Source organism: Panthera onca, chromosome A1, assembly GCF_046562875.1.
Source record: "Panthera onca isolate mPanOnc1 chromosome A1, mPanOnc1 haplotype 2, whole genome shotgun sequence".
NCBI lineage: Eukaryota > Metazoa > Chordata > Mammalia > Carnivora > Felidae > Panthera > Panthera onca.
This window is the reverse complement of record NC_138339.1, coordinates 65,745,224-66,010,651: the sequence shown is the minus strand read 5'-3', so window position 1 is coordinate 66,010,651 and position 265,428 is coordinate 65,745,224. Positions and strand designations below refer to the sequence as shown.

Here is a 265,428-nt window from a genome sequence, read left to right as displayed (position 1 = left end):
GTATGTGTCTTTTGATGTACTTTTGTACTCATTTCAGATGTATATTCACCTAGGAGTGGAATCACTGGATTGTATGGCAAGCATATGTTCAGCTTCAGTAGAAACTACCAATTTCCCAAAGTAGTTCTACCAATTTATACTTTTATCAGCAGTTGTTCTGTATCCTAATCAACAGTTGATGTCTGTGTTTTTCATTTTAGCGTTGATGGTGGGTATGTAATAAAATTATCTGTGGTTGTGTATTACATACATAATAACTAATGCAGCTGACTACCCTTTCATGGGTTTATTTGCCATTTGTTTTCCTGTTTTGTGCAGTGCATGTTTAATTCTTTTGTCCATTTTTCATTAAAAATTTTTTTAATGTTTATTTAATTTAATGTTTATTCATTCTTGAGAGATCGAGAGACAGAGAGACAGAACATGAGGGGCAGAGAGAGAGAGAAGACACAGAATCCAAAGCAGGTTCCAGGCTCTGAGCTGCCATCACAGAGCCCAATGCGGGGCTTGAACCACCAACTGTGAGATCACGACCTAAGCCGAAGTCGGATGACCAACCGACTGAGCCACCCAGGCTCCCCCTTTTGTCCATTTGTCTATTGGATTATCTGCCTCCTTATTCCTCCCAAGAAAAGGACACTGGATACAAATCCTTTGTTGATATATGTATACGTATGAATACACTAAAATAGCCTTTCCCAGTCTCTGCTTGACTTTTCACTCTTCTATCATATATTTCGATGAACAGAAATTCTTAATTTTAACATAGTCCATTTTTCTTTTTTTTTTTTTTTTTTAATGACTAGTGCTTTGGGTCCTGTTTAAGGAATATTTGCATACTCTAATGTTTTGGAGAGATTCTCTTATGTTATCCGTGTATGTCCCCACTACGATAAGAGACTCTTGAATACAGAGAGCAAACTGAGGGTTGATGGGGATGGGGAGCTTGGGGGGGTGTAGGGAAAATGGGTGATGGGCTTTGAGGAGGGCACTTACTGGAATGAGCACTGGGTTTTGTATGTAAGTGGTGAATCACAGGAATCTCCTGAAGCTAAGACTACACTGTATATTAGCTAACTTGACAATTAAAAAAACAAAAACAGAGTTAAGAAATATATCAGGTATATAGGTTTTGAGGAGAAGATGATGAATTTGTGGGAGTTTTTCCATTTTTTAATTGTGGTGAAATACACATAACATAAAATTTACTATCTTAACCACTTTTTATAAGTTTATTTATTTTGAGAGAAGGAGAGAGTGTGTGTATGAGTGGTGGAGGGACAGAGAGAGAGGGAGAGAGAGAATCCCAAGCAGGCTCTGCACTGATAACAATGTGGGGCTTAATCTCATGATCCTCAAGATTATGACCTGAGCTGAGACCAAGAGTTGGATGCTCAACAGACTGAGCCACCCAGGTACCCCATTATCTTGACTATTAAAACAAAAAAATATATTTTTAATGTTTATTTATTTTTGAGAGACAGAGAAAGACAGAGCATGAGTGGGGAGGGGCAGAGAGAGATGCAGACACAGAATCTGAATCAGACTCCAGACTCTGAGCTGTCAGCACAGAGCCCAATGCAGGGCACAAACTGGGAGATCATTACCTGAGCTGAAGTCAGATGCTTAACCAACTGAGCCACCCAGGTACCCCATATCTTAACCATTTTAAGTGTCCAGTGGTATTAAATACATTCATATTGCTGTGCAATCATCATCTCCAGAGCTTTCTTCGTCTTGTCAAATTGAAACCCTCTACCCATTAAACAGTAACTCCCCACTCCTCCCTTCCTCCAGCCCCTGGCAACCACCATTATACTTTCTGTCTGTATGATTTTGATAACTTGGAGTACCTTTTATAAAAGGAATCATATAGTGATTGTATTTTTGTGACTGGCTTATTCCATTTAGCATGATGTCCTCAAGGATCATCCGTCTTGTAGCATATTGGAGAATTTCCTTCTTTTTCAAGGCTGAGTGATATTTCACTGTATGTTTATACCACATTATGCTTATCTATTCATCTATCAGTGGACACATGGGTTGCTTCCTTGTTTTAGCTGTTGTGAATAATGCTGCTATGAACATGGATTTACAAATATTTTTTGAGGTTCTGCTTTCATTGCTTATGAGTATATAACCAGAGGTGGAATTACTGGATCATGTGGTAATTCTATTTTTAACTCTTTGAGGAACCTCCAAAATGTTTTCCACAGTGGCTACACCATTTTACATTCCTACCAACAATGAACAAGTGTTCCATTTTCTCCACATCCTTGACCACACTTGTTATTTCTTTTTGATAATAGCCATTCTAACAGATATGAGGTGATTTCTCAGTGTGGTTTTGATTTGTATTTCCCTGATGATTAGTGATATTGAGCACCTCTTCATGAGTGTGTCAACTATTTGTATGTCTTTTTTGGAAAAATGTCTATTCAGATATTCTGCTCATTTTTAAATAAGATTATTTGCTTCTTTTCTACTGAATTATATGAGTTCTTTGTATATGTTGGATATTATGAGTCCCTGCTTTTTAAAAAATTTTTAAAAAATGTTTTTATTTTATTTTTGAGACAGAGAGAGAGAGAGAGAGAAAGAGAGAGCATGAGCAGGGGAGGGGCAGAGAGAGAGGAAGTCACAAAATCCAAAGCAGACTCCAGGCTCTGAGCTGTCAGCACAGAGCCCAACCCAGGGCTCAAACTCACAAACTGTGAGATCATGATCTGAACCAAAGTCAGACACTTAACTGACTGAGCCACCCAGGCACCCCAATGAGTCCCTGCTTTTAATTCTTTTGGGTATATACCAAGGAGCACAATTGCTGGATTATCTGGTAATTTTGTGTTTCTCTCTGAGGGACTACCAAGCTGTTTTCCACAGTGGCTACACCATTTTACATTCCCACTAGCAATGTAATACAGTTCTGATTTCTCTACATCCTGAACACTTTTTTTTTTTTCAACGTTTTTTTTTTTTTTTTTTTTATTTAGTTTCGGGACAGAGAGAGACAGAGCATGAACGGGGGAGGGGCAGAGAGAAAGGGAGACACAGAATCGGAAACAGGCTCCAGGCTCCGAGCCATCAGCCCAGAGCCTGACGCGGGGCTCGAACTCACAGACCGCGAGATCGTGACCTGGCTGAAGTCGGACGCTTAACCGACTGCGCCACCCAGGCGCCCCCTGAACACTTTTTATTTTCCATTTTTTAAAAAGTTATTTATTTATTTATTTATTTATTTATTTATTTATTGAGAGAGAGCGTGAGCAGGGAAGGGCAGAGAGAGAGGGAGAGAGAGAGAACCCCAAGCAGGCTCTGCACTGTCAGTGTAAAGTCCAATGGGGGGCTCGAACTCATGAATTGTGAGATCATGAGGAGCTGAAATCAGGAGTCAGATGTTTAACTGACTAAGCCACCCAGGTGCCCCTCCACTTTTTTAATAACAATCATCCTAATGTATGTGAAGTGGTATTTCATTGTGGTTTTGGTTTGACTAATATTGTTGAGCATCTTTTTATGCACATATTAAATGTTTATTTTGAGAGGGAGAAAGTGTGGGGGAGGAGCAGAGAGATTGGGAAAGAGAGAATCCCAAGCAGGCTCCATACTGCCAGCACAGGGCCTAGCACATGGCTTGATCCCATGAACCATGAGGTCATGACCTGAGCCAAAATCAAGAGTCAGATGTTCAATTGAGACACTCAGGGCACCCCTTATATGCATATTAGACATTTGCATATCATCTTTGGAGAAATGCCTATTTAAGACCTTTTGTTTGAATTGGGTTGTTTGTGTTTTGTTGTTGTTGAGATATAAAGTTTTTAAAAGTATATTTTCTGGACCTTAATCTCTTATTAGATATATGGTTTGCAAGAATTTTCTCCCGTTCTTTGGGTTGTCTTACTCAAATTGTCTTCTTTCTTTCTTTCTTTCTTTTTTTTTTTTAAATTATTTATTTATTTTTTTATGTTTATTTATCTATTTATTTATTTAATATATGAAATTTACTGTCAAATTGGTTTCCATACAACACCCAGTGCTCATCCCAAAAGGTGCCCTCCTCAATACCCATCACCCACCCTCCCCTCCCTCCCACCCCCCATCAACCCTCAGTTTGTTCTCAGTTTTTAACAGTCTCTTATGCTTTGGCTCTTTCCCACTCTAACCTCTTTTTTTTTTTTTCCTTCCCCTCCCCCATGGGTTTCTGTTACGTTTCTCAGGATCCACATAAGAGTGAAACCATATGGAATCTGTCTTTCTCTGTATGGCTTATTTCACTTAGCATCACACTCTCCAGTTCCATCCACGTTGCTACAAAAGGCCATATTTCATTTTTTCTCATTGCCACATAGTATTCCATTGTGTATATAAACCACAGTTTCTTTATCCATTCATCAGTTGATGGACATTTAGGCTCTTTCCATAATTTGGCTATTGTTGAGAGTGCTGCTATAAACATTGGGGTACAAGTGCCCCTATGCATCAGTACTCCTGTATCCCTTGGATAAATTCCTAGCAGTGCTATTGCTGGGTCATAGGGTAGGTCTATTTTTAATTTTCTGAGGAACCTCCACACTGCTTTCCAGAGTGGCTGCACCAATTTGCATTCCCACCAACAGTGCAAGAGGGTTCCCGTTTCTCCACATCCTCTCCAGCATCTATAGTCTCCTGATTTGTTCATTTTGGCCACTCTGACTGGCGTGAGGTGATATCTGAGTGTGGTTTTGATTTGTATTTCCCTGATAAGGAGCGACGTTGAACATCTTTTCATGTGCCTGTTGGCCATCCGGATGTCTTCTTTAGAGAAGTGTCTATTCATGTTTTCTGCCCATTTCTTCACTGGGTTATTTGTTTTTTGGGTGTGGAGTTTGGTGAGCTCTTTATAGATTTTGGATACTAGCCCTTTGTCCGATATGTCATTTGCAAATATCTTTTCCCATTCCGTTGGTTGCCTTTTAGTTTTGTTGGTTGTTTCCTTTGCTGTGCAGAAGCTTTTTATCTTCATAAGGTCCCAGTAATTCACTTTTGCTTTTAATTCCCTTGCCTTTGGGGATGTGTCGAGTAAGAGATTGCTACGGCTGAGGTCAGAGAGGTCTTTTCCTGCTTTCTCCTCTAAGGTTTTGATGGTTTCCTGTCTCACATTCAGGTCCTTTATCCATTTTGAGTTTATTTTTGTGAATGTCTTATTTCTTTCTGAGACAGTTTTGGTAGTTTGTGTCTCTCTAGGAATTTTTCCATGCCAAATAATTTATCAAAATTTTGGCCTACAATTGTTCATAGTTTTCTTTTATAATCCTTTTCATTTCTGCAAGGTCAATAGTATTGTTCCATCTTTCATTTCTGATTCTAGTAATTTACCTCTGTTTTTATCTTGATCAGTCTTATTAAATATTTGTCAATTGTGTAGATCTTTTCAAAGAACCAGCAGTTAATATCATTGATTTTCTCTGCTGTTTTTGTATTCTCTATTTATTATTTTCTGCTTTATTCACTATTATTCCTTCCTTCTGCTTGCATTAGGTTGTTTAGTGTGCTCTTCCCTTGCCAGTGTGTTAAGGTGGAACGTTATGTTATTGGTTTGTGATCTCTCTCCTTTATGTATATATGTGTGCATGTATGTATGTATGCATACAGGTATATATGTAATCTCTACACCTAACCTAGGGCTTGAACTCACAACCCCGAGATCAAGGGTTGCATTCCCTTCCAACTGAGCCAGCCATGTGCCCTCTTTCCTTTCTTAGTAATAGCATTATAGCTATAAATACCCTTCTAACTACTGTGTTAGCTATATTTTATAAATTTGGATATGTTGTGCCTTGATTTTGAGTCATCTCAAAGTATTTTATGATTTCCCTTTACTTTTAAGTTTATTTATTTATTTTGAGGGAGAAAGAGAGTGTGAGCAGGGAAGGGGCAAAGAGAGAGGGAGAGAGAGAATCTGCGCTGGCAGCATTGAGCCTGATGTGGGGCCTGATCCCACAAGCCTCAAGACAGTGACCCGAACTGAAAGCAAGAGTCAGATGTTTAACCAACTGAGCTACCCAGAGCCCCCCCTCCCCCGCTTTTTTTTAAATGAATATAATTTATTGTCAAATTGGCTTACATACAACACCCAGTGCTCATCCCAACTAGGGCCCTTTTTTGATTTCCCTTTTAATTTCTTCTATGACTTTTTGATTGTTTGGAAATACATTGTTTAAATTCTATGTATTTGTATGTCTCCCCAATATTTTTCTGCTGTTGATTTCTAATTTTTTCCATTATGGTAGAAAATATACCTTGAATTATTTTTATCTTTTTAAATTTTTTGAGATTTGTTTTATGGTCTATCATAAGATTTCTCCTAGAGAATGTCCCATGTTGTCTTGAGAAGAATGTATATTCTGTTGTTGGGTGGAGTGTTTTATAGTCGTCTGTTAGACCTAGTTGCCTTACAGTGTTTTTCAAGTTTTCTTTTCCTCATTGATCATCTGTTTAGTTGTTTTATCCATTATTGAAAGAAGGGTATTAGATTCTCCAAATTTTATTGTTGAGATGTCTATTTTTCCTTTCATTTCTGTCAGCTTTTGCCACATATATTTTATGTCTGTTATTTAGATGCATGATGTTTGTAACTGTTATATCTTCTGATGTATTGATCTTTTTTTACCATTATAAAATATCCTTCTTTGTCTCTAGTAGCCTTTTTGTTTTAGTCTATTTTGTATGATATCATTAGAGCCATTTCAGTTTTCTTATGGCTGCTGTGTGCATGATATCTTTTTACATCCTTTAGTTTCAGTTTAATTTTATATTTGAAATAGTGTGTAGAGTCAGCATATCATTGGATGTTTTTTATCCAGTCTGACAATCTCTGACTTTTGATTAGAGTATTTAGCCCATTCTCATATAATATTATTGATGCATCTAGATTTACACTTGTCATTTCCTTTTTTTTGGAGTTTATTTATTTTGAGAGAGAGAGAGAATGAGAGGGAACGCATCTGAGTGGGGGGCAGGGCAGAGAGAGGGGAGAGAGAATCCCAAGCAGGCTCTATGCTGAGATTGACATGGGGCTTGATCTCATGACCTCGAGATCACGATTTGAGCTTATATAAAGAGTTGGACACTTAACCAAATGAGCCACTGAGGCACCCCTACCAATTCTTTTTTCATGTAGTTTCACATTATCATCTGTAGTTATTTGATTTTACCCTTAACAACTTCCTTTAATATTTCCTGTGAGGTGGGTCTGCTAGTAACAGTTCTGTCAGATTTTTTTTTTTTTTTTTTTTTTTTTAGTCTGGGAAAACTTTTATTTGCGCTTCTTTTTTGAAAGTAGCTTTGCTTCATACAGGACTTTGGTTGACAGGTTTTTTTCTTTGTGCAGTTTGAATATATTATGCCAGTGCCTCTGGCCTCCATTGTTTCTGCTGAGAGGTCATCTGTTATCAGGGTTCCCTTGTATGTAAACTGTCTTTTCTCTTGGTGCTTTTATGATTTTCTCCTTGGTTTTGATTTTTTACATTTTTACTATGAAGTATCCATGGACCCCTTTACATTTATCCTCCCTAGAGTTTGTTGTGCTTCCTGGATATATAAGTTATTATTTTTCTATAAATATGGTGAGTTTTCAGCCATTAATTTCTTCAAATACTTGTTGCTCTCCCTTTTCTCTTTTCCCCTTCTGCTACTTTAATCAAATGTTTGTCAGTATGCTTTGTGTTGCCCTACATTTCTCTGAGGTTCTTGTTTATTTTTCTTTATTCTTTTTCTCTGTTTTTCAGTTTGCATAACTTTTATTAATCTATCTTCAAGTTTGCTTATTTATTTATTTATTTATTTATTTATTTATTTTTGAGAGAGAGAGAGAGAGAGAGAGAGAGAGAACAGGGGGAGGGGCAGAGAGAGAGGGAGAGAGAGGATCCCAGGCAGGCTCTGCACTGTCAGTGCAGAGCCCAACATGGGGAACTAACGAACCATGAGATCATGAGCTGAGTCAAAATCAAGAGTTGGGTGCTTAACCATCTGAGCCACCCAGTACCCCTTATTCTTTTTTTTTTTTTTTTAAGTTTATTTATTTATTTTGAGAGACAGAGTGAAAGGAGGGAAGGAGCAGAGAGAGAGGGAGAGAGAGAGAATCCCAAGTAGGCTTCGTGTGTTAGCTCATGAGCTGTGAGATCATATCCTTCATCTCATGAACTGTGAGATCATAACCTGAGCTGGATTCAAGGGTCAGAAGCTTAACTGACTGACTGAGCCACCCGTGCTTATTCTTTTTTTTTTTGCACAGTTATGTCCCCTTAGTGATTTTTAAATTTCAGTTATTGTTTTTCAACTTCATAATTTCTGGGGTTTGTTTTTAATGTTTTTATTTATTTTTGAGAGACAGAGACAGGACAGAGCACAAGTGGGGGAGGGGCAGACTGAGAGGGAGACACAGAATCTGAAGCAGTCTCCAGGCTCTGAGCTGTTAGCACATAGCCCAAAGCAGGGCTCTAACTCAGGAACCATGAGATCATGAACTGAGCCAAAGTTGGAAACTTAAACGATTGAGCCATCCTGGCGCCCCCAGTTGGTTCCTTTTTTTTTTTTTTAATGATTTCTATCTCTTTATGGATATTCTTCATTTGATAAGACACTGTCATCATAGTTTCCTTTACTCTTTATTATTTTCTTTGGTTCTGTGAATACGGATGGATGGCTACTTTAAAGTTGGTTTTGTTTTTTTTTTTGATGTATCTGAACTCTGGTTGCTCTCAGTTTCTGTTGTCCACTTTTACCAGTGTAATACTTTCCTATTTCTTTGCATGTCTTGTAAATTTTTTGTTGGAAACTGTTTTTTTTTTTTTTTTTTTTTAATAATTTATTATAGCAACTGTTATAGTCAATTTTATATGTCAACTTGACTGGGCCATAGGGTATCCAGAAAGTTGGTGAAACATTATTTTGGGTGTTTCTGTGAGGACGTTTTTAAATTTTTTATTTGAGATTAACATTTATAGCAATAGACTGAAAAAGCAGATTGCTCTCCCTAATGTGGTTTAACTTCATCCTATCAGTTGAAGTTCTGAGTAGAACAAAAAGGCTGACGCTCCTTGTGTAAGAGAGAATTCTTGCTACTCAACTGCCTTCAAACTGGGACATTAGCTTTTTTTCTTCCCTTCAGACTTGAACCAAAACATTGTCTCTTCCTGGATCTCAATTCTGCTGTCCTTTTTTTTTTTTAATAATTAATTTTTTAATTTACTATAATTTTATTAATATTTATTTTTGAGAGAGACAGAGACAGAGACAGAGACAGACAGAATGTGAGCAGGGGAGGGACAGAAAGAGAGGGAGACACAGAATCCGAAGCAGGCTCCAGGCTCCAAGCTGTCAGCACAGAGCCTGATGTGGGGCTGGAACTCACAAACCATGAGATCATGACCTGAGCTGAAGTTGGATGCTCAACCGACTGAGCCACTGATGTTCCTCAGGGAGACATAGCTTTTGATATGTCCACAGTAACCCTAGGATGATAGTGATTTTGATAGGACTCTATTCCTCTCTTTTCCTGATCCTACCCAGTTGTTGAATTGTTCTAATTGCCAGCTGATTGCTGTATTGTTTTAAACAATCCCCTGGGGTATAAATTGCTCTGTAGATTTATCCAATCAAATTCTGGCTCCTTTGAAATAATAATTCCTGAGGTCAGTGTTTGATATCTATTTTGACTCCTTCCAGCTGTGTTATTCCCTGGGTTTTTCCTGTAGACTAGCTGGCCTGTAATTTATCCTGCATCTCAATTTTCTTTCCAGTTAACTTTTACCACAACCACTGCTTTTCTTGTGAGCACCCTTAGCCTTGAACTTCTCCAAACTTTGTTGTAAATGAAGTCACTTACTTTAGGAAGAGATTAGGAGCTACCTGTTCTTTTCTTCTCCCTCCCTCCACCCTGCCTGCTTTTCCCTGGAAGCAAAATCTCTAAACCGGGGCTCTGGAGCTGTAGAAAATAGGACCAATGACACGCTTCTCTCTGAGTAATGCTCCTACTCTAGGGTCTAGGACCTCTTGGCTTGTCTATCCTGATGTGGAACTGTTATCAAAAAACCCAAGTTCAGCTGCCTGTAGTTCAAAAAGCCAATATTCAAGAGATGAGTTTTTGACTTGAGAGGAATATGAGCTTTATTCAGGTAGCTGGCCCCCTGGGAGAAGGCAGAGGCTTGTCCCAAAAGCAACTCCAAGGTTTCTGCTTGGCCCAAAGACTTAAAGGAACTTTAGGGCAGTTAATCAGTAAAGGGGGGAAGCACACAGGTCTGTAACACTTCTTGATTGCATGCAGACTCAATTGTGCCAGCTACAGAAATTATCAAGGTGCTCAGAAGTTGTGCAAGCAGATTTGGTTCAGAGTCTTTCTTGGGAACAATGCATGATCTACAGATATACAAAGAAAGGTTAATTACTTAATCACATGGGCTAAAGGTGGTTGCTAAAACTTTAAAGACTACTAAATTGGCCAGAGGGGCTGAGGTCATGGCTTTAGAACTACTGTATTTCATGAGCTCAGGCATGGTGATCAGGGCTCTAGTATTCTCAGCATGCCTTACCTAACTTAGAGCCTCCACTCCATGACCAGGGGCTAGGTGAGGGGATTCTCAGCTTCCCAACTGTGTTTTCCAGGGACTTAGCCTCAGCAACAGGTTGCTGGAGACAGAATGAGAAACTGATGTCCTGCTCCTCCTTGGAAGGAAGCCTTTGACCATGAGCTGAGGGAAGGGTGCCCTGTGTTCTTGGCTGTAGCAGTCTGTAGAGCAAACTCTACCTTACTGAGCTGGGAGGTGGAGGGGAGGGAGCAGAGCATTCTTGGTTCAGATATTGCAGTCTCACTTTTCTCACTGAATTTTTAATAGATTGTTTGTTTGATTTCTTCATTTACTCTTTGTCCTTAAGACTATTTTCAGAGGCTTGAAAAACATTTTTTTATAGTTTATTTATTTTGAGAGAGAGAGAGAACATGAATAGGGGAGGAGCAGAGAGAGAGAGAGAGAGGGAGAGAGAGAGAATCCCAAGCAGACTCCATGCTGCCAGCTCAGAGCCCAATACAGGGCTCAAACTCATGAACCATGAGCTCATGACATGAGCTGAAATCAAGAGTATGTGGCTTAACCAACTGAGCCACCCAGGCACCCCTTAAGTAGGCTTCACACCCAATGTGGGGCTTAATTAAACTTACCACCTTGAGAAGGCCCAGTGCTCTACTGAGTGAGCCACCCAGGAACCCCTCAATGAAGTTATTTTTAATTTTTTTTTTTTTCAACATTTTTAATTTATTTTTGGGACAGAGAGAGACAGAGCATGAACGGGGGAGGGGCAGAGAGAGAGGGAGACACAGAATCGGAAACAGGCTCCAGGCTCCGAGCCATCAGCCCAGAGCCCGACGCGGGGCTCGAACTCACGGACCGCGAGATCGTGACCTGGCTGAAGTCGGACGCTTAACCGACTGCGCCACCCAGGCGCCCCAATGAAGTTATTTTTAAAAAAGAGAGAGAACCTGTCACATTGTGTGTCAGGATTGAGGGGCAGTCACTGACTTCTGGCCATGGTCACCCCTCCCATTTCTCCTGTACACGGATTTCATTAAATAATAAAAGTCAGTATTTTTTAAAAAAGATTCTGACTCTGGGGCGCCTGGGTGGCTCAGTCGGTTGAGCGTCCGACTTCGGCTCAGGTCATGATCTCGCGGTCTGTGAGTTCGAGCCCGCGTCGGGCTCTGTGCTGACAGCTCAGAGCCTGGAGCCTGTTTCAGATTCTGTGTCTCCCTCTCTCTCTGACCCTTCCCCATTCATGCTCTGTCTCTCTCTGTCTCAAAAATAAATAAACGTTAAAAAAAAAATTTAAAAAAGATTCTGACTCTAGATTATCTACTAATTACAAATTCTTTGTTTCTTTCATGCCTACGTACACATTGTCTGTTAGCTGCCAGCACTGTGTATGGGTCTCTTGGGATTCCACCATCTTTAGCGTATCCTTACTTGATAGGGTTTTTGCCACATTTCCTACAAGGTCCTCTTGTTGTTATGTGGTAATGTAATAACTGTTATTGTATTGCTCTACCATGGCCTATTTTAAGTTAGCCTCTCTCCCATGGGTGAGCATTTGGATTGTTTCTAGTTTTTAGCAAATATAATATACAATTTGGCTATAATCATCTTTGTTCAAGTCTGTTCTTCTCTCTTTTGAATCATCTCCTTGAGATGTATTCCCCAATGTGGTATTACTTGGGTTGAGAGTATGATCATTTTTATGATTCTTGACAGCTATTGCCAAATTTCTCTCTGGAAAGATTACAATTGTTTATAGAGCATTCACAATGAAGAAATATACTTATTTTCTCACAGTCCTGTTACCATTGAGTTTTGTCTGTTTTATTTGTTCTTGCTAATTTAACAAATGTGCTGTGGGACTTTTATTTTATATTTAATTGTTAGTGATGCTCTACATTTGTTTTAGTGCTTATTTATTGTTAACATTTTCTTGTGGATTAACTCTATGTTTGACAGTCCCAACTTTGTATGGGACTTCGGGCAAATCAGTAGCCACTTTTTCTCACTGTGATTCAATTTCTCAAACTGTGAAGTGGAATTTGAGCTAAATCAGTGTTTACTTTGCTTAATAGAAGAATTCTTTTTTCCAAACATGATTCTATGTAGGTTCCTAATGTTTGAGAGAGATTACGAGTGGTAATTTATAAGTTTTTTTATAAGTTATTTATAAAATCAATTAATTTGAAAAATGAGGCAGTCTATATAAAGACAAAATTTTGCAGTTGGGTATTATAGGTGGCAATTGGAGTCTTTGTATCAGAGTTATCGTGTAACTTACTGTGTTCTTTTAAACTTTTTATTTTGGCATAATTTTAGACTTAAAGAAAAGCTGACAGACTAGTACAAAGAATTCCCATATAACCTTCATCTGGATTTCCCAAATGTTAAAATTTACTACTTTAGTTCTATCATTGTTTCTACTTTTGCTTTATAGATGATGTTTTTGAACCACTTGAGATCAAGTTGTAGACATGATGCCACTTTGCCACTTAACTCTAAATACTTCAGTGTAAATTTCTCAAAAGCAAGGACCTTTTCATATACAATCACTGTATAGTTATCAAAGTAAAAAAAATCACATTGACACAATAGTGTTATTTAATCTATAGACTTTATTCAAATGTCCCAATCCTTTCCTTTATAAAAGCCGAAGAGAATTCTAGATCATATGTTCCATTCAGTTGTCATGTCTCTCTAGTTTCCTTTAATCTGGATGAATTCCTGGCTTTTTTGTCTTTCATGCCACTGATATATTTAAAGAGTGAAAAATAGGTATTTTATAGAATGTCCCTCAGTTTGGGTTTGTTTCTGTTTCTCTATGGTTAAAGTATATGCATTTTGGCAGCAATACCACAGGCATCATATCAGCTTGTACATGACATTGATGTGCCTCATCACTAGTGATAACTCTGATCATTTGATTAAGGTGGTGCCCGCCAGTTTTCTCTATTGTAAAGTTACTGTTTTCCCCTTTGTAATTAATATTTATTTTGTGAAGAAATTTTTCAAGATTATATAAATATCTTGTTAGTTATCAACCTTGCATCCACTAGTTTTAATATTCATTGATGACACTGCCTTAATTTTACTCTGTTGGTTGCCAAATGGTGGTTTTATAATTTCATCATTCATTCTACATTTATTAATTGACCTTCTACCTAATGGAAGAACTGTCTCTTCTCCCTTATTTATTTATGTATTTATATCAGTATGGACTCAAATTATTATTTTATTCAATGAGTTACAGTCTGTGACTATCATTATTTATTTTTATTTTTATATTGTCCTGTAGTTGACCCTAGGAACCCCTTCAGGTTGACTCCTGTATGTTTGACATGTTCTCATCTTTCTTTAAGCACTTCTTTACTTTCTTGCACAAACAGATGATCTGGGCTCATCTTGTACTTTCCGTGGAGTCAGCCACTTCTCTGAGTCCTAGTTCTGTATAGTAGAGAATGGTTTAAAAATTTATTTTTTATTTTGTTTTTAATTTTTAAATTTATTTTTGAGAGAGGGAGAGACTGAGCATGAGTATGGGAGGGGCACAGAGAGAGAGGGAGACACAGAATCTAAAGCAGGCTCCTGGCTCTAAGCTGTCAGCACAGAGCCTGACATGGGGCTCAAACTCACAAACTGTGAGATCATGACCTGAGCCGAAGTTGGACACTTAACTGACTGAGCCACCTGACAAGAAATTCTACGCAGAAATGGCAAGAGAAGCTTTAGAAGGAGAGATTAGCACAGAAACATTAGATAACTTGGATGCAGCAATCACTAAAAGGTCTCTGGTGATTACTTTGTTTTAAAATATACAGTTTATTCACGGCAAAGGAATCAATCAGCAAAACTAAAAGGCAACAGACAGAATGGGAGAAGATATTTGCAAGTGACATATCAGATAAAGGGTTAGTGTCCAAAACCTATTAAGAACTTATCAAACTCAACACCCAAAAAACAAATAATCCAGTGAAGAAATGGGCAAAAGACATGAATAGATACTTCTCCAAGGAAGACATCCAGATGGCCAACCAACACATGAAATGATGCTCAATATCACTCATCATCAGGGAAATACAAATCAAAACCACAATGAGATACCACCTCACATCTATCAGAATGGCTAACATTAACAACTCAGGCAACAACAGATGTTGGCAAGGATGTGGAGAAAGAGGATCTCTTTTGCATTGTTGGTGGGAATGCAAGCTGGTGCAACCACCCTGGAAAACAGTATGGAGGTTCCTCAAAAAACTAAAAATAGAACTACCCTATGACCCAGCAATTGCACTACTAGGCATTTATCCACGGGATACAGGTGTGCTGTTTCGAAGGGACACATGCACCCCCATGTTTATAGCAGCACTATCAACAATAGCCAAAGTATGGAAAGAGCCCAAATGTCCCTTGATGGATGAATGGATAAAGAAAATGTGGTATATATATATATATATATATATATATATATATACACACACAATGGAGTATTACTCGACAGTCAAAAGAATGAAATCTTGCCAATTTGCAACAATGTGGATGGAACTGGAGGGTATTATGCTAAGTGAAATTAGTCAGTCAGAGAAAGACAAAAATCATATGACTTCACTCATATGAGGACTTTAAGAGACAAAACAGATGAACATAAGGGAAGGGAAGCAAAAATAATATAAAAACAGGGAGGGGGACAAACAGAAGAGACTCATAAATATGGAGAACAAACTGAGGGTTACTGGAAGGGTTGTGGGGGGGGGGATGGGCTAAATGGGTAAGGGGCACTAAGGAGTCTACTCCTGAAATCATTGTTGCACTATATGCTAACTAATTTGGATGTAAATTTTAAAAAATAAAAAATAAAATTAAAAAATATACAGTTTATTCATTAAAAAATTTTTTTAATGTTTTTATTTTATTTTTGAGAGAGAGAGACAGAGTGTGAGCAGGGGAGGGGCAGAGAGACAGGGAGACACAGAATCCGAAGCAGGCTCCAGGCTCTGAGCTGTCGGCACAGAGCCTGAGACTGGGCTTGAACCTCTTGGACTGTGAGATCATGACCTGAGCCGAAGTCAACCAACTGAGCTACCCAGGCACCCCTACAGTTCATTCATTTTTAATCACACAATAGTTATAAAAATAAAATCAGGACATAAAGGATATGGTAAAATTCTCTTTGATCCCAATTTTAGATGTTTAGCTCCCTTTTCAGAAGTATCCTATACTTTATGCTCATTATGTATCCAAGTATCCTCCCAGGCCTATGAAAATACTTCTACATGTATCTGTTACTTAAAAAAAAAAATGTGATATTTGTATAAGAGTTTGTATTCACATAAGTGGAATCATGCTGAGAGTGTCATTCATTCTCCTCCCATCTGTGCTGGGTACTGGGTAGTCTTCTAAGTCCTGGGGATGCAGCAATGCACAGAATAAAGTCCCTATTCTCCCAGAGCTTGCATCATCCTGCGATTTGCTCTTTAAAGTTAATATCATGTTTTGAGATGTCTCCATAATGACACATGCAGATTTGGTTCACTTCTTTTAATTGTTTTATGTTATTATATTATATGAATATACTATACTATGTGATATATCATTCCTTTACCGCTGGACATTCAGAACTATATCAATTAGGATGTTTTTACTGCAAGTAACAAAACATGACTCATACTGATATAAAATTAAGGATGCTTAGTATTTCACATTACAGAAAGTCCAGAAGTTGAATGCTTTCCAGGTATATATGATCAGAGCTCTCACCCTGTTATTTTCTAATTTTTCCTCTTCTAAGCTGTGTATTAGTTATCTGTTGTTATATAACAAATTACCACAAAACTTGGTGGCTCAAATAATTAATATAATTTTTGTGGGTAAGGAATTTGAGTATAGCTTAGCCAGGTGGTGCCTTTGACTTAAGGTCTCTTATGAGGTTGTAGTTAAGCTGTCACCTTGTGGGGCTGGGGTATTGGTAGTAGTGGAATTCTCTCCCACACATGGGTCTCTCCACATGACTGTCTCATGACATGGCATTTGGAGTCTCCCAAAGTGAGCAAATGCAAAGGGTGAGAATGCCCAGGAAGGAAACCTAGTCTTTTTATAACCTAGTCTTGGAAATGACATCCCATTACTTCTGCCTTATTATATATTTTTTAAAAGTGAGTTAGTAAGTATAGCCCACCCTTAAGAGAGTGAATTCCAGAAAGCAGGATGATTGAGGGCCATTTTGGAGGCTGCCTATCAATGGCTGGTCTGAAGTAAGATGCTCCAAATGGAACTTTCTGGCCCTGCACTGAAATCTTTTCTGATCTCCCCCTTCCCAGTTCCATTCAATCAACATGTATTGAGTGTTTGCTTTTGGCCAGGCTCTTTGCTACTTGCTGGGGTTATACAGATCATGTCTTCAGAAAGCTCACAAGTCTCATAAAAGAGATAAATATGTTCAGCAGATAACTCCAGTATACCATGGGTGATTAAATGTCCCAGCAGCTGAGGAAGCAAGCAGGGGAACTATACTGGGACTGGTCTCAGGTCTCCTTAACTGGTGTGTGCACTCTCATTCAAGATATTAGCAAGAAGCAGGGATTGGCCAGGGCTGCCCTTGGGCATCCCATAGCAGGGTGCTCAGGGCATTCCTTTTTCCTTGGGTGTCCCTGCTTCTGGCAGTAATTACCTTGGTTCCATCCCAGGTTGGCAATTCCCTGTCAGTTGTCTGGTCTTCTGGGTCTCCTAAGGTCATCTGGAAGTGGTAGATGAATTAGGGCAGCCAAAAGTTGTGTCTTTTTGGCCAATCTTCTATATCTATTAGCTCCTTCTGCCTTGTCCCTGTTATTATGGATCTTGAAGGCCTCTTCCACCAAGGTTGACAGTGGAGTCTGAGGGATGGCCTCTAACTTTTGTAATTTTTCTCCTAATGTCTAGAGTAGATTGGGTAATAAAATGCATGGAAAGCAATGCCCTTCCCTCTGCAGGTCTGTGTTAGTATAGTGTACAGTCTTCACAGAAGACAATGAGATCTAATTGGGTGACAAATTTGACTGGCTCAGTGACAGAGAAGCCCATACACCTCTTCTCCCCACAGACAGGACAGAGAGGGTAGAAGTACCAAGAAGTGTTTTGTTTTTTTTTTTTTTTAAGTTTATTTATTCATGTAGAGAGAGAGGTAGTGTGGGGCAGAGAAAGAGAGGGAGACAGAGAATTCCTAGCAGGCTCTTTATCATCAGCGCAGAGCCTGATGCAGGGCTTGACCCATGAACTGTGAGATCATGACCTGAGCAGAAACCAAGAGTCATAACACAATTTGATTTATGGGGCATCTGGGTGGCTCATTCGGTTAAGCGTCCAACTTTGGCTGTGGTCATGATCTCACAGTTTGTGAGTTCGAGCCCTGTGTGGGGCTCTGCACTGACAGCTCAGAGCCTGGAGCCTGCTTCAGATTCTGTGTCTCCCTCTTTCTGTCTCTCTGCCTCTCATGCTTGCTCGCTCTCTCTCTCTCTCAAAAATAAACAAAATTTAAAAAAAAATTTTTTTAAAACAATTTGATTTAATGTTTTATTTATTTTTGAGACAGAGAGAGACAAAGCATGAGCAGGGGAGGGTCAGAGAGAGAGGGAAACACAGAATCTGAAGCAGGCTCCAGGCTCTGAGCTGTCAGCACAGAGCCCGATGCGGGGCTCGAACCCACGAACTGCGAGATCATGACCTGAGCTGAAGTAGGACGCTTAACTGATTGAGCCACGCAGGCACCCCAAAAAACACTTTGATTTAAACACAAATGTAGGCCACATTAGGCCTGTGTGGTTACCAGTTTGCAATCTCTGGATTTAATATCAGACAGAAGAAAGAAGAAAGAAACCCCTCTACTGCATACCTATTGCCTGCCAGGGTGGGCACATGGGATTTTTGCCTCTCCTACTGCTTTTTTTTTTTTTTTTTTTTTGGTTAAGGGGCTTAACCAATTGAGCCACCAGACTACACCTGAGAACTATCAAGAAATTTTAAAGAGGGTAAAAAACAAGGAGTCTCCAGGATGAAAATGGGCAGTGGGCAGAGTAGAGGGAGCTGGAAGAAGCAAAAGGAGAAAGCGAGAAGAAAAGAAAGAAGCCAAGCAAGGGCCAGTGGAGGGAGGTACTCTGTCCATTGCCCATTGGGGTGATTAGACCAGGGGAATCAGCTGTTTCACTGCATCCCTTATGGGTGTCTATTCAGACAACTTGGAACCAGGGAATAAAAGGAGAAAGGAGAGAGGAAAAAAGAGAAAGTTTCCTGTGGCTATCAGACTTCCAGCTATTATATGGTGTGAGGCTAATTCCTCCACTCTCACTTGTCCCTGCTCAGGGACAGACTGTTTGACCAAGGTCTACTTGGTATAAAGTGAGCCTCTCCCACCTCTGCTGGTTAGGTAACAACCAAACAGATCATGTTCTCAGCCTGTAGGGTGAGAAAAGTTAAGCTGTAGCTGTCTTGTGGCCATGCCCATTAGTTGAGTATAAGGAAGGGGAAGAGTGTGGAAAAGGAGAGGGAGATTAAAGGAGGAGGGAAGGAAATTGGAAAGGAAGGGCAAAGGGTAAAGCATTGCCTGAATGAAGTAGTGGGAACCCTGGGATGCTGGAGGCTGACTTACCTAGCACTGTGACAGTGAAGCAAAGGTTCAGGCAGCTTCTAGTCAGCTATGAAGGGGTTTCGTCCAGCCACCCTCCCCGTGGGTCCCAGACGCTCTCCTACAGGGGACAGAAGACCTCCTGGGGTCCTGGTGGAGTTGCCAAAAAAGTATGATACCAACCTCTAAGGAGGCTTAGCTGGGAAAAGGGTGATGTTTAAGTATGTAGAGGTGGGGATTTCTGATACCTGTGCACTTAAAGGTCATGCTTCTTCATGCCTTGCATGCCTAATTAGCATGTAAAATCTCTACCCTTGGGTGGGATTTTTAGTATTATAATGAGGGGAAAAGTCAGTGAAAGGTCAGTGTTGGTGGCCATCTTGGCACAGACTGGTTTTATCCAGTCTTCACCAGTGTTCATAGTTGAGTTCTTCCTTTCCGTAAACATCTTGTTTCCACATTTCTGCAAGATATACTACTCAGGAGACATGGAGTTTCAGCTTTTCTTTTTATGTAGACAGATAAGGAATGCTGGATTTTGCATTTAGGATTGAAGGGAGCTGAGTTTAGTTCTTGCTGTCTCATTTCTCCAGAGATTTTACTCTCCTTATTCCTAAGGAGAAGGGGCTGAAGATCTCATCTTCTGAAACTTCTTCCTGCCGAGTGGGGGCTGTTGTCCTTAATCTGGACGTGTAAAAAACCTCTCCCTATTCTGACTATTTATAGGGACTCAGGTTTTCTATGGTCTTCTACCATTGGGATGGGCTGGATTCCCTGGGCCACCATCAACTTGACCTGAAACTGCTGGAGTCTAGAAGATACAAACTTTACTAACAGGTTAAACAGGTGCCAAAAATAAGTAGCAGCAAGATGGCCATTAATGGTCCTAGAAAAGGTAAGAACCAAGAGAGACCGAAGAAGGCAATTTTGATTGTTGACCATATATAGTTAGGGTCTGTCCCTTGGATGTACTGATGTAGTCAGGATGCCTGCTTATAGATGTTTCTTATATTTGCTTCAATATTCACATAGTTATTTACATAGGTTATGTTAATAATGGCAGACCCCTTCTTGTTTGGCCAGGAGATGATCTAAGGCTAAACTGTTATTCAGAAAAGCATTTGCTAGAGAAACCAAGGATTCTTGAAGGTCCTACGATTTTTCTCCTCTATTTGTAGACAACCCTTCCAAGGTCAAAGTGAGATTTCTTCAAGTCACTTCATGGTAAGTGAAGCCTCCCCAAGGGTATACCAGCTCTATAGTGGCTCCAGTTCCCACGAGGATTAGATCAATAGCATACCTTGGCATTTATGTTGTAGCAGGTATATAGTTATTCCACCTGGAGTTATGCTATCTATGGCACATTCTCCCTGGTGGTATATGTTAGAAATACATGGGTAGGCTACCACCAGTTGCAGCTTATATGTACCGTCTGAGGGAGTTTTGGAAGTTGGGGGTGGCTGAATTCCACATTTAAAAAAATGGGAACCTGGTAGTATACATGCTTTGTTGGGAATGCTAGAATTAAATTGCTTCTAGAGTTAATTTTTGGGGAGTTTATTTGAATTATTACAGTTGGGGGATGAGTTGACCTCTTGGAAGGGTATTATCTTTTAATTTTACTTTATTGAAAGGTCAGAGATCACTGGTTATTTGGTATAGTGACATTATAGACGATAGTTTGGCATCCCTGGGCCATGCACGATGTAGACTGGACTGGAACTTGACAAGTTAAGTTTACCATAGGAGTTATATAGATACATGCGTAAGTTCCATTTTCTTTTTAAAAAAAAATTTTTTTTTTAATGTTTATTTATTTTTGAGACAGAGAGAGACAGAGCATGAACAGGGGAGGGGCAGAGACAGAGGGAGACACAGAATCTGAAACAGGTTCCAGGCTCTGAGCTGTCAGCACAGAGCCCGACGCGGGGCTCGAACTCACGGACTGTGAGATCATGACCTGAGCCGAAGTCAGACACTCAACCGACCAAGCCACCCAGGCGCCCCAAGTTCCATTTTCTATTATGCAAACTTTGAGGGTTGAATAGCTTACCCTGGTGAAAGAAAAAGGAGAAGTTGAAAGATTGCCCATCAGGAAAAATGAGTGTGAACTGTGGACTGGTCTGTGGGTGCCTATAACAGATCAAGCAATTATAAAGATTATTTCCTGAAGCTTTGAGTCTAGAGGTATTAACAAGGGAATTTCCTTGCCGTTGACCCTTGATCAGATTAGCTGGGAAGATGACTAGAGTCAACAGGAGGAACATTTTTGAAAAAAATTTGAAATTGTATTGAAATCCAAGTTAGTTAACATATAGTGTAATAATGATTTCAGGGGTAGAATTTAGTGATTCATCAGTTATATGTAACACCCAGTTGTCATCCCAACAAGTGCTTTCTTAAAATGCCCATCACCTATTTAGCCCATCCCCCCAACCCAACACACCTCAGCAACCCTCAGTTTGTTCTCTGTATTTAAGAGTCTCTTATGGTTTGCCTCCCTCTCTGTTTTTATCTTGTTTTTCCTTCTCTTTCAGGAGGAACATTTTGGTAATGGAGCCTCTCCTTTTAGACTCAAAGGGACAGAGAAGGTGCTTCTCTGGTGGGGTGGGAGTCGGGTTGAGCACAGCTGTAGAGGGCAAGCAGAATTATGGCCACAAAGATTGTAAATAGGAATCCATGCCACCACATTATTTATGTGCTATAAATTCATTTTCTTGAATAGATATTTAAAGTCTTCTAAAGGCTCAAAGGAGTAGCATGATTCTAGGTCTTCTGGATAGGCCTGTGGATATTCAGGAGAAAGGAATTTCAATCTGGAAAGATGTACCCAATTAGGGACTCCTTGTAAGTTGACTGCAGTTAGAGTGGCCAGGATTGCTCTGTAGGGACCCTTCCATTTAGGCAACAGTTGGTTCTCTGGGCAGTTTCCTTTCCAAGTTCTAAGAAGGACCTGATCTCCTGGGTTAACTTGTAGAGGGGTTGCCCTCTCTGCCTCATTCTTGGTGGGGGCTGGCAGTATTTTGTTTGCAAAGTCTGTGATTGTTTTATGTACTTGACCTAAATTAATAATATATTGTAAGCTCTGGCTCAGGTCTCTAACAGCAGTTGTCTAATCTGAGATTCATGAGTCTCCTGAAATGAAACAGAGCAGGGACTAAACTCAGGTCCCTTCAATCCTCACGACAAAATCCAGCATTCCTTGGCTGTCTCCATAAAAAGAAAAGCTGAAATTCTATGCCTACTGAGTAGTATAACTTGCAGAAATGTGGAAACAAGATGTTTACAGAAAGGAGGGAGGCAACTATGAAGACTGGGAAGACTGGATAAAACCAGTCTGTGCTAAGATGGACACCAACACAGACTTTCATGGGCTTTTCACACTTATATTATAATACTAAAAATCCCACCGAAGGATGCAGATTTTACAAGCTAATTAGATATGCAAGGCTTGAAGGAGCATGGCCTTTAAGTTCCCACGTGTCAAGAATTCCACTCCCCTCCCCCATGCTTAACCATTACCCTTTACCCGACTAAGCCTCTTGAAAGCTCTCCCTGACCTCTCTTTGGGGAGCTACCTGAAGATTCTTTCCTTTGTGTTGTCTTCCTTGTGCTGTAGCATAAGCCCCAATAAAGCCTTGTCTGTAACTCCTATTTGACCTGTTGTCAATTTCTATTTAGTGAACCCAAGGGCCCTTTTCAGCATCAGGGTTAGAGAAGGCAAAGGAAGAAATTGTTGAGCTAGGTTTTGGAGGATCAGTTGGAGGTGTGACTTGGGAGGATAAGAAAAGGATATTTCAGAATTAGATGTTACAGAAAATGTTAAGAATAATGTAACTAGGGGCGCCTGGGTGGCTCAGTCCGTTAAGCGGCCGACTTCGGCTCAGGTCATGATCTCGCAGTCCGTGAGTTCGAGCCCCGCATCAGGCTCTGTGCTGACAGCTCAGAGCCTGGAGCCTGTTTCAGATTCTGTGTCTCCCTCTCTCTGACCCTCCCCCGTTCATGCTCTGTCTCTCTCTGTCTCAAAAATAAATAAATGTTAAAAAAAAAAAAAAGAATAATGTAACTAGTTCCATTACCCAACTGTTAACATTTTGTTATATTTATTTTTAGGTTTCTTCTTTTTAAAAAAAAGAAATCGTGACAAATCTATCTGAAGTCCTGTTTATCCCCCTCTCCAATCCATCCCGACTTCCACCTCCTCCTCCTGCCCTTATGTTATTAGTGTGCTTATCTGCATATCCATCTAGTTCATTTTCTATAACTTACACACATATGTTTCCCATAATCACTATATACTGTGATTCTGTGTACAGTAAAACCTTGCTTTGCAAGCATAAATTGTTACGGAAACATGCTTATAATCCAAAGCACTTACATATCAAAGTGAATTTTCCCATAAGAAATAATGGAAACTCAAATGGTTTGTTCCACAACTGGAAAATATTCACAGAAAAATGATTACACTACTACAATATGGTACAAAATAATAAAGAAAATACAAAAGACAAATAAATCAACCTGCACTTACTTTTTGAAAACCTTGGCTGGTGTGAGGGAGATAAGAGAGAGGAGAGTTATTGTATAGGATGACTTTCACTATCACTAACGGAATCACTTCTACCTATTGGCTCAATTGAATCTTTTTCTTTTCGTGCAACTTTAACAAGGAACCTATCCAATGACACTTGCTTTTGCCTCCTTTTTAGTATTTCGTAGAAATGTAAATTTGCACTGTCGTTAAACAGATTCATTGCTTGCACTGCTACAGCTTTATTCAGGTGGTGATTTTCTACAAAATTTTGCACTGTTTCCCATTCTTTACACATCTCCCTAATCTCATTTAAAGTGAGGGATTCTTCAGCCTCTTCCTCTTCCTCTGGGGGTAAGATGCAGACGTAGAGTTATAAAATCTTGCAATTTTGGCCATTAGCATACCTTGTTTCTACCTCTCAATGATTTACTTCTTAACTTCCACCACAATCATCTCCTTCTTCCTACCGCCTTTCTTTTCAACCTTTTTCTGCATGGGGGCCATTGTATATGCTTGTAAGGATGTTGACTACTCTTGTAATATACTGTATTTAATGTAACTGGCAATAAGGCAGCAGAGGAAGGAGTCTATATCTGCAGGCAGCCTGACCTAGAATGAAGCAAAGCATTCCTAAACTTACCCTTGCATGAAAAAGCAAAGGACTGTCTATAGGTGCTTTGAAGTGACAAAAAATACACTAGTGCCAGTTGTGGGCACTTTCCAACATTTTGAAAAATCACTAATTTCTGCCAAACACCAAGGCCTTAGACAGAACATCTGAGCATGGGAGATGATCACCCACAATATCAAAGAGAGAAAGAGAGAGAGAAAAGAACCATTGGCTCAGCTGTGATCACATGACATTTAGCATCATGTACAACTTGTATTGGAAGACATTGCTAAATTTATTAGAGATGTTTGTTTAGCAGAACACTTGCAGAGCAAGTTACTCCCAGTTTAAGGTTTCACTGTATTTTAAATCCATTTCACAGTGCACATATTTGTTGGTATGTTGCTATTTATAACTCTTATGAGCTATTAAATGTTGATAGTATAGGACTCACTTATTAGTTTTATTTGTTGTCAGTATTTTATTGTAGGAACATATCACGTTTTAATCCTCTGTTTTATTGCACATTTCTGTTTACATTTTTCACAAGGAAGCAGGCTCGAAGATGGATCTGTCTTCTTGTTCACACCTGTAGGAGTTTCTTTCTGATTTTTCTAGACATGAGGTTGCTGGGTCATAAAACATACATTTTAAATTTCACCAAAGTGGCTGTTCTAATTTTATACCTCCACGTTACCTAAGAGTTTCTGTTTCTCAGTTTCCCTCCCTTTCTCAAAACCATCAGATTGTAACATTTACTATCAGGTGATAGTTTTCAAGTGGTCATATGAACAGAAAATTTCAATATAATTCTACATGAAAAGAAAGGGCCAGAGGAGGTTTGGTGTGGCAGAAAAGACTTTGAAGGGGTTCACTGCAGTGTTTCGAGCGCCTGTTACCCTTTGGTTTCCCTCAACGTGTAAAAAAAAATGACACAACGAAAGAGAACACCGCAAAACGCCGGGAGGGCAAGACCTGTGTTCCAAGCTCAAATCCGACTCACTCTTGGCGAGCCCCAGCCCTCGTGCAGTGGTACGACCTGGCAGCCGCTTCCCCCCGCGGTGCGGATTGGTTCGTCCCCAGACGCCGGCGCCTGCGCTCCCACCAGCCCAAGAGCGCGACTCCTCCCCTCCTCCCCGCGGTGCCTCAGCTTTGCGCGCGCGCCGGCCCCGCGCTCCTGACGCGCTGCGGACGCTCGCGACCCGCAGCGTCCCGGGGGAGGGGCTCGGCTGAGGGCCGACGGCCGGTCGGTGAGTACCTGCCGCCTCCACACACCTCCAGCCCGCCGTCTTCTCTCCTCCTCCTTTCTCTTACGGGGGCCGCGGCCCGCTCTTCACCCGAGGGGCGCCGCTGACGCTGGGTAGGGCCCTCTCGGCGCAGGGACTGATCTCTCCAGACGCCGAGGTGGCCCCTCAGGCTGTTGGGTGGGCATCTCTGGACGCCGAGGTGGGAACACAGGATGCGGGCGGGCGCCTCCCGACGCGAGAGTGGGGCCCTTTGGTACACCAGGGTGGGCCGTAGGGACTTCGCTGGGCGCCTCCTGACGCGGTGGTGGCCTTCCTCCCTCAGGTGCCAGGCCTGACCCCCCCCCCCCGCCGCCGCCGCTCCCCCCTCCCCCCCTGCTCCCTCTCCCCCCCCCCCCCCGCGCCGGGGGGGTGCGGCCTTTATCTTCCTGGGCACTCCTTCGTTATTTCTCGTCCGACGATGGGCTCTTGACCCCGCCCGTCCCTCGAAAGCGTCTTCCTCACGCTGAACTCCCCGGGAGGCAGCTCAGTCCTCGCCGTGCCCCCCCCACGGGGCCCCACAGCCCGGACCTCTACCGGAGCTAGGGCCACCGGGCCCCTCCGCTGCCCCCCCCCCCCCCCCTCGGGCCAGGCTACTGTTCAGTTGCGGAGTGATTACTTATTTGCTCAGAAAAAAATCTGTTCCTTGGAAATCTTTATTGTTTGCCACTTTCCCCTCTAACGGAACTGATGTTTCTTTGTGTATGATGACAGTGTTTCAAGCTTGTTACACGTACACATTTATAGATCATCTTAACGACACTTTTATGAAATAGGTACTATTCTAAGTTTACAGATGAGGTAACCTGTCTGATAAGTGGTAGGGCTGTTTTGAATCCAGCCTAATGTTCTTGTATTTAGTCACTGTATCATACTGAGATATAAGTAATGTCCAGGAAAAAGTGAAAGTTTTATGTTTCTGTATTTTTTTCTGTCGGGAGCTAGTGCTTTGTAGATGAATCAAAGAATGTGTTTTTGGAATCAGGCATATCGAGCTGCAGTTCACAACATATCCATTTACCAACCTAGGAACTTGCCAATTGTTTGATTTTGAGTAAGTTTACAAACATTAAAATAGTGATAAAAATCGTTAAAATAATGATTACTGATAAATAGTGTAAAATAGTGAATCCTACCACATATAGTTATTGGGAAGATAACCTTTATAATGTATGTGAGGTACCAAGAATAGTGTCCCAGGACTCCATAAATAACTATAATTATTACTCAAAATGTGTTTGGAGTTTGTTGTTACACACTTATCCTGAGGCCGAGAATAAAGAATAAGTGTGTGTGTGTGTGTGTGTGTGTGTGTGTGTGTGTGTTTGTGTGTTTGTAAAGGTATTTACCTTTTTTTAAAAAATGTTTTATTTCTTTTTGAGAGAGTGAGACAGTGTATGTCTGTGGGGGAGGGGCAGAGAGCGAGGGAGACAGAAGGTCGAAATTGGGCTCTGCCCCACCTCACAAATTGTGAGATCATGACCTGAGCCAAAGTTGGAGGCTGGTCAGAGACAACCAGTGGCCCCCATTTACCTTTTTTTTAAAACAAGGAAACAATCTGTGAAATCAGGTGATAAAGAGGTTGGTACCACATTTCTTGAATAGTGACTTAATAACTTATAGTCAGTCATTCATAAAGAATTGTTAAGGTCCCTGTGTCCTTAAGCTTTCAAAGCAGGTTTGGTAGGTAGAATGTCAAGATTTAAAATTATATTTTCAGTGATTGTTCTTCAGATAGATAAAGATGATAGATGTGCTTAAAGAAAATGACAAATAGTATCCCAAATTGGAGATTTTCAAGGACACTACCAAAAAAAGCTACGTGAGAAATAATAATAATAAAAAAACCCACGTCTCATTATTGCAACACCTTTACTGCTTGTACATTCTTTTAGAGACATTTTGTTCCTGTCATAATTAAGAGGAGGCTTTTGGCCTCTAGGCTCTATTTTTCCTTCACAGTTAGTGGTAATTCATTCTATAGCCTCAGTTCAAATAATTGAAGATAAGCCATTATTTTAGTGAGTTCTTTATTTTGAAGGGTAGCAACTTAAATAAATAGTTAACTGAGCTATATGTTGGCCTGTGTGTTTATATTGGCCAAACAGTGGGGCACCTGGGTGGCTAAGTTGGTTGGGCATCCAACTTCGGCTCAGGTCATGATCTCGAGGTTCACAAGTTAGAACCCGGAGTCCAGCTCTGTGCTGACAGCTCAGAGCCTGGAGCCTGCTTCAGATTCTTTGTCTCCCTCTTTCTCTCTCTCTGCCCCTCCCCTGCTCACGCTCTGTCTCTCTCAGAAATAAACATTAAAAAAATTAAATTGGCCAACCAATGCCTTGTTTTTACTCTTAGAGTTACTGTGGAGCAAAGTGGCTACATCTCATGAAGCACTGAATTTTGGAGTCTGTATCTGTGGGGTGCCTCTACTTAATGCTTCTTACCTATCTCTTATCTGCTTAATTCTTTGAAAACACACTTTGAGACTACAGGTGGTTCTCTGCTACAGAAAAGGGTTTTTATTTACTCATCTTTAAGAAATACATATATTTGGTGGTATAGCTATTCTTCATAACAGATTTGAGCAATTTTGTTTAAATAACTCTAGGGTACAGAAAACATTTAATAAGATGAAAGCTATTCCATATAAGATGTTTTCCTGGGGCACCATGATTCCTTGAGAATTCTCTCAAACTAATTCCGACATCCAGGTTTTACCTATGCTATTCAACCTGTAATAATTTTATCCTTTTATGCCTTTTTGTAGTATTTAATAATTTAAATATATACATTAAGCTGTTCATTCAGCACATATTTATGTGTGCATACCATATATTAGGTAGCAGTTTTAGTTAGAAGAGGTGTAAAGATTAAGTTATAGGGTATTGGAGTCAGGTGACAGAATTGCAAGTGCCTGCTTTGTAACTTTGGACAAGTTACTTTTCTGTACTTATGCTTCCTAGTAATAATTATATATACTTCTTAGGTTTTTATGAAGATTAATTAAGAATATTTTTGGATCATCAGGGCACGTAGGTGGCTCAGTTGGTTAAGCATCTGACTCGATTTTGGCTTAGGTCATGATCTCAGGGTTGTGAGATTGAGCCCCACGTTGGGCTCCGTGCTGGGTGTGGAGCCGGCTTCAGATTCTCTCCCTCCCTCCCTCTCTCTCTCTGCCCCTCCCCCCTCTAAAAAATAAATAAATTAAAAAAGTTAAAAATATCTATCTTGGGACCCTTGAATTGCCATGTGAATTTTAGAATCAGCCTGTTGATTTACACACACACACACACACACACACACAATGAACCAGGATTTTATTAGGTATTGTATTGAATTGATATGTTAGTTTAAAGAGTATTGCCATCTTTGGGGCTCCTGGGTGGCTCAGTCAGTTAAGTGTCCGACTTGGGCTCAGGTCATGATGTCACGGTCTGTAAGTTCGAGCTCTGCATTGGGCTCTTGTGCTGTCAGTTCAGAGCTTGAGCTTGTTTCAGATTCTGTGTCTCCCTCTCTCTCTGCCCCTCCCCCACTCACTCTCTCTCAAAATATGAATAAACATTAAAAAAATAAAAAATAGGGGCGCCTGGGTGGCTCAGTTGGTTAAGCGTCCGACTTCAGCCCGGGTCACGATCTCGCGGTCCGTGAGTTCGAGCCCCGCGTCGGGCTCTGGGCTGATGGCTCAGAGCCTGGAGCCTGCTTCCGATTCTGTCTCCCTCTCTCTCTGCCCCTCCCCCGTTCATGCTCTGTCTCTCTCTGTCTCAACAATAAATAAACGTTAAAAAAAAAATTAAAAAAAAATATTAAAGAGTATTACCATATGAAATCTTTTGATCTTTGAGCGTGGGATGTTTTTCATTTTTTAGATCTCTCATTTTTTTAAAAAATGATTTATAGCTTTCAGAGTATAAGTTTTGCATGTCTTCTGTTAGGTAAAGTTAGTCCTTATGATGCTATTGTAAATGGAATTGTTTTCTTAACTTTATTTTCACATTGCTCATTTTGAATGTATAGAAATAGTTTTATTTATTGATTTTGTATTCTGTAGCCTTGCCAAACTTGTGTATTCTGATAGTTTTCTTTTTTAAAAAAATTTTTAACGTTTATTTTTGAGAGAAAGAGAGCATGAGCGGGAGAGGGAGACACAGAATCTGAAGCAGGCTCCAGGCTCTGACCTGTTAGCACAGAGCCTGATGCGGGGCTTGAATTCAGGAACAGTGAAACCATGACCTGAGCTGAAGTTGGATGCTTAACCAACTGAGCCACCCAGTCACCCCTCTAATAGGGTTTTGTTTTGTTTTGTTTTGTTTTGTTTTTAGTGGATTCCTTAGAATTTTCTATATACAATATCACTGCATCTGAAAATATAGTTTTATTTCTTTCTTTCCAATGTATATGCTTTTTATTTCTTTCTTTCTCTCTTTTGCCTAATTGCTTTGGCTAGGACCTCCAGTATAATGTTGAATAAAAGTGCTGAGAGTGGACATCCTTGTTTTGTACCTGTTCTAAGGGGAAAGCTTTTAGTCTTTCACCACTAAGTATGATATGTATTTTTAATTAAAATTTTTTAATGTTTATTTATATTTGAGAGAGGGAGAGAGAGAGAGAGACAGTGTGTGAGCAGGGGAGGGGCAGAGAGAGAGTTGGAGACACGGAATCTGAAGCAGGCTCCAGCTTCTGAGCTGTCAGCACAGAGCCCGCCTCGGGGCTTGAACCCATGAACTGTGAGATCATGACCTGAGCCGAAGTCAGACACTTGACCAACTGAGCCACCCAGGTGCCCCACTTTTGACACTCTAAATATAATTTGTCTTGATGTGGATTCCTTTGGGTTCATCTTTTTTAGAACTCTCTGGGCTTCCTGGATCTGGATGTCTGTTTTCTTTCCCAGATTAGGGAAATTTTTATCCATTATTTCTACAAATAATTTTCCTTCTTGTCTCTTTCCCTCTTCTGGGACCCTTGTAATGTGAATGTCGGTCTGCCTGGTTTTGTCCTTTCCATAAGTTCTTTAATGTGTCTTCACTCTATTCATCTTTTTTCTTGTGCTGCTCTAATTGAATGAGTTCCATTGGTCTGTCTTCAAGTGCAGTGATCTTTTCTTTTTCATATAGTCTGATGTTGAACCCCTCTATTGTATTTTTCAGTTATATTATTGCATTCTTCAGTAATGTGATTTCTGTTTGGTACTCTCTTTTATTTTCTTTTAATTAAAATTCTCATTATGTTTATTCATTCTCCTGAGTGTAGTGAGTAATTTTTGTGACTGTTATTTTGAACTCCTTTGTCAGGTAAATGACTTATCTCTCTTTTGTTAAGGCGTTTTTCTGAATTTTATCTAATTCTTTTTGTTTGGAACATCTTCCTCTGGTTTTGTTTTGTTTTTTGTTTTTTGTTTGTTTTTTTATTTTCTTTGACTCCATGTTGATTCTGTGCATTAGATAAAATAGCAAGTTTTGAAAGAATGGCCTTATGTAGGAGATGAACCTTATTTTTCAACTTTGCCATAGCTTTTAGTTGTCTTTCAAATCTTTGTGTTTATCCAAGCAGCCTAGTATATTTTTAGTGGTTCCTGGCACTTGAAGGTATGCCAAGAACTGCCAGTGTCCCAAAGGGGAGGAACTCAGTCATCACCTAGGTTGACGCTGTTTGGAAGCCAGTCTCTCAGGCTGCAGCATTTAAAGTATGCAAATATATAAAGTCCTGCAGGACTGTCAGTGTAAGTAAGTCCTGGTGGCCCCCAGAAGCAGGTGATCTGGAAGTATCCCCTGGGAAGCAGCTGTAAAAATTGGAGTATCAGACAAGGGCACAAACTCCTTTCTGGGAGATACTGGCAAGCTTGAATGAGGCAGAGGGAGATGCAAAGATGGTGCCTACTGGCCTCTGCCTTTCGATATTTCAGTAGTCACCCACGCGTATGTTAAATTAGATGCCTGCGCCTCAGGCTGATGTTTTAAGATAAACAAATAAGTCTCTCTCACAGAAAGTCTTGGTGCTTTTCAGTTGGCTGCCTTTGTGTTGAGCCCTGGGGTGGGTGAGTTGGTATGTGTCAGCTTTTTGAGAACTGCTTTTCAATTCATTTTGGTTTTGGGAGTCTTAATGGATGCAAGCTTGTTGGCTTTCAGAGCTAGATGTTTAGGGGGCTTATCTCTCAGTTGCAGGTCTGAAAAGTTGTGATGCCAGATATGAGATTCAAACTGATCTGATCTCCCCTCAGGGAGAAGCTCCTGGGTCGACTCCCCCCCCCCCCCCCCCCCCCCAAATTGTGGGTTGTTGTGGCTAGGGTGGGGATTATGATGAGATTTCTCTTAACTTTGCTTTGATGTGGTTTCCCTCTCATTTGTCTTATGTGAATGGGTTGCTCTGCCAGGTTTTAAGTTTGTTTCAAAATAATTTGTTCCATATATATTTGTAGACTTGGTGTGTCTATAGGAGGAGGTTAAATCAAGATTTTTACTATGTCATCTTGAACTGGACCCTCCTTTCAAAATATTTTTAAGTTTTCATTTGTAAGTCTTGCCTTATTTTGTGACATTTATTCCTAAGAATTTCATTATTTTTGATGTTATTAGAAATAGAATTTTTAAAATTCAATTTTTGGATTTTTATTGCTAGTGGATAACACTACAATTGATTTTTGTATGTTGACTGTATGCTGCAGTCTTTTCTGAACTTCTTTATTGGTTATAATAGTTTTTCAGTGGAGTTCTTAATTTTTTTGTTTTTTTTTAATACAAGACCATATCATCTGCAGATAGTGATAGTTTTACTTCTTCCTTTCCAATTTGGATGTCTTTTTTTTTTTTTTTTTAATGTTTATTTATTTATTTTTGAGAGAGAGAGGGCAAGCAGGGGAAGGGCAGAGAGCGAGGGAGACAGAATTCCAAGACAGAGCCCCCAAGACATGGGGCTCAAACTTATGAACCATGAGATCATGAACTGAGCTGAAACCAAAAGTTGGACACTTAAGTGACTGAGCCACCCAGGCGCCCCAGTTTGGATATCTTTTATTTCTTCTTGTGTAGATGACCTGCCTTGAACCTCCAGGATAATGTTCATTAGAAATGATGAAAGCAGACATCCTTGTTTTGTTCCTGTTTTAAGAAGAAAGCATTCAGTCTTTTATGTTTAAGTGTCATATTAACTATGGGTTGGTTTTTTGTTTTTTGTTTTTGTTTTTGTTTTTTGGAGATGTTCTTTATCAAGTGGAGGCATTGCTGTTGAAAAATAGTTCCTTTAAATTATAATACATAGTCAAGAGAACCAACTGTCTAAGTTAATGTTTAAATAACTGGGATAAATTATTATATTATTTTTATTGAAATGTCCCTACAGAGATGAGATATGTACATATATAGTTTTTTAATAGAAAAATTGGAATTTTAATGAGTAGTGGAAGTATTCAGAAGTTATTTTACTTCTTTTAGATGGGAACCTTTTTCTTTTATATGATTAAATTACAGATAGCGTCTGGAAAAATTAAAGTTTGAGTAAATTACTTACCCTGTGTTTCAGACAAGGATGCCACGGAGAAAGAAAAGGGTTAAAGAAGCCACTGAAGCACAGAACTTGGAGAAGAAAGATGCAGAAACTGCCAGTTCTGTCAATCTGAAGAGGAAACGTAGGTTTGAAGATGCATTCATTGTGATATCTGATAGTGATGGAGAGGTTAGTATTCTGAATAGTGGGGCTTTAGCTCTCAAACTAGGCCTTCTCCATGGCTTGTTTTGTGACTATACCTTAATGCCAGCTTGCTGGAATGTGCAGTTTTTTACTCACCTTCATTTTGATTTGTAAATGTAATTAAAAATTATGTAAAAGAAAGTAATACTGTTTGGCTGAGACTGGATCATAGTTACTCATTTTTGTAATATATTGACCCAAGATGGTATTTTTTAAACTATTAGAAGAGACTAAGGCAAATGTAAATGTTAATTTTTATGTGTTTGGAAAGTGGGAGAAAGAGAATGTAAATGCTGTAAAGTCTCTAAGTGTGATAGCAATGAATCACCTGTAGCAATTTAAATTACAGTTAATTAAAATTAAATTAAAAAAAATCCCTTTCTCTGTTATACTGGCACATTTCAAGTGATCAAAGCCACATGAGTCTAGTGTCTGCTGTATTAGATGACACAGTTATAGAACATTTACCTCATTGTGGTAAACTTTAAAAATTTGTTTGTTTGTTTGTTTGTCTATTTATTTATTTATTTATTTATTTAGAAGGAGAGGGAGAGAGCGCACACATATGCAGGGAAGGGCCAGAGAGAGGGAGAGAGAATCCCAAGCAGTCTATGCACTATAGCATAGAGCCCTACATGGGGCTTGAACTCATGAACTGTGAGATCATGACCTGAGCTGAAATCAAGAGTCAGACACTTAACTGACTGAGTCACCTGGTGCCCCTCATTGTGGAAAACTTTATTAGACAGTGTTGCTTTTGGACAGTGCTGCTTTAGATCTTAACATCTCTTCTTTGTTCCTTCTTTCCATTTGTTTATTAGAGATTTCCCTTGGTCTTTAGGTTACATAGAGGAAGGCGGTGAATTAAGTCATTGTTTTTTCTTCCAAGTTTACTTCTCTTTTTTCTTTATCTTCTAGCTCATTTGATGGTAGAACCCCTCATTTGCCTTGTTATTAAAACTCAGAATTGTATTTAACTCATTCCTCTTTCTCATATTTTATACCTAATCATTCACCACATTCTTTAGTTTTTACCTCTTAAATGACACTCAGATCTATTCTTTCTCTTTCATTTCCATTTCTTTCCTTGATCATCTGTTATTTCAGTTCTTGTTATTGAGATCATGTTGTTATTAGAGCTCTTGAGTCTGTTAAGACTCTGAACTTGATTGTCTACCTTCTGTTTTTCTCTACGTTTCACTTAGTTTACTCCAACTTTTTTTTTTTTTTTTAATGTTTATTTATTTTTGAGAGAGAGAGACAGAGGATGAGCAGGGGAGGGGCAGAGAGAAAGGGGGACACAGAAACCAAAGCAGGCTCCAGGCTCTGAGTTGTCAGCAGAGAGCCTGATGGAGCTCGAACCCACAAACTCTGAGATCATGACCCACGCTGAAGTCGGGTACTTAACCGACTGAGCCACCCAGGTGCCCCTACTCCAACTTTCTTTTAAGAATTCTGATTTTAGATTATTGTATTCGCTTACTTAAAAAATCTTTGATTCTCTAGTCCCTACAAGATCAGTTTAGAATTTTAATATAGTATACTTCATTACAACCGTCACAGTTTGTTCTCATTTGTATTCTTATCAGTAGTGCATTAGTTGCCTTGTTCCTTTTGAAGGGTGTGACCACATTTTTTATTTTTCCCAATTTCATAATGAAAAAGTTGTGTATTTTTTAATAGGAAAATTGAACATGTTTTCACATCTCTGTTGGGTATTTGTTTATTTTTTTGAATTTCCTTATAGTCTAGTTTTTAATTAGGATTTTGGCTAAATAGTTTTTAAAAAGGTATGAAAGAAAAAAAATAAAAAAATAAAAAGGTATGAAAGTATAAAGAAGAAAACAAGGGGTGCCTCGGTGGCTCAGTCGGTTAAGCATCTGACTCTTGATTTTGGCTCAGGTCGTGATCTCATGGTTCATGAGTTTGAGCCCTATGTCGGGTTCTGTGCTGACAGTGCAGAACCTGCTTAGGATTCTCTCTCTCTCCCTTTCTCTCTGCCCCTCCCCTGCTCGTGTTCTCTTTCTCTGTCAAAAGAAATAAATACAATTAAAAAAAAAAAGGAGAAAATAAAAGAATCCATCAATTCTACCAGTTGAATAACTTGTGTTAATATTAACAAAAATAACTATACATATACACACACGGATGTGTTAAAACATTTTATACATACATGTTAAAACAGATAAAAACAGTTCAAAACTATTTGAAAACAGAATAGTATGGAAAGCTATATAGTGAAGATGTACACCTCAGTGAGTGTACATTTAAATAAAGGTAATAATTTTTTCTCTATTCTTCCAGAAAAGTTTTTTTTATGAATATGCTATAAATAAAATGTTTTACAGGAAAGGAATCATGCTACATAGGCTGTTTTGCTTTTTAATTTAATATTTATTGCAGATCTTTTTATAACAACAAATACAGATCTAACTCATTAATTTTTTTTTAAGTTGTCAAATATGCCGCACAGGAGAGTCCATAAAATGCAAATCATAATCTTTTTATTTATTTTTTTTCTTAAATCCGCATCACCTATTTCACCCATTCTCCCCCCCACCTCCCCTCTGATAACCATCAGTTTGTTCTCTATAGTTAAGAGTCTGTTCTTGGTTTGTTTCTGTCTCTTTTTCCTTTGCTCATTTGTTTTGTTTCTTAAATTCCACATGAGTAAAATCATAAGGTATTTGTCTTTCTTGGACTTATTTCACTTAGCTCCATCCAAGTCATTGCAAATGGCAAGGTTTCATTCTTTTTTATGGCTAAATAATATTCCATTATCAGTGTGTATACATATATACACATACATATGCCACATCTTCTTTATCCATTTATCTGTTGATGAACACTTGGGCTGATTCCATATCTTGGCTATTGTAAATAATGCTGCTGTAAACATAGGGGTGCAGGTATCTCTTTGAATTAGTGTTTTTGTATTTTTTGGGTAGATATCCAGTAGTACAATTACTGGATTATAGGGTAGTTCTATTTTTAAATTTTTGAGGAAATTGCATACTGTTTTTTTGCAGCATCTGCACCAGTTTGTATTCCCACCAACAGTGCATAGAGGGTTCCTTTTTTTCCACATCCTTGTCAATGCTTATTTCTTGTGTTTTTGATTTTAGCTATTCTGATAGGTGTGAGGTGATACCTCATTGTAGTTTTGATTTGTATTTCCCTGATGATAAGTGATACTTAGTATATTTTCATGTGTCTGTTGGCCCTCTGGATGTCTTCTTGGAGAAGTGTCTGTTCATGTGTTCTGTCCATTTTTTTTTTTTTATTTGATTTTTTTTTGGGGGGGGTATTGAGTTGTATCAGTTCTTTATATTTTTATTTTTATTTAAAAAAAAATTTTTTTTTTAACGTTTATTTATTTTTGAGACAGAGAGAGATAGAGCATGAACGGGGGAGGGTCACAGTGAGAGGGAGACACAGAATCTGAAACAGGCTCCAGGCTCTGAGCTGTCAGCACAGAGCCTGACGTGGGGCTCGAACCCACGGACAGTGAGATCATGACCTGAGCCGAAGTCGGACGCTTAACCGACCAAGCCACCCAGGCGCCCCTATATTTTTAGATACTAATCCTTTATCTGATATGTCATTTGCAAATATCTTCTCCCATTCTGTAGGTTGCCTTTTAGTTTTGTTGTTTCCTCTGCTATGCAGAAACTTTTTATTTTGATGTAGTCTCCCAATAGTTTATTTTTGCTTTTATTTCCCTTGCCTCAGGAGGCATATCTAGAATACTGTTGCTATGGCCAGTGTGAGAGAAATTACTGCCTGTGGTCTCTTCCATGATTTTTATGGTATCAAGTTTCATCTTTAGGTCTTTAATCCATTTTGAATTTATTTTTGTGTATGCTGTAAGAAAGTGGTCCACTTTCATTCTTTTGCATGTAGCTGACAAGTTTTTCCAGCACCATTTGTTGAAGAGACTTTTTCCAATTGAATATTCTTTTCTGCTTTGTTGAAGATTAATTGATCATATATTTATGGGTTTATTTCTGGGTTTTCTGTTCTGTTCCATTGATCTATATGACTATTTTTGTGCCAGTACCATACTGTTTTGATTACTATAGCTATGTAATATAACTTGAAGTCTAGAATTGTGATACTTCGTTTTTTGTTTTTTTTTTTAATCCAAGTTAGTTAACATATGGTGTAATAATGATTTCAGGAGTAGAATTTAGTGATTCATCACTTACATACAGTACTCAGTGTTCATCCCAACAAGTGCCCTCCTTGATGCTCATCACACACGTAACCCATCTCTTCACCCACCTCCCCTCCAGCAACCCTCAGTTTGTTCTCTGTATTTAGAGTCTCTTATGGTTTTCCTTCCTCTCTATTTTATCTTATTTTCCTTTCCTTTCCCCTCTGTTCATCTGTTGTGTTTCTTAAATTCCGCATGTGAGTGAAATCATATGATATTTATCTTCTTTTGAGTGACTTATTTCACTTAGCATAATACACTCTTAATTCCATCCATGTGGTTGCAGATGGCAAGATTTCATTCTTTTTGATCACCGAGTAATATTCCATTGTGTGTGTGTGTGTGTGTGTGTGTGTGTGTGTACACCACATACTCTTTTTTTCTTAAATTTTTTTTTGCGGTTTATTCATTTTTGAGAGACAGAGCATGAGTGGGGGATGGGCAGAGTGAGAAGGAGACACAGAATCTGAAGCAGGCTCCAGGCTCTGAGCTGTCAGCACAGAGCCCAACATGTGGCTTGAACTCAAAAACTGTGAGACCATGACCTGAGCTGAAGCCCCATGCTTAACCTACTGAGCCACCCAGGTGCCCCATACCACATCCTCTTATCCATTCGTCAGTCGATGGACATTTGGGCTCTTTCCATAATTTGGCTATTGTTGATAGTGCTGCTATAAACATTGGTGTGCATGTGCCCTTTTGAGTCAACATTTTTATATCGTTTGGATAAATACTTAGTAGTGCATTCGCTGGGTTATAGGGTAATTCTATTTTTAACTTTTTGAGGAACCTCCAGTGTTTTCCAGCGTAGCTGTACCAGTTTGTATTCCCACCAGCAGTGCAAAAGCGTTCCTCTTTCTCCACATCCTCGCCAACATCTGTTGCCTGAGTTGTTGATTTCAGCCATTCTGACAAGTGTGAGGTGATATCTCATTGTGGTTTTGATTTGTATTTCCCTGATGATGAGTGATGTTGAGCATCTTTTGATGTGTCTTTGAGCCACCTGGATGTCTTCTTTGGAATAGTGTCTGTTTGTGTCTTTTGCCTACTTCTTCACTGGATTATTTCTTTTTTGGGTGTTGAGTTTGATAAGTTCTTTACAGATTTTGAATTTTTTTTTCAAGATTGCTTTGGCTATTCGGGGTCTTTTGTGGTTGCATACAAATTTTAGGATTGTTCTAGTTCTGTGAAAAATGCTCTTGGTATTTTGATGGGGATTGCATTAAACATGTAGATTGCTTTGGGTAGTAGAGACATTTTAACGATATTTGTTCTTCTAACTCATGAGCATGGAATGTCTTTCCATTTTTTGTGTTGTCTTTAATTTCTTTCATCAGTGTTTTATGGTTTTCAGAGTATAGCTCTTTCACCTCTTTGATTAAGTTTATTTCTAGATGTTTTATTGTTTTTGGTGCACTTGAGAATGAGTTGTTTTCTTAATTTCACTTTCTCCTGCTTCATTATTAGTGTATAGGAATGCAACAGATTTCTATACATTGATTTTGTATCTTGTGACTCTACTGAATTCATTTATCCATTCTAGTTGTTTTTTGATGGAGTCTTAAGTGTTTTCAATATGTAGTATTGTGTTTTCTGCAAATAGTGAAAATTTTAATTCTTCCTTACTGATTTAGGTACCTTTTATTTCTTTTTGTTCTCTGATTGCTGTGGCTAGCACTTTCAGTATTATGTTGAATAAAAGTTGTGAGAGTGGACATCTTTGTCTTGTTCCTGACTTTAGGGGAAAAGCTCTCAGTGTTTCCCCATTGAGAATAATGTTAGCTGTGGGATTTTCAGATAAGCCCTTTATTATGTTGAGATGTGTTCCCTCTAGACCTACTTTGTTGAGGGTTTTCATCATGAGTGGATGTTGTACTTCGTCAAATGCTTTTTCTGTATCTATAGAAATAATAATACGGTTTTTACATTTACATAAAATATAAAATCATACTTTAAAAAAATAATTCGGATGTCTGTATTCACTACCTTAGAAGCCCTCTTGACTTAGTGTGACCCTCACCAGTTGCATCCCTTTCCACCCATCTAGAGGTAAGCACTGTATTTGTTTTACATTTCCATGATTTTCTGTACAGTTCTACCACATATATGTGTATTTCATTTTTTCACCCCCCATTTATGTGTATTTCAAAACAGTACATATATACTAAAAAGCAGTCTTAATGGTTACATGCTTTAACCAACATTTTTCAGTAATCATTTCTCCAAAAATTTGAAGTTTTACCTTAAAAAAATTTTGAGAGAGAGAGAGAGAGCGAGTGCATGTTGGGGAGGGGTGGAGAGAGACAGAGACACAGAATCCGAAGCAGGCTCCAGGCTCTGAGCTGTCAGCACAGAGCCCCTTGTGGGGCTTGAACTAATGAGCCATGAGATCATGCATGACCCAAGCCGAAGTTGGACGCTTAAGTGATGAGCCCCTGAGCCCCTGTAGTTTTACCTTTATTGTAAACTAAAATCTTGTCAATAAATAGGCTTGTTTATGGATTTTCTATTTTGTTCCATTAGTCCATTACAGACTTTTGAAATAGTTGTTGTGTTGATAATCTTGGGTTTTACAGGTAGGCACTTATACCTGCTAATAATGGATCATTTTCTCTTTTCCTTTCTAGTATTTATACCTTTTTTTGTTGTTTGTTTCGTTACATTGATTATAGCTTCTAGAATAATGTTGATTGATTTCAGTGATAGAGTACATCTTTGTCTTGAATTTAATTGTAGAAGTATTCAGATATTTTGTTTCATATTTCTATTTTTTATTACAGAAATATTAATTGCTTATTTAATATTAGTGTTTTTAGGAATGGGTATTTAATCAAATGCTTCATTTTTTAACAAGGTGATGGTATAGTTTTTCTCCTTTAATCAGTTTTATATAGTACATTAATATTATTTTCTAATTTTGGCACATCTTGCAATCTGGAGTAAATCTTACTTGGTCACTATATATTACGTTAACATAATACTGTATTTGCTTTCTTAATATGTTAGGATTTTTGCATCTGTATTCCTAGTGGCATTGGTTTTTGTATAATTGTCCTTTTTTTGTACCTTCTGAATTAGATTTTAGTATCAGGTTTAAGCTATCACACTTTTTCACCTTCTGTTGTCCTGCCACAGTTTATATAGTAAAGGAATCATCTTTTTTTTTTAAAGTTTATTTTTAAGAGAGAGAGAATGTGAGGGTATGAGCAGGGGAGGGGCAGAGAGAGAGGGAGACAGATCTTTTACCTGTTTTTGAATTGGGTTGGTTGTTTTCTCACTGTTGAGTTTTGAAAGTTCTTTATATATTCTAGCTAAAAGTCCTTTATTAGGTACTTGCTTTTCAAATATTTTCTCTAAGTTCATGGCTTGTCTTTTCATTCTCTTATCAATATTTTGAATGCTAGAAGTTATTTTAATGACATCTGTTTGCCAATTTGTTTTTTATGGATTGTGCTTTTGGTGGCATATCTAAGAAATTGCTTAACCCAATAAACTTCAAGCTGTATTACAAAGCTGTAATCATCAAGACAGTATGGTACTGGCACAAAAACAGACACATAGATCAATGGAACAGAATAGAGAACCCACAAATGTTTGGCCAACTATCTTTGACAAAGCAGGAAAGAATATCTGATGGAATAAAGACAGTCCCTTCAGGAAATGGTGTTGGGAAAACTGGACAGCGACATGCAGAAGAATGAACCTAGACCACTTTCTTACATCATACATAAAAATAAACTCAAAATGGATGAAAGACTGCAATGTAAGACAGGAAGCCATTGAAAAAAATCCTAGAGTAGAAAACAGGTAACAACTTCTGTGACCTCAGCTGCAGCAACTTCTTACTTGATGGTCTCCAGAGGCAAGGGAAATGAAAAATGAACTATTGGGACCTTATCAAAATAAAGCTTCTGCACAGCAAAGGAAACAATCAACAAAACTAAAAAGCAAATGATGGTTGGGAGAAGATATTTGCCAATGACATATTAGATAAAGAGTTAGTATCCAAAATCTATAAAGAATTTATCAAGTGCAACACCCAAAAAACAAATAATCCAGTGAAGAAATGGGCAGAAGACATGAGTAGACACTTTTCCAAAGAAGACATCCAGATGGCCAACTGACACATGCAAAAATGCTTAACGTCACTCGACATCAGAGAAATACAAACCAAACCACAATGAGATACCACCTCACACCAGTAAGAATGGCTAACCTTAACAACTCAGGCAACAACAGATGTTGGCGAGGATGCAGAGAAAGCGGATCTCTTTTACACTGTTGGTGAGAATGCAAACTGGTGCAGCCACTCTGGAAGACAGTATGGAGGTTCCTCAAAAAGTTAAAAATAGAATTACCCTATGACCCAGCAATTGCACTACTAGGTATTTATCCAAGGGATACAGGTATGTATGCTGTTTCGAAGGGACACATGCATCCCCATGTTTATAGCACCACTACCAACAATAGCCAAAGTATGGAAAGAGCCCAAATGTCCATCAATGGATGAATGGATAAAGAAGATGTGGTATATAGAGACAATGGAATATTACTTGGCAATTAAAAAGAATGAAATCTTGCCATTTGGAACTATGTGGATGGAACTAGAGAGTATTATGCTAAGCGAAATTAGAGAAAGACAAAAATCATATGATTTCACTTATATGTGGAATTGAAGATACAAAACAGATGAACATAAGGGAAGAGAAACAAAAATAATATAAAAACAGGGAGGGGGACAAAACAGAAGAGACTCAAATATGGAGAACAAACAGGGTTACTGGAGGGGTTATGGGAAGGGGGATAGGCTAAATGGGTAAGGGACATTAAGGAATCTACTCTTGAAATCATTGTTGCACTATATGCTAACTAACTTGGATGTAAATTTAAAAAATTAAAAAAAAAAAACTTACAGTGCCAAGGGGGGAAAAATAAAAGAAATTGCTTAACCTAAGTTCACAAGGATTGTCTCTTGTGATTTATTTTAGAAATATTATGTTAGGTGCTACATTTAGATGTATGATCTATTTTGAGTTAATTTTTATATAGTGTAGTATAGCTCCATGTTCATTTTTTTGCACATCATACCCAATTTTTTTTTTTAACATATTTATTCTTGAGAGCGAGAGAGACAGCATGAGTGGGGGAGGGACAGAGAGAGAGGGACACGCAGAATCAGTGGTAGGCTCCAGGCTCTGAGCTGTCGGCCCAGAGCCTGACACGGGGCTCAAACTCACGGACTGCGAGATGAGACCTGAGCTCAACTGACTGAGCCACCCAGGCGCCCCAACATCATACCCAATTTTTTGAGCACTGTAGGTTGGAAAGGCTTTTCTTTCTTCACTGTACCATTGCACCTGTGTTAAAAATCAGTCATGGGGGCGCCTGGGTGGCTCAGTCGGTTAAGCCTCCGACTTCAGCTCAGGTCACGATCTCATGGTCCGTGAGTTCGAGCCCCGCATCGGGCTCTGGGCTGATGGCTCAGAGCCTGGAGCATGCTTCCGATTCTGTGTCTCCCTCTCTCTCTGCCCCTCCCCCGTTCATGCTCTGTCTCTCTCTGTCTCAAAAATAAATAAACGTTAAAAAAAAAAAATTAAAACAAAAAAATCAGTCATGTTTATTTATGTGAATTTAATTCTAGACTTTATTCCACTGATCTTTTTTGTCTGTCTTAACTCAGTTTATAATGCTGCTTTGATTATTATAGCATTTATTTATTTATTTATTTTAGAAAGCACACAAACAGGGGAGAGGGACAGAGGAGGAAAGAGAAAGAATCTTAAGCAGACTCCACACTCAACATGGAGCCTGATGTGGGGCTCGATCCCAAGACCCTGGGATCATGAGCTGAGCCCTTATCAAGAGTCAGATGCTCAGCCAAGTGACCCAGCCAGGTCCCCTCCCCCTTTTTAAGTTTGTTTGTTTTCTTTTGAGAGAGAGTATGAGTGGGGGAGGGGCAGAGGGGGAGAGAGAATCTTAAGCAGGCTCCATGCCCAGCACAGAGCCTGACATAGGGCTTGATCTCATGACTGTGAGATCATGACTTGAGCCCAAAGGTGAGACGTTTAACTGAGTGAGCTACCCGGTACCCCTGATTACTATAGGTTTTTGAAATAAAACAGTGTCAGTCTTCTTTGATCTTTGTTAGAGGTTTTTGGCTATTCTAGTTCCTTTGTATTTCTACATGAATTTTGAAATCAGTTTGCCAGTTCTACAGAAATTTTGTTAGTTATTTGATTGGAATGATGTTGAATTAATAGATCGATTTGAGGGAGAATTAATATCTTAATATGGAGACTTCTGGCCAATGAGTAAGGTATATTTTTCTATTTCTTTAAGGTTGTCTCTACATCTCATGGCAATATTTTGTAGTTTTCAGCATACAGATCTTTCACATCTTTTGTCAGATTTAACCCTAGGTATTTGATGTTTTTTGATGCTTTTGTAAATGGAATTCTTTTAACATTTCAGGGTTTTTTTTTTTGTTTTTTTTTTTGGTAGAATATGCATAGAAATGATTTTTGTATTTTTTCTTGTATTTTGCAACCTTGGAAACTTATTCTAGTATATTTTTATAGATTCCATCAAATTTTCTACATGGCCATGTTTATTTATTAATAAAGACTGTTTTCCTTTTTTCTTTGCAATCTGGATTCCTTATATTTCTTTTTGTTGTTTGATTTCCCAGACTGGAACCTCTTGTATAATGTTGAATAGAAAATGCCAAGAATAGACCTCTTGGTCTTGTTCTTGATCTTAGGAGGAATGCATGTAGTCTTCCATTATTATGATGTTAACTGTAGGTTTTCCATAGATACCTTTTATCGGGTTCTCTTTTTTTTTTTAAAAAAAAGTTTATTTTTTTAGTAATCTCTGTATCCAATGTGGGGCTCAAACTCACAACCTTGAGATTAAGAGTCACATGTTCTTCCAACTGAGATGATCACATGTCCCGAAGAAGTTCTCTTTTGTTTCTAGTTTACTAGTTGAGAGTTTTGATCAGGAATGAATATTAGATTTTGTGAAATGCTTTTTCTGTATGGATTGAGATGAATTTATAATAATCCTTTTTAAATTCATTTTAATATTGTGAATCACATTGATCTTTGAATGTTAAAGAAATTCAGCATTCTTGGGACAAACTCCAATTGCTCATGATGTATTATCCTTTCATAATGTTGGATTTGATTTGATAAAATTTTAATTGGGATTTTTGCACCTCTGTTTATGAGGGTTATTAGTTTGTAGTTTTCTCGTAATATCTGTGTTTGGTTTTGATGTTGGGTGATTTGGGCTTTATTGAATGAGTTGGAAAATATATCATCTTCAGTTTTCTGGGATAGTTTCAGTAGAATTGGTATTATTTCTAACTTAAGTGTTTGATAGAATTTACCAGTAAAGTCATCGGGGCTTGAAGTTTTGTTTGTGGGAAGTATTTTAACTACAATTTTGATTTCATTATTACATATAAGGCTATTCAGGTTAAGTCTTTATTTTTTTAAGTTAACTCTTGTTTTTTTAATTTAATTTTTTATTTTTTTAAATTTACATCCAAATTGGTTAGTATATAGAGCAACAGTGATTTCAGGAGTAGATTCCTTAGTGCCCCTTACCCATTTAGCCCATCCCCCCTCCCACAACCCCTCCAGTAACCCTCAGTTTGTTCTCCATATTTATGAGTCTCTTCTGTTTTGTCCCCCTCCCTGTTTTTATATTATTTTTGTTTCCCTTCCCTTATGTTCATCTGTTTTGTCTCTTAAAGTCCTCATATGAGTGAAGTCATACGATTTTTGTCCTTCTCTAATTCCACTTAGCATAATACCCTCCAGTTCCATCCACGTAGTTGCAGATGGCAAGATTTCATTCTTTTTGATTACCGAGTAATACTCCATTGTATATACCACATCTTCTTTATCCATTCATCCATTGATGGACATTTGGGGTCTTTCCATACTTTGGCTATTGTTGATAGTGCTGCTATAAACATGGGGGTGCATGTGTCCCTTCAAAACAGAACACCTGTATCCCTTGGATAAATGTCTAGTAGTGCAATTGCTGGGTCATAGGGTAGTTCTATTTTTGGTTTTTTGAGGAACCTCCATACCATTTTCCAGAGTGGCTGTACCAGCTTGCATTCCCATTAAGTTAACTCTTTCTTGAGTGAGCTTTGATTGTGTCTTTCAGGGAATTTGTCCATTCCAACTACATTGCTAATGTAAAGTTGTTTTTAATATTAACTTTACCCTTTTTAAAACCTGTAGATGTATAATGATAACAGCTCTCTGGTTTCTGATATAATTTCTTTAATCCTAATCAGTCCAGTTTTATTGCTTTCTGTTCATTGATTTTTCTGCATTGTTTGTCTGTTTTCTCTTTCATTGATTTCTTTTTTTTTTTAATTTTTTTTTTTTTTACGTTTATTTATTTTTGAGACAGAGAGAGACAGAGCATGAACAGGGGAGGGGCAGAGAGAGAGGGAGACACAGAATCGGAAGCAGGCTCCAGGCTCCGAGCCATCAGCCCAGAGCCTGATGCGGGGCTCGAACTCACGGACCGCGAGATCGTGACCTTGAGCTGAAGTCGGACGCTCAACCGACTGAGCCACCCAGGCGCCCTAGATTTCTTTTTTTTCTAATTTTTTTAAATGTTTGTTTATTGAGAGACAGAGAGACATAGCACGTGAACAGGGGAGGGGTAGAGAGAGGGGGAGACACAGAATCTGAAGCAGGCTCCAGGCTTTGAGCTGTTAGCACAGAGCCCAACGCGGGGCTCGAACTCACGAACCGTGAGATCATGTCCTGAGCTGAAGTCAGTTGCCTAACCAACTGAACCACCCAGGCGCCCCTCTTTCATTGATTTCTACTTTGGTATTTTTATTTTTTTGAAAAAAAATTTTTAAATGTTTATTTATTCTTGAGAGAGAGAAAAGGAGGGGCAGAGAGAAAGGGAGACACAGAATCTGAAGCAGGATCCAGGCTCTGAACTATCAGCATAGAGCCCGACGCAGGGCTGGTACCCATGAACTGTGAGATCATGACCTGAGCCAAAGTCAGATGCTTAACTGGCTGAGCTACCCAGGTAGCCCTGGTTTTTATTATTTCCTTTCTTCTGCTTACTTTAATTCCTTCTGTTTTGTTTTTTGTTTTTATTTTAGTGCACGAGTAGAGGAGAATAGCAGAGGGAGAGACAGAGAATCTTTTTTTTTTTCTTAAGTTTATTATTTATAGTTTGAAAGAGAGAGTGAATGATCGGGGCTGAGGCAGAGAGGGAGGGAGGGAGAGAGCATTCCGAAGTGGGCTCCCCACTGTCAGCATGGAGATGGACTCAGGGCTTGAACTCATGAATCGTGAGATCATGAACTGAGTCAAAATCAGGAGTCAGATGCTTAACTGATGGAGCTACCCAGGCACTCTTAGAGAATCTTAAGCAGGCTCCATGCTCAGTGTGGAGTCCATTGTGGGGCTTAATCACCCACAACCCTGGGATCATAACCTGAGCTGAAATCAAGAGTTGGTTGCTCAATTGACTGAGCCACCCAGGTGCCCCTAATTTTATTTTCTTAATGTGGAAGGAAGTTAAGGTCATTGATTGGAGACATTTATTTCTTTTGAGAATGAGAGAGCAAGTGGGGGAGGGGGAGAGCAAGAGGGAGAGAGAGAATCTTAAGCATGCTCCATGCCCAGCACACCAGCACGGAGCCAGACATGGGGCTAGATCTCACTGGGGCTAGATCTTAGTCCTGAGATCATGAGTCTATGTTGAAATCAAGAGTCAGATGCTTAACTGACTGAGCCACCCTGATGTCCCGACATTTATTCTTTTTGATATTGGTGTTTAATGCTATAATTTCCCATTAAAGCATGCTGCAGATTCTTATATGTTGTGTTTTCATTTTTATTCAATTCAAAAGACTTTATAATTTCCCTTTGTGTTTTTGGTTTTTTTTTTGTTTTTGTTTTAGATTTATGGGTTATTTAGAAGTGTGTTATTTATTTTCTAAATACTTGGGAGTGTTTCTAGAGATTTTTTGTTACTGATTTCTTTTTTTTTTAAGTTTTTATTTTGTTTTTTTATTTTGAGAGACATAGAGAACATGAGTGGGGGGAGGGGCAGAGAGAGAGGGAGAAAGAGAATCCCAAACAGGCTCCATGCCGTTAGCGTGGAGTCCCATGTGGGGTTCAGTCTCATGAACTGTGAGATCATGACCTGAGCTGAAATCAAGAGTTGGACACTTAACTGAGCCACCTAGGTGCCCCTTGTTACTGATTTCTAATTTAATTCCTTTGGCCGTATGTACTTTATATGAGTTGAATCTTTTACAAATTGATTGAACTTTGTTTTGTGGCCCAGAAAATCATTTATCTTGGTAAATATTTCATGTGTACTTGAGAAGAATGTGTTTTTTGTGTTTTTTTCCCTATAATTGTCAATATAATCAAGTTGGTTGATACTGTTGTCAAATCTATATCCTTATTTTCTGCAAATATTACAACTGTTTTGACAGAGATACTAAATAAAGGCTGTGTGTGTAATTGTGGATTTGTCTCTCTCTTCTCAGTATTGTCAGTTTTCGTTTCATATATTTTGAAGTTTTATTATTATGTATGTAAACTTAAGAATTTTATCTCTTCTTGATAATTGATCCCTTTATCATTATGAGATTATCTGTTTTATCGCTGGTGATATCCTTTGTTCTGACATCCACTTATTATGACATTTATATAGCTATCCAGTCTTCTCTTTTTTTTTTATTGATAGGAAAATTCTTTAATCAAAACAAGCCTATATGTTAATATTTATGGCTTAATTAGAATAAATCTGTCCAAATTAAAATTGTATTAAGGACCAAATACAGAATGACTCGTTTGTGTTATGTAATAGAATTCCCTCAAAACAATGGGTCCTATTTCCTTTTTAAGATCTATGAAAAGCAAAACATCCAATTTTTGAAATAATTTAATTTTTCATCTACAGATGAATATAATTAACCATGAGGTTAAAACATAATACATGTCACATGCGAATACTATTTTTTGGTGGAACTTACAAATCGTAGACCTAAAATTGTAACTATCTTGTCTTAATTTCCCCCCATTTACTTAGTTTTCAAACATGAGAAGTGTCTTTGAGCTATTGAAAATTACTCAATGAACTAATATTCAAAACAATATTTTTGATATGCTGTCCTTTAGCTATATACCCATAAATGTTGTATGTTAACATTGGGTTTAATATAGAGACTTTCAAAGTGCCAGTACTTTTTACTTTTTCTGCTGCTTTGAAGAAATGAATGTGTACATTCTTTGCAATCCTGTCACATAAATGATACAGAAATGAGAATAAAGTTTCCTTTTAATATAGCCATGTTTTCCAATAGTGAATTTTTTTCAAAAAAATTTTTTTTAGTTTTTTTAGTGTTTATTTTTGAGAGACAGAGACAGAGCACGAACAGGGGAGGGACAGAGAGAAGGGAGACACAGAATAGGAAGCTTGCTCCAGGCTCTGAGCTGTCAGCACAGAGCCCAATGCACAGGGCCCAAACCCATGAATTGTGAGATAATGACCTGAGCCGAAGTCGGACGCTCAACCAACTGAGCCACCCAGGCGTCCCTCAATTTTTTAAAATGTTTTTATTTATTTTTGAGAGAGAGAGAGACAGACAGACAGACAGACAGAGTGTCATTGAGGGAGGGACAGAGAGAGAGGGAGACACAGAATCTGAAGCAGGCTCCAGGCTCTGAGCTGTCAGCACAGAGCCTGATGTGGGTCTTGAACCTGCTAACTGCGAGATCATGACCTTTGCCAAAGACCAAAAGCTTAACCGACTGAGCCACTCAGGTGACCTTCAAATAGGTTACTTTTTTAATGCGGTATTTACTTAAATTTAGTATATAAGCATCAGAGATTGATTTTTTTCTCCCTAAATAAGAAAATACAACTTCTATGACTTCCTTAATGAGTTTGACTTAAAAAGAAAACTTAGGAAGTTGAGATATTACTTAAAAACAAACTTGTCTCGTTTTGTTTTAAATTTTATCTACTAGTGCTTATTAGGGATATTAGATGGTTCATTTCAAGAGTGTTAATAACCCTAAACCAGACTTATTCCTGTATATAATCCATTTTGTTTTGTTCAGGACAGTCCTGTGATTTTACTGAATTCCCAGGCACAAAACTAAATTGTCTTCAAGTTTTGTACTTTGTACAATTGTCACTTCAACTTTAGTTAAGTATCTGGTTCTGTTACAGAAAGGCATAAAGATATTGTTACAGAGAAGCAAAATAATACAACACCATGTAGACTGGGAGATTAAAATGGACTTTTGATAAAAGGAGAGAATCAGTACTTAGGTGGATGTAGCATTTATTTTTAACTTTATTTATTTTGAGAGCAAGCGAACAGGGGAGAGGCAGAGAGTGGGAGAGAGAGAATCCCAAGCAGGCTCCACACTATCAGCATGGAGCCAGACGTGGGGCTTGAACTCACGAACTATGTGATCATGACTTGAGCCGAAATCAGAGTTGGATGCTTAATCGACTGAGCCACTCAGGCGCCCCCTAGATGTAACATATTTTATCTATCATAAATTTCTTTGCCTTTTACAAAACTCATGAGTGAAAGGACAGTCTGTAAATCCAAGATTTTAAAAAACTGCACAAAACCCACGATATTTAGGGAAAAGGTTTATACAAAGTTTTTCAAGTGGAAGTTTTTTCTGTCAATTACGCAATAACATATACACTAATTGAATATATGTCACAACCATAATTCTAAATTTATCATTTTCTAAATGGAATTTCCTCATATTTGCTGTAGGATAAGATTTTACTATTACACAAGTACAGTGAACAATAATGTTTAGTTACTTTTAAGCAAAGTAAAGCAGTTTTCTTTCTCAAAGTGAGTTTTAAACATCAAAACATAGGCCTACAAAATTTTAAAACTTTTCAGCAGTCTCAGTATTTCAAATGAAAACCATTATAAACTTCTCAAGTGATCTTTATGTTATAAATCTGTCAACCTAGTTACCTAGTGTAGAATTCTTCAGAGATTTTTCTGTGTCTTTGCTGGATGGCTTTTTGTTAGTGTCGGCCTCATGTTTGTGTTTGCTTTCTTTGTTGTTACATTCATTATGATGTGGCCATTAAGCTTGCTTTTGACTTGTCTTCCATGCTGTTTTTCCCCATCCTATTATTTTAAATCTATTTGAATCTTTACATGTAAAGTATATTTCTTATAGTTAGCATGTATAGTTGAGTCTTGCTTTATTATCCAATCTGACCATCACTGCTTTTAATTTTGTTGTGTAGACCATTCACATTTTATGTGATTATTGGTAAGGTTAGATTTGGATCTATCATCTTGCTATTTGTTTTCAGTTTTTTCCATCTGTTCTTTGTGTCCTTTTTTGACTTTCTGGGTTTTCTTCTGTGTTAATCAAGTCTTTTTTATGATCTCATCTTCCTTTTTTGACTTACTGGTTATAACTCTTATTATTTTAATGGTTTATTTAGAGATTTTAGTACGTCTATTTTGCCTATCATAATGTAACCTCATGATGTTATACCACCTCATGTATAACATAAGCATTTTATGATAGTTTACTTTTATTACTTTGCCCTGAACTTTATGTTATTGTTGTCATGTGTTTTTCTTGTACATATATTATAAGCCCCATAGTACATTGTTATTATTTTGCTTAAACAATCAGTTTTTGAAGCTAAGGAGAAACAATCATATATTTATCAGTGGTTTCCATTTTTGGTGCTCTTCAGTCCTTTGTATAACTTTATATCTGGTGTCATGGTATCATGGTTTTCAGTGTGATTGGGCTGCCATAGCAAAATATTATAGATTAAGTGGTTTAAAGAACATAAATTTATTTCCTCACAGTTTTGGAGACTGGAAGTCTAAAATCAAGGTGCCAACAGGGTCATTGTCTGGTGAGGACCCTCTCCTTGTGTTGTAGATGGCTACCTTTTCACTGTGTACTTATATGGCTTTTCCTCCCTGATGCACTGGTTGAAAGAGAGTAAGTTCTCTGGTGACTCATTCTATAAGATACTGTCTAAATATCAATACATTGGGGATTAGGACTTCATTGTATGAATTTTGGATGGGTGTAGGGGGAGATGTGATGACACAGTCTAGTCCATTGCAGTGTTCCTGCTGCCTCTAGGGCTTTACTATTTCTTTTGAGTAGGTCAGATGGCTGAAGTTACTGCTTCCCTTTGTACTTTCTCAAGTACTGGCTGTTTCTTCTTTGTTTCACGACAGTACTACTGACCTGGAGGTGGGGTAAGTACCCTCTTACTTGTTTCCAGACTTACTAGAAAAACCTAGTTTGAAACACAAACCATTGTGGTAGGCCTGCTACCCCACCCCTGAAGTAGTCATCTCCTATCCTCCGGGTCACCTGTCCCTCACCAACCATCCCACTTCATGACCATTCATTGACAATTTTAACAGCTACTTATTAGACTGAATCATATGAAGTTGCAGTTTTTGTAGGTTCAACCTAAGGTATTACCTGTCCAGTATGCTGGCCTCTCAGTTCCCTGACCTTTTGGCCATCAACTCCCATGGATCATACCATCTCAGCCTTTCTCAAGTGGGGTTCGGAGAGAGAAGTAAGCCTAATGCCCAAGACATCCACTGTATGTAATGAATTAACCTCTGTCTTTTGCATCTAGAATGGTTTCAGTTATGTACCATCCTTGGGAGAAATAAGGAAACAGCCAGTTCATTTTCTGTGTTCTCTAGTTCCTCAACCCTGGTTGAACCTGTCAGTAATAATTGTGGCACTTCCAAGATCTTGTTTTCAGATCTCCCATTCTTTGGTGATCACCACCACCTATCTTTTCCAACTCACTCCCTCTAATACCCTAACTGCAATAATCCTTCAGCCACACTAGGATGTCTAATTCCAGACTATCACCTTTTCATTGTCCATTACCCTGTCATGTCCTCACTTCTCACTAATTTAGATTTAATTGTTATCATATTAACAATTCCCTTGAATATTCTCTCAACTCACTTCTAATTTCTGTTGTACTCCCTGGCAAAACCCAATTTTGGTTAAATCCAACCCTCCGTCTATTTATTTGTGTCCCTACGTAAGCAGCACAACAATGCTGACTGGGTTCACATTATATTTAAGACCATAAACCTCAAGTGGCCCCTCAGTACTGCCTAGCAATCCACATGTTTCCACCGTCTGTTTATTCCTCTACTGTCCCAGAGACTCTGTTGCTTCTCCTCTGCTGTCCTCAAACCTCCAATATCTATCCTGACTCGACTGTCACCATTCTTCTTTGTTTTGATACAACAACTTTGTCTCACAAATATGATTCACACATTATATAATTCACTAACTTAAAGTGTAATCCAGTGGTTTTTAATATATTCATAGTTGTGCAGCTATAACCACTATCAATTTTGTAGCATTTTCAGTAACTGAAAAAGAAACCTGTTCCCATTAGCAGTCACTCTCCATTTCCCTGTCAACATCCAGCCTTAGGCAACCACTCATCTACTTCTGTCTCTATGGGTTTGCCCATTCTGGGCATGCCATATAAATGGAATCATACCATATTTGGTCTTTTGTGATTGGCTTCTGTCACTTAACATATGTTTTAAAGTTCATCCATGTCATAGCATGTGTCAGTACTTCATTCCCTTTTTTTTTTTTTTTAATAGCAGCTACACCATTTTATACTTATATCAACAATATACTAGGATTCTAATTTCTCCACATCCTTGGCAACACTTGTTATTTTCTGTGTTTTTTTTAAAAATAATTATTATAGAGATGCCTGGCTGGTTCAGTTGGAAAAGTTGTGCAACTGTTGATCTCGGGGCTGTGAGTTCAAGCCCCATGTTGTGTGTAGAGATTACTTAAAAATAAAATCTTTACGGGAAATTATTATAACCACCTTACTGAGTGTATAGTGGTTATCACATTGTGGTTTTGATTTGCATTTTCCTAATGTCTAATGATCTAGATCATCTTTTTATATGCTTCTTGGCCATATCTAAGAAATATCTAAGTTCTTTGCCCATTTATTAGTTGCAAGTGTTTGTTGTTGAATGGTGTTAATTTTTATATTGTGCCTATTAAATCCTTATATATGTGATTTGCAGATATTTTCTTCCATTCTCTGAGTTGTCTTTTTCACTTTGTTGATGGTGTTCTTTGATGCAGAAAAGCTGTAAATTTTGATGAAGTCCAGTTTATTTCTTTTGCTTTGTTGTTTGTACTTTTGATGTTATAACTAAAATTTTTTTGGCAAATAGAGTCATGATAGTCTTAAATGTTTATAGTTTTTGCTCTTTGATCCATTTTGAGCTAATTTTTGTATATGGTACGAGGTAGACATATGTGTATGTGTGCATGCATGTCTTGTGTAGTTTAAAATACATATAAAATTTGCCATTTTAACCATTTTAGGTGTACAGTTCAGTGGCATTAAATATATTCACATTGTTGGTTAGTTGTAGGAGTTTTTATATACTGTGGATATTAACTCCTTTTCAGATACATGGTTTGTAAATATTTTCTCAGACTCTGCAGGTTGCTTTTTTACTCTGTTAATAGTACCTTGATGCCCAGTAGTTTTTAAGTTTTGCTATAATTAAGTTGGTCTGTTTTTTCTTTTGTTGCTTGTGCTTTTGGTGTCATATCCAGGTTATCATTACCAAATCAAGTGTTATGAAGCTCTCCCCACTATTCTTCTAAGAGTTTTAATATTGTAGCTTTTACATTTAGGTCTTTTATCCACTTTGTGTTAGCTTTTGTATATGATGTGAGATAGGGATCCAGCTTTGAATATGTAGATTGCTTTGGGTACTATTGACATTTTAACAGTATTTGTTCTTCCAATCCATGAACATGGAATGTTTTTCCATTTTTTGTGAGTCTTCTGCAATTCCTTTCATAAGCTTTCTGTAGTTTTCAGTGTATAGATTTTTCACCTCTTTGGTTAAATTTATTCCTATGTATTTTATGATTTTTGGTGCAATGGTAAATGGCATTGATTCCTTTATTTCTCTTTCTGCTGCTTCATTATTGGTGTATAGAAATGCAACTGATTTCTGTACACTGACTTTATGACTTGCAGCTGAATTCAAAATAACACCAGCATTCTTTACAGAGCTAGAACAAACAATTCTAAAATTTGTATGGAATCAGAAAAGACCCTGAGTAGCCAAAATAATATTGAAAAAGAAAACTAAAGCTGGAGGCATCACAGTCCTGGACTTAAAGCTGTATTATAAAGCTATAAACATCAAGACAGTATGGTACTGGCACAAAAACAGACATATAGATCAATGGAACAGAATAGAGAACCCGGAAATGGACCACAAACATATGACCAACTAATCTTTGACAAAGCAGGAAAGACTATCCAATGGAAAAAAGTCTCTTCAGCAAAAGGTGTTAGGAAAACTGGACAGCAACACGTAGAAGAATGAACCTGGACCACTTTCTTACACAATATACAAAAATAAACTCAAAATGGATGAAAGATCTAAACGTAAGACAGGAAGCCATCAAAACCCTTGAGGAGAAAGCAGGCAAAAACTTCTTTGACTTCGGCTGCAGTAACTTCTTACTCAGCACATCTCTGGAGGCAATGGAAACAAAAGAAAAAATGAACTACTGGGACCTCATCAAAATAAAAAGCTTCTGCACAGCGGAGGAAACAGTCAGCAAAACTAAAAGGCAGCCAACCAAATGGGAGAAGGTACTTGCGAATGACTTATCTGATAAAGGGTTAGTATCTAAAATCTATAAAGAACTTCTCAAACACAATGCCCAAAAAACAAATAATCCAGCAAAGAAATGGGCAAAAGACATGAATAGACACTTTCCCGAAGAAGACATCCAGATGGCTAACAGACATGTGAAAAAATGCTCAACATCACTCATCATCAGGGAAATACAAATCAAAACCGCAATGAGATACCACCTCACACCAATCAGAATGGCTAACATTAACAACTCAGGCAACAACAGATGTTGGCAGGGATGCGGAGAAAAAGGATCTCTTTTACGCTGTTGGTGAGAGTGCAAACTGGTGCAGCCACTCTGAAAAACAGTATGGAGGTTCCTCAAAAAGTTAAAAATAGAAATACCCTATGTACTACTAAATCGTAGTAGTAATTATAATTGTAGATAAATTGTACTACTAGGTATTTATCTAGAGGGCACAGGAGTGCTGTTTCGTAGGGGCACATGCACCCCAATGTTTATAGCAGCACTGTCTGCAATAGCTAAAGTGTAGAAAGTGCCCAAATGTCTATCGACAGATGAATGGATAAAGAAGATGTGACACATGTATATATAATGGAATATTACTTGGCGATCAAAAAGAATGAAATCTTGCCATTTGCAGCAATATGAACTAGAGTGTATTATGCTAAGCAAAAGAAGTCAGAGAAAGATAAATATATGATTTCACTCACATGTGGAATTTAAGAAACAAAACAGATGAACATAGGTTAAGGGAAGCAAAAATAAGATAAAAACAGGAGACAAACCATAAGAGACTCTTAAATACGGAGAACAAACTGAGGTTGTTGGCAGGGTGTTGGGTGAGGGGATGGGCTAAATGGGTGATAGGCATTAAGGAGGGCACTTGTTGGGATGAGCACTGGGTGTTATATGTAAGTGATGAATCACTAAATTCTATTCCTGAAACCATTATTACACTATATGTTAACTAACTTGGGTTTAAAAAAAAAAAAAGCAGGTAATCACACACACACACTCACCGAAAGAAAGAAAAAAGAAGATAGGGGTCCAGCTTTCTTCATTTGCATATGGGTATCCAGTTTTCCTAACACCATATGTTGGTGTTTTAACTTTTAACCTATGTTTTTATATTTTGATTGCGTTTCTGTTTTTTTTTTTAAGCTTTATTTATTTGTTTTTGAGAGAGAGAGAGGGAGAGAATCCTTCACACAGGGTTCAATCTCACCAACCCTGAGATCATGACCTGAGCCACAATCAAGAGTTGGATGCTTAACCAACTGAGTCACCCGTGTCCTTTGATTGGGTTTCTTGTACAGCACAGTTTCGTCTTTGTATTTTTATATAAACTGACATTGTTTTTAAAAGTGTTGTTTTAGAACCATTAATATTTAATAAAGTTATTGAGGTACTTTAAAATTTACCATCTTTCGGGGCACCTGGGTGGCTCAGTTGGATGAGCGTCCGACTTCGGCTCAGGTCATGATCTTGCGGTCTGTGAGTTCGAGCCCCGCGTCGGGCTCTGTGCTGACAGCTCAGAGCCTGGTGCCTGCTTCGGATTCTGTGTCTCCCTCTCTCTCTGCCCCTCCCCCACTCATGCTCTGTCTCTCTGTCAAAAATAAACGTTAAAAAATTTTTAAAAAATTTACTATCTTTCAGATTTTTTTGCATTGATTTTGAGTTTTCTCCCCATCCTTCTTTAATTTTTGCATATGTAGAATGTTTGCCCTGTTGGACACATCAAATCTGCAGAGAAAGGTATACTTAAATCACATTGCTCTCTATCCTGTACTTACCTATTCCATATCCCTTTCCCTGTTGATAATCAGTTTTATTACTTGTTAATTCTTGTTGATGTTGCTTTAAAGAAAATTAAGCCCACACATGTTTTCTTAATATTAATTTTTTATATGTGAAATGTAGTATACATATTTGCATTTTGATTTTTTCTCTGAACAATATATCCTGCAGGTTATTTTTTTCATTCTCTTACTTTCTTACATTTCTTTAATGAGCATCTTTAAATTATACTTGAATCTGTTTACCTTTGGAGATGCAGTAATTCAGTTTTCTTTTTTTGAGATGGTTTTGTCTGTCTTCAGTTTCTTTCCTGAGTTTTACCAACTTTGATTTCATTTGGTTTTTATTTTTGTCTGGTTACGGTTTGTGTTTTTAGATTCTGATTCTGTTTTTCTTTTTTTTCCTTTTCTTTTTTCTTTTCTTTTCTTTCTTGATACAGAGCACAAGCAGGAGAGAGGGGTAGAGGGAGAAGAGAATCTTAAGCAGGCTCCATGCTTAGTGCAGAGCCTAATGCAGGGCTTGATGCCATGACTGTGAAATCATGACCTGAGCCAAAATCAAGAGTTGGATGCTTAACTATGCCACCCAGGTGCCCCAGATTCTGTTTTTCTTAATTTCTGGATGCTTCTTTGTAATCTATTGGAACATTGTATTTTCTTTTCTATGGTGGTGTTTAGTAGGGGGGATAATAATGTTCATAAGCTGAAATAGGTTTTTTTGCATTTTCTTTTTGGTTTACATTTGCTTAGTTTGGAATTTCTTTTTTTACTTCTGTCATTTACTGGGCAGATGTCCTACTTTAAAAGTTCCCCTTTGTATCTTTAGTGAAGTGTAATTTCTTTTATGGAATATACTGTTGATATTAGTGAATTGTTAGGGTGGGGAAGATAGATTGACATGTCCTTTTTTTTTCCTTTTTTCTTCAGGAGTCTTCCTTTTTGTTTCTCCTTCCTTTGTTTTCTTTCTATGACTCAGAGGGCAGCAGTTCTTCCCGGTTTATCTCCCTCCCTTCCAGTAACACTGCATCCCTGTGGTTGCCACTTTTGGTTCTTCTCACCTTTAAGCACTTTATTGTAGCTAATTATGTGAAGTACCATATCTTGGACCTTTGCTTAGTGTTTGGCCTTAGTGTTAGACTGTCTAATCAGGGTAATGTTTTCTGTGCTTTAAGTTCTTCTTTTTCATGGAGTCTCTTAAGTGTCTCCTTCCTCTATTTTGTGCACCCACAGGGTTGCAGCAGCAATGGATGTTCTGTTGGAATTTATTTTTTATTTATTGCTCGCTGCTTATATGATGTTTGTGGTTTGTTCTGTCTCATAATAATGCTGAAGACACTGGTCATAGTTGGCGTTTTTTTCTTGCCTTTGTGGTCTTGTGGTTTTTCTGGAGGATTTGTGGAGAAATTCAGATTTAGATGATTTCCATTGTTTTAAAATTTTTTCATTTTCAGCCATTCTGGATCACTTTATTATAGTTCTGTCTTTGTATGTAATCTTGAATTGCGTTTTATTAGATTATCTTATATTCTCTATATCTATTTTATATTCTTTGCTGTTTTGGCTCTTTGTTTTGGCATATTTTTTGGCATTTAGGAAAGTTTTTTTTGTTTGTTTTAGACATTAAGTGTCTTAAAAATTTTTTTTCTTCAAGTTTATTCATTCATTTTTAGAGAGAAAGAGAGAGAGCACAAGCAGGGGAGAGGCAGAGAGAGAATCCCAAGCAGACTCCACGTTGCCAGCACTGAGCCTGATGCAAGACTCATTCTTCCGAACCGTGAAATCATAACCTGAGCTGAAATGCAGAATCGAATGCTCAACCGACTGAGCCACCTAGATGCCCTTTTCTTCTTTTTTTTCTTAAATGTTTATTTATTTATTTTGAGAGAGAGAGAATGTGTGCATGTGCGCATGTAAGCAGGGAAGGGGCAGAGAGAGAGAATCCCAAGCAGGCTCCACTTTGTCAGCACAGGGCCTGTCATGGGGCTCAGTCTCTTGACCTGTGAGATCATGACCTGAACCAAGTCAGAAGCTTAACTGACTAAGCCACTCAGGCACCTCTGAATTTATAAAAAAAAATTTTGGGGGGCTCGTGCTCACCCAGTGCGGGGTTTGTACTCACCTGAAGCAGGACTTGAGCGCACCCGAAGTGGGCTTGAGCTCACCTGAATTCAGCAGGGCTCAAGCTTACGTGATGTGGGACTCAAATTCATGAACTGTGAGATCATGATCTGAGCCGACGTCAGAAGCTTAATGACTGAGCCACCCAGGTGCCCAAGATGCTCTGATTATCTTACTTCACCATCAGTTGTGGGTACAAAACCAAATTTAGTATGTGAAGGATCATATTTCTGACTAAAACTAGAATGAAAGTTTTGCCCTTTGTCTCCTCACAATCACTTTATTTTACTGCTACCGCTGCATTCAGAAAGATTTGGGGTTTTTTGATGACAGAAGTCAGTGAAGCTTGTTTTTAAATCTAATTAAGATTAAAAATAATTAGTCAATAAGATTATTGATTGTATGGGAGATGCTCAGTTGGTTGAGTGTCTGACTCTTGATTTTGGCTCAGGTCATGATCCCAGGGTTGTGGGATCGAGCCCTGTGTCAGGCTCTGTGCTGAGCGTGGAGTCTGCTTAAGATTCTGTCTCCCTCTGCCCCTTCCCCCCCTCCCGCATTCATGTTCTCTCTCTCTTTCTAATAAAAAAGAATAATATATTTTGAACATAATGTGAGCTTTATTTCTTTCATTTAATCATATTAAAGTATAATTAAAACAGGCTTGATTAAAACTTAAAGTGATAATGTTATTAATGTTTACATTTTCTCACATATTTATAATATTTTGGATTTTACTGAATAAATTTAACATACCGCATATAACATGGTCCTTCTGCAAATGGAAATCCACTCATCATGTGCTTGGATATTTTGGCAGTGTCAGATTGCTGTAAGTTTCTAAGTGCATATTCTCATTTTCTATGCTTATTTTGTTAGAGCAGTAACAAGGAGTGTGCTCATCTGTAGATCATGTTTTCAGTAGCATTGATTCAGGTTTTACAGTGACAGAATATTCTACTCTCAGCATTATTGTGCACACATCTTTGTGCTTATGTGTGAGTGTATCTGTAGTATAAATTGCTAGAAGTATATTGGTGGACAAAGAGTTTGTACATTTATGATTTCAGAGGTTATTGCCAATTTACCTTCTAACCATATTCCACCCATCTTATCCCATCTAGCATAAGAGTACCTGTTTCCCCACATAAAGTGATTTATAACACATTTTCTGTTACTATTAATATAGGTTTTAAAAAGTATGTAATTATTTTGATTTAGATGTTCAAAGTGAGGTCGAGCATCTTTTCATATACTTACGAGCCCCTTGTGTATTTTTCCTTATGAGATATATTATGTGTTTTGCTAAAGGCAGAGGTTATTTTTTATTTATTTTTTATCTTTAAATTTACATCCAAGTTAGTTAGCATATAGTACAACAGTGATTTCAGGAGTAGATTCCTTAATGCTCCTTACTCACTTAGCCTATCCCCCCTCCCAAAACCCCTCCAGCAACCCTCTGTTTGTTCCCTATGTTTAAAAGTAAGGGAGGAGGGGCTCCTGGGTGGCTCAGTTGGTTAGGAGTCCGACTTCAGCTCAGGTCATGATCTCAGTTTGTGGGTTCAAGTTCTGCGTCGGGCTCTGTGCTGACAGCTCAGAGCCTGGAGCCTGCTTCAGATTCTGTGTCTCCCTCTCTCTCTGCCCCTCTTCCTCTCAAAAATAAACAAAAAAAAATTTTATTTTTTTTATTTATTTATTTATTTTTTACTGTTTTTTTTTTTTTAGGTTTTTTTTTTTAACGTTTATTATTTTTGAGACAGAGAGAGACAGAGCATGAACGGGGGAGGGGCAGAGAGGGAGGGAGACACAGAATCAGAAGCAGGCTCCAGGCTCTGAACTGTCAGCCCAGAGCCTGATGCGGGCCTCAAACTCATGGACCGTGAGATCGTGACCTGAGCCGAAGTCGGATGCTTAACCGACTGAGCCACCCAGGCGCCCCACAAAAAAAATTTTTAAAAAAGTAAGGGAGGAGGTTAATATTGGTCTTTTTATTGATTGTAAGAGCTCTTTATATATAAAGAAAATTAGTACTTTTCTTAATAATTATGTAACATAGTTTTCCCCAGCTCTATTGCTTTTTTTTTTTTTTTTAGTTTATCTGTTTATTTTGAGAGACAGAGTGTGTGAGTAGATGGGAGGGTCAGAGAGAGGAGGAGAGAGAAAGAGAATCCTAAGCAAGCTTTGCACTGCCAGCCTGGAGCCTGACTTGGGGCTTGAAGCCACAAACTGAAATTATGACATGAGTTCAAACCAAGAGTTTTACTTAACCAACTGAGCCACCCAGGTGCCCTGCTCTGTTGGTTTTTAGGTACTAATTTAAAATAAATGAGTACACACTGACTTTAATCATACTCATTTTTAAATCTGAATCAAACTTTCCCTGTACTTTAGTGCATGTTTAATGGTGTTATGCAGATATTTACATGAGTGTCCATTTGACACATGATAGTGTCAATATATTATGTCTTTCAGTTTTTATGATTTTTGTTTCAGATTTACATGTTTTCTTTTTTGTACCATAAGGGATCTATTTCTGATGTTTTCTGTGAACATTTACAATAGCCACTGATTCTGCAGAGGTTCATTGGCCTCTATTAGTTGTAGAAGATGTGGAAAGAGTACTACTTGTAATCGTAGCCATTCTGATGATATTTCTTATTTTGCAACAGGAACCAAAGGAAGAGAATGGATTGCAGAAAATGAAGACAAAACAGTCAAATAGAACAAAGTGTTTGGCTAAAAGAAAAATTGCACGTATGTTTTCATTTTTGTGTTGAGAATACTTTGAAAATTGCAGCATAGAATTGATACTAGTTTCTTCATTAGGAAGAGGTTTGTCATATTAAGGATGTATGTGCCTATTTATTCTGGATTCTTTTGAAATTTTTAGGATTCACTGTTACCTATAGCTTACACAGTTGACTTATGCGTAGAGGGTTCAAATTAAAAATGTGAACTTCAGAGTTAGGCATACTTGGATTTGAATCCTTGTTTCAGCCCTTAGTATATAGTCTTTAGGCAAATTAGTACTTTCAGACTACCTCTGTTTTCTTTCTTTCTTTTTTTTTTTCTAGCTGTTTTTTCTTACCAATAAAATACAGATATAACAGTGGCTCAAATAATGGTACCTATTATAATGGTACTATTTTTATCATGTTAAACAAAATTCAACCAAGTAAATTTGAAGATCTGATTGGCTTATTAAATGATTCATGAATCAGGCAACATTCCATCTGGCAAGTAGAGGGATGCTCTGAGGAGCTGTTTGAAATGGAAGCTTTTTATAGGAAGGAGGGTGGGGCAAGAAAATTAATAGCAAAAAAAAAAAAAAAAGGATTGTTTCAGGCAAGATCACTTTCTCTTACTGGGAAGGACAGGGGTCTTATTAGGTAGATTATGTCATTTTCCTTTGGGGGATGGAGAGAGTTTATGTGATAGATTATCTCATTGGTACTTAATCAGAATATTCCTGATTTACAGGTTAAGACTTACATTAATGGAGGAAGTTGAAACTACAGTTAGATTAGATATTCAGCCCCAGTTTGGTGACTTGGCCTGGCACAAGTGATGGCATTTTGGGCCCGTGGGCTTTCCTGTTAACATTCATTAAAATTGTAAGGGAGAAATTCTTCTGTGTCTTCTCTACTCTTAACACTTCACTGTGGTCATCACACGTGTTGGGGGTTTTCCCCCACACCAAACAATTCTCTAGTTCTCAGTCAGACCCTGTCTGGTATCCCAGCTTAACCAATTCTGACACTGCCTGCCTGGAGATAGTGTCAGATCCCACAGGTCTGCCTTCACTTTTGATGGCAACTGCAAGTCCATGTCGTTACCTGTGCATATGCCTGACTGGCTATAAAGTGGTTCATTTGACCCCCTCCTCGGGTTTGATTAATTTGCTAGAATGGCTCACAGTACTCAGCGAAACTGTTTACCTACCAGATGACTGGTTTATTATAAGGGATGTAGTGCAGGAACAGGTAGATGGCAGAGGTGTATAGGGCAAGATATGAGGGAAGGGCTGCAGAGCTTGCACGTCCTTTCCAGGTGTGTCACCTTTCCAGTATCTTCACTAACCTAGAAGCTCTCCAGACCCTGTAGTTTACAGATTTTTATGGAAGCTTCATTATGCAGGCATGAGTGATTAAATAATTGGCCTTTGCTGATTGGTTCAGCCTCCAGCCAGCCCCTCTCCCTTCCCTCAAGGCTAGGGGACAGGGATGAAAGTTTCAGTCCTCTAATCCCCTGGTTGGTTCCTGCATCCTGAGAGGCTTTCCCAAAGTAAATGCATTAACATAAACTCAGGTACGGTTGAAAGGGATTGTTATGAATAACAGAAGATGCCTTTATTGTTCTTTTCACTCAGGAAATTCCAAGGGTTTTAGGAGCGCTGTGCCAGGGAACAAAGGTCAAACATATATTTATTAGTGTAGGTCACAGTATCACAAAAATTTTTTCGTTGTAGATTTTGCTTTGTAAAGTTACTTCATTATTATTTTTGGCATTTTAATGTGATGTGAAGTGTTCATTTCAGTGAATTTTTCAAAAGATATGAAAACTAGTTGAAATTATTACAGAGGTTGATTGAAAATAAACAAGGCTTTATTTCACTGTTAATTTGAATTTCAGTGATTTAAGGTAGAATTCTTAGCCTTGTAAAATTGACCACACACAGTTCATTGTTGTGAAATCATTCCATTATGTCTAGAGGTAGCTTGTCACTAGGTTAGATCTGTTGAATGTACTCAAGTTATTTTCAGTATTGAAAATTGATAATAGTTATTTTTTGGGATGTGATAATCTTTATCAATTGATAGTTAAATTTATGTCATCATTGGTGGACTGTTGATAGTTGCCTGTTTGGTTATTCTGGATCTTTACAATCAAATTGGGTTTTATTTTTTTATTTGGTTGTGTTATGTTTTTTTATCTGGTCTGACAATCCTTTTTATCTTTTTAATGTATTTTGACAACTTTTGTCTTTTAGTTGTCTTTTTTTTTTTTTTTTAATGTTTATTTATTTTTGAGAGAGAGAGTGAGACAGAGCATGAGCAGGGGAGGGCCAGAGAGAGAGGGAAACAGAGAATCGGAAGCAGGCTCCAGGCTTGGAGCTGTCAGCACAGAGCTCAACGTGGGGCTCGAACCATGAACCATGAGATCATGACCTGAGCCAAAGTCGGATGCTTAACTGACTGAGCCACCCAGGTGCCCCCTGTTTTTTAATTGTCTTTCACATTTACATTTAATGTAATTATTGATGTTACTGAATTAAAGTCTGTCATTTGAGAGCCATTTGTTCCAGCTGTTCTTTGTCTTTTTTCTTTTTTTTTGTTTTTATGAAAAAAAATTTTTTGATGTCTATTTTTGAGAGAGAGTGTGACAGAGCATGAGCAGGGGAGGGGCAGACACACACACACACACACACACACACACACACACACACACACACAGAATCTGAAGCACGCTCTAGGCTCTGAGTTGTCAGCACAGAGCCCAGTGTAGGGTTTGAATTCAGGAACTGTGAGATTATAACCTGAGCTGAAGTCAGATGCTTAACTGAACTTTTTCTTTTTTTTTTTTTTTTTTTGTATTTGGTTCCATTTTATTTCTACTACTGTTTTTTTTTTTTTTTTTTTTTTTTTTTTTTTATATCTCTTTTAAAAAATACTTAGTGGTTGAGGCACTTGGATGGCTCAGTTGGTTGAGCATCTGACTCTTGATTTCTGCTTGGGTAGTGATCCTAGGGTCGTGGGAACGAGCTCCACATTGGGCTTTGTGCTGGCATGGAGCTTGCTTGAGACTTTCTCTCTTTCTCGCTTTCTCTTTCTCTGCCCCTTTGCTCCTCTCCCCTGCTTGCACTCTCTCTTTCAAAAAAAATTTAGTGGTTGCGCTAGAGTCTATAGTACATACATTTAATTACAGTCACCTTCAAATAATGTTATGTTGTTTCATGTGTAGTGTAGACTACAGTACATTCCCAGTTTTTGTCTACCCTACTTTGTGTTATTTTTGCCATACATTTTAGTTTTGCATATAACACACAATATGATGATACTTTGTTTTAGATAGTTAATTATCTTGTAGAGTAATGGAAATAAAAAGTAAAGAATTCCATACTTTCGTTTATTTGTGCTATCTCAAGGGCTGTTTATTTCTTTGTGTAGATTCCAATTTCTGTGCAGTTTCATTTTCTTTCTGCTGGAAAGCTTTTTTTTTTTAATCACTTTTTGTAATGTAGACTGGTTGCCAATCAATTCTCTGCTTTTGTTTGAGAAAGTCTTTATTTCTTCATTTTTATGGTAACTACTTTATTGAGATATAACTCCTGTACCATAAAATTCATTCATCATACAGTACCTCCTTGTATTGTATGAGTGTTCTAATTCCTTCACATACTTGCCAACACTTCTTTTCCTTTTTATTTATTTTTTAAATTATAGACACCCCAGTGGGTATGAAATGATCTCATTGTGGTTTTTGATTTACATTTCTCTAATGACTAATGATGTTGATCATCTCTTCATGTGTTTGTTGGCCATTTGTACATTTTCTTTGGAGAAAAGTCTTCATATCCTTTGCTCATTAAATTTTTTAAGTATCAAAGTCACATAAAACATACTATTTAAAAATTTAAAAATTAAAAAAATTAAAAAATGTTTTTATCATGAAAGAGGTGTTGAATTTTGTCAAATGTTTTTTCTGTGTCTGTTAAAATGATTATTTGGGTTTTATCTTTTTTTTTTCCTGCCCTTTTTTTTTTTTTAATTTACATCCAAGTTAGCATATAGTGCAACAATGATTTCAGGAGTAGATTCCTTAATGCCCCTTACCCATTTAGCCCATCCTCCCTCCCACAACCCCTCCAGCAACCCTCTGTTGGTTCTCCATATTTAAGAGTCTGTTGTGTTTTGTCCCCCTCCCTGTTTTTATATTAGTTTTGCTTCCCTTCCCTTACGTTTATCTGTTTTGTATCTTTTTTTTTTTTTTTTTTTTTTTTCCAACGTTTTTTATTTATTTTTGGGACAGAGAGAGACAGAGCATGAACGGGGGAGGGGCAGAGAGAGAGGGAGACACAGAATCGGAAACAGGCTCCAGGCTCCGAGCCATCAGCCCAGAGCCTGACGCGGGGCTCGAACTCACGGACCGCGAGATCGTGACCTGGCTGAAGTCGGACGCTTAACCGACTGCGCCACCCAGGCGCCCCTATCTGTTTTGTATCTTAAATTCCTCATATGAATGAAGTCGTATGATATTTGTCTTTCTCTAATTTCACTTAGCATAATACCCTCTAGTTGCATCCATGTAGTTGCAAATGGCAAGATTTCATTCTTTTTGATTGCCGAGTAATACTCCATTGTGTGTGTGTATATATATATACAGCACCTTTATCATTCATCCATCGATGGACATTTGGGCTCTTTCCATACTGTGGCTATTGTTGATAGCGCTGCTGTAAACATTGGGGTGCACGTGCCGCTTCGAAATAGCATACCTGTATCCCTTGGATAAATACCTACTAGTGCAATTGCTGGGTCATAGGGTAGTTCTATTTTTAATTTTTTGAGAAACCTCCATACTGTTTTCCAGAGTGGCTGCACCAGTTTGCATTCCCATGGGTTTTATGTTTTAAAAACTTTGTTGATTTGGTATACTAATTGATTTTCTTACGTTAAACTAACTTTGCATTCCTTGGATAAAGTCTCCTTTGTCATGGTGTAGAATACTTTTTATATGATGCTGGATTTGTTTTGCTGGTATTATGTTGAGAATTTATTGCATCTACATTTCGTAAGAGATACCAGTCTGTAGTTTTCTGGTCATGTGTTTGTGTGGATTTGGTGTGAGGCTAATATTGGCCTCAGGGAATGAGTTGCATTTTGGTTTCTCCTTTAATTTTTGGAAGAGTTGGTGTTAATTTTTCTTTAACTGGCAGAATTCACCAGTGAAGCCATCTGGACCTGGGCCTTTTTTTGTGGATAGGTTTTGATTACCGGTTCAGCCTCTTACCTATTGTAGTTTTATTCAGGTTTTTTCTGTAACTTCTTGAGTCAGTTTTGGTAGTTTGTCTTAGGAATTTGTGTTTCCTCTAAGTTAGCAAATTTATTGATGTACAGTTTTTCTCATAGTATTCCATTATAGTCCTTTTTATTTTTATGTTTTTAAGATTGTTAGGAATGTCTCCACTGTCAGCCCTGCTTTTAGTTGTTTGAGTCTTCTTTTTTCCTCCCCTGCTCAATCTAACTCAAAGTTTGTCAATTTTGTTGTTTTCAAAAATTATTCTTTTTATCAACCTTCCTGTTTTTCTATTTTCTATTGATTTCTTCTGTATTCTTTTAGGTTTAGTTTTCTCTTTTTTTCCCCTGTGTCTTAAGGTAGAAGTTTAGGTTATTGATTCAAGATCTTTCTTTTTTAATATAGGCATTAGACAGCTGTAAATTTCCTAAGTACTCCTTTAGCTGCATTCTATAAGTTTTGAAGACATACTTTATTTTCATTCATCTCAAAGTATTTTCTTTTTTTTTTAAGAGATTTTATTTTTAAATAATCTCTATACCCAATGTGGGGTTCGAACCCACAACCCTGAGATCAAGAGTTGCTGGGTGCCTGGGTGGCTCAGTCAGTTGATTCTAACTCTTGATTCGTCTCAGGTCATGATCTCATGGTTTGTGAGATCAAACCCCGCATCAGGCTTTGCGCTGACAGTGTAGAGCCTGCTTGGGATCGTCTCTCCCTCTCTCTCTGCCTCTCCCTTGCTCTTGCATGTGTGCACTTGCTCAGTCTCTCAAAATAAATAAATAAAGAGGAAAAAAAAGTCATATGCTCTACTACCTGAGCCAGCTGTGTGCCCCCCAAAATATTTTCTACTACCTTTTTGGTTTCTTCTTTGACCCATTGGTTAGTTTAGGGTGTTTTGTTTTATTCTGTGTATTTGTCAATTTCCCAGATTTCTTCTTTCTGTTATCACTAATTTCACTCACTGTAGTTGGAAAACATACTTTGTATGTTTTTTATCCTTTTATATTTATTGAGGCCTGTTCTATTGCTATCATATGATGTATGGAAAATATTCTATATACACTTAAGGAAAATGGATACTCTGCCATCAGGGGGAGTAGTGTTCTGTAGATACCTGTTTGGCCTAGTTGGCTGGAGTGTTAAATAGATCTTTGTTTGGTCTAGTTGGGTTATAGTTTTGTTTAAATTTTCTATTTCCTTGTTGATGTTCTGCCTATTTCTCCCTGTTACTGAAAGTGTATATTGAATCTTATTCATTTTTGAAGAATGTTTCCCTTGTTTATAGAATTGTGGTTTGACACTTATTTTTTTTTCCAGCATTTTCAGAATGGCACTGTGTTGTCTTCTGGCTGCAGGGTTTTGGTGAGAAGGTGATGAGAATTCTTACCTTTGTTCTTTTGTACATAACCTGGTTTTTTTTTTTTTTGTTTTGTTTTTTTTTTTTTTTTGGTGACTGCCTTCAATGTAGTGTGTGTGTAGGCTTCACGCCCAGCACGCAGCCCAATGTGGGGCTTGAACTCACAACCCTGAGATCAAAACCTGAGCTGAGATCAAGAGTTGGATACTTAACTGACTGAGCCACCCAGGCACTCCTGGAATATATATTTTTTAAATATTCTTTTTGGATCTGTGATTTGTAGTCTTTTATCAGTTTTTGAAAATTCTCAATTTTGTTTTATTAAGACTATTTTTTTAGAGCAGTGTTAGGTTCACAGCAAATTGAGGGGCAGGTACAGTGATTTTCCATTTACCCCTTGATCTCATGCATGTATAGCTGCCTCCATCAGAGGGAAGCGTTACAATTGATGAACATGCTTTGACATATTATAATCACCTGAAGTCCATAGTTTACCTTGGGTTCACTTTTGGTGTTGTACATTCTGTGAATTTTGACAAATATGTAATGACATGTATCTGTCATGATATCATACATTTTCACTGCCCTAAAAATCCTTTGTGCCCTCCCTATTCATTCCTCCTGCTGCCAGTCTCTTGGAGTCACTGGTCATTTTACTGTCTCCATAGTTTTGCCTTTTCCAGAATGTCATATAAGCCTTCATACAGTATGAAGTCTTTTCAGGTTGGCTTCTTTCACTTAGTAATACACATTTAAGGTTCTTCTGTGTCTTTTCATGCTTTGGTAGATCATTTCTTTTTATTTGCTGAATAATATTTCATTGTCTGAATATAGCATTGTTTATTCATTCACCTACTGAAGGTCATTTTGATTGCTTCCAAGTTTTAACAATTAAGAATAAAGCTTCTATAAATATCTGTGTGCATTTATGTTCATCTCTTCTGGGTAAATAACCAAGGAGTCTGATTGTTGGATTGTATAGTAAGAGTATGTTTAGTTTTGTAAGAAATCGCCAAACTGTCTTCCAGAGTGGCTGTACCATTTTGCATTCCCATGATCAGTGAATGAGAGTTCCTATTGCTCCATACCCTCACCAGCATTTGGTGTTTTCAGCATTCCTGAATTTGGTCATTCTAATAGGTGTATAGTAGTATCTCATTGTGTGTGTGTTTTTTAAGTTTGTTTATTTATTTTGAGACAGAGAGGGTTGGGTAGAAGCAGGGAGAAAGGGATAGAGAGAGAGAGAATCCCAAGCAAGCTCCACACTGTTAGTGCAGAGCCCAATGCCGGGCTCGAACTCACAAATAGTGAGATTGTGACCTGAGCCGAAGTTTGATGCTTAACCTGTTGAGCCACGGTGCGGAGTCTGCTTGGGATTGTCTCTCTCTTCCTCTCTCTGCCCCTCCTCTGCTCATGTTCTCTCTCTCTCTCTCTCTCTCTCTCTCTCTCTCTCTCACACACACACACACACACACACACACTCAAAAGTGTGTTGTTTAATCTCCATGAGTTTTTAGATTTTCTAGTTATATTTCTGTTAGAGATATGTAGTTTAATTTCATTGTAATCTGAGAGCAGATGTTGCCTGATTTTTATTTAAATTTGTTAAGGTGTGTTTTATGGCTCAGAAGTATGTGAGCTTGAAAAGGGTGTATATATTCTTATTATTGGTTGAAATAATCTATAGGCTCAATTATGTCCAATGGTGTTAAGTTCAATTATATCCTTCCTGCTTTTCTGCCTGCTGAATCAGTCCATTTCTGATAGAGGGATGTTGAAGTTTTAAAATACGATGGGGCGCCTGGGTGGCGCAGTCGGTTAAGCGTCCGACTTCAGCCAGGTCACGATCTCGCGGTCCGTGAGTTCGAGCTCCGCGTCGGGCTCTGGGCTGATGGCTCGGAGCCTGGAGCCTGTTTCCGATTCTGTGTCTCCCTCTCTCTCTGCCCCTCCCCTGTTCATGCTCTGTCTCTCTCTGTCCCAAAAAAAAAAAAAAAAAGTTGGAAAAAAAAAAAAAGTTGAAAAAAAAATAAAATACGATAGTGGATTCCTGTATTTCTCCTTGCAGTTCTATCAGTTTTTGCCTCACATAGTGACATTATTGTTAGGCATTTACATGTTGAGGATTGTTATGTTGTCCTGAAGAATTAACCTCTTTATCACTATGTAATACCCTTCTTATACCTGATAACTTTTCCTTGCTCTGAAGTCTGCTCTTACTGAAGTTAATGTAATTACTCCTATTTTCTTTTGATTAGTGTTATTATGGTAAATTTTTCCATTTACTTTTTCACATATGGTTTTTATTAATTTGTTATTTTTATTATGTTGAGATATTTTTTCTCTAAACTCACTTTGTTGTGAGTTTTTATCATGAATGGGTATTGAATTTTGTCAAGTGCTTTTTCTGCCTCTATTGAGATGATCATATGATTTTTATGCTTCATTTTGTTGTTTGTTTTGTTTATTGAAGTATAATAAACATACAATGTTATATTAGTTTTAAGTGTGTGACATATTGATTCAATAATTCTTTACATCACTCAGTGCTTATTGCAATAAGTGTAGTCACCATCTGTTACCATACAACATTATTACAATATTATTGACTATATTCCCTATGCTGTACCATCTATTCACTTTTAATCTCTAGCTGTCTTTATATTTAAAGTGGGTTTTTTTGGCCACTGTTCAGTCAGTGGAGCATGTGACTCTCGATCTTTTGAGGTTGTGAGTTTGAGCCCCACATTTGGTGTGGAGATTACTTAAAATCTTTAAAAAAAAAAAGCGGGTTACTTGTAGATAACATAGTTTGCGGTTGCTTTTTGATCCACTCTGACAATCTCTTAATTCGTACATTTAGTCCTTGGCATTCAAGGTGATTAATTGATTATTTAAAAAAATTTTACTTATTTAAGTAATCTCTACACCCAGTGTGAGGCTTGAACTCAACCCCTAGATCAAGAGTCACATGTTCCTCCAGTTGAGCCAGCTAGGCACCCCCATGTGATTATTTTGTAGCTGGATTAAGGTCTGTCTTATTTGTTACTGTTTTCTGTATTTGCTCCTCTTCTTCATTCCCATTTTTGTCTTCTACTTTGTTTCTGCCTTTTGTGGTTTTAACTGAGCATCTTATTCAATTTTCTCTCCTTAACATTTCAGTTATTTTCTTTTTTAATATTTTTATTTATTTATTTGTTTTAGAGAGAGAGACAGAGTGTGAGCAGAGGAGAGGGCAAAGGGAGAAGGAGAGAGAATCTCAAGTAGGCACCAGTGAACTCAGTAAGGTGGGTCTTGATCCCATGACCCTGGGATCATGATCTGAACTGAAATCAAGAGTCAGATAGATGCTCAACCGACTAAGCCACCCAGGTGCTCCCCCCCACCCCCGTTTTTTTTTTTTTTTTTTTTTTTACAGTTTTCAGTGATTGCCCTGGAGTTTGCCATATACATTTACAACTAAAACAAGTCCATTTTCAGATAACACTGTAATGTGGGCACCTGGGTGGCTCAGTTGGTTGAACGTCCGGCTCTTGATATTGGTTCAGGTCTTGATATTGCTGTTGTGATCTCAAGGTCCTGAGATTGAGCCTTGACTCTGGCTTTGAGCTGAGCATGGAGCTTGCTTGGGTCTCTCTCTCTCTCTCTCTCTCTCTCTCTCTCTCTCTGTCTCTCTCCCTCCCTCTCTCTCTCTGTCCCTCTGTCCCCCTCTCCCTCTCTCCCTCTGTTCCTCCCCTGCTTGTGTGTGCGTGCTCGCTCACTCAAAAATAAACATTTAATTTAATTTTTTTGAGAGACAGAGACAGAGTGTGAGTAGGGGAGGGGCAGGAGAGAGGGAGACACAGAATCTGAAGTGGACTCCAGGCTCTTAGCAGTCAGCACAAAGCCTGACGTGGGGCTTGAACTCAGGAACTGTGAGATCATGACCTGAGCCTAAGTTGGACACTTAAGTGACTGAGCCACCCAAGTGCCCCAATAAATAAACATTTAAAATAAAACAAATGGATCACCTGGGTGGCTCAGTCGATTAAGCTATTGCCTTTTGGTTTCTGCTCAGGTCATGATCCCAGGTTGTGAGTTTGAGCCCCATGTTGGGCTCGGTGCTGACAGCACAGAGCCTTCTTGCGATTCTCTCTCTCCCTCTCTCTCTGCCCCTTCCCCACTCGCTCTGCATGTGTGTCTCTCAAAATAAATTAATTAAAAAATTTTAAATAAAACCAAGTAACACTGTAATGCTTCATGAGTATTGTGTGTACTTTATAATAACAAAATTATGCTAATTCTTCTTATTCCTTGTTATCATTGTTGTTATTTATTTCACAAATATAGAAGCATATATAAAAATATGTAAGCATACATAGTCAAATACATTATTACTATTAGCGTTTTGAAGAAACTGTTTTCTGTTAGATTAAGAATAAGAAAAATAAAAGTTTTTTTTTTAACGTTTATTTATTTTTGAGACAGAGAGAGACAGAGCATGAACGGAGGAGGGTCAGAGAGAGGGAGACACAGAATACGAAACAGGCTCCAGGCTCTGAGCTGTCGCGGGGCTCGAACCCACGGACCGCGAGATCATGACCTGAGCCGAAGTCGGCGGCTCAACCGACTGAGCCACCCAGGCACCCCGAAAAATAAAAGTTTTTATGTTACCTTCATTTATTCCTTCTTTGATACTCTTACTTTGTGTATATGTATATGAGTTTCTGACCTATGTTTGAGGAACTTCTTTGAACGTTTCTTGTAAGGCAGGTCTACTGTCAACAAATTCCTTCCATTTTTGTTTGTCCGAGAAAGTCTCTATTTCTCCTTCACTTTTGAAGAATAATTTACAGGGTACGGAATTGTGTATAGGTGGCTTTTCCCCTCAACACTTAAGTGTTTTACTCTATTCTCTTTTTGCTTGCATGGTTTCTGAGAAATTAGGTGTAATTCTTATCTTTATTTCTGTATAGGTAAGGTTTTTTTTCTCCCTTTGGCTTCCTTCAGGATTTTTTCTTTATCTTAGATTTTCTATAGTTTGAAAATGATATGCCTAGGTGTAGGGTGGGTTTTGTGTGTGTGTGTGTGTGTGTGTGTGTGTGTGTGCGCGCGCGCGGCGGGGGGGTGAGCTTAGATCTGTGTTTTGGTATCTGACATTACTTTGGGGAAATTGAGTCATTTCTGTTTCACATGTTTCTTTTGCTTCTTTCTTCCTTCCTTCCTTTCTTTCTTTCTTTCTTTCTTTCTTTCTTTCTTTCTTTCTTCTCCTTATGGTAATTCCATTATGTGTTTATTACTCCTTTTGTTATTGTCCCACAGTTCTTGGATATATTCTATTTTATTCTTTTCAGTCTTTGTTCTCTTTATAGTATTGGAGATTTCTCTGATGTATGCTCAGTTATATTCAGGCTGCTAATAAGCCCATCAAAGGCATTCTTCATTTCTCTTAGTGTTTTGTTGTTGTTTTTGAGAGAGAGAGAGCATGCATGCACACAGCGGGGGTTGGGAGGTGGGTAGAAGAAGAAGGAAAGAGAGGGAGAATCTTGAGCAGGCTCCACACCCAGCGTGGAGCCTGACACGGGGCTTGATCTCACAACTCTGAGATCATGACCTGAGCTGAAATCAAGAGTTTGATGCTTAACTGACTGAGCCACTCAGGTGCCCCTGTTATAGGTTTTTGATCTCTAGGATTTTTTTTTGGTTCTTTCTTAGGATTTTCATCTCTTTATTTATGTTGTCCATCTGTCCTTGCATGCTTTCTACTTGCATGCTCTCTAAATATACTAAGGGGTCTGTACTAAGATTGCTTAGTATATTAATCGTAGTTGTTTGAAATTCCCAGTCTGATAATTCTAGTATCTCTGCCATGTCTGGTTCTAATTGTTACTCTGTCTCTTCAAGTTGTGTTTTTATGCCTTTTATTATGCCTTGTATATAAACACTTCTTTAATTGGGTTTTTTTTTTTTGTTTGTTTTGTTTTTAATTTTGGAGAGAGAGCACACATGCGGGAGAGGGGCAAGGGGTGGCGGGGAGAGAGAGAGAATCTTAAGCAGGCTCCATGCTCAGTGCAGAGCCTCACGTGGTGCTTGATCTCATGACTCTGGGATCATGACCTGAGCCAAAATCAAGAGTTGGATGCTCAACTGACTGAGCCACCCAGGCGCCCCTGTAATTTCTACTTGATAGCTGGACATGATGTACTGGGTAGAAAGAAATAGTTATGAATGGGTTTTTGATAACATGTTGGTAAGGTGTGGAAGTAGGGAAAGTATTCTATAATCTTTTTTTTTTTTAAACGTTATTGATTTATTTTGAGAGAGAGTGTGAGCAGGGGAAAGGCAGAGAGAGAGGGAGAGAGAATCCCACTACACTGTCAGCGTAGATCCCGATGCGGGGCTCAAACTCATGAATTCGCAGTGAGATCATGACCTAAGGCGAAATCAAGAGTCATATGCTTAACTGACTGAGCCATGCAAGTGCCCCATGGGAAAGTATTCTATAGTTCTGTGGTTAGGTCTCTGTCAGTGAATCTGTGCCTCTGTACTGTGAACTTCGTAAGTATTTGTCGGTTTTTCTCCCCTCACTTCCTTTATGTGGGACAAGATGGCTAGAGAAGGTTGGAATTTTGTACTTTCCCTTCTTACAGGTCAGACACTGATAATACCCTGTCATTGTAGGCTCTGGTTAACTAGTTTGACCTAGGGCAGACCTTCTTAAAAAGAAGGGAGTACTCTGACATATTTCAAATTATTTCCTTTTTCTCTCCGTCTGTTGGATGCTCAAGATGAAATTTCTGCTATTTTTATTGTGAGAACCTAGTTGAGCCCTTGGAGGTAAAGTTCACAAACTTTGGGGTGGGGTGGTTGCTATGATGGAGTTCCTGTGGAGTTTTTAACACTCAGACTTCTATGCACTGAGCCTCCAGTAATTTGTCAATTATGGTTTATAGTTTTCTACCCTGGCACTGGTTTCTGTGGCGGTTTCTGCTGTTGAATCTCTTGCTCTGATAAACCATGACTCCCTGTATTCCCCTCTCCATCTCTTTATCTTGGGGGCAGTTGTTTGCCCTGTGTTCTTCCCTCATGGATCAAAGAAGAGTTGTTGATTTTTTTAATCTCTGAAGAGATTTTCACTTCTTGTTAGGACAGAGTGGCAACTTTTAAGCTCCTTACATGTGGAACCAGAAGTTGGTTGTGTTTTCTCCATTATAGTTTTTCATTTGACTTTTGTACAGTTTATCATTTTTGTATGTCTTTGCAATTAGCATTTTGATAACAACATCTGAGTCTCTTGAGTTAACATGCCATAGTTTTTATTATTTTCTTTCTTCTTTCTTTCTTTCTTTCTTTCTTTCTTTCTTTCTTTCTTTCTTTCTGAAATTTATTGTCAAATTGGTTTCCATACAACACCAATTGCTTATCCCAACAGGTGCCCTCTTCAATGCCCATCACCCACTTTCCCCTCCCCCCACCCCTCATCAACCCTCAGTTTGTTCTCAGTATTTAAGAGTCTCTTATGGTTTGCCTCCTTCCCTCTCTGTAACTTTTTTTCCCCCCTTCCCCTACCCCTGGTCTTCTGTTGAGTTTCTCAGAATCCACATATGAGTGAAAACATGTAACATGCCATAGTTTACTTAACCATTGTCTGTTTTTAAGTCAGTGCTCTTATAGATGCTAGTGTCATGGACATCTTTTTGTGTATTCTGCTTCTCTTCAGTGACTGCCTAGGGTCATTTCCTAGAAGTCATATCACTTTGTTTGAGAATGCACATCTATAGGGGTTACATGGTGCCTTTCAAAAGTATTTTACACATTTTCACTGTAACTGGCAATATATAGGTATATCAGCCTCACTACAGTACAGAGCTATATCTGTTTTGGAAAAGAAAGTTCTTAGGAAAGGATTTGGGTGCGAAAATGATTTATCTTATTTTCTTTTATATGAAATGTTTCCTTTCAGCCATTTCAAATACCCCCAAATTACACAGGTTCTCTTGATGTACTATCTAAATTTGTGATCTGGATCGTTAACAGCCTGTTTGTATGTCTCAGTGGGAGGCTAACCTGAATGTTGGGAGATGTTAATCATCATAAATTATGATCAGCATAATCAGCTTTATACAAATTGTGCACTACTGTGTGTTTAGCTTAGCAGAATCATTTGATAATCTGGGCAAGTCCATTCATTTGGAGATTCTAAGGTTGACAGTTGCTGATATTTTCCTTAAAGGTGTATGCTCCCAGGAAAAAGTTTGTTTTTCCCTTTCTTCTAGTGGTTGGATTCTTATATAGGTGAGAGGTCAGGTAAAATGAATCCTAGTCAACAGTGATGCTTCTTGGATTTTAGTCTCAGATCATGGTTGCTGTGTGAAAATAAGAGATGGTACTAGTGAAAGACAGTAACTAATTCTGATTGTGGTTAAATTAAATATGTAATGGTGGCTTTGTCAAGTTATGTGGTTGTATGCTGTCAGTAAAATATATGTAAAATGACTGATAATCTGAATTGAAGTTTTGGATTTCTTTAAATAATATATAATGACAATGCATTATTTCATTATTAATTAATAATAATTAACAGTTATTGGATACTTGCTATGTGCCAAGTACTATTCTAAGCTTTCTACATGTATTAAATTAATTCTCATAACAGCCTTAAATATTATTACCTCAAGTTTATGTATGTGCGACCTAAAACAAGTATTACGGAATCATGGTATTTATCTGACAATCCCTAAAGTCAGGAGTATATTTACTCTACATGCATGTCCACAGCAGATTAAAAGAAGCAAAGTAAAAGTAGGGAGGGAGATTATCAAAGACCAGCACCAGTGTCCAGGTATACAGGATAAGTAAGGTACTGAAATCTAGACACTAAAGAAGTAAAATCAAGATTTAAACCCAGGCAGTCTGCCTCTAGAGTTCCTGTATATTAGAAAACAGAATCATACTATGTTACTATATTAAAGTTCTTGTTCTAATGTGTAGCAAGAGGGCAGAATCTGGAGAATACTTCAGTTAATGTAGCAAAGCCTCATGTCTCCAGAACCTTTAGGGAATAGGGTGTTTTGAAAAACAGTATTACAAAGATCTCAGATTTGTTGTGCATTATATGGTTCTTGTTTCTCTTAACTTGAACATAAATGATGTAATCAAAAATTTTTAAATGATTTAGTGATTTTGATAGGAATTTTTTCACTTTAGCTATTCTAGTAGCATGTTAATTTGCATTTTAATTTGCATTTTCCTGATGACTAATGATTTTTTCGTGTGCTTATTGGTCATTCCAGTATTTTCCTTTCTGAAGTATCTGTTTAGAATCCTTTCTTATTATTTTAAAACTTAGATTGCTTGTTTTATTAAATTGTAGGAATTTTTTGTATATTTTGGATGTAAGTTCTTTATCAGATTTTATTTATTTATTTTCTTTTTTTTTTATTTTAGAGAGAGGGAAAGTGCATGAGTGGGGGAGAGGGGCAGGGGGAAAGAGAGAGAGAGAGAGGATCGTAAGCAGGCTCCGTGCTCGGTGCAGAGCTTGACATGGGGCTGGATCTCATGACTGTGAGATGATGACCTGAGCAGAAATCAAGAGTTGGATGCTCAGCCAACTTAGCTACCCAGACACCCCTATCAGATTTTGTGTGTGTGTGTGTGTGTGTGTGTGTGTGTGTGTGTGTGTGTGTGTGTGTATGTGTGTGTGTGTGTGTGTGTGTGTTGTGAATATGTGCTCCCATTTTGTGGCTTACCTTTTTATTCTTAAGATTTAAATTTTTATTAGGTCCATTTTTTTCTTGTATGCTTTTTTCTTTCTGGGTCTTGTATAAGCAATCTTTGACTACCCCAAGATTACAAAGATTTTCACTTAGGTTTTCTTCTAGAATTTTTATAGTTTTAGCTTTTATATTTAGTTGTGTGATCCATTTTGAGTTAATTTTTGTATATAGTATGAGGTCAGAGCTGAGGATAATTTTTTTCATGGATATACAGTTGTTCTAGCACTGTTTGTTGAAAAACCTGTTCTTGGGGGGCCTGGGTGGCTCAGTCAGATGAGTGTCCGACTTCGCCTCAGGTCATGATCTCACGGTCCGTGAGTTTGAGTCCTGAGTCGGGCTCTGTGCTGACAGCTTGGAGCCTGGAGCCTGTTTCAGATTCTGTGTCTCCCTCTCTCTCTGCCCCTCCCCTGTTCATGCTCTGTTTCTCTCGGTCTCAAAAATAAATGTTAAAAAAAAAAATTAAAAAAAAAAAGAAAAACTTGTTCTTGTCGAAAATCAATGTGTGCATCTATTTCTGAATTTTGTATTATGTTCCATTAATCAAGCTTGTTGGGATTTTGATTGGGATTGTGTTAATTCTATAATTTGGTTAGAATTGATGCCTTATTTTCTGAGTGTCATTATGAACTCATAGATTTAAACACATTTAATATCTTAGTTCATTGCATTCATTATTCTTACTGATTTTCCAGTTCACTTTTTGGCCAATTGTTCAGTTTTGGCCAACTTAAAAGTTGGCTATTAAGTTCTTTTGATATGACCCTAGTAACGTCTGATAGATACCTTGCTCGCAACAGATATTCTAGCTAATTTATTTTTTTTACATTTCTTGCTCTAGACTTGGAATCAGCCACTGTACTTTTATATCAGCCATGGTACCTTTCTCAAAGATACCCTAGTTGCTTTTAATGGGAAATTGTGTTTGGAGATCACATTCTGGTCACTAGGGATGTTCTTTTCTACTGGGTAAATCAGAGGATTTTGAAGAATAAAATTCTTCTGGTTGAGTGTTGAGCACAAAGCAATGTGATATGTAGCAAAAAGTCCTGGAAGGGGAGCCAGTTTTTTTAATTTTTTCATTCATTTACCAAATATTTGTTGAGTTTCTGTCAGGTGCCAGGCACTCTTTTATGCAACAGTGAACAAAGTAGGCAAAAACGCTGCCTTTATGGGAGTTTACAGTCTAGTTAACCCAGGATTTTTACTGAAACAACTGCTATTTTTCTTGGCCAATACCTTACGTTAGGTCTTTCCTCATTTATAAGATTTTTTTTTTTTTAATTTTTTTAACATTCAATTTTGAGAGACAGGGAGAGACAGAGTGTGAGTGGGGGAGGGGCAGAGAGAGAGGGAGACACTCCGAAGCAGGCTCCAGGCTCTGAGCTGTCAGCACAGAGCTGAACGTGGAGCTCGAACTCACAGACCATGAGATCGTGACCTGAGCTGAAGTCGGACGCTTAACTGACTGAGCCACCCAGGCGTCCCCCCTCATTTATAAGATTATGAAATTGTACTAAATGGTCTGTAGTGTTTTCACTCGAAAAGTTTAATAATTTTGTTTTCTTGCTTCCATGCTTATTCAGTGTTTGTGCTGTTCCTCTCCTCTTTTTGTCTTATCCTCTTACAGAAATGACAGAAGAAGAACAGTTTGCTCTGGCTCTCAAAATGAGTGAGCAGGAAGCTAGGGAGATGAACAGCCAAGAGGAGGAAGAAGAGGAACTCTTGAGGAAAGCCATTGCAGAAAGCCTGAATGTAAATATGCTATGTTCGAAAAGTTTGTGAGGGTTGATCAGAAGTTTATTTTTTGTTGTTTTTGTTTTTTGTTTTTTACTTCTGCAGTATTACAGTTGCATTAGGAACTCGCTGTAGTAGTTCATAAGGTTTTCAACTAACAAATATTTCCCATAATAATTTTAAAGTGTTTGTTGAATTGTTGGTGAATCCAATTTGAAGTGTTTTGTTAATTTAAATGAAAGAGTTTTCTTCCACCCCACAAGATTTTCAGTATATGGTTTAAGAGGATCATAGTAGTTGGCAGCTTCCGAAAAGAGTTACTAAGTCCCAAGAAACCAAAAGGAAGCAAGATGAGGTGCTTACTTCCCCTGTTTTTTGGGGAGAGCAAAGGCAATGAGAAACTAGAAGTGAGTTATGGAAAGAAAGAATGAGCAATTAAAATTTTTTCAAATAATGTTAAATTGTGATTTGAATATGTATAGTTGAAATTATATTAAATGTGAAGGTTATTTGCCAGTAGGAGGTCCTGAGCCATCCTTTATGTCATACATGTCTCTGTATTAGAAAAGGGTGTAGTATAGTGATCTAGTATAGCATTTTGCACATAGTAGGCATTCAGTACACATTGTAGAAGTCATTTGAATTGAGCATCTGCATTTTGGAAAGGAGAATCTCTTAGGGACAGTGGCCTCCCCATTTTGTCCTTCCTGTGACCCTTCATGTATAAGCTATTTTAATAATAAACCTGGTCTGGTGTGGGATCACTTGTTTCAGAGTTGCCGGCCTTCTGATGCTTCTGCTACCAAATCTCGACCTCTGGCAACTGGACCATCTTCACAGTCCCACCAAGAGAAAACCACAGACTCTGGGACCACTGAAGGCATGTCTCCCTGTTCTGACTCCTCCCACTCATCAAGTATAACTATATCACAGGGATCTCATGCTGAGAGTAGATATACAGAAATGCCCCAAATCCCTTTGGTGTGGTATTAAAGAGGTTAAATCTGAAAGTAGTTGAGATCTCACTAATATCCAGCATACTTTTATCTCCAAGGAAGTCAACATTTGGTTAAACACAAAGAAGAGCCTTTTACCCACATTATGTAATTCTTGGTAAGTGATAACTTACCAAGCCCTCTTAATGAAGAACAGTTTGTCCTTAGCCCTACTTTTTCTCAAATACCTACAGGCATATGGCAGCTGGTACCTCCATCACTGTTTAAAGGCTCACATATCAGTCAGGGAAACGAGGCTGAGGAAAGAGAGGAGCCTTGGGACCACACTGAAAACACTGAAGAGGAGCCGGTCTTTGGCAGCTCAGGAAGCTGGGATCAGTCAAGCCAGCCAGTGTTTGAGAATGAGAACGTTAAATGTTTTGACAGATGTATTGGCCACTTGGCTGAGCACACACAGTGTGGGAAGCCACAGGAAAGTACTGGGAGGGGTTGTGCTTTTCACAAAGCTGCCCAGGGTAGGGGGGACACATCTAGGCACTGTCTGCTTACCCAAGCAGATGCCAAAGGTCTCGATGTTGGGGGCACTGTGCACTACTTCTGGGGTATTCCATTTTGCCCTGCTGGAGTAGACCCTAACCAATATACCAAGGTCATTCTCTGCCAGTTGGAGGTTTATCAGAAGAGCCTAAAAATGGCTCAGAGTCAGCTCTTTAAAAAAAAAGGGTTTGGGGAACCAGTGTTACCTAGACCTCCTTCTCTGATCCAGAATGAATGTGGCCAAGGAGATCAGGCTAGTGAAAAAAATGAAGACATCTCAGAAGATATGGGAGATGAAGACAAAGAGGAGAGGCAGGAGTCTAGGGCATCTGTCTGGCACTCAAAAACCAAGGATTTCCAAGAAAGCCCAATTAAAAGCTTGAAAGAGAAACTTTTGTTGGAGGAAGAACCAACAACCAGTCATGGTCAGGTAAGGGTCAGTGATGCTGTGATTAAGGATGATTTATTCACAAGTTAAACAAGAATTAATAGCTATTTGTTCTTTTTGTGGTCTTTTTTCCTGATTTTAAAGTAACACATGCTCACTATGGAAAATTAGGAAAGTACGGGAGAGTGTAAGGAAGAAAAAAAATTATCCATAATCTCAGCGCCAAGAGGCAATCATCATTTCTGTGCATTTTAACATGTTATTTTTAAATTTTTCAACAAAATGAAGACTCTTGTGTATAAGCTTTATTTCTTTTCCCCACTTAATAGTTTATCTTAAATCTTTTCTGATTCATTAAGTGTATTTGAAAACATTATTATATGGATGTGTCATAATTTATACTTTGTGTTTTAAAATTTTATTTTTTCTAAAAAGTTAAGTTTTTGAATAGATAATAATATTCACATGGCCCAGAATTCAAAAATATGTCAATGAAAAATCTGTCACTTATCTCCTTCCCCAGCCAACCAGGTCCCTTCCCTCAAGTCAACCTATATTGCTAGCTTCCAGTGTATTCTTCTAAGATATTTTATGTAGTACCAGCAAATGAGTATACATACTCTTTTTCCATACTCTACACATTATTCTGCACCTTGCTTTTTTCATTGAAATATTTCTGAGATTGTTCCGTAATTGTACATAAGGAATTTCTTCCTTATTTTGGATGTGTAATACACTGTGTATGGATGAATTTTATCCAGTGCCCCTATTGGTTGACTTTTAGGTTTCTGATATTTTACAAACACTATTGCATTGATTACTCTTGTATGAAGATGTTTCATCCACATGGGAGATATTTGCATAATTTCTTGTAGATATAATTGGTGGATCAAAGGATATATGCATTTACAGTTTTGTTAGCTACTGCCAAATTGCCTTCCATAGATGTTGTATAAATTTACACTCACAGCAGTGTATGAGTACCAGCTTCCCTATAATCATACCAAATCAGTACTATTAGGACTTTTTGATCTTTGCCAATCTGAGGAATGAAATATACTATCTCAATACAGTCTTAAATTGCTTTTCTTTTATTGTGTGTGCAGTTGAAACCCATTTATATTTCCTCTTCTGGCTGTTTAGATTTTATGGGCATTTTTCTTTTTCAACAGTTTTTTTCTTGTTTTGTAGTCACCCTTTACATATTAGAGGAAGTGGTCCTTTTTAATAGGAAGGGTAGTTTTCCAGTTTATTTCCCCCCCACATGATGGTATATTTTTTATTTTGCTTGTGGTGGTTTTCTATAATTTACCAAAAACAATCGCCTATTTGGGAACATTTAGGTTGCCTTTTCAGTTTTTTTTTCTGATATATCTAGATCGTATTATATATCAAAGCTTATATTCTATTTTTTTCTCTAGATATTATAAAAGCAATCATATAATTATAATATACATAGTTATGTATTATACACAATATATAATTATAATGTATAAACCGAAAGTTTAAATTTGGAGTATTCTTTTCTATGCGTATGCTGTTTGTTACTATTTTTATTTTTGGGCTCTCAGTTTTTGGTTTTGTTTTGCTGTTATCCTATTCTGTCTCTTATGATAAGAGTTCAAGAAATGATTTTTTAGCTATGAGAAATTTCACAGCATAGTGTAGAGAACATGGATTTGCAGTTTGAATTTTGACTTTTGTGTTTTAGTAACTGTATATCTTTGAGCAAGCTATTTAACCCTTGTGAATCTCAGTTTTACATCTGTAAAATGAGAATAGTAATTCATGTCTTACAGTAGTTTTAATGATTAAGGTGAATTATGTAAAATGTCTAGTATGATGCTTAGGAGATTATAGGCACTCAGTAAATGGTAGTTCTCTCTAAGGGACCAGAACAGCATTCATTGAGGGTACCTATGGGAATCATTCTTCCTCAGCAGCCTTCTTCATCCACATTCTGGCAAGATTGCTGTAAGGGAAGGGAAAGTATTTTTCTTAACAATTCTTCTAGTGACTTACCTCTTTTCCAAAGGAAAGTTAGATTGTGCTTGTGATAACATGTTTGTTTGTTAGTTCTTTGTAATTCAGAGATACTTCCCCTTAAGAGAATAAATTAGCTCTATAAATGAACATTTATTTATTGTATTTGTTGACTGATTGATTGTAATTCAAGTTGTTAGCTTCAAAATCCCAGGGACTAGGGGCGCTTGGGTGGCGCAGTCGGTTAAGCGTCCGACTTCAGCCAGGTCACGATCTCGCGGTCCGTGAGTTCGAGCCCCGCGTCAGGCTCTGGGCTGATGGCTCGGAGCCTGGAGCCTGTTTCCGATTCTGTGTCTCCCTCTCTCTCTGCCCCTCCCCCGTTCATGCTCTGTCTCTCTCTGTCTCAAAAATAAATAAAAAACGTTGAAAAAAAAAAATTCAAAATCCCAAGGACTAGAGTTGTAGAACGTAGCCTTTTGTCAACTTCTAAGGTTTGAAAGCAGTGACTTTGGAACAGCAGTGTATGAGTACCAGCTCAAAGATGATGGGGGCACTATAAAGACTGAAGTTCTCTAACTTCCCTGAACCTGGCCACCAAATACTATATATAGTAAGTACTATTTGGCCACAAGCTATCAAATCAAGCTAGTTTAATTAAAAAAGAAGACTTTATCTCGGAGTGCCTGGGTGGCTCAGTTGGTTGAGTGTCCGCCTTTGGCTCAGGTCATGATCTTGCAGTTTGTGGGTTTGGCCCCATGTTGGGCTCTGTGCTGACAGCTTGGGGCTGGAGCCTGCTTCAGTTTCTGTGTCTCCCTCACTCTGCCCCTCCCCCGCTCTCACTCTGTCTCTGTCTCTCTCAAAAATAAATGGGAAATGTTTAAAAAAAAAAAAAAAAAAAGAGGACTTTATCATGAGGAAACAGGGTGCCTCATAAATTCTAAAACAGGATGGTAACTAAGCCTAGACAAGGTCTGGAATGTTATCTGTAATTTTTCTATATCTAATTGCTATATTGTGGTATCTGCTTCGTTTTTCTCCCTACATATTGGCTTTCTTGGCTTCTCTTTCACAATGGTAGGTGGAAGACACTGATCCTACAGCTTCCAAACTTAAATGCAGGTTATAGGAGATTTATTCTCTTTCAGTTCCAATTTCAAATTCTAGGAAAGGACTTATGGCCCATTTGGGGTTAGTAGCCTTCACCAGCCCAGCTTACTGTGGCCTGATGTGTGGTCTGTGTCAAATTGTACAAGTGACTAAGTCCACTGCTATAATATAGTGGGAGGGGTGATGGACTGTCTTTAGCAAAAAAAGAGACCAGGCAGACAAACTAGTAAGTATCCATATAGTCACTGTCATTAACATTAATTTTAGAAATCACTTAGAACTGTTGAAAAATACTGAAAAGTTTAAAGAATAAAGTTGATAACATTCAGGGTCCTACCATCTAGTGATATACTCCTTCATCTTCTATACCTATTTTTGTACAGTGTCTATAAAATTATATTTTTGTATTTTTATGTTAACATTGTGTACACATTTTCTTATGATATTAAAATCATTTGTAGATTTCACTTTTTTAATGACTGCATAATAGTCTGGCTTATGAATTTATCATAATATTTTAACCCTTTTCATACTGCTAGATATTTTGGTTGTGATAAACATTTTTCTTAAGTAAAACTTTGTTCTATTTAAAATTAGTATCCTTAGGGGTAGGGAGCAAGAAAAATTCTGGGTTAAAGAGCTGCAAACATAAAAAAAGGTCTTGCTATTTATTGCCAAGTTGCGTTTTGGAAAGGTTGCTCAAATGTGTACTCCTTCCTTACAGTAATGTATGAGAATGCCTAGGTCAGTCTTGCCAACACAGAATAGGATCTGTAAAAAACAAAACAAACAAACTTGCAAATTTTATAGGCAAATAATGAAAATCTTACAGTTGTAATTTTACCACTTGGTTTTTTGCTTTTAGGAGCTGTGGGTAGAAAGAATTTACATGTTTATTAAACATTTTCTATTGATTATGACTTTGCTGGAGCTGCCGATATATGAGACTCCTTGGTTGATAGAGATAGCAAAAGATTTCTAGAAATAGGGACTTAAAAACATTCACTTTGAGGCAAATTGCTTTAGTATACATGAAGGTTTTAAAAGCTTTCGAATCAGATAGCTAGTTTCTGGCATCACAGCAACAATAGAGAGGTTGTTAGTGAAGATGGAAAGATCATCTTGATGGCCATACAGCTGGGAGGTGGAGGAGTAGTATATTGATGTGGTCGCTACTCTTTAGGGTCTGATCCTTAATTTTTCAGTCCAGATACTGGAATTTATTTTCCGGAAATGGCCAGATTATGTGGGGCTGTGAGAACTGATGTTGACAAGTCAAACTTCAAGCTGACTTGTACACCAGATGACAGTTTGCTGATTTATTATGGAAGATAGATGTTTTTGGTGACCAGAATATTCAGGTTCACCGTCCATTGAGCCTTCTTCTAGGGTGAAGGTATCTGGAAGGCTGAAAATAGTAATCAGAAAATAGTAATTTTAATGGATGATGCTACTAATGCCTGGTAACAGAAGACATTTCTATAGTGACCAGATGATGTGTCTGTTAATTTTTACTTCCCAGGCCATGGTGTTGATGACACTGCTTGATTCTGAATTTTTGGATTTTTCTTTTTTAGATTCATATCACCCCTTTTTCATTAACATGTTATTTCTTCAGGCAGAATGCAGTGTCTTGATTAGGCTACAGCTTCCTTAAAGTTGTATTCATATCATGTGTCCCTGTTCACCTTGATTAGATTTGGGTATTCAAGTTTTGTTTGCTTATTTTGCTATGTTATTTTCATATTCTGGAAGAACCTCACTTTACCCCTATGTTCAGAATGCTGCCGCAGAGGTGTAAGTTTAGAAATTAAAAATGATTTATTGATGGGTGCCTGGGTGGCTCAATCGGCTTAGCCTCCGACTTTGGCTTAGGCCATGATCTCACAGTTTGTGAGTAAATTGCATTGGGCTCTCTGCTTTCAGCGTGGAGCCTGTTTCAGATCCTCTGTCCCCCTTTGTCTCTGCCCCTCCCCTGCTGGTTCGTCCTCTCTCGCTTGCTCACTCTCTCTCAAAAGAAATAAACTTGAAGAAATGATTTATTGAAATGACATTTTTGAGATTCTGTGTTGAAATGATTGTAGGAGTATTACTTGAGTAAACAATATAACAATAATGGTTAGAACATGGATTTTGGAGTCGGATTTCAGCTCCACTTTTGGCCAACTCTAATTTTGGGTAAATTATTTAACCTGTCAAAGTTTCACTTTCCTCATTTCTAAAATAATAGTTTCTGCCTCACAAGGTTCTTATGAGGATTAAAGGAGATAATGCATTTTAAAGTGATTTGCATAGGCTTGGCACATAATAGGCGTATAATAATTAAAAAAAAACACTGAGAAAGGTAGATATGCTTTTAGTCTAAGGTAGAGGTGTAGGTATCTTTTAACTTAATTGCCTTGATTGATTCTGAAGCTCAAGTTTATTCAACTAGTCCTTCTAAGAGAGTAAAATCTACTAAATGGACACTAGGTGTCAGTATTTACCTTTTTAAATTTTTAAAAAAATTTTAGTAATCAGTGTTTCGTCACTACTGATTTCAAACAAATACTCAGGTGACTATTTATTGCTGTCATATTTTAGTCCTTTTGTCAGTTCTGTTTAACCCTCATTTTTCATGATGATTGCATTCCTGATCATTGTACAGCTTTATCTTTCCTTTGAATGAAGTTTCATCTCAGCTATTTTCTGTTTTTTAGTATATTTTATCATTTGCCTGAGTGGTACAGAGATGTTTAGCTTGTTTAGGTTATTTATATCCTGTTAGGAGACCCTGAAAACTACAGCCAGTAGCTTTATATCTATTGGAAGAAGCCTTACAGCTCAGGCCCTTCTTCAGAAATTTCCCTAAGGCAGCTGTGCTCTTAGGGAAGTTTCTGTGCTCTTATGTGCACCTACATTTAATGAGTTGACATTTGTACCAACTTTATTAATCATAGAAAATAATCTTTTTTTAATCTAGTCCCTATTTGTTACATTTTTTAAGTTAAAATTTTCCTTAACATTTATTCATTTTTGAGAGAGAAAGACAGAGTGTGAGTAGGGGAGGGGCAGAGAAAGAGGGAGACACAGAATCCCAAGCAGGCTCCAGGTTCTGAGCTGTCAGCATAGAGCCCAACGTGGGGCTTGAACCCACAAACTGTGAGATCCATGACCTGAGCCAAAGTCCACAGCTTAACCGACTGATCCACCTAGGCGCCCCTTTTTTGTTACATTTCTTGAAAGATATCCCTGTAGCCAGATATTAAAATGATAGTGGCAGATTTGTAGCAAAAGGAACCTTTATAACCTTCCTGTTGGGATGTTCTGTTTTATGACCTGGTTGTACTTAGACTTCTTTTACAGATTGCATTGTTTTTTGCAACAGAATATGTCCATTGGAAACTGGGCTTTTCTCTGTATTTTCTCTATCACAACAAAAGCTTTATAATTTTTTTGATGTTATGTATTTAAAAAAATTTTTTTTAATGTTTATTTTTGAGAGAGAGAGAGAGAGAGAGAGAGAGAGTGAGAGAGCAAGGGGCAGAGAGAGGGAGACACAGAATCCAAAGCAGGCTCCAGGCTCTGAGCTGTCAGCACAGAGCCCGATGCAGGGCTTGAATGCACGAACCATGAGATCCCTGACCTGACCTGAAGTCAGATGCTTAACCAACTGAGCCTCCCAGGCACCCTGTTATGAATTTTTTTTTTTAAGTTTACTTATTTATTTTGAGAGAGACAGTGCAAGCCGGGGAGGGGCAGAGAGAGACGGAAATGAGACAGAGGATCTGAAGCAGGCTGTGCACGCTAACAGCACAGAGCCCAATGCAGGGCTTGACCTCATGAACTGTGAGATCATGACCTGTGCCAAAGTCAGATGCTTAACCGACTGAGTCACCCAGACGCTCCTGTAATTGCTTTTTTGAAATCATAATTCATTTGACTCACAATTAATATTCATATGTCTTACATTTTACAAAGTACATCATACATATTTTTAAATTCTCACAATAATGCTCTGTGAGGTCGTCATTAATACTCGTTTTAAGATGAGGAAACAGATTGAGATGTGACTTATCCTAGATTACAGAGTTGATGTGTGATCCACTTAGGATGTAAAACCCAGTGTTCTCACTCCATAGGATGTGCTCTTTTTACTGAAACTTACTTATGTAAAATGTTTTATTCTTATAGCTAATTGCTGATTAATAGTGTTGAGCAATTAATTTTATTTTTTTAATAGAGGACAAACCAGTTCATCTGTGCCTATATATTTAGGATGTTATATATTTCTTTGCAGTCTTCCCAAGGGCTATTTGTTGAAGAAACTTCTGAAGAAGGAAACTCTGTACCTGCCTCACAAAGGTAAGTTTATATGTTGTTATGTGTCTGAATTCTCTGATGGTGCCAGAATAAGAGAGATGAACGGCATTAGTGAGACTGTATAGGGACAGCTTGTCAGGGATCTTTTAGCTCCTTTATAAACACAAACCAAGAGAGATTATTATCTTCCAATTCTCAAATATGTATCTCATAGAAGTCTAGAATATTAGAGTGGAAGAGACTTTTTTTTGTCCAGCCATCTTGGCTGATATCCCATTTATACCATTCCTGAATAGTGTTTACATCCTGCTACTCTTTTAACTATTCTAGCTTCCTATACCAATTTGAAAGCTCTAGATTTTTTTAGTCCTTCTAGACCACCTGTCCTCTTTCTTTATTCCCTTATGCTTATTTTATCTGCATATTCAAATTGTATACATCTTTTAAGACTATTCTTGAGACTTGTTTTTTATTATTCATATTATTCAGGTCACAGAGAATATGTGTCACCTTCACTTCCTGTCCTTTGCCACTTTTAATCTGTCTTTCATTTTTTCCTTAAATTGCTGTGTTTGTATTACCTCCTCAGTTATTCTTGCTGATTGATTGATTGATGGGGTTACCTTCTTAAGTTTTCTCACCTTAATAATATATAGTGGTTGATTGGTTACAAACTGCATTATCAACTGGATCAGGTTTTCAATTACTTTTCCCTTTTATCTGGTAGTTGACCTTTGGGGATTACTGTAGAGCTTAATTTTGTGTTGAATGACCTTCATCTCTCATGTGGAAGTTGAGGCGCTATTACCATTTGCTGTAATTTGGTGGTGGTTCTTGGGCTTTTGGTTAAGTTGATAGTAGGAGATATTTCTTCCTGAGTTGAAGAATAATGGTTTTGGTTTGATTCTCCTGCTGTTAAGACAATTTTGGAAGTGGTTTTAACTGGAGCAGGCCTTCTGCTTCTGGCAGGTCCCTGTGCTTTGTTGTGGTGAGCCTTGTGCAGAGCAGATGTAAGTTTTAATAAATGATTATATGCTTTGTCACCAGGAGAGAGTTGGAATTGCAGGCAATGTGGTTTGACTTCAAATTGATTAGCCCATTTTATAAATGTCAGCAAATTGTTTTGTGATGGACCCTTTGAATAGAGCCCTAATGTTACCTGCAGAGTAAACTGTGTCTGGCTGGAGTTTATAACAAATGTTACTAGATGTTTTATTTAGAGAGAGAAATCACTTGTGGTTTCCTATTAGGATTTAGTTATTTATCATGGACCAGTGATGGTTAGTCTCTCTTCTCTGTGGTTCTTGGTTGATGTCGGGTTGTATGTTTTTAAGCGTTCTCTTGCATACTTGATCAAACAATCATAAAGCTCTGTGAAGCATGAGGAGGGTAGCTCAGATGCTCAGATTTCTCATCCATGTGTTCCTGTGTCAGAAGGAGATTACACTCCATGGACAAGCAGGATAAACTAGAAGTTTGATGGGAGTGATTCATAATTATGTTACTCTCAGAAGAGCTTTTCAACTTGTATGGGCAGGTCTTCACTATAGGGCAGTTTGGAATTACATTTTTTTTGTTGGTTGGAAAAAGCCACATCTTGAGATAAAGAGGAAATTTAACTGCAAGGTGAGGGAAAAGATAGTGTGTTGTTAGGAGAATCTCCATATTTTCTCTTATGAGTTTACAAATCTCTAACCTTCAGAAGGCTGAGATGGAGGCTATAAAACACCATTGACATTCTTACATTGGAGTGGAGTTTTTGTCTTCCTTGGTATTCACAGATAGTCCTTACCCTTCAACTTTCCTTTGTGAAGATTCCAAAAGGGGGTTCTTTTGGTTCAGTGATTTCACTGCAACCAGAGTTGTAAGCATGTTTGTTTTCCCCATTTCTGACCTGGAGTTTTCACTACCAATTCCTTGCTCCCCTGTTGTGCAAGTGGTATCAGATGGCAGGTATAGATTACCTGTGGCCTTGTAAATGACTCACCATTGCTTTTGGCCTTGTGTTCTAATTTGGTTCACTGGGATTCACTTAAGGTTTGGTTCTTTTTCAGCATTGCTGCTTTGACCAGTAAGAGAAGTTCAGTCCTTATGCCAGAGAGTTCTGCAGAGGAAATCACTGTGTGTCCTGGTAAGCACTTCACTGATTTTACTCAGTCTGATCCTTAGCTATCTTACCTTTTTGTGCCAATTAATTTTTCTGACTTTTCCAGCCCATTCTCAGGAGGTTTATGTGTGATTGATATATGTGTGTATATCTCCTCCATATATATATACATATACATATATATATATACACACACACACACACATATATACACATATATATACACACACATATATGCACACACATGTATACACACACACACACACACACACATACATATACGTACGCACTCACTTTTTTAATGGACATTGGCTCTGATTCTTAATCTTCACTTAGAGCTATTTTAGTTTTGAGATTAATATGGCTCTTTTGTCTACTTGTTTGCTTACCAGCCTCATCAGATATGGCAGCAAAACATCAGGAATAGCATTTAACTGTACATTGAGAGGCAAGAGGACTTTATATTTTGGTTTATGGGTTCTCCAAATTGGACTTGCCTCAAATATGCCTGTCATTAAACAGATTTTTCTCAGAGCCTTTTACTAATTTTATATGCCATTTACTCATTGCAGAGGGAGTCCAGAAATTGAATTTTGTGTACAGTTCTGTCATTGACTTATTTTTAATTTCAGATAAGACATTTAACCTAGTTAAGCACTGTACTTTGCTTTTTGTTAATTGTAGAGATGAAAACACATGGGGTACCTTACTTTAGGTACAAGAGATGTTCATTCAAGGTTGTACATGAATAGATTTTGACATACAAAATCATTTTTTTTTTTGCTTTAATTGTAGCAAACTTTTATTAAAATTTTTTTTGCTAATGGGATTTTATTTATTTTAATTGAAATATAGCTAACATACAATGTTACACTAGTTTCATGTGTACAACTTGTGATTTGGCAAATTTATACATTATGCTGTGGTCACCACAAGCATAGCTACCATCTGTCACCCTGAAGCACTTTTACGGTACCATAGACTGTATTCCCTGTGCTGTACTGGTTATTCATTCCATAACCAGAAGCCTGTATTTCCCACTCCCCTTCACCCATTTTGCCCATCCCCCCGCCTTGGTACATAAAATAATTTATTTTTTTTATTTTTTATTTATTTTTTTATTTAAAAAATTTTTTTTTTTTCAACGTTTTTTATTTATTTTTGGGACAGAGAGAGACAGAGCATGAACGGGGGAGGGGCAGAGAGAGAGGGAGACACAGAATTGGAAACAGGCTCCAGGCTCCGAGCCATCAGCCCAGAGCCTGACGCGGGGCTCGAACTCACGGACCGCGAGATCGTGACCTGGCTGAAGTCGGACGCTTAACCGACTGCGCCACCCAGGCACCCCGGTACATAAAATAATTTTAAATGAGCTAAGATACCCATTATCTAAGGGAACTCTTGAGCTGAATCATTGTATAATATGAAAAATTACTTTGTGATAATGAGCCACTACTTTTTAAGGAATTTGTTTTAGCTTATATTTTCTTGTTTTGCCTTTCTTAAAAGTGGGACCCACTACATTTATCAGTAACCTCATTCATGTGAGATTGAGGGACTTCCTATCAATGTTTAAACTCTTTGGGCAGTAAGATAACCTATCAGGGTCAGAGAGACACATAGTTTCTTATTTTGGTTTCTTTCAACTTTTTTCTTTAGAGACTTAAACTTAGTTTACACATTATTCTAGGAAAGACCTATAAACATTTATAAACATTTGGCAGCATATCATAAAGGCCTTTCTTATTTTTAAAGTTTAATTATGTTGTTTTTTATTGAAAGTGGTTTCTTAATTCTTATAAAATGTATTTGGATTACTGCCTAATAATACCCGCTGAGAGACCCCACTACCAAGTGCTCTGATTTTGGCAGGAGCACTCAGGGATGCTGTGCTATCTTTGTGAAAAGAAAACTTTACCCTGCTTTGTCTTGGATTGCTGATTCATGCCATCCCATTGGATGTATGTGTGTATCTCCTCCACATATGTATGTGTACATATACATACACACCCACTCAGTGTGTTTAGGATGATGGCATGTGATGTCACCTTAGGATCTTGCAGGAGGAACCTTATAAATACAATAATTTTGAAAGCCCTGGTTAATGAGAGGGAAAAGCATGCCCTTCAGTACTGAGGTTAGATAACTTTTATGATCATGACTTGCTGTCATTAGCTTGCTAATTAAGTCCAACTGTTTGCTGACATAAACCACTTCTACATGAGATTGTAAAAGGTTTTCATTACATTACTGTTCCTTTTGCTAAGAAAGTATAACTACTTCTCCATGGAGCCAGATTCCTGAATGTCTTTGTAAATGTATAATTTAGAAGCTATGCAACTAGATTTTCTGGAAAATTTGAGTTCTGGATGTTTTCTAAATGAATGAAATACAGATTGAGTGTTGTAGTTCATCTTACCTTTTTTGTGTTGTCCTATATTTCTGACAGTTCCAGGGATCTGATATTCAGAATTATCACATCTTTTTAGAGTTACTCACTTTGTTGAAGAAGCAGGATTATAGCCTTATGCCTATATTGTATATGCTCCTAGCATTGTTTATTTCTAAAGAGCTAATGCTGTCTTGTCTTTATAGTTGAATATTTCAGCCATCTACAGAAAGCTTAATTAAAGACTTCTTATCATTACAGTAGTGCAAACAATGAGTAGCTCTGATTTTTTTTTAGCAGACTGAATGTCTTTTTTGGTACTCTCAAGGAAACTTGGCAAAGAAGTTTCTTTCTTTCTTTTTTTTTTTTTTTGGTTTTATTAAACAATTCATGAATCGGGCAGCATCTCATCTAGCAAGTAGAGGGGGGTCCTGACAAAGAAGACTTTGAAGTTTATGCACTGTAAGCCTTTTCCCATGAAGGTAATAAAATCTGTGTGTGTGTTCATGCATATTCATTTTTCAGAGAAAAATTATAAGGTATAGAAGTATAGTTAACACTAGAAATGTGTTTAATCCCTCTTTGATGATTGAGAAGATAACCTTAGTATTTTATAGGTACTTTATTTGCCCAATATTGGCCATTATATTTGTGAAGAACATAAGTATCAGTTAGATGTACAGTGCTTGCAGTGTAGATAAGAGAGAACTTACTGGATTTGTATTCTGGGATAAGTTTCTTTTTCAGATTTGTTGTCCTTTTTTGACATAGAGGTACTGTTATTTTGTTATATTAAGTGATAAGTGTCTCCACCAGAGGTTGGCAGACTTTTTCTGCAAAAGACTAGAGAGATATTTTAGGCTTTATGGGATAAACTACTCATCTCTGCCATTGAAACTACTCAATACTACCATTTTAGCACAAAAGGAACCATAAAATACAAAGAAGAATGTGTGTGGCTGTGTTCCAATAAAACTTTATTTACAAAAACAGGAGGCTGGCTGATTTTGGGCCATGAGCTATAGTTTGCTGACTCCTGAACTAGACTATGAGGGACCCCATCTTATATCTCCATGTTGCTTATAGCCTGTACAGTGCCTGGAACTTGTTGTTCATAAATATTTGTTGAGTTAATGTTGAACAAATAGATGCTGCCTAAAAAATATATTAAAGAAAGGCATATTTTTGCCTAGAATGTCTTTTCTGTTTTTGCTCCCAATTTTTGTCTTCTCTAATCATCCCTTTAACCTTAGAACTAACATTGGCAATTTTTTGTTTTCTGTCAAAATAAATACATTTTAAAAACAGAACTATGCTGAAAAGAAGCCAGGTGGATTAACTGGTGAATGGATAAACAAATTGTGATACATCCATACAGTGGAATACTACTACTCAGTAGTAAACTGGAATGAACTACTGATATGTAACAAAATGAATGCTTTTCAAACACATTATACTAAATGAAAGAAGTCAGACACAAAAGATGGCATACTGTAGGATTTCATTTATGTGACATTCTAGAAAAGGGAAAACTATAGGATTGTAAAGTAGATTGGTCATTGCAAGGAGCCAAGCAGTGGGGAATTCACTGCAAAGGGGTACATAAGAACTTTTTGGGTGCTTAGAAATGCTTTATAACTTGATTTTGGTGATTACATGGTATAAATGATACCATGTATAAATTGTATACATTTGCCAAAACTCATCAAACTGTATACTGAGAATTGGTGAATTGTTTTATGTAAATTGTGCCTCAATAAAGCTTTAAGAAGAGGGGCGCCTGGGTGGCTCAGTCGGTTAAGCGGCCGACTTCAGCTCAGGTCATGATCTCGTGGTCCGTGAGTTCGAGCTCTGTGTCAGGCTCTGTGCTGACAGGTCAGAGCCTGGAGCCTGTTTCAGATTCTGTGTCTCCCTCTCTCTGACCCTCCCCCGTTCATGCTCTGTCTCTCTCTGTCTCAAAAATAAATAAACGTTAAAAAAAAATAAATAAAGCTTTAAGAAGAAACAAACTAGATCTGTATTACCACTGCGGTATTATACCCTAAGCTTAAGGGGAAATAGGTGTTTGTTTTTTTAAGTATGAAAATATAAAATGGAAATTAATGACTTTTTAACTTTTTAAATTACAGAGACACAGCTAAGTTCTTCCGAAACTTTTGACCTTGAAAAAGAAGTCTCTTCAGGTAGCAGAGAGATCCTGGATGAAGTAAGAATAATAATGGCAGATAAGGAGGTGAATATTCTGTATAATTTTTCTTAGTGTTTTCTTTCTCCGGCTAGTCCTCTCTCTGATGCAGCATTAACTTGGCTGGAAAGATTTAAGTGACAGAAAGTTGTAGTTTTGGGGATACTTATGTCAGAGGGAGATTCTTACACTTCAGTTCAGCACTGTTTTAAAATACGAGTAGTCACCATTTCTTGATTTCTTAATATGCTTTATTATTTTCTATTACAGATGGGGAAACAGAGGCTTAGAATGTTTAAGTCATTTGCTCATATTCAAAATGTTAATAATGGTAAAACTAGAATTTAAACACCGATTTATCTCCAAAGTCTGGGATATTTCTATTAAATTACTGATAAGTAACAGAAATGAACAATCTTAGAAAAAGTCACTGTATTTATATTATGATGTAACTTTCAGTCCTGATTTCTAGATGTGATCAGAAATGCAAAGTCAGGGGGCACCTGAGTGGCTCAGTCGGTTAAGTGTCTGACTTTTGATTTTGGCTCAGGTCATGACCTCATGGCTCGTGAGTTTGAGCCCTGCATCAGGGTTCTGCTCGCTCTCTCTCTCTCTCTCTCTCTCTCTCAAAATGAATAAATAAACTTTAAAAAGAAAAAAGAAATGCAAAATCAGGATAGCAGCATGAAAAAATAAGCAAATCTTTATTTGTTGTATTAAATTTCCTAACTTCACATATCTGGTATCAGCCGTAGAGATGAATGATACAAGTTCATCCTTCTTTTATTACTATTATTATTTTTTGAGAGAGAGAACTAGCACATAAATGGGGCAGGGGGCGGGGCAGAAGGAGAGAGAGAGAGAGAGAGAGAGGGAGAGAGAGAGAGACAGGGAGAGAGACTCTTAAGCAGGCTCTGCACTCAGTGTTAAGGTTGATGTGGGGGTCAGTCCCACAACCCTGGGATCATGACCTGAGCCAAAATCAAGAGTTGGACGCTCAACCAACTGAGCCACCCAGGTGCCCTACAAGTTCATACTTCTAATTAAGATTTTCAGTATATATTTTTCATATTGAGTCTGATGAAGTAATTTACCAAGAATTTAAAAAATTTTAGAATCTTTAAAATCTGTTGCTCTGTAAAGCACCCTGAGAATTAAACTAATTTTTCTATGGATAAATATTTCATTACATTTGTGTATGCTATCTTATCCTGAGCATTAAAAAAAAAAAAAAAGTTTCATTCTCTTACTCCTTTTTATAGTCTAGGTCTTTTGAAAACAGTTTTTACAATAGAAAGTAGATCCCTTCCCTGGTCTCTTCATTGCAGGTAACTGGGTAGAAATTCTGCTTTCATGAATCATGCACACTGTGTGGTTCCCTGCAACCTGATCTGTCACACCTGACAAAGATTCCCTGATGCTAGTGGTGGTAGGGAAGATGGTGACAATCTCTGCAACAGAGTGACCTAAGGACAGATCCTGCTAGAGAATGTCAAAATGGCTTCCCAGGGAGGGACCAGAACCTTGTAAATAGGGATGGAGAACAGAGTGATACTAACAGAGTCATTTTAACTACAGAAGAAGCCCTACAGTCCTTTTGTTTATCAAGGCTGATTTCTTATCCACCTGTGACTGCAAAGGAGACTATTCTTTGGGGCAAAGAGTGCAACCCCTATTTAGGATTTATAGTCTGCACCGCTACACATCAAATGGATAGAGGTGTATGTATGGCCTTTCTTATATCGGATGTCCTCTTTTCGGTGTTGCTATTTGCTGGTATCTATAGATGTCTATAAATAGCCTTAGAAATTTCTATTAAAAAATGTTAGAGATACTGTAGTTTTTACCCAATCACTTACTAGTTACAAGTTGCTTATTAGAAAGGTAGAATCTGAACATTTTATGAGCACAAAGATAGTATCAGAATGGGTGTAGTCCCTTACTCTTAGAATCTGTGTAGAGGTTCATTTGTCCTAAAATTTCTTGTTTATTGGAAGGTGGTATGGTGTAGTGCAAGGAGCTTTGAGCATTGGACTTAATTGTTTTATTCATTTCGTATATTTGACAAATACTATAGTTTGTGTACTGTGTGCCAGTCATTGTTTTAGACTCTTGAGATACAAAGATAACAACAACAAAAAAACAGTCGCTTCTCTCAAAGGGTCCTGGTGGTAAGGGAGGAAATAGACACATAGATAATTTTAATGTGGTCTGACAAATGTAATGATAGAGATGCCCAGGGCATTAGGGGAACATAGAAGAAGAATGCTTTTTTGAATTTCAGTTCTTCATATGTAAAATGGAGACAAAAAAGAACCTATTTTACTGGGTTGCTCTGAAGATTAAATTAGATAAAGAGTATAAAACACATAGTAAAGATTTGGCACAAGTAGAAGTATGTATGTGGAACCAGTTATTATTTTACTGCTTTGTAATATATTGTGGCTGTTCAGGGATACTAACTTACTAATGACAGAGAATTGCTCAAAAGTATTTATTTGGAATACCACGGCAGAACTGTAATCCTTGATTTGACTTCTTGCAGTGGTCAGGTTCCTTTGGAAATAGTATTTTCTGAATATCTTGCCTGAGAGAACCCCTTGGTTGGAGTTTCAGATAGTCTTTTCTCAGAAATGTTAATAGAAGTTATTCAGCATCAAACAGTTGGTGTAGTCAGTTGGTTTTTAAGTAAACTGTGTTGAGTCCTATGGAAAGAGGGGAAAGATCTAACTAAACAGCTTTCTGTTTAGATAAACTGGATGGGGGAGTGGGAGGGAGTTGGTGACTTGTAGGACGTACTTTTATTTTCACTTGGCTCATTTCTTGAAGTGAGATTTCTTTTGAGGCCAGAAGGTAAGGGCTAACCTTTAAGTGATCAACCTTCAGTGTCCAAGTACCTTGTTTGAGAAATGACTGGGTAGTATTTTAAAAGGAGTAGAGGCAGCTCTTCAGAGACTGAATCCCTGACTACACAGCCCTAATAAAACCTGCCTCGCTTATATGTTTTCCTCTTGAGATTCCTCCATTGTAGTTAATATTTAAATAGAACTTTTAAATGGTGCTGCAAAAAATCTTCCTTTATATAAAAATGTTCAGAAACCTTCTGGGTTGCCTATGAATGTGATTGGAAATGGTATTGTATTCACAATAAGACAATAATAGACTACTCCCTCTTGAATACATTAATAGTTGAAGGTACATTCTGTGCATTTTACAGAGCTGGTGATGAATACAAAGGAGTGTTAGTGCTGGGTGTGAGCACCAGTGACATTCATGTCATATAACATTTCTGTGCTTAGTGAACTTTAGAATGCCAAGTAACTACTCAATTGCCATTAACTTTCAGTAACTCAAAACTACTTGCAAGTTTTAGAGTATATTGATTTTTCTCCCTTCTGTTCAAATGGCTTTGCATGCATAAGACAACTTTTAAGTGTAAGATTTATGAACAGAGGAACCTGGATTTCTGAGAAGCTAAGTGACTAAGCTTGGAATAAATGACATCCAGAACTTCCAGACACAGTTGGTTCTCCCCACCTTTTAGAGAAGAATAATAGAACCAGATAATCTCCCAATAGTTGGGAGGGTCAGCTTCCAGAAACAAAGTAGAGGGGATGCTTTTTTGCTTTTGCCAAAATATGGTATAATGGAAATACTAAAGTTTTGATGCCACACAAGCCCGGGTTCAAGTCTAGATTGGCCACTTCCTAACTTTGTGATCAGCAAGCAGGTTACTTTATCTTTCAAACAAATCTCAATTTCCTCTTCTGTAATCCTGGAGCTAGTGATACCTCTGCCAGTTGGGTTGTGAGAGACAGGTATGGAAAATCCTTGCCCAGGCCTAGTATAGAATATGAACTCAACCACTGTTAGTTCTTTTTCTTGTTTCTTTTTTCACCCTTTCACAGTATGTCTTTTCAAGTAAAAAGGCAGGTGTGTTGAAAAACAACATTTTCTGGCAATTGTAGAAACTGTTTGACTTGGTATTTAGATGGCCTGTTTCCCTCTGTTGGATCTCATTCACAGGCAGTAGATTTTAGGGGTGGCCTAAATCAAAACAGAACAAAACAAAAAACAAAACAAAACAAAACAAAACGAAACCCAGTTGCCTCGGAGCTCAAATTATCTACCTGTTGCAGTTTTGGTCCTTGTACCAGAAGAGGGTTTATTTTTTTTCCCATAGTAAGGCATAATAACAGCCCAGGTGTTCCTTGCTCTTAAGTGGAAGCAGTGGCTGGCTATGCAGGACAGTTTCACATTGATTGGTTAGGACATGCTGTCCTTTGAAGCAAGTGTTAGGCAGTAGTGCTGCAGTGCTCACGCATACTGTTGAATTAATCGCTGCAGAGTTCTTGGATCTGACCTGTAAAGGTAAAATAAAACTGCCTCTCAGAGACACTGGCAACTGTAGGAAAAATGGTGATTATAAAACATTGAGAGGAATAAGAGAAAGAAGGTATAAGAATGGCTTTGACAGAATTGTTTTAATGACTTTTATTTGACCATTCTTAAATATTTGGGTCTTAGTTCTATTTCCTCTTTTGATCCAGAAGTTACAGATAAAACAGAAGAGGTGGTATATCTTACTGGTCTAAGGTGAGGCCTAGCTCTTAAATTTTAGTTATGCTCCTTTAGAACTCTCCTTTCCTAACTGCTTATGTCTGAAGTCACTTGCAATGCTCACAGTTCTTTATGACATTGAAAAAGTTTCTTTGAGATGCTGTTGATAAGCATACTGACTTAAGAGCATGAGAGAGAGAATGCCCTCAGATTTTGGAGCCAAATAGTCCTTGATTTGAATTTCAGCTCTGCCTCTTATTTGTTCTCTAACTTTGGGCAAGTTGCTTTACTGTTTTGGACAGTGCTTTCTTCATGTGTAAGAAAGATGATGTTAATACCTTTGTAAGATTGCTATGAGGCTTGAGTATTACATGCAGAGTGCTTAGCATATAGTATGCGGGCACTGAATAAGTATTAACTATATTAGTGTATCTCCCAATCTTCAGACCTGAATTTGGCAAACTGATTGGTATTTTCTTAGAAAGTAAATGAAATATGGGATGGACTCCCTTGCAGTTCTGTGAAGGAAAAGATATTTTAGAAAGTAAAGTTTTTATAGTTGCCATTTGTTATTTTCTTCAGGTTGATAACAGGGAAAATGCTGAGAAGGAAATAGCTATTTCTACTGTCTCATCCAGTACCCAGGTGTCCTGCCCACTATGTGACCAAGACTTTCCACCCACAAAGATTGAGCGACATGCCATGTACTGCAATGGAATAGGGCAAAGTACAGGTAAGACTTACCAGGATTTATCAAACTTTTCTTTGCATGATAGTTTTGTAATCCTCTATAATACAGTACAGGAAAAACAGACTACTCTTCCTCAAAGTCAAAGTTGTTGGATTTGTCTTTTTCTCTTTCCCATATCTGTTCTTTATTTCTTTGGCAGGTATGCTCTTTTGTTGCACATACTTAGGAGAAAGGGAGGGGAAAAATCTTTCATCTTGGTATAGGTGGGCCAAAAATCAGTGTGATGCCATGGACCTTCCATTTCATCTTTTATATTCAAATATTGAGATTCCATGGAGCTTGAGGAATTAAGTTCTAGGGTTGCCTGTTTTTTTCAAAATTGAAGTGTAATTTACACAATGTTATAAGAGTTGCCTGTTGTTTTTTTTTTTATTCAAAATAAATCCCTTGTGGGGTTTATTTATGTGTGTAGAAATTCTAACTAAAAACAGAAGCCAAAAAGTATCCCTCATTTCTGTTCATGTGCTATATGTCTCTGCTGTATCACCCTGGAACCATTGGTTACCTCTTGAAGACTACATCAAAAACCTTAGTTTTGGTGCAGTGTGAGATACTGACCAAGAGAATCTGCTTGTTGATCACAGTCCATTACCATCCCCAATCCTGCCTTTCTGTCTAAGCGTGTTGCACTTCTTAGTCCCACTTGATTCCCATAACTTGGAAGTATTTAGTCTGAAATTGTATAATTGTGAAGTATTTTATAAGGTAGGAATTCCAGGAAGGAAAGGCACATGTTATTTAATTTTTCCGATATAACACACTTTTTATTTATTATGTAAGGAAGTACCTAAACTTATAAACTTATAATTAAATAAGTTTGTAGATTTTTCTGATTATAAAGTAGTACATGTTCATTGTAATAATAATTGTTTATATTTATTTGTTAAAACTTTTTTTTAAATGTTTATTCATTTTTGAGAGACAGAGAGAGACAGAGTGTGAACAGGGGAGGGGCAGAGAGAGAGGGAGATACGGAATCCAAAGCAGGCTCCAGGCCCTGAGCTGTCAGTACAGAGCCTGAGGTGGGGCTCGAACTCATGAATAACAAGATCATGACCTGAGCTGAAGTTGGAAGCTTAACCAACTGAGCCACCCAGGTGCCCCATATTTATTAAATACTTAAAATGAGTCACATACTACTTACATAAATGGGACCATGCTATAGCATATATATTATTCTATAACTTGCCTTTTTTTATTTAGCAGTAAATTTAGATCTTTCCATGTACAGATATGCTTTTTATATAGTGGACATCTCACCATCTGTAAAATTTTCTGTTTTGCTTTTTCTACTTACTAGCATAAAATTTCCCCCATGTCACCAAAGTTACATGTGTATATATATGTATATATGTGTGTATATATATATATATATATATTTTTTTTTTATTTAATTAATTTATTTGTTTACTTATTTACATCCAAGTTAGTTAGCATATAGTGCAATAATGATTTTAGGAGTAGATTCCAGTGATTCATCCCCTATGTATAACACCCAGTGCTCATCCCAACAAGTGTAATCCTTAATGCCCCTTACCCATTTAGCTCATCCCCCCACCCACAACCACTTCAACAACCCTCAGTTTGTTCTCTGTATTTAAGAGTCTCTTATGTTTTGTCCCCCTCCTTGTTTTTATATCATTTTTGCTTCCCTTCCCTTATGTTCATCTCTTTTGTGTCTTAAATTCCACATATGAGTGAAATCATATGATATTTGTCTTCCTCTAATTTTGCTTAGCATAATATCCTCTAGTTCCATCCACATAATTGCAAATGGCAAGATGTCATTCCTTTTGATTGCCAAATAATACTCCAGTGTGTGTGTGTGTGTGTGTGTGTGTGTGTGTGTGTGTGTGTATACACACACACACCCCTCATCTTTATCCATTCATGTGTTGATGGACATTTGAACTTTTTCCACACTTTGGCTACTGTCGATAGTGCCGCTATAAACATCGAGGTGCATGTGTCCCTTCAAAACAACACGGCTGTATCCCTTGGATAAATACCTAGTACAGTTGCTGGGTCGTAGAGTAGTTCTATTTTTAACTTTTTGAGGAACCTCCATACTGTTTTCCAGAGTGGCTGCACCAGTTTGCATTCCCACCAGCAGTGCAAAAGGGATCTCCTTTCTCCGCACCCTCACCAACATCTCTTGTTGCTTGAGTTGTTAATTTTAGCCATTCTGACTGGTGTGAGGTGGTATGTCATTATGGTTTTGATTTGTATTTCCCTGATGATGAGTGATGTTAAGCATCATTTCATGTGTTGGTTGGCCATCTGGATGTCTTCTTTGGAAAAGTGTCTATTCATGTCTTTTGCCCATTTCTTCACTGGATTATTTGTTTTTTGGGTGTTGAGTATGCTAAATTCTTTATAGATTTTGGATACTAACCCTTTATCTGATATGTCATTTGCAAATATCTTCTCCCATTCTGTCGGTTGCCTTTTAGTTTTGCTGATTGTTTCCTTCGCTGTGCAGAAACTTTTTATTTTGATGAGGTCCCAATAGTTTATTTTTGTTGTGGTTTCCCTTGCCTCCGGAGACATGTTGAGTAAGAAGTTGCTGCAGCCAAGGTCAAAGAGGTTTTTGCCTGCTTTTTCCTCAAGGATTATGATGGCTTCCTGTCTTACATTTAGATCTTTCATCCATTTTGAGTTTATTTTTGTATATGGTATAAGAAAGTGGTCCAGGTTCATTTATCTACATTTTGCTGTCCAGTTTTCCCAACACCCATTTGCTGAAGGGACTGTCTTTATTCCACTGGATATTCTTTCCTGCTTTGTCAAAGATTAGTTGGCCATACATTTGTGGGTCCATTTTTGGGTTCTGTCTTCTGTTCTATTGATCTATGTGTCTGTTTTTGTGCCAGTATCATACTGTCTTGATGATTATAGCTTTGTTATACATCTTGAAGTCCAGGATGGTGATACCTCCAGCTCTGGTTTTCTTTTTCAACATTACTTTGGCTATCCAGGGTCTTTTTTGGTTCCATACACATTTTAGGATTGTTTGTTCTAGCTCTGTGAAGAATGCTGGTGCTATTTTGATAGAGATTGCATTGGGCAGTATTGACATTTTAACAATATTTGTTCTTCCAATCCATGAGCATGGAATATTTTTCCATTTTTTTGTGTCTTCTTCAATTTCTTTCATAACCTTTCTATAGTTTTCAGTGTATAGATTTTTCACCTCTTTGGTTAGGTTTATTCCTAGGTATTTTATGGTTTTGGTGCAATTGTAAATGGGATTGGTTCTTTGATTTCTCTTTCTGTTACTTTATTAGTGTTGTATAGAAATGCAACCAATCTCTGTGCATTGATTTTATATCCTGTGACTGCTGAATTCATGGATCAGTTCTAGCAGTTTTTTGGTAGAATCTTTTGGGTTTTCCATATAGAGTATCATGTCGTCTGCGAAGAGTGACAGTTTGGCTTCCTCCTTGCCAATTTGGATGCCTTTTACTCTTTTATGTTGTCTGATTACTGAGGCTAGGACTTCCAATGCTATGTTGAATAACAGTGGTGAGAGTGGACATCCCTGTTGTGTTCCTGACCTTAGGGAGAAAGCTCTCAGTTTTCCCCCGTTGAGGATGATATTAGCGGTGGGTCTTTCATATATGGCTTTTATGATTGAGATATGATCTTTCTGTCCCTAGAAGGTTTTTATCAAGAAAGGATGCTGTGTTTTGTCAGATGCTTTCTCTGCATCTGTTGATAGGATCATGTGGTTCTTGTCCTTTCTTTTATTGATGTGATGTATCCCATTGATTGTTTTGTGCATATTGAACCAGCCCTATATCCCAGGTATAAATCCCACTTGGTCATGGTGAATAATTCTTTTAGTGTATTGTTGGAACCCATTGGCTAGTGTACTTTGTTGAGGATTTTTGTATCCATGTTTGTCAGGGAAACTGGTCTGTAGTTCTCTTTTTTAGTAAGGTCTTTGGGTTTTGGAATCAAGATAATGCTGGCCTTATAGAATGAGTTTGGAAGTTTTCCTTCCATTTCTATTTTTTGGAACAGCTTCAAAAGAATAGGTGTTAACTCTCTTTAAAAGTGTGGTAGATAGAGTATATCTGTTAAGTCCATCCAGTCCAGTGTATCCTGCAAAGCCTTTGTTTCCTTGTTGATTTTCTGTTTAGATGATCTGTCCATTGTTGTAAGTGGGGTCTTGAAGTCCCATATTATTTATGGTATTATTATCAATGAGTTTTTCTGTATGTTTGTGATTAATTTATATATTTGGGTGCTCTCACATTTGGGGCATAAATGTTTAGAATTGTTAGATCTTGTTGGATAAACCCCTTAATTATGATATAATGCCCTTCTTCATCTCTTGTTACTGTCTTTATTTTAAAATCTAGATTGTCTGATATAAGTATGGCTGCTCCAGCTTTCTTTTGCAACCATTAGCATGATAGATGGTTCTCCATCCCCTTACTTTCAATCTGAAGGTGTCTTTAGGTGTAAAATGGGTCTCTTGTCAATAGCATATAGATGGATCTTGTTTTCTTATCCATTCTGTTACCCTATGTCTTTTGATTGGAACATTTAGTCAGTTGACATTTAGAGTGAGTACTTAAAGATATGAATTTATTACCATTGTGTTGCCTGTAGAGTTGGAGTTTCTGGTGGTGTTCTCTGGTCCTTTCTAGTCTTTGTTGCTTGTGGTATTTTTTGTTTTGTTTCATCTTTTCTCCCCTCAGAGAGTCCCCCTTAAAATTTCTGGCAGGGCTGGTTTAGTGGTCATGAACTTCTTAGTTTTTGTTTGTCTGGGAAACTTTTTATCTCTCCCTCTGTTTTGAATGACAGCCTTGCTGGATGAAGAATTCTTGGCTGCATATTTTTCTGATTCAGCACATTGAATATATCCTGCCACTCCTTTCTGGGCTGCCAAGTTTCTGTGGATAGGTCTGCTGTAAACCTGATCTGTCTTCCTTTGTAGGTTAAGGACTTCTTTTCCCTTGCTACTCTTATGATTCTTTCCTTGCCTGAGTATTTTGTGAATTTGACTGTGATAGGCCTTGTTGATGGTCGGTTTTTGTTGAATCGAATGGGAGTTCTCTGTGCTTCCTGGATTTTGATGTCTGTGTCTTTCCCCTGGATTTTGAGGTCTGTTTCTTTCCTAAAGAAAACTTTAGGAAAGTTTTCTGCTATGATTTGCTCACAAAAACCTTCTACCCCTTTTTCTCTCTCTTCATCTTCTGGGATCCCTATGATTCTGATGTTATTCTTTTTTAATGAGTCACTGAATTCTCTAATTCTTATATTGTACCCTTTTGCCTTACTCTCCCTCTTTTTTTCTGCTTCATTATTCTCCATAAGTTTGTCCTCTGTATTGCTGATTCGCTGCTCTGCTTCATCCATACTTGCCACCGTGGCAGCTATTTGAGATTGCATCTCAGTTATAGCATTTTTAATTTCATCCTAACTAGATTTTACTTCTTTTATCTCTGCAGAAAGGGATTCTATGCTTTTTTCAACCCCAGCTAGTATTATTATCGTGATTCTAAATTCTGGTTCAGACATCTTGGTTGTACCTGTGTTGATTAAGTTCCTGACTGTCATTTCTTCCTGTTCTTTCTTTTGGGGTGAATTCCTTTGTTTCATCATTTTGGAGGAAGAAAATTAATAAAATAAAAAATAATAAAATAAAAATTAAAAATAACACAAAAAATCTAATAAAAGGATGCCAGACTCTAGGTGTGTTTTGGTCTGGTTGTTGAAAGAAAAAATGTATAAATTTTTAAATTTTTTTTTTTTTTCAACGTTTTTTATTTATTTTTGGGACAGAGAGAGACAGAGCATGAACGGGGGAGGGGCAGAGAGAGAGGGAGACACAGAATCGGAAACAGGCTTCAGGCTCCGAGCCATCAGTCCAGAGCCTGACGCGGGGCTCGAACTCACGGACCGCGAGATCGTGACCTGGCTGAAGTCGGACGCTTAACCGACTGCGCCACCCAGGCGCCCCCGAAAAAATGTATAAATTTTTAATGCTTATTTATCTTTGAGAGAGAGCGAGCACATGTGAGTGGGGAGGGACAGAGAGAAGGGGACAGAGAATCTGAAGTAGGCTCTGTGCTGACAGCAGAGATCCCAAAGAGGGGCTCAAACTCGCAGACCATGAAATCATAACCTGAGCTGAAGTCGGATGCTTAACTGACTGAACCACCCAGGTGGCTGTAAAAATATTTTTAATGCTAAATATTCCGTGATCTGAATTGCCTCCATTTACTTAACTGTTATGCATTTAGCATGATTCAGGTCACCATGTTGTTGAGCCTATTATGCATGAAGTTGTTGCTGTATTTTGGGGTTATTTCCCAAGGATGTATATCACTAGCTCGGGTGATAGTAAAAAAAGATGGGCTCTAGAGTCTAGTTATTTTGAGATTGAATCCCATCTTTGTTACTTAGCAGTGTGTGATTCTGTGCTGATTTCCTACCTTCCTTTTATGCAGCTTTCAAATTAACAGTAATGACCTTGTTTATTTTTTTAAAGGTTAAATGAGATATCTTAAGGAAAGTGCATAGTACAATTCCTAGCACATTGAGTAAGAACTTAAAAACAATTTTTTTTTAATGTTTGTTTATTTTTGAGAGAGAGCACAAGTAGAGGAATGGCAGAGAGAGAGAGAGGGAGACACAGAATCTGAAGCAGGCTTCAGGCTCCAAGGTGCCAGCACAGAGCCCGACACAGGGTCTGAACCCAAAAACTGCGAGATTGTGACCTGAGCCAAAGTCAGATGCTTAGCCAATTGAGCCAACCAGGCACCCCAGTACTTAAGAACTTTTAGTTGGCTGTTACTATTCTTGGTAGAATTACTGGGTTTGAGATTTTGTCATCATTTTTAAGCATCATTATAATAGCATGGTCATCTTTTAAATGTAGTGAAAGTTGAAGACCTACATTTGATCATCATCACCTTTTAGTAGAACACTGAAGGACTAGGGCTTTAGATGCAATTTTAATTTGACAGAGCTCTTCAGTCTGATTTTTTTAGCAGAGAGTTCCAGTGACTGAAAGAACTCTGGGGTTGGACATCTGGTGACCGGAGAAGGAAGAAACGATCTTGCACATCTCACCAAACATGCTTATCCAGCTGGTATTAATTATCTGAGTCAACAACGTACACAGCATTGAGGTCCAGAGATAAATGAGTTTGAGAGGCTGATTGTACCTTGAGCTGTAGAAAAAATAACTTTATGGTCCGTGCTGTTAGGTAAAGGGTAGCATAAAGTAGCTCTTGCTGACACCTCCCAGACTGAACTCTGATAGTCTGTGCTTAAACAGCAGGCTTTGGTATTCATTACTGTCCAAAGACATCTTTCAGCTATATGATACTTGCTTTTTAGCTTGTTCTTCCTTACTAGAGTGTAGTGGGGCAATTCACAATTCATCTTACTGTTGAAATGAATTCAGCATTGTTTTTAAGTTTTCTGAACCACAACTTATACCACCAGAACCAGGTTGTTGTCACTGAACTTGTTGAGAAGCTGACACCATCAGGTGGGCAAAGGAGACTGAGACTTGCATTGTTGTTCATTCAGGGAAATCCTTTCAGGTTCTCTTTAGTCCACTGGGACAAGTGTCAGTGACCCTGTCGAATGCTGCTCAGTGGGATTTACACTCTGGTCTTGAGCACTCTTTCAGATGTAGATACATGTATGTTTTCTGATAAATTGGAAGTATGTATGTTATTGGCACTGTATGTCTTTTAGCCCTGATCCAACTGTCTCAGATATCCATTTAAAGATGTCTGCTATATCCTGAATAACAGTAACACTTTCTTTTTCAAGGGAAATTTGTTTTAAAAATTAGAGGAGTATAATAAAGAGAAATGTAGAATACTGTAAATATCAACACCAGCTTGTGTATCTACAGTGAGAAATTTGATTCCTTTCTATCCCCTATTTCCTTAACTTCATTTCATTGAAATATTTATGGAACTTGGTTGTTTTTTTTATTTAAAAAGTTTTTTTTAATGTTTATTTTTGACAGGGAGAGAGAGAGACAGACAGAGCATTAATGGGGGAGGGGCAGAAAGAGGGGGAGACACAGAATCCAAAACAGGCTCCAGGCTCTGAGCTGTCAGCACAGAGCCTGACCCGGGGCTTGAACTCACAGACTGAGAGATCATGACCTGAACTGAAGTCGGACGCTCAACTGACTGAGCCATCCCGGCACCCCGGAACTTTTTTTTTTTTTTTTAATGGTGCTAGAACTTAACGTGAGTTACTAAAGAAGTTTGAAACATTTATGCCATTAAGGAGCTTGCAGTGTCATTGGGGAGATAAATATTAACCTAAGAAATTAATTACAAGATGACATAAAGTGAATGATGATGTACCTGTATGAGTGATTTTTTTTTTAAGTTTATTTTTGAGAGAGAGAGAGAGAGAGAGAGAGAGAGCGTGCGCGCAAGTAGGAGAGGGGCAGAGAGAGAGGTGGACAGAGGATATGTAGCAGGCTCTGAGCTAACAGCAGTGAGCCCGTTGCAGGGCTTGAACTCATGAACTGTGAGATCATGACTTGAGCTGAAGTCGGACACTTAATTGAATGAGCCACCCAGGCACCCCTACATGAGTGATTCTGACTGTAAGTGCAATAGGAATATGGAGAGCTGCAGTGAATAGGGATGAAATCTCAGAAAGAGGGTTGGTTTAACCTGGGCTAGGAAGGCTAATAGGTTTGGATAAACCCATGGGAAAGTAGGGGACCCTTTATCTTCCTATAGGTTAGATAAGAGAAGGAAGCAGGAGAAAGAGGGATGCCTGGGTGGCTCAGTCAGTTAAGCGTCCGACTTCTGCTCAGGTCATGATCTTGTAGTTCATGAGTTTGAGCCCCATATCAGGCTCTGCACTGACAGTGCAGAGCCTGCTTCTGAGCCTGCTTCAGATCCTCTGTCTCCCTCTGTCTCTTTCTTAAAAATAAACAAACATTAAAAAAAAAAAAAAAGGAAGCAAGGGAAACAGCCACTAGACAACAGCTTCCACTTAGTCTTCCTAGTAGTGTTAACTTGCTAACCTAAATTACTCTCTCTGACCCTATAAGAGAATTTGCAGCAGGGAGTCCCTACTGGAACTATTCCACTCTTGATTTATTCCTGTGTCTTAAGAACAGAGTTTGGGGATATAGGTGGGATGGAAAAGTAATTAGGGGAATTATGCAAAGCACCTGCTACTGTGCCATGTGCCTGGCATATCATACGTCCTCAATAACTTTGCTGTCTGTTTGCCTTTTTTTTTTTTTTTTTTTTTTTTCACCATCTTGCCTGCCCCTGTTTTCCTTGCCAGAGATAGTAGTGATTGTTTTGGTTCCTCTCAACATTTTATGACTGGAGACAGAGGCCAGGCCCTCAGCCCAGTTTTTGGTAAAAGGGAGCCCCTCTCCTGCCATGGAAGGGAAAGAGTTACTCTTGAAAACACATAATCCAGGCTGGGAGACCATTCGCCCAATGCCTAAGGGGATGGAATAATAGAGAGGACTTATCTCCCAGAGTTAAGTATTCAGCTCTCCCCTTCTTCCTGTTTTCCCCTAAATCTGATCCCAGACATGCTTGGTTTGGCTGTGTAAAAAAAAATAGTAATTAGAGTCATTTACATGAAGTGTCTACCATTTATGCCTAGTTACCGTGCAGCACAATAACAATTATGCATATCATTAAATATGTGTCTGATTAACTTTGCTGTAAGTTTTATTTGATTATAATACTACACTCTGAGTAAGTTGGCTCAGTCTGCTCAGTTTGTTGCTCAATGACATGGCTACTACAGGTTTGGAAAAACTAGAGGGAGTGTTCTTTAAAGGCATTGTTTGAGGGGAGAAGATTTGTTAAATTAATCTAGACTAACAAAGATAGGTTGCTTTTGTATTTGCTTTCTGGAAAATGTGTTTGAGACCATTTTTATTAAAACATTTAGGAAGAATAAAGCTCTCCATTTACTTAGTAAATGTTTACTAAGCGACTGCTATATACCAGATACAGTGAACAGAATATACAAAGTCCCTGTTCTCATGGAGCTTATATTTTAGCAGTGGGATACTGACAGTAAATAAGTAAACATCCAGTATGTTAAGTGGTGATAAGTATTTTGGAGAAAAAGAGGAAGCAGAGGAAGAGGATGGAGAATACTGAGGTCAAGGGGTAGCAATTTAGAATAGGTGGTAGGGAAGGTCCCATCAAGGAGGTGACATCTGAGCAGAGACCTAAAGGAAATGAGGGATTTCAAGGTGGAGAGGAGAGTGTGTTACAGTCAGAAGGAACAGTAAGTATGAAGACTTTTGGTTGTGAACAGGCTTGGTGTGTATGAGAGAATGACAAGCCAGTGTGGCTGGAGTGGAGTTAGTGAGGGAAAGATAAACAGTGAAATTAGAGAGGTAATTGGGGAGGGGACAAGTGGACAGATCACATAGGGTTCTTAGGCCATAGTAAGAACTTTGGCTTTTAATTGGAGCAAAGGAGGAGCCTTTGGAGGGATTTGAGCAAAAAAAAAATGAATTAATATTTGAGTAAAGGATCACTTGGTTGCTGTATGTATGGATTGTTGAGGTGGGGGACAAGAGTGGAAGCTGGGAGGATAGCCAAAATTTTATTTTTGGCAATATGATAGAGTGGGAGAAACATGGGCTTTGGAACTAGGCAGATCTGAATTTAAATGTCCACTGTTAATACTTGTCAGCTGGATAATATTTGACAAATGACCTTACCCTTTTGAGGATCAGATGTCTTGTTTATAAAATTAGTCTGACATCATTAGGATTGTCCTGAGAATCAGAGACACTTTACAAAGTACCTAGCACTGTGTTTAGCATGTAATAAGTGTTCAGTAAATAGTAGCTGCTGTTATTGAATATTACTCCTGTCTGTGTAGTCTCTCTGAAGTCTGTTTCTGTGTGCCAATACCTAAAGAATAGTCCATAAGCCAGGTAGAGGGGAAGATGAAAGGCAGGGAAAATTGTAAGGTGGTAAGAATAAGCTAGTAAGAAATAGATGGTGGGAGAGTTAGGGAAGCTGAAGGCATTAACTGTGTACTCTTTGGGCCTGGAGACAGAGGTGTGGCTTAGAGTCAGGATACTGTCAGGAGTGGATTTTCTTTTCATGGATGTCTCCTCGAAAAATAATAGTGAGTAAGTGGGTGAGTGTAGGTGAGATTCCTTGCTATAAACTTGCCTCAGAGCTAACAGAGAAGGACTGAGGCCTAAAATTAGGCTTAACTTGGGTGGCTTAGCAAAAATCTTAAGACCTGAACATCTCTAATGAAGAACTTTTTTTATTTTCTATTAAAAAATTTAAAAATGTTTATTTATTTTGAGAGAGAAAGAGCAGGCATGAGCAAGGGAGGGTTACAGAGAGAGGGAGAGAGAGAATATCCCAAGCAGGCTCTGTGCTGTCAGTACCGAGCCCGATGTGGGGCTCAAACTCAGGAACTGTGAGATCATGACCTGAGCTGAAATCAAGAGTCAGATGCTCAACTGAGTGAGCCACCCATGTGCCCCGAAAAGCTTTTTTTAATTAGATAAAGTTTGACTTTTTCTTTTTTATATACCTGAATTTGCCTACCTGAATGTAATTTGTACCCCATTTACTCTTCACTCTTGTATCAATATGGTTTTTGTGGTACCTAGGAAAAGTAGATTAACTATATTACTATTGACACCTAACTACTGAGGTGTTAACAATTGGGAAATAGCACAGTTTTAGTAGAAATAACATGGATTTTGGAGACAGACTGGCTTGTGGGGAGATCTGCAAATCCAAACATACTGAGATATTATAGTACAGTTGGGCAGATAAAGCATGAACATGAATAACTGTAACACAAGGTCAGAATTACTAATGGACTTAAAGTCTGTGGTGTTTCAGAGGAAATGTGATTAGAGATTGAGATGGAAGGGCATTAATGTAAAAGAACAGTAGGCAAGATCACATAAATAGAAAAGTATGAACAGTATACAGGAAAGAGCAAGTGATTCAATGTGGTTGTAGTATGGGCAATATGAAAGGAAATAGTAGGCAATTGTAGAATGACAAATGTAACTTGAATTATGTGGGTTAAAATGGGGTAGAGTTTTTTCTACTTGTAAAAGAATTTTTTTGTGTGTTTACTTCACACTATGGTATATAGGACTCTTTGGGATGCAAGTGTTGAAAATATAATTCAAGTAACCTTAAGCAAAAAACAAGTTAGTTTGCATGGTAATTGGGAAGTCTGGTGTAGGTTTCAGACAGACCTTGATCTAAGAGCTCAGATGAGATCTCCATCTTTTGACTCTACTTGTCTGTTTTCAATAGGCTTTTCAAGGGCAAACAGAATGTCTGCCAGCAGCTGTAGACTTTTCACCTTTATTGGAAAGGAGTTCTTTCTCCTGAAACCATAGATCAGTCTAGAGAAAGACTTTTGATTAGTCTTTATTTGATTTAAGTGACCATTCCTGGACTAGTCACTGTAACCAAGTAGGAGGGTATGCATCGTTCTTAAGTCAGAACAAGTAACAAAACCCTGTTAGTAACTGTCAGAAAAATCTATAAGTCACAGTAACAGAAAACACCATTAACAATAGGTTTAATATGTAGGGTTTCTTTTTCTCACATAACAAGGATCTAGAGTGAGGCAATGCTCAGTGATGTAATGAAAATTTAGACTTTTCTCTTTTGCTTCTACAGTCCTTGACTTGTGGCTTCCTTTTTTTTATATATAATTTTTTTAATGTTTATTTATTTTTGAGAGAGAGAGAAAGACAGAGTGCAAGCAGGGGAGGGGCAGAGAGACAGGGAGACACAGAATCCAAAGCAGGCTCCAGGCTCTGAGCTTCAGCACAGAGCCCGATGCGGGGCTTGAACCCACAAACCACAAGATCCTGACCTGAGCTGAAGTCAGACGCTTAACCGACTGAGCCACCCAGGCACACTAATTTGTGACTTCTCGATTCATGGTCTCAAGGTGGCTTTTTTATCTTTAGACCTCACATCTGTGTTCCAGGAAGGAGGGGATAAAGGGGCATGGCTATAGATTTTTACTGTTGCAGTCTAACACTCCTATATTATTCTATATAGTCTAATATTCCTATAATCTTGTGGAACTGAGCTTATTCCAAATTGTGGTAGAATTAGGCCAGTTATGTATCTGGTGTTCATGTCTTTTATGTATGTGTGTTTGCCTTTATGTATAAAATTATACTGTCTTTGAAGTCGTTGATTAATTTGCTTTGTACAGTGATTCACCTTAACAAAAAATTTTGTTTTCTACTGTTTAATGAAGTGTTGCACTAGGTGCTGGGGGTCCTCAAGAGGTAGTAAAGGGATATGATACAGAGCTGACTGGGACCTCAAGTTTATATTCAGGGAATTCACACAGTCTAGTGGGGCAAACAGACTTGGGCATAACTATGACACAAATCATTTGAAGAACTAAAATAAAGGCACTAGCCACTCATACAATAGAAGGGGGTTAATTTCTGATTGGTGAGAAAAAGAGCAGATTCTTGTTTAAGGGTTCCCTTAATATTAGGCTTAGGTTTTTTACCATTTTTTTTTCCTTCTATTAAAGATACACGTCCAAAATAGCACAAGCCTTGGGGCACCTGGCTGGCTCAGTTGACAGAGCATGTGACTCTTGATCTTGGGAATGTGAGTTGAAGCCCTATGTTGGGTGTAGAGAAAAATAAAATCTTTTTTTTTTTTTTTTTTTAAGTTTATTTACTTTGAGAGAGAGGAAGAGAGTATGAGTCGGGGAGGGGCAGAGAGAGAGAGAGGGAGAGAGAATCCTAAGCAGGCTTTGTGCCATCAACACAGAGCCTGACGCGGGGCTTGAACTCATAAACTGTGAGAGCATCACATTAGCTGAAACCAAGAACCAGACACTTAACCAACTGAGCCACCCAGGTGTCCCCCAAAATAAAATCTTTTAGTCAAACAAGCAAGTGGGACACCTGGGTAGCTCAGTTAATTGAGCATCCGACTTCTGCTTAGGTCATGATCTCACAGCATGTGAGTTTGAGCCCCATGTTGGGCTCTGTGCTGACAGCTCAGAGTCTGGAGCCTACTTTGGATTCTGTGTCTCCCTTTCTCTCTGCTCACCCCCACTTGCATTCTGTGTGTGTGTGTGTCTCTCTCTCTCTCTCTCTCTCAAAAATAATAAACATTTAAAAACAAGCAAGTGGCATGAGTCTTACATAAATTGTCTGAATTTCTGTTTAGAGTTATTTCTTTAAACTAGGATTACTAAAAGTGGAATTACTGAATTATATCTACAGAGTTTTTTTTTTTAAATTTTTTTTTAACATTTATTTATTTTTGAGACAGAGAGAGACAGAGCATGAACGGGGGAGGGGCAGAGAGAGAGGGAGACACAGAATCGGAAGCGGGCTCCAGGCTCTGAGCCATCAGCCCAGAGCCTGACGCGGGGCTCGAACTCACGGACCGCGAGATCGTGACCTGAGCCGAAGTTGGACGCTCAACTGACTGAGCCACCCAGGCGCCCCATCTACAGAGTTTTAAGATTGCTTTCTAGAAAGGTTTTAGTCATTTAAATTTTCTCCAGTAGAATATGAGACTATTCCTTTTACCACACTATTCCAAATACTGAGGAATATTCGTTTTTCTTTTTCTTTTTTTTTTAATACAGATCATGACATATATGATACGTAAATAATAGCATTTCACTGTACTTTATTTATATTTCTTCAATTAGTAGTAAAGTTAAATTTTTTTCTTTTTTTAAAATTCTTTAAAATTTAAAATTCTTCTTTGAAGAATTGTTCTCTGAACTTTGCCCAAGTATCTTTTGGGTTCTTAGTATTTTTCTTATCCATTTATAGAAGTTATTTATAAATGATTTGCCTTTTGCTTTGAAGGTGCTTTCCAGGTTTTTTCTACCCACCCATCAGTTTTCACCAGGTTTCCAGATTTATGCAGCCTGAGACACCAACTTCTTGGTGTGAACACTGTCAAAGCTTTTATTTCTTGAAGAAGAGTGCTGATTCTGTAGAAGGATCTAATTCATGTGAATAGAAGTAGCACTGATAGGGGGAAAAGAGTATTGGAATCCATGCAGCATTAAGGGGGGTGGGCATTAAGGAGAAAGGATAAAGACTTTATTGCTATTGTTGGTGGCAGGAAGAAGCTAAGAAGTAGAAGGTGGCGGCCTGGAATTGGAGTCAGTAGGAGCCAGATACCCAAATTGGTATACTATTTAAAGTAGATTCCTCTTTGATAACTTGAGTCCAGAACTCTTTGACATTTTCTGAGTGGCCACCATCTTATTTGAATGTCTACTGACATAGCTACTGATGAACTCCTAGACCAGTATCTACCTCTACCCCAGACTTAAAGGTTGCACTGTATGTAACCCTTCTCCTCTTGTATTAAGTATTAATAATGTAGCAGCGGTGTGCCTCTCACTTCCCCTCCCTTCACATCTTGGTTGTCTTCTGACAACTTCTCTTCATCCTTTCTGTGGGACATTGCCTCATATCAGCTCCGCTGTGATGCATTAATAAAGTTGCTATATGGTTTAGCATGTGAAATGGATGTCTGACTGCAGTCTCTGTCTGCTTGAGTCCTTAGTGCCTTCATTCTTCTCATCTTATTCCTCTTAACATTGGCTTTGTCTTTGCTTCAGTTACCCCTACTCTTTGTGCCTCACTGCTAAAGAGCCAGACCTCAGGATTTCTTTCAGCAGTGTTCTGCCAGATGTGCTTATTCTTTCCTGAAAAATAAAATAGCTCTTATTAACACCTGAGTTAATATCCAAAGCATTATGTGTTGAAGGAATATTATCAGCTAAAACCCACTTTAGAGAAGTTCTCTCACTTCATGATCTAGTCACACTTTTTAACTTGGGCATTTAGAACATTTTAAGAAAGAAGGAAGTTCAGGGAATTAATATTAGATCAGTCATCTCCTTTAAAACTATTTTAGAGCCACAGGCAGGACTTTAGTTACCTCAGAGGATAAATGTTATTGTTATCGTCATTTTATTCATGAGGAAACTGGCTTCAGAGAGGGCAGCATCAGATAGTTAATAAGCAGTAGATCCAGGGCCTAAGCCCAGGTTGGCCTGACTCAAGAGCTAGCATTCTTCATTGCTACAGGTTCATTCTGCCTTCCCATGTATGGAGACAGGAATACACAAAATTTGAGGAGAACATGGAAGCCTCAGTCAGTTTTAGGAGGACAGAGTACTAGAATCCTTCATCCCTGAATGCAAACATGAAATCTGATCTCATCAGAATTGACCTTGTCAGCTTTTAAATTACCTGGGAGAAACAGTTTGATGGATTCAGACTATTTCCTAGTGAACTGAGTTGATATGACATAAGTCACCTCTGTAAAAGCGTGTGTGTAAAATGAAAGGATCAGATGAACTATCAGAATTACTTCTGGTGGTGGCTGTAGAAATTGTCCATTCACAGACTGACTTATTACTAAGGAGTCTAAGGGCATAATATAAAGGAAACACTTGATAGCAAGATAATATTTTTCCATTAAGTAAAAGGATTTAATGTGCCAGGTCTTTACAAATCATACCTAATATGAACCAATAAGAGCTACCGTTTATGAGCACCTGTTATATATCTGGAACTGTGCTTTTTGTATAATAAGCTTTTGAAGCAGATATTATTCCATTTTTATAGAAGAGGAAACTGAGGCTTCACAGGAAAATAATTTTCCCAGTATCACATTCCTAGAAAGTGGCAGGAGCTGGCATATACAAGCAGCTTAAATTAAAAAACTCATACTCCAGGGGGGGGCCTGTGTGGCTCAGTCAATTAAGCTTCCCACTCTTGATTTCAGGTCAGGTCATGAACTCACGGTTTGTGGGTTTGAGCCCCGCATCAGGCTCTGTGCTGGCAGTGTAGAGCCTGCTTGGGATTCTCTGACCCTCCCCCCTCCCTCCCCCTGTTTCTCTCTCTCACAATAAATAAATTTTTTTAAAAAGTCAAAAAACCTCATACTCCAAAGAATCATCCAGGAATGTTCAGATTAAAAAAAAAAAAAAAAAAAAACAAGAACGGGGCACCTGGGTGGCTCAGTTGGTTAAGCATCCGACTCTTGGTTTCAGCTCAGGTCATGATCTCACGGTTTCATGAGTTAGAGCCACACATTGGGCTCCAAGCTGACAGTGCAGAGCCTGCTTGGGATTCTCTGCCTCCCACTCTCTCTGCCCCTCCCCCACTTGCTCTGTGTCTCTCAAAATAAATAAACTTTAAAAAAATTTATTAAAAAAAACAAATTTCAGAATACTAAATTTAACATGATAGTCAATATATTGTTTTAAGAATTTATGGTAAAACTGTGTGTTTGTATAATAACAAATTATATAATTTTGACAATAAAGGCTTCTTGGTGGAGATGGGTGGAGGCAGACTATGGGATCAGGAAGAAGCACACAGATAATCAATTTTGAGAATAGTGTAGTGTTTTGTTTTTTTAAAAATTTTTTTAACATTTATTTATTATTGAGAGACAGAGAGACACAGAGCGTTAGCAGGGGAGGGATAGAGAGAGGGGAGACACAGAATCTGAAGCAGGCTCCAGGCTCTGAGCTGTCAGCACAGAGCCTGACGTGGGGCTCGAACTCATGAACTGTGAGATCATGACCTGAGCCGAAGTTGGTCGCCCAACCAACTGAGCCACCCAGGCGCCCCGAGAATAGTGTAGTTTTTAAGTTGGATGATTGGTTTGGATATATATATTTTTTGTACATATTATAAACATTTTAAAGAGCTTGTATGTTTCTGTTACGCTTCTTGTTATTCATTTCACTCCTATAGGAACCTTGATAAAGCAGCTACTAGTAAAATTCAGAGAAGTTCAGTTTTTTCTCTATATGAAACTCATTTAGTATTACCTTAATTTAGGATCTGATGACAAGATGTAACCACTGGATATACTTGTCATTAATAATCCTTGTGTTTTTTTAAATGTTTATTTTTGAGAGAGAGTGTGCACACAAGTGGGGGAGGGGCAGAGAGAGAGGGAGGCAGAGGATCTGAAGCAGTCTCTGTGTTGACAGCAGAGCCCAGTGCAGGGCTTGAACTTGTGAACTGTGAGATCATGACCCGAGCTGAAGTTGGACACTTAACTGACTGAGCCACCCAGGTGCCCCCTCCCATTAATGATTCTTTAGAGAGAAGGCTCTTAGGTTTTTTTCCTAGGTTCTTTATATCTATGCTTTCATACCAGTTTTTTCAGAAGACAATGGCCAGTTTAATTTTGATTATTGTCTTGCAAAAGGACTTCGTGTGTTTGTTTTAAATACAAACATATAAAATTCAAACATAAAAATTGAGAGAATAGTAGTACTTTGAACCCCAGGGTATGCCACTTGTTCATCAGCTCATGGTCACTGGTGTTCTATCTACATTCCATCCATAACCTCCTCTCCTCAGATTATTTCAAATCAGATCCCAGATACCATTTCATTATAATACTAGTTATTCTTGAAAGAGAAGATCTCCTTAAAAGAAAAACTGGGGCACCTGGGTGGCTCATTTGGTTGAGCGTCCAGGTTTTGATATCCACTCAGGTCATGATCTCGTTGGTGGGATCAAGCCCCAGGTCGGGCTTTGCACTGGTGGCCTGGGAGCCTGCTTGGAATTCTCTCTCTCTGCCCCCCTCCCCTTTCTCAAAATAAATGAATGAATGAATGAATGAATGAATGAATGAATGAAAACGAAAAAAACCAATCTAAGCATTATATTATACCTAAAAAATTAATATCATCAAATATTTGGTGAATTCAAATGTCCCTTAGTCTCCTGATTGTTTGAAATCAGAGTTTAACAAGGTTTACACATTGTAGGGAGTTTTTTTTCTTAAATGTTTATTTTGAGAGAGAGAGAGAGGGAGGGAGAGAGAGAAGCCCCAGCAGGCCCCACGCCCAGCTCAGAGCCTGACTTGAAGCTTGATCCCACCACTGTGAGATTGCAACCTGAGCCGATATCAACAGTAGGTTGCTTAACTGACTGATCCACCCAGGTGCCCTGTAGAAAGTTTTTGATGCTAATATCTTAGGCTTTCTTAATTTATGGGGAGATTCACATCCCCAAAATGTTCCTTTTTAAGACTTAAACACTCAGGATTTATATTCATAAGCTTAGTATTGTTATTCACAGTAACTGTGTCACAGCCATTTTTATTCCTTCCACAGCATCTTAACAGTGTTATGCAGGTAGGCCCTCTGAAAATGTACTCTTTATTTTTTATTTAAAAAAAAAAATTTTTTTTTAACATTTATTTATTTTTGAGACAGAGAGAGACAGAGCGTGAACAGGGGAGGGTCAGAGAGAGGGGAGACACAGAATCTGAAACAGGCTCCAGGCTCTGAGCAGTCAGCACAGAGCCTGACGCGGGGCTCGAACCCACATACCGCAAGATCGTGACCTGAGCCGAAGTCAGTCGGCTTAACTGACTGAGCCACCCAGGCGCCCGAAAATGTACTCTTTTAAAGCCAAAGTTGAGAAACTTCTTAAAGGGACAGATAGTAAATATGGCTATGCAGGCCATATGGTCTCTGTCACAACTTCCCAGATCTCTGTCACAGCTACACAACTGTACTATTATAGAATGGAAGAAACCATAGACAATACATAAATGAATTAGGTGGCTGTGTTCCAGTAAAAGTTTATTTATAAAAATAGGTGGTCAGCCTGTAATTCGCTTATCCTTGTTCTACAGCATTAGTTTTTCAGAATGTGTTCTACAGATCACTAGGTTCTGTGAAGGTGTGTAAAGGGTATGGCGGCCAGGACTAGTATTGGTATAACAGTCTACCTTTACCACCACCTCATCTGGAACTCTGCTTGTGTGGATTTTTATATATTGGGTATCAAATGAGATTTTATTTAAAAACAGGATTCTCTTGTTTAGAATAAAAAAATGTTGAAGTTCATGGGTGTATAACATTCCTAGTCTTTATAGCAGTGACTCCTATTATTGCTTTGTGTGAGGCACCATGCACTTATGTATTTATACTTACCCTTATCCCATCTGATCTTTGCAGCAACCTTAAAATTACATTCTGTCATCACCAAAGAGAAGTAAGTAACTTTGTCAAAATCTCTAAGCTAGTAAATTGGATTGCTTGACTTTTTATTACTGAAGACAGGAGTTCTCTGTATGTCCTGAATACTAGTCATTTGTCAAATATATGTTGTACAGATAATTTCTTGTAGTCTGTGACTGCCTGTTTTCCTAATGGTGTCTTGATGAGCAGAAGTTTTAAGATGAAGTTTAATTTATTATTTTTTTTCCTTTATAGTTGCTATTTTCTGTTTAGGTTTATAATGCATCTTGAATTGATTTTTTTGGAAGGTGTGAGGTAAGGGTTGAGGTTTATTTCTTCCATATGGATATCTAGTTATTCCAGCACCATTTATGGAAAAAAATTCTCTTTCTCAATGGATTACTTTGGTGCCTTTGCAGAAAAATTAAATGACTATAGGGGCGCCTGGTTGGCGCAGTCGGTTGGGCGTCCGACTTCAACCAGGTCACGATCTCGCGGTCTGTGAGTTCGAGCCCCGCGTCAGGCTCTGGGCTGATGGCTCGGAGCCTGGAGCCTGTTTCCGATTCTGTGTCTCCCTCTCTCTCTGCCCCTCCCCCGTTCATGCTCTGTCTCTCTCTGTCCCAAAAATAAATAAACGTTGAAAAAAAAAAATTAAAAAAAAAAAAGACTATATATAGGTCATGGTTCTCTGTTATAGTTCCTTGATCTGTTTGTCTTTATGCCATTGATGTAAATATCTTAATTACAGTAGCTTCCTAGTAAGTCTTGAAATTAGGTAGCAAAAATTCCCTTTGTTCTTTTTTAAGATTGCTGGATATTATAGTCTTGCATTTCTGTATAAATTTTGCAGTCAACTTATAAGTAAATTCTATAGTTTCCAACTTTATCTCTGTTAATATTTTTCTTGAAGTATATTTTATCTGATAGAACAATTAAACATAGTTTTAGCCATTTCAGCTCTTTTATATCACTGTTTGCCTAGTATATCTTTTTCCATTCATTTACTTTGAACATACTTGTATTTGTATTTATGTATTTATTTTATTTATTTTTACATTTGTTTTGTTTATTTTTGAGAGAGCGTGAGCATGAGCGGGGGAGGGGCAGAGGGAGAGGGGGACAAAGGATCTGAAGTGGGCTCTGCGATGACAGCAGAGAGCCCAATGCGGGGCTTGAACCCACAACAGTGAGATGATGACCTGAGCTGAAGTCAGACCCTTAACCAACTGAGCTGCCCAGGCGCCCCTGTATTTTTATTTTTTAAATGAGTCTTCTTGTAGACAGCATACTGTTGGGTCATGCTTTTTATCCATTCTGACAATCTCTATTATTTTTTTTCATTCCCCCCCATCTCTAATATTTAATTGGAAAATTTAGTTAGTTGACATTTAAAATTTAATCATTGATGTGGTTAGATTTAGGTCTACCATTTTATTATTTTGCTGTTGTTTTTTGGTTTATCTCTTTTGTTTTTATCCTGTTTTTTTTTTCTTTCCTATCTTTTGATTATTTGAATATGTTAATAGAATTTTTTTTTAAAGCTATACCTCTTTGTATTTTTAGTGGCTGCTCTGGCTTTTCACAGTCTACTTAGAGTTAATACCACTTAACAAAAAAGTGTAGACATCTTGTAACTGTATAGGTTCATTTACTATTCTTCCTTTTTTTAAATGCTATAGTTGTCAAATGTCACATGTATATATTTATGTATTATAGACCTCATAAAACAATGCCAAAGGTTTTGCTTTAAACAGCCCTGTATATTTAAAAGCAATTAAGAGAAAATAGACTTTTGTATTTATCAGATGTTAATCATTTCTGATATTCTTCTCTTCTTCCTGATTATCTGAGTCTATAGTATATCATCACCTTCAGCCTCAAGAATTGCCTTTAGTATTTCTTATAGTGTAGGTCTAATTGTAACCAACTTACTTTAGCATGTTATTATCTGAATGTCTTGATTTCACCATCATTCTTGAAGGATATTTTTTCTGAATATAGAATTTGGGCTGATAGGTGTTTCCGCCCCCCCCCCTCCCCCCACGCCAGCATTTGTGTTGAAAATTTTTCTTAATGTTTATTTATTTTTGAGACAGAGCATGGGAGGAGCAGAGAGAGAGAGGGAGACACAGAATCTGAAGCAGGCTCCAGGCTCTGAGCTGTCAGCACAGAGCCCAATGTGGGGCTCGAATCCACAAACCTTGAAATCATGACCTGAGCCAAAGTCGGATGCTCAACCGACTGAGCCACCCAGGACTTTTAAAAAAACATTTTATTTATTTATTTGAGAGAGAGAGAGTGTGCTCAGGTACATGAGCAGAGGGGAGAGAGAGAATCTTAAGCAGGCTCCATGCTCAGCACAGAGCCTGATGTGGGGCTTGATCTCACAACCTTGGGATCATGACCTGAGCAGAAATTAAGAGTCAGACACTTAACTGACTGAGCCACCCAGGCACCTCTCCCCCAGCACTTTAAAGATTTTATTCCACTTTCTTCTGGCCTCAGTAATCTGTGATCATTCAAGTTGTACCCTTGTAAATTGAAAACATCACATTTGCCTCACCCTCTTTATATGTTAAGTAATCTTGAATTTTATCTTACATATTGTGAATGTTATATTGTGGATATTCTAGAGTCTATTTTATTTCTCAAAGTGTTATTCGTTTCATTAGTTAACTGTGTTGGAATCAAACTGCACATTCTTATTTAGGGAGGCAGTTCAAATCTTAATTTAGTTCTTTTATCCTTAACTGGAGTTTCTATATAGTACATGAGTAGTTCTGGAGTCATAGACCTGGGCAGAGTTTATTCACAGATTGTGGGTCTTCTCTTTTCTGGTTTTTCCTCTCAGAATATTCGTCAGTTTGGATTTGTCTGATGTTTTCTTGCAGTTAGATTCAGGTTTAACATTTGTGGCAAGAATATAACAAAGGGAATGTTGTATTCTTCTAAATGCATCATGTCTTAGTCAGTTTGGGCTGCTCTAACAAAGTACCACAGATTGGGTAGCTTACAGACAACAGAAATTTATTTCTCACGGTTCTGTAGGCTAGAAGTCTGAGATCAGGGTGCTGGCATGGTTGCATTTTGGTGAGAGCCTTATTCTGAGTTGTAGACTGCTGACTTTTTGCTATGTCTCACGTGATGGAAGGAGAGAGCTCTGGTTTCTTCAGGCCCTTAGGATGGCACTAATCCCATTCATGAAGCCTCCACTCTCATGAGCTAATTACCACCCAAGGGCTAGGATTTCAACATAAGAATTATTGGGGGACACAAACATTCAGTCCATAGGATATCACATGAAGGGGCAAATGATTATCAGTTTGTACTATTGGCATTGTTAAATTTGATTTTCTGTCTAAGGTGGTGTCTACCAAATTTCCTTTTGTAAAGGTACCCTTCCCTTTTTTTGTGGTCAGTATGTCATCTATGGGGTAATACTTTGAGGCTATATGAATATCCTGTTCCCAAGTAGGCATTTACCCATGGTTTTAGCATCAGTTGGTGATTCTTGCTTAAATTAATTATTACCACAGCAGTAAGTGGTGATTTTTTTCTTTTCTTCCATTCTTCTACATTGATTAGCTGACATTCTTCTGTAAAGAGAAATTTTCTCTCCTTATCCCTTGTTAGTATTTTTTTTTTTAATGTGGAATGAACTCATGGATTCATTGTTTGTTTGTTTAAGATTTTTTATTTTTATTTATTTATTTAAAAAAAATTTTTTTTTTAACATTTATTTATTTTTGAGACAGAGAGAGACAGAGCATGAACAGGGGAGGGTCAGAGAGAGGGAGACACAGAATCTGAAACAGGCTCCAGGCTCTGAGGTGTCAGCACAAAGCCCGACGCGGGGCCCGGACTCACAGCCCTCACGGACCGTGAGATCATGACCTGAGCTGAAGTCGGCCGCCTAACCGACTGAGCCACCCAGGCGCCCCATAAGATTTTTTATTTTTAAGTAATCTCTACACCTGTTGTGGGGCTTGAACTCACACCCCCAAGATCAAGAGTTACATGCTTCTCCGACTGAAGCCAGCCAGGTGCTTCTGATTCATTTTTAAAATTTAATGTGTTGTAATTCATTCTTCCCAGTAATTTTGTTGTTCAGATTGTTCCAAATTTGACCAATGGAAATCCCTTCAGGTTTTCTTCTGTAACCTCTGGGAATGTGCCCATCAATTTTTTGAGCACTGTCTTTTTACTATAAGAGAGTATGGGGTTACCATGACTTTTCCTGTTCACCCCTGGAATTTGCCATTTATCTAAGGGCTCTGCTCCTAATCATTAGGCTGTTTGGCCTTCTGACAATTTTTATTTTTAAGCATTATATATTTATTGTAGAAGGTTTTAGGAAAATTTTATTCAGAAAAAATTCATCCATGACCCAGCCCAATCCAAACCACTGTTATAGATTGATATGTATCATATATCCTTTTTTTTTTTTTTTTTTTTTTTTTTACATAGCTTTTGCCAGCAGGTCTTATGTTAAGCCTATTTTTTATTTTCATTGTTTAACCGTATAATGAATCTCTATGAACCTGTTTTCTAGCTTCAGCAGTTATCAATATATGACAAATCTTTTTTCACTTCTAATACACCTCCTATCCACCCCCCACCAGGTTTTGGGGAAGCAGTTTTCAAGTATAACATATTGTCTATACATACTTTAATATGTATCTCTAAAAGATAAAGGCTATTAAAAAAAAATACAGACACTGGGGACACCTGGGTGGTTCAGTTGGTTGAGTGTCCTACTTTGGCTCAGGTCATGATCTCACAGCTCATGAGTTCGAGCCCCACATCGGGCTCTGTGCTGACAGCTCATAGCCTGGAGCCTACTTTGGATTCTGTGTCTCCGTCTCTCTCTGCCCCTCCCCCGCTGGTTCTCTGTCTCTCTCTCTCTGTCTCTCTCTCTCTGTCTCTCTCTCTCTCAAAACTAAACATTAAGGGGTGCCTCATGGTTCAGTTAGTTAAGCATCTGACTTTGGCTTAGGTCATGATCTTACGGTTCATGGGTTCTAGCCCCATGTCGGGCTCTATGCTGACAGCTTGGAGCCTGGAGGCTTATTTGGATTCTGTGTCTCTCCCTCTTTGTGCCTCCCCACTGCTTGTGCTCTGTGTCTCTCTCAAAAATAAATAAATGTTAAGAAAAATAAACATTAAAATAAATAAATAATATAGACACAGTACCATTATTATATCAGTCAGCATCTCTCTTTCCCTAATTACCTCATAATTTTTTTAAATGGCTTGTTCAAATCAGGATCCAAACAAGTTGCACACATTTACATTTGGTTGATGTCATTCAAATCTCTTTTAATCTCAGTTATCCGCCTATCTCTATTTTCTTGACAGTTTATTTGTTAAAGAGACTGGCTTTTTGTCTTTCAGCATTCCTTTTGTGGATTTTGCTGATTGTGTCCCTGTTCTTTTTTTTTTAATGTTTATTTATTTATAATTTTTTTTAATGTTTGTTCATTTCCTGAGAGAGAGAGGGAGAGAGCGTGAGCGAGTGCAATCAGGGGAGGGGCAGAGAGACGGAGACACAGGCTCCAGGCTTTGAGCTGTTGGCACAGAGCCCGACACGGGGCTTAACCGACTGAGCAGCCCAGGTGCCCCTAATGTTTGTTTATTTTTGAGAGAGAGAGAGAGAAAGAAAGAGCATGAACAGAGGAGGGGCAGAGAGAGGGAGACAGAGGATCCCAAGCAGGCTCTGTGCTGATAGCATTGAGCCTGACGGCAGGACCCGAACCCACAAACCACGAGATCATGACCTGAGCTGAAGTCAAAACGCCCAACTGACTGAGCCATACAGGCACCCCTTCCTGTTCTATCTTTAACATGTTATTCTGTTCTAGACAATATTTCTGGAAACTTAATAGTTAGATTTGAGGTTTTATCAGGTTCAGTTTGGGGTTGTTTTTTTTTAAAGAGTGCTTTATAAGTGGTATTGTATATTTCATATTGCATCAGTTCGGGAGGCACATACTATCTGATTATCTTACTTTTATGATTCAGTTGATCAGCAGGATCAGCCTAATCCATTCATTAGAAAGCCGCTAGCTTTCAACTGATGGTCGTTGATGACCATTGCCTGATCTGTTATTTCATCAGGGGTGTCTCCTAATATTTATTTAAACAGTTTTTTTTAAGTTTTAAAGTGGTATATATGCTCACTGAAAAAAAAATGGCAACATGGAAAAATAATTACTCCCCCTTCCCGCTTTACATTTAATGTTTTGGTATATTTCTTTTCCATCTTTTTTTTTTTTTTTAATTCCTGCATAGTATTTCATCTTGTGTTTGAACATTAGGTTGTTTAAATTTTTAATTGTTATAAATAATGCTTTGATAAGATATCTTTGTCTTATGATCTTGTTTAAAATCAGATGATTTCTTCAGAATAGATTGCCAAGGTATAATTCATGGGTCAGTAGATATGAATTATTTTACAATCCTAGATATATATATTGTCAAATTGCTTAAATAAAAATTCTAGCTGTTAAAGAAAAAATTGAACTATAAATATTATACTCAAGTGCTAGTAGGAACTAGACAAGTGACTGTTTTTCTAAGACCTCTAAGTTATTCAGTACCTCATAGATTGAGAAATTTTGCTCATAAAAATATAGTGGTGGTAGACCCTTTATTTCTGTATCTTAAGTAGGATTGTGTGGCTTATGGATTTTTCTCAGTATTTACTCTTGCCTTTAGCTTCAGGGTGGGGGGTCACTGCTAAGAATATTTTTATATGAGTACTTTTGTCTTTATATGGATAGGTATTATGCAAGCCATGCTGACACTTCAGATGCAGGGGATAACTATAGCAGTATTGAAGGTTAGGGTCAATAGCTCAACATTAAGTGTACTTCTTGAAAGCAAGCTTGTCTCTAAACTGGAAAGGAAATTGCTACAACTTGAATAGGGACAGGGGGCCTCTGTGGCTTCTCTGAAGCAAAGAAGACAGTTTGGTATTGTGGTATTGGCTTTGGAGTCTAACAGACTTGGAATCATATCCAAGACCAGGTATTTACAGAATTGAGGTCTCTGAGTCTTTATTTTGCTCATCTGTAAATAGGACTCAGTGATGCCTGCCTGTTTTAGGTTTTTTTATACTTAGGAAGTGTCAATGTAATCATTAGGGTTTTTGAGTTAGATGCTATCTGTAGTAGAATAAAATTATCAAGTCTAGAACCTGAGAAGACGGGGCCCCTGGGTGGCCCAGTCGGTTAAGCAGCTGACTTCAGCTCAGGTCATGATCTCGCAGTCCATGGGTTTGAGCCCCACGTCGGGCTCTGTGCTGACAGCTCAGAGCCTGGAGCCTGCTTCAGATTCTTTGTCTCCCTCTCTCTGACCCTCCCCTGTTCATGCTCTGTCTCTCCCTGTCTCAAAAATAAATAAACTTTAAAAAAAAAAAAAAAAAGAACCTGAGAAGACAACAAGAATTTATTTATTGATTGGACTGAGGTAGATAGGGCTTTTCTGCTTCAAGTGTTATTTTGGGTCAGGCCTAAGAGACCTTTTCATCTAAGTTATAAAGATATTCAGTTGTTCTTAAAGCCAAGAAAATACTCTGGCAAACTTGTGAATAAGAAACTATCTTGCCAAATGAATTCATTAAATATACGTTTATATTGAGTGTCAATTTTATGCCAGGAATGTGGAATGCTGAAGTGATTAAGAGACAATCTGTTGGGGGAGACAGGTAGGTAAAGCAGTAATTAGAGTGTTGTGTGAGAAGTGCTATGATAGATACGCACATAGAGTCCTGTTTGAGTGTAGAGATTGGGGCCTTCTTGGGTCAGGGAAGGCTTCCTGGGTACTGCCACTGGTAATACTGGACCTGAGTTATTCTTAGAGCAGTATGGAAGATAGATTGGAGAGACTGAGGCTAGAAACAGGGAGACCAGTAGTAAAGGAGAGTCAGTGGAAGTGGACAGATTTGAGAATCTTTTCGTGAGGGAATCAATCAAGCTTTTTTGTGACCAGGGATCAGGATGAGAGAAGGCAACTTTGATTTAGGTTTCTGGCTAAGCCCACTGTAGGATGCTCAACTTAGAGAGCCCCCTGAGTAATTCAGAAGTATTGTTTATACTATATTATTTATGTTCCTTTACTGACAACCCCAGTTAATAATTTATATAGCACCTATTATAACCAGGTACTGTTATACAAGCTGAGAATATACCACTGAACAGAAAAGAAGTCTGTGTGCTCATGAAGCTTACATTCTCATGGAGAAAACAGATAATAAGTAAGGCTTAAGAAAAATGAAGCAAAAACCAGGGTATAGAGAATGCCCAGGACAGGGAAGGTGGTAGGAGGCCATGGGGAGCTCTTAAATGAAAAGATCAAGGAAGACTTCTTGAGGTGATTTTTGAATAGAGTCATTCTAGGTAAAGGGAATAACTATAAATGCCCTAAAACAAGAGTGTGCTTGGCATGTTTCTACAGCATCAGGGAAGCCACAATGAGTGTAGTGGGATGAACAACAGGGGAAAAGAGAGGAAAGATCAGATCAGTGACCAGATCATCTGGGGTTTTGTACTTCATTCTAAATATGATGAAATGCCATGGAACAGTTGAGAGCAAGGGAGTGATATAATCCAACTCTGGCTACTGTGTGAAATATAGTCTGTAAAGGGCCAGGGGCAAAAGTAGATGTGAACAGACTAAGGAGGAGGCTTTTGCAGTATTCCAGGCAGAGTCTAATGTGATAGTAGATGATAGTGATAGTTGTAAGGTAAAGAAGTTGCCAAATTTGGGATGTATATTGAAGGTTGATCCTACAGTATTTGTTGGAATCTGAGGGAAGGAGAAAATTCAGGTGACACCAAGTTTTGTCCTAAGCAGCTGGGTTAATGACTCCATTTTTTGAGTTCGGGAAATACAAGGGATCCAGAATAGCCAAAACAGCCCTGAAAAAGAACAAAGTTGAGGGTCCATACTTCCTAATTATATAACTTACCAATTGAGACCGTATGGCACTGGCATAAGGAGATTAGATAGATAGATAGATAGATAGATAGATAGATAGATAGATAGAAAGAAAGAATAGAATTGAGAGTCCAGAATTAAAACCATACATTTATAGCTAACCAGGTTTTGACAAGGCTGTCAGGATAGTTCAATAGGGGGAAAATAGTCTATTCAACAAATGGTACTAAGACAACTTAATATCCATATGCAGAAGAAAAAGTTTGACCCCTACTTCACACTGTATACAAAAAAATATATCAAAGATCTAAATGTAAGTACTAAAACTCTTAGGGGTAAATCTTATGACCTTAGATTTGGCAATGGATTCTTAGATCTGACACCAAAAGTATAAGCAATACAAGACAAAACTAGATAAATTAGATTACATCAAAATTTAAAACTGTTGTGTATCAGACTATTTTAAGTGGCCTAATATACTGGTAAATAACAGTTGCTATAGGGGGCAAACGACAGAAAAAAATTTTGAGGAAATGATGGCTGAGAAAATTCCAAAGTTGATGACAACTATAAATTTGTAGATCCAATAAGTTCTATGAAGCACAGGAAGAAGAAATATCATCATAAACTTTAAAAAGCACATCATAATTGGTGTGTCTGGGTGTCTCAGTCAGTTGAGTGTCGGATTCTTGATTTTGGCTCAGGTCATGAGCCCAGGTTGTGGAATCAAGCCCTGCATCGGGCTCCATGCTAAGTGTGGAGCCTGCTTGGGATATTCTCTCTCAATCAATTTCTCTCTCTCTCTCTCTCTCCCTCTCCCTCTCTCTCTCTCTCCCTCTCCCTCTCTCTCTCTCTCCCTCCCTCTCCCTCTCCCTCTCCCTCTCTCTCTCTCTCTCTCTGTCCCTCTCCTCCATTTGTGCACTCTCTCACCCTCAAAAAAAAAAAAAAACACATCATAATCAAATTGCTTAAAACTAGAGATAAAGAAGAAGTGGGGCGGGTTGGGGGGGGGGGGTTGGTGCCTGGCTGGCTGAGTCAGTAGAACATGCAGCTCTTGATCTCAAGGTCATGAGTTCTAGCCCCACGTTGGGCATAGAGTTTACTTAAAACAAACAAACAAACAAACAAACAAAACCCAGAGATAAAGAAAAAAACCTTATAACCTTCCAGAGAAAAAAGATATGTTACATGCAGATAGAAAACATAAGAATTAATCAGATTTCTTGTTGGGAACAACACAATCAAGAAGACATTGGGGCAAAATCTTTCAAAATACTGAAAGAAAAAGATTAATAGCTATGTACCAGTGTAAATGTTTTAGTTCTGACAAATGTACCATGGTTACATAAGGTGTTAACATTAGGAGAAAGTAAGCGAACGTTATAAAGAAATCTCTGCACTATCTTTCCAACACTTTACAAATCTAAATTATTCCAAACTAAAAATGTTATTAAAAATTTAAAAGATGAAATAGAGACTTTTCAGATATACTAACACTGAAGGAATTCATCACCAGAGACCTACTCATAAGATAAAGTCCTTGAGGCAGCAGGAACACTGCAATGGACTAGATTGTGTCATCACCCCTCATGGGACTGAGGAGCTGAATTTTAAATTATGTTTAATTCTAATTAAGATTTAAATTTAAATAGCCACATGTCTCAGAAATGTCTTCTAATGATGCCTTTTTGTTGGGACTAGTCTTTTGGGAGAGGCTGACAATATTGAGATAGGCAACATGCAGGTATAACAAGCCTTCCCTTCTTGTACCTTCCACTGAGGAAGTGCTGGGTTGGAGGATGGCTGGTCTTAGCAGGACCATACACAGTTCTGTGGCCTTCCATTTTTTTCTGCTGAGATGGTTTTGAGTTTGAAGGAGACATACTGACTAGACTGTTATTCTGCCAAGTCTCTCTTTGTATGTATAATTTCCACTCTCCTCAAGGGACCATCTTCATTATTTACAGTTTCAGGCCAAATGTTTTTATTGTTGATTGCGTGTCTTCTGTGCATTGTGGAAACAAATGTTTATATGATATTGATAATTGTTCTTTAATACTTTAATTATTTACTTTACCATTTTGTTGGTATAAATTAGTATGAGAACTAAAGATTAAGACTTAAATTATAGATAAGCTGGGTCGTGGGGGTGGCTCAGTTGGTTAAGCGTCTGACTTCAGCTCAGGTCATGATCTCACAGTTTGTGGGTTCAAGCCCTGCGTCGGGCTCTGTGCTGACAGTTTGGAGTCTGGAGTCTGCTTCAGGTTCTGTGTCTCCCTCTCTCTCTGCCCCTCCCCCGTTCACATTCTGTCTCTCTCTCAAAAAATAAATAAACATTAAAAGACAATTAGAAAAAATAATAGATAAGCTATTTGGCACTTATTCTAAGGGTAGTCTTAAATCTTTGGATAAAGCTAAGAAATCTGGAAGGATAATGGAATCATATAATAATAGCAACAAATGTTTGCTGAGGGCTTTCTGTGGGCTGGACACTCAACAATTTATTTGGATTAAATTAAATCCAAATTATTTGGGTTATCTGATATGATCTTTACCAAAACCTCAGAGGATAGGTGCTATTATCTCTTTTTGTAGGTAATCTACTGATACTCAGGTTAAGTAACTTGCCATAGACAACACAGCTGGTAGAATCCCAACTTGGACAACTCTAAAGTCAATGCACTTTATTCTGCTGGGTGTTACAGCTTCTTTTGTATATTAACAGTGCCAAGCCAAGTCCCAAGCACAGCTCCTTAGGATGTTTTCCATTCAGTTCTGTAAAGGCCTGAGTTAATGGTCATAGGTTTATAAGTGGCTCTGTCAGGTCTCAGTGATATCCCTTCTTTCTGTTTTGCTTACCTGGCCCTGGTAGTTGCTTTCCTGGTAGTTATCTGTCCTCAGATTCCATTGTTCCCTTTTGAAATCTTTGACCGTTGTCACCAGTAGTTAGGTTTTTGGACTTAAGTTTAATACTGAAATTTCTTCCTATAGCTATTTGAAATGGCTGTCTTGGCCCCCAGAAACCAAAGTAGGAGGCTCTTTTAGAGCAACATATTCCTTCATGCTCCTTTGTAAGGGCTATAGGTTTCTAAGACAAAATATAGCTGCAGAGTCAGTCCAGTTTACTCTGATCATAACATTTAATAATAAAATTAGCATATGGTTTACAGCTGACTGCCTAGTCTCTCCCCTCAAATTCTTTTCCACTCATTTACCACTTACAACTTTTTATCTTCCCTTCCGTTCCCTCTTATTTTTCAGGAAAGGCAGCCTACTCTTGTAGAACAACATATGCATCTTTATTTATTTAATTTTTTAAGATTTTATTTTTAAGTAATCTCTACACCCAGCATGGGGCTCGAAACTACAACCCTGAGATCAAGAGTCAAACACTCCACTGACTGAGCTAGCCAGAAACCCCAACATAAGCTTCTTTAAAGTTAGACTTGTATTGCGTTCCTGGTGCCATGTTTCTTTTGTTGTTGTTTTAGCTTTGTGATATTGATCAAGTTATTTAATATTTCATCATCTGTAAAAATACAGGTAATCATATATGCCTTGCAGGATTATTGTAAAGAATTAGAGATGATGTTTATAAAGTCCCTGGCACAGAGAAGGTCCTCATAAAACAAGAACTTTTTTGAATCCATTGCTATGATTTAATTTGGCAAATATTTATTAGCACCTAATCAATGTTGGACTCTACTGAGGATTCTGAAGAAACAACAAAACCTAGAATCTCTAAATTCAGAAAGTTATATAGTGTAGGAGACTTGACATATAAACAAATAACAACAGAAAGGCACTAAGTACAATAGAGGTATATATAAAGTGCTAGAAGCAATTAATTATTTTTCCAGCTTTGCCTGTGGAGTGCTTTCCAAGTATTTCTTTTGGAAAAATACTTGGTAGTCAAGATGGGGGACAAATAGAAAGAAAGAGAGAAAAAAACAACAACCCTTAAAGGTTTCTGTAATCTGTGAGGTGCCAACCTTTTGAGAATTAATTTCAGCAAGACACTTGATAAAATCTCTCATGAAGTCCTTGTACATAAGATGGAGAAATGTGGGATGGCTGATAGAATAGGATTTGAAGATGGTTATACAACTGTGTCTGGGATGTTTTCTCCTACAGTACTTTCTTTTTACTTATAAAATCTCTGGGTTGGAAGGAACCTTAGAAATAGATATATAGTATACTCTAACTTGTACCTAACACCTCTCTACCGTCTCTTTTCTCTTCCCTTTTAATTTTTAATTCAACAGTACAGAAAAGTATATAGTACAAAATATGCCTCTCTCTCCAATTCCATTCCCCAAATGTCCCTGACATCCTCCCCAGAGACAAACGCTATTAATAGTTGCTTGTGTATATGATCTTCTTTTATTATGCGTATCTTTTTACACCTTGTATCGTAATTATTTGAGTGTATATGCTGTCTCCCTTAGTAAGTTGTAAGCTCCTTAAGAGCAAGGACCCTACCGCATGATTTCCTATATCTCTCCAAAAGTACTTGTACATTGAAGGTTCTCAATAAATATCTGCTTGATTAAGTATTTAAATGAAATTTGGACCAGGGAGAAGACAGGCTTCTTTAGTAAAATGCCACAGTTTTCTGTCCTTGGCCATATCATTTATAACTTGGATGAAGATGTAGAAAGCATGGTTGTCATGCTTGTCATGCAGATGACACAAAGATGGAAAAGAGAGCTGATAACATCAGATGACAGAATTAAGACTGCAGATGATCCCAACAGACTAAAATGTTCAGCTGGGAAAAAAAAAAAAACAAAAAAAAACCAAAAAAACAGGGATAAATATAAAGTCCTGTGTTTAAGGGGGGGAAATAACCAATAGCTTAGTTGTTTTATACCCAATACCCAAGTATAGAATTAGAAGACTTGTCTTGATAATTTATTTGAAGATGATTTGGGAGGGTAGGGGATGGATCTTAGTTGCCTTTAAGCTCACTTTAAGCTTAATTTAAGATTGTCAATAAAGCAAATACAGCTTTGGCTGAATTAGTGGAATATGAGTCTAAGTGGGTTAGTTTGTGGTTCTTGTGTTCTCTCTACTAGTCAGACTGCTTATTGAGTATTAGGTCCATTTTGGGGTGCCACACATTTAAAGAGAGCCTGACAAATTGAGGTTAACTAGGAATATAAAACTTGGGTATAAGAATCAGACTGGTATAGATCTCTCCTTGGGTTCTGTCACTTAGCAATTGTGATAGCTTGGCAAAGTCATTTCCTCTGAGTTTGTTTCCATACCTTTAAAGTAGGGCAGAATAATAATACCAATCTGGAGGATTATTATAAGGATTAGAGCTAACCAATGCAATCAAAATTTTCTGCGGTCATTAGAAATTAGATTAATGACTAAGTATAGTCCTTGCTTTGAAGGAGGTTACATTTCAGTGGAGCAGACAACTGAGTAAATCCAAGATTGTAATGTAGCTTGTTAAGTTTTCAGAGAATTGACTTACATAAAAGGGGGTAGACTTATTCATAGAGCCCCCAGTAAATACAAATTGAGTCGGATTGTTGTGTAGCAGTAGAATGAGTTTCCCTAGGAGAAAGTGAATTCCCCTCAGGGAATGGATATAATCAAGTTGAGACTAGGTGATTATTTGTTGGGGATGCTTGCAAGGCATTTTTTATGAGTAGAAGGTTGGACTAGAAGGGTTGGCAGACTCTGGCCACCAGGGGCCAAATGTAGCCAGACATCTGTTTTTGTAGATACAGTTTTACTGGAGCATACCACACCCAGTTATTTATGGGTTGTTGATGGCTGCCTTTCTGCACCGTGCAGAGTTGAGTAGTGTGACAGAGACCATATGGCCTGCCAAGCCTAAAGTATTTACTGTTTGGCCTTTTAAAGAAGAAGTTTGTTGACTCCTGGACTAGATCAACGCTTCACAACCTAAATTATTTTGTGAACTGCTAACCTTCCTAAATTCTCTGACATGGGGATTTCAAGTCAAGAGGGAGGAAGGCAAAATTTGAAGTTAGATGGTTATAGTTTTTCTTGTTGGCAAGGAATGAAGACTGCAAAATAGTTGATTAACCTCTAAGACCTTTTAAGAGACTGTGATTTTATAAACAGATGCTTTGGGTGTGAGACAAAGTATTATTTATATGCCACCTGGGCTAAAGCTATCTGTACCCACTAGAACTGGGAAGTGGTCCTAGTGTAATGGGAAAAACTGGTTGTGTTCACCATTGTGAGTTTGTTTCCTCACTTGTAATTGGAACACTTTCTATACTAAAGATTGGAACTAATGTGTGTACTCAGATAGATGTAGCTATCATTACTATTTTCCATAGACTACCTGATTGGAGTGTATGTCACACCAGATAGAATTTTGGTTGGTAAAGTATAAATCCCTCCCTTGAGTGCTGCTAGTTGGGGTACTACACAAAACCCTTTCCTTGTGTTGACTAGATTTTTATTTATTATTATTATTAATTTATTAATTAATTTATTTTAGAGACAGAGAGAGAGAGTGCCCATGTGCAGGTAGGGGAGGGGCGGGGGGGGGGGGAGAGAGAGAGAGAGAGAGAGAGAGAGAGAGAGAGAGAGAGAGAGAGAGAGAGAATCTTAAGCAGGCTCCACACCCAGCATACAGCCCTGCCGCAGGACTCTATCTCATGACGCTGAGATCACGACTTGAGCTGAAATCAAGAGTTGGATGCTTAGCCGATTGAGCTACCCAGGCATCCCTGGACTAGATCTTTAGATCTCATGGCAAATAGGGGATAAATCGATCTTATTAGCAAATATAGGAATATCTTGTGGCTGGCAGCTTCAATTCATACATTACAGGTGTTACTCTCTTTGCTAGAAAAGGCAGAGATTTTGCAGACACAGTGCACTTCTCCCAGTGGAATATGATTTTAAACTTCTTCCCATACATTTTGTCTTTTATATTCAGAATCTACTTCCAACTAACAGTTTTCTTTCTTTCTTTTTCTTTCTTTCTTCCTTTCTTTCTCTGTCTCTCTCTACCCCTCCCTGCCCCTCCCCTCCTTTTTTTGTTGAAAGTGTTGACTCGGAGACAAAAAGAGGCCAACAGCAAGAGCAAGAGTGACAGTGAGACAACTGCCCAAACTTCCCTAGACATTGACAAGTAAGTGACTATGTCGTGTTCTCAGAGCTCTTGTTTAACATACCATTGCTTGGACTGAATAAAGAGACCTATTCCTCTCTACCCTGGGTTTCTTTGGCTTTCCAGTCACTTCATTGCTTTGATATCTGAATCTATTTTTCTTATTCCCAATTTATGTTAATGCAGGTGGCCTCTGTCTTTTTGAATTACCCTTAAAAAATTCTACCACCCATTCCATTTCCACATTCTATTTTCTTTAAATTTGCATTTTGGTGTTTGGTACTTTTGGGAGCAGTGAGCTATTTTGCAATGTAATGGTACAGAAGTTCAGTTGCAAAAGGTTGGGCAATATAAGTGACTTCTTTGGGTTATAGGTTGCAGCTTGACAAAGTATATTCTAAAGGGTGGTCGGGTAGAAGTGATGCCCCCTAAAAGGAAAGACATTACCAACAATACATTAAAGCAGTCAGTCATTAGGCAGAAATGTTTAATCTTTGAAATACAGATCTTAGACCCTAAATTTCAAGGCTGTCTTCCCTAATCCAGTTGAGTGGAGCTGATCACTTGCTCCTTTTGGAATCCTAACATGTGGACATTCCTCTATGACTGTATTGCATCCCATCCCACTATATTGCAGTATTTTTTTTTCTTTTTTTTCATTTCTGTCTCCTTGGGTAGACTGTGAATTTTGAAGGCAGATCCTTGCCTTCATTCATGTTTATATCCTCAGCATCTAATAAAATGTGTCTGAGACAGCAAAAACAATAATAGCTCTTTGTTGAACACCTAATATTATGTACCAGCCACTGTGCTAAGTGTTTGATGTACTTTGTAACTCTCACAATAGCTGATAAGATAGTTATTCTTTCTTTCTTTTTTTTTTAAATAGATAAGGAAATTGAAGGGAAATTATAAGTAACTGGTTAAAGATCATGTAGTGAAAACTGGCAAATCCTGACTCCGAAACTTAAGCTCCTTCCACAGTGCTGCTATCTCATGTAGTAGGGGATGACTGTATGATTTTTGCATTAATTCATAAATTTTAAAAGGTACACTGGTCTAGATTTTCTCATAAGGCAGAGTTTTATTTATATTCTTCCAGATGATTGAGTATATGAGATAATTTTTTCTCCTATTTTTAAAGACCTCCAGAGAAAGTTTTCTGTAGAACTAATCCAGATTTCTCTTGCTGTATAGTAACTGAATAGTTATGACCAGAAAGAGAAGTCTAAAATAGCAGCCTTTGGAAAGTTTTCTTTAGCTTCTTAAAATGAAGATGATCTTAAGAGTCTAGAAGATCTGGTTTCTGACATTTATTAGCTATAGAACCTTGGGGAGAATAGTACTTTCTTAGTAGGGCCAAAGAATTAATTGAGAAGTTGTGTTTAAAGGGCTTGGTACCAGTTCCTACCACAGAGAAAATACTTAATAAGTGCTTATTTTCTTCCTTTGTCCCCAATGAATCTTACTTCAAGGACACAGTTTCCTCTCTTTCTACAGATTCTACTATTATAAAAGATAAAAATAACTATGTAGGTGAAGTTACTCAAAAGTCTCTGGCAGAACCACATGGTTTTGGTAACTTCCTAGTTGATGTTGCAGGTTGTAAAATTAAGGAAGTCAGCATACAGAGTCAGACAAGTTCATCCACCCTGGTAAAAAATGTCATCTTGATTTAATTCTCATGGTTGTCTAAATTTTAACTTCCCTTTGAAAAAACTATTACACTTAATTTCAGAAGAGTTTGACAGAATATTTTATGTCTGAAGAGTAATCAGCATTGTTTGAGATAGTTAGAAGAGCTGATTTCATTACCATCCCACTGCTGCAACAGCAGGGTACAGAGAAACAGCCAGGGAAAACCGCTAATCACTCAGTCCTTTTGATTGGCGTCAGGTTAGTTTTATTGGCCATCCTGCTGAGTGAATCTGCATTGGTTGACATGTCTCCTCCACCGAATAACGTAAAAACACAATTGAGACAGAGTAACATAAAAACACAATTTGAGACATATCCAGGAGCCCAGAGGCAAAAGCAAATCTTAAAACTGCTCTTTCCCCCTTCCTTCTGATTGGCTAGGAATGAGAAGTGTTATCTCTGTAAATCCCTGGTCCCATTCAGAGAGTATCAGAGTCACGTAGAGTCCTGTCTCCAGCTTGCAAGGGGTGACCAAGGAGATGGGCCTGAAGAGAGTGGGAGGATATGCTCAGCTATGGAGGAGAAGTGGCGGCAGCGGCTGAGGAACCCAAAGGTATGTATGGAATGTTTTAGGAAGCTCTCCAAAGTTCTGTTCTATGCTTTTTTCTTCTTCCTTCTTTTTTGCTTATCTAGAAACAAGATTGCATTTTAAAATTATATTTTCTTTCAATTAAAAAGCATATATGCTCCTTGTAGGAAATATAGGCAGTTCAAAAAAATATGAAGAATCAGGAGAAATTAAGAAATTATTACCCATAATTTAGCTACTCAGAGATAACAACTTTTAGTATTTTGGCCAATTTTTTCAGTCTTTTTTTTATGCATATTTCATGTAAGTGAGACCACACTATATATGCACATATATATGTGTGTATGTGTGTGTGTGTGTGTCTACATAACATTGTAGCATAAACACCTTCCTGGGTTTATTTTCAAACTTTTTTTTAAATTACTCTTAATACTTACATCACACAGAAGTCACATAACCATTCTCATATTATTGGGCATTTAGGTTCTTCCCAATTCTTTTGTATTACAAGATTGTATTTAAAACCTTAATCTGTGTACCACTTACTGTTTCCTAGAATAGATTTCCTGAAGTGGAACTCCTAGGGGAATGGATATAAACATTTTAAAATCTGTTGAAACATATCACCAAATTCTTCTCTTGAAAGGATATCCAGTCATATCCCCACTGCCAGGAGCATATTTGAGATCAACTCTGTTTAACACCTTGTGAGCCTGGTCTTAGGAAGCTGTGAGGTCTGGCCACTAGTTACTGGGAAGATGAATGTGCTTTCTGGGCTTTGCAATTAGATCAGCAAGAGCAAGTCTTGGCTTAGAGATCAAAGATAAAGCAGCAGCTCCATATTCTATGTTTACTAACTTAGCAGTCACTGCACACTAAGGTGAAGAGCCATTATCTATCATGACAAAAGAAAGGGACTCTCCTATATCAATGGGGTGATTTTGAGGTAGTGATTTGGAGTTGGGGATTATAGGTAAATGCTTATATTGTAGAGCCTGTTTATTCTTCTGGCATCACTATCTCTAGAAGCTACCGTGAAACTATTATTTTCTATTTTAAATCTCTCTAAATCTATCATGGTCAAAGGCTACTGTTCTTTAATATGATCTTGGTGGAATAATTTGCTTTGACTCTGGTATCCATTCTTGGATAATATTCTTGGCATAAAGATGTATTCTGTTCATCATCACAGTTTGTGTTTTTACTTGTGTACCCTGTTTATTAGAAAGCAAAAGACTTTCCTAGAGCTGTGTCCCACATTCCTTCTCTCCTGGAGACAAGTGTGATCTGGGCTAAGGAGGTTGTATTTTAGACTCTCTGCCATGAGATAACTCTTTCATCTGTTTTTCTCTGTCACAGGAAAAAAAACGCAGTGAAGGCCGACTCCTCAGTCTCTTGGAACAGTCTGAGCAGAAGACTGCAGGTGAAGACTTCAGGACCAATTTTCTGGGCTTCTGTCAAAGGCCCAGTAAAAATAGCCACTGAGAACTCATTGTTTGTTGGAGTTATGTGGGTATACATTTGACCCAATCAGCCAGCCTTTTAGACTCTAAGTTGTATCTCCCTAAAGAAGATGAGGACACACCCTGTCTTGTTCATCATGTGTTTCATTTCAGGCTTTATAAAGCCTGTTGAGTGGGAAAAAAAAAATCCAAATCATAGAGGAATGACACAGCCCTAAATACCTTCTAAAGGAACAATCTTGGAAAACCAGACATGTAGACATTTCTTCCTCCTTCTAATGTTTTGTGCATTATTTATGTGTCACTTTTAGTTTTGTGTCCCAACCTATGCTCCTGAGGGATTATAGGAAGTAACTCTCTCTTTGTGCCTAGTATTTATGGAGCAGTAGAGTGGATTGGTTAAGAGCATTGCATAAAGTTAGTAATACCAACTTCATAGATTGTAAGGATTATATCTAGTAAAGCTCCAAACAAATTCTCTGGCATAAGTAGGCTCTTGGTAAATGTTAGCTGCTATTATTACTATTGTTATTTGTTGCTATTGTTAAAATTCACTAGATGTAGATGGAAGAGGAGCTTTTGCTTAAGCCTGGGGAAATTTGCCTACCTTCTAGTTCTGGTAGTTCATTCTCACAAATAAATCTGTTTTGCCTCGTGATGACTATAAAAAGGCAGCCTCTCCAAGCCCTACGGCCTGCTGCCTCTAGATCAGCATGTTCTGAATCTCTGCAGGTGGCAGAGTTCCCTTGGCAACTCCTTGTACCTCAAGTCCAGATTTGAAGTAGATTATTCAGAGGTTGTTCATTCAAAAGTGTTCACCTCGATGCTTCTGCAGCTGAGTCTATTGGATGCTAATACTAACATTCCATTGGTCTGAGGATTGGGGATCTGAACTACCTGGATAAGACTGATGAAAAGCAGTGCCCAGAAAATAGGAAGCACATGAGCAGTGAGAAGTAGTATGATTACAACACTTTTAACAGCATTACTACTTTTTCTCTCTTATTACAGATGCAGAAATAAAGACCAAGTCTAAAGAAACAGGAGGCCTCAGGTGAATTGGGGTATACATTGAAATATGACTGTGAGCAGTTCTACAAAAGTGTAGGCCTGGTCCTGGGTTCCGTGGATAATGTGATATTCAAACTATTGAAGGTAGAAATCACCATGGAACTGTGTGACCTCTCTCTGTGATCCCTCCCCCAACCCCCAATATATCTTGGCTAAGAATTGGATGGCTAGTTCAATTTCATGGCATAAAAACAGGCAGAGCAAGAGCTATGACTTATTCTTCCCTCCCAACCATAGTCTTCTGACTTAGATTTCAAGAAGTTTGGGAATTTGGAAAAAAAAAAAAAATTTTTAAAAATGGGAATTTGGGTCTGAATTCTCATTCTCTCACTATCTGTGTGGCTTTGGGTTTATAATTTATCCAGTGTCCTCATCTGCAAAAAGGGAATGATAGTACTTATCTGGTTGGATTATTACAAAGATTATATGAACTGATAATGTATGTAAAAGCCCCTGGTACAATGCATGATACATACTTAGTGCTTATTAGTAGGTATATATTGAATTCTGAATTTTTTCCCCTCCTCTCTAGGGTGCCCTCGCTAGGGATGGAAGAGGCAGGCTGCAGCAGAGAGATGCAGAGTTCCCCTGCACATCTTGACTTAAACGAATCTCCCGTCAAGTCTTTTGTTTCCGTTTCAGAAGCCACAGATTGCTTAGTGGACTTTAAAAAGCAACTTACTGTCCGGCCAGGTAGCCGGACACGGGCCAAAGCAGGCAAAGGAAGAAGGAGAAAACTCTGAATTTCTAGGGTCCAGAGTTCACAAAACCATTAGCGATAGGGGTGGGCCATGGTCATTAAGCCTTAGTGGCCCCTATTTCATTGTTGAGCAAGTTTTGGCCCTACAGGTTTCACCACCAGCACCCACTCAGCATTCTTGTTTTGATGTTTTCTATAAGCTATACAGACATTGTGTATAGTATTCTGTTTTATAACAATCTGGATTCACTTATAGTTAAAAGAAAATTTAAATATATTTATCTATGTTTGTATGAAATCTTATTTCAATAAGATGGAGATTTTACTTTTTTTTCTCTGTGTTACTGGATTTGGGTTGGGAATATTTAAATGTGGAGCTAGTTCTGAGACTCCTAAATTACATGTTTCCAAATTAATTCTATTACTGGTCTTTGACATACTGCCGATATTCACTGAATGTGTAGTGTGCAATTCTAAGCATTGTGTGGTTACTTCCTTGACCTTTTCTGACATCATTGTGGAAGGTGCCAAGGCATCAGATCCTACCTCTTATTTTGCTGTCCCTACCATTCGGTGACCTACCACTTCATCTTGCTGCCTCACCTAGTTAAGAATTCTCAGCCAGAGCATAGGACCTTTGAGGGATATCTCCTGCCATTCTTACCAGGAATTTGTAATTGAATGCTCTGTTAGTAGTTCCTATGCAAAATTATTTTTCTTCCTAGATTAACCAGTGGGGATGCCAGGGATATCTGTTAAAGCAGATTGGTTCTCTTGCTGTCAAAGGTCATAGCAGCAATAGGAAATAACTTATATTTCAGTGTATTAGTAGAGGAGTGCGCATTTTTTACCACATTGCCCAGGAGCTTTCGGTGCAGAACAGAGATGTGGTCTGTCTTCAGTGTACTTGCAGACTCCAAAGATAAGAGGATGTCGAATGGCAGAAGCAACTACCTGTGGGAGATGACCAAACAAGGATGTTAAGAAAGCTAGCTTTGGCCCAACCTGATTTGGAGATGTAATAAAAGACTGTGGGAGGTGGCTGCTGTCTAGGAATGGGCCCTGGGACAGGATAAATAGGGACACCACTCAGACTTCTCCTAACTTCTGATTTATCAAGTTCAAAGTTACCTTTTCCTTGGTTTTAAAAAAGATGAAAATGAAGGGTGTGTTAGACTGGAGATTCAGAGATAGCTAGGATGGAAGGCACAGCAAAGGCCTTTAAGGCATTGTTTCCTGCCTGAGCCTTTGCACACAAGCTCTTTGAGTTAAAAGAAGGCAGCATGGTATGCACACTATTTATTCCATGTTTTGGTGTTGGGTGGCACGGACATTGTGGCCAGCATCACGTAAGGTAATAGGTGTTGTTTTTTGAGGAACTATTGTGGCTTAGGCAATGTATGTACTTTCATTTAATCCTCACAGCAACTCTATGAGGTAGGTATTACCCTCCCTAATTTTCAGATAAGGAAACAAAGGCTCAGAGAAATAAATAAAAGCCACTTTTGTCCTTGGCAGTGAGACCACAGTGCCCCTCATCTTCAGTCCTAAAGAAAATGCTGTATTTTTACTCTAGTATTGATTATTTTCTTGTTTTCCTTCTAACAAAAAGTAGTTTATTATGTCCCATCAACTTAATCCTCACTAGTCTCATTTACTGGCAATTTATTGGAGGGTAGAGCATTATAAGTGGGATAATATGTTTCTCTCTCTTCCTGAAGAGAAGAGAAAAGGCTGATTCTAGAAAGTGAATTTTTTAGCTTAAAATTGAGCAGTTTCCCCAGAACATGGGTCAGTGGCAAATTGTTGGAGGCGAGTATGGGTCAGTAGGACCAGGACCAATAGGCTTACTTGCTAGTCAGAGGAAAACAGCCATCAGCCATCTCCCCAGTGCCCTTCATGACCTTACTCCTTACCCCCTCCCTACACTCTACCATCCCTATCTTTGGTAAAGTCTGCTCATTTATTTTATTCCCCCTGTACCCATGGTCCCATGAGAGAGGCATTAGTGAGACAATGAAGAGATAAAAAGTCAGTGGAAAGAGTATCGCATCAGTCTGAGTCTGAACCCCTTTCTCTGATACGTGTTAATCCCTCTGAGACCCAGTTTCCTTGTCCATAAAATGGGGAAATCATACTTAACCGTGTTCTAAGGAGTAAGATAATGTATATAAAGGCACAGTATCTGTCGCATAGAAGATGAGAAGTAAATGGCAGCAGTTATTAATGTGATGCTGGTTTTGTATGTCATAAGTAGTGTTAGGGTGAGAAGTAAAAGAAGCTAGAGGTGGGGTGCAGATGCGAAAGGAGTCAGTTATTTTAGGAGTGAGCCCTTGACTGTCTTAGCTTCAACAACCACCAGGCTTTCACAACAGGCTTGGGTCCCTGGGCATTTAGAGCTCACCCAGGACCCATGGGTTTTTCTTTTTTCTTTTTTTTCTTCTCCTGAAAGGTGGGAAGCAGATGTTCTGCTGGTGTTGCCAATTCTTGGAGAGCTGGAAAGCTCCATGAACTTTGTAAGCTATTACCATAAATTGGGAAAGAGAACTACTCCATGTTAGGCATTGTGGTTGTGTAATTTCATTTCATCCCTTACAACAGCCTTTCATCCTCTAGCAGAGGCTGTGCCTTGCCCATTTCCCCTGGGCACTCAACATTCTATTACATACCCACAGTAACCTATTGCAAGAATTTGCAGCTCTCTGCATTAGCACTTCTCTAGCTTTGTATTGGCACAGGCTAGGATGCCAGGACTTAGGCCCCTGAGGCAGTCCTCAACCGGTGAAAGGTGGAAGCTGGGGGATAAATACTTGAGCTTCCTTACCTGTTAGGTGGGTGCATTCTCCACCAGAGTTCTCACAGAGTTCCTCTGTGGGACTGAGCCTCACGAGCTGCCAGCAGCAACTTAGTTATGTACATTCAATTGCTTTTCTTTTCCTTCCTACCTCACTTCCAGTTCCCCTGCCAGCACTTCCTGGATCAGGGCTGGGACTAGAGTGAGGGGCCCTTGCTTTGGGTTCATGTAAGGACAGAGTTGGCACTTACATGAAGGTAAGAGGGCGTCTTTACCTTTTGTAGCTAGGCACACCTCACATGGATCACCCTCATTCTAGCCCTGGCCTGGATCACTTCCCAGTTAAGATATTTGCACTCAAATTAGGTCTGCCTCTGGGGAAACCCAACCTGAGGCAAATCCTATGGAAAAATTAGTCTCCACGTTTTATGCATGGAAAATTCAGGCTCAGAGAAATGAAGAGATTTGCCTAAAATCATACAGCTAAATGGGATGGGATTCTAACCCATCTGCCTGACACTAGAACTAATGCTCTGTGTACTTCACCACCTCCTACCTCCCACTTGAGTCCCAAAACTCAATGGAAGTTTTAAGTTTGGATGGGCTCATTCTCACCTGTGAGGCAGAACAGCTTTGGCCCTAAGTTGATTTAGAAATTGGACTGAGGAGAAGTCAGATACTAAGTGGAGGGTATACCAGTGGGAAGATAGAAGAATATATAAGCCCAGAGTGGAAAGGCTGCTGAAGCTATACGCACCAGGAAAGCAGGAAGAGGTTATTTCGAAACTCTCAGTTTCAAAAGCCCTGTACTACTGAAGTTGTAGCTCTTCAATTTAACACAAATTAACTGATACCTATTACATGTCAGGTCTAGAACCTGGGCCATGGGATTCCAAAGATGAATAAGGAACATTTTCTTGGGAGTCTGTGGGGAAAGACAAACATTATTTTAATAGACTGTTGTCAATGCAATGATATAAGCCAATCCAAGACCCTCAGATCAATAGACCACACTCAGCTGGGGTCAGGGCCAAGAGGAACTTCTCAGGAAAGGCTCCACAGCATTGGTGATGACTCAAATATAATTTTTTTAATGTTTATTTACTTTGAGAGAGACAGCAGGGGAGCTGCAGAGGGGGAGAGAAAGAGAATTCCAAGCATGATCCATGAGTCTGGGATCATGACCTGAGCCGAAATTAAGAGATGCTTAACTGACTGAGCTACCCAGGCACCCATGAAGTATAAAGGGTAGGAAAAATTTGGTGACAAGGCTAGAGAGGGCAAAGGGGGAGGTTATTCCAGATAGACCAGCATGAACAAAGACTTAACAGCAAGAAGCAGCTTGATGGGGGTAGGAAGTCTGGAAGGCACACCTGGAGTAAAGGGTGTGGAAGAAATGGTGGGGAACTTACTGAGCCTGTGTGCCTGGCTGCTGGGCACTGTTAGCTGTGAGAAACAAGACTATGAACAGCTCCGAGTAGGGAGAGCCTAGCTCCTAGCCCAGCCCTGGCTGTAGCCCACCTTTCAATGACCTGACCACCAATTCCCATCCCTCAGTTCCTCCTGGACAGCTGGAGATTGGTACTAAGGGTGCTATGAGAGAGTCTTGTCAGGATTTGTCCTTCTTGTTGGTCAGTGGTCATCTGGCGTCCAAAGAGAACTTCTGGCTACTACTATGCCTCTGCTATAGCCAGGACTGTCACAGCTGCTCACAGACCTCAAGCCCGAGCAATCTCCACCCTCTATAGGCCCTGACACAGAACTTCCCCAACACTCTGCCTAGGGTATCGGGGAGATAGACACAGGACTTCCAGAAACATGGGTGAAGAGTTTTGGCATTACTTGTTAGGAACATATCCTCACCCTGGCCCAGAAGACTGTGGACTCTGGCTGTCAGCATGAATCACATTCAGTTCCATATTCTCTTCCAACTAAACTAAGCTGAGAGAGACTAGAGCCCTAGGCTAGGCAGGATGTTATGCTGTGGGTGATGGCCACTCTGTCCTCCTGACCCCACCCCCAGTTTCCCTGCTTTTCAGAGCCCATGTGTCTGATTGGCACTAATCTAGCCAAAGCTAATACAAGAGCCATCATCCCTGGTCTCCACCCTGGTGTCACATGGTGGCCATGTTCTACTGTAGATAGTGGTAGGGTTACTGCTGTTGAGGTAGACCAGAGTTTTAAAATTTCTGCTTACCAATTTCTCAGAAATGAAAATTGGTGCAGTATGTCTGGTCTCCTGTCTTGGTGGGTGTCTTAGCCTGTTCAGACTTCTATAACAAAATACCACAGACTGGTATATAAACAACAGAAATTTATTAGTCTGTATACTGAAGTCTCAGATCAAGCATGATTGAGTGAGGGCCCTTTTCTAGGTTGCAGACTGCCAACTTCTCATATCCTCTCATGACAGAAGGGGCAAAGATGCTCTCTAGGGCCTCTTTTATGAGGGCACTGATCCCATTAGGGCTCTGCCCTTATGACTAATCTTCCAAAGGCCCCATCTCATATCTTCACCTTGGGCATTAGGTTTGCAACATAAGAATTTGGGGGGGATACAGATATTCAGACCATAGGAGTGGTCATAGTGATACCCCAAGGTTCTATGTATTCAAGAAGACCAATTTGGGCAAAAACAGCTTTGTGGCCAACAGCTGTACTGCAGCCTGAGATTCCCATTTCCTTTCTGGTAGAGAAGACCCAAGGTATGAGCCTACTTTCTCCCCACCCACCCCTTGGCCTACCAATTCAAGGATAGACTCTACAGTCTGGCTGCCACCTTTCCCATTATATATCCCCACCTACACATATCTTCTTTAGGTCTTTGGAGCTGCATCCCATTCCATGAAGGTGCCTTGTGCTCCGTGATTTTGTACATGATCTTCTCTTTGTCAAGGATCACCTCTGCCAGCATACTGCTATTCGTCCTTCAAGGCTTAGCTTTCTCAAATTGCCCTGCCCACTCTAGAACAGAGTTAGTCTCTTCCTCTTGTGTTCCCACATTGCCTCTTGCACATTAGTACTTCAGCATTTTACTGTTGATTTATTTATTTTGAGAGAGAGTGTGTGTGTGAGTTGGGGAGAGGCAGAGAGAGGGAAAGAAAGAATCCTATGCAGGCTCCATGCTGCCAGTGCAGAGCCCAATGGAGGGCTCGATCCCACAAGTCTGGAGATCACAACTGAGGCTGAAATCAAGAGTTGACACTTAACTGACTGAGCCACCCATCTGCCCCAGTACTACATTTTGGAAAATTGTCTATTGTACTGTACATTTCTCATGCTAGGCTCTTCCATCTTTCCAGGGGTAAGCCATCAACTCAAAACTCAGACTCTGAGTGTTTGTAAAGTGGACGGAGCTCCCAGCATTACAGAGGGGATGTCCCAGGGTCCTTGACCTAGTTCAGGGCTCCAGTTTCCTGCTTCATCTTGCTTAAGTTTGCACCATAGCCCTGCCTGTGCTGGGCTTCTCTTAAGGCAGACTCAGAAGGAAGTGCACCTTCCTGAATTAACTGATGTTCAGTTAGTGGTGGCCAAGGAAGAGGGTGGGACATTACAACTCAGGTGACTTGTGAGTTTCATTTCACAGTTCAGTGGGATGCCTCACATTGAGAGAGAAGAGCTGACGCCCGAGGAAAGTGACCAACTGCTTCTCCCAGGTAAGAGCCTCTTCTAATTCCTGCTTGCTTCAGCCCCAGTCCCTTGCCCTCATCTCTCCAGCTTGGCCCATGCTAGGGGAGTGGGCTGGAACGACTAAGCCAGATGTCCTCAGTGGTAGCTCCCATCCTTGGCAGGGATCCGTAGATACTTTTCAGAAGGAAGTCTCACTTCATGTAGCTGATTCAGCTGAGTTAAGCTAAGAGGCCAACAGTTACTCAAACATGTGCAGACCCTGGCTGGGTTCTGGGAATCTAGGGATGTGGAAGAAATGTCCCTCCCCACTGGGCTCAGCTGGAAGAGGCAAACAGGGATACATTTACTGGGAGTGTAAACACTGAGATTTATTGAGGGGAATCTTCACAGTCTTTGGCATGTAGAAATATGGAATAGATATCAAATAGAAGAGTGAATGAGTAAGAGAGTGAATATATGATTGAATTAGCTGGGAGTGAGTGAATGAATGTTTGAGTTAGCTGAGCCTCAAAAGGAGAGTGAAAGCTCACCCCGTGTGTAACTCTTGGCCCTTTACTAAGATTATAATTGCCTTAGTTATCCCATTTTATTCTTGAAACAAACTTGTAACATACGTGGAGTTAACATTCCCATTTGACAGATTTTGGAAATTAGGTATATGTTACTTTGAGGAAATTTGTTAGAAACTCATTTCTTAGTTCTCCAAATAAGGACCCCACCCCCAACCCCCAAATTTTTCAAAGCTGTATTAGCACCTACCTATGCCAAATTTTGTGCTGGGCTGAAGATGTAAATGACTCAGACACAGTACTTCCAGAGTCAAGGAATGCCGTGAATGAAGGCTGGACAGCAGGAGACAGGGTGAAGCTTGTAGTAAGTGTGGCTGGACTATGAGTGGGAGTAGCAAGAGAGGAAGCTTGGGGCCTGCAATGCTGTGATAAAGAGTTTTAGACTTTTTTTTTTTTTTTTTTTTTTCCTGCAGTGGGAACATCACAATGTAAAGGTTTACCTCCTTAAGGGAGATAGGGCTGGGAAATGGCATTTTTGCATAGTCTGGTGATATGTTGGTAGTTGGTAGGGCAGGGAGATATACAAATTGGAGCAGAAGTATCAGTTAGTAGTTGTTGGAATAATCAGATGGGAATAGGGTCTGGGGCAATGGCAGTGGGAACCAGGAGGAGGGGATACATGGGAGAACTCTTTCCATTTTTAGCTCTTTCAGCGTAAGACCTGATTGCATAGAGAAAGTGAGGGTCAAGGATGTAAACAGGCACCTGAATAGCTGTGAGAGTGAGCAACCTTAATGCCTCCAGCCAATGTGGAGGACAGGAAGAGTTTCATAAGGAAAAGTGAAGGAGAAAATGAATGTGTCTTTGACTATTGAATTTGATGAGCCTCTCTATCGTCTGGACAGTAATGTCTAACAGACCATTAGAATTTGGGATTTGGTTCAGGACAGGGGTTGATTTAGGAGCCCTTGCAAATAGGCCTCAATCAAACCTTGCAGATGATACAAAGGGAGTGTGGGGAAGAGGGCTATGGCCAGAAACTAGGAGAGGGGGGTGTTGTTTAAGGGGAGAGGAGAGAAGAAGTTATGAAGACTATGAGAGACTCAGGAAGGAGGCCCAGGAAAGACTGGCTGTCAAAGCCAAGGGACAAGGGAATTTTACAGTGAAAAGAATGCTCATGGCTTTGCATGACTGAGAGAGGACAGTAAGGGTGGGGACTGAGGAAAAGGTTGGGATTGGGCAGTCAGGAGATCCTAGGTGATCAGTAGGAGGGCAAATTCATGGGCATCATGGGGGTGGAAGATGGGGAGGGGTTGCAGGGATGGAAGAGTATCTTTCCTGAAGTTTTGCTGTTATAGGAAGAGAGGTAGAGTAATTCAGTGGACAGATGCCTTCTGCTCATCTTGGGGCCTCCACTGCATTTTCCCTTTTTCTTAACCCTGAAAGGCACCTGAATCCCCAAAAGCTCCCTTGGGAACTTCTTGGAACACCAATACCACCTCTAGCTTGAATTAGCAAAGTACCAGACATCTCTACAGTCCTTTACAGTGTGCAAAGGGCTTTCAGATTCATTAACTCCTTTAATCCTCACAAGAACTGAATTTTTGTCCTGTCATAGAAGAGGAGATTGAGGCTCATAGAGTTTCAATTCAGATTCATCTAAATAAATCTGAAAGCACACCCTGAGCAAGGTTCTTTTGTTCTCATTATTTCATTTGCGCCACATAGCCCTTTGACATATATTGGTCCCCATTTGGCAGATGAAGAAAATTAGGCCTCCAGATTAGACACCTGGTGATGCTGCTTTGTGAAGAGCTGGGTCCTCGACTTTGAGCACAGGGCTGTTTCCATTCTGCATCACTATACTTCTAAAACCCACCCATGAACTGATGTTTGTGTTACACATTAAATTTCCTGAAGGAAAAAAAAAATCCCAAAACTAACTTTATTTATTTATTTTAATGTGTACTTATTTTTGAGAGAGACAGAGTGTGATTGGGAGAGGGGCAGAGAGAGGGAGACACAGAATCCAAAGCAGACTCCAGGCTCCAAGCTGTCACCACAGAGCCCAATGCAGGACTTGAACTCACAAACCGTTAGATCATGACCTGAGCTAAAGTCAGATGCTTAACTGATTGAGCCACCCAGGCGCCCCTCAAAGCATTTTCTAAGTCTTACTCCATTTAATTCTTACAACAACCTTGTAAAGGTAGATGGTAGATATTTCCTCCCATTTTACAGATGAAAAAACTGAAATTCAAAGAAGTCAGAAATGACCTGCCCGAAGTTGTGCCACTAGTGGAACTCCTTTCTAAAGCGCGAACCCATCCCTGTTTAGATCTCCCTTCAAGATGAAGTTTGCTGGGCACCTGGGTGGCTTAGTCAGTTAAGTGTCCAACTCTTGATTTGGGCTCAGGTCATGACCTCACGGTTCGTGAGACTGAGCTCCACATTGGGCTCTGAGCTGACAGTGCGGAGCCTGCTTGGGATTCTCTCTCTCTCTCTCTCTCTCTGCCCCTCCTCCACTCACCCTCTCTTTCTCTTTCTCAAAATAAACTTAAAAAAAAAAAAGATGAAATCTGCATGCCTTAGCTAGGCATAAAGGCCATTCTTAGTCCAGCCTGCCTGCTTCTCCAGCAAGTCTTTGGCCCCTCCTTACCTCACACCCTTTGTTCCAAACCTCTGGAACATCCCTGAAATCCCAAGCACAGTAGCAGGTCCATGTCTGTTACTGCCCATGTCAACTGTATTATGATTGTTGGTAAGGCTCTGAAATCCCTGAGGCCAAGGGCTACATCTCCTTTGTACCCCAACATTAGGCACAGTAGCCATCAGGAATTGTAAATGTAAATAAATGACAGAATGAATAAATGGCATTGGGATTAGAAATCAGTCTTCCTAATGCTCTGTTAATATACATGCTTCTGGAAAATGAAGGCCTTCTGGTTGATTACCAAAGGATCCGTTGATGGTCAGAGGTTATGAGCTCTGCACACAGCTTTCTTCCCAGACCCCTTAAGAAGGAAGAAAGTTAAGGGCCATGGCCTCTGAGGGTTTGCAGAGTGTGTGGTTCATGAGGGCTGTCCTTTTCCTTCTATAGGTGGCCACCCCCCATTGTGGAAACACATGGACTCCATTGGGGCAGTAGGGTTGCAGCAAAGGGAAGGATTTCCTAGCTGCTCCCAGAAGGGCTTGCCTTGCCCCTCAGACAGCTCTGAGCTGGTAAGTGCAGCACTGGGTTTCTGTCTCATGGCTATTCAAGGCTGTCAAGGGCAGGATCAGCTGAATATGCAGTGGGGCCATGGGCTCACAGCCATGCAGCCCTTTCTAGTTAACCAAGCCTTTCAGATCTGATCTGGTAACTACCTCTTCTGTGGCTCCACACAACAGCAAGGTGGGGATTATCTTTTCATCTTACAGCTGAGAAAGAGGGGACTTAGAGAGGTGAAGTGATTTGAGTTTTAGTTGAGCTAAACAGGAGCTTCAGCTGAGGTGTTTCAGTTCCAAAGGCATTGCTTTTGCCACCTTGCTACATAGACGCTGTCCCTGCCCTGATGGGTTGGCATAGTCTAGAAAGGACCATCTTGGGGTTTTCTGGTAGAAAGTTGCATTCTTAAGGCACTTCCTTCTCCTATTTCTTTAGTTACTCCTGCATGTCTCCCTCCCTTCAACATGGCCACTGCAATCAGGCACACAGAGATGATTGCAGGGCTGAACTCAACGTAGAGGTTATTCTGCAGCACAGTCCATAAGCCTCAGGTTAGCTCAGACTGAGTTTCTCTTTTCTGTCATCTGTTTTTTTTTTTAAGTTTATTTATTTTGAGAGAGACAGAGACAGAGAGAGCAAGTGGGGGAGGGGCAGCGAGAGGGGTGTAGAGAGAATTGCAAGCAGAGCTGGACTCAGAGCTCAAACTCACAAACCATAGATCATTACCCAAGCTGAAACCAAGAGTCAGACACTTAACTAACCAAGCCACTCAGGCACCCTTCTTTTCTGTCATCTTGACCAAGATTTAGAAACCCTTGCATATCACACCATCAGGCAGGAAACACTTGTGTAAGTCATTTCATATCTGTTAGTCTGTTTCCTCATCAGTAAAATGGAGGAAAATAAAGTCTAATCCTCCCACCCCCTTGGAGGATTAAGTGAACTAATGGAGATAAAGGACCTGCACAGAGGAGGCATCCATGAAAGGGTTCTTGAGTTGTTCCCTGCAGTTTCTTTAGTTTTCTAGGTTATTCTGACATCTGCTGGACTTGGCTTGTTGCCTAAACTGTGAGGGCATCACCCCTCACTGCATTTCACGCTCCCACTTCACCTTTGTCCAGTCTCTGCTCCAGACCATGCTATCAACGTTTCCCTAGTATACAACTCATGATTGGGCCACAGAAGTGAGCAATGACATGGCCCCTGGCATGGGGGACTCAGGCCTTCTGAGTATTATTATTCTCTTGGCCATATTCCAGGGCCACACAGCCAGGAAGTGGCAGAACAAGGACTCAGATGTAAGTTTTCTCATCCTTTGGAGTTTCTTTGCTGTAACCTTCATCAGCTTTGAGTTCTTTTGAGGTGAAATTGCTAGTTTTTATAAGGTTTCACATTCATATGGAAACCCCTCTTCGGTCAGTTCTGGGCTCAAATCCCACTCTGTCCCTTAATAGCTGCTTGGGTTATGCAGATGACTATCCCTCTCTGAGCTTCAGTTTCATCATTTGTAACACATGAACAACCCCTCCTAGTGTACATGGCTGCTAGAAGCATCCCCTATAATGTAAACACGGAACTGAACATCTGGCACTCCAGGTAGGATCATTTGCCTCCTTAGGAATCTGTTTTCCATTCTCTTCTTAAGCAGAGGTGGGAGCAACTCGCCTGCATCTCCCTCACTGAACATCCTTTCCTCCTTGGCTCTCCCTGCCTCCTTATTCATATGCCTGGTGGTTACTTTGCAGATATGGGTCCAGCGTGGGGCACTGGAATGGAATTCCTGTGGGACAGGTGGTGAGGACCTGGGAAAGGCTCAGGCCAGGAGACTAGAAAATAGAGTCACAGGTTGGGACTCTCCAGCAAACCTAGGAGGGCTGCTGGTGTCTCTTTGAAGGACAGGCCAGAGAGTCATCTGGGGTAGGTTTCCACATACAGATGAGGTACTGGGGTCCTCTTAAACTCCCCCACAGTAGCCTGATGGAGAAGAACCTGGGGTGTCCTATTCTCTGCTTTTTGCTTGCCTATCCCTCCCATCACTTTGATTCATCCCTAGTCCAGCCTTCCCCCCAATTCATCCCCTCACTCTGAAGAAAATCCCTTTATCCTCTTCTCCAGATCTTCAAATGGCTTGTTCCCTTCCTTCATTTAGGTCACCTCCTCAGGGAGAACTTCCCAGACCAATATCCAAAAATACCTCTTCCTCCCCTGGTCACTCTCAAACTTCTATTCCTGCCTTTAAAAAAAAAAAAATCTACCATTTCTACCAGAATATATGTTTATTTGCTTATTTTCTGCATCTATGCTGAAATCTGAGCTTCACAAGAACAGAACTCAGCTGGTTATGCAACATATAGTGCTTAGAATAGTGTTGGGCATGTAGTAGGGGCTCTATCGATGTCTGTGGGAAGGATGGCTGACTGATGGCTGATGACTGATGGCCAATTGTCCTCCATTGTGTAGCCTCCAAATTTTCCTGGGCCGGGCTTACTTAGGTTCCAGAGTCAAATGGATTAAGAACCTGAACTTGAGATTCATTCACACATTTTGTTCATTTGCTCATTCAATGATAATTCACTGAGCAGCTCACCTCTGGGTACTGGGGAGCCAGAGTGAGTCAGGGGTATGACAGGAGAGAGGTCTCACTAAACCCTGAATTCAAAGAAGAGGAAGGGGCAGGGGACACAGGGATCTGAGAAGGAGCTACCAGAGAATGGAGCAGGAGGAGGAAGTGTGTGGGTCTCCCCTCTAAGAAGGAACCTTCTAAGAATGCAGGAATGTAGTGTAAGCTGCAGGCTATAAAAGAGAGCCAAGGGATGTGAAGAGGTGAGGAGTGGGGCTGAGCAGGTGTTGGGGAGACCAGCAAGGCTCAGAAAGAGCTCAGGAAGGGCTCTAGTCAGCTTCTGGGAAAGTCAAGGGAGGTGCTGGTCTGTACTGGCAAGAAGAGGAGGTGTGAGCCAGGCAGGACAGTCCTGATTAGAGTGAGAGAGCTTGGCTAGGTTAACAGGGCTCTTGCCCAGATGTTAGCCTGTTTCTCCCCAGGTGCTGGAATGCCTACAGCAATTCAAGGTAACACAGACACAGCTGCAGCAGATCCAAACCAGCCTCCTGGGCTCCATGGAGCAGGCACTAGGGGGGCAGGCCAGCTCTGCTTCCGCTGTCCGGATGCTGCCCACATATGTGGGGTCCACCCCACATGGCACTGGTGGGTGACATAGACTAAGATGGGTGGGCAGGCCTGGGGAGAGTGTTCTGATCTGGGGAAGGGAGAAGTTCCTTATCCCTCTTCCCATTAAGGTTCCCAACTCTAAGCTCTCTTAATGAGACTTTACAGTCCTTGGGGATGTTTCTGGGAGGCAGAGGGCTTGTCTTGCCAGCTCATGCCTTTCTGTGACCTTTCTGCCCCAGAGCAAGGAGATTTTTTGGTGCTGGAGCTGGGGGCCACAGGGGCCTCACTGCGTGTTCTGTGGGTGACTCTGATGGGCACTGAAGGACACAGGATGGAGCCCCGGAGCCAGGAGTTTGTGATCCCCCCAGAAGTGATGCTGGGACCTGGTCAGCAGGTGAGAGGTCACTGCCCAGTCTCTGGGGCTTGGCTGGGTAGCCAGGGCTCTGGTGGGCAGATTTGAGCCCCCAACCTGTTCCACAGCTCTTTGACTTTGCTGCCCACTGCCTGTCTGAGTTCCTGGATGCATTCCCTGTGAGCACTCAGGATCTGCAGCTTGGGTTCAGCTTCTCCTTCCCTTGTCACCAGACAGGACTGGACAGGGTGAGGCAGAGTGGGCATGGGAACATTGGGTGGAGGAACCACAACCCTATGAAGGTTGCTGGGGAGTAACCCAGCTTTCCTGCCCCCAGAGCACCCTCATTTCCTGGACCAAAGGTTTTAGGTGCAGTGGTGTGGAAGGCCACGACGTGGTCCAGTTACTACGAGATGCCATCAAGAGGCAGGGGGTGAGTAGAGGCAAGGGCAATGGGAGGGCAGCTTGTGTGGCCTGGGCCTGGGCCCAGCACACATAGGCTGTGCCTGTGCTCCTGGGAAGGCCTGCTTTCCTTTTCTGTTTATATCCTTTATCCAGTTTAACTCTGGGGTGAATGTTGCTACCATTCCCATTTTATAGGTAAGGAGGCTGAGGCTAGGAAAGGTCAAAAAATTTTCAGGACTGTAGGAGAAAACAAGGATGAAAGGACTTGACCCTGTCCTCAAGGACTTCACAGTCTAGTGGGAAAGCATTTTGACAAAAGATTGTCCCTGTCAAGGAGGTGGTTCCAATGACTCTGGTAGCACTGGGAAAGGTACACCAGGACCTGGGCAGGGATTTGAAGGAGGAATTCTCCAGGTGTATAAGCTAGGCCTGGGGTGGAAGGTCTGGTTTCAGAGAAGAGAATATGCAAAAGCCTGGATGCCTGAGAAAGGTGGATCTGAATTCATGTGACTAAATACAGTGGTGCTAGTGGATGGTAGTCAGGGCTGGGAGGAGCAGGCTTGGGAAGCCAGGCCAAGATGAGGATGAGCAAGCCAGGTGCCAACAGTGCAGTTTTCCAGATGCCATGCTTGCTCACCCTCATCTTGGTCCTGTGGGGAGCGCTGGTGTTCTGGGGGTGATGGCTGAGGTTGGAGCCTTTGAGAGTCCCAGAACCCGAGCTGGGGGTGGAAGAGCCAAGGGGAAGTGTGGAATGGGAGGAAAATCCTCTAGGTGGGATGGCCTAGAATATATGTGTGGGCATGAGCACACATATTTCATGGACTCTGAGAACCTCCATCAAAGCCAGGACCCCTCCGTCAAACCAAGGCCCTAGGCTTGCCTATCCCCCCGGTTCCCCACTACCTACATAGGTAGAACCCTGACCTCTGCCCTCTCCATTGTCTAGGCCTACAGCATCGATGTGGTTGCCGTGGTGAATGACACAGTGGGCACCATGATGGGCTGCGAGCCAGGGGTTGGGCCTTGTGAGGTCGGGCTTGTTGTAGGTGAGCGGTGGGCCATTTGTGATGATGGGTAGAGGGCACAGCTACCTGATGGGGAGGTCCTGATGGAGTCATCCCTGCCAGACACTGGCACCAATGCATGTTACATGGAGGAGGCAAGGCATGTGGCGGTGCTGGATGAGGACCGGGGCCGTGTCTGCGTCAGCGTTGAGTGGGGCTCCTTCGGCGATGATGAAGCCCTGGGACCAGTGCTGACCACATTTGACCATGCCTTGGACCAAGAGTCCCTGAATCCTGGTGCCCAGAGGTGGCCTGATCTTCTGCTCTAGAGCTTATCATTCTTCTGCTCCCTTCCTCACTGCTATCCCTGAACTCAGGACCCTCCCTCTTGCTTGCTCATAGGGTTTCCAGGTTGCAACCTGGGGGGCCCTGGCCAGGCTCAAAGAATTAAGGGCTTAAGATTCTAGAACCCAGAGTTTTCAACACTTAGCCCTCCCTTATTCCTGACAGGTGTTCCCTGCCCTCTTTTGGGTCCTGCCACCCTCCAGGAGCCCCTCTGAACCCAACTTAAGCCAGAGGGGGCAGCAAAATCTGGATAAACACCCACCTATCTCCTGGAAGGCCATTTGCTTCTAGAACCTCCAGTCCGGGGACCCTAAAGAAAATGATCCTTCTTTTGGGGCTCTTAGAGGTGGGGTCAGGTGGGCTGAGGGCTTAAGAAAGGCTCTGTCCAGCCATACTTCCTACCTATAGGTTTGAGAAGATGATTGGGGGCTTGTACCTGGGTGAACTGGTGAGGCTTGTGTTGGCTCACCTGGCCCAGCAAGGAGCCCTCTTTGGCGGCTGCACCTCCCCTGCCCTGCTGAGCCGAGGCAGCATTCTCCTAGAGCATGTGACTGAGATGGAGGAGTAAGTAGGGAAAGCGAGTGGGCCTAGACAAGGGGCTTCTTGGCTTGGGAGAGGGAAGGATGCTCTGTCCCCCAGGTAGCTCTGGGGCTGGGGGTGGGTAGGGAGCTTCCAGGCTATTGAGTCCCAGTACGCTGTGTCCCTCTAGCCCCTTGGCCGGGGCAGCCCGTGTGCATGCTATCCTGCAGGACTTGGGCCTGAGCGTGGGAACCTCGGATGCTGAGCTTGTGCGGTACGTGTGCACGGCCGTGTTTACTCGGGCTGCCCGACTCTGTGGTGCTGCCCTGGCTGCTGTTCTCTCCCGTCTCCAACACAGCCGGGAGCAGCAGATGCTTCAGATCGCTGTGGCCACCGGAGGCCGAGTGTTTGAGCGACATCCCAGGTATGGGAAAAACACACAATCCTGTGTGAGCAGGTAGCAAGAACATGTGTGTGTTTTCCATAGAGACCCAGAGGGCACTCTGTGGTAGCATGGGTGCCAGGCAGTGGGTACAAGTGGCACTCAAGCAGAGTGAGGTCAGATGGGGACTAAGGGAAGCCAGAGGAAGTCACGGGAGAGAAAAGATGCTTCTCTTTGGGTGTGCAAGGGAGGGGTCTCTGGGAGCACTGGAGACACTGGGCATATGGTTGGTTCACAGATGGATTTAGAATTGAAGGGATCTGGAGTAATGGGGCTCAGGGCTTCAGCAAGCCCTGGGGTTCAGGTTCAGGTGCCAAGCCAGGTATGCTTGCTATGTGTCTGTGTAGTTTCCTCAGCATCCTGCAGGAGACCGTGATGCTCCTGGTCCCTGAATGTGACGTCTCCTTCATTCCCTCTGTGGACGGGGGCGGCCAGGGCGTGGCAATGGTGACTGCTGTGGCTGCCCGCCTGGCTGCTCACCGACGCCTGCTGGAAGAGACCCTGGCACCATTCCGGTTGAACCGTGAACAGCTGGCAGCAGTGCAGGCACAGATGCAGGAGGCCATGGCCAAGGGGCTCCGAGGGGAGGCCTCATCCCTCCGAATGCTGCCCACTTATGTACGGGCCACGCCTGATGGCAGTGGTGAGGACCTGGCCTAAGTGTGGGGCTGGGTTATGGGTTCCTGGAAGTCATAGCATGTGCTGAAGTCGAGCCACCAGCTTTGTCCTGGCACTGAGGGTCTCTGTCCCACAGAGCGTGGGGACTTCCTGGCCCTGGACCTTGGGGGCACCAACTTCCGGGTCCTCCTGGTACGTGTAACTGCAGGAGGTGTGCAGATCACCAGCCAGGTCTACTCCATCCCAGAGTGTGTGGCCCAGGGCTCTGGACAGCAGGTACTCACAGCTTGGACCTGATGTCAAGAATGGGGAAGAGCCAGGATGGGACCACCCTCTGACTTGCCCCGTATCTTAGCTCTTCGACCACATTGTGGACTGCATTGTGGACTTCCAGCAGAAGCAAGGCCTGAGTGGGCAGAGCCTCCCCCTGGGTTTCACCTTCTCCTTCCCATGCAGGCAGCTTGGCCTGGATCAGGTGAGGGAGGGAGGGCCAGGAGAAACCATCCCCAAGGGCTTTCCACCCTCATCCCCTTCATGAAATGGGCAGGAGGCCTGGGAGAGGGCTTCAGGTGTCCTGGGCTGGAGCTAGGGGTGGGCAGAAGCACTGCTGTGCTGGGCCAGCACTTAGTCCCAGTTTCCCTGGATATGGTGCGTGCAGGTGGAGGAGGTATGGCCTAGAATCTAGTGAAGTGGCCTGGAATCTAGGGCTATAAAGAGGCCTGAGGTGGAAAAGATCATGGATACCCCTGGGGGCTGCCAGTGGGCAGGAAAGTGGAGCCAGGTTAAGTCTGGGCGCTCGGGAGCAGTGTAGGCCCAGATCAGGGCTGATGAGGGGACACACTGACTGTCTCCCCCACAGCCCTGGTGTACTGATCTAGGGGACCTGCAGGGAAGAGCATTTGTTCCTGTATTTCAAGCGGCTGTGTTGTCCAGTTTCTTTGCATGTCTTCCCTTCCTGGCCTTGCTGTGCCCTGGCTTGGTGTTGGGTGCCTGACTGGAATGGCAGAGCAGCACAGAACTAGACACAGCACCCACTAAGCATCCACCTCTGCATGTCCTTCAACAAGAATGCTGGACTTCTCAGTGCATACATCTGAGGCCTGTCATGCAGACAGCTCCTCCCAGACCTCTGGTCCAAGTTCCCAGGAGTCTCCTCCTCAACAACCCCAACTTCTGCCAGAAAGCCTCCTGTGATGAGGAGCTTGCTGCCCCTAAAGTTGCCCACCACATTCTTCCACGCCTGTGCTCACTGAAAAAGCTCTGCTTTCTCTTCTCCACCCAGCCTTTGTGCAGGTTTCACCTCTGCTCCAGCTCTGACCTCTCTCAGACACCTGCCTCTGTATTTTGCTTTCTTTCACACAGTGGCCCTTTGGAATTGAGCATTCAGCACTGTCTGTCTGCTGGTCTCCTCCACTCTAGGCTAAGCACCCTTGCACCATTTGATTATTCCTTGTAAGGTGTGAGAAGAAGATGGGACTCAGGATGCAAAAACAAACAAGGTCCTATTCATTTTCTAGAACTGAACTTAATTTCTGTGTTGAGCCCACATTCTTTTGAGGAGTGATAACTTAATGATAATCAATTTGGGGACCTCCTTCCCCAGGTAGGGGTCGCTCCCAACTGCACAGCATCCTTTGTTGTGTACGTGCAGGTACTCGGGGAAGTCAGGAGATGCCCAGGCCCCAGCTATGTGGACTCTCTGCCACTTCCTGTCTTGGTTCTTGACACCTTCCTTGACAACTCACCTTCCCCTCCAAGGGGAAGGAGGACAGAGACCTCCTCTGCTGTCAGGTCACTCCAATCTCTACTGTCTCCTCCCTTCCCACACAGGGGAATGGCCCAGGAAGAGGCATAGGACACCTTTCTCAGGAAACTCCAAAACTTCAGTCCCTCACACCCAGCACCCCTTCCCCAGACCAGGGGTCTTTCTCTTGTCTGGGAGCAGGGAAGTTTTGCTGCTACTAATGATCTGTCTCCCCCACACTAACCCTCCTCCTCATTTGCCCTCTCACTCTCTGGTTTCTGGTTTCAATACAATGAGCATAGAACAATCTGGCTGTGGTTATATAGGAAAAAGGATAAAAGGAAATATTGTTGGGGGAAATGTCGGTTAATAGTTCTAAAATCTCCTGCCCCAAAGATTTTCATAGCTGCTCTGCATGCTCATACTTTGGGCAGAGCTGCCATTTTCTAATAGCAGTAGGCTAACTCCTCCTGCCCCCACCCTCAAGAGGAAGCACACTTAGAAATGAATAGTTCTATGCTGCCAAGCCCATCACTAAGTTCACAATTTAAGGCCAATTTCTCACAATAAAGGCCTATCTGTCTTGTCTCCCCCCATTCTGCCCAGGTGTCTGGATTCTGGCTTTTCCATTTGTCCTGCACTCATATCTGGAACACACAAGTGTATCTGCTATGGACACGGCTCTATCCCTAATTCCTCAATTTCCTTCCTCTCAAGTGACTCTTGCTAGTTCTTTCTGAAAGAGCAGAATTTTCTGTCATTTGGACCCCTGAGCCTTCTGTGTCCTCCCCCTTCTCATACATAGCACTCATTTTATCAGCTCGGTTCATTCCTAACCCAATTATGAAGGGCCGTTCCTTCTGGGCAGCCGTCTTAAAACATCCAGACTCTCAGACCATCTGAGCATTCTGGCACTAATAATAGAAGACATAGGTCAGATGGTTATTAATAGCTTTCTTTACACAGGAAGGCCCCTGGAGAGTTAGGAGGGGCAGAGGGCAAGGCCTTCAACCATGTGGCAGAGTGGGTATGGGATCCTGTTTGGGGAGAGGGGAAATCGTATGCTTCTGATGGGATGCAGGCTTTGGGGAGGGTGAGTGAGATTCCAAGGGGCCTTTACCTTCCTGCCCCACCTTGGTCCCACCCTAGGGCATCCTCCTAAACTGGACAAAGGGTTTCAATGCATCAGACTGTGAGGGCCAAGATGTTGTGTGTCTGCTGCGGGAAGCCATTGGGCGAAAACAGGTGAGGAGTGTGCCTCTAGGGATGCTTGGGGCTGTGGCAGGCCTTGAAGGGAGCAAAGGGTCCCTTGCTTCCTGACCCAGGGGGGTGGAGTGGGTGGCTCTCTGCAGTAGAGACCTTTGGGTCCAGCGCTGGTTGCCGTGACGACCACGTTGCCCAGCAACTAGCAGCATCCTTTTGTGTGCAGGCAGTGAAGCTGAATGTGGTTGCCATTGTCAATGACACGGTGGGGACCATGATGTCCTGTGGCTATGAGGATCCCCGTTGTGAGGTTGGCCTCATCGTTGGTGAGGAGGGCCCTGCTTTTTTGTGCTCCTACTGCCTGGTGTTAATTCATTGCTTCCTGTTGATTCCTCAGGTTGGACACTCCCCTGGTCTTGGGGATGTGGCATCTTTCCTGCCTGACCCAACTAGGCCCTGCAACACTCATTTGGACTGGGTGTCTAAACTTTGGTTGTTTAGCCCAGCTCAGCTACTGACTCACAGTCATTTAAGCTCTCTGAGCCTCAGTTTGCCCTTCAGTTAAATGACTCTGAGCTTTAGAGTCATACAGATTTGGGTGGAAATACTAGCTCTGCCACTTCTATCTGTACGACCTTGACCAAATCACCAGAGACTCAGTTTCCTTCTCTCTAAGATGGAGATAATAATGCCTGTCTCAAGGGTCATGAGAATGAAACAAGAGGCAACAAAGTGTGGGACAATGCTTAGCTCATGGTACATATACAGTGCTTGGAACTGAGTAGAGGCTGTGGGTGGAGGACACAGAATGAGCTGTGGGGGTCCTTCAGGTAGTCCAAGATCCTAAGTCTTTATTAAGCATTTCTCCTCTGGCCAGATAGGGCCTGGATGAAAGGTCAGGAAACCACATAAAGACAGGGGAAATACCTGTCTTCTCAAAACTGACCATGGGGTGCCTGGCTGGCTGTCAGAGGAGCATGTCACTCTTGATCTCAGGATCGTGAGTTAAAGTCCCATGTGGGGTGTAGAGATTACTTAAATGAAAAAAAAAAAAAACTTTAAAACAAACAAACAACTGACCATTTAGTAGGAATTGAGCCCAGAACAGCATGTGGCAGTCAGAGAGCTTAATCGGACTCTACACATCAGGGTGACAAGGCCAAGATCAGAAAGGAAGTGATCCCAACATGAATGGGACTTGAAGAGAGAGGGTTGTCTAGGCAGTGGAGGAGGGCTCCCACAGCTCTTTGGGTAGTCTCCCAGAGAAGGAGGTATGTAGTAGCCTCCTTTAAACTGGGGGCTTCTTGAAAATAGAACCTAGCATGGAGAGATGCTCAGGAGAGGTGTGCCCAGATTGCTATGTGAATAAACAACTAGTGAGAGGAATTCCAGGTGGGGCTGACAAGGAGACCACCTGCCTAGAGCTGACCATGTATTGGGGGAGAGGGAGGGGATGTCTTTACCCAGAGTATGCCTTCTGCCTAGAATGCCTTTCCTTTCTGTGCTTCTTGGCTTTAAGGTAAAATCCAAACGTCATTTCCTCTCTGTAGCTTTTCCTGACCCTCTAGGCAGGAAGACTCGGTGCTTAAGGCTCCCATGATGCTCTTATTTGCACTTCTATCTGGGTACATACAGGCACTATCAGAGTTAGCTGCTTACTGCCCAACTTTGGCCACTGTAGGGCTCCTCATGTCTTGATTCCTATGTCCCTGGTTCCCAGCCAGAACCTGCTGGTTTGACTAAAGATGTGGAAAGCCAGTGTAGATTGGGCCTCTCAGTTGCAGGCAGCAGGGGTTGGGAGGCTCCCTCACGTATCTCCCAGGGGTGGTCTGGGGTAGCATGGAAGATACAGTGATGGTGGTGCTTGTAAGGAAAGTAGTGGAGGCCCAGAGGCCTTGATGCCCCAGGGTCTTCAGAAGGAATGTCAGGAAGGAAGGCATATCAGGATCTGGCACAGGTTGTGACTGTGGGGAAATGGAGAGGTAAGACATGAACCCAAATTTTGCCATCTCAGTCTGGGAAGGGTTCAGAGGAGTCTTATCCATGTCAGTAAATGGCTTCCACCCTGTCTGGCCTCTCTGCAGGAACTGGCACTAATGCCTGCTACATGGAGGAACTTCGGAATGTGGCAAGTGTGGCTGGGGATTCAGGCCACATGTGCATCAATATGGAGTGGGGAGCCTTTGGGGATGATGGCTCTCTGGGCTTGCTCAGAACCTGCTTTGATGCAAATGTGGACCAAGCATCCATCAACCCTGGCAAGCAGAGGTATGGGCTGGGTTGGAAAGAGGTGGCTGGTGGTGGCTGGCACTGGTTATGGTAGCAGGTGGGGTCTCCTGACCTTTGTGCACCTATGCTTTCTTGCAGTTTTGAGAAGATGATCAGTGGCATGTACCTTGGGGAGATCGTCCGCCACATTCTCTTGCATTTGACCAGCCTTGGAGTTCTCTTCCGGGGCCAGCAGACCCAGCGCCTTCAGACCAGGGACATCTTCAAGACCAAGTTTCTCTCTGAGATTGAAAGGTACCTGAGGCCTGCATTGCTCCTTCCACCTCCCAAAGGAATCTATCCACTTTGGGTAAAATTTTGGTTGGTGGGAGGTCCATTCCAGAGGATGGAGATGTCATGAGGTGGGAAAGCTAATGCAGGACTCTGGCTCTCTGTGCTTTCTTCCTTTCTTTCCTCAGTGACAGCCTGGCTCTGAGGCAGGTCCGAGCCATCCTGGAGGATCTGGGACTGCCCCTGACCTCAGATGATGCCCTGATGGTTCTGGAGGTGTGCCAGGCTGTGTCTCAGCGGGCTGCCCAGCTCTGTGGGGCGGGTGTGGCTGCTGTGGTGGAGAAGATCCGTGAGAACCGGGGCCTAGAAGAGTTGACTGTATCCGTGGGGGTGGATGGGACCCTCTACAAGCTGCACCCCCAGTGAGTCTGGGTGCTGGGCTGAGCAGGGAGGCATGGCTGGCTGGGGTCTGGCTGGCCTGGTCTTACCTCAGCCCCTCTCCTTCACAGCTTCTCCGGCCTGGTGGCGGCCACAGTCAGGGAGCTAGCCCCTCGCTGTGCGGTCACCTTCCTGCAGTCAGAAGATGGGTCTGGCAAAGGTGCAGCCCTGGTCACTGCGGTTGCCTGTCGCCTTGCCCAGATGGACCATGTTTGAAGAAGTCTCCAGGAACTACCCTTGCTGGACCAGGGCCCAGGTCCTACCTGTCCCCAGCTACCCAGGACTCCCAGAATAGCCCAAATGTGGCCATTCTGTGGCCACTAGCCTTGACCTCTGGCTTTCTCAGAGAGAAGTAGCACTTGGGTTAGCAATATATATATATAATTTATTTACATTCACGTCCGCTAAAATCCCTACGCACCCCGGCGGCCGGGCAAGGCTGTGTACATAAGGCCAAGTGTAAGTGCACGAATGCACTTAAGACAGAGTCAGGGCACGAGCTTCACACAACAGACCCCGCATGGGGGAACCGGCCAGCCCCAGGAGCGGGCACGCCACGGCACGCACACTTGCCATTGTCCAGCCCGGGACTCCCATTGCATATTCACATGCCCTGTTGGGCAGGGCTCCTCCAGGCTGGGGGTAGAGGGAGGATCAGGGAGGAGCCATTGGGTGTCCCTGGGTGGGTGGGAGAAGGGCAGCATGTGAGAGGCAGATGTGGACTGATACTGGGTGTGAGAGACGTGAGTGGCCTCCAGGTGTACAGCATGAGATGAGCGTGTGTGTGTGTGTGTGTGTGTGAGAGGGGGAGTATGTGAGATGAGAACACGAGACATGCATGGGCACATGCCCGTGCGGTGGTTGTGTGCCTGAACCCAGGGGCCGCCCCTTGTCCAGCTGTGGCCCTCAATCTAACAGGCTTGAAGCCAGGCCCCTCAGATGTGCCCCTACCTGGCAGGCACAGAAATGTTTGCATAAGGTCCAGCTCAGGCAGGAGCTCTGGGGGCCATGTCCCGAGCCCAGCGTGTGCGCGCATGCCCGTGTGTATGCGGCCTCCTGGCCAGGGGCAGGAGGAGAGGTAGCATCACACGCACATACACACACACAGATGGGCTGGGCCTGGCTTGGGCTCTAGGCACTGTCCACCCTGGGTGGGCCCCAGAGGCCAGGGCATGGTCAGAGCAGGTGGCAGTGCCAGCCTGGCCAGGCAGGCCTTGGAGGGGCAGAAGTGTAGGCAGGGTCTGAAGGGCCAGTGTTAAGGGACAGTGTCTGCCAGGAGGGGGCCTGTCCACACAGCTCCCCCTGAGCATGGGGGAAGGGCCCCGTCTGGCATCTGTCCGTCCCTGGTGGGTGCCAAAGCTGGTGAGAGTGTAGGCGTTGTAGGCCTGGCTGGCCTCAGCACTCCGCCTCTGACACCGTGAAGAGGCCAGCGTCTGGCTGGCCCAGTCCAGCTACTGCTGCAGCCAGCTGGCTGAGGTTGCCGTTGGGGAAGTGCCGCGCCTCCCACAGGTTGAGGATCATGGCTGTGGGGCTGGGCTTGGAGGCAAAGAAGCTGAGATGGCTGTGGAGGGGGTGGGGAGGGGGAACAGGAGCCAGTCAGCGCCCTGCCTTACCCCAGGCTGTACCCTCCTGTCCCTCAGCCCACCCAAGGGCAGGACCTCCCCTTGACCAAGTGCACCGACCACCCTGGGTGCTGGTGGATGGGGTGCAAGGCCCACAGAGCTTCCTGTCCACCCCACCCATCCTACCCCACCAGGATGGACTGCAGGTGGCCTTTGTAGCCCCTCCTTGCCCATCTCCCACCCACCTGTCCAGGTGGAGTTTCTGTGCCAGAGTCCGCCAGTCGGCACCACGGCTACAGGGTGGGTCAAGGCTGGTAATGATCTTCTGCCGAATGAGGAAGGGGATCTTGAAGGCACTGGGGCCCACTAGGGCTGGGACCCCCCCTTCACTCTCCAGAGCCAGCAGCTCAGCAAATCTCGTGTCCTAGGGGAAGGAGGGGTGGAGGTGCCTCTTAGAACTTTCATGGCCCAGGCCCACTGCCACCTCCAGCTGGAGGAGTATCCAGACCACCTCAGAGCATAGGGGCAGCATGGGCAGTTTCCTGGGCACCCCTGGTGTGCCAGGGCCCTGCTCACACCAGAGTTTAGAGGGTCCCAAGCCTCAGAGGTACGGTGACCTATCCAAAGTCACACAGCCAGTAAGCAGGAGAGCTGTCTAGCCTCATTCTCCTCCTCTCTCCCCATCACTCCTCCCCAGGTCACCTGTACTGACCACTCAGAACTCAATGAACTCTTCTCACTGCCTTTGTCCTCCACACTCAGTTCCCACTGCCCCTTTTCACTCATTGCTGCCTATCTCTTACTCATCCTTCAAGGCACTGTACAAAGTTCCTCCTCCTGGAAGCCCCAGGACCCCCAGGTGGCTCTGTCTGTCCCTCCTGCTGCTCCCACATCTTCTTCCATCTCTACCCCATGTCAGATTGTGATTGCATCTGTCTGCATCTGTCCGTCTGCATCTGCACCTCTCTCCCTGGAGACTTGGAGGAAGCTGCTAAGCAGTTTCTAGGAGGAGGTGGGCTTGGTGGCAGGGTAGGCCCAGTGAGAAGGGGGGTGGGGGTGCGGGCACATTTCAGCAGTGCTCATGCCCCCTTCTGCCCACCTTGGTGATGTTGAAGTTGATATTGAAGCTCTGCCCATCGCCTTCCACCTGCCACACCCACACCTTGCAGGCCAGGTCACTGGTGCTGGGGCTGACGCGCTCCAAGGTGAAGGTGCAGTGCAGGTACTGCTGCGTGCCATTCCAGATGTGATAGAAGGGGATCTCCTGAGGAGACAGGCTGCGTCAGGCGTGCCCGGCATCGGGTGTGCCCACTCCAGGCACCCTGAGCACCCTCACCTGGTAGCTGACCAGGAGCTTGCTCTTCCACAGGGAGCTGGGCACATCGTGGATGGACAAGCGCAGGTTGTGGTAACTGTCCTTGAAGTGAAGGACTCGAGGTTCCTGGATCAGCTGTCCTCCCAGCTGCTTCTCCAGCTGTACCACCTCCTGCGGCGAGCCCCAGGTTGTCAGCTGAGCCTGGGGCCCGGAGCACCCTCCCCACTGCCACCCCTCCCTGAGGACCTCCCCGTGGCAGGGTGGGGGCACGCGGTACCTTGAGTGCATCGTGGGTATCATGTAGGCAGTAGACTCGGATGTTGTATTCAAGGGAGGTGCAGGCCACGGGGGCAAACAGGAGCAGCTTGAGGCGCTTGGTCGCGGCCACACTGAGGGCCTCTCCCACCAGGGCAAAGCGGCCCAGCTGCTCAGTGAAGACATAGCAGGCGCCGGCCTCCAGCTGGCAGTAGTAGAGGTGGGAGGGTGCCTCCTCACCCAGGTGCAGCACATCCTGCAGGCAGGGCCCGATGGGTCAGCTCATGGCCAACTACAACTCTGAGGAGCAGCCAGACTGGGGAGAGGGTGGCTCGAGGGCCAGATAGGAAGCCCAGGCTCCACGCTGAGCCCCGTGCTCAGGTGGGTGGGCTCAGGGCCGTTCCTGCTCACCTCCCAGCTGCCCTCACAGGACTGCTTTTTGAGGCGCAGGCTCCAGCTCTCCGGACAGGGCTCCCCACAGTGGTCCATGGCGAGGATGACAGGCCGGGTGAGCAGGACTCCAGGGGGCCCGCAGCTAACGATGGGACTCAGCAGGGTCTGGCAGCCAGCTAGGGGCAACCTCAAGTGGGGAAATATGGGTGCGGAGGGAAAAGCATCAGTGGGCTGTCTTGGGCGTTGGCTGGGGCAGGGTAGTGGCATCCCAGGTTGGTGGCCCCAGAGCTGGGTGGAGCTTATATGGGCAGTTCTTCCTTGCCCTCCCTATGGCTATGCCAGACCAAGTCTGACAGTGGGTGGGCAAGGGGCGTCATGGTAACTGAAGGCAGAGGGCAGAACCCGCCCAGCCCCAGCAGCAGGGCCCGCGCCCACACCTCACGTCCTCCGGCTTGTGCAGCGTGAGGTAGATCTCGTAGATCTTTCCTCGGGGTATGGCATCTGGGGGGATGAGGAGGCTGATCCCTGTGACAAAGTGGGAGGAGGGCTGGGGTTTACCAGGGCTGCAAAGACACCAAACACCCCACTCTGCCAGCCTCTACCAGAGCCTCCCTTTGAGAACTGACCGGTGTCAGCCTGGCCTAGGGGACAGAGGTGCCACAGGCACTGCCAGGCTGTCCAACTACCCACATAGGCATGAAACTGAGTCCTAGTGGCCCCAAGAGAGGCTGAGAGAACTCAGGTGGGACAAGCATGCTTAGTTAGCCTGGGCACAGAAAACTGTGGAACAAAATGTGTCAGGTATGATATACCTACCTGACCCATCACCCAAAAGGCACTGGGTGGGACCAGGGCACTCCCTGCTTAAAACCTTCCCTGGCTCCAGTATAAGGTCCAGCTCCCTGACCTGGCATTTAAGACCCTTCACCTATGACCCCAGTTGCCTTTCCAGCAGCTTCTTCAGCACAGCCTGTGCCATATACTTGGCCATTCTGGAGCCACTTTCCTGAGCACTCCTCTGCCTAGATGCCCTGCCCTCCTGCTCTGCTCAAGCTTTCCTCCTCTCCATCGGCCCTGGCCATCTTTGGGGATAGCCATTCTCTGCCACCATGACTTTGCTCCTCATTTGGCAGTGGCCCCTGCAGATGGGGCTGGGGCCTTTAACAGCTTGGTCCTTAGGTAGCCTTCCCTGGTTTGGGAGCCTTTGCACACACATCCTTCTGTCTGGCTGATTCACTTCCATAGCAGGGTCTTGCTGGGCAGCATCAAAAGTGCCTGCTCAGTGAGGAGTGGTTCCAGGGGAGGCACAATGGGACAGGAGCTGCAGAGTTCCTCTGGGGGATGGCAAAGGGTGGTCCTACTTCACCTTCCTGTTCTTTTAGGGCAGGGAGTCCCTACATCAGAAGGGGCTTCAGAGGCTAATGACCAGGGAAGAGAAGGAATTCTACGACTTTATCCCACCAAGTCCAAAAGCTTACATTTATGCTCCGAGTGGGTAACTCTGAGATGGGCTACTTGGAATATCACTACTTCCCAGAAACTGAAGCCCAGGAGATGGCATATTTACAGCTACTGCTCCCTTCATCAGCTCTGTGCTGCCTCCTGCTACTGGCTGCCAGTGTTGGTGGCAGTTCCAGAGATCCATATATGAATGCTCTCTGTGGCAGAGGTGTACACACTTGCACATTCAGTGAATGCTAATGTTGAGTACTTGAGGCAGTGAGGGAAAACCACGGGCCCTGCTCTCATGAGGCGTCAGCCCCGTGGGTAGAAACACAAGTGGATGGTGGTTAAGGGTGCTAGGGGAGAGCAGGGAGGAGCAGCAGCCCCCCTGCCCCAGGGGAAATGAAAGGCTGATGGTCACTGAGTGCCCACTGTGCCTATCCTTTCTAAGAGCTTGACATGGACCATCTCACCTCATCATCCTAGCAGCCCCGTGAGGAGGACATGAGGCACAGAGAGGGAGAGCTGCCAGGCCAAGACCTGAATGAGAAGTAGCAGATGAGTCAGTGAATGGGGGCAGAGGGATCTGTGTGTGCAAAGGGCAGCATGGTGTGCTTGGAGTTCTGAGAGCCCACCATGACTGCCACGTGCAGGAAAAGAGTGCATAGGAGGGTAGGGGCCACTGTAGCTGGCTGGCAGGGGACAGGACACTGTGGCTGTGTCATGTGGGCTTTGTGGGGGACACTGTGAAGCCCCCAAAGCAGTTGGAGAAGGGGAGGGACATGATTAAGTCTGGTGTCATTGGGTGAATGCTTGAGGTAGGTGTGGTGGCCTGAGCCCGAAAAGGCAGTAGGGAGGAGAGCCAGGAGGACGCAGAAACATTTGAGGAGGAAGAATGATGGAATTGGTATGTGACTGACTAAAGCTGTTGTGGAGGTGAGGGGGGACAAGTGAAAAAGACCAGGAAGTCACGGTGACCTCCAGTTTCTGGCTTGAGCCACTTGACTTTGCTGTCCCTGAGGTGGGGAAAGCCAGGAAGCAGGAAGTTCTGGGGGAGGGTGGGAGACAGTGCTGTTTTAGGCATCAGGAATCTGAGGTGCTGTGAGACATCCAGATGGAGCTGCCCAGGAGGCAGCTGGGTGTATGATTCTGTCGCCCAGGAGAAATGTGGCTGGGGCTGGAGGAGTGGGAGTGATCTGCACAGACATGGCGATTAAAGCCATGGAGTAGGCGCAACTGCTCGGTGAGAGGGTGCCAGGAGAGAGCTCTCAGGAACACCTACATTCAGGGAACAGGCACCAGGAGCAGCTGGAGAGGCGCAAGAAAATCAGGGGCATGTGGGGTCATCTCAGCTGAGGGGATAGAAAATTTCAAGGTGGGAACATCAGAGGCTGCTGTGCTTCCTCAAAAGGTCTTCAGTAGAGATTACTGAAAATCTTTAAAAAAGGATGACTATGGAAGGGGTCTGTGGATTCTCTATCAAGAGGGGTTTCCGCGAGGTGGTGGGTGGGGGATGCCATGTTCAGGTGTTTGTGGTCTGCCATCTCTCCACTAGTTTGCCAGCTCCTTGGGGCTGGCACCTGTCCTACCTCTGGGCCCAGGGTCCAACGTAGAGTCCAGCACACACAGGCTGGCTGACTATGGAAATGAATGGACAGAAGTCCTGTCCCTTAGGTAACAGAAGGGAGACACTCAGGCCATGGCCTCAGTGTCGGCCCTACTGCCAGCCACGACTGGATCCTCTCCAAAACTCTATCCCCTTTCCTTGCTGGCCTAGCTCAGCACTTGGGATGAGCCTGAGCAGCACAGGAAGAACATCAGAGCTGTCCCATCCTCCTCCAGGAGAGACACAAAGGCTAGTCGTGCCTTTTAGAGTTCCCCGGGGCACTCTGGGGTCTTTCCCACCTGTATTAGGGATCATCAGCCGTCCCCCGAGGAAGTTGAAGGTCCCGTAGGTCATGTTGCTGGTGCCGCGGGGCAGGGAGCGGAAGTAGTTCTGGGTAGAGAGGCGGGAGACGAAGTCCTCGGCCTCAGAGGTGGGTGAGCTGTGGTGCAGCGTGTGGCGCCCACCACCCAGCGGGCTGAGCAGGTGCCCATTGGCGAGCTGGAACTTGGGGCTTGGCCCGTCCTGCCGGGGACACAGACTGCCCTGGCAGGTGGTGGTGGTGGTGCTGAGGTCTGGCTGGATGGTGAGCAGGTGGGGATTGTCTGCAACGGTAAAGACAGACTCAGTGAGTGGCACTGAGGTGATCTCTTGGGCAGCTCTTGGTGTGGGGGCCTGGCAGGAGTAGGGGTGAGGGGCACCCCACCTGCTTTGCTGGGCTTGATGCTGACAGGCTGGAAGCCTGAGGTGAGTATGGACGAGTCAGCCACATCTGAGTCTAGCCCTTCCTTCTTGCGGCAATAAACAAGGATGAGGACGAGCAGCAGCAGGAGGAGGCACACAGCCACAGCAATTAGGCCCACGTAGAGGGCCACGTCCTCGGGCCCGGAAGCAGCTGCGGGAAAGAGCGTGGCCTTGGGAGGGGCAGGGTGCAGGAGGCCGGGAAGGAGAGGTCAGTGGTCTACACCCCAGGAGGATGAGGCGCTCACTCCTTGGGCATCAGCACTAGCAGGGCTGGGGATACGGGTGGCAGGGAGCACGGAGGCAGCATGTGTGCATCTCAGTCCTGCATCTGCCTGCCACCACCATGCTCTGTCACTCTGGGCAAATCACATCTCTCACTGCTCCATTCGGTCTGAGGTTGCTGCTACTGAAGGATGGAGGAGGGGAAAAGATACTTCCCTGGACAGTCCCAATGGGCTGCTGGGCTGAACGGAAGCTCCTGTGATCCCCGAAGTAGGGGATCTGCTTCTTGGGGGGGGGGGTGCGGTCTGCCAATCTGGTTCCTAGCCATGTCCCTGGGCCAGAAGCAGTGGTGCTGGGGCTCTTCTTGTCTGCCTCCCCAGGCCTGAGGCAGGGCTGGGGAGGGGGTGATTGACTGCCTGGAGGAAGCTTATATTGATTTTAGAAGGGCTTTGCATAATAGAAGAAATGTCCATCAGAAAGGAATTGACACAGATAATTAGGTTTTTAATTGAAAGAATGGGGGAGGGTGTGTTCTAGAGAAAAAAATCCAACAGAGATCTTTAATTGTTAGTTATGGCCTTGTAATTAACAGGCCTCACAAGCCTGGTGTCCCCAAAGGACTTCTGTGTGCACTTGGGGAACCATGTGGAGGTGAAGCTGCAGGAGAGGAGGGGGATCCAGGGGCATGGCGTACATGGTAAAGGTTCACACGTATGCATGTTTCATGAGAAGTGAGAGAGGTATTAGGGTGTGTTAGGGATGGGGAGTTCCCGAGGGTCCTAAACTTTGGAGAAGGGGATACAGCCTGTGGCAGGGGGGCTGATCAGGGCCAATCCTGGCAAACTCAAGAGGACTCCTGGGGCAGAGAGGACTCACTGTGCACGCAGAGGTCACTGGTACAATTTCGGGTGTCCAGGTCAGCGCCCCGGCACTCCTCGCCTCCATTGCGGGGAGCTGGGTCAGAACACTCACGACTCCGCCAGTGGGTGCAGTCGAGCCCACAGGCTGACCACTTGCTCCATGGGCTCCAGCTGCCATCGACTAGATGAGAGACAGACACGAACACAGAGGAGATGGTGCAGTTAGCCTGGGCAGCCAGCCTGGGCAGTTTGCCAGTGCGGCCCTGCTGGGCATCCAGACCTAGGTGCGATGCTGTGGTAAGGAGCACACCCTCTGATGTCCAGCTGGCCTGGATGACGCATGCTAATGACAGGAGGCACGATGATGCCGGGCCTGCTTTGCTCTATCCACACTATGGGGCCGTCCTGGCCCTGGGGCAGCAAGGGTACTTGGTCCCACGATGACCCTCTGATTCCAGGCATAGGTGGTTCTGTAGCCTCAGGCGGTGCCCTGCCCCTGCCCCACACTGTCTGTACCTGTCCTGATCGTACCTCAGCCTCTGTGACTCAGCCCCTCTGCCAAGGCCTAGCCTGGACACAGACCAAGCTCTGCTTCCGATCACACTAAACCCCATCCCAGCCTTGGACTGAGCCTGGCCTTGTGTGTGGGCGGGTGGGATGGAGCCATGGGGGGCAGGCTGGTGGGCACAATGGAGCCAGGGCACGGAGATGGCGTGGTGAGGAGCGATGCGGGAGGTGGCGGCCGCTGGTACCTGGGCACAGGGTGGCGCAGGCTGTTTTCTGGACATTCTGCCCCTCACAGAAGGCACCCCCGTTGAGAGGCGCCGGGTTGGTGCAGCTCCGGCTCCGTTTCTGCCAGCCGCGCCCACAGCTGGCGCTGCAGACGGACCACTCGGTCCACGTCGACCACCCACCGTTCACTGGCCGGACAGAGAAGGACTGGGGTCAGGGAGCGGGGGGGGCTTCCTCAGACACGCTGGCCCAGGGGCCAGGGCAGGAGGGCAGAGGGGCTGTGAGCTAGAAATGGGCGGACTGTGGCTGTGCTGGTGAAGAAGCCCTGGAGAGGAGCCCATGCTTGTGCTCACCGGCCCCCAGAGCCTGGCAGTATCCTCTCCACAGCCCCTTCTCCCAGCAGGTTCTGCAAGCACTCAGGGCAGCCAGCCCTGGCCCAGTCTTTCATGCAGGCAACTCCTGCACCCGCCCCTTCTGCCTGCTCCTAGGGTGCCTGGAACATTCTACTTCCCATACCTGGGACACAGGAGCATGGGCTGTAGTCTGTCACCTTTTCTAGACTCCCATCCTGTGCCCTCATCTCCATCTGCACGATGTCCCTGGCCCACAGGTAAGCCAAGGGATGGTCCAGCCACAGAGGACTACCACCTGTCCCACACCTCTGCCCAGGCATGCCCCTCGGCTCCCAGACAGCCACAGCAAGCCCTCTCCCTGTCCTTCCCAGTGAGGCCATGGCCTGGTCCACTGGGCCCTGGCTCCATGGGGAGCCACCAACATGTCATCACCCCATATCCCTATGCCCGGGAGCCCCTCTGCCCCACCAGCGCTGGGGCCCACCGTAGACGATGACAGCAGCCGAGGCGCTGCGGCGACGCGCTACGATGTTCTTGGCCACGCAGGTGTAGTTGGCCGTGTCGGCCAGGCGGGCCTGTCGCACCACCAGGCTGTGCTCCCTTGTGATGTACACATTGGGGTCCAGGGACGGGTCCACCAGGTCCTCGTTCCGGAGCCACTCCACCTGGGGGAGGGAGCCACGCCACTGCACTGCCCGCCCATGCTGGCCCTACCTGGAGCTAGAGCAACCCCTGGGGGCGTCAGGGCAGGCAGGACCTGAGACCTGGGAGCCCTACCCACCTGCGGAGCGGGCACCAGAGCCCCTCTCACCTCAGCCGGGGGGATGCCCTCTGGTGGGCGGCAGGGTAGCACGATGCCCTGCTCCAGGGACACCTCCTTGGCCAGCGGCTCCTGCTCAAAGTTCTTGCGCAAATCTGGGAGAAGAACAAGAGTGTCCTCCAGCCTGAGTGCCTCATGACAGCTTCGCCTGGCTGGCCCTGTACCCTGGTCCCGCAGGGGCTGTGGCACGTGGCAGGAGAAAGTGCCGAGTGACCAGGGGGAACATGGGGGTGGCTGGGCCGTGTGCAGAGGCAATTTCTCCACCCATCAAGGCAGGCCCTGAGGTTTTTCTGACCAGACTCTTCCCCCTAGTGATACCCTCTGGCCACCCCTGACCAAGGGCTAGGCTCTGGACTCACAGGCAATGCGGATGTAGGCCTTCTGACTCTTGGTGGTGCCCGAGGAGCTCCACGCCACACACTGGCACCAGTACTCCTCCAGCCCAAACACCTTTTCCACCTGCTGCCTCGAGACATTGATGCGGACCTCCATGGCGGGCAGCCCTGGGGGGCAGGAGAGGTGGGTAGCCAGGGTCCTAGTCATGCCAAGTCTCACACGGTTCTTGCTGTCCAGATGTGTGGGGTCCCTACACCACCATGGCCACTCTGCTCAGAAGGAGCAGCCTGGAGGGAACTCTGGGGGAGCCCCAGGGGGTACTCTATTTATATCTCCTGAAAGCCAGGAGCCAGTCCTTAGCTCCTCCATTCATTATACTTTTTTACCCCAGGCCTGTCTCCCTGGAGTCACAGAAATGTCTCTAAATGGGCTTCCTGTTGTTTCAGAGACAACAGCACAGAGGAGCTTTGGGCTACAGGGGCTGGCCTTCAAGGACCCAAGGCAGAAAGGGTGAGGTAGATAGGAGAGCCCTGGGGCTTTTGTGTATTAAAAAAAAAAAAAAAAAAAAAAAAAGGTGAAGAAGGATCTGGTTCACCTCCCTGGGGTTAGCAGGTAGATCCTGACATGTGATAATATAGTAACAGCTATTAACAATATAATTACAGCGATTATGTAGTATGATAATAGACCCCTGGGGCTTAGCCAGGGTTTCCCACATGCTAGCTTATTTTCTTCAATCTACTCCCTTGGTCCGCATTGCTCCCACTCCATGGATAAGGAAACAGAGGCTTAGAGAGGCAGTGACTTGCCCATCTCAAGAGAGAAACGCTGGTGAGGGTGAGGGGGCAGTCTGCAAAGGTGAAGCTGGCTAGTGATGAGTATCTGGGACCCTCTCTGCCCCAACTGGGCTGGGCTGAAGAGACCCCTCTCAAAGACAGACTCAGCCCCCCTGTCCTCTGCCACACCTGGGCGCCCCGGGGGGGGGGCCCAGATCCTCTGAGGACCCAGAAGGGATGGAATGCCTGCCGTCCTTTGGGCCCCTGGCCCTTGGCCAAAACCAGTGTCCCCAGGAGTGAAAAAAGACTGTTTCCAATTTCTCCTCCTCCTGACCCCAATTTTCCTCGGGTCATTGGCTTATCAGAAAGAGGGAGAGAGGCCGGGCAACCAACGTGTTTCCATTGTTAACAGAGAAATTCAATTAGGGCTGCATTGCAGGGAGAGCAGCAGCCCAGCTGAGCAGACAGGCCGGGAGGCTGTTTTCCCCCTTAATTTCTCTAACATGTCTTTCTCTGACCTCTGCCCACACCCCTCCTCATGAGTCTCCCCAGCTCCCACACTGGGCCCCAGATTTTTCTCACTTGCCCCTGCCCCTAGCAAGTTCTCACAGGAGACTTCTGGCCAAGGTCATCATGGCTGAGCTCCCTCTGTTCTGGGCACTGCCTGGCACCCCTTCTCTCTAAGGCGAAGGATGTGCGCATTCTCTGGGGGTAGGGTGAGGCTGAGAACTGGGGGTCCCTCATAGGGTGTATGTATAGTAGAAGGACCCTGGGCTCCAGCTACCTGTCAAGCATACTGGAGTCTTGGGGCATCTGAGAAGGAGCTGTGCATACACTTGGGGGTGGAGACAGGGCCCTCCTGCTCTAAGCTTCGGGGGTTAATGGTGAGAGACTTCCAGAACATTCTGAACTGGGTACATTTCCTGAGTGGACAGGTCTATGGATGGATGGACTGTTCCATCCCCCATGGTGGTGGTGGGAGCTCAGGAAACTCAGTCTGGGGAGAACGGCACTAAATTTAAGCACTCCTATTTCTTTCTCCCCATCTCCTCCCCTCTCTGTCCTGCCACTGCCACCCCCTCATCTCCTTCCTGCTGCCATGAAGGAGGGCCAAGTTTGTCCACGATGTCCCAGATCCAGGCAGTGGCCTCAAGCACCACATGCTCCAGGAAGCTGGTGGACCTAGGGGGAGATCCAGACCCAGACCCTGTCCTGCTGGTCCTGGATGTGAAGACAGTGCCTTCCTCCCTGCAGGTCACCAAGCAGATGCCAGGAGAGAAAGGATGCATGGTCCCTGCTGGCCCCAGAGTGTGTGGGGTGTGAGTGGGTGTGTGAATGCTGTGGGCACATGGGGAGGCCCCAGTGTGGGTGTGCTGAGTATTTTTGGGAGGTGGAGGGTTAGCAGGGTGGGGTTGGGGCTCTGAGGCCAAGTTTGGGCTTAGGTTCTCATGTTCTCGCCAATCTGCTTCTAATAACCAGCTTGTTTAACGCACAATGCTTGGCTTCACAGATCTGGGGCTTTTATAGCATCAGCAGGTTTGGGTTTGAGGGTTTTCAGGCTTGGTCTCTCCTCCTGGCTTTCTGGATGGGAACTGGGGACAAGTCAGGGGAAGACAGGGGTGCTGTCTCCTGAGGTGTCCACCCAGCTACCCACACAGGAATGGGTGGGGCTAAGGATCTGTGCTGACCTATGACTCTACCATACCTGCCTGACCACAGAACATTCCTGGGGCAGGGTCTTTGGTCTCAGTGTCTGCATGACACCACTGCCCACTGCAGTGACATCTGTTTGTGAGCTTATCTCTTCTCAAAGCACTCAATCACTTTGGGTTGAAAAATCAACAAGATCAATACAAATTTGGATATGCTGGCCATGGGAGGCTTGAGTATGGATGCTCAGGGCAGGAGAGGGCCCCAGTGATTATGGGCGAATATGTCCCCATGAGCTCTGCTCTCTGCCTGGTTTGAAGGGAGCAAGACCAGAGCAGACTCCTGGGGACTCTGGGGTGGAGGCTCTTGGCATGTGTGACCCAGCCTATGACTGCTATGCAGGCATTAACCTGGGTCTCAGCCAAGCCATGGATTCCAGAATTCCTGATGGTAGGAGACAAGGAGGGGTGTGTGGGGACACCTGGAAGAAGAGGCTGGGAGCAGCAGGAGGCTGGCCTAGAGCCTTCTAAGGAGTTCTAGACAGGCCCTGAACGATGCAGGAAGGCAGGTCTCCGACTGTAGCTTCCTCCTCCTCCTCACCTGTCCTTTCTCTGGGGGATCTGCCACAGCAGTGGGAGGACTCAAAATGGTGCTGGGCCCTGGGTGTGGAGTAGGGAGAGAGGAAAGGCCTGGAGCCGGGCTCATACAGGGTGCATGAGATCTCATGGCTTTCCCCACCAACCTACCAGCCCCCCTACCCCATTTTACAGATGAGGAAACTGAGGCCCAGTGAGGGGAGGCAGACACTGCCACCAGGTCCTAAAGCTGCAGGGCCAGGGAGGTTTCTGGTACCTCTGCTGGGGTCTGAAGGTGGGGGATCATCTTGGGGGCTAACCTAGGCCTGGCACAGTGCAGGTCCTCAGTTAACCTCTGAGGACTGCAAGAAAAACAGCTGCAGGCAGCAGCTGTGTGGAGGCCAGGGCACTGCAGAGCTCAAGGGCCTGGGCAGGAATCATTGACTGGGGAGCTGATGCTTGGTGGGAAGGAGACCAGCCCCTGCTGAGTCTTGTAGGGGAAAGTTGGGTGTGGCTTCTAGGGACCAGAATGCTTGGTTGGAGCCCTTTTGGGGCCCTGGATGAGTCAGAGCCATCTGTAACATGACAGGTTGGTTCTGAGGACTAAATCACCCTCTGCCAAAACTCAGGGCTCATTTGCTCACATCCCCATTATTGTGAGAGCTTCCAAGTTCTCCTAGGCAGGGCCCCTTCCTTTAGTCTCCCTCTTCCCAGCACCAACTTTCCACAGAGTTCTAGTGCGGTCACAACCCTATGTTCTGCTGCCTGCCCCCCAGGCCCACTCTTTCTGCCCATACCGGGGTCTCCGCAGGCCAGCTACCATTCCTGCATTTGCACCTTCTGGTCCTTTGACCTCGGAAATGCTTGTTCCAGGAGGTTTTAAGATTCATGCTTAGAAAGTATCCTCTGGAATCTTCTCTGGAATACCCAGACCCTCCTGCCTGGTGGCATGGACCACCCCTCTAGGTCTGGGGTCTCTTGCCTGCCTTGACATCTGTGTGAGTTGTCCTGGGCATGGCCTGCCTGTCTTCATCTGCACTGCTGCTCTGGCCTCACTCTGGTGGCTGTACCCCCGCAGGATGCGTGCTATGTCTCGGGACTCAACCTGAGGGGCTCCTCATGTGTGGGGGCTTCACAAAGTGCCAAGGTGAAGGAAGAGGAAATGGACTTATTTGGGGTCTAAACAGTGAGGAGGAGGAGAGGCTATAGTCAGCTCCACTAGGCCTGCTCTTGGAGAGTGCTGGACCCCAAACAAAGGCTCTCTGCCCAATCCCCACTGGCTGCCTGCTGCCTTAAGGCAGGGAATGGGGTGTCCCACAGAAAGGGCACTTCTTGAGTCTGCCCTCTGTCTCTGGAACCCCTCCCTCCATGTCTCAGCTCAGTCTCACTGGTTCCCTCTCCTTAGCGTCTCTGCATCTGCCCCTTCCATCAGCACCCCCACCCCCATGGGCCCCAAGTGTCACTCATAGCTCTGGCCACCTCACTTGGCATTCTGAAATCCCACAGGACTGTGACCTCACTCCAGAGCCCGAGATGTGAGTCTCCCAGATGGTACCACTGTTACCTATGCACCCTCCCTCCTGACCCTGACCAGTATGCCCACCTCTCTGACCCAAAGCCTTTGCTCCTGCTGAGCCCCTTTCCTGGAATGCTGTTCCCCTGTTCTTTCCCTGACCAGCTCTCATAACCCTTTTGTTTCCATGTCACCTCCCCTGAGAACCCTCAGTCATGCTTTCCTCTTGCTGCCATAGCCCCCAGAACTCAATGAGAGGTCCCCATGCTGCCCACCTCTCTGCAGGGGCTGGGGCTCTCTGTAGGTGGTGGCTGTGTCCCCAGCATGAAAGTGGGGGCTCAGGGAATGTGTGAAGAATGAATGGGGGCACAGAGATCAGAGTGTCACGTCCTCATTATCTGGGACCTACTCCCTCCAAACTCTCTTTGCTGGCACTTCTCGCCAGGCTGCCCGTGGCCCAGACCAGGCTCAGATGCAGTGGTGGGCATTTGCCTCTCCAACCATAGCCTCCTGGGGCATTTGTAGGGGGCTTTCCTTTTACTCACTAACCCACTTCCCAGGTGGTGAGTTCTGGTGAGGGTGGGGTCTCCTGGAGAAGGCCTCGGTGTATATATAGGGGGTGTGAGGTATGGGAATCCTGCCTCTTCTGGGGGCTTGGGGTGGTGGCCAGAGTTGGTTATATCCTGTCCTCCTGCTCACAGGTGTGCAGCCAGGGGTAACTGCAAGCCCCATTCTGGGCCTCCATTTTTTCCCAGGCTGAGACTCGCTTCCCCGTTAACTGGCCCTGCCTGGCCCCCCAGCCTGGCCTCACCACTGCTGTCGTCCGTGCTGCGCTCTATCACATGGTCCACCTGGCGTACCCACTCCCCGTTGCACTTGAAGAAGATCTGCGTGGCAGGCATGGCCTTGCACACCAGCAGCACCGGCTTGTTCTTGACGATGTATACATCCTCAGGCTCCACCAGGAAGTGAGGAAGCAGGTCTGGGTTGGCGCCGGGTACTGGGTTGGCCACCGTGGCACTCTGTTGGGCACCTGCAGCAGGGGCAAAGAGGGAAGGTAAGCTGGGCCAGCCTTTCAGGGCCCTTGGGGGCTACGTGCCCATATAGGTGCTGAGGCTGAGCCATGGGAAGGCAGCGGGTGTGGCTGATGGGAGGAGAGTGAGGCCAGGCTGCCACTTCCAGCCCAGCAATCTGGGCTGCCGAATGCTCCCCTGAGCCTCAGTGTCCCCTCTGTAAAATGGGGGAAGCCCACCCACTTCTGAAGACTATAGAGAGATGAAATGAGACAAGGGCAGAAGTCCCAGCCCTTAGGATGCCCTCCACACAGAGCAGCAGTTAGGGCTCATTATTACTCTGGTAGAAGTTCAGGGATCTGGTGAGGCAGTCCACCACCCTCGGAGGTCCAGAGAAAGCCAGAGGGATGGAGAGGACCCTGGCAGAGCAGGTGGGCAGCCCGGGGTGGGGGAGGGCAGGGTCCCTTCCTCTCTGCCCCGGCTGCCTCCAGGGCCACTTCTGGGCTCATCTCCATTCTGGTAAGTAGGAGGCGCTCAGAAAATAGCATGTGAATGAAGGAGGGGAGGGGGCAGCTATGAGGGGAGACATGGCGAGGGGGCTGGTGCTGGTGCTGGTGCTGGTGGCAGTGCGACAGGAGAGGCCCCAGGGTGGGGGGAGAGCCTGGACTGCTGGCTGGGCCCAGGCAGGGTGGGAGCCAGGAGAGTGTGTCTGGGAGCCTGAGGGACCTAGGCCATGTCCCACCCCTTCAAGGAGACCTGAATCTGGGCTTCCTTCTAATTTTAACTGAAAACCACAACCATCCCACAAGTCATTTGTTGCTAATTACACAGGTAATTGGCTCTGAGGCTTTGGTGGAGGTAACCTCCCCACCCCTCCCCCTGCCCTCTGCCAGGCAGTCTGACAGTCTGTTGGGCCAGCAGGACCCTGGGAGGGTGGAGAAGGGTGAATTGGGAGGCAGTGGGAGGATGGAGTGGGGGCGCCCTCTGCCTCCAGCCAGGTGCCCGCCAAATAGGCCCTCAACAGCCTGGTTTCCCTCAGGGGCTACTATGATTTCCCCCACAAGCCACCCTGACAACCAACAGTGGCCTCTGGCCATAAAGAAGGAAGAACATGGGCTTCAGAGACCAGCTCTGCTCCTTGCTAGAGGTGACCTTGGGTGAGATAGCCGTTTTGTCATCTGTGACACTGAGGTCCTGTCTGCCCCTCGGGAGAGTCTGGAAGGGCCTCATGTGGTCTACCTCTTGAGTTCTCTACTGTCCAGTCTACCCTTTTGGAGAGCACTCCAAAACCCACAAAGGGCTTCTAACACAAGGAGGCCTGGCTCCTTGGGCCTTGATCCTTCTCTGCCCAGAGGGCATCCAGTGCCCTTTCTCTGCTGTTTAGCACAAGGTCCCTCTCTTTCCAAGGTGGGAGTCGGCCCTCCACCCCAAGATTGATTTTGGGGAGGGGATCTGCACTTGGTCCTGTAGGTGTCCTGGGCCAGCTCAGGTGAGCTGGGAACGGGAATGCCCATTGAGAGGCTGAAGCCTGGTGTGACTTCTTCAGGCATGCCAGCCCACTCTCAGCCTGTCTCCCTGCCTGCCAGATGGGTCACGCCATTCCTAGGCTGTTGTGAGAATGAAATGAGAAAAGGCACTCATAGCAATGTCTTCGTGGTTGAGGGCTGATGAGGAAACTGAGGCACAGAGCCACAGATGCCTTGCCCTCAGGATGGGGGAGGGCATTGCTGGCTCAGCAAGACAGCATCTGCCGCAGGGCCATCATCTGCCACCTCCCCCTCAAGACCATGGCCTCTCCTCAGCTTATCTCTTCCTGTTGTGAACTCTTTTTGGAAGCCGCCCTTGCACTTCCCTGTACAAGCTCCAAGATGAAGGCCGACCTGCCTCGGAACCACATTTGCAGCGAGGAAAACAAAGCTCACCTTTCCCCATCTTGCCCCATCCTGCAACACCTCCTCGGGGCTCTGCCAGTGCCCTCTGGAGGTCTATTTGAGGTTGAGGAACGTGGGGGGGTGGAGGGGAGGAGCCATCTAGACATCTTACAGATGGGGAATCTGAGGTCCCAGGGGAAAGTCACTCACTTCAGACCCCCAGGCTCGGGCCCTGGATTCACAAAATGTCCAGTGGCCACCTCATGACTCTTCTGTTGTTACACTTGCTCTTCACTATTACCCAGCCAAGGGCAGGACTGAGTCAGGCTCAGGCCTCCTAAGATTAGGACTCTGAAGGAGAGCATGGGCTCCTGAGTATGGGCCTGAATGGGGAGCTGGTAGGCCCAGTGACGTCTCTAGACACAGTATCTCCACAGACCCAGGGCTGCACAGAGGATGGCCAAGCTTGACCTCTGAGTGGGGCCCACAGGGGGCTGGTCCAGCAGGGAATGGGAGCCCCCAGTGGCAGGCTCAGGGCTTCCCTGTGCATCACCTCCCAGCGGCTCAAAGCAATGGTCTGCAATGGCCCGTGCCCGCCTACTGGCTCGGGTCTGGGTGGGCAGGGGTCCCGGCCAGGGATATGGGCAGTGAGTGGCCCTCAAGCCTCCCTATTGATCGCGGCACCAAGCACTGCTCACGTCAGCTGCCCGCTGAACCCAGCACAATCCCTCATGTCTGCATTTAACTGCTAATGAAAAATAAATGTACTGTGACCAATAAGGGACATAGCTCACTTCTCCAGGGCCTCCGTCACGCCACGCTGGTGCGGCCTCCCCTCCTCACCCTGAGGGGAGGCATTTACTAGATGGACCCAGGGGGCACCCTCCAGGCTGCAGCTATGCCCTCTATCAAGGACACTCTTAAAGCCATAGGTAGGGGTAAATTCAGGCCCCATTGGATGTCCTCTTGGAGCTACTAGATGTTTCCTAGGTGGCCAGAGCTGGCCTCCCCTCCTCTGGCCCTGAAGCTCACCATGTGCCCTCCACCCTGTGGTCAACACCTGTGATCTACCTGACCCCTCACTGTCCCAGTTAGGCCTCTTGCCTGAACTAAGGCAGCGCATGAGCCTTGGGTCCCTCCCGCTCCATGTCACAGGCCACTAGAGTAAGCAACTTTCTCCTTCACCTGAATCCTGTACTTGTCTAAGAAAAATAACATCAAGCAGTGCACGCTCAGGCCCAAATGATCTATGACCTTTTCCACAGGGCACAAGCTCTCTAGTTTGCCCCAGTCCCCCCCACTCCCTATTGCTCTAGCCCAGGCCTGCCTCTTCTAGTTTCTATTGTGTGCCTGGCTCCCACAGCTGTTTCAGGATGAGGCCAAATGCTTTTGGTTGACATCCCTGAGTCTTCTGGCACAGACAACTCACCAGCCTTCCTGTGCAGAGACACCTATTGATCCCTCCTAGGCACCTCCCTCACCACCTCCAGGTCTCGGCCCATAGTCTTCTCTGTCTCAAACACCCCTCCTCCCTCCTTTGCCAGCACTTTCCTACCTTCTCCTCAGGGCCCAGCTCCGTTGTCGCTTCCTCTGGAAAGAGGGGTTCCCACCTCACTCTCCCAGGAAACCACAATATCATTTTGCCCTCTCTGCATCTATGGCCTGTCCTCACTGGTACTGTAACTCTTACCGCAAGAGAAACATGTGGGTGGCTAAGGCCTTTGTCTTTAGCCAGCCTATCCATCCCTGATCCCTGCCTCTCAGCTCAAGGCGCCTAGTGCAGGCATTAGCAACTAGGGACTCAGAGTGGGTGCCTTTGGCTGCTTCCTTTGGGGCTGTTGAAGCAATAAGCATGGATGAATGGCTCTGCCAGGATGGACACACAGGGGCTGCAGGAGGGCTGGCAGGTGCACGTCCCACTGACTATATGGCCCTGGCATACCCTGAACCCAAACCTTCAATTCTGCAGAGGCTCTGTTTACCGTGCCCCAGCCAAGGACCTCTTACTTGCAGAGGACATGACCCAGCTGCCCTACTGGAATCCAGTTAGAAAACCTCTTTCAGGGGTGCCTGGGTGGCTCAGTTAAGTGGCTGACTCTTGATTTTGGCCCATGTCATGATCTCATGATCTGTGAGACTGAGCCCCTCGTTGGGCTCAGTGTGGAGTGTGGAGCCTGTGTGGGTGTTTTCTCTCTCCCTCTCTCTCTGCCCCTCCCCCACTCATTCTCTCTCCCTCCCTCTCTCTCAAAATAAATGAATAAACTTAAAAAAAAAAAACCATTCACTGGGAACGCAAGCTGGTGCAGCCACTCTGGAAAACAGTATGGAGGTTCCTCAAAAAACTAAAAATAGAACTACCCTACGACCCAGCCATTGCACTACTAGGTATTTATCCACGGGATACAGGTATGCTGTTTCGAAGGGACACATGCACCCCCATGTTTATAGCAGCACTATCAACAACAGCCAAAGTATGGAAAGAGCCCAAATGTCCCTTGATGGATGAATGGATAAAGATGTGGCGCATATATATATATATATATATATATATATATATATATATATATACATACACAGTGGAGTATTACTCGGCAATCAAAAAGAATGAAATCTTGCCATTTGCAACTACGTGGATGGAACTGGAGGGTATTATGCTAAGGGAAATTAGAGAAAGACAAAAATCATATGACTTCACTCATATGAGGACTTTTAAGAGACAAGACAGATGAACATAAGGGAAGGGAAACAAAAGTAAGACAAAAACAGGGAGGGGGACAAAACAGAAGAGACTCATAAATATGGAGAACTAACTGAGGGTTACTGGAGGGGTCGTGGGAGGGGGGACGGGCTAAATGGGTAAGGGGCATTAAGGAGTCTACTCCTGAAATCATTGTTTCACTATATGCTAATTAGTTTGGATGTAAAGTTTTAAAAATAAAAAAATTACCATAAAAAAAACCTCTTTCACTTACTGGCAGATCCCCAATGGGCTCTGTGTGCAAGGGAATGATGAGATCTTCCTGCATGAACAGGTGGAGGGAGGCAGGAGTGGCAGTGGGGAGATGGATGAGGACGCGTCCAATAGAGTGCACCATGGTAGACCTGCCTCACGAGGTGCATCTGGGAACTCCCACCCAGTCTTCAAGTTTCAGCAAATGTTCCATTTCCGCTGGGACACCTTTCTAGATCCATACTCTTTGTCACTTGCCCAAGTGCCCACCCTGTCCCCTGAGCCTCCCTCCAGAGTACATTCAGGATGGTTGGCACGCCATGTATTTGCTTGGAGCAGGAGCCCAGCATACTGATGGAGTATTTGTTGAGTGACTGCATGACTACCCCTTCTTCCCCCTTGAATTTCAGAAGACCTGCCAAGGGTGGCCACTTCACTCTTGTCCTGCAGGGAGACCCAGATATTGTGCAGAGTGGCCCACAGGCAGAGGTGTGGGCAGGGAGAGGGCTCCTGCACGGCCACACACCAACTTGCTGCTACTCAGAGTCTGAGCCCCCCTTTCTCACTTGCAGTCTGGGATGATAAGACCTGCCCGTGTAACTCTGAGGCCCAGGGTGGGTGTGAAAGTGCTTTCAAATGTTTTATTTTTAAAAGCACCATGAAAATATGAGGTGTGATTAATCAAGCTATTAATGAACTGGATTTTCTGAGCAAAGGCTCAGTCCCTGGGGAGGGGGGAGGCGGGGAGGGGGCAGGGTGTCACCTGGCCTCATTCAGCTGGGAGATGGGAGCAGTACGTCCCAAACGCAGCCTTGCCCCTGCTGCCACCTGCTCCTTTCATCCTCGCAAGCTTTCCCTGACAGTCCTGGTGGTCAGACCCACAAGCCCCTGCTTTGTCTACTCTGAGAAATGTTCTGGATTTGATATGGGGTAGAGGAAGGAGCTGGGGCCTGGCAGCTTTCCCTTTCTCCAGGCTGAAATTTTCCTGGCAATTCACCCAGCATTGAGCCCCCTGACGCCTGGGCCCCAGGCGCTTCTGTTCTCAGAATGCCTTGCCTGGAGATTTGCATTTGGTAGGTCCCCCTGGGGCTTGGGTGTTCCCATTCTATAGGCCCAGGTGGAGAGAAGAGAGTGCCACAGGCTAACGCACCACGCCCTTCACCTGGCACTGGAGGCCCTGTTGGCCCAGGGCCTGAGCTGCCCACTTGGCCTTGCCTCTAGGGCCTCCCTCCAAGTGTGCTCCGTGGGATGGCATCTTGACTGTTTGTAGTCCCTCAAGGGCTTGTGCACATTGTGTTCCAGGCTCTGCCTCCCTCCCCTTCTGGCTAAGAGTACCTGGTTTTCTGTAGAGGATGCTCCCCCCACCCCACTCAGGCCATGTGTTCATTCAGTCCAGGTAGGCTGAGCCCTTATCTGGCCCCAGAAATAGGCATACGATGCTGCCTGGTTCGCAGATGGGCAGATCACCCCACCTGAACAGATGGGACTCTGGGATTTGGATTAGACTGCTAGAAAGAGAACCTCTCTTTCTTCTGGGCCAGTCCTGAAGGCTTTGTAGGTCTATGTGCCCAGGTGACTTCTACTCGTCCTTCAAGGCCTGTTCAAGTAACCTCCTCCCTTGGGAAGCTTTCTCTGACACTCACACAGAGTGGGCCACACTTCCTCTGACCTCCCACAGTTCAGCTGAACTTGCCCACCATCTTAAACCTCATATTGTCACCATTTGTGAGTCTGTCTCTCCAATGTCAGCACCTTCAGGGCAGGGACTGAATGGTGACATCCTTTGCACATCCCCCCCGAGCCGGCCAGGATCTGACACATAGCAAGTGCCCAGCAGGTGTTTGTTGAATGTGTGGTGAACATCATTCCCTTGAACGGGACCAGAGCCCAGAAAGGAGGGCTGAAAGTGGAGGACACACACTCAAATCTGATGGGAAGCCAGCTCTGCTTGCCCTCCAGTCAATCAATCAATCAATCAATCAACCAAAGAAATGAATGGAAAGGGAACTTGATTTCAGAAGCATGAGTGCTGGACCCCAGGGAGGTAGAGAACATGGGCAGCACCCAGGGAAGGCAGGGAGCCAGGGGCCAGGGCCACAGCGGTGGGGCACTGAGGGGTGCATACGTGCAGGGGAATGGGGATTTTTGCTCTCCTGCCCATTTGTACCTTCGCAGCCTGAGATTGCTTCGTGAGTTATTATTTTTTAAACATAGGCAATTCTATGATGAGGGAGCTTCACCAGGAGGCTCTGATAAGCAGGGACAAACTGTACTTGCTGTCAGAGATGCAGAGACAGCTGCAGGAGGTAGGGGGAATGGAGGAATGGTGGGCCAGAGGCCCCGAGATGACAGATCTGGGAGCCACACAAAGAGCCCTGTGGTTCCAGGCAGCAACTCGGACACACGGACCTGCCTGGAGATGATAATGGGGTGCCACAGGGTGAAAGCAAGCTGAGGTATGTGCCCCAGAATTCTTCCAAATCCAACATGTAAAAAACCTCTGTGCTGCCTGTCAGCTGCTTTGGGGGCTCATTTGACTGCTGCAGACTTCCCTGCTGCTGTTTCTTAAGCCTCAGTTTCCTCATTTGGGCCACATCATGCTGACCCTGCACCAGGTTGAGATGGGTTAGTACCACCCTGCCTGGGGTCTTGAGGTGCCCACCCATGCCCCTCTTTGTTCCCTTTTCTGCCCCTTGGCCCATCCCTCAATCATCTGTCCCCCTGGCTGCTGCTTCTCGCACCCAATAGCAAGGACTTCCTGGAGGGCAGAGACAGGTCTGGGGCCAGGCTCTTTTGCCCCAGTGCGTGCGTGGTCAGTGAACGGGGGAGGACACAGCGGCAGTCTCTCCGGTCTAGGAGTGTGCATGAGGTGGAAGTAGCAGGGTGGGGGGCTGTTACCCCAACCCACACTCACACGCTTGCGCGGCACTCCAGTTTCCATGGCAATGGATGCGTGAAGGTGCCACAGAAGCAGCAGCCACCTCCCCAAGATTGGAGGAAAGTCACCCTCTTCCCCAACGGGCTCCAGGGGCCTGGTCACAAGGACAGATACTGGCGCCACAAGGAGGACATGCAGACGGGCTGAACTGCAAAGAACAAAGCAGGTAGGAGTGGGGGACGGTTGCCACTTCACCAGTTCAGAGGACACTCATGCCTAGTGTGGCCAGGCCACGCTGTCCATGGCTGCCGCACACCAGGCTTGTCATCTGGTGGCTATACTCAGGTGCTTGCTGCTGGCCCCTCATTTTACAGACAGGGAATGCGAACTCAGGACTTATGTAAAGTCATCCAGCGACAAAGGGCTGTGTGGGTTCTCGACAACTCCCAGCCCAGGCCGGGCACAGGGCAGGGGCTCTGGGCATTTACTGGACCAGGGTCTGGCCCTGTCCACCTCACATCCTCTACTCACTCTGTGACCATGCTGACCCTCTCTGTTTCTCAAACCCTCCAAGCTTATCTCACCACAGGGCCTTTGCACTTGCTCTTTCTTCCACCTGCAACACACTGCCCCTTGCTCTTCTACAGCTGCCCCCTTGAATCCCTCAGGTCTCAGCTCCAGTGTTACCTCCTTCAAGTTCCTGTTTCTGAAGCAGCCCCTCTGAGCCTCCTATCTCTTTCCCAGTCTACTTCTCTCACAGCGCTCACTGTTATCTGAAGTCATCCTGTTTGTAAACTTGCCTGCTGGTTATTGTTCATGTCCCCTTCCCCGAAATGTTTCATGAGAGCAGGGACCACACTTGTCAGGTTCTCTGCTGTAGTACCAGAACCCAGCCCAGGGCCCAGTACATAGTAGGTGCTTGATAAACATGTGCTGAATTCAGGAACAAACAAACTCAGGTCTTCCAACTCTATCCAGTGCCCACACTTAGTGTCACACTGCTGCCATCACTAAGGTCCCCCAGACACACCCAGGAAGGGGACTTAGAAACTACTGGGATGCCAAGGGAGGGAGTGCTGTGATGGGGGGGACAGGCTCCCAGGGGCCTCTTCCTAGTGCCCTTTCCTGCCACAGGGCCTTGCTTCGGGCCAGAGAAATAGTTAATAAAGCTGAGGCCTAAATAAGCATTTGATTAACAAACGATAAAATAGCTATTGTGTCCCTGAATTAAGCTGTAATTGTGGCTGATAATTGGCTGGTTAGAATTTAATAAGCTGCAATTAAATAGAATGGAATCCAGGGTAATTATGTGGTCGCACAGCCCAGAGAGAACTAGGGAAGGAAGGCTTTCTCTTACTATGGAATCTTCTGGTGGTGGAGTGTGTGTTGCTGTGGGAGTGTTTCTGGTTGGGGTGGTGGGTGTGTATGTGTGTGGTTTTGTGTGTGTGTGTGTGTGTGTGTGTGTGTGTGTGTGTGTGTGTGTGTCTGTGGCAGGCCTCCTCCACCTTTCACTTGGCAGGGGTGGGTGGTGGGCGCAGGCCCAGCCTCCTCACCACTGCTCAGCAGGAGGTCAGCATACAAGCTCTGAGCCCTACCAGGGCCTACGGCGGCCCTAGCTGGAAGAGATATAACAGGATCCCTGGCATAACCGGATCTCTGGGAGGGAGTCCAGGAGGGGTCTGGGCAGGCAGGCAGGATGGGGGTTTAGCTGTTTTCTCAATGAGGAAACTGGGGCTCAGAGAGGGGAAGGACTGGCTCAAGGTCACTCAGCTATCAGTGGCCAGGCTGGGTCAGATTCTCACATTGCCCATGGATCCAGGATAACTCTGGCCAGCAGGCTGAAGGATGCCCCCCCCTTTCCCCTCCCTCCCCGGCCCCAGCTAGCTCCTGAGTCACCATTCTCCATTTCCATCCATGCCCTTCTCCAGGTAACCATCCAGGCTCAGTTAAGAATTGTGCAATTATTCCACACTGAAAACAAGGAGCCCCACCCACTCCCATTCCCCTCTCCCTTGGTCTTCCTGCCACCAGCCAGCCCACCTGCCAGAGGCCCTGGTGGCTGCAGAGCTCCCCAGTCGCTCAGCCCCGCATGCCCAGTCCCACCCCCAGCCCAGGTGAGGCCCCCAGCAAGTCTGAGGAAATGATGAATGGCATCAGCGATGTGCCGTTTATGACCCCATCAGCATTTTTACAATGTTGCTGGCAATTAATTTAATTAAAGACCCTGTCCCAGATATGGTGGCATTTCATATCTCACTGGTTTAATGCCAGCCTGGCCAGAGTGGGGGCCAGGGGTGGTGCAGGAGCAGCCAATAGCTCCCTAGCCTGGCTCTGCATAGTGTGCACCGGACAGGGCAGGGCAATTTCAGCCCCTGGACAGAGCTCAGAGACCAGAGGATGGCCGCACAGAGAAGTGCCCTTGGCCAGTGGGAGATACTACCCACAACCACAGCCAACAAATGCCCACCCACACACATGTGCACGTGCGCGCACACACTCACTCACACATGCACATACACAGTCTTAGCACAACATGGCTTTTCTTATCTAATCCTCATGATAATTCTAGGAGGCAAAGAACTATTAACTATTTTTATTTATTTATTTACTTATTTTTAAGTAGGCTTCACACCCAGCATGGAGCCCAACACAGGGCTTGAACTCACAACTCTGAGATCGAGACTTGAGCTGAGATCAAGAGTTGGATCCTCAACCAACTGAGCCACCCAGGCGCCCTGGCAAAGAACTATTTTAAATCTCCAACTTCCAGGCAATGAAACCAAGGCAAAGAGAGGTGAAGTCAGTAGTGAGTGATGGGTTCCTACCCAGGCCAGATGGCTGTAGCACCCTAAGCTCTTAATCAGGATATGTGCATTCACCAAATATGTGCCGGGCGCAATGCACCAGGCACCGTGTTAGGCACAGGCCACACAGTAGTGCCCAAGACAGACTCGAGTCCTTGACCCAAGGAGTGGCCAGTGGCCACAGCCCCACCTAGGAAGTCCTAGGCACACAGTGTTCCAGAATCATATTGGCTGTGCCTCGTGCTCTGGCATTCATGGGTGCACACACACTGAGCCTTGTACACACACACGTATAACAGTACTGCCTATCGTCCTTCGGGCTAAATCTGGCTGCGGTGGCCAATGCCGTCACCAGGATGAAAACCCTGTGGCCACAGGTCATCAGCCATCCTGTGATCCCATTCTTAGCAGCTGAGTCCATCTGGACTTCTCTTCATAAAGGACCCACAGGAAAATCCAGTCCAGATCCAGCTGCTCCCAGCAGCAGTGGTATCTGAGCCTCCAACCCAGCTCCTCCTCTGCTCCCCATCCATGTGGCTTGCCCACCTGTGCTCTGCCCTCTCTTGGGGCTTCTGCTCCCATGGCTTCCCACCAGCCTCCTGACCATGGCTCCCCAACTAGGCTCCCTAGCCCCGCTCACTGCTGGCAGCTTTCCCTGCATCTGGATGTCTCCCAGAACCTCACACCAGGCATGTCCCAAGTCAGGCTCAGGGGCTCCTCCAAACCTTCTGCCCTTAAGCATTGCTCTTAGTCAGCAGCGCTACACCCCCAAGGAACTTCGGTAGGAGTCTTAGAGTCACCAGGCCCTCTTGCTCCCTGACCTCTTCTAGCCCCCTGAGTGCCACCCCAGGCTTTCTTCCACCCACTCCTTCCTCTCTCCATTTATGGCTACCCAGCTCCTCAGGCCCCCACCCCCTGAGGGTGCCCCAAACTTGCCTTCCCATGACCACCTCCTGGCTTCGGTGCCCTCCTCAACTACACCACACAGTGCTATTTCTAGAAAGAAAATCTGATCCCACACTTCAACCCCTTGAAATAGTTCCCACTGACCACAGGGTAAAGGTCATAACCCCACCCCACCCAATGCAGCAGCCTCATCCTGGGCACCAACCCACACCCTGCAGCCAGCTCAGTGAGTCCACAATCCCCTCTCACTGCACACTTGGACCCTTGCCCTCACTCCGACATCCCCCTGCACCCGCAGGGCACCCCACTCACTCGCAATGCTCACCAGCCCTGTCAATTCATAATTCGAAGGTATCACCTTCTCTTGACACCCCCCACCCCCCAGCTCCTCTCTGCAGTGGAGATGCATGGCTTGCTCCTCTGGCTTCCTGGCTGGGAGAGCATTATCGACTGACACAGGCTGCTTGTGCAGCGGCTGCTTCTTCCATCGGACGGTGCGCCCTTAAGTACGTGCACAGATGTGAGCCACCTCTTCTCAGCAGTGTACACCTCAGGGACTGGCAAGCTGGGGGTCAGTAACTGGGTTGAGGTGAAGCATCCCCCTTACTGACTTCAAGCTCTGGGCTGGGAACCATGTCATTTATATCCCTGCCAGTGACCGGCCCAATGCACATACTTGCTGAGAGCAGGGCACAGAGACCTCAGTTGGGCATCAAAAGACTGGGTCTCCAGTCCTCAACAAGGGTATGAAGTCCTGGGCAGGTCACTGCCCCTCTGAGCCTTGGAAGGGTCACGGGTGGCAAACTCAGGTGTCTTCAGGGGCCGGGTGGGAGCCAGAAGTGAACAGTAAAGATGCCTGTCCAAGGGGTCAGTGCAACCCAGCCAGCTGCTACTACACTTTCTTTGAAGAGAAGCTGGGAATCCATTTTTATGTGAAATTTCCTGTTTTAAAATGTTGACAACTAATTTAAACATTTAAACACCTTGTGGGCCAAGCAAGTTGGCCGGCCAAAGATAGACTGGATGATGTCCAAGGTCTCCTCCAACTTTACAGATCTAAGAACCGGGGTCACAGCAGGGTGAGGCCCCCCCAGTCACTGCTCTGCCCCTCTGGTATCCTGCTCCTCCCTGACTCTTCCCACCCTTGCCGGCACCCCACCATCCTGCCTCCTCTCTAGGATCTCTCCTCATCATGGCCTCCTGAAGGAAGTCCCCCCAAGTTCTGGGCAGCAAGAGTCATCTGTATAGCACCCCAGGTGGCTGGGATTTAATTGTGGGCACAAGCATCCTCCCTTGCTTGAAGCCTGCAGGCACTGCCCCTTTCCTAGAGGCTGAGGGTTGCAGAAAGGGCGGAGAGATGCTCTCTGCTTGGGAAAGCAGAGGGGGTCAGGAGGGGCCAACAGCAGGTTAGGGGCTGCCCTGCCTTGCTTGCCTTGGGTCTGGTCCTCAGATCCTGACCCCCGGAGAGCCAGAGAAGGCTGCTGAAGACAGAGACACAGGTAGAACTGGGGCAGGCATCCACAGAGGAAACCCCCTGCGACGACCCCTCCCAATTCTGGGTGGGTAGGAGCCCAGCCTGGCTGTGAACTTCCAGCTGGGAAGAGGGTGTCTGGCTGCGCCCATCATACCCCTGACGAGACAGTAATGAGCCCTCACCCCATTTTAATTACCCGCTGTCCAAATAATTACCAGCTTGTTTATTTTACTTAATGGCAGCCGTACTTTTTTCTCCTAATATTGATTTCATGTTTTCCTGGTTTGTTCATTATCTTTCCTGCCCCTTTAATGGGCTATGAGGTCTTTCGGGGGAGGAGAGGCGAGGACTAGAGGAAGATAGGGGAGAGGGTATGAGTGAACATGGAGGAAGGAGAGACTGGTGGCCTGGGCCTTGCTGTGCAGCCTGAGGCAAGCCACTGCTCTCTCTGGGCCCCGCGTCCCCAAACCCCAGATCCCTGCACACTCTCTCATCCTCGATGCAATCAGGGTGGAGCATTTAAAAATGAAAGATAGGAAGGGAAGGGCAGCAGGGGAGAGAGAAGCTGGCCTACTCTTTCCCCTAAAAGGATAGGAAGACTCAGACAAGTGTGAGGGTAGGAGGGATATGGGGGAGGGTTGGGAGTGGGTGGAGCTACACTAATGCCAGAATGAGGTGGGAAGGGCGTGCTCCTGGAAACCAGCCTGGAGGAGGCTACAGGTCAGTGGGGGTGTGTGGAGGGACTGGTGGGCAGCCTCCTCATCCTCAAGTCCTCCAGGTCTCGTTGGGAAGGGAGAGAAAGCCTCCACCCTCATGAAGCCCAGCCCCTCCCTGGGCCTGACCTTGGTCCTTGGCCTCCACCTCACCTGTCTGACATAGCCATGGAAACATGGGTGATGCTATTATGTCATCATTTCTCTGGTTGGGGGTGGGGGGCAATAAGGAGAGATAGGGGCAAAGGGGGAGGGGAGGGCAGGGGCCTCTGTGGGTGAAGATTCAGAGCCTCTTGAAGGGGTCATTAGCTCTTAATAAATCACTAATAATTGCATGAATATTTAAATCTTAATAAAAAAATACAGTGGGCCCAGTGAGTCTCCCTGTGTGGGTATTTATTGCTCTCAGGCTGGAATATATAAAAGTTGGTATCGGTCTGATTGAACTGCTGTTATCGCCACAGCTAAATGGGTAATTGGGAGTGAGAGACGCTATCTGCAGATATAAATTACATACAGTAAACCGAGGGCATTAACTGAGGGTTTATTATCAATTATCTCTGCGTTTGTTCCCCTTAAAACGAACTTTAAGTATATTAATGAGAAATTTACAGGTCTTAATGAATTGAGGGAAGCTAAAGGCTGCTGAGGGTCTCCCACCTCAGCTCCTATTCCCTGGTGGGGGCCCGCACCCAAGGGGGGCCCTGGAAGAAGACTCATGGGTCAGCATGCTGGTCCACACACACCAGCTCTCCTGCTTGGACCGGCTGGGACAGCAAGCAGGTCAGTCCCTGGGGTGCACGGTGCCCCTCTCCCAAACCCCATCCCAGAGGAAGGTGCTGGGTGTGAATGGGGAGGTTTCATCCAGCAAAGACCCAACCAGGGCTTGGTCCTCTGTTGTGTGCACACGCTTAGAGCCCAACTTCAGCTTGATGTACACAAGGCAGACCTTCATCTGCCCCTGAACCTGTATGTGGGTGCTGCCATTTGAGCTGCATGAATGGAGCATGAGGGGATGGGGGGCCGGGAGGGGACACGGGGCTGGGTGTGGGTGGGGTGCAGGTGGGAGTGGGGTGTGCACTTGTGTAGCGTTTGCATCCACCCTGCTTCCCCTCCAGGCCCTGCTGAGATGTGCTCACAGCCCACAGGCCTGCTGGCTTCAAGGTCAGCATGACCTCCTTCTGGGCCAATTCACCATCCAGCAGTCTTGGCTCCCTCTGGGGCCTCCACACCAGGAATGTGCTGCCCTCCCGGGCATCCTCAGGCCCTGCCTGGTCCTGGGTAATGGCCTGAATTTACCATGGAGGGAAAAACCCAGGCCCCTCTCTCAGGAGCTCACTCACTTATGGGAGAAGGGCATTGGCTAGGTGTCAGAACAGTAAGTCCATGATTATAACCCATAATCAGAATTCTGTCAGAGAAGCACTGGTGGTCTGAGAACACCTTGATCTGAGGTATCCAGGGCTTGATCTGAGGCATCCAGGAAGGCTTCCTGGAGGCAGGGTTACTGAGCTATGTAAAATGCCTCAAAGGCCCAAGGGTCTCCAAGGATACTCAACTCTCCTCCCTTAAGGACAAGAAAAATTCTTGTTTAACTCTTTTCCCCTCTCCAGCCTAGGTCTCTTTTCTCTCTTGCCCTCAGGGCCTAGTTCTGTCCTCCATCCTGTTCCTGACTCAGCCACAACAGTCTGGCTTCCTCCTCTACCTCTCCACTGAAACCCTTTCTCCATTTGCCAATGACTCCTCTATCTGATTCAGGAGCTCTTCCTGGCCTCTGCCTTTAGGGCTCTGCTGAAGATCTTCCCTTTCTCCTGGACCTCTGATCAGCTTTCTCCTTGCTCTTGGAGAATGGCAGGCTTCAATAAGGACCTCAGAGCAGAAGACTCCAAAATCCCCACTGCAGGACCTTCGGGCCTGTCTCTGCAGGATGTTTCCTCTTGGCCATCCAGTGTGGCCACTCCAAATGGTCAGCTCCCCATGCAAATAGCACTGTCCGGAAAGCTGCTGGCTCTGCCTCTCCTGTTCCTTTTTCTCCTGTCCCTTCAGATGTCATGGGCCACTGTCCTCCCTAATCACTATCTAACACCCGGCTGCTTACCTGTTTTCCCAGCACTCTGAGATCAGTCCTGCTTTGGGGTCATTGTACCTGCTGTTCCCTCTGCCCGGGATGCTGTTCTTACTTGATGCTGTAGCTCACCCTCATTGTCCAGATCTTGGCTCAGGTCACTCCTCAGAGAGGCTTTCTGAGCACCCCATCTCAGATAGTGCCCCTGGCACTCTTGGATAGGTTCCCTGTGGGACGTGTGTGTTGTCCATCTGCCTGGAACTAGATGTGCAGCTCAAGAAATGGACAGCTTGTCTGTCTCATTCACCTGGAACAGGGCCTTGAACACTAGAGGCCCTCACTACCTCTTTCTGAGCGAAGGGATGAGTAAGTTTCTGCAGGACCTGCTCTGTGCTGGGTGCTGAGCCCTCCGCTGCAGAGAAGGCTTCTGGGGTGTTCACCATCCGGCAGAGGAGGAATGCAGTGGGGCAGTGGGTGTGCCCTGCTGCGGGGACGGGGACGGGGCGGGAGGGGCGGTGGGTGGGATGCACTTGCCTTGGGGAAAAGGTAGGGGCCTGGAGGGGGCAGCGGAGAGGGGTATTCTAGTCCGAGGGAATAGGAGAAGTAAAGAATCTTCTGAGTCAGGACATATCTGGTGGCAGCGCGGTTGGACACTGAGCATGGGACACTGAGCATGGGAAAGCGGGGCCGGTGGGATCAGAATGCTGTAGAGACAGCTCTGCTGTGTGAGGAGGAAGAGAGTGGAGGCTGTCACCACTGCAGAGGGAGCCTGACCTGGAACAGGCCGCTGGAGACGGGGAGTGAGGAATGAGGAACGGATGTGAAAAGCATCTGGGGGGCAGGGTAAGGAGGTGACCGTCCTGACCGGGAGGGAGGCAGCAGGGAGCAGAAGATGACTCTGTCATTTCCTGCCTGGTTGAGTGGATAGATGGCCAGGCAGCCAGGCATAAATAACTGGAAAAGCCCACTGCTCGCACTTGGGGGAGGGCAAGATCAGTGCCCTCTGGCAAGCTGAGAGAGCCATCGACCCACCCTGTGGCAGACCTGTGTGTGTGTGTGTGTGTGTGTGTGTGTGTGTGTGTGTGTGTAGCAGCTGTCAAGCTCTGGGTGGGGGAGGGCTGTGGAGTACGGCAGGTTGGGGAGATGTGGGGCAGGAAGGCACTGAGCCTCAGTCCTGCCGGGGTTCTCTATCTTTAACTGGAACAATAAGAGGCCAGGCTGGCTTTCAGAAGCTGCAAAATGCTGGTCCACAGGCCTCTAGATGTGTCTCATCGGTTTAAACCAACATTTAAAAACTAGGAGGTTTCATGCAAACACTGTGAAGAAGGGAGCTGGGGCCACACCAGGCCCACACCCCCTGAGCCATGACTGGCTACACTCTTCAGGCATGACACAGTTCACCCATGTCCTCTCTGGCCCCTTCTCTCACTGGCCTGCTAGAACCAGTGGGCACCCACGTTTGGCTCAATCTGGCCTCTGCTCCCACCTCTGTGGGTGGAAATAACCCCCTGATGGACAGGAACAAGAAAAGCCCATGAGAACAGAGTGAGGCTGGGCAGTGGTGCAGACACGGGCCCACATGCCCCCTGGGATTCCAGGGGAGAGTGACCCCATGTTTGCCCCACCCCCCACCCAGAGAACCCTGGCACCCCATGGGATCCCAGTCCGTCTCAAAGACATGACAAAGCCCGGGATGTCTGATATATCTGTTGAGACACTTTCATCAGCGTGGACCTGAGGTTAGTTATGGCTTTTATTTAAAAAGTGCCTTTTACTCCCCCAAACACAGCCCCATTTGCTTAACTCTCTCTATCCCTTGTTTCCACGCCTTGCTTCCAGGCCCCTCTCCCTCCCTGTTGCCTCCTGCCTCTGTAAATAATCCTCTGTGTCTATAATTAGCCCCAAGAAGAATAATTCATAACAAACTTTATTTCTCATGGCATCTTTCTTGCTAACGTGTCGCTGAGCGCCTCACAGGATCAGCAGGAGGGAAACCAGACTCAGGAAACAGCTGAGCGCCTCCCCATGTGCTCCTCTCCCTGTCTGTCTGCAACCACAGAGCGGGTGGGGTGGGCTGAGACTCCCCATTGTGTCCTCCCCGGCCTGCCCGAGCAGGAGGGTGGGCCCTGATGCACAGCCAGGGTGGGTCTGGGATGTGAACCATCAACCCAGAGACTCTTCCAAGGCTAATCATGATATGAATGGTACTACTAATAATAATGGCAGCTAACACTTACATAGTGTTTACTACACCCCAGGTTCTGCTTTTTAAAAATTGAGGTTGTCTTTGGGGCGCCTGGGCGGCTCAGTCGGTTAGGCGTCCGACTTCAGCTCAGGTCATGATCTCGCAGTCTGTGAGTTCGAGCCCTGCGTTGGGCTCTGTGCTGACAACTCGGAGCCTGGAGCCTGCTTCGGATCCCATGTCTCCCTCTCTCTCTGCCCCTCCCCTGCTCACACTCTGTGTCTCTCTCTGTCTCTCAATAATAAATGTTAAAAAAATATTTAAAACATCAAGGTTGTCTTTTTTGATGTATAAAATGCACCCCCCCCCCACTGCCTTTAAATTTATAGTCTGATGAGGTTTAACAAATGTATCTATCCACCACCACAATCAAGACAGAGAATAGTTTTGTTTAGCCCCTTTACTATCAATCCCTTCTCCCAACCCCAGCAACCACTGATCTGCTTTCTGTCACTAGAGTTTTGCCTCCTCTAGAATGTCACAGAAATGGAATTAGACAGTATGCAGCCTTTTGTGCCTGGCTTCTTTCACTTAGCACAATGCTTTTGAGGTTCATCGATGTTGCTGCTTGAATCAGTAGTCGGTTCCTTTTTATTGCTGAGCAGTATTCCATTATATGAATGTACCACAGCTTGTTTATCCATTCACCAGTGCTATTTCTAGATTTTGGTGATTACATAGCTGCTGTGAACATTCACATATAGGCCTTTGGTGGACAGGTCTTCATTTCTCTTGGGAGTGGGACTGCAAGGACATATGGTAAGCATGTATTTAACTGGATTAGAAATTCTTTGTTTTATGTACCATCTACATTCATATATAACCTATCACTGAATTCTCTCAACAACTTCATAAGTTAGGTACCATCATTATTCCCATTTTATAGGTGACAAGCGGAGGCTCAGAATGGTGAAGCAACTTTCCCAAGATCACACTGCTAGAAGTGGCAGAGCCAGCAGTCTGGCTCTGGGGTGTGTGTCCAAAGGCCCCCCGATATACTGCTTCCCGCAGCATTCCAGCGTTGATCCCTGGGTGAGGCTTGGGATAGGGGCTAGAACTCTGATCTGAGAGCTGAAGGGCTGAGTCTGAGTCCCAGCTTCATCTATGGCTAGCAGTATGACCTACACAAGTCCCTTAGACTCTGGTACATCCCTGTCTGCAAATGGTACCCACAACTGCCTGTATCACTGAGCAGCTCTGTGGCTGGAAGAAAATAAATTGGAGCAGATGTTTGGCACCCCCTCCAACTTTAGCTTGGTGATCACTATCATGCTGTCTGACTTCCTGACCTTACAAGTTTAGTAGAAAAGGAAAGAAGACTCCCACTACCTGCCATGGTGTTCAATGCACAACCAAATCACACTGCACGCATTCAATGCCTGGTTATTCATCCCCCTCTGCTATAGAATAAATACGTGTGTCCCCCTCTCAAATCCATATGTTGAAATCCTAGCCCCCAATGGTATTAGAAGGTCTCATGAATGAGATTAGTGCCCTCATAAGCCAGACCCTACAGAGCTCCCTACCCCTTCTGCTGCCATGTGAGGACACAGGGAGAGGACAGCCATCTCTGAACCAGGAAGCAAGCCCTCACCAAATACTGAATCTGCCAGTGCCTTCATCTTGGACTTCTCAGCCTCCAGAACTGAGAAGTAGATTTCTGTTTATAAGCCACCCAGTCTGTGGTATTTTTTGTTATAGCAGCCCGAATGGACTGAGACACCTTTTTTCTGGTGGAGGAGTTTTCCAGCGAGGAAATCCATGCCCAAACACCCAGAAGGAGGGAATCAGAGAGCAGCAACCTTCCCACCTTGGCCACTCAAGGACTGGGGACACCCATGAGGAGGGTGAGAGTGGAGGAAGCAGGAAGCTGTCACCAACCCTGCCCCCACCTGCTTTTTTGCAAGAAGGCTGTCGATGTGGGGTTGTCTGGGTAGGTCTCCCTGTCATCTGGTCCCATTTGTCCCAGTGCAGAATGAGATTTCTCCGAAGCTGGCTTAGTGGTTCAGAAGAGGGTCGTCAGGGAGGTCTGGGGCCAGGTTGGAGAGAAAACTCCCTTTTGGCCTGCCCACCAGCTCCCTCACAGAGAATCCCTACTTGTCCCTCACATGAGCTCCTGGCCACCCTGAGGTCTGCTCCAGATCAGAGGCTCCTGGACGAGGTGAGGTCTTCCATTAAACAGAAAGAGATGAAGAGATGTGGTCAGCCCCTTGTTGAACCCAACTTGTTATTAAAACAAGAGCTTGAAGGGGAAAGTGCCGATGTGAGTATTGCCTCATTGAGGGAAGCTGTAAGGCTTGGTGGTGGAAATGAATCATGGCTCTGGTCCCTCCCCAGGCTCACTGCCCAATCCCTGTCACTGCACTACCTCATGTCTGCCTCCTCCCAGCATGGCTGCATCCCTTCCCCCTCCCTCCGACACACAGTTCCAGTCTTCTCTCCCTTAGACCAGCAGGTTCCTTCCAAGTCCTTCCTCTCCACCAACTCCCCCACCCTTGGCCAGTGGCAGAGAGGCCTGAAAGGTTAACACTTTGAGGAGAAAGAGGAGGTAGTGAAACCAAGGTAGGAGAAAGAACCCAGGGTGCTGCCTGGATCCTAGCATCTGCTCTCCTGGGACGCCTACTGACCCCCCCCCCCCCAAGTGCCTCCACTTTTGGGTTAGGCCACCTTCTCCATGCACATGTGTTTTCCTGTCACATTTTGACTGGCACTGCCAGGATAGTTTCAGGGGCAAAGACTCTACCCACAGACTGAGCCAGTCCAAGCTTTCACTATGGGAGATGGCAAGGGACAGCCCAGGCCATGTGGACATAGCCATCAGGGACAGCCCTGGGCCTGCCCAGCCAGCCAGTCCTCCTGGCCTGTCTGTGGCTCAGCGATGCTATTATCCCATCCCACTGAGCCAATGTGACAGTGGCCATCCATCACCCAGTTCCATCCAGCACACGTGCCCTGGGATGCATGTCCACTCTACTCACTGCCTGTGGATCAAGGAATGGTGGGGAGACAGAAGGGAGAAGTAAGCTGGAAGTGCAGTGAGGGATCAGAGGAGGCAGACATGACTCCCTGAAGGGTGTTTTGGGAGTGGTGTTAGGAAGGCAGTAACATTTGAGAAAAGCCTTGAAGGTGGCACAGGGTATCAGTAGGTGGGACAACAGGGGAGCAGCAGGTGTAAAATCAGAGAAGCAGAAAAGAGCATACTCAATGACTGGACACCTGCTGACTCCTCCCCAGTCTCCATCCTCCCCTGCCCCCAAACCATTTCTTAGGGAATCCCCTGCTGTTCTGTATTCAGCTGTGTGGTTTAGGTGGAAATGACTCCCCCATCGGCTCCAGGAGTGGGTCCTGAGTGGCTTAAACCAATTGTATTTCTTTGTATTTCCTGTTCTGGCTTTGGCAATTGGTTTGGGAAAGGTATGGGAGCTAATGAATGAATGATGTGGGGGCGATGATGTGGGGGTTGGGCTGCTGCAGTCATTTTATTACCAAGACAAGGATGTTATGGAGTTGCTGGGGGCTGCCCTGAGGAAGCCAAGGATGTAGCCAACATCACAGAAGACAGAGCAGAAAAACGGAGAGAGTAGTGGCAGATTGACATGGTTTGAGCCAGTGGATCAAGCCTTGCCCAAAGTCAGCCATACCTTTGGGCTTTTCAGTTTTACAAGAGTCAATAACATCCATTTACTGCTTAAGTCTGTTTGAGTTCAGTTTTCTGTCATATGGTAACCAAAAGATGTTTAACTGAGAATCCAGTTTGGCTGGAATGTAGGAAACATGAGAAGAGAGGCATGAAGACTGGCAAGATGGAGCAGCAACACTTTACCAGGGGCTTGAATGACAGGTTGGGGAACCGCTATTTATTTCCACAGACACTGGAGGACCATGGAAGGTTTCTCAGCAGAGGCGTGACTGGATCACACTGGCTTCCAAGAATCCTAAAATACCATCTGAATTGGGCCTCACCAATCCCTACTCCCTACCTCTTCAGCTCCCTCCCACAAGTTAAGCAGCAGAACCAGCTTTGTAAGAAGCCATAATCTGTCCACCTTCCACGAGCATGCAGGACCATATTGCCTGGAGCAGACTCTAGGAACATCAGTGGAAGCCTATGGGGCAGGAGTCCACACCTGGAAGGATAGAGGTTCCACAGGGCAAGTATCTGCTTCCTTCAGTGATGTGCTCCCAGCATCTAAAACAGAGGCTGGCACGTAGTAGGTAGGTGCTCAGTCAATCTTGGTGAATGGATAAATGAATTCTCTGTAGCTGGTGGGGACCTCCCCACAGGAGCTAGCAGACGTAGGCAGCAGAGCAGCCCTAAGAGGGGGCAACGGCACCTCATGGAGCTGCCCGTGGTGCTGAAAACGTTTGCCGCGTCTGGGACTGCTATCCGTGGTGCTAAAATAGAGCCTACACAGCCCTTACGTGGTGAACTGGAAAGGGCTCAAAGCACCTAAGAACCACAGTGGGGAAGCAAACTCCATAACCTTGCTTCCCCTTGCTAATCCCAGTCCCCGAAGACTTTCTGCATGAGGCAGATAACCTGGCACAGACCCAAGCAGGCCTGTTTTCTGATGGTAACCTTGTCCCCAGCATAGGTATCAGTCCATCCTCAGGTGCCCAAGCTCTCCATGGTTGTGGGCTCCCAAAGGGCTTCAGCCAGCCTCTGCTGGGGACCCTGGAAGAAGCAGCCAGGCAGAGTTGGGCCCTGGGCAGGCAGCCAGACAGAGACTGCATGCCAACAGCATTAACTGGAGGGCCTGGCAGGATATTCCAGTCCTCATTGGCTCATGGGCACTGCCAAGCAAGGTGCCTGTGCTAGAAGACAGTACATAGAGGGAGGGTGTGGCTGCTCTATGAGGATAGATGAGATGGCAGGGGAAAGATGGTCAAGATTTTGACCTTCACAGATCAACACTATGAAGGCAGAAATTGGAGAGTGGGGATGGGGAACAGCAATGAAGGTGAAGGACTGGGGAGGAAGTAAAGTTTCAGAACACAGGTGACTAGTGAGTGAGGAGCCATTCTCACCAGTTAGGGACAAAGCAGTCCTAAATACAGACTCTCTCACACAGATACAGATACAGATACAGGGCTACCGGGTTGTTAGGTCTGGCCCAGGCATTTGGCTCTGAAGGGACTTCCTCTCTGACATCATGCTTACAGGGTTGAGGCCTCCCAACATCCTAATTTTGCCTAAGAACCACTCTGACTCTTCCATCCATGAACTTACCTAAACCTTTCTGGAAGCAATTTATATTTCCAGCCTGTATCACCTCCAGGGAAATGATTTTCAATGTTTATTCCCTGCTGAGTGCAGCAGGATTTCCTGTTATTGGTTTTAAACTTACCTCTCTTGAGCTTTGGTGGGGTCCAGGAGTGGAGATGGGTTTGTTCTGCCAGTCTGGGATTTAGTGAAGGAGCCCATGTCCCTTCTCTATGCCCCTTCTGATGTTACAGATTTTTACCATATTCCTGCTTAGCTTCTCTCTGTATACTGAAGTTGTCCCAGGCGGGCCAGTCTGATTTTATATGACAGTTCCCTTCTCATCACAACTCTCTTGATAACAACCACTCATGGTTGTACTGAACTTTATAGCTACCTATACATTGTCACCTGTGTGCCGTCTCAGTGTCTTTCACACTCCCTGTGAAGCAGACCCCAGAGATCATTACCTCCACTTCACAGATGTAGAAACTGAGGGTAAAGGATAGGAAATGAATTACTCAGATCATGTAAGTCTGGAGTAAAACCCAGGTTCCCCCCACTCTTGGGTGGATGGCTCTCCAAAGAAGGCATGACCACAAGCACACCAGAATGTTGGATGCAGGTAACCCTCACTCATGTGTCAGGAGAAGGGAACATTTATGGCTTCTTTCAAACTCCCTTCCCAACCATGTTCAGCCTTCTATTGCTCTTCTGGGTCCCTCCTTAGGTAAGAAGCTTCAAGTAAATTCCCTCAGACACCATCCACATTATTTTCCCCAAACTAAAACTTGCTGGCCATTCTCTGCCCAGCCCACTGCCTTTCAAGATAAGATTTTCCCAAAGCTTATCCCTCACCAGCTTGGCATTTTACTACCACCCAGGAGAGTTTAGATTTAACTGCAAACTTGGTGATTTCACTGTACACATTCTCTTCCAGATCTTTTATTTAAATGTTAAAAAAAAAAAAGATTAGCTCCAATTCTTGGCTGAGCTCTCATCTTATACTTCTTTATCCAGAACACTGTTTATTAATTCAGACCTTTTGTTTCCTTTCTTTGTCAGCTCCTTATCAATGATAAAACAGTTGCCTCAAATTCCAGATGAATCCATTTTTAAGATACATTTACACATGAGACCCACACCCTAGAAAACGTAGGATACACAGAGTCAGAGGACACACACATACACACACACACACACTTTATCAAAGCATCCATTTATATTGATGCTGGTGCCTCTACACCCATGCTAAGGCACACAAGTGTTTATTCACACACTCACACTTCCTTCCACACTCACTCATACACCTGCATGTTGAGGAGGGACTTGGCATTGCCCTTTGAGGAGCCCAGTGATTTCATATGTTTGACAGGAGGGAAGGAGATAGAGCCAGGCAGGAAAATGCCAGCACATGAGAGAAATGGATCAGAGGCTCTGGAGCATCTGGAACTGTTGGGAGGGGATCAGGGAATTTCCTGAAATTTGGACTAGGGTGGTTAGAGAATCCTGGATGAGGACCTCTCTCAGCCATGGGCAGGGGGCCCAGATAGCTGTGTTGCCACACAGTGGACTGGGCAGGCAGCCTCTGTTCATACTTAGAAGAGAGGCAGGTCTGGCAGGTGACCATGGACCCCCAGGGGTGGGCATCCCTGCTTTCCAAGCATGCAGTGAGGTCACCTTCACCGATGGGCACATATTTTTTTCTCAGTCACACCAATACCAATGTCCACCTCCAGGTGTACAAAGTCAGCCCCCGGCCAGAGGTCCCATTTCCAGCCTCATGAGATGTGTGAGAACACTTGTCACCCTACCAAGACACGCTGAAGCCACCTCTCTCCCTGACCACACTCCTTGCAGAGTGCAGAGGTTGTCCACAGTGCCAGGTAGGGACCTGGAATTTCCAAACGCTTTCATGAGAAGTAGCTGCCACTTTAAACCCCAAAGGGGTGATGACTCCCAGCCTAGAGAATCATATGAGCACCAACCATGGCCCAGAGCACACTTATCACCTTCCCGCATCCTATTTTGCCTTGGGGCTACCACACTGGCATGTTTTCTCTGGCCACCTGGAACAGGGTGGGACCAGCTCACTGGTCACTCTGGTCCAGCTACAGGGAACGGAGCACACTGAGGCTGGTCTCCGCAGGATCCCTCACAGTGCACGTGTGGCCCCTCAGAGGACTGGGAAGGACAGGGGAGGGACAGACCAAATTATAACCAGGGACAACATCTCCCAGCACCTGGGGACAGCTTTCCCTTAGGAGGATGGGATGTGGGGTCTCAGACTCCTGCAGGGGTGCAGGCAAAAGGTGAAAGGGACGGGGAAGGTACTTACACCACTAGAAAGTAAGTCTCTGAGTCACTGGGCCCTGCTCTCTACTGCATCTGTCCTGCTGCTTGGGAGTTCTGAAATCAGATTCCTCTTGCTCTCTTTTTCGTCCTCTCCTGGCATTTTTCTTTCCCTCAGCGTCCTCAGAGGAGAAGGCTCCATAGAAAGATCTTTAAATGAATGGCCCCTCCCGGGCCCTGGGGAATATATTAGAGTTCTGAAGTGATAGCCAAAATGGTGGAAGTAATCCAGGGAAGACAGGGAGACATATCGGGCAGGCTGGACCGCTAATGCCAGCCATGCATCTCGGTGGGCTGGGGAGCCGAGAGCCACTTCTCACAGGCAGACAGGCCAGGGACCGAGAGGAGGAGAAAGGAGGGGGGAACCCCATCTCAGCTCCTTCTTTGTTCTCCTCTGCACTCTCGACAGCATGCAATTATTTCATTTCTTCATTTGCTCACTGGCTCGTTGCCCATTTCCTCCACTAGAACATCAGCTCCAGGAGTGTGCCATCATACTTCCCGGCACCCACAGTATCCAGCTCAGTGCCTGGTACAGAAATGGTGTTCAGCAAACATTTGTGGAGGACATGAGTTAAGGACTGTATGAATGAGTGGGAGAGTGAATAAATTAATAAGTGAAGCCATCCAGGCAGACTCCCAGCCTGCACCCAAGCCTGTCCAGAGACATGACCAGTCTCATGAGGTTGCTCAGAGAAGCCCCACCTCAGTCCCTGGCAGTGGCCTAAAGATTCTCTTCCTTGGGATGAGCACTGGGTGTTGTATGGAAACCAATTTCACAATAAACTTCATATATTGAAAAAAAAAAAAGATTTTCTTCTATACTTGGACTTGGCCTCAGTCCCAGATATTCCTGCTGTGCCCTTGGGCTTAGCCAATTACCTGCATTCTTGAGGCAAAAGTGGCCACCATGCACGCCAGACCCATGCTTAACATCAAGTCTTCATGACTTTGGTAGTATCCCTGCCATGGCCAGGGTACAGGCCTTGTCAGCCCTCATCTGGATCATTCTGGTTCTGAGCTTTGATCTGCCGTTGGGCCACTAATGATCCTTCTAAAACCCAGATCTGATCACATGTTTCCTGATTTAAAATCTTCAGCAGCTCCCTATCTCTGGAATGGCTTGAAACTCCTTGGTATGGCATTAAGAGACCACTGCACAATGTGTACTCAACTTATCTTCACAACCTCAACTTCCGCCACTCTTACCACGGCGACAGCAAGGCCAGCAGCTAAAAGGTCCTCAGTTCTCACTACACACCTTGCTCTAAGCCACACATTATGGCATGGGCTTATTTGATGTCCTCATCCTATAGGATAGGTAAGCCATGTCTCCATTTTACAGATGAGGGAAGTGAGGTGTAACTAAAGTAGCTAAGCAATTTGCTCCAGGTTGAACAGCAATAACAACAAAAATTATTATTAGAACTAGAATGTATTGACCATGAACTATTCCTGGCACTGTTCCAAGCATTTCACAACTGTTACCCATTCAATCTTTAGACCAACCCTGTAAAGTCGGACTGACAGCCAAACATTTGACTTCTCTGTGCCTCAGTTTCATATCTGTAAAATGGGGAGGATAATGACAGCATCTCCTCAAAGTTCTGTCATGAGCAAATGTGTGAAAGTGCTTAAAAAGGGGTGGTTCCCAAGCAGGGGTGTGCCATTTTGGGTTTTGGGGAGATACAAGTATAGCAGTAAGGCTGGGTTGAACGTTGAGGGCAGGAGGACAGATGAGGACCTCTGTCAGGAGGCAGTGGTCAGCAGTCAGGCTCTGGGAGGTAGAGGGAGGGAGAGAAGGAAGAGACAGGTTCGAGGTGACAGGGCTCAGGGCAGGACCAGGTCTGGACAGTGCTGGAATCCAAGATGGTGCCCAGGGCAATGGCCCTGTGTGGCCAGAGGCTGGGGGTGGCCACAGTAGAGCAGGGTCATGGGCAGAGGGCCTACTTAAGGGAGCCAGCCTAACACCGGCATGTCTTCCATGGAGCAGAAAGAGGGGTCAATCCAAGGTTCACCCTGCAGGGAATGGAGCCTCCAGGATGCTCCTGTGTCTGTGCTGCTATATCACCCTTGGCATTGGAGACCTGGCCTTAGGGACAGGGAGAGGGGGGCCCTGGGGCCTCTACACCAGCTGACTGGAATTGCCAGCTGCAGTCCCATAAATCGTGCCCTGGCCCAGGCTGGCAGTCCATTAACATGAAAGATTTTATCGCGTTTTACAACCTCCCTGTCTTGTACGGCGACAGCAGGTAATTAAAACAATAATTGTTTTCTGATGTTGCTTCTGCTGAACGATAAAAGCTTCCAGTTATTTTCTTTTCACTGGGGTAAGGTGGGGGAGGAGGGGTCTGATCTGGGGGTACGCGGGTGGAGTGAGGAGCCACAGAAGTTTTGGAGGTGCAGAAGGGTGAGGAAGGGCCTCCCGAGTGGCTACTGTGGAGTGAGGCCAGCAGGAGCCTGATTCTCACTTGGCAAAGCTCTGAGGACTTCCTATCACACACACACACTAGTACATAAGCAGATTCATGCCACACACATGCCCCCTGCAGGCACATCCTTCCTGCCCAGACCTTGGCTGCCCTGTGAGCTGCTCTGGGGAGGCCATCCTGCTTGAGAGCCCCTAGGAGGGGAGGAGGGGGCTGGCAGCATCTGGGATCTGAAGGAAATAGTCTGTCCAAAACCCTTGGGAGCCCCTTATGGCAGCTCCCATCCATCCTGCGAGGGAGGCATAGACAGGTTCTAAAGAATGGAAGTGATGAGGAAGAGTTGGGGGGTGGGTTGGAGCCTATGAGTACAGCCCCAGTGCTAATGAACTTGTATTTCCTAGGTGCTCAGAGTCTGGCACACCAGAGGTGGCTTGCTGGGGAAGGGCTGGGATTCCTCAAGTCACAGAGGGCTTGATTCAAGGATGACAGGATACATGGTATGGTGAGGGGTCTTCTATACCCTTCTGTACCCATCCATCCATCCCTCCCTCCCTCCATCCATCCACTTATCCAGCCAACAAATACTGAGCTTCTACTTAGTGCCAGGCCTGTTCTAGGCATAGGTGATATAGCAGGGAGCAGGTCACAGTCCCTCAAGAAGCTTGTGTTCTAATCCTGGGGGTGGGGGGGATAAACAAGTAAAGAAATCAGTAAAGGAGGTCACCTCTGATATTGCAAAGTGCTGTGAAGGAAATAAGACAGAAGTTAAGCCGCTACTTGAGGTTAGAGGGCCAAGGGGAGCCTCTCTGAGGAGCTGACTTTCAGTGAGTCTTGAATGACATGGAGAAGAGGGGGGAAGAGAGTAGGGGCTGAGGCTTCAGGGTCCCAGTACCTTCAAGGGGCCCTCAGACCTCCCTGTCTCCACCACCTGGTCCTGCCACATGCCCGCTCCTTGCAGCCCCACGTCCAGGAAGCCTGTGATGGACACAGGTGGGAGTAGGGTGATGACTGGCGTGAGCTCTGCTTGTGCGGGTGCCCGTGAATGACATCACATCTGGGGCTCCCCTGCCCCTGCCCCCCACCACCCTCCAGGCCTGCAGTAAATCATCCTGATGCTTTAAAACAAATACTTCTTAATCACTAAAAATTGAAATGATTTCATGTGAAAATGTTAATGTATTCGGAATCACAGCCGCGCACTGCGTCTGACAAATTAGCACCCAGCCCGTCGCATTGTTTGTAGCTACATTTATCCTGGTGATGAGACACACACACAAAACGGAGCAGAGGGGTGGTGAGGGCAGCTCCTGGCTGGGGGCATGCACAGAGGAGGAGGGAGGGGGCAGAGGGAAACAGGAGTCTCAGAGGGCAGAGAAAGGCCCAGCCCCATCTCTGACAGCCTGCCTGACCCCATTGCCTGCTGCAGGACTGCGTGTCCCCAGCTGCCCCAGTCCCCTCGACCTCCCCTTGGATGCCAGTTCTGGACCATGAGACCCTCACCAGGCAGGGCTGGCTGGCCTAGTGGCAGGCTCCCCAAGGACTCAGGCATTAGTAAAGCAGGAGCACCAGGAGAGGAGAAAAACAATTTTTGCAAGAATTTAATGTGTCAGAAGTAAACGTTAAGATGTAGAAAAACTGGAACCCTCATGCTCATGCATGCAACATAAAATGGTGCAGTTGCTGAGGAAAACAATTTGGCATTTCCTCAAAATTAAACCCTAGAATTACCATTTGACCCAGCAATTCCACTCCTAGGTTTATACCAAAGATAACTGAAAATGGGGTTTTAAACAAATATTTGCACATGAGTATTCAAAGCAGCACTATTCACAATAGCCAAAAGGTGGAAACAACCCAAATGGATGATAACGGATAAACAAAATGTGGTCGATTCATACAATGGAATATTGTTCGGCCGTAAAAAGGAATGAGGTACTGATACATGCTACAACATGGATGAACCTGGAAAACATTTCGCTCAGTGAAAAAAGCCAGACACAAAAGGCCACATGTTGTATAATTCAATTTTACATGAAATACCCAGAATAGGCAAATCCGTAGGGACAGACAGCAAGCTGGTGTTGCCAGGGGCTGGGGGAAGGGGGAATGGGAAGTGACTGTTAACAGGGTGTCCCTTGGGGTGAAGAAAATATTTTGAAACTAAATAGAGGTGATGGTTGCACAGCATTGTGAATGTACTAAATGCCATTAAATTGTGTACTTTAAAATGGTTAATTTAAAAACAAAAAAAAAATTTTAAAGTAGGCTTCATGCTCAGCGTGGAGCCTAAGGCGGGGCTTGAACTCGCAACCCTGAGATCAAGAGTTGGACATTTAACTGACTGCCCTCTGCCTGCCCCTGCCTCAGGATCACCTCCATGAAAGCCCAGGGCTGGTCATTCTGGATCATTTGCTTCATTTCACAAATGAGGCAGAGGAGCACATCCGGCCAGGGGCTCGCATTCTGAATACAGAGCAGTCCTGGGACCCAGGCCTCCTGACTGCCAGTCCAGGACAGTGTCTACCCTCTCCAGACCTGGGCTCTCTCGTGCTGCACCCTCTTCTCCTAGTCACTTTCCTTATCCCTGTTGGACTTCTCAGATCTGCTTCGCAATTTTGTGCCTTTCTGGTAGGCAAGGGGGCATGTAGCATAAATGAACACAGAGATACGTCATTATGCCCTCTCTTCACCTAACTCCACGTCCCTGCGCCCAGACCACAGTGGACCCTTTAGTAGCCAAGTTCATTCCCACCTCCAGGCTGCTGCACCCACAGTTGGATCTTCCTGTCATTCAGGTCTCAGCTCATACCTCACCTCCTCAGAGAGGTCTGACCATCCAGTCTAACCTGGCACCCAGCACGCCCACATGAGCCCACTCATGGTCATGTGGTCACGTGGCCCTCTCTGCCTGCCTTCCAACTCCTGAAGAACATTCCTCATTATCTGAATCTACTAGTTTATGGTCATCTCCTCCCACTAGAGTGAGTTCCTTCCCATCTCCTCCCACTAGAGTGAGTTCCTCAAGGTAGGGCCAGCACCTGCCTTGCTCACTGAGTATCTATGGTGCGAAACACCTAGCCTGGCACCCAGGAGGTGCTCCATCAACACTTAATGACAGGTGTGCCCCCACCTTCACCTAGCCCTGTCTCCCAGGCCATCCTCTCCACCTCCCTCAAAAACTCACTAGGGCCCTGGGCCTTCTGCCCCACCCCCTTCTGCAGATGGCACACAGAGGGGCTAGGGCTGTGACCTGGCTCTGTGGTGGCTGCCATGTGACTTTGTGAGGTCACTTCACCTCTGAACCTACCTGCAGAGAGGTTAGGTGCAAGTGCTTTGCAAACACTCAGCAGTCAAGCTTGTCTTGCCCCTGCCCCCTTTGCTCAGGTTCCTCCTCTGAAGCATCCACCAGAACCCAAGCCTTTTCTGGCTCATATCCTTGTACCCCAGCTCTATAATTTCCGAGTGCCCTCTGTGTCCTGGCACCCACTCTTCCCCACTCTCTAATGCTGGCTCTGGGCTTCTGCATAGGTCCCAAGCAGCTCCTCGTGGCCTCCTCCCAGAGCACAGGTCCTCCAGGCCTCATCTGCATGCTCCTTCCTTGCAGCCTTCCTTGTGGCTGCCTCCCAGCCCTGCTCAAAACTTAAAAATTTCCTGGATCCTATTGTTCTCTCTTTGGTCTGCTTCTGGCTTCCTCAGAATCTCCTCCCAAATTTTCCTTTTCCATCTCAATTGCAGCCATTCCCCAATCGCTCTTTAGAATGGGATCTGAGCTCACAGTACCCATGACCAGCTCCTTAGGAATGGGCCTTTCATCTCCACTTCCCACCCTCATTGCATCTCAAAGTGCCAGTCCTGGCTTTCCAGTGATCTTTTAGATGTTTGCACCTGCCCATCTGCCACTGCCTCAAACTGAACAGGTGAAATGTGATGCCCCAAACACAGGCTCTCCTTGCTGGAAGGGAGGGAAGGGGAAGGAGTGTGCCTGCACATGTTTTCAGGGCTTGCTATGTGCAGAGCACTGTGTGGGATGGAGAGTGCAGCCTTGTGCGCATGGGCAGTGGGGGTGCACACCTGTCAAGGTGACAGCCTGGTCCTAGCTCCTGCCGACCCAGGGAAATGGGCTCATAGTGCCCAGGTCTGATTCTTCTTTTTTCCTTCTGAAAACGTTTTAAAGTTTATTTATTTTTGAGAGACAGAAAAAGACAGAGCGTGAGTGGGGGAGGGGCAGAGAGAGAGGGAGACATAGAATCTGAAGCAGGCTCCAGGCTCTGAGCTTTCAGCACAGAGCCTGATGTGGGGCTTGAACCCACCAACCATGAGATCATGACCTGATCCAAAGTCGGACACTAGGCGACTGAGCCACCCAGGTGCCCCCTATATCTGATTTTTCAAGGGAAGCCTGAAATCTGGACTTTTTGTTGTGCATTCTCTATTTTTTAGAATGCTGCATCTGCTACCTGGAGGGTGAATGCCCTGCACACTGCCACCTTTGGGTGCCTTGCCCACATCATCATGTCTTCCTCCTGAGATCCTGTGCCAGGCCTCTTTCAGATACAGGGTACCAAAACCCAATCCACACTGGCAGAAGCCTAAAACAGGAAGTTCTTGGCTTAAGGGCCGGAAAGGCTGTTGGGGCAGCTCACAGGACTGATAGAAAAGTTCAGGGAACTGAGTCTCCAGGGCCTTGGGACAATCTTCCCTTCTGTTTGTCTCTGATTTGCCTGTGTATTGGCCTCACTCTTCTCACCAGACAGGCTCTCTCCACACACGGGGGAAGTAGCTACCACTGGCCCAACATTCCCACCTGCATCTTCACAGGCTAAACCCAGAGGCAGAGATGGCAACTTCACCTGCAAGTGAGAAAAGCCATGAAAAGAATCCTGATTGGTCATGTGGCCACTTGGGATCAATTCATGTTGCCCAGGATCTCCATCAGGATTTGCCCGTGAAGATGCTTTCCCTGGGGGACAGATGGAACCCTATGACTGACAGTCCCAACAGGACCACATGGTATTGGGGAGGAGGTCACCTAAGGGAGGGTAGGGGTGCTATGCCCATGAGACCATGTGTTGAGTACTCAAAACTACAGAGAAACTACAACACCTCACGAGATGGGGTCAATTCTCCGGAAAGCCCAGTTCCCAAAGGGCAAGAAACTCCTCAAGGACAATGAGTGAGGGTGGGCCTGAGAAGAGTCCGAGTCCGTTCCGGAGCCCCATCCTTTCCCCTTTACCACGAAGCCTCACCAAGGCCACCTGCCTCCCACCCATGGTCTCCTTGACAGGTCCCAACAGGGAATGTTCCAACAGCCCCACCGACTGGGAGCTCACTTCCTGCTAAGTCTACCCATGTCACTGCTTGTTAGGAAGGTCTTTCTCAGCCTCTTGTGCCTCTCACCTGCTGGTCCTGACCCTGCTCTCTGGGGCTACACAGAACAAAGCAAATCCACTTTCCTTTCCTGCCTCCAGTGCCTTAAATTAAATAACACAACCCCGTCGCCACCCAGATCTTTGAGGACTTCTCTCTTAGGACATGGCTTTAAGTCTACCCCTTGGTTTCCCATGGGCCAGAGCCAGTTTCTGTTGCTTATGGCCAAAGTGCCCAGACTGATGGCCATGCTCTGGAGAGGGCCTGGCAGGGTGGAGCTCCCTGGTTGGGGCCCCCAGTACTGTGGGGCCTTCTTGCTCTCCTGGCTTCTTTCTCATTCATTACACAGCTCCCAAGCCATTTTTTCTTTCTGACATCACTTCCCGTGGCTCAAAAGCTCTGAATCATGTTTGCCTCTTCCCGGTCCCATGCCTTCCACATGTAACATCCAGAGGCTCCTCCTTTCAAATGTCTCCCACAACCATCTCTCACTCTATCCCTGCTGCTTGCTCTCTGGGAAGGGGGGGGCCTCATCATTTCTTGCCTGGATGACCACCACAGCCTCCTGGCTGGTCTCCTTGCCTCCAGCCTCACCCTGCTCCCAATCTATCCTCGATGCGCTGCCAGATTAATCTTCCTTAAACACCATTCACCTCCTGTCTCTCCCCAGCTCAACGATGCAGCCAGCCCTATTGCTTGTTGGTCCCCCGCAGGCACTGTCTGCTTCTGCTGGGCTGTGCCTCCTGGCTCCCCTGTACACACACTGTCACTATGGAATGCCTGTGCCCTGCCCCATCCGTTCACTGTCTGGTCCAATCCCACCACATGCCAAGGTCCCAGGTGGAGTCCCTTTCTTCTGACCTTAGGGACCGCCAGAGCTCAGAAGCAGAGCATGGCGGGGAGTGGCAGGGGGAGAGGGGAGGTGGTGGCCAGGGACGAGCCCCGAAGCCACAGTCCACCCTGCAATTCAGTAGGTAGGTTATCCATGCCTGGCCAATCTAGGCTCTCAAATGTCGCTATGGCCCCTGCCACCTCTCTGCTCATCCTTACACCCCACCCCGCCTCCAGGCTGTTAGGAGTCATACCTGGCCAAGTCACCGGGGGTGAGTCATCCTTCACCACATCAACTTTCCTTCTCAAACCCTTCCATGAAAGCTTGTCACCCCAGAATAAGCACCTTCCCAAGATTCCAGACCTGCAGGGTCTTGCCCTTGAGGCTCTCTGTCAGTGCTGTCAGCCAGGGACCTCATGCTCCACTTCCTTACACTTTAGGGGTGTGGTCACAGAGGTCTAAAGTGAGCGTACTCGGTGCAGTCCACATAGCATCGCAGCACCTCCCATGCACTGAGCATTTACTGTGGGCCTGAATGGGGCTAAGTTGTTCCACACGGAATACCTCATTTAGTCCTTGCAACCCTATGAGGTAGGAGCCTCTCATTATCCATATTTTCTGGATGAGGAAACTGAGGTGCAGAGAGCTGAAGCTGCCTAATGTCACCCAGTTTAAGCTTCTAACCCACACCATCACCGGCAGAACCCTGGCTCTTAGTGGCTCTGGTGCCTAAGTGACTCCCCACCCTCAGCCCACCAAAGAGCCTGGTGTCCAGAAGGAGCAGCCCCTCCAAGCCTGGGGACATCAGTGGGTCCTACAGGCAGAGGCCTAAAGACCCTCTGTCACTCTTTCCTTGTGACCACTTCTTCAGGGTGACCAGGGAATAGCAGTGTGCTACAGCCGGCTCACCTTTGCTAAAGACAGACCATAATTAAAATTTGTAGAATTTTTCAAGCCAGCTGATATCACATTGGTAGCTTAAAATAGGCCACAGTGGGAGTATTTACACCATGGAAATTGGCAAACCAGTCCCCCAGCTCTCCCAGAGTGCCAAGTGTTAAACTTTTACCAGCACATCACTGCTGAGGAGGGAATGCTGACCACCCTCAGAAGGGCATCCTGGCCTTTGGGTGGTGGGCTTCAGGAAATTCACACCAAAGACAGCCCCCGTCCCCCTCCCCCAGTAGAGCCAGATTTCTGAAAGTATAGGGGTCTTGAGAAGAATGGATGAGTCTCAAAAATGGACCTCTGGCTGTGTGAACCCAAAGGATATGGAGAAAGAAGGTCTCTAGAATAGTGTCAGGGAAGCTCTGAGCCCTCATGACCTTCCCCTTTTGTATACAACCTTCGTGGGAACTTGGGGGGGCCCCTGATCTCAGCAGCAGGGCCCAATGAGACAGGTAAGTAATTTCCCCTTTCCTGGTTCCTTTCTCACTTCAGGGCCTACTTTTTAAGTCTCTTGGCCCTTCTCCAACAACCCAATTTCTCGCCGGTACTTTCCCTTTTTTGCTTAAATTTTGAGAATCAATTTTGTTGCTTGTACTTGAAAACCCCTGATTCATTCACTGAATCAACTTGCCTCCTCTTTGGAAAAGCAGACGGCAGCTCATCATCTCCTGCCCCATGACCACTCCCATTCCCACTTCCTCAGAGCCCAGCAGCGGGCCTCAACGGTTGGGGTGGGATCTGTCTGGCCCCAGAAACTTGAACTCATTCAAAACAACCCCTTGGCCTCTCTGATCACGTCTTCTTGGTTTTCGGTGCTTTCTTACTAGAGTTTGTCCTGCCCTTCCAGTTCAGTGTCCTCAGCTGCAAAATGGTGGGATGGGAAGGCTGGCTTCCCAGAGCTCCCTAGTCAGCAGCCTTGCCCTTTCCTAGTCTTCCTCCTCCAAGCCCCCTCCTGCACCATGTGGCTTTGGCATTTCCCACAAGCCTCAGCTGGACCTGAGCTCAGCCTGCCCTGCATGCTTCTCTACTCCATGTCTCTTGTCAGTGTTTTTGTCCTTGGTTTGGGGCCATCTTTCCATGCTGGTCATGTCCATTCCTGGAATGGAAGCCAGACAAATATAAAACCCAACAAATGTCCTGAAGGGGCCACAGCATGATGACCTGACGCCAATCCCAAGCATGATTCTGGTGGAGCTTCTCTGTCAACTACAGATGACTAAGGAAAGTGGTAACACAGAGAGACATACTGGGACTCCGGCAGACCCATCACTCCAGACCAGCTTCCCTTATTATAGTTACTGTTCTGGTAGATCAGGGCCAGACTGGAAACAGTGTGTCTGGATTTCAGCCAGGCACCTGATAAAATATCTCAGGATCTGCAAATGGAGATACATGAACCAGATGACAGAACACTTAAGGGAATGTAAAACCTGTTGAATGGCTGGCGTTGTTTGTAACACAGCTGATTAAATAGCTAAGGTCAATCCAAATCCAAACTTGGGTCTTTACCTTTGAGCCTCAGGCTGTGTCCTTGGTGCTATTCAGCATTTTGATTAAATATTTGGGCAAACTGTATTGATGACACACTGGTTAAATCTGAGGACAATGTGCCCATCTCTTCCTGGTGAACAAGCTGCAAATGGTCGCAAATAGGACAGTGGCATAGGTGGTTTGGACCCAGGCTAAATGGCAAAACCCTAACTGCTGGCTGTGGGGACTAGCTCACATGGCATAGCACTTGAGTTGGCCCAATGGGGAAGGACCAGGACATGTGTTAGATGGCTGAGGGAAGAGATGCTCTCTCCTTCCCCCTGGGCTGGGCCTGCAAGGATGTAGCCCTGGTAAGTTGTGGCAGCCACCTTGGGACTGTGAAGGGAGAGGTTGTTAGAGAGTGGTGCCAGTCCCCCAAAAGAGCAGAGATGAGGCATGGATCCTGGCCATGCCGTTTTTTCTGGATCCAACCATGCCTGAAGCTAGACTACCTTTTAGTTGCATGCGCCAATAAATCCTTTTTTTTTTTTTTTTGCTTAAGTAACTTTGGGTTGGGTTTCCTAATATTTGCAACATCTACACTTAGTATTGTGTGATAGTTCGTGCCAGAGCATTGTATCACAGTGGGATGAACTCCTGGGACTGACATCCAGAGGCAGGCAACAGGAATGTAGGGGACAGGGAAGGGGCTTAGAACCATGCTACATGAGAAACAGCAGAGAGGACTGGTGGTGACTGGCCTGGAAAGGGCAGATGGGGCCAGGGAGGAGCCCTGTCTTAAATAACTGAAAAGGGGGAATCCTCCTTTTGTCAGAAGGAGGAGCCAAGAACCATTTGGGGGAGGTTACTGAGAAGGATTCCTCCTTGTAACAAAGTGGCTTTGAACAGTCTCAGCCACCTGTCGATGTGTGGCCTGGGGCAAGTTGGAAAGCCAACCCCCAGGCAGGTTTATATTCAAAATTCTGTGGCCTGGACAGCCCTGCCTAGGTTGAGGAAGCACCCAAGGTGGGGTCAGGAGGCAGGATATACAGTGCAAAGAGCTTGGAGAGATGAGGGGATAAGCCCAAGACCAGAGAGTATCAAAGTCTCCTGACTTTCTTCCATAGTCTTTCATGTCCATGGGGCACCAGACAAGGCCTTGAGAGTAAATGACCACCTAGGACAGCATTCTGCTACCCACGGTGTGGGAGGGGGTAAGCAAGGGGGTCAGGCTGAGCAGTAACAAGGTTCCAGCCTTACCATTTCTTGAGCCTCAGTGTCTTTTTCTAATAAATGGGACTAACCTTACCTATCTCGTGGGTTGTCCTTAGGTTCTGATCAGATGATGCAGGAGAGCCCAGCATGGGCCATGATTACTACCATCATGAAGTTAATTAAGGAATAAAAAATGTAGCAAGTCTACAACCACCGAAAGCTCCTCCTCTCTCGGCCCCAAGCTTCTCTTCTAGCTGAAGGAGGATGAGATTTGGAGTCAAAGACCTGGATTGCAACTCCAGCCCTGCCTAGTTTGGCCAGGGACTGCAGGAAGCCGTGCCCTCCCACATCTGTGAAATGGGACCCAGGGCAAGCAGCGCATTCGAAGCCCCTCGCCCGCAGGAGGTGATCATGGAACGCGGCGTTCTCCTTTCCGCAGCGAGGTCAGCCGGGGTGCTCTGGAGGTCTCACGCACACCAGACCTCCAGTGTGACCCACCGGCCAGCCACGTCTACGGGGCTCGGAGAAAACGGGGTGGGGGGGGGGGAGGAGGCGGGGGTGCTGCTGGGCGTGAGAACCGAGGCGCAGCGGGGGCCGCGGAGCTGCGGTGCCGGGAGGCTGGACGCCCGCTCCCCGGGCGGCAGCCGAGCGCTCAGCCAGGAACTTGTTAACAGGCCCCGAACAAAGAGCCACTAATCCGGCGGGCGGCCGCGGGCGGGCTGGCGGGCGGAGGGATCCCGCCCCTTCCCCTGCCCCGAGTTTACAGCGCTCTCAGCACCGGCGCCGAGCGGGGGCGGGGCCGCGGGGCAGGACGCCCCCGGAGGCGCCCCTCCCCAGGGCCCCAGCCGGCTATGGGGCCGACGGGCGCAGTGGCTAATGGCTAATTCCCTGGGCTCGAGCTCCTAGAGAGTGGCTCGGGATCCCGCCGCCCCTCGGCCGCTAACGTGCCCTGCAGCTCGCCTGGCCGGAGGCCCGCATCTAGCCCGGGACCCCGGCCTGGCAAGCTACCCAAACAACGAGGCAACGGGGTGGGGATGGTGTTTTGGGAAGCAGGGTAGGCTCCTGCCACGCGGGGATCCTAAGGAAGCATTCCTACCTGCCTGTGCCTGGCACCCTTTTATCGGGGAGGAGTGAGGGGTCTGGAAAATGCTGACATGGGAAAACCCAGCAGCCCCTCAACTCCATCCGGTCTCCGCCCCAATCAGGAGGGAGTAAGGTCTCACTCCGGGTGTACTGCCGGCAGGCTCTCTGCTGGACGTGCTGGGGTGGAGCAGTGCGGGGTGGGGCCCACCTGCCGTCCTGGCTGGGTAGGTATAGGGCAGAAAGGATACATCGTCGGAATTCCCTACCCAAGGGCCCTGCAGTTGTAGCTCTCAGGCCCCATCAATCTAGACTGACCCCCATCCTCAAATCTCAGACACATATTTGCCTGGAGCTCAAGGTCACCCTGAGCCTTCCAGATGGACACAGCTCTGATATCTAGGTGTGGGGAGTGTCTGAGTTCTGGGAGACTCACCCATCAGGGCGCTGGCCCTTGGTGCTGTCTTCAGGGGCCTCTTCCTCCATCTAAGTGGAACCTAAAACCTACCCCTTTGGGGCCTACCTTAGGGATGAGCAGCTGCCATTCAGGCCTCCCCAGATTTCTGAGTCTCTCCCTCTCCCCCATCTCAAACAGGGCTGGGCTGGGCTTGTCAACAACCACACCTGGAGAAGGGGAGGGGAGGGGACTTCTATAAACGCTATTCCTGGGTGTCAAAAGAGACAATCAAAACACAGGCCTCTCCTCATGCCTGTGTCCTCCCACTTGAACCCCTAGCTGCACCCCATCCCGCAAAGATGGCACCAAAGACTCCCCCCAAGTGAGGACAGAACAGTGTCCTCTGCCACATCGTTCATCGGCAGTTGCTAACATTGCATGCCTACTGTGTGCCAGGACTGTCACACACTGATGACATGTATCAGTCCACCTAATCCATACAACAACGCTGTGAGGTGGGTCCTTTTATGACTCCATTTTATAGACAAGAAAACTGAAGTGCAGGGAAAAGCTAGATTGCCAACTGGGACTAAGGGTGGGGCACAGGGGGTACCAAGGGCACACAATTTAAGGAGGCTGGCCCTGCCCTTGCACAACTTAATTTCTGCACCCTGGGCACCTCCCTTGTCTCACCCTAGTCCAAGTCCTCGTCCAAACTCAGACTTCAGAGCTTGCCCACTCAACCCTTCTACCACCTCCTCAATGTGCCTGGGGGTCTGGCTCCCAAGGGCCAGCGGCTGCCCGTAGCACCTGACATTAGTGCCTCGGAAGAGGGTGGCCTTAGACACTGGCACTATGACCTTCTTGGGACCATAAGAAGGCCTGTTTTTGCCAATGCGGGTGTTCACCAGCTAAAGCAGGACCTTATTTCCTGCCTTGGGTGCTGGGACTCACAGTTCCTACCTCTGCTTCACAGCCACTTTCAGCCCTGCCACAGCAGCCACCTGGCTCCAAGGCAACATGGCAGCTACCGCTGGGGTGGCTGGAGCCTTTGGCAGGTGCTGAGCATGTGTGAGTGTTTCCTGGGGGAACCTGATGCTGAGTGCACAGTCCACCCCAAGCCTCCCTGCACACTAGCCTCTGCTCCAGTAGAGTCATCAAGTCCAATGCTTTAATATACAGAGGTCAACAGCCCAGAGAGGTTAAGTGACTTGTCCAAGGTCACACAGCAATAGAATGGCAGAGCTGGGACTAGAATTTAGTTCCATCCAGGGACCCCACCCCCTTCGCTGCTATTTTCTGTGTGTCAGAGCTGATTATTAGCACATGGTTCCAGGACAAGCTGCACCCAAATCATCACCTTCATAGAATCCCAAACAAAGCTCTTTGCACACTGGAGGAATCGGTGTCTGAGTCAGGCCCAAGTCCCTGCAGGAGGTGGAGATTGGGGGGGGGGGGGTTGCTTCTTCCAATTAAAAGCATGACTCTTTCCTGGGACTCCTGCCTGCGGCTGGAACAGCGACAAATGCTTTCTTCTCTTATCTCTGGGCTTGGGCCCTGATCACCACCTTAGGACTCTAGCTCTGTCCTAACTCATGCCCCTTCGAAGCCAGGGAAAATGGAGGAAGGAGATAAACAAGCCACAGGGGTCTGCTCCATGTCAGGTTCCACCCTGGGGCACTCTCTATGTTGACCACTATCTCATTACAATAGCTTCAGGAAGCAGAAATGACCCTATTCTAAAGATGTGGGAACAGGCTGGGTAGTAAAAGTTACTTGTCCAAGGTCAGGTGGCTTAGAGCGAAACCTAGACCTGTCTGTCTCCAAAGCCCCTGCCCTTTCCACTCTACCTGACGGGAAGAGGGGGCTGAGGCTCCCCAGAAGGCAGGAAGACCTGTCAGTGCCATTCCCATGGGAGCAGAAAAGAAGGATAAAGGAGTGGACCAGGAGAATTGATCACAGGAAGCTGAGCTCCCATCTGGGTGGCGAGGATGGCTGGGGCTCATGGGCCAGACTCTCCTGGTGCTTGGCCTCAGGAACCAGAAGTCCCAATAGGTGTTGCACACAGCAGCCCAAGTTTTGGTGTCAGTTCCATTCCTGAGGATCAGGGTGGGGCCTGAGGAAGAGGCCATGAGACCAGTTTGTCAGGGTCAGGAAGGGCAATGCCATGACTCTATGCCCCTTAGCCCCACCTTCCAGGGCCTTGAGTCTAAAGGTTTGGTGCCCAGAATGACATTATTTGCATGAGAAGACACCCATCCAGGAACATCTATGACTGGGAGGGGGAGGGGTGAGCAGGGAGGTTCCTGCTCAGTAGACCTGGGCCTACAACCTGTGTGAAGGACCCACAAACATGCATGATCACATGAGCTGGTTTGCCATCCGTGTGAGGCTCCAAGACACAGCCACCCCATGGTGAGGCTTTAACCTGCTCATTCCTACCCTGGACAGGAGCCATTTCCAGCCTCCCCAGAGTAAAGCAGTCTGTGTCCAGGGACAGGGATGGGGAAGGCTGCCAAGGGGGACAGAGTAAACTTCTCTCCCCCTCTCTAGCCATAGCAGCCCTCCTTACCTAGCCAGAGAACCCAAACACACATGGAGGGGAAAAAAAAGAAAAAAAATAAGAACTTGACTGGCCATGACTCAGAGCATGTTGGGGGCTAACAGCAGGGTCATAGGGCGGTGGACAGTGGCAATACCCGTAGAAAACACTGGCATGAATGAATAGCTAACTTGGGCCAGGGGCCTCTGGCAGTTGCCCCAGGCCCCATGTGCCTCTCTAGGCCTGAGGAATCCATCCTGTCGGCCACTCAGAGCTCATCGATGTGCCATGGCCCCTGTGTGGGCCCTGGGAGGAGTTGGGGAGTCCCCTTGGAGGGAGCTGAGATAAACAGAACAGTTGTACTGGCAGCAGCAGGGGGGCTTGGCCTAGGTCTGGACAGAGCAGGAGACGTTGGGCTGTAGGATGGGGAGTGTGGCTGGTGGGGCCAGGGGCACCAGGTCCTGCAAGGCAAGGGAGCTATAGTGCAGAAGCCACAACTTGACTGGGGGTGTGGATGCCTGGCCCACCAGCAGTTAAAGCCAAGTTCCAATGGATCAGCCTAGTCATGCATGGTGATGCAGGTGTTTCCCTAAGTGCCCCCAGACTCAGGTTTGGACTTCACCTTCAGGCACTGGTGAGCCACAGAAGTCTTTTTAGTGGGGTCCCAGCCTAGATACCAGGGGCATTAAGCAAAGTAGAGGAGGTACATAAAGGGGATGAGTGGGGTGGCCACTGCACTGGTCCAGGTGGGAAAGGTGAGGGAGAAAGGGGCTGGGGGGGGGGGGGGCAGGTGCGGTGACAAAAGAGGAGAGGGACACAAGCAATGTCACAAGTAGAAGCGAGCTGGAGGACTTAGTGACAGATTAGACATGAAGCGTGAAGGAGAAGGGAGAGCCAAGAGAGACTGCAAGGTTTCCAGCCCCAGGCTGGAGGACTAGGGGGGTGAGGGGAGGCAGCGGGAGGGGATTGGCCTGGATAGAGTAGGCTCAGGCATGCATGTATGTGGACACACGTGTTCCCAGGCAGCAGCCAAGCCCAACACGACCGCCTTTGCAAGAAGAAGGGGTCCCCCTACCCCGGGCTTAAGGCAGCTCCTGCCTTTGAGACTGCAGGTCTGCAGGTCTGGGGCCCAGAGCAGGACCAGGTGGGAGGAAGGTATGTGAGACAGGAGGGGCTCCTAGCCCTGGGCTGAGGCCAAAGTTGGCTGCTCATAGAAACCTGCCAGTGACCCACGGCTGGGGGCTTGGTACCTGGATCAGTACCAATCCCCGGGTTCCCGAGGGAAGCCCCTCCCAACATGGGCAACAGGGAACAGACAGGGCCAGCCCTCTCCTGGGGGTACCTGGGAGGCCCTGAAGCCCAGCCCAACCCATCCCCAAGGCAAAGTGAGAGCCTTAAAGAATTAAGACACCCTCCCCCAACCAACTGCCCCAGTTTGGGGTGAGGGGTGGACAGAGGGGTCCAGGACCAGCCCTGAGGATGGGGGTGGGGCTCGGGGAAGAGGCCATCAGGACAGATTGTTGAGGTAAGGATGGACAATACCACAGCTCAGTGCCCCTCAGCACCACCTTCCAGGAGAGCCAGCTCTTCATGGGCCCCTCCCCCTAGGAGTGCAGAGATCTGTGTGGCAGGGCATCCAACAGGTGTGAGCGGCCCACAGGGGTGGGGAGGCAGGTGGCAGCTGTGTGACTGGGTATGAATGGGAAAAAGCTGTGAGACAGGGTGTGGGGGAGTGTCCCCGTGTGCAGGGGCACACAGACGGTGAGTGTGCTGAAGGGACAGGCTTTGTGTGAAGCAGTGACAGAGGGTGGGCCCTTGGCCTGGGGAGCCTGAGGCTGCAGTCCTGCTGGCCCCCGGCGCCCCCTGCCGCCTGACTGGCCGTCTCTTCCTCAGCCACTCACACACATTTTTCACTGGCTGCTGTTGCCGAGGAGATGATGGGTGGTGTGGGAGGAGGTGTGGGAGGAGCTGGGGTCATCTCAGGGCCAGCCTGCCTGGGCACGTGTGCCCAGAGCCTGTGGGGGACAGCAGTAAGGGGCCCCAGATAAGAAGAAGGGCCCCTGCATGCCGTTCAGAGGCTCCTCCCACAGGCCCGAGAGTTCATGCCCAGAGGCAGCCTCTGCTCCAGGGCAGCCCTGCGGCACGAGTGCCCACCTGCCAGCTCCCTGGGCAACCATGGACCAGGCCCCAACAGGTGCCCCACCAACCAGGGATGCGGTTCCCCAACTCTATGACCTTCTGAGAAATCCATGCGGCACCCCCCAGGCTGAGGCACCCTGACTCACCAGCACCCATCACCCCCTTATCGACACATGCTCACCTGTGCAACTGCTCACAACGACCACACACATGTGCAGGAGGCCAGCCGTCACACAAGCTCATCTGGCCACACACATACCAATGCCATAGACACTGCCAGCCCTCATCGTCACCGGGGCACACATGCCAACCCACAGCCTTCACACGTGCTCAGGCATGACCACACAGCCCTCTGACACACAGCCGACTTGGTAAACATTTCCCGGGCACCTACTCGGTATCTGGCAACACCTCCCCTGTGTGAGGAGCATGAACACCCCCAGTTTACCATGACCAGCTCACCAACCCTGCACTCCCCTGAGGGTTGCACACACGATCCGAACACGGATATATGTGCAATAGGAACACACACCAGCAGTAGTGCAGCCTCCTGGCTCGGTCAGGATTAAAAGGGGAGGTCATGGGGCAGAAGGGTTTGTTAAAGTGAGGATTTAGGGGGGACAATGGGGTGTTGGAAAAGGGATGGGATAGAGTAGAGGGAAGACTGAGGGGGCAGAGTGGGGAGGGCAGCCAGGCAGAATGGGTGCAGGATGTGCAACACAGAGACCCTTTAAAGAAACAGCCATCAGCCTCAATCATGGGGCTGGTGTAAGCTCTCACTCATTGATCTCTAATCAGTCTGGCTTCGTACCTCAGGAACCCCAAAGCTCCCTTCTGACATCTAGGATTAACAATGGCCTGGCCAGGGTAGGAGGCATCCCCCAGGTTCTCAGAGCGGCAGGAATCAAGAATTGCTAGGGTGCACCCCATGTCCCCTTGATCACACAAATGACCCCCCGCCCCCCCCCCCCCTACACACATAAGCTCAGCTCTGCTAAGTGCATGGATGGTGGGGAGGAGAGATCAGGAGGCCCTAACAACTCAGCCTAGGTGGAAGCTCAGGGAGAGCAGACAAAGGATGCAGGGGAACTCCCCCCACCCCAAGGGAGGTGGGCTGAGAGCCTAGTTACCAAGCAGGTTAGGATGGCCAACGGGACATTGAGGGAGGAGGAAGGGCGGTGCAAGGAAAGGGAGAAGGGAAAGCGGCAGCGGCCCCACCATACATAACTCTGGCCCCCACGCACCGAGGAGGCTGGGAGCCACAGCCCTGGCCAGGGGCCGCGGGCCTTTGACTGTGCAGGCTGTAAGGGCTGGGGGCTGGTGTATGCGCCTCCACGCCTGAGTGTGTGCGTGTGCGAGCGTGTGGCGGGGACAGAGGAGGACACTGTGTTCTGGACGTGGGCAGAGGCCAGTTGCCAAGTGGGAATTGTGAGTAGCTGTTTGGGTCAGATGCTACCGGGAAGAGGTATCTTAAGCCCCCTCCTCAATTTCCTGGGCACTGGGATGTGGTCAAAACCTCTATCTATGACTCTCAGAGTCAGGCTCCCCCGGGCGTTGATTCAAACCCTCGACTCTGCTCTGGGGCCGGGCAACCAGCAAACTTCCCCCGCCCGGAGGCGTGGAGCGTTTACACTCGCCAGCCCCGCGCGCTGACAGCTGCTCCAGCACTTGGCAGAACCCAGGCTTCCGGGGAAGCGCGCGGGGAAGCTGCGCAGCAGCGAGAGGCGGCCCCCGCGTCCCGCCTCGCAAAGTTTGGCCTCCGGGGGCTTCCAGACGGGTCCGGCCGCGCGGGTCAGGGACCCCCCATAGCAAAGAGCGTTCGCGCGCACAATCCCCCGCAAGCCTCCCCAGAGCGCGCGCGTGACTCACCCGTGCCGTGGAGCCAGGCGGCGAGGACTATGCCCAGGAGCGCTGGCCACAGGCCGGGCCGGACGGCCATGACCGCGGGCGGGCGAGCTGGCCGGCCGGGCGCGGGGCCCCGCGGGCGGGAGGGCGGCTTTCAGCGCCTCAGCCCAGAGCCCCAGCCCGGGGCGCCCTCGGGGCCCATGCCAGCGGACTGCGCTGCCTTGGGGCGGCCGGCTGCGGGGCGCACGCGGCGCGTGGCTCCCCTGGGCACCGGGAGCACAGCAATGCAGCCGGGGCGGAGCGCAGCGCCAGCCGCGCCGCGCACCGAGCCAGCCGCCGCGCGGAGCCCGCAGCCGGGGAGCGGGCCGGCGGGCGCCGCAAAACCCGGACTGGAGCAGCGGAGCGGGGCGGCGGCAGGGCGGGGCGGGGGAAGGAAGGAGGGGCCCGGCCGCCCCACGCCGCGCGCTTGGGCCACCCCCAGCTCCGGGGATCCCTCCCGGCGTTGCCCGAGGCTCCCCCGGGGAGGGGTTGGGGTGGTGGGCGGGGAGGCCTCCCACCGCCCCGCGCGGTCTCCAGGGACAAGGCCTGGAGTCTGAAACCCGGAGTGGATCAGTTGTCCGGATCCGGGCTCTCCCAGACCCGCCAGCCTGCGCACAGGTGGCCCGGGAGGGGCCCAGGGCTGCGGCGACCCCGGCGCGGCGCCAGCCTGCAGAAAACGGCTTGGGGCAGGGGTGGTCGGGGCAGGTTCCGCTGCAGTCCTCTCCCCCACCCCACCCCACCCCACTCCCCGCCTCCCAGCCGCGCTCCGAGGCCGTCTGCGTGCCGCGGTACGCCACCAGCCCGCGGCTTGGATAAGGGACTGCGGGAGAGCGCTCTGCCCCGGCCCTCGCGTAGAGGTGCTCGGGCAAGCCAGACTCAGGGCCACCTGCAGTCCCAGCCATGTAGCTTGGTGGACTCCAGCGTGACCCAAGATTTCTCTAACCCCGTGGCGCCCTTCGCCTAAGGAAAACAACCCCAGGACACAGCGTATCTGGGCGCGCGGTGTTTGCGCCCTGAGCTAGCACCGCGCCAGAGACGTGGGCGTGAAGGACTGGGCAGGGCTTTGGGAGCCACGGAGACCCCGGTGTAGGATCTAGGCACCTCTCCACCTTCTAGCTCTGTGACCTTGGGCAAGTCACGTTGTCTCCAGCAATGACCGCTGCTGGAGTCTCCTGCTCCCCACCCCCATTCCCTAATCTGGTTAAAGTAAACAGAGGGTTGCCTTGAAGGAGAAAGGAAATGACAAATGCGCAACATACACACAGGACGAATGGTCAGAAAAAGAGAGGGTCCGACTCTGGGAGGGATGAGAAGGGTGGCGGCAAGGTCGCAAAGTAAGCCTCCTACAGGGGCCAGTCAATAATTTAAATTGGTGCTGCACGCTGGGTGATGTAAGAATGGTCTTCCCTTCCACAAAGAGATATGAGCTCTCCTCTATTTCTTGAAACCACGAGGCCCTCTCTCGGTCTGTCTTTTGTTTCCCACTTTTGATAGAGAAGGGTTATGAGAAATGTTTTCCTTTTCTCTTAACTAGTGTAAGAAACATCAGCCAATGTCCAGATACTCATGCATGGATACTGGGCTTCAGCACCAAGGAGGCAATGGCAGTACTGGAGACGAGACATCAGATCCAATGGAAAGGTGCAGCTGGCTCTTCTACTCTAGGTCCCAACTGAGGGTGTTGGAATTGGGGCCCAGCATGGCCCTATCTTTCAAATTATCAAGAGAAGCCATTGGATGCAAAATCTTCTGATTTAAAATTTTTAACTAAAAAATATATATTTTTTTAACCTCATGTGAGCCCAGGTGAAAATGTCTGCAAATGTCCAACAGCTTCCGGTTTTTGAACTCCGCTTTAGGGATTGCTTGTATGTATGCTGTGTCTACTTGATCTACCCAACTGGAGTGTGTGTGTGTGTGTGTGTGTGTGTGTGTGTGTGTGTGTGTTGTGGGGAGCAATGTGTGCTCAGGCCCCTCCCTCTGACACTATGCCCCACCCTGCTTCAAGGGAAGAGGTGGATGGAAGAGGTGAAACCTTAGGAGGACTGTCATTTGGGGCACCTGGTGTAAGAGAGGTGATTAGGAACTGGGTTTGGGCACTAAATGGGGAGGATGAAGGACTGAAACTGGGGTCTGGGATATAAGAGGATATCATAATGGTGAGTGCTGCACTCTGCTCTGTCCTTGCCTACGTTAATAATTTGCTCCTCACATTCAATCCTATTAAATAAACATTATCATCTTCATTATACAGTAACGGTAACTGAGATTTTGGGAAGGGAAGTGCCTGAAGCCCAGGGCCAACGTATTCAGTGTTTGCAGGGCTAGCTGAGATTGGGCCTAAGGGAGGCTGACTTCAATGTCCATGCTCCTTACATTTCCTCTTCCTACAGTTTCTGCTCTGGGATTAGAATTTGGGAATAAGGTTTGGGGAACAAGAAAAGAAAGGGTCTCCTTCTCTTTTCAGTTTGGTGGCTGTGTTCACTTCTCTGGCCTTCTTTCTTCAGCCAGAATAGTATGGTCTGTAACAGGGTAGACTAGGTTATGTCATGGTAACAAACAGTCCCCAAATATCAGTGGCTTCAGCCAACAAAGGTTCATTTCTCATTTGTTCTTCATGGGTCTACTGCTCCAGATCATCCTCAATTGAGGACCCAGGCTGACAAAACAGCCACTCTCTGGAACATCGTTGGTCAGTGAGGTGGGAAAAGAGAGGTCTGGAGGTAATCAGTGGCTCAGCCCTGAAATGACATGTGTCACTTCCACTGACAATTCATTGGCCAGAGCTGGCCCCATAGCCCCATACAAAAGGGCCAAGAAATATAGTTCTCCTACATGCCAACAGCTGAAATGTGAGGAAAGCAGCATTAATGATGACCGCTGCCTCCAAGCTCAGCATGATCTGGCCCCTGCCTACTTCTGCAACTCTGCCTAGGCCTTAGCCATGGTCACCTCCCTTCTGTTTCTCCAGCATCCAAGTTCATCCCCACCTCTGGACCTTCCCACTTGCTTTTATTCCTGGAACACTATGTCCCCAGATCTTCACATGGTTTGTTCCTTTTAGTCACTCAGGCCTCAGCTCAGCCATCCCCTTCCAGTTGGTACTCAGGGCATATCAGGAAAAGGAGCAGGGATGCCCTTGAGGAGATGGTGAGTTAATTGTCTCACCTGAATTCTGCTTAAGAATCTAGGTGGGAGGACTGCCAGGAAGTGCTTGTCTCAGGCTCAAAGGTAGATGGTCAGATAGGAGGACTCCTAACATCTTTAACCTTCATTGCCTTTGAGCCCCAGACTCAAAGGGAGGGAGCAGCAAAACCCTTCCTAGGATAGACTCTCCAACTAGTGTCTGTAGTCCTATCCAGTGACCATGCATGGGTTTCACCTCCAACCATTCTGCTGGCTAGGAATTTCTTCTCCTTAGGCAGCAGGAATCTGCCCCTCATTGGATTCACCTTTTGGGGCCTCATCAAACCTGTCTGCTCCTTCTTCATTTCTGTTATTCAGAAGACTCTTCTTTTTTACTTCAGATGACAAAGTCTGGGTCTATCCTGAATTTAGACCCAAATAGTCTTTAGACCCTTTAGACCAAATAGTTCTGCTTCTGTTACTGGAATAGCAACAGAGCTCTGGGTCTCTGTCCTTGCCACCTTGGCCCCCTACTGTAAGTGCTTTCCACCAAGGCTGCTCCTCTGAAGGCATCTCTTAAAGGAAATTGGCACATCTCCTGCCTGCATGGCCTGATGCATTAGCAGGGTCCCAATCAGTTATTGGTCAGTGACATCACACTGTTAATGCCCACTGGATTGGAGGGGAGGGGCTCTGAACCCATGGTGAGGCCATCAATGACTTGGAGATGTGCCAGAATCCCCTATGGTGCTGGTTAAAATACACATCTCCAGGCCCTGCCCTATCCTGATTCTAATTTAGTATGTCTGGGGAAGTGTCTAGGAATCTCTGCTTTTCCCACCCACTCCATCCCCAACCAGCTATTTCTACTGGTGCCAGTGGTCTGAAGATTGCACTTTGAGGAACACTGCCCCATGTCTTTTCATAGGTGCTGCCACCAGCTGGATGTTCCCCATCTACCCTTGCACCACTGGCTTTCTGAATTTAAGTGCAGAGACTTCAGTTCATTCCAATTCTATTCCATTGTATTACATCTAATCCCTTTATCCTATATGGAGCCCTCTCAGGTTGAGGAAGCTGTCAGGCAGGGTACTTGCTATTTTCTTCAGCTTCCTGTCATTCCCAGATAAGATTGGGAAGTCATGTATACTTTCAACCAAGTCCTTGCTAAACAGGATGCTGAGAGCAGGACCAAGGAGAGAGTCTAGTGGCTCCCCACTTCAGACTATCTTGCAAGTTGCACCAGGGCAATAAATCAGTATCTCTTTCATTCACTCAGGAAACCTCTGACCACACCATCTTTCAGCTAACATCTCACTGCTGCACCCACAAAATAAACAGAAAGACCCTACAGAACCCCAGATTCATGAGCCTCCAGCTTTATCCTACTCTACCAGGCCAATGACTAAAACAAGAAATTAGTTCAGCAGGCCGGACTTGCTCTTGGTGACCCCATGTTGGCCCTTGATAGTCTAGTCCCTGCCTTGATCCAAGCATCCATATTTGCCCACTGCTCAGCATCTAGCTTCTGTCTTCTAGAAGCAGCAGCTTCCTGTCTTTCCTTTGAGAAATCACCCTTCCTCACCATTGGTGTGTGAGATTCATGTGGGGCCACCCCACCCCAGTTCCAGAGGATGACACATGCTTCAGGTCTACCTACTCAGCAACCACTATTCCTTGAACCACAGTGATTCATTTAGAGATGGGCATATGGCCTGAACAAAGGGCTCAGGCTCTTTTCTGGGATTTTTGTTAGAACTAAGAAGAGAAAGAGTTTCTTTTCTTGCTGAACTTGGAGCAGAAAAGAAGAGACACTGGAGCTGCCACCATGTGAGGAGAACATACCTGAGACTGAAGCCTGGGTAGGGAAAAGCAGAGCCTGGAAAAGAGAGACACTGAATACTGATTCATCACTTAAGGCCCTTAGATCCAGCTGCTCCTGAAGCTGCCAGATATACCCCTGGTTTTTCAGTTACATGAGCCAATAGATTCCTCTGTTTGTTGTTTAAGACCATTTGTTTTTTTGTCATTTGCACCTTTAAAAATGATACATAATCATCTTTTATAAAAATATTTTCTTGAACCTTGCCCAAGATGGAATAAGCATTTATTAGTGCCTACTGTTTGCAAGGCTTAATACCACCCAACTGGGGAAATTGCAGCCTGTGGGAGAAGACATAGTCTTCCCAGTTGTAAGTTAGGGTGGAATGAGCCAGGTCATAAGACAAGTGATGAATGGGGTGGGGGGGTGGTTAAAAGGGAAAGAGGACTAGAAACAAGCCCCTTCAGATGACCTTCAGCAATATCTGGACCAGTCCCTTTCTCACACAGAACCCCAACACCCACACATCCCTGAATCTAACACACACACACACACACACACACACACACACACACACACACACACCATGCCAGCACTGTCTTTCCTAACTCAAATGCACTTCCCAAACCCAAATCACACACATGTGCATGCCCAGCAACTGAACATAATCAATAAAAACACATTTCCTGTCTATACTTACATACATGTAAAAACACTTCCACATATCCCCACTTCTTTCCTGCACAGACTATTGTACTCTCCATGCTGCCCTATGCTATTGAGAACTCTCTGCCTGGGCCTCTCCTGTGCCTGACCACAGGAATGGAGATCTCCTTGCCTTGGGTCCTTCAGGACCAAGGACAGTGCCCAATATTTCTTGAGATCTCACCTTGTGTCTAGCACAGGACTCAGATCCTTAGCTGGTTTATCTTTTTCAATTCTCACAAACCTTTATGAAATGGATGCTATTATCATCCCCATTGTATAGATACAAAAACTGAAGCACAGAGAGGGGATGTACCTTGACTAAAACCACTCAGCTTGTAAGAGATGGGGCAGGATTAAACCTAGAAGGTGCCCCCAAAATGTTTGCTGAGTGACTGAAAGAATGTGCAGTTTAACAAATGGTTTTATTAGAGACACATACTCCTATGAGGTATGTTCTATCACACACATACAACACACATACACACATGTACTCAGAAACACACACACAGAAACACACACACACCCAGACACAACATTTCCAGCTCCATGAGCTCCATGGTATCTCAGATTCTGAGGTTTCCCTGGCTACATAGCCCCCATTTCTGGTTTCCCCACTGGGCACTCTCAGGCAGGTTTGGTAGTGAGATGTTCCCTGCTGAGGGGCCTGTTGAAAAGGAGAGGGCGGGGAATCATCAGGAAGGGGCAGGAGGAGCTGAGGAGGGGGAGGAGGATGGGATTGGACCAAGCGGAAGCCTGGCACTGTGCCCTCTGCAGATGACCTGATGAGCATTTTGCAGAGTTAATTTCATTAGCGTCTCTGGGAGATGAACAATTAGCAAGATGCTCTGATGCCTTTAAAAGCTTAAGAGAGGGAGAAGGATGCCTTCTTGGCTTCCCCACCAAGCCACAGTGCCCCTCCTCCTCACTCTCTCTCCATGCTCCCTCCATCATGCTCCCCCCATCTCCCATCCACCATCATCCCATCTTCCCCTTTCCTCTCATCATACCATCACAGAGTCATTTCTACCCGCCATCCTACCCCAGGAACTCCACCCCACTCGGCCCCACTCCTTGGCCACCACGATGGCCCCTCTCTCCCTTTTCCAGGCTCCCACCTGCCCCTTGAAAAGCCCTATGCTGGACCACTGCCCACAGTGCATCAATTGGTCCCCCGTGTTTTGATCACTTAGACACCCAGGGCTGGGGTTTGGCACTGGTCCAGGCCTCCAAAGTAGCACAGCTATTCTTTGGCACCCACAGAGGGCACGGCCAGGTAGGAGGTCTCTTTTTTTATTGATTTTGCTACCAGGTCCTTGGCAACTCCCAGACAGGGTTCTAACCCTTGATAGCTTGGAGCTCCCATTCCAATTCTAGGGCTTCTCTGGTGGATAGGGCTGAAGTAAGCTTCTGCCTCCTCTCCCAGTGCCTGGCATATTGAATTTCCAGGCCTGGGGGGAGGTTGGGGCTCTCAGAAGGGAGGCCCAGGTTACTGTGGGGATCATCCATAGCTCCATTGAACAGATGGAAAATGGGACTCCAGACACCTTGGATCAGTGTTTGTTCTAGATCCCAGCTGCATGATCCGGTCTTGGGGACCCACTCCTTATTTTGCCTTATGAAAGTCCTAGACCTGTGTGAGGAGTTCTGGCCCAGCTGCCAGCCTCCCCCAGCTTCATTTGGGGAGACCTGGGGAAGTCTTATATAGGAAGGTCCTGCTGGCCAGGACTCCAGCCTTTGTGAGTTGAGATTCCAAGCTCTCTAGGACTAGATGGGGGCTCCAGACAGACCTCCTCTCAGAGTAGATGATCCCTGATGGTTCTAAACTCCCTTTAATCCCTAGCCCACAGTCAGGGCATCAGAATTCCCTGGGAGCTTACTAAAATCTGGATTCCTGGACTCCTTCTCCGATCTACTACAGGATCTCCAGGTGGGGCCTCAAATCTGCATTTTTAGAGGTTTCTACCTGGACCCTTGAGACTGGGAACCTTGTCCCACAACATCAGGGGTCACAGACCTCTGGAGCCAGAAATTCTTGCTCTGTATCATTAATTCTCAATGGGGGCAGTATGACCCCCAAGGGGGTGGAGATTTTTCTATGGGGGTGGTGGTAGGTGAAAAAAATGGACGCTTTCTCTATATAAAGCATAAATCTATGTACAGTACATAAAGAGATATATGATGTATCTGTGGTATACAATTTCAGAGAGGGCGTGATTAGGAAAAAAATATCTACAAAGGCTCCTTATGGGGGTGATAGTGAAAAACAGGTTGAGAAACTGCTCACTACTGTAAGATTCTAAGAAGCATAAAAGCATAACACACACCTCACACTCCACATCCTGACACGTACACACATACCCAGGGACACACACACATACACACACACACACCAACACACCCTACACACAAATGCACTGAAAGTCTTCTCTCACACATATGCAAATACACACACTCCTGTCTTCACCCTCCCACACAGACATCAGGAGGCTCCAATAACACTGCATTAGTGAAGAGAAGACTAGGTTAGGATTTTAATAAGCTTTCAAATAAATAAATATATAAAAGCCCCTTTACCAGAGCCTCTATGCTTCTTATTAATGTGACATCTCTGGCCTCACGCTTCTTGAGAACAGAGGAGCCATGTGGTCCTCTTCATGAATGTAGGCGTTTTTCTGAGATGGTGCACGTTCTGTTCATGGCTATGAAGGAGAATGTGTACCTGTGTGTGGTGTGCTAAATGTGGGGGCTTGTGGGTGATGGGTCAGAAAGGAGTGTGTGTGTGTGTGTGTGCATGTGCACATGAGGGTGATTCTGGAGTCACGGTCAATTTCCAGAGAATTCAGTCTCTAAATTCTCTCTGTTCATCATTGTACTACTTACCTTTGCTAATACATAGTGCATAATCCATAAATATGTGCTGAATAAATGAATGTAATTTTACAAGGCATCTTGATCTCTGTTCTCTTAATTAAACCTCATGTCCTAGGGATCACTGTGCTCAATTTATAGATGAGGAAACTGCGGCTCGGGAATTTAAGGCAGCACCACCATCCAGTAAGTGCTAGATGAACACAAGACTTCTGGTCCCCAGGCTACCCTGAAGACACTTGGGAGACCCAAGTAGGGTGGCCCAGGCTGACTTCTCTGTCTCATTTCACCCAGGATCACTTGCAGGAGGGCTGCTGAAGAGGGGCCATGTTGGAACCCAGCACCCACAGCAAGACCCCCCCCCCAAAAGGTTCCTAACAATCCCTGCCTGATTTTCACTCCCATCCTCCCTGGTTCCACCAGACCCCAGGACCTCAGGGCCCACTGCCTCAGTCCCTTGAGGACTAGCCGAAGCTAACACAGAGCAGATGGGCGATGTTCACCCAGCGTGGCAATCGTGACTCAATCCCTCGGGGGTTGGTACATACTGTGTGCCAAGGTTAATTAAACCGGTAATTAGAAGGAGAGATGCTTAATCTATCTGGTTAATAAAATAACCCCCCTTGCATAAGCGTACAGGCGCTGTCACTTGGCCAGTGGAAGTGGAGATGCTGCAGCCCTGATATTATGGGATCAGTCCAGCAGCATGCTCCCCACTCCAACTGGCATTGGCTTCCCACCCTCTCTGCTCCTCAAGTCCTGGAACCGATTTCTGGGTCCGTCACAGCCACCTCCGGGGGGAATCTTGAAGGATCAAGTCTAGGAAGGCATCCAGGGGTGCCCAGTCCCAGGGAAGCTCAAAGGTTAACGGCAGCACCTGCAGGGAACACTGCCCAGGCAAGAGTCCTGGGGTGGTGGCCCAGCTCACCTCCTCTGCCAGCCGGGATTCTCTTGTGTCCTTTTGTGACCCTTCATGCCACTTTCTTTAAGAGCTATGTCTGACCCTCACACTCCAAATTACATCTTTGGCGAATATCTTTAAAAATTAATTTTTAATTTTACATGTAAAACATGAGCACCTTATTATTGTAAAAATTTTAAAAAAGACTGCAAATAACCTCACCGCAGATCTCAGGGATTTGTTTTTAAGGAGGAAGCCACTGGAAACCACTGTGTAGCCTTCTGGGCCTTTCCCTGCATGTATACAGGTATGTCTATTGATGTAATTAGACATAGTTTCACTTGATTTTTGACTTTTTACAACATGGTATCTTACTGTATGCTTCCTTCTGCAGTGTGCTTTTCTCCACCCTGCCCCCCAGCAGTGATGTGGAGACTTGATGTTTTCTTCAGTTAGATTTCACAGAGATGGAATTTTCCAGATACGGAGAGAAGCCTCCCTTGTCCTCAGGACCTCATGCTAAGAATGGCCTGACACCTACATCAAGGCATCCCTTGAATATGGGCTCTCAGCCCAGTGGGTCCACCTTGCTCCCCACAGGCCCATTGACCACTCCCTGTCTGCCTAATGTTCCCCTGGACCCTTTTTCCCTCAGCAATTAGAGTGAGCCAAAGTCACAGCAGTGCCCCTTACCTCCTTCAGCCTCTGTCTCTGAGACACAAGGGCAGCTCAAAGAAGACTGTCTGCATGTAAGGCCTCCACAGATTCACATGCCAACCCACAGACTCCCCAGCTTAGGAGCTGGGTCCTCAAAGAGACTGGCCACCTGCCATTTCCCATTTCCCAGAACAGCTCTGGAGGAGCAGGACCTGAATGACACCCCTCCCTGGGGGACTGATGTGAGGACAAAGGTGCTCAGCTCACCTGCATGGCTTGCCAGGCAAAAGGGGTGGCCAGCCTCTCTCCCAACTCCTGGTAACAGCCATAGGCAGGCCCAGCTGATGGGCACATCAGGTGGCAGACAAGGGCAGAGGTGTGCCCATGCAGAGGAAAGGGTTTTATTAACCTCCTAATGATCGGTTTAATGGGCGTTGAAGTCAGGTGAATTCAGCGACTAGAGCAGGTGGCACTGAAGCCACAGTGCATGATTTGGTGTGAAGCGGGGAGACTAAAGGGTCTTTAGCTACCAGAGCTCCAAGTCAGGTCCTAGTCTAAAAGGGCAACAGGACACACTTTTTTTTAAGGGCAAGAAACAAGTTAGAGAGTGTTGGCAGGACCAGACAGGGTATGGGCTCAGTCCACTCTCCATCCATTCATCCACTCATTCATCACCCATTCACCCATCCACTCACCCATCCACTCACTCATCCATTTGCCCATCTACCCATCCACCTACCCACCCATCCGCTCATCTACCCACCAACCCACCCATCCATTCACCCATCCACTGACCCACTTATCCATCTATCTGCCCACACAGTTACCCATCCTCCCACCCACCCACCCATCCACCAACCATCCATCCATCCTTATATTCATTCATTCAACAAGTATTTATTGACCACCTACTCTATGCCAGGCCCTGTGCTGTGTGTAGACAATGTTTACACACAGTTACAGGTAACTGTACTTACCTACAGTTGTAGGCAAGAGAACAACTGGCAATAAATAAGCAAACAAAGCAACAAGATAATTCCAGATGATGAAGAATATAAAATAGGCGAAGTGAGAGAGAGTGAAGGAGAAAAGGTGTGGTGGATATCAATACAAAAGTGTGGCCAGGGGAAGTCTCTCAGAGCATGATGTTTCAGCCAAGACCTGAGTAATGAGAAACTGGGGGAAAAGTGTTTGAGGCAGAGGGAACAGCAAGTGCAAAACATCTGAAAAGGAAACAAGCTTGGTGCATTTGCATAAGCAAAGGAAAGGTGGTGTGGCTGGGGCAGGAGGGAGTGGTGGGAAAGGATGAAGAGGATGGAATCTGAGAGGTAGGCAGGGACAGGATCATAAGGACCCTTGAGGCAGAGGAAGGGAATCTAGACTATTCCAAGGAAAGCCAGTGGAGGGTTTAGGCAGGGGAGTGACATGATGTGATCTGCTTTTAAAGTTCATTCTTCTGGCTGCTTTGTAGTGATGACTATAAGGGGGGGAGGGGGTGCTAATGATTTCTAGGCCCCTTTCAATTCCAAAATCCTATTGTTCCCTGCCCCTCTTCCATTCTAACCTGTTAAGGATAATCTCTAACATTTGAAGAGTGTTTCACCATTTACAAATCATATTCATGGAACCATTCTGTTTAGCTCTCATGCAGTTTCATTCAGCATTTTCCCAAGGAAGTGGCTCCTCTGAGCCCCTGAAGAGCAGCCCCAGAGTGGAGTCTCCTGGGACCTGGAGCCCTAAAGAGTGCTGCTCTGCAATGCCAGCTGCAGGGTAAGAATATCTCTGTTGGTCTTGCTGTGAACTTCTCTTATGTGCCATCCAGGCTCCCAGGCCCTCTTCTGGTAGCAGCACCCCCATTGTCCTTTGGAAGCCTCTACCACCACCACTCACAGTCTCTGCGGTTCAGATGAAACCAATCCCACCTCTGGCTCCAGGGATGGGAGTCAAGAGTTTCCCAGTCTCCTGGCTTCCATCATGGTTGGTTCATAAGGGACATCTAATTTATATGAGAATCAATCTTGGGTCTTAAGCTGGGGCTTATATAGGAGAAGTTCCCTTTCAGGTGCGGTTGGTCACCTGTCAGCCTGGGGGCCTGGAATGGCTGATGGCCACACACTGACGAGAGCCTACCTAAGAAGGAAGGCCCTACAGAAGAGAGCTAACAAGGAGACAAGCAGAGAGGCTTATTCTCCTGGAGCATCTTGATCCAGCCAAGCTTAAAGCCAACATCCCCCATCTCAAGGCCTTTTTAATTGTAAGTGCTCTTTTGAGTTTGAGTCAGTTTGAGGTGGATTTCTGACCCCAAATGAGTCCTCATCATGCACATTTTAACAACCCTTGAAGGTTTATGAAAACACTCTTACACGCAGGGCTTAGTTCATTCTTAGAGCAACTCTCAGAGGTGAGCATTATTATCTCCATTCCATAGAGGAGGACAAGTAGGCTGAAAGTTGTGTTGTGTTGCTGGATGCAGGACTAGTACTCAGATCCAAGTCCTTAGTCATTTGTGTCCTGGAGGGCGAGTACAAGACTGCCATGCATAGGCCTCCACCATTTCTGTCATGAGCCAGACATGACTCATGTCACCCTTCCTTTGTCTACCAAGGAGCAGGACCCACTTTTCTGGCTTCTCTTTCCTAGCCACTGCCCTCTTTGGACTGGGGTCCTTGGAAGCCTGCTGCCCATGATTCCTATCTTCTGCCAGTTCAAACAGTCAAGGCCCTTTTGGGAAAGCTACAGTGAGTGACTCAAGGGACACAGACTAGGCCCTAAGACATTCCTCCAACCAGCTGAGAAGCCACGTGCCACAAAGGAGAAATTTTGGACACATGATTAATACTCGAGTCTCAACTATTTCATCTGTAAATGGGGTTAGTAGTACACTAGCTTCAGGTGATCAACATTAAGTGAGGCAAACTGAGCAAAGCCCTGGGTAAAATGAGCATTGGCATCGTGGGCTCCTTGCAGGTCTCTGTGGTCCTGGCCCCTCAAAATCGTGCCTGTCCTCTGACCACATAACTCTGTTCTGTTCAGTTTCTTGGACATGTGCTTCTCACCCTGGGGACACTTGGCTTTTTCCTCTGTGATTCACTCATTTCACTGAGGGAATATTTATTAAATGCCTACTGTGCTCCAGGTTCTGCTCCAAACAGTGAGAAACAGCAGTGAACAAAACAAGAGCCTGCATTCTTTAGGGCAGACACAGACTAAAAACATACAGAGGAAATATTTTCTATATGCTGCACAGTAAGCAAATGAACAAAACCCAGGGAGATGTGATAGTGCCCAGAGGAAGGAGGGGGACACGAATTGGAATGGTGTAAGGCCATCTGAGACCTAGATGATGAGAAGAATTCAAGAACTGGCAGCTAAGTCAAGAACTGGCAGCTGGAGTGTCCTAGGCAGAGAGTATGGCAAGTGCAAAGGCCCTGAGGTAGAGCCAGGTTAGAGGAACAATAAGGATGGTGTGGATGGAGAGCTTTGAGTGAAGAAGAGGATAGGTAGAGCAGACCCTGGGGTCCTTGTAAGCCATGGGTAGGATTTGAACTTTATTACATATGCAATGGGAAGTCATGGAATGGGGGAGGTAAGCAGGGGAGGGACAGATCCCAGGCCCATTCTGAGAATAGCAGTCTGGCAGCTGTAGGAGGATGCTTGGAAGGGGCAAAGAGGAAGCAGGGCTGCCAGCCCGAGCCCCTGCTTTGTCCACACCCTGCTGGAGCTAATGCCCCCAGCCCAGCCCACCCCCAGCAATCAGATGGTGTCAGAAGCCCCTGAGCTCTCTGTTCATCTGGAGGTACTGGTGAACAGTTCAGGGCACCCAGGGAGAAGTGTACTTGATGAACTTGAGCAGACACTAGGGTTTCTGCTCCTCAACGCCTCATCCCCCGGGATCAACATCCACCCACCATCCCCCACTCCTACAACTGAAATGGTTTGTAATTTCCTACCACTGTCACTAACAAAGGCATACCTCCTCAGACCCCAAGTAATTTGCATAAGGGAAGACCCTTTCCCCCTACTGCCAGAGATTATTTCCCTCCTCAGTAGCATCTCCGAATTTGGAGGGTCCAACACCCCCTCTCCTCCCACTCTGGTGAGCACTGGGATGTGCGTGTGCAAATGCTCTACCAGGGTGTCTTAGGGCCGTGTGTGTGAGAGCTGATGACCAAGGGCAGGAGGCGGGGAAAGGTTCTGCTGGAGCAGAGAGAGGCCCCAGGCTACGGGAATCCAGCCACCACTGCCTGTCGGTTCCCATCATGAGAGCCATCGGCCTCACCGGCTATTTCGTCTGTGTTTATTTGTCTGTCTGCCTGTGTCTTGCTCTATCCTCTGATGTGTCTGTCTCAGCCATCAGATGCCCCCTCAGCTGGAGCCAGTGTTTCTGAAATCAGACAGCTCGAATCTTTCTCCTAGAAGCCGGGCATGCACGCTCTCAGGCCATGGGACCTCATTGCCTCTCTGGGAGCAGGCCCACATCCCGTGTGAAAGAGCAAAACAGCCCCTTTGGCTGCACAGTACTTTACAGTTTGCATTTCTCTGTCCCACGCATGTGTTTAATTATATCTTGTCTTGTTCCCGAAGGAGTTCAAGCCACTAGTCCTATGTTTGTTCTTTGCAGTGACACTAGGTTAGTGGGCAGACACTAACCTAGTCTATTGGCAGCCAAGAAAACTGAGGTTTAGAGGGGTTTTGTCAAGGTCATGGAGCTAGTGAGCTTTAGGGGCAGGGCTGGGACTCCAGCCTCTGGCGTGGGTTGGATTGCTATTGCAGGAAGTTTCCAGAGCTCTCCCACTCCCGGAGGTTTGGAGCTTGCTCTGTCTGGAGGTGTCCCGGGCCACCTGCTCTGTTATGGGCTCAGTGAGGAGTGCTGGACATGTCCTGGCTCTTTCATACCTCTGATCCAAGCCTCAGTTCTCCTGTCTGGAGTTCTGGGGAAGGTTCTGGGGAGCAGCAAGTTGGGGAATCCCATGAGAAGTGGGGGAAGGGGAGGGGATTGAGAGTCTGGGCTGTGGGTACAGGGCAGGCAGGGCTGCTCTGAATGCCCCTGCCTGTGCTCCTCTCTGCAGCCTGGCCATGAGGGACTGAGGGCTGGGGAGGGCTGGAGGGGGCTGGAGGCGGCTGGTGGGGGCATAGTGGGGGAGAGAAGGGGCCGCCCCACTGACAGCAGGTGACAGGATGACTTGGAGCCCAAGCTGCTGCTGCAACAAAGGAGGGGAGCGAGGGGGACAGCGAGGCTTGGCAACCACTCTCCCAGCTGCTCTGGGTTTGAAGCTGAGCCACTTTGCTGGCTCCAGCACAGCGCGAACAGGTGGCAGCAAGATTGGCACAGCCAGGAAAATCCATCTTGCGGAGGCCAGCGTGCAGCAGAGCGGGAGAGGAGCAGCCAGACGGAGGGGGTGGTTGGAGAAGTAGAGAAGGGGAGGGGCTGTGGAGAAGGGACCCTCCACTCCCCCTCCACTCCCCCTCCGCAGGCTCAGCCACCCCGGGGGGCCCCACGAGTGTCTGCATGTGTCCACATGGCCACCTCTGCACACCCAAGCCGAGGCACTCAAGACCTCTTGAGGACCCTTAGGGGCCAAGGGCTGGCCAGGTCTCCTGCCCCAAAGGGCTCACAGGATACCTGCCTTCCTCTTCTGTCCTGTTACTTACACCTTCCAGCTAGCTCACCTCTTCAGCTAGTGCCAGCTGGCACAGGGGACACCTGAGCACCTGGGGTGGATGGAGGCACCTGGGCATCCCAGATGGGCTCCCAATTCCAGGAGTGGCAAGTCGAGTTTTCTTGCCTGGTTTCTTGCTCTGGCAGAATGGGGAGCCCCCAACACATGCTGTTTGGTGATGTGGCTGAGAACGGGCTCACTCCACAGTGCCCTGACTCATGACCACGTGGGCTCCATGAAATCTGCCTGCGTGATGTTTGCCACTCAGCCACTGCAAGGCTGTGTATGGTGCTACTTAAACACCTGGTTGATGCCCAGATAAACCAGGTGGCTCTGGCATTCACTCAGTCTCCATTCAGTAGATGTCTGTGAAGTGTCTACTCTGGGCCATGCACTATTCCAGGTATGGAGGACACAGCAGGAAAGAGGATAGACAGGTCCAGAGCTCATGGCACTTACACAGTAGAGAGACGAGTCAAACAAAACAAACAAACAAACAAACAAACAAGGTAATTTTAGATAGTGATAGATTCTGTAGAAATAAATAGAGTGAAGTCAAAAGGAACTAGAGTGGTAGTTTTTTAGGTGACGTGGTCAGTGAGGGTTTCTCTGAAGAGGTGGCATTTGGGCTAAGACCTGAATGAAGAACTTGTCATAAAAAGTGTGGGAAGAGTGTTCTCAGCAGAGGGAATCGCATGTGCAAAGGCACTGAGGAAGAATGACACTGGTCTGTTTGAGGGACAGAAGGAAGACTAATGATGTTGGGAGCAGGTAGGGCCTGGATCATGCAAGACCTGAAGGGAGTGGGGAGGAGTTAACCTTTTAAAAATTTTTTTTAATGTTTATTTATTTTGAGTGAGAGAGAGAGAGAGAGAATGTGCGAGCAGGAGAGTGGCAGAGAGAGAGGGAGACACAGAATCCGAAGCCGGCTCCAGGCTCCAAGCTGTCAGCACAGAGCCCAACGAGGGGCTCGAAATCACAAACCATGAGATCATGACCTGAGTCGAATATGCTTAACTGACTGAGCCAGCCAGACGCCCCTGAGCTTTTTATCCTCTGTGGGATGAAAAGTGTTTGAAGGAGGGATCCATCTGGTGGCTGTGGGGTGGGGAGGGAGGCATCCGGAGACAAGGTTGGGGTGGCTGCTGTTGGCTGAGAGGAGGGGTGCTGGATTGGAGTGGAGGTGGGGAGGGGGTGAGGAGTAGCTGGATTTGGGTGCGTTTTAGAGGCTGAGCCTACACCACTCTGGAGTTGGATATCGAAGAAGAAGAATTAAAGATATGTTTGAGGTTGAGCTGGGTGGAGGGGGCATTCCCTAGGCGGGGGAAGATTGGGGACTCCCGTGCAGTCAGGGAGGAGACACAGAGGACGTTCTTTCTCCTCTTTCAAAAGTACAACCCAAAGGGGATCCCCACACTCTGCATGTCTGGAGCAGTGTGTGCCCCTGCCCCCCATCCCCACCTGAGAGATGAGTGTCCATCTTTATTCCACAGACACATCCCCTCGGACCCCAGCTCTCCCGTGCATTCTGAGCAAGTCGGATCCCTTCTCGAAGATGGACGGCACTTTACAAACTCCATATGCTCAGTTTTCTTTTATTATTTTAATTTCTAAATACTTGGGAAGGGTTCCAGCATTGGCTTCTGCTGTGATTCTGGTGCCAGCAAACACACTTTGCTCTCTCCCCCTCCTCCTCATCCCTTCCTTCATCCAAACCACAGAGCTTTCTTCCAACCTGGAGGAGAACTGGCACGCGGGGAGGGAAGTTCAGCCAGCACGTGGGTGCCCTGTGGGTCTGGTCAAAATTAAATTGACCCCAGAGACCCCGGGGGGGACAGCAGGTAGGGCCTGGCCTCGTGGGTGGGAATCCAGGATATGGGTCAGGTCACGGGTTTCTAAAGATGCTTTCAAAGAGGCCAGGGCACCAGATGGGAACAGCAGGCTTCCCCACACTGCCCGGTCCACACAGCCACCCCTCCAGGTCTCTCCCTTGCCCGAGTCCCACAGGGGCTGGCTGCCCTCCTCCTCCTGTACTAAGCTCTTCAGCACCCACTTCGCCAGCAGCTGGCTTGCTTTCTCTCTCTCAGACAACTGTCAGGGACTTCGCTTTGCTCTTCCCTCTGCCTGGAGTGCTCTCACCCCAAACTTTTACAAAGCGTACCCTTTCTCACCCCAGTGTTCCTCCTCTGTAAAGCCCTCCCTGGATACCCAATCTGAGTTGGCTCCCCTTGAACATTCTTCATGGTCCTCGTCATGCTGAAATCTCATGTATTGCTTCAATGACATGTTCCCATAGGATCAGGACTTTATCTGTCTTTGTTTTGCTTGCTGCTGTACCTCCAGTGACTGGAACAGTGCCTGGTGTGGAGTAATAAATTCTTGTTGAATGAATGAATGGGTTTCCTGCCCATCTCCTCGTGCCAGATCCCATTTGTGGAAGGGAGACGGGGCATTCTGGGTAATGCAGAGTTAGGTATATGGAGGAACAGGACAATTATTGACTGGCTACACATGCCAAGAGCAAAACAAGTGACCATTCAATGTGTTACCCCCATTTTACTCACAAGAAAACGAAAGCTCAAAGGAATAAAGGAACCTGCCCAGAAGCAGACAGCTTGGAAATTGGGGAACATGGTTTAAATTCTCGGCTTTCCTACCCACCAGGCTGCAGATGGACTACAGATAAATGACCAATTTTCAACAAAGTGGAATAATAAAGTGCACTTAGCACCCCACACTATTATTGACCATAAATCAATGGCACTTTGATGACTCAGATGGTGATGATTTCAGAGCCCCTCAGGGCCCTGTCGTGCTGGGTCCTGATCTCTTGCATGGAGCCACTCTTGTGCACAGTGTGGGGCCAGGATAAAGCTGCAGTGACCCCATGCAGCACCCTGGGGGCTGCTTTCCAGGCTACACCTCTCATCCCTGCAGACTGGCTTTTGCTTTTTCGTACTGAAGAGAGGTGGACAGGGCATCGATGTGAGGTTTCCTGGGGCACGTCATCGTGACCAGCAGGAGTCTCCAAAACCAGCCTCAACCAGGAGGGGATGGGTTCCGTTTCTTTTACCTGCTGTGCTCCGTCCCTGGGCATCTGCAAAGCCGTGGCTCCACCTCTGCCAAGCCGGCACTCTGCCAGGTTTTCAGTGAAGCTTGACCAGGCTGGTCTGCAGCAGAGCGTCCTGTCCCTGCTCTGCCTTCATGCAAGTCACTGACCACCATCTAAGATGCCGTGCCTTTTGTTTATTTTGCTTACGTTTTATCTCCCTACTGCCCCATTAGACTGTAAGCTCTGTGAGGCCAGGGTATTGCCAGCTTGGTTCCCTGCTGTATTCCCAGCACCTGGCACCTGGTAGGCGGTCCGTGTTTGTGCAATGAATACTCCCCAAACTTCGGTCATTCACGTCCCACCTTCACAATCCTGGTGAGAGCTGTGTCCCACTTGTACTATCTAATATTTTTCTTTTAACCATCCCCCTTTAAAAAACTTAAAGAAATGAAATGTAAAAGAAAGCTTTTTATCACTGCCATAAATGGAAAGCCAATATCACTTGCCATAAATAGAAGACAACTGTTAAAATAAATGCCACGAAAACAAAACAGTGTGAGGGAATTTGAGCAGGAGCCTGTTGCCTGCAGAAGGCAATAAGCTTAGGCCTGTTCTCTCTCTCTCTCTCTCTCTCTCTCTCTCTCTCTCTCTCTCTGCTAAAAGGAGGGGCCAGCAAGTGCTAGAGAGGTGTCCAAGACGGGCCAGCATGAAACCGAGACCTTGCTTTTGATAAGAGATTTTAGAGAGAATTGCATAGGCAGCCACCTTCTCACCATCCGAGTGAGACAGTTGGCTTAATGCCACGCTCAGCACCTCCTCAAATCCCTACCTGCCATGGTCCTCGTCCCGTACTTTGGGGAACAGAGAATCTGGAGAACTCGATAGGGGTACGTGTGGAGGGACTGCTCCTTGAATGTACCTGGTGCCTGGGGCCATGATAGCCCCTAAGGTGTCTTTGTGTAAATTTGGAAAAGCTGGTCTCTGGGTGGAGGTGGTACCCTTGTGGGCAGAGAAAGTCACCCTGTCTCCTGGGTCCTGCCTTCCTGCATCGTTTTCTCCAGGCTCCCAGGGCTCACTGGTCTGGATCTTGATCTTGGTACTTATCCCAGCCCTGCTTGTGCCTCAGTGAGCCGTTTGAGCCTAGTCTTCCTCACCTGACTGGGGGCTCTCTGCTGTGAGGACTGTCCTGTTCGTACCTTATCTTCTGTCGCTCAGCAGTGTCCCTTATAGGGCTGGCTTTCCAGAAACATTTGTAGACTTGACTAGAATCGGTGATTAATCAAACTCAAAATAGCCAACATTTCTCCCTGTCCAGACAAATAATACCAAAAAATTCATCTAGTCTCTCAGCCTTGGCTTTTTTCTGAAGTTTTCCTAGCACCGGGTGGGTGGGTGGATATTCCAATTTCCCACATCCTTTGGAAGAATTTCGTCTTCCTGACTCCCAAGCTCTCCTTCCTGATCTTTTCTTAGTCTAGTCCAGCTGGCAGAGAGTTTCAGTTAGCATGTTTTGTGTTGCAAGTGACAGGAAAACTCAGGTCTGATTGGTTACATCATAGGGGAGTTTATTGAGCTATACAGTTTTAAAGTCTGGAGGCAGTGTTAGCATCAGGTGTGGCTTGGTCCAGCAGCTTCAGAGGTGTCACCAGAGACCTTGCTTCTCTCCATCTCTCTTGTCTGACTTCCTTGAGTGTGTCGCTCTCGGGCTCGCACAGAATCTCCCCCCACCTTGTGCAGCTCCAGGTTCTCCCTTCCCAGTAGCAAAATAGCTACAGCCATTCTTGTCTTGTACCACGTCCTTCAGGGGAGGAGTGAAGATCTCTTCTAGACCTCTACGGAAGACAAGAAAGACCTTGCTTTCCCAGAAACTCTAGGAATATTCTCATGTCTCATTGACCCTGATTAAGGTAACTGACCATCTCTGAACCAATAGCCACAGCCAGGAGGAAGGGATATGCCGGGTGGCCAATCAGGTGGTCTGCTCCTGAAGATGTGTGGAATCAGCTCACCAATCATAGGCTGAGATATGGGAGGGGTGTTCCTAAGGGGAGTTTGGAGGCCAACTTCCAGAAGGAAGAAGGGATGGATTCTGGGGGCAAACTACAGATGTCCTCAATATAGGGGACATAACCCAAGCAAGCCATCCACTGCGGGGCTTTTGTAACAGCTTCCCTTCTTCCCCAAAATACAGGTGGGTGAGACTACAGGCTGGGGCTATTCTCTGAATCCAGATGCTGCCAGGTTCAGAAAGGACAAGAGTAACCACATGAAACCCACACAAAGCCCCACACAAAGGCATAGAAGGTTAGGGCTGGAGGAACCATCAGATCAGGGGTTTTAACCTAGGATCCACAGACAGATTTCAGGGGCTACGTACAGGAACCTTTGAAATCTCTTGCCAAATCCACGGGGTCCCATGTGTGCAATTTTCTGGGCAGAGGGTCCACAACTTAATGAAGTCTCCTAGGAGGTTCACTGAGGGGGACAGCTAGGCCCTCAAGGTTGAATAAGAGCTGGAGACAGAAGTCGAAAGAGAACCTGGGTTTCCAAGTTCTCCACCCCTCTGGGTGTGGGTGGGGTATCACCACAACATTCTCGTTGTGCAGCAGCCTACTTTAATCCTCTGCAAGTGCCCTACGAAGTAGCTGCTGTCCCCATTTTGCGGATGAGAGAATGCATGATTTGTTCATGGTCGCAAGTGCCTTAGTGGGTTCAAGCCCAGGTCTGAGTCCACAGCACACCAAGCTGCCTCCATTTATTTTATTGCTGTTATTCCTTAGAGCCACCCAGTGATGGGAGGTCAGGGACAGAGGCTCAGAACTGCCAGGCTACTGCCTGGAAAAGGGAGTCTCATTTTGCTTTGCATCGGAGGATGCCCACCACCAGACTGATAGTCACCTGGCTTGGCTTCCTATGAATCTGGCAATTCTCAGCATGCTGCCTCAACTCTCAGAACTTCCAGTCCCTCGGCCTGAAGTGGGACCAACAATCCTTACCTTGCAAGGCTGTTTTGTGGGTCCCCATGGGTCCTCACTGCGGCAACATCACGTGCATGGCCAGGCCGGATGCAGGCGAGAGGCTGCTCCTGGTATTGGCAGACCTAGAGTCTTTTAGAGGTTGTCTGGTTGCTCACCAGGACCTCGGCTTCCCCACAGCTCACAAAGCAGGAGGAGAAAATCATTCCAAGTGATGGCACGGCTCAGGAAAGCAAGTGCGGGGGAGGTGGGGGGTGAAGTCACTTGGCCAGGTGATACAGCAGTGGTGGGCTGGGATTTGAACCCAAGCCTGCCTGAGGCCAAAGGTGGTGCATTTCCCCTGCCCTTGCTCTCCATGAGCCTCAGGGCAAAGTCTTATGCTATTTAATCGAGGTGCTGGGGGCCTCTGCAAGTGTGGCCTGGCTACCATTTAATTTAGACTCGTTACTTGCAAGCCTGTCAAGGAGGTACCAGGGGCCATGGCCTGGTTGGGGACAGCCTGGCCCAATCTCATTGCCCCTCTTGCCCTCCCAGCCTGCCGGCCCCAAGTCACATTCAGCCCAGGGCTCCCTGGCCCCACTGCCCACTACAGGGCCAGGCTGCCCTTGGGCTCTGACACGGGAAGGGGGGGGGTGAGGGGCTTTCCGCTCCAGTGTGAGAAGACACTGCCACCACACACTGCTCTGAACGGCTTCAAAAGCCATAAAGCAGCAGAGAAAAAATGACGGCGGGAGAGGAAACGAGCCACGGAGGAAATTAACTCTCACCCAGGGAGCTGCGCGGCTTTCTGCTGACAGAGAGGGCCGGCTAGATCATAAAACTAAACACTTAAACTCTCCTCTTTACAATAATTACAGCGCCTTGAATGCCTCTTCCCCCTGCCCCAGTTGGCCCAGGCCTGCTCTGCAAGGGGTACCAGGAGGACCTGCAGGGGGCTGGGCCTCAAGAGAGAAGGGACAGAGCCAGGCTTGTTATTGCTGGATCAGACTTGGGGACCGGCTGCTCCAACCCCCTCATTTGACCGATAAGGAACCTGGGGGCCCAGAGAGGGTTTGTGACTAAGTGAAGTTCACCCAGCCAGAGATAGGTGGGACGGACTAACGCAGCTCCTCTCCCAGTGGGCGGTGAGACCCATTTCTACCAAATCGCTGCCTTAATTCTACAAACCCTTCCTGAAGCCCATCCATGAGCCAGACCCTGTGCCAGAGCCCAGTGAAAACACCAAGGGCCTGTCCTTGGCCTCAGTTAGAAAATGAGCTCCTGTCCCCCTCACCCTGTGTCCGGCCCCGAGAACAACACCCTTGTGACTCCAGGAAGCCATCTGGAGGGACCTGAGAGCAGCAGGTCTGAATGCCCTCTCTTCTGGGTGCCCTCCTCACCCGCTGGCTGTCTGGGGCACCCCCAGGAAGACACTGACTAGAAGCTACCAGCAGCAAAGGGCCACAGGAATGAAGGGCATGGCTGCCAGCAAGGGCAGTGTCAGACTCCAAGCTGGAGAGGACAGGGCTTTTCCTCCCCAGCTGCAAACTGCTCCCTGGACCTTTGACCCCAGCTTCTGTCTAGCTCTACCCTGTTTTCAGGGCTGCCCATCGGCTCTGCTGCAGGGGGACCCCTGCCATCTGTGCCTACACACCTGTTTTCCTGCCAGCTCTACCCCCTACCTCCATTCCTCACTCCTCACTCGGACTCCTCCCCCTACAACAGCCTTCCTCTCCCGCTTGGCACGTGGCCGCCTTCTGTACTTCCAACGCTCCCCCTCCATCCCTCTCCCTGAGTGAGGGACAGCTGTTGTTTTTTCCTGCAGGCATCATCCCTCTCTGTGTGACTGCCCCTCCCCCTGCTCAATCCTTGAGGTTTGGAAGGAGCTGATTGTTGGGAGCTGGAGCGAGTGGTAGGGTGGTGCGTGCCCCAAGGCCTGGCCAATCAACATACCTCATTGCCTTGGTTACCAGAGTAATTTAGAGATAAACAGGGAGACCAAAGTCTAATCCAGGCGAATCTTGGGATTGTGGGGAGGGGTCTTCTCTTCCTGCTGGGACTGCTGAGCTGAGCATATATATAAGCCTGATGCTGCCTGAGGACTTGAAAATGAAGCCAATGCAGTGGAAAATGACATGAGATGGGGACTTACAGCTTCCTGATGACTTGTTGAGCACCTGGATCCAGCTATGCCTGAAGTTATATGAGTCAGGAAATAACATTATAATGATATTAATAATTAGATTATATAATTATATGATTGTGTTTACAATTATATATTACTATTTTTGCTATTGTCATGTTTTATATATTGTGAATAATAATTTTATTATTGCTATTTTGCTTCAGCCAGTCTGAATTTGGTTTCTGTCACTTGTTACTGAAAGATACTGAGTGATACGGCAAGACCCCCTGTTGAAGGACCCAGCTGACATTGCTATGGCCTCTCCCCAGTTCCTTCCAGAAGGGAAGTCTCAGGACCTGCCTGGGCCTGACCTCTTGGCTCTGTTACTCCCTTCTGCAAGTGAAAAAGGTTGGGTCTTCTGGGTTTGTTCAACAGCTGCTCCCTGTCACTCTGGGGACAACTGCATCAAGCAGAAGGGTCCAGCTGCTCCTACCCAGGCTCCTGAAGGTACATATCATGACTTTTTCCCAGACCCTGGCTCCCAAAGAGGTGAGCACAAATACAGCCAATTTAGCTTGCCAATTTATGCTTTCAGTGGTGAATCACTGTACACGTAGATTTGTTAGCATATACATTCTTGTATTAGAAGGCCACATTAAAATGAAATTCAAAATGAAAAAGATAACTAGAAATGAACATATGGTAGCCCCTGTTTTACCACCAGCCCAGTATCCACCCTCTTCTTCAATCTCTTTGCCTGGATACTTTTCCTCTTCAAGTTTGTCCTGACCAAGGCTGGTCCACTCACAGCCTGCCATCCCTGACACAGTGATGTCAGGGTAGACATGTGGCCCTGGACAAGACAGGAGGACTCCATTCTGGGTCACTTATCACATCCATGAAAAATGATGTCCTCTCTTTCCTCTGTGGTACTCGGCCTGTAGAAAGTAAATCTGGAGCTGCCAGGAAGCACTTCAGAGACGGAGGCTGATGAAAAATAAAGCCAAATGCCACAGAAATAGACCTGGGTTTGGGGAGAGGAGCAGAATCCTAATGACAGTGTTTTTATGCCTGGATCCAGCCATGCCTGATGCTGAAGCTCATTCCCTTAGACTTCCCAGTTCCCTTGTTTTCTTGAGCTGGTTTGTGTTGGGTTTCTAACTCTCACCAACAAAAAAGTATCGTCGAATGTAGGAAGTATTCCAGAGAAGTCATTTTAAGGAAATAACAAAGACAAAATTTTACAAGATGCCTAAGTTATGTATAGATAAATAACTAGGATAAATGGACTAGGAGAGGAGACTGACCCCTCTGAGCAAGCCAGGCTCTGAGTAGTTGGGTAAATAGAACGACGCCTTTCTTTTGCCCCTTTGGTGTAGGCTGTGACTCTCGAGTAATGGGACAGCTTCCACTAGCCTAAGTTACCAGGTGGCTCTGTGCAGCTTTGTTGGCTGCTCAGGTTTTTCCTGCCTTTTCTGTCAAAGGGAAAAATGGGAGGTACCATTCGCGAGCGGGGTCCTGAAGGCTGGCTGTGCACCCCACCTTCATGCCTAGAGGGAAGAAGGGTGGAGGCTCTAGGCAGAGCAGAGCCATGAATCAGGTGCTCCCTGGTCTCCTGCTACACAGGCTGTGTCCTGTCGACCCTGATGGGAATGCCCTCTGGCCAGAGCACTCAACGTGGAGGCCCTGCCTGTTCCCAGCCCATTTCCAGATACTCGGCTGGCAAAGAATTCTAGCTGGAAGACACATTACCCAAGAAAACAATCGCTCTCGGGCCCTAAGTTGTCAATACGTTGCTTCTGGAGCCCTATTTAGCTCTATTCCCCCTTTTGGCACAAAGAAAACAAGATACACAGGTGGCTTTGAACAGTTCTCCAAAGAAGTTGCCAAAGGTCCTTACCTTTTCAATCCTCCCTGTCTCCCTGTCTCTGTCTCTCTCTGTCTCTCTCTATTTCCTGCATCACTGACAGCATGTGTCATTCCCTGTTCACAGCAGTCCACTGCCAACTGAATTGAATCTAAAGTTTTGGCCCTGATTCTAAATGCCTCCTGGGCCACGGTTCCCATACACCTTTCTGGAGCTGGGTCTTACTATTCTAGGCACTATGGCTGCTTGCTGTTCCCCAAGCACATCCCTGCTTGCTAGTGCTGCTCTGTCCCTCGAATGCCCCTGTGGGCCCAATAACCACCATTTATCGTGCTCCCGGCACATACCAACCACTTCACTCATTCAGCCTTGCGGGTGTACACATCACCATCCTTTCTAGGGACAGGCAAACAAGCTCTCAGAGAGGTCAGGTGAGTAGCCTCCACTCACACAAGTATGGGGACAGGGTTGGAATCTGAACTTCCGGTGCCTGGCTTAAAACCCTTTCCTGATTCCAGGATCCCTGTTTCCCATTCTTACCCCTGAAGACACTGCAAATGCCCCATCACATACCCTCCTTCCTGAAGCGTTCCCTCAACTTCCCCCTAGAAATCAACCGACATTGGGGTCCCTGGGTGGCTTAGTCCGTTAAGCATCTGACTTCGGCTCAGGTCAGGACCTCACGGCTCATCAGTTTGTACCTCGTGAGTTCGAGCCCTGTGTCGGGCTCTGTGCTGACAGCTTGGAGCCTGGAGCCTGTTTCAGATTCTGTGTCTCCCTCTCTCTCTGCCCCTCCCCCACTCTCTCTCTAAAAAATAAACAAATATAAAAAAAATTAAAAAAAAAAAGAAATCAACTGACATCTTTTTTTATGTTCACACCCTATGATATCAGGCAGGTTTCCGACAGGGGGCAGAGGGCACTCAGCTGGGACTTTGAGAAGAATTTAATGAGGGTTTCGTTTGCAGAGGTGCAGGCAGGGTTATAAGGGAAGCCACCGTGGGTGTGGAAGCACCGGGGACAAGCCACACGGGAAGCCATTGCCAGCCCAGCAGAGGGAGAGGAGGAAAGAGCAGTGTGGCCAGAACTGGGGAGAGCTGCTGCAGGGAGGAGGGCCGTCCACAGTTGCTCAGGATACAGGCACCATCAGAAGCAGGGAGACAGGAAGAAAGAGACACTACTCTTTCTCCTTCTACCCTCCAGTTTCCTGCCGATGTACCCAACTGTGAGCCCCAGGTCCAGGGAGCCTGCATGTGCAGTCATGAGAGCATCAGCCTCCCACACACAGAGCTGAGAGAGGAGGGGGCAGAGTGGAGCTGGGAGGTGCCATAATGCTGTCTGATCGCTGCTATAACAAATCACCACCAACTTGGTGACTTAGAATAACACACATTTATTCCCTTAAAGTCCTGGGGGTCAGAAGTCCAAAATGAGCCTCACTGGGCTAAAATCAAGGTGTCATTCCTTGTGGGAGGCTCTACGAGAGAGTCTGTTGCCTTTCCCAGCTTCTAGCATCTGCCTGCACTCCTTAGCTCACGGTCCCATCCTCCACCAGCAATGGAGCCAGCCTCATGTTGCCATATCTCTTGGTCCTGACTCCTCTGCCCCGCTCTGTCTCCCATGTAAGGACCCTGTGATTACATTGGGCCTACCCAGAAAATCCAGGATAATCTTATTTTAAGGTGAGCTGATTAACAACCTTAATTTCATCTGCAACTTTAATTCTCTTGGTTGTATAACCTATGATATTCCCAGGTTCTGGGGATCAGACTGTGGACATCTTTGGGGGGGGCGTTTTTCTGCCTACCATATACACTAAACAGAAAACAATTGGTTCACCTGCTTGATATGCTGGTTACCTGGGGAGTTGGTTTATTTCCTCTACTGGATGAGTCACCTAAAAGCTTGGGTTACCTGTTGCATGTAACAATCTGCTTCAAGACTCAGTGGCTGAGTCTATCATCACTCATGCATCTGGGGATCAGCTTGGGTTTAGCTGAGCAGTTGGCTGCTGGGCAACTCTGTGTCTCATGGGCATCTGTGTTGGCTGGCATGGCTCTGCTTCATGTGTTTCTCATCCCCTTGGGCCAGCAAGCCAGCGGGGTGGGCCTTTCCCAGGCAACGACAAAGATGCACACCAAAACAGGGAGGAAACACTCGACGCCTTCTGAACTGTCACTTCCACCCATCTGCCATTGGCCAAAGCAAGTCCCATTGGCAAGCCCAAAGCTGAGGGGTGAGGAGATGCCCTCAACTCTCAGGGAAGGTGTTGCCAGATGCAGGGAGGAGGGAGATATGGGATTACAATCCAATACAATCCAGGGCTATGTCTTAATCATATTTGCTTTCCCACTGTCCCAGAACATGTTTTTTTTACTGGGTTGAGTCTGCATGGAAATGTATCAGGTGAATGAATGAATGAATGAATGAACAGTTGAGCTCCCATAAGTAGGATATACTCATCCAGGCTTAGTGTCTCTCACTGTGGTGCAGATGGGCTGGAGATCACAGCTGGCAGGGCACAAACTCCTTTGTCTGGTGTGGCTTTTGCAGCATAGGAGGGAGAGTCACATCTGAGCCAAGAGCTCAGCTCCCTTGTGTGTGTGTGTGTCTTGGGGGTTTCCTGAGGGGCTGCAGAGTGCCCGGGTGGTGTGGCTCCTGCAGACAAGCCATCTCTGCCACCTCAGTTCCTTCACTCCTTTTCTCCCTTCCCCTGAGCCCCTGCCTGGGGGACTCAGGTATTCAATGGCCCACAGTACTCAAGATTGCCACTGGGGCAGGCCCTGCCCTCAAGATGCTTATGGTCTCCTGAGGACGCAAAGCACGACAAGTGAGGACAAGAGGGTTGCAGCATCTGCAAGAGGAGTGTGGAAAGAGCGCCCCAGGAGCACCAAGTGCCTCCATGCACCCTCAGAGCTGAGCCTGGAAGACCAGACCCTGCTATGTGGGCAGACAAGTGGAGAGGGGCCTTCAGGGATCGGCAGAGACGGCGTGGGTGAGCACGTTGTCCCTGTGTGCAGGGACTGGTCCGGCAACTAAAGAAGTTCAGTACTGCCGAGAAAGTGTATTAACTGTAGGGAGGCCATGAAAGTGAGTGGCAGACAAGGAAGGAGGTGGTTTTAGCCAAAGGGTTTAGATTTATCCTCTAAGCCAGGGGTTGACAGACATCTTCTGTAAAGGGCCAGAGAACAAATATTTCAGGCTTTGTGGACCATGCAGTCTGTATCGCAACTTCTCAACTCTGCCATTGTAGCATGAAAGCGGCCACAGTCAGTATGTAAATAAATGAGCATGTTTGTGTTTCCAATGAACTTTATTTATAAAAACAGATCTGGGCAGTGGATGTAGTTTGTCAATCCCTGCTCCAAGCCCAAAGTCACAAACTGGCAGCCTTCAGGAATATCTATCCCACAGATTTTTGTTTTGTTTTGTATTATTTAGCCAACATTAAAAGATGGAGTGATTTTACATAAAAATCTAAGTCTAGATTTCCAGGCTCCTTTAAAAGTCTGAAGCTCTGGGGACGCCTGGGTGGCTCAGTCGGTTAAGTGTCCGACTTCAGCTCAGGTCGTGATCTCATGGTTCATGAGCGGTTCGTGAGTTTGAGTCCCGCATCGGGTTCTCTGCTGTCAGTGCAGAGCCTGCTTCAGATCCTCTGTCTCCCTCTCTCTCTCCTCCTCCCCCATGGACTCTCTCTCTCTCTCTCTCTCTCTCAAAAATAATAAACAGGGGCGCCTGGGTGGCTCAGTCGGTTAGGCGTCCGACTTCGGCCCAGGTCATGATCTCATGGTCCGTGAGTTCGAGCCCCGCGTCGGGCTCTGTGCTGACAGCTCGGAGCCTGGAGCCTGTTTCAGATTCTGTGTCTCCCTCTCTCTCTGCCCCTCCCCTGCTCATGCTCTGTCTCTGTCTGTCTCAAAAAATAAATAAACATTAAAAAAAAAATTAAAAAAAATAATAAACAAACCTTAAAAAAAAAAAAACAACAAAAACTCTGAAGCTCTGGTTACACCAGGCTTTCAATTCTACATGGCGGTAACCGGCTGGAGTCCCCTTGCACCAGGTCATGGTCTCTCCAGTTTGCCAGAGTCTCCACCATTTCCTATTGCCTCCTGCTTATCATTTTCCCTCTGCTGTGCTAATGTTTTCTTTGTTCCCTGCTCCCCCGCCCCTGCAACTGTATTAGTTTCCTAGGGCTGCCTCTGTACAAGAAACGGGGCAGCTTAAATGACAGAGATGTACTGTCTCACAGTTCTGGAGGCCGGAAGTCCAAGGTCAAGGCATGAGCAGGGTTGATTCCTTCTGAGGGCTATGAGACACTATCTGTTCCATGCCTCTCTCCTCACTTCTGGTAGCCTCAGGCATTCTTGCAGATGTCATTCTCCCCGTGTCCTCCCACTGTCTACCCTCATGCGTGTCTGTGTCCAGAATTCCCCTTTTTATAAGGACATCAGTTACATTAGATTAGAGCCCGCTCTAATGACCTCATTGTAACCTGATTACCTACATAAAGACCTTATCGCCAAATAAGGTCACATTATGAGGTACTGGGGGTTAGGACTCCAACATATTTTTAAGGGGGGGGAGACACAATTCACCCACCCATTCCTTCCCAGCCTTAATATTTCCTGCCTGACTGCCCCTGCCATTAGCAGTGAAGACACAGAAAAGTGTTCTTGGAACATCCGGATCTGCATTTACAAAGATTTTACAGGTTGACAGCATGGCCAATGCCTTTGGAGGGGGCAAGTCCCAGACTCAGAGGTTGGGTGACAGCAGGGAGGCGGGGGGGGGGTTTGATATGTGGGTATCTGGGCCACATAGGACCAGAGGAGGTGGCAGGGTCAGGAGGGAGGTGAGAGGTGAAACCCATGGGGCTTGGTGAGAGCTTGGAGGAAGGGGAGAGGGAGGCTAATATCCAGGTTTTAGGCTCAAGAAAACAAGTGGGCAGTCATGCTTTTGCTGAAGGGGGAGCAAATTTCAGTGAAGGTTTTGTAGGGGTGAAAACTGCAGGCTGAGATGAGGAGAAGACAGAATTGTACGCACAGACTTCACTGGAAAAGAGCTGGGCCAGGCTAACAGAAAGAAATAGGGGAAGTTCAGTAGGCAGGGGGCAGGAGGGGGCACTGAGGAGGGGAGAATGGATTGGACCACCTCCGAGGGTCGTAGCCTGCCAGGTCTCACAAGGTCCTCAGGGACCATGTAGCCCAGGGCAGACTGATTTGTTGGTCCCAATTTTTATGGCTTTCTCATGTGACTTTGCAGTCTCTCCATACAGAAGCTGAGTGTCTCCCTGCTCCTCCAATTTGGGTTCAGCTATGGGACAAGCTTTAGCCAATGGAATGTGGGCAAAGATGTCCACTCCTACCCTTCAGAGGCCTCTTCATGTTTCCACTTTTCTTCTTGGGCGTCTGCCATCACCACCTGAAGACATGACCTGGTTACCCCACTGGGCCAAGAAGTTGGGAAATAGGTGGAGAAGAGCTAGACCCAGCCGGCCACCTGGTGGAGCCCAGGCTGGGTCAGCCAACACCCACATAACTGCAAACACAGGAGCCAAATAAGGCTTATTGCTGTATGTTGCTCAGAATCTATGGCTGTTTGTTGCTTAGCAATAGCTGACTGAGATACAGGCAAATACACCATTTTGGAGATGAGGAAACTGAGACCTCGAGAAGGTGAGAGATTTGCCCAGTGATATATAAATAAACTGCAAAGTTCTCCTGATTCTTGGACTGAGGGTCTTTCTTTCTACTCCATTGCAGTGACTGTCACCTAGCTTCTGATTTGTTCATTCATTCGTTCATTCAACAAGTACGCTACTAGAAATACCTAGATAACTTGGGTTTTTCCTTAGCTCTCGAAGAGCTTCATGTGGTCATAGACAGATCACGACAAATGTGGTAAGTGAGGCCCTAGAGATGTGCTCAGGCACCCAGAATAGGCACCTAACCCAGCTCGGGAAAATCAGGGTGGGCTTCCTGGAAAAGGGGGTATCTGGGCTCAGTAATAAAAAATGAGGCAAGGCAGAGGAAGGAATGGGTTGGCATGAGCCTGGGCAAGAGCTGAGGCACAGCCTGGGGCTGTGTGTATGGTCAGACCCTGGCGATGGAGGGCAGTAGCAGGAGAACTGTAAATTCTTTAGAGCTATTCAAGCCGTTTCAGATGAAGCAGGGCCTGGTGGGAGATGAGGCCGGAGATGAAAGTGAGGCCCACATCCAGCCCTTTATCACACGTGCTCAACCCTTTCACTAGCAGGTGATTGGAGGCCATTGTGAGCATGGCCTTGGACCAGTCAACTCATTCCTTGGGCCTTCGTATGTGCATCCCTAACATGTCCTCATTTAGTCTTTAGGGGCTTCTCCAGCTCTGAAACCATTGTGGGGGACTGCCTGGGGGTGGCACACCACAGAGGAGACTGTCTGTCCTGGCAGCCAGTCCATGCCAAGAGCTGAGAAAGAAGGGACCCCTCTGCCTGTGGGATGGAGTGTGGGTGGCACCTCCAGAAACCAGTCAATGCTTTCCTCTGCCTTGGTGAGGAGCAGGGAGCTCTCCTCTGAGCCAAAGTCTGGTCCTGGAACATGAAGAACAAGGATAAATTGGACATTTAACATTCAACATAGGAGCATCCAGATGGAGGAAGTGACTTTGTTTCCCTTTCTTTTCTCCTAGCAGAGGGAACGTAGGGGTTGGGAATGGTCACTGGCAAGAGGGGAGAGGGCCTTTCAGGTGGCCATCCAGGCTCAAAGAGCCATGTCCCCCTGCCCTGTCACAGAGCCCTCAGCAGAGGCCACCTGGAGGAAAAACAAACACCTAATACAAGAACCCACTATTTAACAGAAGAGGGCCAATCCAGCCAGGCTGGCAAGGAAATTTCAGGTAATTGATGTTATTTTCCCATTGACTATGTTCTGCTAGAAAGGATTTTGGTTACAGGGTGTAATCAAGTCACACTTAAGAATTCTACTAAAAGATTACTTTTATAATGAGAAAAAGGAATCTGTGGCACACCCTCCTCGGAGGGCAATTTGGCAATACCTATCAAAATGGGAAAGGCACACTTTCTTACATGTAGCAATTCCACTCGTGGGAAAGGGCCTCACAGGTGTTTGCACACACACACACACACACACACACCTGTGTGGGAAGAGACGCTCTTCTCAGCATTGTTTATGGTGGTCAAAGATTGGGAACAACCTCAATGTCAACAGTGAGGGACGGGGGAGACCACTCAACAGTGCATCCATGCAGTGGACTAATATGCAAACATAGGTAAGACCATGGCAGTTGTTGGTGACAAAGAATCTCAAGCAACATTTATTTTTAAAATTTTTTTTTTAATTTTTTTTTTTTCAACGTTTTTTTATTTATTTTTGGGACAGAGAGAGACAGAGCATGAACGGGGGAGGGGCAGAGAGAGAGGGAGACACAGAATCGGAAACAGGCTCCAGGCTCCGAGCTGTCAGCACAGAGCCTGACGCGGGGCTCGAACTCACGGACCGCGAGATCGTGACCTGGCTGAAGTCGGACGCTTAACCGACTGCGCCACCCAGGCGCCCCTATTTTTAAAATTTTTTTAACGTTTATTTATTTTTGAGACAGAGAGAGACAGAGCATGAACAGGGGAGGGGCAGAGAGAGAGGGAGACACAGAATCTGAAACAGGCTCCAGGCTCTGAGCGGTCAGCACAGAGCCCGACGCGGGGCTCGAACTCATGTACCGTGAGACCATGAGCTGAGCCGAAGTCAGATTCTTAACCGACCGAGCCATCCAGGCGCCCCTCAAGCAACATTTAAATGAAAAAAAGCAAGAGGAATTACACTGAGTGGGATATGCTTCACATATGTAGAAAATGAGGAGGGGAAATAGAGACAAGGGCAGGAACTCTGTGTCAGTTTCCGGTGGCTGCTATGACAAAATACACAAACTTGCTGGCTTAAAACAATAAGAATTTTGGGGCACCTGGTTGCTCAGTGGGTTAAGCATTTGACTCTTGGTTTTGGCTCAGGTCATGTTCTTGAGGTTCGTGAGTTCAAGCCCCGCACTGGGCTCTGCACTACCAGTGAGGAGCCTGCTTGGGATTCTCTCTCTCTCCCTCTCTCTCTGCCCTTACCTTGCTTGTTCTTGCTCTCTCTCAAAATAAATAAAGTAATTTAAAAAATAAAAATAAATTTTAAAAAACCAATAATATTTTTTTCCTCTCACCATCCTGGAAACCAGAAGTCTGAAATTCAGGTGTCAGCAGGCCCGTGCTCCCTTCTGAAGCTTTGGGGGAGAATCTATTCATTGCCTCTTGCAGCTTCTGGTGACTACCCACATGTCTTGGCTTGTAGCCACATCACTCCAGTCTCTGCCTCCAGAGTCACATTGCCTCCTACTCTTCCCTGCATCTGTTTTATAAGGATGCTATCACTGGATTTGGGGCTCACTTGGATAATCCAGGATAATTTCCTCATCTTCAGATCCTTACGTAATTACATCCACAAATACCTTATTTTTTTTCCCAAATAAGTTCACAGTCACAGGTACCACAGATTAGGGCATGGGCATATCTTTGGGGGGTGGTCCATCATTCAACTTACTTTGGATTCCAGTTCCATGGAAAGTGGAGGCCTCTTGGAAGGGAGACTGGGGGTCTTGCTTTTCATGGCAACGCTTTCTGTAGCCTGCAGACTTCTTTTCCATGAGCATGGGTTACCTATTTTTACAAACTTTGAACAATAAGTAAACCAGGGGCACCTGGATGGTTCAGTCATTTGAATGTCTGACTCTTAATTTCAGTTCAGGTCATGATCTCATGGTTTGTGAGATCAAGTCCCACATCAGGCTCTGTGCTGACAGTGTGGAGCCTGCGTGGGATTCTCTCTCTCCTTCTCTCTCTGTCCCTCCCCTGTTTGCTAACTCTCTCTCTCAAAATAAATAAATAAACTTAAAAAAAAAACCCCATAATCCAGCTAGCCAACTTTTTCAGCACCTTAAAAAGCTCTTATGCATACATCATCTCACCAAAATTCCGACTGCCTTTACTCAAGGCCCTGACCAGAGTGCCCAGGGCGGGGTTGGCCTTAAACATCTTTAGTGGGTTCCACAGCTGAACCCATACCAGATGTTGGAAAGGTCCTACTTATGGGGGTTGAAATCCATACTCAAATGGTAAAAAATGGTAACCTTCAGTTTCACTGAGAATATGACTCAAGGTGTTCATAAGCAAGATACACACTTAAGCTCCCAATAGTGAAAAATTAGTTTCCAGTGTTACCTGTGCAGTAAGAATAGCCCCCACTGCGGAGATGACAATCCTTCGGGCAGGGGCCAGAGGATCCTTCGATGCCACGAGGGGCCAGGCTGTAATGTTTGATGGGGAGGAGCTGCCCATAGCGTCTTCGTGAATTGCTTGCAGGCAGACATGCTTTGCTTGCATATTAACCGCGTGGGAATTGTCTCCATGTCTCAAGAAATAGTCTCTCTCCCGTCTTTTCTGCCTCTTGATCCATTTTGTTTGCCTATTTTCAATAAAGAGGAGCTCTGAGAAACATACTCCTTTCTTCTTAAATCTCCAGATAGAAGGTCAACTGGGCAGACTTGATGACAAATGGCAACTGACACTTGACCTCAGCGTGGGGAGAGCTTGCGGGGGGAGGGGTGGAGGCCGCTGCAAAGAGGTCAGAGCTCTGAGGGACAGCCTGTGCCCAACCCCAGCCCAACACTGCTGGCTCAGGGATCCAGAGCTTCAGGCTCCTCAGGAGAAACTGAACATCCAAATTTTTATGTAAACTCTCCCAATAATTTAATGTAGGAAACTGATTTAAATTTTCTGTAACTGCTGTGTGGGCCAAATAAAACATACTCATGTCAGATCTAGCCTGCAGCCCTCGTTCTAAAACCTCTGCCCTAATGCATTAGCGCTTTAAGTTCTGACCAGCCTCAAGCTATATCTTCACTTCTACTTCTACAGTCAAGCAAATCCTTATATGTTTTTTTTCTCAGTTCTTAGCTTCACGTGGTGGAAACAAAACAGTCCACGGCGTTGTACCGGGATAGGGATGACAGCTCAGGGAGATACAGGCAGAAAAATGGGCTTCCTGCTTGTTTGGGAAAAGGGGCAGCCTGTCCAGCCCAGACTGGAAGGGGGCAGTGTCTGCTCCCTGGCTAATCGCCTGGTTGTTTTGGACATTTGCTTGTGTAGACTGTTCTGTTCTCAACCTAATGATGCCATTTTTAGTGACTCATTAGGATCCTCATTAAGAGTTGTTAGCACATCAAAACAGTGTTGGTGAGGGCTGGCAGAGGGCGGCTTCCTGGACATTAGCAGTTGTCTGAATATCCCTGGCAGCAGGGAAGGGACAAAATGGCAGTAAATGGATCCCCAAATGCTGTCAGTTCAGAGGGTGCTGTTTTTGCAGTAAGCACTTATTGAGCACCTACTGTATATACGCGTGGACATACAGTGGCTTTCCCTGGTCCAGGAATAAGATGCAAAGCGGTAACTCCTACCCTTCTCCCAGCTCAGCCGCTCCAGTTATAACAACACTTCTATCCCATGGACATGTTGACTTGTGCCTGCCTCAGGGCCTTTTCACTTGCTATGTCCTCTGCTTGGCATGCTCTTCCCAAGTCTCAGCCCCAAATACCCTCTTTCTGGGGGGATTTTCTCTGACTCCCTGTCTGCTGTTGCAAATCCTTGCTAACTGCTCTTCAACACATTCCCCTATTTTATTTATAATATGGTGCTTATCACAGTTGAAGTAGTCATATTTATCTGCTTACTGGCTTACTGTCTGTGTCCCCTCCCCCTAGAGTGTCAGCTCCATGAGAACAGGAACCTATTCTACTGGGTCCCTGGCTCCCACAAGGAGCTTAGCACATAGTAGGAATTTACTTAATATTTGATTAACAAATGGGAAATGATAAGGAGACGCAACCCCTTAGCCCAGGGTCACAAATGATCTGGTGTACCCACTAGATTCCCCTATCCTGCCCATTGTACATCTCCAAGGAATATATCTTGTGGCTTTATTAAAGAAATCTGAGATCAGGCTTGAAGGAAAGATAACACATGAATTTCTTCAGGTCATAACTCTCCTTAGTGAAGGATACCTGTTCAGCAGCACAAGCCCAGGCCCCACCTCTCCCCCGCTCCGGTCAGCGCCTGGAGTGAAGCCTCAGGTGCCTGCTGCAGCAGGCAGAGATCAGGCAGGGGCATCCCAGGGCCAGGCTGTGCCAATAGATTATTTCTCTGAGTAATTAAGATGGAATTAAAAATTAATTCTTTCCTTCAGCCTGATTGCATTTCAAGGGATAAACCGAGTGTTATGGCTTTTGTGCACTTTTTTCTCCCTAAATTAAATTGGATCTTGTTTTCCAAGGTGGGGGAAGTGAGAATGTTAGGATTAAACCAGCAGCTCAAAATCCCTGGGGAAGGAACCAGGTGAATCTGCCTTGAGAATGGATGAACTTGAAGGTATGGCTGCTCTGGCCCACATGGTGGACTTGGCTCCCCAGGGAGCAACTTGGGTCCATGTTGGGGACCCAGTAATTCTGATCTGCTCTTGTCACTGTAATGCAGGAAGTCAGGCTACCTTGTCTGCTCCCCACAGGGGACTGAGCTGAATTAGCCAGAGTCAGACCCAGGCTCCAAGCAAGCTCTGCCACTTACTGGTGGCAGCTGTCTCGGGCAAGCTTATCTTCTCTCTCAGCCCCAGCTTTCTCATCTGTGAAATGGGTGTAAACAGCCTACCTCCTGGGGGTGTTGGGAGCAATATATGATAAGCAGGTTTGCCCAGTGGCATGGGCATTCGATGAATGTATACAGGCTACAGGAGAAAGAGTTTCCCTCATTTCTTTTAAGTTGCATTGATTCATTCACCAGGGTAATGCATTCCCAGGATTCAAAAGTCAAAAGGTAGAAAAGGGTATATAGTGAGAATCTCCCTCACGCCACTGTTCCCAGGGTACCAGCTCCTTTCTACAAAGGCAACCAGTGTTATCTGTTAGAGATATTTTATGTACCCATGAGCAAATACGTTCACATCACCCATTCCCTTTTTGTTACACAAATGGCAGTATACTAGATGCATTCTTTGACCCCT

The 265,428-nt window shown here is 44.6% G+C and overlaps 3 protein-coding genes and 1 long non-coding RNA gene across 9 annotated transcripts; 2 read left to right on the top strand and 2 right to left on the bottom strand.

Moving 5' to 3' along the window:
* Window positions 1-25,413: 25,413 nt before the first annotated feature.
* On the top strand, window positions 25,414-143,130 carry UIMC1 (ubiquitin interaction motif containing 1). Of its 4 annotated transcripts, none has more exons than XM_078447143.1 (15): window positions 25,414-25,549; window positions 33,095-33,247; window positions 61,818-61,902; window positions 79,904-80,028; window positions 80,785-80,884; window positions 81,194-81,933; window positions 89,261-89,325; window positions 91,338-91,414; window positions 95,909-96,012; window positions 101,107-101,257; window positions 137,276-137,360; window positions 139,419-139,590; window positions 140,926-140,989; window positions 142,041-142,083; window positions 142,633-143,130. In XM_078447143.1, exons 2-15 carry the CDS (start codon window positions 33,101-33,103, stop codon window positions 142,841-142,843), a joined length of 2,169 nt encoding a protein of 722 aa, XP_078303269.1. In that variant the 5' UTR covers window positions 25,414-25,549; window positions 33,095-33,100; the 3' UTR covers window positions 142,844-143,130. The 4 variants fall into 4 exon arrangements, with proteins under 4 accessions (XP_078303269.1, XP_078303282.1, XP_078303279.1 ...); XM_078447153.2 differs by lacking the exon at window positions 25,414-25,549 and adding an exon at window positions 25,632-25,745; XM_078447156.1 differs by lacking the exons at window positions 80,785-80,884; window positions 81,194-81,933 and having other exon boundaries at window positions 25,416-25,549.
* On the bottom strand, window positions 116,580-158,069 carry LOC144616403 (uncharacterized). Its single transcript, XR_013555699.2, has 3 exons — window positions 157,956-158,069; window positions 143,652-143,754; window positions 116,580-116,989 (listed from the first exon to the last, which is right to left on the bottom strand). It is a non-coding gene; the product is annotated as an uncharacterized LOC144616403 (long non-coding RNA).
* HK3 (hexokinase 3) lies at window positions 143,721-166,070 on the top strand. The gene is made up of 19 exons (XM_060635114.3): window positions 143,721-149,250; window positions 152,834-152,955; window positions 155,981-156,143; window positions 156,347-156,501; window positions 156,588-156,707; window positions 156,797-156,892; window positions 157,811-157,910; window positions 157,992-158,175; window positions 158,622-158,777; window positions 158,923-159,156; window positions 159,522-159,817; window positions 159,929-160,068; window positions 160,148-160,267; window positions 162,686-162,781; window positions 162,966-163,065; window positions 164,824-165,007; window positions 165,107-165,262; window positions 165,427-165,660; window positions 165,748-166,070. Exons 1-19 carry the CDS (start codon window positions 149,190-149,192, stop codon window positions 165,890-165,892), a joined length of 2,862 nt encoding a protein of 953 aa, XP_060491097.2. The 5' UTR covers window positions 143,721-149,189; the 3' UTR covers window positions 165,893-166,070.
* Window positions 166,041-228,100, bottom strand: UNC5A (unc-5 netrin receptor A). Of its 3 annotated transcripts, XM_060635116.3 has the most exons (16): window positions 227,588-228,095; window positions 181,640-181,861; window positions 176,338-176,481; window positions 175,970-176,073; window positions 175,643-175,823; window positions 174,826-174,993; window positions 174,090-174,254; window positions 172,954-173,142; window positions 172,550-172,852; window positions 169,639-169,726; window positions 169,220-169,388; window positions 168,831-169,064; window positions 168,575-168,724; window positions 168,338-168,502; window positions 167,484-167,662; window positions 166,041-167,237 (listed from the first exon to the last, which is right to left on the bottom strand). In XM_060635116.3, the coding sequence occupies exons 1-16, from the start codon at window positions 227,655-227,657 to the stop codon at window positions 167,072-167,074; spliced, it is 2,697 nt and encodes an 898-aa protein (XP_060491099.1). In that variant the 5' UTR covers window positions 227,658-228,095; the 3' UTR covers window positions 166,041-167,071. The 3 variants fall into 3 exon arrangements, with proteins under 3 accessions (XP_060491099.1, XP_060491100.1, XP_060491101.1); XM_060635117.3 differs by lacking the exon at window positions 176,338-176,481 and having other exon boundaries at window positions 227,588-228,100; XM_060635118.3 differs by lacking the exon at window positions 174,826-174,993 and having other exon boundaries at window positions 227,588-228,092.
* Between the last annotated feature and the right edge of the window lie 37,328 nt (window positions 228,101-265,428).

What these genes read in the sequence shown, in the direction of transcription:
- UIMC1 (XM_078447143.1), top strand. Translation starts at nt 33,101, where the DNA reads ATGCCACGGAGAAAGAAAAGGGTTAAAGAAGCCACTGAAGCACAGAAC. An exon ending in TAATAATGGCAGATAAGGAG is followed by an intron (nt 96,013 to 101,106) that starts GTGAATATTCTG and finishes TATTTTCTTCAG; the next exon opens with GTTGATAACAGGGAAAATGC. An exon ending in TGGAATAGGGCAAAGTACAG is followed by an intron (nt 101,258 to 137,275) that starts GTAAGACTTACC and finishes TTTTGTTGAAAG; the next exon opens with TGTTGACTCGGAGACAAAAA.
- HK3 (XM_060635114.3), top strand. Translation starts at nt 149,190, where the DNA reads ATGCCTCACATTGAGAGAGAAGAGCTGACGCCCGAGGAAAGTGACCAA. An exon ending in CCTCAGACAGCTCTGAGCTG is followed by an intron (nt 152,956 to 155,980) that starts GTAAGTGCAGCA and finishes GTTTCTCCCCAG; the next exon opens with GTGCTGGAATGCCTACAGCA. An exon ending in GTGTTTGAGCGACATCCCAG is followed by an intron (nt 159,157 to 159,521) that starts GTATGGGAAAAA and finishes GTGTCTGTGTAG; the next exon opens with TTTCCTCAGCATCCTGCAGG.
- UNC5A (XM_060635116.3), bottom strand. Translation starts at nt 227,657, where the DNA reads ATGGCCGTCCGGCCCGGCCTGTGGCCAGCGCTCCTGGGCATAGTCCTC. An exon ending in AGGGCATCCCCCCGGCTGAG is followed by an intron (nt 175,824 to 175,969) that starts GTGAGAGGGGCT and finishes TCCCTCCCCCAG; the next exon opens with GTGGAGTGGCTCCGGAACGA. An exon ending in ATACCCACGATGCACTCAAG is followed by an intron (nt 168,725 to 168,830) that starts GTACCGCGTGCC and finishes GGCTCGCCGCAG; the next exon opens with GAGGTGGTACAGCTGGAGAA.